The following is a 288,358-nucleotide window of genomic DNA, read 5'->3' as shown; positions in this document are numbered from 1 at the left end:
CATGGCTTGATAGATATTCAAAGAGATGTGTAGATGCGGGAATTGCAAGGCTTGTAAATTTGTATGTATCTCAAAAACAATTACCTGCTCCATGACTGACTTTGTGCAAACTATAGGTACTTTTGCCAACTGCAAAACACGGGGGGTTGTCTATATATGTCAGTGTTCCTGCCCCAAAGATTATAACGGCAAGACCTTTAGGGAATTTAGACGAAGAATCTGCGAACATGTCAATGACATAGCAAAAAAGAAGGACACTTCTGTTGCTAACCATATAAATGATCTACATGGTGGGGATCCAAGTTCCCTCAGGTTCTCAGTACTTGAAGTCGTCCCCAAGCCCCCAAGGGGGGGCGACTGGGACCGGAGGATACTCCAAAAGGAGTCCGAATAGATTTATCGCTTCCAGTCTCAGTCGCCGGGCGGTCTAAATAAACGACTCACATATACATGTTTCATCTGATACAGCCTTTACCCTCAAAAACCCTTTGTTTCCTTTTATCAGAGATGGCTCCTCCATGTATATTTATTTGTATATCTCCAAAACTCAGCCCGACTTTCTGTCCATGCTGGTGTGAGAAGCACCGTTTCTATAAGTATATCATTGTCACTCTATCCTTCCACATACATATAATTTTCAATCTCCAATTGTATGTATGAGATGGCCTTTATCCTGTAGTTATATTATTGTGTTTATTCCTCCGATTTAGATTTTCACTAAATCCCTCTACCCCCAATTCACTGAGAGAAGGGGGTTATATTATTATCCTATACTAACTGTGTAGACCTAATTGTTTGTCACCAGCAAAGATACACAGTTAGACAACTGACAGCGCTTCCGGCCGCATATGCGTTTCAATATACGTTCCAAAGGACCGGATCTGACGCATCGCGTCACCGCGATGCGGTTCACTTACCGGGAGTCCTCTTTTCCGGCGTCCGTAAGCATGAGGCTGCACCAGTGCTTAAATAGTGAGCGCCGGCACACTCACTTGAGCCCTCCAGTCACCAGCATACCCGCTGTATCCGCCTCAGGGGGCCCCCCTCTGATCGATTCCATCACTCAATTGACAGAGGTCTGCATCTGTGTATACAGCCTAACTGGGTATACCTAGGAGCTAATTACTTTTTTATTTAAGCATTATCTGTATCTGCTTTTTCTCCTCCCTACGTCTATTATAAGTTATATCGCCTCCTGATCAGCTGCTGTATGCAGCTGAAACGCGTTGGGTTTGTGTCTTTACACCATTATATCAAATTAATTGTCTTTTTGTTTATTTCTCTGGATTAATATTTTCCCAATCCAGCTTTGTTAGTAGGGCGTCACTAGGGCCATTTTAAAGCTTAGGTACGGGGGCAGGGTGTCTCCACCATCAGGGGACATCCCTGTGCTTCAGGACTCTAGATCCATAGGGTTATCTAGGGAAAGAACCTTTTCCCACGGATTTACCTATTACTATCCCCAACCTTCTAGTGATTTATGTACTCATTACCTATCCTATCTATAATAGGAGTTTTTCTTTGTCAAATATATACTATATTTCGAACATCACTATTTTTGTTCGTACCCATTTAATAATAAAGGTATCGTTTTTAATTAAGCACGTTAATTTCACGCCTTTCCTGACCTAATTTCGTACGTGTAACCCATCTGTCAGTATTTTTCAAAGGTTTTTCAAATGTTTTCATCATATAATAGGAATATATGCATTCCTATTGAGAAATATATATGATAACATACATAAATGTCCTTAATAATAAGTAACAATATAAAACGATACATATGTCCTATTGATTTTCTTATAGAAAAACTAAGGTTGATTACATGTGTATATGGATATTACAGATTTTCTGCTTCATTAATGGATACCAAACTGTAGAGGTAATTAGTACCATCTGCGTCCAGAGAATATCGTTATCTAAGTCATAAATCCATAAGGAGACAGGAATGCCTCTTCTCAGACTGGTACATGAACTGTGTCTTTCCCATGAACCTCTTTCGGCCTACTTTAAAATACATAACAAATAACAATATGGCCTCTTACAGGCCTAATTAAATCCACTATAATGAGGATATTTTTATATAAATGTTATATACCTATTAAAAAGGCCCAACACACATAATTACTTGTTCTTTCCTGTCCGGTGAATGTCTAATGTTTGGGGCCTGCACTCCACTGAAAAAGGAAACGTTCCAGCACACAGGTAACGTTTCCTTTTTCATTGCATCTATCAAAACTGGTCCAGTCGAGTTCCCTGCACCTCAGCTGGTATGGTGAGCTGGAAAAGCAATTTTTCTACATTTAAGCTGTACTCCACTGGCCTGCAGTAAAATTGTTATCCACTGACCGCCTAATATACTTCCAGCCACATAATCACTTGTTCTTTTCTGTCAGGTGAATGTCTAATGTTTGGGGCTTGTACTCCACTGTCCTGCAGTAAAATTGTTATCCACTGACCGCCTAATATACCTCCAGCCACATAATCACTTGTTCTTTTCTGTCCGGTGAATGCCTAATGTTTGGGACCTGTACGCCACTGACCGCCTAATATACCTCCAGCCACATAATCACTTGTTCTTTTCTGTCCAGTGAATACATAACTTTTGGGGCCTGTAGTCCACTGGCCTACAGTAAAATTGTTATCCACTGACCGCTTAATATACCTCCAGACACATAATCACTTGTTCTGTTCTGTCTGGTGAATGCCTAATGTTTGGGGCTTGTACTCCACTGGCCTGCAGTAAAATTGTTATCCACTGACCGCCTAATATACCTCCAGCCACATAATCACTTGTTCTTTTCTGTCAGGTGAATGCATCATTTTTGGGGCCTGTACTGCACTGGCCTACAGTAAAGTTTTTATGCACTGACCGTCTGATATTCCTCCAGCCACATAATCACTTGTTATTTTCTGTCAGGTGAATGTCTAATTTTTGGGGCCCATACTCCCCACTTTTTTCAGTGAGTTTTTGGTCTTTATGTGTATGGAATGTGCCACTTTATTTTGTTGGTAACATTCTTTTGCACCTTGTAGCTTCTGTGTTACATGGTCTGTTATGGGTGCGGCTCACAGCTTTATCCTACCTCACAGTGCATTGGTGATACCACTATGGAGGCATGTGAGAATCTGGCTGTGAGTTGGTTTCTAGCACTGATTCAGACCGTGTTCACACACCACGGGCAGTTGAGTGGTAGATCCCCATGCGTGCTGAGACACCGTGATGTGGTGCATGAGGGGCTCCGATATGTTCCTGACTGGAAGATATTGGCAAAGTTCTCAGCTTTTAACATCAGCCTAAGGAATTCACTAGTATTGTCAGTTGCATATCATTTTGGTGCATTTTTTGCAGTGATTTTTGTATGTATATTTTTTCAGCTGCACAATGTATCATTTTGTGTAAAATGTTCTTGTGGTGCATGCGGTCCGCCCGACATCCTCCATTGTACGCATTTTTTGCTGGGGATTGCCATTGTCTGCGGACCGCATGCAGAGGAATTGCTTCCACGGTTATAGACACTGGGTTTGGAGCATTTTCACCCGTTTAGGCCACTTTTTTCAGTGAGTTTTTTGTCTTTATGTGTATGGAATGTGCCACTTTATTTTGTTGGTAACATTCTTTTGCACCTGGTAGCTTCTGTGTCACATGGTCTGTTGTGGGTGCGGCTCACAGCTTTATCCTACCTCACAGTGCATTGGTGATACCACTATGGAGGCATGTGAGAGTCTGGCTGTGAGTTGGTTTCTAGCACTGATTCAGACCCTGTTCACATACTATGGACAGTTGAGTGGTAAGACCCCATGCGTGCTGAGACACCGTGACGTGGTGCATGAGGGGCTCCGATATGTTCCTGACTGGAAGATATTGTTCTCAGCTTTTAACATCGGCCTGAGGAATTAGCTAGTATTGTCAGTTGCGTATCATTTGGGTGCATTTTTTGCAGTGGTCCTATACTCCCTTGGCCTAAAATAAAAATGTTCTAGGCTCGAGCAGGGCACATTTTGAGAGTTTCCCTTTAAGACGCATAAAATGGCCCCTGATTAAAATACATATTTTTTTGTGGGAATTTTTACCATTGACCCCCCTCTGGCATGTCACTGTCCATGTTGTGGGACTATTTGTGCACTTCTAGTAAGTATTTGGTTTCTGCAAATATGACCTGAAGGTTATTCAGGTTCACCTGAGATTAAAGTGAATGGGGCCCGCCACAAACGCACGGTTAGCGAACATTTGATCGCGAACGCACATTCGCGTTACGTCTCGGCCGGGGGCTCCATGCAAGATCTCACCTTGTGGGGTATCACTGATGATAAGAAAGTTGAGGAATCAGCCCAGAACTACAAGGGAGGAGCTGGTCAATGACATGAAGAGAGCTGGGACCACATCAAAGGTTCCCCTGCTCATGTCATCACATGTCCAGGCCCGTCTGAAGTTTGCCAATGACCATCTGGATGATCTAGAGGAGGCATGGGAGAAAGTCATGTGGTCAGATGAGACCAAAGTAGAACTTTTTGATCTAAACTTCACTCGTCGTGTTTGGAGGGAAAAAAAAAACATGAACACCATCCCTACTGTGAAGCATGGGGGTGGTTCGCAGAAAAGCATTGGGGGTGCTTTTCTGCGAAGGGGACAGGGCGACTGCACTGTATTAAGGAGAGGATGAATGGGGTCATTTATTGTGAGAATTTGAGCAACAACCTCCGTCCCTCAGAACATTGAAGATGGGTCGTGGCTGGGTCTTCCAACATGACAACGACCGGAAGCACACAGCCAGGATAACCAAGGAGTGGCTCCGTAAGAATATCCGTAAGCATATCAAGGTTCTGGAGTGTCCTAGCCTCCAGACCTAAATCCAATAGAACATCTTTGGAGGTAGCTGAAACTCTGTGTTGCTCAGCGACAGCCCCGAAACCCGACAGATCTAGAGGAGATCTGTGTGGAGGAGTGGGCCAAAATCCCTGTTGCAGTGTGTGCAAACCTGGTCAAGAACTACAGGAAATGTTTGACCTCTGTAATTGCAAACAAAGGCTTCTGTTCCAAATATTAACACAGATTTTCTCAGGTGTTCAAATTTTTATATTTAGCAGTGTAAGACAAATACATTCTTTAAAAATCAAACAATGTGATTTCCTGATTTTTAAAAAAAAAATCTGTCTCAAAGTGGGAATGCACCTACAATGTGAATTTCAGACCCCTCCATCATTTCTTAGTGGGAGAACTTGCAAAATTGCAATGAAATTGTGTGTGTGGGGGGGGCGGGGGTCTGTCCCCCCTGCCACACCCAGACACACCACCACCAACAAATACCAAGGGGAAAAAAAGCAGACCAGTTTTTATATGACGATATCCGCAAATTATACTGATATAAATATACTGATGAATAGGGTGGAGCCATCCCATAGAAGTAAATGTGGACAGCATAGTTGTAATTGTACTGCTCACCACTGCAATTGGGCGAGCACAGCTAATCGGCAGGGCACCGAGAGTCAAACCTCGGCTGATCTGATAATGAAATTTTATTTTTATTAAAAAAATACCAAATTTACAAAAAATTTGGAAAAATTAGCAAATTTTCAATTTTAAATTTCTCTACTTATATAATAGATAATGCCCACTAAATTTTATCACCGGGTTGTTAGAAAGACATTGTGCTGAGATCAGCCCAAACAAATCAAAGTCTGTACACTCCACAAAAAATTGAACTAAACACCTCAATATAGAAACATAGAAAGTCTTTATTAAGTATACATTAAACAGTACTTGTAACATGTATAAAATCAGCAGTAAGGAAGGGGGAAACCTTCAGTGAGGAACAAAAAAGCCCTAGAGGGGGTTGAGGGGTCGGCACGCAGGGGCGCACAGAGTTACAGAAAAACCACACAGAAAGCCGAAATGAAGTAATGCAAGCCCCAGACATTAAGGTCCAATAGTAAGGCAGGATAACAGGCTATGTGTGGAAGTTAATAGTGATAAATACCCCAAGATGCTTGTGGATCCCTCAGCCGCCTCCTCCCGACGTCGTTTCGCCAGTAAACTGGCTTCTCCTGGGGACAATAAATTAATACAGAACTCCTCTTTTTGTAGCGTTTTCCCAGGTGCAAATTAACAAACTAAATTACTACAAGGTGTGTCTTAGAAAATGCCCTCCAATGAGGCGTTGCATAGAAGATCACATGATCATAGGGAGGGTCAATTAGATGCGGAGGCGTAGGACCTGGAGCTCAGCCGGAATGACACACCGGCCAAGTGGGGTACACTTGACTGATACGTCAGTCTGACATCACCCAGGCCCACATCTACCATTACAAGCGCCGGAAAGCCGCGGACATGAAAATCACAAAGGCATCACATCAAATATACAGAGGCACCTTTCATAATGTAAAGTAATAATTCAGAAAAGGACAACAGGATATAACCAATAAGTGCACGTGAATATATATACACACGGCCACACCTCCGGAGGGGCCGGTCCAGGGCAAAATTACATGCTAGATCATGTAGCTACGATGACACTTCAGACACACAGGTTACCTATGATCGGCACATCAGCGCCACATCAAATGGTCCTGGGCAGTAATAGCAAAAAACCCTAATAGATACAAGGACAATAGGACTATGCAATAATAAAACAAAAGTGTCAAGGAAATAAAGGGAAGGTGAAAGGGGGTGAGGAAGTGTGACAAGTGTGGGTGATGGTGAAGTAAAGGGAAGTGAGGGACTGAGAAAATGGAGAAAAAACATATAAGGTGTGTACAAGAAAATAAATCAAGTCATATAAGCATATTATTTGTCAGTGTTAATACCATATAAATATATAAAATGTAGATGAAGGATGTGGATAATATGTAAGTAAATAAATACTTAATTCATGTAAACCTATGTGAACACACTATATGAAAAATGCGAGAAAAAGATCATATATTAGTGCAATATAATGATACAAAATTAATTAAAGAATTTGTAAAACAAAAACTGCCAAAGCGTCAAAAATGACTGATGCTTTATCATTTCAGATAGACCCTTCCCTACAAGGGAAAACAGACAGATGCCCAACCGGCTCAGCAACACTTCCGGGTCAGAGGTATTGACTGCATTTACATCACAGCGCGTGGTGGTAACTGGAAGAAAATATTGGCACAGAAGGAGGTAAGATGGATTCATGAATTAGATTGCATGATACCCAGGGGATTTAATGAGGATATGTCCTTTGCCTCATACTTATAATGTATTATAGGTGCTTTGGATATGCATTCTTAGTTTTTTTTGGGAGCATCCTATTCCCTTGTTTTTATTGTTTTAAATTCCATATGCTTTTAACTTTGACTGTTTTCCCCCCTTTTTTTCTTTTTAGTGCTTACCTGCTTGTGGTGTGTCTTTGAGGGCCGGATGGATGGCTTTGGTTGTGTCAGTTTCATGTGCCGCCCCCTTGTGGAGTTTCTTCTCGCCTTCTCCGCTGTTCGGTTCTTGTGGAGGGGTTGCTGAGCCGGTTGGGCATCTGTCTGTTTTCCCTTGTAGGGAAGGGTCTATCTGAAATGATAAAGCATCAGTCATTTTTGGACGTTTAACAACATCTTTTACATCATTATATGAATTTAGGACGCTTTGGCAGTTTTTTAACACATTTTTTTATTAATTTTTTATCATTATATTGCACTAATATATGATCTTTTTCTCACATTTTTCGTATAGTGTGTTTACATAGGTTCACATGAATTAAGTATTTATTTATTTATTTACATATTATCCACGTCCTTCATCTACATGTTATATACAGTTGCAAGAAAAATCACAGTCTGCTTAAACTAATAACACACAAAGAATTAAATGTTACCATGTTTTTAATGAACACACCATGTAAACATTCCCAGTGCAGGTGAAAAAAGTATGTGAACCCCTAGACTAATGACATTTCCAAGAGCTAATTGGAGTGAGGTGTCAGCCAACTGGAGTCCACTCAATGAGATGAGATTGGAGGTGTTGGTTACAGCTGCCCTATAAAAAATACACACACCAGTTCTGGGTTTGCTTTTCACAAGAAGCATTGCCTGATGTGAATGATGCCTCGCACAAAAGAGCTCTCAGAAGACCTACGATTAAGAATTGTTGACTTGCATAAAGCTGGAATGGGTTATAAAAGTATCTCCAAAAGCCTTGCTGTTCATCAGTCCATGGCAAGACAAATTGTCTATAAATAGAGAAAGTTCAGCACTGCTGCTACTCTCCCTAGGAGTGGCCGTCCTGTAAAGATGACTGCAAGAGCACAGCGCAGACTGCTCAATGAGGTGAAGAAGAATCATAGAGTGTCAGCTAAAGACTTACAAAAGTCTCTGGCATATGCTAACATCCCTGTTAGCGAATCTACGATACGTAAAACACTAAACAAGAATGGATTTCATGGGAGGATACCACAGAGGAAGCCACTGCTGTCCAAAATAAACATTGCTGCACGTTTACAGTTTGCACAAGAGCACCTGGATGTTCCACAGCAGTACTGGCAAAATATTCTGTGGACAGAAACCAAAGTTGAGTTGTTTGGAAGAAACAAACAACACTATGGGCCAGATTTATCGTGACTCTGACAGCTCACTCCACTTTAACATATGGCTAAAGTCAGTTTTAGCAAAGTCAGATTTATGATCGGCCCTTTAAGACTGTAATAAATGTGGTTTGACGGTAGCAGTTTATCCGTCAGTAAGCAGCTTTACAAAAGTCGCACATCTTTACGAAAAAGTCACATGTTTTTATGAAAAAGTCGCATGTTCTATTAAAAAGTCTCATAAAGATAAGCATGGTCCTCACTGGAGTGAAATTGCGACTTTTTAGCGACTTTTTAAATAGTCCCAATAGTAAATCTGTCTAGAGATTCATTTACATAAGAAAACACGCCCATTTTCAGAAAACTGGCGAGCATAGTGCAGAGCAGAAAAAAGTCGCAAATTTGTGCGCAGTTTTAGCGTTTGGGACTTTTTGGGGACTTTTTCACTCCATTATTCTGACCTGAGCTAATGATAAATCTGGCTCTATGTGTGGAGAAAAAGAGGCACAGCACACCAACATCAAAACCTCATCCCAACTGTGAAGTATGGTGGTGGGGGCATCATGGTTTGGGGCTGCTTTGCTGCGTCAGGGCCTGGACGGATTGCTATCATCGAAGGAAAAATGAATTCCCAAGTTTATCAAGACATTTTGCAGGAGAACTTAAGGCCATCTGTCCACCAGCTGAAGCTCAACAGAAGATGGGTGTTGCAACAGGACAACGACCCAAAGCATAGAAGTAAATCAACAACAGAATGGCTTAAACAGAAGAAAATACGCCTTCTGGAGTGGCCCAGTCAGAGTTCTGACCTCAACCCGATTGAGATGCTGTGGCATGACCTCAAGAAAACGACATCCCAAGAATATGACCTCAATTCACACCAGACATCCCAAGAATATTGCTGAACTAAAACAGTTCTGTAAAGTGGAATGGTCAAGAATTTCTCCTGACCGTTGTGCACATCTGATCTGCAACTACAGGAAACGTTTGGTTGAAGTTATTGCTGCCAAACGAGGTTCAACCAGTTATTAAATCCAAGGGTTCACATACTTTTCCCACCTGCACTGTGAATGTTTACATGCTGTGTTCAATAAAGACATGGTAACATTTAATTCTTTGTGTGTTATTAGTTTAAGCAGACTGCGATTGTCTATTGTTGTGACTTAGGCTACTTTCACACTGGCCTTTTGAATTCCTTTTGTAAGATCCGTTTCAGGGATCTCACAAATGGTTCAAAACGGATCAGTTCAGCCCCAATGCATTCTAAATGGATAAGGATCCGTTCAGAATGCATCAGTTTGGCTCCGTTCCGCCTCCATTCCGCTCTCGATGCAGACACCAAAACGCTGCTTGCAGAGTTTTGGTGTCCGCCTAGCGATGCAGAGCCAAACAGATCCGTCCTGACTTACAATGTAAGTCAATGGGGGCGGATCCGTTTTCACTGACACAATATGGTGCAATTGAAAACGGATCCGTCCACCATTGACTTTCAATGTAAGTCAAGATGGATCTGTTTTGACTTTGTTCTTCATAATGCAAACGGATCCGTTCTGAACGGATGCAATCATTTGCATTATAGGTGCGGATCCGTCTGTGCAGATACCAGACAGATCCGCACCTAACGCAGGTGTGAAAGTACCCTTAGATAAAGATCAGATCACATTTTATGACCAATTTGTGCAGAAATCCATATCGTTCCAAAGGGTTCACATACTTTTTCTTGCAACTGTATTTATATGGTATTAACACTGGCAAATAATATGCTTATATGACTTGATTTATTTTCTTGTTCACCCCTTATATGTTTTTTCTCCTTTTTCTCAGTCCCTCACTTCCCTTTACTTCACCATCACCCACACTTGTCACACTTTCTCACCCCCTTTCACTTTCCCTTTATTTTCTGGACACTTTTGTTTTATTATTGCATAGTCCTATTGTCCTTGTATCTATTAGTTATTTTTTGCTATTACTGCCCAGGACCATTTGATGTGGCTCTGATGTGTCGATCATAGGTAACCTGTGTGTCTAAAGTGTCATCGTAGCTACATAATCTAGCATGTAATTCTGCCCTGCCCTCCGTAGGTGTGGCCGTGTGTATATATATTCACGTGCACTTATTGGTTATATCCTGTTGTCCTTTTCTGAATTATTACTTTACATTATGAATGGTGCCTCTGTATTTTTGATGTGATGCCTTTGTGATTTTTATGTCCGCGGCTTTCCGGCACTTGTAATGGTGGGTGTGGGCTTCGGACTGACGTATCGTTCACGTGTACCCCACTTGACCGGTGTGTCATCCTGGCTGAGCTCCAGGTCCTACGCATCTAATCGGCCCTCCCTGTGATCATGTGATCTTCTATGCGACACCTCATTGGAGGGCATTTTCTAGGACACACCTTGTAGTAATTTAGTTAGTTAATTTGCACCTGGGAAGACGCTACAAAAAGAGGAGTTCTGTATTAATTTATTGTCCCCAGGAGAAGCCAGTTTACTGGCGAAACGACGTCAGGAGGTGGCGGCCTAGGGATCCACACGCATCTTGGGGTATTTATCACTATTAACTTCCACACACATAGCCTGTTATCCTGCCTTTCTATTGGACCGTAATGTCTGGGGCTTGCATTACTTCATTTCGGTTTTCTGTGTGGTTTTTCTGTAACTCTGTGCGCCCCTGCGTGCCGACCTCTCAACCCCCTCTAGGGCTTAGATAGTAGATAGTAATAACTCCAAAAATAGTTACTACTTTACATTCCCCATATGTCTACTTTATGTGTGGATCATTTTGTGAATGCCATTTTATTTTTTGGGGACATTAGAAGGCTTAGAAGTTTAGAAGCAAATCTTGAAATCTTTCAGAAAATTTCCAAAACCAACTTTTTAAGGACTAGTTCAGGTCTGAAATCACTTTGTGAGACTTACATAATAGAAACCACCCAAAAATGACTCCATTTTAGAAACTACACCCCTCAAGGTATTCAAAACAGATTTTACAAACTTTGCTAACCCTTTAGGTGTTCCACAAGAATTAATGGAAAATGGAGATGAAATTTCACAATTTAACTTTTTGGGCAGATTTTTAATTTTAATTAATTTTTTCCACTAACAAAGTCCTGCGGGAACGTGTGGGAATGGCATTCCTGCACTTTTTTCATAGCAGGAACGCCATTCCCTTTTAGAGCTGCCCATCTTTAACGCCGGGCAAAAGGACCAGAAAGCGGTGAAGCGCTTCCTGGTCCTCTGTAGGTAACGCTTGAAGTTAAAATATACCATTGGATAGGTGAAAACTCAGATCCGATGGTATATTCAGGCTGATGGAGAGGCACTGACAGGGGGGTCTGGGGGCTGGTGAGAGGAACTGGGGGGCCGCTGGTGAGAGGCACTGGGGGCTGGTAAGAGGCACTGTTGGCTGATGGAGAGGCACTGGGGGCTGATGGAGAGGCGCTGCGGACTGATGGAGAGGCGCTGGTGGCTGGTGAGAGGCACTGGCAGCTGGTGAGAGGCACTGGGGGCTAATGGAGAGGCACTGGGGGCTGATGGAGAGGCACTAGGGGCTGGTGAGAGGCACTGGGAGCTGGTGAGAGGCACTGGGGGCTGATGGAGAGGCACTGGGGGCTGGTGAGAGGCACTAGGGGGCTGATGGAGAGGCACTGGGGGCTGATGGAGAGGCACTGGGGGCTGGTAAGAGGCACTGGGGGCTGATGGAGAGGCTACTGGGGGCTGATGGAGAGGCTACTGTGGGCTGCTATATGGCTACTGGGGCTGCTATAAGACTAGTGGGGGCTGCTATGAGGCTACTGGGGGCTGCTATGAGGCATGGGGCTCTTATCTGAGGTCTGATTGGGGGTCATTCATATTGGGGTCTGAGCTGAGGTGTGATCTGAGGTCTTATCGGGGTCTTATTAACATTGGGGATCTTATTGGGGCTGTTAGCTGAGGTCTGATTGACATTGGGGGTCTGATTGGTGGTCTGACCTGAGGTGTAATGAATTTTTTTTTTTTCCAGAGCAGCTTGGAGAAGAAAAGGCCTCACAGTCTCCCACGCTCCTTCTGCCCGGCCAAGCGACCCAGCACCCCTGAGGCCAAGCGAGCCAGCACCCCTGAGGCCAAGCCTGTCAGCTACCTGAGGCCAAGCGAGCCAGCAAACCTGAGGCCAAGCCAGCCAGCACCCCTGAGTCTTAAGAACTGCAAGTAAATTATATATAAGGGAAGCTTATAATATGAAAGAAACGAATTATGTCTGAACAGACATATAGCGCAAATTCCAGTTTTGTTTACGTTTTATGTTGCACTGAATTTTCTGCAAAATATATATACAGACGTGGACAAAATTGTTGGTACCCTTTGGTCAATGAAAGAAAAAGTCACAATGGTCACAGAAATAACTTTAATCTGACAAAAGTAATAATAAATTAAAATTCTATAAATGTTAACCAATGAAAGTCAGACATTGTTTTTCAACCATGCTTCAACAGAATTATGTAAAAAAATAAACTCATGAAACAGGCATGGACAAAAATGATGGTACCCCTAGAAAACACAGAACATAATGTGACCAAAGGGACATGTTAATTCAAGGTGTGTCCACTAATTAGCATCACAGGTGTCTACAACCTTGTAATCAGCCATTGGGCCTATATATATGGCTCCAGGTAATCACTGTGTTGTTTGGTGATATGGTGTGTACCACACTCGACATGGACCAGAGGAAGCAAAGGAAAGAGCTGTCTCAAGAGATCAGAAAGAAAATTATAGACAAGCATGTTAAAGGTAAAGGCTATAAGACCATCTCCAAGCAACTAGATGTTCCTGTGAGTACAGTTGCACATATTATTCATAAGTTTAAGATCCATGGGACTGTAGCCAACCTCCCTGGACGTGGCCGCAGGAGGAAAATTGATGACAAATCTAAGAGACGGATAATCCGAATGGTAACAAAAGAGCCTAGAAAGACTTCTAAAGAGATTCAAGGTGAACTTCATGCTCAAGGAACATCAGTGTCAGATCGCACCATCCGTCGTTGTTTGAGCCAAAGTGGACTACATGGGAGACGACCAAGGAGGACACCATTGTTGAAAACGAATCATAAAAAAGCAAGACTGGAATATGCCAAACTACATGTTGACAAGCCACAAAGCTTCTGGGAGAATGTCCTGTGGACAGATGAGACAAAAATCGAAGTTTTTGCCAAGGCACATCAGCTGTATGTTCACAGACGAAAAAATGAAGCATATCAAGAAAAGAACACTGTCCCTACTGTGAAACATGGAGGAGGCTCTGTTATGTTCTGGGGCTGCTTTGCTGCGTCTGGCACAGGGTGTCTTGAATCTGTGCAGGGTACAATGAAATCTCAAGACTATCAAGGAATTCTAGAGAGAAATGTACTAGCCAGTGTCAGAAAGCTTGGTCTCAGTCGCAGGTCATGGGTCTTGCAACAGGACAATGACCCAAAACACACCGCTAAAAACACCCAAGAATGGCTAAGAGGAAAAAATTGGACTATTCTAAAGTGGCCTTCTATGAGCCCTGACCTCAATCCTATTGAGCATCTTTGGAAGGAGCTGAAACATGCAGTCTGGAAAAGGCACCCTTCAAACCGGACACAACTGGAGCAGTTTGCTCATGAGGAGTGGGCCAAAATACCTGCTGAGAGGTGCAGATGTCTCATTGACAGTTACAGGAAGCGTTTGATTGCAGTGATTGCCTCAAAAGGTTGCGCAACAAAATATTAAGTTAGGGGTACCATCATTTTTGTCCATGCCTGTTTCATGAGTTTATTTTTTTACATAATTCTGTTGAAGCATGGTTGAAAAACAATGTCTGACTTTCATTGGTTAACATTTATAGAATTTTAATTTATTATTACTTTTGTCAGATTAAAGTTATTTCTGTGACCATTGTGACTTTTTCTTTCATTGACCAAAGGGTACCAACAATTTTGTCCACGTCTGTATATATTGCTTTATTTATTTTTTGCCGGGGGGGGGGGGGGGGGGGGGCTAGGGGCTGGCAGTGGATCTTGGGTGAGTTCCCACACTTTTTTTCCCGGGACTTGATCCCTGGTTTAAAGCCAAACAAAACTTAATATTTATTGCCCTGATTCTGTAGTTTACAAAAACACCCCATATGTGGTCGTAAACTGCTGTATGGGCACACGGCACGGCGCAGAAGTAAAGGAATGCTATATGGTTTTTGGAAGGCAGATTTCACTGGGATAATTTTAAGCTGCCATGTCACATTTGAAGAACCCCTGATGCACCCCTAGAGTAGAAACTCCCCAAAAATTACCCAATTTTGGAAACTACGGGATAAGGTGAAAGTTTTGTTGGTACGATTTGAGGGTACATATGATATTTTGGTCGCTCTATATTACACTTTTTGTGAGGCAAGATAACTTTGCGAGGCAAGATAAATATCCATACCAAAAAAAATTGCTGTTTTGGCACAGTTTAATTTTTTTTGTTATTTACAATGTTCATCTGACAGATTAAATCATGAGGTATTTTTGATAGAGCAGGTTGTTACGGGCACGCCGATACCTAATATGAATACTTTATTAATTTATGTTTTATACAATAACAGCATTTTTGATTAAAAAAAATCATGTTTCAGTGTCTCCATATTCTGAGAGCCCTAGTTTTTTTGTTTTTTTGTGAGATTGTCTTAGGTAGGGTCTAATTTTCTGCGGTATGAGGTGAAGGTTTGATTGGTACTATTTTGGGGTATGTATGACTTTTTGATCGCTTGGTATTACACTTTTGGTGATGTAAGGTGACAAAAAATTGCTTTTTGGTTTTAGGATGCTCACCTGAGGGGTTAGGTCATGTGATATTTTTATAGAGCAGGTCATTATGGACGTTGCAATACCTAATATGTATACTTTTTTTATTTATGTAAGTTTTACACAATGATATCATTTTTGAAACAAATAAAATCATGTTTTAGTGTCTCCATAGTCTGAGAGCCATAGTTTTTTAAGTTTTTAGGCGATTGTATTAGGTAGATTAACATTTTTGCGGGATGAGATGACGGTTTGAATGGCACTATTTTGGGGTGCATACGACTTTTTGATTGCTTGCTATTACACTTTTTGTGATGTAAGGTGATAAAAATGTCTTTTTTTACCTCGTTTTTATTTGATTTATTTTACGTTCTTTACCTGAGGGGTTAGATCATGTGATGTTTTTATAGAGAAGGTCGTTACAGACGTGGCAATACCTAATATGTATACTTTTTAAACATTTTTTAACATTTTAGTGTCTCCATAGAGTGAGAGCCATAGTTTTTTCAGTTTTTGGGTAATTGTCTTAGGTAGGGTATCATTTTTGCGGGATGAGATGACGGTTTTATTGGCACTATTTTGGGGAACATATGACTTTTTGATTGCTTGCTAAATTGCTTTTTTTACACCGTTTTTACTTTTAATTTTTTACAGTGTTCCCCTGAGGGGTTAGGTCATGTGGTATTTTTATAGAGCAGGTTGTTACGAGCATGGCAATACCTAATTTGTAAACTTTTTTTATTTTTGTACATTTAACACAATAAAAGCATTTTTGAAACAAAAAAAACAATCATGATTTAGTGTCTCCATAGTCTGAGAGCCATAGTTTTTTTTTCATTTTTTGGAAGATTGTCTTAGGTAGGGGCTCATTTTTGGCGGGATGAGGTAATGGTTAGATTTGTACTACTTTGGGGGCAGGCATATGCCTTTTTGATCGCTTGGTGTTGCACTTTTAGTGATGTAAGGTGGCAAGGTTTTTTTGCAGTTTTATTTTATTTTTTGACAGTAGGTCATGTGATAATTTTATAGAGCCGGTCGATACGGACGCGGCTATACCTAATATGTCTACTTTTCTTTTTTTTCCTATTTTTTACAAAAAAAAATTACAATTTATTTTGGGAAAAAGACGCTTTTTTTTTTACTTGAAAAAAAAATATTTTTTCTTTTTTTCACTTTTTTTTTTGTCCCACTCTGGGACTTCATCTTTTGGGGGTCTGATTTCACCGATGCCAGCGCATACAGCAGGGGTGCGGCTATCAGTGACTGCCAGACCCCTGCTGTGGATCAGGCCGGCGCAGCTCCTGCACCCGCCCGATCAGCATGCCGTACATGTACGGCGCTGGGCGTTAAGCCACATTCTTATAAGTAAGATAAGAATTGAGCTTTAATGAGTGTTTATAAGGTCAAAGATCAGATAAGGAGCCCATCAGCTCCCTGACTGATGGAGCATAGAGAAAATTCTGATCCTGCTAGTAGATAAACTCAAAGCTGGGCAGGGAAAACTGCTCATCATTTTTTATAAAGAAATTGAAAAAATAATTTTTAGCTCAAAATGAGTACAATACAATAATAAAAAAATTGGCACCAAAAATGTACATAGCCTTTAAATATCAGAAGTGTCTGACTATGACATTACTTAATTCTCTAATGCTGGGTTCAGACCTGAGCGTTCGCGATGGAGCGCTCTGTATGCGCGATTGTACCTAGCTTCTTTTATCTATCTTTTAAATATTCTATTTTTTTCCTTATACTTTTTCAATGCTTCCTCACTACCTTCCTAGTTATTTAAATGCTTTCATTTTGTCAATTGTCATGTTTTTTTCTTGTTCCTCACCCTTTTATTCCCATAAGGTATATACCTAATTATACATATATAAATATATATATATATATATATATATATACACTCACCTAAAGAATTATTAGGAACACCTGTTCTATTTCTCATTAATGCTATTATCTAGTCAACCAATCACATGGCAGTTGCTTCAATGCATGTAGGGTTGTGGTCCTGGTCAAGACAATCTCCTGAACCGATCTGAGTATTTCACAATCTGCTCAGTTACTGGGATTTTCACGCACAACCATTTCTAGGCTTTACAAAGAATGGTGTGAAAAGGGAAAAACATACAGCAGGATAATGCACCATGTCACAAAGCTCGAATCATTTCAAATTGGTTTCTTGAACATGACAATGAGTTCACTGTACTAAAATGGCCCCCACAGTCACCAGATCTCAACCCAATAGAGCATCTTCGGGATGTGGTGGAACGGGAGCTTCGTGCCCTGGATGTGCATCCCTCAAATCTCCATCAACTGCAAGATGCTATCCTATCAATATGGGCCAACTTTTCAAAAGAATGCTATCAGCACCTTGTTGAATCAATGCCACGTAGAATTAAGGCAGTTCTGAAGGCAAAAGGGGGTCCAACACTGTATTAGTATGGTGTTCCTAATAATTCTTTAGGTGAGTGTGTATATATATATATATATATATATATTCAAATCACACCCCTTTTCCCCATAACTAAAATAAAAAACAATAAAAAAAAACATAGGCATTGCTGTCTGAAAATATCCATACCATTAAAATATAAAAACATTTATCCTCTACTTAACTGGAAAAAAAATTCTAAATGGCCAATTTGCTACCCAAACCATTTTTATAAAAAGGGATAAAAAACTCACAAACACTTGAAAAGTACAGATCGCCCTACAAAAAATCCCTACACAGCTTCATAGACATAAATATAAAAACATTTATAGGGGTTAGAACATGGCAAAGAAAATAATTAATTTAGAAAGTTTATTTTGTTCAGTATTAAAACACAAAACTATATAAATGTCAAAACTATGTAAATGTCGTATCTTTGTAATCGTACTGATTAAAGTTAACAGCCAGGTCAACTTTATGGCATAGGAAACTCAGTAAAAACAAAACTTTGGTGGAATTGCATTTTTTTGTTAAATTTCCACCCCTTATGGAATTTTTTACCAGCTCCCCACTACATCATATGCAATATTAGAAAGTACAACTTGTCCTGCAAAAAGCAAGCCGTCATACTGCTCTGTGAATAGAAAAATTAAAAAGTTATGGCTCTGGGAAGGCAGGGAGTAAAAAAGAAAAATGCAAAAACAGCAAATCTCAGGTCCTCTCGGACAGTGTACCTCAACTCCAGTCCTCAAAAGCCCCCCTACCGGTCATGATTTGAGAATATCCCACAGAATGAATACCTGATGAATAGACACTAATTATATATCCTGCTCAATACTAAGGAAATCCTGAAAACATGATCGGCAGATGGGCCCTGAGGAATGGAGTTAACCACTGCTCTAGGGGTTAAAGGGTCCATTATCTAATGACAATGCACATGATCTATTTTTATTTTATTTTTTTCCTACTGCTAATAGGGATCATTACATTTTTGTTCACAAATTCTTGTCACTGTCTTAAACATTTTTGCTAACATTTCTTGGAATTAAGCATTTAAAGAGTTAAAGTATTAAAAATGTATATATTGTGATTTACATTCCACAAGATATTTGTTTCTACTGAAAATGGAGTGACAATAGATGGTTGTTCCAAAGAGGATTTGAAGGAAAAGATTTAGAACATCATCTATGTTCTATTGCTGCCTTTTGAAGTCTCTATAGAATTTACCAAGGCTTCATGATTATCACTAAAGTAATCTCTCTTCTTAAGATGAAGTGCAGGCTAATCTTTTCAGATTTTTTCTAAATGGCATTATACAAGGTTCTTTTTCCATTTTAACAACAGCTAAAAGGAAACTATTCTTCTTGCCTTGCATTAACGTATTTGTCCCCTGCTGTCACCTAAAAAAGACCAAGATATGTACATAAAATCTAACAGAAATGTCCCATTAGCGGAAAAATATGTGTAGATCCTTTACTTTGTACACTGATCAAAACCTTACATTTGGATATGTACCCCATTGAAATGTAGGCAGTCCAAGGGCGGACTGAGAACTTGAAGTGGCCCTGGGAAAAAACCCCCACTAAAAGTGGCCCCAAGTTGTAGGTAAGTCCAAATTGACAGAAGGCAGAGACAACACAAGCCACAAGTAGGAGGGACCATCAACACCGTAGTGCAACACAAAATACCACCCCAGAAAAACTGAATACCACAGTGCAGCACAAAATACTGCCCCATCATCATACTGAGGACAGTGATACAGTTGAATTCATGAGGGCTCCTGCAGCCTCTGGCCAGGTGCATAAGTACTTGATGCTCCTAGCATTAATTAATGCTGAACACATCAGATCGCAATGTATCTGGCCAGTGGCAATGAGGAGGGATTGGGTGGCCTCCTAGGCATCGACCCACTGGGAAATTTCCCTGTAGTGTATATGGTCTGTCTGTACCTGATGCAGTATTTACCTTTTACAGTGGGTTCATACATAGCATTTGTTTCTGCATGTGGAAACTCAATACTCCTGATCCTTGTGCAGCAAGCCCAGGAAAGTAATAATGGTGTTTGTAGTAGTCACTGGCTCTGTCGCTCCCTTGGGCCATACAGTGATGGGAAGCACGCACCTGTTCTTCCCTTTGGGACACTCTCTGGTTTCAGGGTCCTCCTGCCTGATGTCGGTTGCGGTGTCCATGAAGTTGAAGGTTTCAAGGTGCAAGGTAGTGTCCCTTGGTGCAGATGTAAATGTCAGTTCAGTGTCTCGATGGAGGAAATAATGAAGCCAGGTTAAGAGAAAATTATTCTTTACTGAAAAGTTATGTAACAGGGAGCCGGCGGTGCTTTTCCTCCTTGAAGCACCGCTGGCACTCCGCTGACAGAGAGGAAGGAGGAGTTGGCGTTGGACGTTGCTGGAGTCCTCGTCTCCCTGGCAACAAGGGAGGGGGGAGGACCTGGCAGCGCGTGCTTCCTCAGGACAGCTGGAGTCCTCCATCCCCTAGGCAACAATCAGGGGCAGGAATGAGTGCCGACGGTGATGAGTCAGCGCTCAGACTAGTGGCTGGGGCTAAAGCAGGGTCATGTGACACTGGCCACGTCACGTTACCATTTAGTCTGGCCTATTTCACAGTTGCCTGTAATTGGTCTTTATACTCACCAGCGTATTTCCTGCATGTGTGTTTGTAGAACTCGACCTCGGCTTGTGTTTGACTCCTGATATTGTGTTGTATTTTGACCTCGATTGTGCATTATCCCTGTGTACTGACGTGACCTCCTGGTACTTGACCTCGGCTTCCATTTTGTCCTGTTTTGTTTCTGCGTCGGTTAGGACGGATCGTGCAAGTAGATAGGGATAGCGGTGTGGGCGGAGCTTAGGGCTGCACTTACCCCTACCACTTGTGACAGACTCACAGGTCCTAACTATAACCATGGACATCATGAGAGTCCTTACGGATCAGATGCAGAGCCTCGCCAAAATGGTGCAGGACCTGGCAGAGAGGCAGCAGCAGCAGGAGTTGCTTCAGAACCCGTCTATCGCGGCCTCCTCTCTTCAGAATCTTGAGCCTCATGTTAAGTTACCTGATCAATTTTCAGCAGATCGTAAGCATTTTTTGACGTTTAAGGAGAGCTGCAAGCTCTATTTTTGTTTACGCCCACACTCTTTGGGTTCTGAACAGCAAATAGTAGGTATTATTATTTCTTTGCTGCAGGGAGACCCGCAAGAATGGGCTTATTCTCTCCCCACGGAATCCCCTTGTCTGACTACTGTTGATGCGTTTTTTCAGTTGCTAGGGGTACTTTACATCGAACCCGATAGGTCAACAGTAGCAGAATGCAAATTAAAGTCTCTTAGCCAAGGTAACAGGCCGGTGGAAGATCATTGCACCACTTTCCAAAAATGGTGTGTTTCTTCTGGCTGGAACGATCCAGCTCTTAAGTGTCAGTTCAGGTTAGGGCTCTCTGAAGACCTGAAAGACATTCTGGTCAGTTAACCATCGCTGGACACCTTAGAACAGACAATGACTTTAGCCATTAGACTGGACCGACGTACCAGGGAGAGACAAAGAGAACGTTTTACTTTTCCACAGAAAGTATCTAAACCCGGTTCTTTCCCCTTGAGAACCAAATTGGAGGATCGCCTGGAGAAGCCCATGCAGCTTGGAGTTACCATGAGAAATCAAAGATGTCAGAGGGGTGCCTGCTTTTATTGTTGCGAAACTGATCATTGGTTGGAGCAATGTCCTAAACTACCTCCTTCCAGGAGATTCCTGCGTCCTGACGCCCAGAAGGATAAGGTACCCCCCGAGGTGGTAAGAAAGAAAGTATTGTTACCTGTGGTGATTTATTTTGATACTTGTAAAGGTTCTGAGGAGGCATTCATTGATTCTGGGTCTGCTTCTAATTTTATTGACCACCAATTCGCCATTTACCTAGGTGTGGCCATTTTGTCTCTTACCAACCCTATTCACATTATTGCTATTGATTCCACTCCTTTGGTGGACGGGATGGTGGAATATTGTACCCCTGAGGTGACCTTGGTAGTGGGGGCTATACTGAGAAGTGCTCTTTTTTGATTTTGAAAAATCTTCCAGTGGAGATAGTTCTTGGTATGCCTTGGCTTCAGGTTCATAATCCAGTTATCAACTGGTCTACAGGTGAATTAGAGAAATTGTGGTTCCTGCTGTCTAACTGTTGTTCAAGCTAGTGTCTCTATGGAGTCAAAAATTCTTCCTAACTATATTAGCGATTTTTCTGATGTTTTCTCTATGATGAGCCTGACTTCCTTCCCCCTCATAGATCCTATGATTGTGCCATCTATCTCATCCAAAGGTCGTATTTATAATTTGTCCGGTCCAGAACTACAGTCTATGAGGGATTACTTGAAGGAAAATTTACAAAAAGGTCATATTAGACCCTCAGTTTCTCCTATGGGGGTGGGATTTTTCTTTATGGGGAAAAAGGATGGTGGACTGGGGACATGTATTGATTACAGGGAGTTAAATAAAATTACTATTAAAGAACTGGTACTCTTTGCCGTTGATCCCTGACCTGTTTAATCAAATACTGAGTTCATTGATGAGCTCATTGGTTCACCAAACTTGACCTTAGGTGGCCTTATAATCTTATCCGAATTAAGGAGGGGGATGTGTGGAAAATGGCCTTTAATACCCCGAGGGCCTTTATGAACATCTAGTGATTCCCTTTGGCTTAACCCCTTAAGGAAGTAAGGCGTACCGGTACGCCCTATTTCCCGAGTCCTTAAGGACTCAGGGCGTACCGGTACGTTCTAACTTTAAATAGATATTCCGGCGCCGCGGGGGTTAATCACAACGGGATGCCGGCTGAAATCATTCAGCCGCATCCTGTCACAACGCCAGGGGGGGTCAATTCAGACCTGCGGTTTGCTGCGATTTCTGCAGTTTCTGGGACCGCGGGGATCAGAAACTTTAAAATGCCCAAAATGACAATTTGCACCCCCCCCCCCCTGCACCCCTGCATGATTTATGTGGGTGGGAGGTGCAGGGGGGGTAGGGGGGGTGTCGCAGGAGGTGCGGGCGTTGCGGGAGGCGGGCGGTGCGGCAGACGAGATCACGATCGCCCGCCCGCCTCCCCTTGAAAATTCGTTGGCGTCTAGTGGTTATACCAGGGTGTCAGCACATTGCTGACACACTGGTATAAACGGCTGACATCTGTGCAGATGTCAGCCATTTAACCCTTTCCATACCGCGGTCCATACGGACCGCTGTATGGAAAAGGTTAACTGTCATCGGTCAGGGAGCTCCCTCCCTCTCCCATCGGGGGGCTGCTGTGCCTTTGCAGCCCCCCGATGGAGAGGGAGAGAGCCCCCCGCCAGCCCCGTGCTCACCCTTCCCGGTCTGCAAAGTTGTGGCAGACGGGGAAGGTTCCCATGGCAACAGGACGCCTTCTCAGGCGTCCTGCTGTCCATGGTGCTGAACAGATCTATGCTAAAAGCATAGATCTGTTCAGTGTAAGTAAAATACAGTACAGAACCCTATATGGTGTAATGTACGGTATTATACAGACATCAGACCCACTGGATCTTCAAGAACCAAGTGGGTCTGGGTCCAATTTTTTTTTTTTTAAGTGAAAAAAGTTAAGAAAAAAAAACACATTTATCACTTAAGAAAAATTAAAAAAATAAAATACACTACACATATGACCTGATCTATAAAACGGTCATGTTACTTTCCTCGCACGGTGAACGCCATAAAAATAAGAAAAATAACTATGAGAAAATTGAAATTTTGCCCACCTTACTTCCCAAAAAAGGTAATAAAAGTGATCAAAAAAGTCGCATGTACGCCAAAATAGTACCAATCAAACAGTCATCTCATCCCGCAAAAATCATACCCTACCCAAGATAACCGCCAAAAAACTGAAAAAACTATGGCTCTTAGACTATGGAAACACTAAAACATGATTTTTTTGGTTTCAAAAATGAAATCATTGTGTAAAACTTACATAAATAAAAATAAAGTATGCATATTAGGTATCGCTGCGTCCGTATCGACCGGCTCTATAAAAATATCACATGACCTAACCCCTCAGGTGACCACCGTAAAAAATAAAAATAAAAACGGTGTAAAAAAAAGCCATTTTTTGTCATCTTACGTCACAAAAAGTGTAATAGCAAGCGATCAAAAAGTCATATGCACCCCAAAATAGTGCCAATCAAACCGTCATCTCATCCCGCAAAAAATGAGACCCTACTTAAGATAATCGCCCAAAAACTGAAAAAACTATGGCTCTTAGACTATGGAGACACTAAAACATTTTTTGGGTTTTAAAAATGAAGTCATTGTATAAAACTTTGTATACATATTAGGTATCACCGCGTCCGTGACAACCTGCTCTATAAAATTACCACATGATTTAACCTGTCAGATGAATGTTGTAAATAACAACAAACAAAAAAGTGCCAAAAAAGCTATTTCTTGTTAGCTTGCCGCACTAAAAGTGTAATATAGAGCAACCAACAATCATATGTACCCTAAACTAGTACCAACAAAACTGCCACCCTATCCCGCAGTTTATAAAATGGGGTCACTTTTTGGGAGTTTCTACTCTAGGGGTGCATCAGGGGGGCTTCAAATGGGACATGGTGTAAAAAAAAACAGTCCAGCAAAATCTGCCTTCCAAAAACCGTATGGCATTCCTTTCCCTCTGCACCCTGCCGTGTGCCCGTACAGCAGTTTACGATCACATATGGGGTGTTTCTGTAAACGACAGAATTAGGGCCATAAATAATGAGTTTTGTTTGGCTGTTAACCCTTGCTTTGTAACTGGAAAAAAAATATTAAATTGGAAAATCTGCCCAAAAAGTGAAATTTTGAAATTGTATCTCTATTTTCCATAAAATCTTGTGCAACACCTAAAGAGTTAACAAAGTTTGTAAAATCAGTTTTGGATACCTTGAGGGGTGTAGTTTCTTAGATGGGGTCACTTTTATGGAGTTTCTATTCTAGGGGTGCATTAGGGGGGCTTCAAATGGGACATGGTGTCAAAAAATCAGTCCAGCAAAATCTGGCTTCCAAAAACCATACGGCGCACCTTTCACTGTACGCCCCGCTGTGTGGCCGTACAGTAGTTTACAGCCACATATGGGGTGTTTATGTAAACGGCAGAGTCAGGGCAATAAAGATACAGTCTTGTTTGGCTGTTAACCCTTGCTTTGTTAGTGGAAAAAATGGGTTAAAATTGAAAATTAGGCAAAAAAATTAAATTCTCAAATTTCATCCCCATTTGCCAATAACTCTTGTGCAACACCTAAAGGGTTAACAAAGTTTGTAAAATCAGTTTTGAATACCTTGAGGGGTGTAGTTTATAGAATGGGGTCATTTTTGGGCAGTTTCTATTATGTAAGCCTCGCAAAGTGACTTCAGACCTGTAGTGGTCCCTAAAAATTGGGTTTTTGTAAATTTCAGAAAAATCTCAAAATTTGCTTCTAAACTTCTAAGCCTTGTAACATCCCCAAAAAATAGAATATCATTCCCAAAATAATTCAAACATGAAGTAGACATATGGGGAATGTAAAGTCATCACAATTTTGGGGGGTATTACTATGTATTACAGGAGTAAAGAAACTGAAACTTTGAAATTTGTTTCATTTTACCAGTGTCATGAAGTACAATATGTGACGAAAAAACAATCTCAGAATGGCCTGGATAAGTCAAAGTGTTTTAAAGTTATGAGCACTTAAAGTGACACTGGTCAGATTTGCAAAAAATTGCCAAATCCTTAAGGTGAAATAGGTCTGAGTCCTTAAGGGGTTAAGCAATGCACCAGCGGTTTTTAAAAATGTTGTCAATGACATATTCAGACAATTTATTGGGAAATCCGTCATCGTCTATTTAGATGATATTCTAATTTATTCACCTGACTGGGACTCGCATATTATACACACTAGGCAGGTACTGGAGGTTCTTCGAGAGAACCGATTATTTGTTAAGGGCAAGAAGTGTATATTTGGAGCTCAGGAAATATCATTTTTGGGATATATTCTCACACCCCAATCCTTTAAGATGGATCCTGGGAAGGTGCAGGCTACTTGGGATTGGGTGTGACCCTCCTCTCTTAAGGCATTACAACGCTTTTTAAGTTTTTTTTAACTATTATCAAAAGTTCATCAAAAAAAAATTCTGTTATCGCTAAGCCCCTCACTGATTTAACCAAGAAGGGGGCTGATCTAGTCAATTGGTCGCTAGAGACTATAGAGGCTTTCAAAACACTTAAGAGATGTTTAGTTGATGCCCCAGTTTTGGCTCAACAAGACCAAGAGAAATCTGGTTGAGGTGGACGCCTCTGAAGATGGGGTGGGGGCTGTACTCTCCCAAGGGTCACCAACCCTCACTAACTTAAGACCGTGTGCCTTCTTTTCTCGTAAGTTCTCTCCTACTGAGAGAAATTACGACATCAGAAATCGGGAATTACTCGAGATTAAATGGGCCTTTGAGGAATGGCGTCACTTTTTGGAGGGGGCTCAGTATCGGGTCACTGTACTTACTGGTCATAAGAATTTAAAGTTTTTGGAGTCGGCTAAGCATTTGAATCCCAGACAGGCTAGGTGGGCATTGTTCTTTACTCGTTTTCATTTCTGCATTACTTTCAGGCCAGGAAGTAAAAAATGTCAAGGCAGATGCCCTATCCCAAAGTTTTTGTGCCTTTCAACCTCCTGACGCCCCACCAGAATCTATATTGCCGGCAGGTATCATTGTGGCCTCTGTCTCATCTGATTTGACTACCGAGATTACTGCGGGACAACACTTGGCTCCAGTACTTTCTCTTAAAGATGTTATTTGTCCCTGGTCATTTGCGCCTCCGACTATTAGGTGAGTGTCATAATGCTTTTATTGGTGGTCAGAGATGTCTATTCATATGTATCCTCTCGTGAGGTTTGTGCCAGGTCCAAGACTCCTAGGTTTCATCCGGTGGGCGAGTTGCGACCTCTACCCATCCCTAGTAGGCCTTGGTCTCATGTATCCATGGACTTTGATACCGATCTTTCAATGTCTGAGGGTAAGACAGTTGTATGGTTGGTGGTGGATAGGTTTAGCAAAATGTGTCCTTTTATTCCTCTGTCAAAGTTGCCCAATGCTAAAACCCTAGCCTCTCTTTTTGTTGACCACATAGTTTGTTTACATGGTATCCCAGAGAATATTGTTTCTGATAGGGGCGTTCAGTTTGTTTCAAAAGTTTAGAGGGCTTTTTGCCATAAATATAATGTTTCTCTGTCATTTTCTTCGGCCTTCCATCCTGAGACCAACGGTCAAACTGAACGTCTAAATCAGTCCCTGGAACAATATTTAAGGTGTTATGTCTCTGACAACCAACATAGTTGGGTGAAATATCTATCCATGGCGGAATTCGCCATTAGCAATCAGATGAACTCGTCTACCGATATGTCTCCTTTCTTTTGTAATGTGGAGTTTCATCCGTGATTTTGCTCATTTTCGCCATCTTCTTCCCAGATTCTGGAGGCTGATGGTGTAGTTAAAGAACTGTCATAGTCTGGGCCCAGGTTCTGTCGAACCTGAGGAAAGCCCAGGAGGTTCAGAAGATTAATGCGGACAAAAGGCGTTCTCAAGGTGTAAATTTTGGGTTGGGAGACAAGGTGTGGTTGTCCACCAAGAACTTGTGTCTTAAAGTACCTTCGAGTAAATTTGCACCTCGATTCATTGGTTCATATGAGATTATCAAAATCATTAACCCTATGTCTTTTACCTGACTCCTTTCGTATTCATAATGTGTTTCACAGATCTCTACTCAAAAAGTATGTGCCATCTGTATCTCCTGCACAGGAATCTCCGTCGCCAGTGGAGGTTGTTCGTCAACTAGAATACAAGGTTTCTAGAATCCTTGATGTAAGAAGAATTCGTAATTCTTGCCAGTATTTGGTTCACTGGAGAGGTTTTGGTCCGGAAGAAAGGTTCTGGGTGCCAGCTAGTAAAATGCATGCTACTAGCTTGATTAGAAAATTGAATCTGGCACACCCTGAAAAACAGACTCCGATTATTAAGGGTCCAGTGGCCCCTTGTGGAGGGGGGGGGGGGGGTACTGTAACAGGGAGCCGGCGGTGCGCTTCCTCCTTGCAGCACTGCTGAAACCCCGCTGACAGAGAGGGAGGAGGAGCCGGCGCCCTCGTCTCCCTGGCAACAAGGGAGGGGGGATAACCCGGCAGCACGCGCTTCCTCAGCGCGGACGGCGTCCTCCATCCCCCTAGGTAACAAGCAGGGGCAGAAATGAGTGTCGACGGTGATGAGTCGGCGCTCAGAGTAGTGGCTGGGGCTGAAGCAGGGTCATGTGACACTGGCCACGTCACGTGACCATTCAGTCTGGCCTATTTAACAGGCAACTTGCTGGCCACAAGTTGCCTGTGATTGGTCTTTATACTCACCAGCGTATTTCCTGCATGTGTGTTTATGGAACTCGACCTTGGCTTGTGTTTGACTCCCGATATCGTGTTATCCCTCTGTACTGAAGTGATCTCCTGGCTTGTGACCTCAGTTTGTATTTTGACCTCAATTCTGCATTGTCCCTGTGTACTGACGTGACCTCCTGGTACTTGACCTCGGCTTTCATTTTGTCCTGTTTTTGTCTACAGTGTGTTATTGCTTGTTTGGTTTCTACCCAGCCTACAAATTTAGAATTCTGTCTTTGTCTTTTGTTTTCTCCACTTTGTTCCCTCCCTGTAAGCCCCTGCACGTACTTAATCTAGGGACTGCCGTCCAGTTGTGCACCGTCAGTTAGGACAGATCGTGCAAATAGGTAGGGATAGCGGTGTGGGCTGCACTTATCCCTACCACTTGTGACAGGTTAAGTGGAAGCACTTCAGTTACAGTTCTCAACATGCAATGGACTGCCAGAAGTTAAACAAATGCAGTTTTAACAGCTCTTACAGTTGACTTGACTGCACAGATAGTTAATGGGCCAAAAGTGTCTGTTTAGAGCAGTCTTCCTTACAATGCACTTCTCTAGATTTGTACATTTGCATCCAGAAATGAGGGTGCACACTTTCTCTGATATGAAGCAACCTAAGGGCGGCCCCTAAAAGTCAGACTTTGCTTTACTGAACAGATTGTCGTACTCAAAGTTTAAGTTTTCCATAGTGTCATCGGCGTGATGTGGAACAGTGGGTATATCCAGATTTCTGCATTTGATACTTGTCCAGGTACGGAAAAGATTTACCCAACTGGACAATACTGAAGTGAACTCTATAAGCTTCTTGTAGTGCAATTCACCTTTACAGAACTTCTACTGTTCTTTTATTCTTTGTGAATATGGCCTATTAATACCAGGTGCACAGAGACAAAGAAGATTGACAGCAGAAAAAGACCACATGGTCCATCTAGTCTGCCCTTATATTATTTCTTATTTATTTTAGGATAGATGTGTTTACATTTACTTATTGTAGACTTCCTAACAACCTGTGCTTATAGTTTATTTCATGATTATTTTCTGATCTTCCCCCAACTAATTTTAGACTGTGACCCCTTTTTCTTTTTTTATTAAAAACCCTTCACTCCAGAACCTTATTCATGGCTTTAACATAATTAATGGTTTTGATCATGTCTCTCCTTTACATTCTTTCCTCAAGGCTATACAGATTGAGTTCTTTAAGACTCTTATGATATGTTTTATTCTTTAGACCATCCATCATTTTTTTAGCCTGCTTTTGCAACCATTCAATTTTATTTATATCTAGCTAGATATAGATGAAATACAGGAGCTGAAACACATAGTACTATATAAAAACATATTTGTGAACTTTGTATCGCTGCTTTGCAGTGGGATGCTACACTTGTCTCGGCTTTCAGGAGCAAGTGTAAACCCCCACGTTTCACAATCCTGCCAAAATAGGTGGCATCTCCTGACATTTATAAAATATGTATAGTCAACTTTAGGTGAGGAAAGATCAGTAGAGATCAACCCTGCTACAGCCAGTAGAAACTCTGCTCAGGCAATTAGAGTTTTCCTTCCATTCCCCTGCCCACCCCCAAACAGATGACAAATAAATTGCTTTTTAATACAGTCACAAAGTGATGGCCCCAGATTTTTTGTATTAGCAGTTCAATGTGGTGGATCATTCTCAAGGTTCTGTACGTGTGCAAGCAAGTACCGGTCATATACACTTTCTACATCTAACCAGTAATCCAGAATACATTTTTTAAACTTCTTTTTAGTTTTCCCATTATAAATGTACAAGGCATTGAAGAAGACAGGCACATATCCATCATATCACTACAGCAGTAAGCCAATTAAGGAAACATATGACGTAACACCTAATAAATGTAAAAAAGTTGTTCCCCTCCCTTACTCAGATCTATTTGACCAATGTGCTGCTCATCTAACAATTCCCCTTCTTGGGCCTCTTTCACACATGAGCAATATGGAATGTGTCAGGAGGATCTGTTCGATGAAAATTGATGGTTTTGCAAGCAAGTTGAATCTACAATTGTGTTCAGTGTTTAATTTTTTGTTGTTGTCAGGATTGTATCCGTAAAGAAAAGTGTATAGTTTAAAGAAAAAGTGAAGACTATCAGACAGCATCTTCTAGCAACCATTAGTGAAATATGGACTGCATCCAGATGCCATCTGTATGCCGTTGTTATCGCTGACTGACTTGTATGGACCAGTCCAGCGTGAAAAAATGATGAAGATAACATGTTGTGATTTTTTTTCTGAAAAGAATGATAGTCAGTGAAAAACAATGCTCATATGTACCCATTGAAAAGAGTGATAGTCAGGTCTAGAAGCTATCTGTTGTAAAAAGGGACGGCATACGGATGGAAATCTTGCTCAAGTGAAATAAACCTATTATCACCTTTGTTTTCACGGTGTAATAGTTACATCTGTTATGATCTGTTTGAGTCCATTCTATCAGGTTTACATTATTTTTAATGGGAGAAAAAGCCCTGTCTGTCAGAAACATGACAGAAAAGAGGTGTTTTATTCCACACTGAAGTTAATGAATAATGGATAGAAACAGAAGGTATTATAATTATATCCATTTTTTTCTGCCTGTAACAAAATACAAAAACAGTAAAGTCAGAGCAGATGTGAACTTAGTCTTAGGGTAATTTCAGACAAGCGTGTCGAGTGCGTAATACATGCTCCATGTGGGAGCATAATTCCCCGTTATGGACACTGCTCCTTTCACCGGACCGTAGAGCATTATAATGACTTATAATGCTGTACGTCTCTGCCCGACCTTGCATCTAATGAACTGTACTGATATCATTATGTCAGTACAGTTAATTAGATGCAAGGTCGAGCAGACACTCAGCATTATGAATCGTTATAATGCTGTGCGGTCCTGTGAAATGAGCAGAATAAAAGGATTAGCTACAGTATTCTCAGGTGTTTAATACTCGTGAAGGACACCTTGATTGAGACTAGGGTTAAACGAATTGAGCTTTGGATCATAGATCTGAAGTTGATTTGTTCAAAAACTTTGTGGCTAATGATGTTTCGATACAGCATAAAATGTATTGGCTCCGTGTAGGCAAACTTCGTGTTGGCAGAAGTTGCGCAACCTAGAAATCCGAACCAGCCAGTACTAAAGCCCACTTTGGATTCCTATTTTGAGATGTTTTTAAATACGCAAATAGGAATACAGTTGTAATTCACCTAAGTCTCGCGCAACTTGGCTGACACCAAGTTTGCTAACACACAGCCAATACATTGACTGCTGGAATCGCTGTTAAAGTGTACCTAATCTTTTGAAACTTTTTATTAAAAACTACTAAATTAGGTAACTGGTACAGGTGGGAAGTGATTGATAGCATTGTGTGTATTGATGTACAGTCGTGGCCAAAAGTTTTGAGAATTGGAAATTGGAAAAGTTGATGCTTAAGTTTTTATCATAGCAATTTGCATATACTCCAGAATGTTATAAAGTGTGATCAGATGAATTGCATAGTCCTTCTTTGCCATGAAAATTAACCTAATCCAAAAAAAAACTTTCCACTGCATTCCATTGCTGTCATTAAAGGACCTGCTGAGATCATTTCAGTAATCGTCTTGTTAACTCAGGTGTGAATGTTGACGAGCACAAGGCTGGAGATCATTATGTCAGGCTGATTGTGTTAAAATGGCAGACTTGACCTGTTAAAAGGAGGGTGATGCTTGAAATCATTGTTCTTCCATTGTTAACCATTGTGACCTGCAAAGAAACGCGTGCAGCCATCATTGCGTTGCATAAAAATGGCTTCACAGGCAAGGATATTGTGGCTACTAAGATTGCACCTCAATCAACAATTTATAGGATCATCAAGAACTTCAAGGAAAGAGGTTCAATTCTGGTTAAGAAGGCTTCAGGGCGTACAAGAAAGTCCAGCAAGCACCAGGATCATCTCTTAAAGAAGATTCAGCTACGGGATCGGAGTGCCACCAGTGCAGAGCTTGCTCAGGAATGACAGCAGGTAGGTGTGAGCGCACCTGCACGCACAGTGAGGCGAAGACTTTTGGAAGATGGCCTGGTGTCAAGAAAGGCACCAAGAAGCCAATTCTCTCCAAAAAAAACAAACATCAGGGACCGATTTATCTTCAGCAGAAAATATGGTGAATGGACTGCTGAGGACTGGGGCAAAGTCATATTCTCCGATGAAGCCTCTTTTCGATTGTTTGGGGCTTCAGGAAAAAGGCTTGTCCGGAGAAGAAAGGGTGAGCGCTACCATCAGTCCTGTGTCATGCCAACAGTAACGCACCCTGAGACCATTCATGTGTGGGGTTACTTCTCATCCAAGGGAGTGGGCTAACTCACAATTTTGCCCAAAAACACAGCCATGAATAAAGAATGGTACCAAAACACCCTCCAACAGCAACTTCTTCCAACAATCCAACAACAGTTTGGTGAAGAACAATGCATTTTCCAGCACGATGGAGCACCGTGCCATAAGGCAAAAGTGATAACTAAGTGGCTCGGGGACCAAAACGTTGACATTTTGGGTCAATGGCCTGGAAACTCCCCAGATCTTAATCCCATTGAGAACTTGTGGTCAATCCTCAAGAGGCAGGTGGACAAACAAAAACCCACTAATTCTGACAAACTCCGAGAAGTGATTATGAAAGAATGGGTTGCTATCAGTCACGAATTGGCCCAGAAGTTGATTGAGAGCATGCCCAGAAAAAGAAGGGCCAACACTGCAAATACTGACTCTTTGCATAAATGTCATGTAATTGTCGATAAAAGCCTTTGAAACGTATGAAGTGCGTGTAATTATATTTCACTACATCACAGAAACAACTGAAACAAAGATCTAAAAGCAGTTTAGCAGCAAACTTTTGAAAACTAATATTTGTGTCATTCTCAAAACTTTTGGCCATGACTGTACATACAGATCACCACAAATAAAGAGAGTCCAGACGGCACCACTCCCTCATAGCTGAATTAGATAATGCAATATTGTCGTCCTCTGTGTATATCGGGTATGTGCGAATATATGGTGGTGCCTGCTTGGTAGAGTAGCATAGCTGACAGTCACTGATAACCCCTCCTCCCAGCACCGATAGCGCTTCACAGGGCTGCAGATGTTAATGTAAAAATTACAAGTTTAACTGAATCTTTTACCACAAAACTACAGTATATATCAATCTACTCAGCTCCTCCTTCTCTATAACATGCTGCCTGCAGATTACATGGTGACAGGTCCTCTTTAAGAAAAGTTTTTAGTGGGCAAAAAGTTAAAAAACATAAAATATATATATATAATATATATATATATACACATACACACACACACACACACACACACACACACACACACACACATACATATAAATTTGGTATTGGCATAATTAGATTGACCCACACAATTATTAATTTATCATGTCACTTACAGTGCATGGTGAACACCATAAAAACAAAACCCAATAAATAAAATTGCAGAATTGCTGTGTTTATGCTTTCATCCCCCAATTCTTTTTAAAGCTATACAATACATTATATGTACCCTAAACCAGTTCCAATTATACATTTTTAAATTTATAAAAATAGCCACATCCTTCAGGTGATTTCTGTTTTACAAACAGAAATCTTGTCCAGCTCCAGGGGCAAGTAAGAATTCCATAACGGCAGACACCTGCCAACAATGTCCGTGACTGGAAGCAAACCTATCAGACCTTTAAGTCATTTGTGACCACGGCATCTGAAGGGTTGTTTCACTGTAAGAGGGTTGTTTCTGATGACTAAACGGCACCTCAACAATGAGACTGCAGCAAACTTTCAGTTACTATGGCAGTTGTGAGCCTTGTGAAAACTTCCTGCCACAGCAAAGTTCTTATTGAGTCCTGCCTCAGTCAGAGCTCAATATGAACATATAGTTTATCCATAGACTGCAATGGTAAACCATGATCATATGTTCAAGTCCCCTAGAGGGACTAACAAACTTTAAAAAGTTTTAAAAATATAAAATAGCATTACAAATTCAAATCATCCTTTCTCCATTTCACATATAAAAGCAAACAAAAAAATAAACATCACTGGAATTGCCGCATACAAAATATCAAATAATTTATCTCATACGGTGAACATCATATGGGCGACAAAAAAATCTAAATAGTTCATTCACTTCTTATTGGTCACTTTGCATCTTAAAAAAATGAATAAAAAGTTATGAAAATTTCATATATACCCCAAAATACTTTTTATATTTTGTATTAATAAAAATAAAGCTTACCCCACAAAACACAATACCATAGATGAAAATATAAAAAGTTATGGGTGTTAGAATATGGCAATGCAAAGACATTTGAACAAAAAATGACAAATTTAATAATTAATAATAATAATAAATAATAGAGTAAAGATAATGTGCAATTTTTATCATCAAGTGAATGCTGTGAAAATAAAGCAGGTAAGAAGATAGACAACTGCTGTTTTTTACAATTCTATCCCATTTAGAATTTCTTTTTCTAGATTCCCAATGCAACGTACGGAGTATTAAATGGTACCATTAGAAACTGCAACCTGTCCTGCAAAAAATAAGCCCCATAAGGCTAGGTAAATGGAAAATTAAAAGTACAAAACTAGGTCGCATCCTTAAAGGGGTTATCGAAAACTAATAAAGACCTCTCACCGACCCGCAGTGGTGATCATAATTACCTGGTCCCCGGCACTGGATTCAATCGCTCCCAGGGCGGCCCTTCCTCTCCCTGCAGGGCAGAAATCAACATCCATCAATGTTGACACTTGACCGCTGTAACTAATCACAGGCAGCAGTAGTCACCTACTCCACTTGCATCACGTGACCAGTTGTCCTGACAGAAGGGGAGCAGGTAAACACTACTGCCTTTGATTGGGTGCAGCGATCATGTTTTCCCCATTTACGGATTTTGATTTCAGTACAGTAGGGAGAGGAAGAGCAGGTCCTTTGAGTGACAGACACCAAACCCAGCAGCAGAGACCAGGTAAATATGATCACCACCGCGAGTCAGCCATTCTGGGAGGTCTTTCTTAGTCTTGGATAACCCTTTTAAACAGCATCTGTCAGCAGTATCAACTCTATTAAATGCATGCTATCTGGTAGAGTTGATCCCGCTGAGTGAAACAACCTCGAGTCACAGAGCCAGACATCCTCTCTGTTTCCGTGCCTGGTCTTGTAATCGGACGCATGAACCAGTGCGGTTAGTAAGGTTTACCCGATATTGAGATCCAAACTGCACAAGCACTAATTCACCATTTATTGGATTACTGGGCTAGGCAGGAAGATAGTGAGGATGCCTGGCCCTTTCTCTCAAAGGCAAGGGGGAGTGTTTAAGTAGGGAAAGACAGATGTGAGTCTGTGCTCCAAGAGCCTAGGCTCATCCTTCGGTGCACTGAAGACCTTTTTAGTATATGCCAGGGGTCACCACCTTCCAGCACTCCACCTGTTGTGAAACTACAACTCCCAGCATGCTCTATTCACTTCTATAGTTCTGAGAAAATCCAAGCAAGTGTGCAGGCTGGGAGTACATTTAATACAGCTGGAGGGTTGAACGTTGCTGATCACTGGCGTATGTAATAAATCAGATCTCAAAAATGGAGCCACAGAGCTAACAGAGGAGCATTTTGCACTGCAGGATCAACACTATGCTTGCGTTAATAGGGTTGATTACTGCTGACCAATGCCCTTTAAGGGGTCAAAAAAATGTTATGATTCTAGTTGTTAAAGATCTTTCCCTAAATTTAGTTGCCATTGTGACTAACTGTGGCTAATTTGTTCACACAAGATTTTGAAAAACTCCCTGATGAACTCATCCAGTCCCAGTGCTTTACCTGATTTTAGGGACCTGATGGCCTCAGAGACTTCTTCCAGAATTAGGGGTGCATTTAGGGCCTCTAATAGTTCCAGAGACAATACAGGCAGTCAGACCCAATCCAAAAAACATATGCTTTTTAGAAGGAATTTGAGGCTCATGCTTGTACTAGGCTATAAAGAAAGAATAAAATATATCATTAACCTTTTTTGTTTTGTTTTTCCTTAAAGTGTAACTGCCGTTTAATTTTTTATTCCCTAATGGTATAGTACACCCTGCTGTATAAGTGCTTTTGTGATAAAATTTTTTTGATCATTTTAAGTTTTACCTGCTAATAACTCCCACAAATGCATGCTATTTTCCTATTGAGCAGCTCTCATCTCAAAGTGTTGCCATGTGCAGTCCATCTTCTCAGTATTATAACAAGAGACGGATGAGCTCTGGGAGGAGGATCTCAGCCCTGACAGCCTGGAGCTGGGCTGAGGCAGAAAGTGGAGGGGAGAGGGCTGCTTTAGAGAGCAAGGGCTCATGGGAAGGGAGGGAAATACAGGATGGCCTCAAGGAAGGGCAAAGATCATCACAGGAAGAGCAGTAGAGGCCATCTTAGGAAGTTGCTGAAATAGAGACACTGAGAAATATGGTTGCTAAGGGCTAAATACAGACATCAGAAAGGTAAAATTACAGTATTTTTCGCTTTATAAGACGCACTGGGAGGGAAATGGCCGTGCGTCTTATAAAGCAAATACTTCGCTGGCCGCTATGCTGCACAGCGCGGCCAGCGAAGTATCAGTGTGGAGGGAGGAGGTGGGGACACTCATGGCGGGGCCCGGTGCAGTGACTCTACTCTAATACACCGGGCCCCGCAACTGTTAAACATTTAATCTGATCTATATCTAATTGTATATGCTCTGTACGGTACTTACTGTAGTACCGTATAGCATTAAGACAGCGCAGACCGGCATCTCCCTCTGTTATGCGCCGCCTGCCGCAGCTCCCTCTGTCATGCGCCGCCTGCCTGCTTATCTCACTTTATGAATGAACAAGCAGGCGGCGCATGACAGAGGGAGCTGGGGCAGGTGGCGCATGACAGAGGGAGCTGCGGCAGGCGTCGCATGACCGAAGGAGATCCCGGTCTGCGCCATCTTAATGCTATACTTACGGTACTACAGTAAGTACCGTACAGAGCATATACAATTAGATATAGATCAGATTGAATGTTTAACAGTTGCGGGTCCCGGTGTATTAGAGTAGAGTCACTGCACCGGGCCTCGCCATGAGTGTCCCCGCCTCCTCCCTCCACACTGATGCATCTGATGGGGGAACTGTAGATGACACTTATGGGGATCTGTGGATGACATGAGTGTCATCCACAGATCCCCCATCAGTGTAATGCACAGATCCCCCCTCAGTGTAATGCACAGATCCCCCTTCAGTGTAATGCACAGATCCCCCCTCAGTGTCATCCACAGATCCCCCATAACAGTGCGTCATCCACACATCCCCCATAACAGTGCATCATCCACACATACCCCCCATAACAGTGCGTCATCCACAGATCCCCATAACAGTGCGTCATACACAGACCACCATTAGTTCAAAACCTACCAAAAGCACACCTTTTGGTTCAAAATATTTTTTTCTTATTTTCCTTCTCAAAAGCCTAGGTGCGTCTTATCATCAGGTGCGTCTTATAAAGCGAAAAATACGGTAGCTGAAAAATGCAGCTTTATGAATATGTTCCCTTCAGCATCACATATGTTAGGAATTTCAATTTTGGTAGTGAAATGGCAGTTACACTTTAAGTACTCCACATATCTGATGCAGCATTTGAACTGCTCCCTATTTAGGTAGACATTGCTCAAATTAATTACTTTCCAGACTCTATGCAGTTCAGCGAACTAACATTGGACAAGAAAATATTTCAGAAATGTGTTTCTAACATCATTGCAGGTTTGGGTACATAGGGTTGGAGTTTTCATGCCAGTTGGACACATGAAAAAAAGGTGCCTCCTCAGCACTGCCTTTGATATTTCCCAGTACAGAGGAATGTTAGACACATGGGCTGCATTATCTGAAGTATACTCCTTTGGATAGATCATCAGCATCGGAACCCTGCTGATCAGCTGAGAAGACAGCAGCACTCGCAGAAGCACCACTTCCTTCTTAATGTTTTCTGCAGGACAGTGACGTCACAACTATGTAAGGCTACTTTCACACTTGCGTTCGGAGTGGATCTGTCTGGTATTTGTACAGACGGATCCGTTCAGACGGAATCGTCTGCATTATATTTCACTAAAAAAGTCTAAGTACAATTTGTATTCAGACGGATCCGTCCAGACTTTACATTGAAAGTCAATGGGGGACAGATCCGTTTGAAAAATGCACCATATTGTGTCACCTTCGAACGGATCCGCCCCCATTGACTTCCATTGTAACTCTGGATGGATCCGTTTGCCTCCGCACGGCCAGGCAAGTGCAGTGTTCGGGTGTCCGCCTGCTGAGCGGAGCGGAGGACAGACGGTGCTAGACTGATGCATTCTGAGCGGATCCACATCCACTCAAAATGCATTAGGGCTGGACGGATCAGTTCGGGCCGCTTGTGAGAGCCTTCAAACGGAACTCACAAGCAGAGCCCCGAACGCTAGTGTGAAAGTAGCCTAAGTGGCCTGGGCACAGTTAGGGACCATTGAAGTTAATGGGAATGAGCCGTGCCCAGGCCACGTACATAATCACAATGGCATTGGCCTGCAGGGAAACAGCAATAAGGAAGCAGCACTACTGGGAGTAACGCTGCCTTCTCAAACAGCTGATAAAATGCAGATGATCTATCTAAAGGATAAATCATCAGTAATAAAAAGGTACAGAACTCCTTCAAGCTCCTGAGGTTGTACAGATTCCAGATTGATGCAGCATTCATAAATTGTTTCACTGGGACCTATTTACTAGGTCCTTGACTTTGTCCACAGTAGCTTGTCATTTCCAACTATATCACACACTTGTGAAAGAATATCATCTGTCTCCGTATTTTGTACCTTGTATTCTAATTCACTCTGGTAGCTTAAGTCTCTCGTATGTCTAGTGAGATGTGTCTTGTCACTGAAAAATACCACCTTTTATAGATTTTGGTGGCAGCAGTGCGGTTATAGTCTGCCTCACAGTCTGATGGTTGGCCAGGCAAGGAACCTTGAGAAGCCATTGGAGACACCAGCACCATCTTGGAATTACCTGCGGTCTATATTGATTCATCTCCATCTAGGGTGCCTCTGTGCCACCATTCTAGGGGTTTGTATCAGGTAAACAGGGGATTTTACATCTATAGCACCAGAACGACAAGCCTGGAAATATAGTCGATAATCTGATACGTTTTCTGTGAAAGGTTTCCTGGTGTATAAATGGTTAAAATGCAGTAAGATCAATAATGTAGCCTATAGCTGAAATGTCTCTCTAGGCTAGTCTGCCATCACATGACCATACTCCTGCTGTTTATCTCTGCATTGTGACATCCCATATACTGAACATGTGGTTACCTTACCTCTAACCCTCCCTGTATTACTGGACAGCATACATTTCACATCTCTTCACTGCTCACAGCTGCCATCGCTTCTATAGGGAATGTGTGTTACATATTGGGCAGCAGATTGTACAGTGCCCAATAAGCAAGAGGGCAGCAGTATGGTGTGTGAAGATGTGACCTCACATCCTGTAATAAAGGGGCAAGCATGCAGTTGTAAATAGAAACCATATCTGTTTGATAGAAAACATGAGAACTTTTTATGGTAATCCCACACACGGCAAAACCTGGATACATCAAAACAAAGGTGCAGCACAGGGCAGGGAAGATACGGAAAACTGTTCTGTCTATGATTGCATGTCCTCTAACTTAAAGCTTCCTTACCCATCTCCTTAATTGAAGCATACTGCAACATTGGATAAATATTCTGAACTTATATATTTTCATGATTGTAATATAGTTTACAAATACAAAAGACATGAGCAAATATTACAAAAAAATATTACAAACAAAATATACCATCATTTTTGCTTTATAAGGCTACTTTCACACTAGCGTTCGGGTTTCCGTTCGTGAGCTCCGTTTGAAGGGGCTCACGAGCGGACCCGAACGCAGCCGTCCAGCCCTGATGCAGTCTGAATGGAGGCGGATCCGCTCAGACTGCATCAGTCTGGTGGCGTTCAGCCTCCGCTCCGCTCGCCTCCGCACGGACAGGCGGACAGCTGAACGCTGCTTGCAGCGTTCGGGTGTCCGCCTGGCCGTTCGGAGGCGTGCGGATCCGTCCAGACTTTCAATGTAAGTCAATGGGGACGGATCCGTTTGAAGATGCCACAATGTGGCTCAATCTTCAAGCGGATCCGTCCCCCATTGACTTTACATTGAAAGTCTGGACGGATCCGTACTAGGCTATTTTCACACTTAGCTTTTTTTTGCTAAAATAATGCAGACGGATCCGTACTGAACGGAGCCTCCGTCTGCATTATTATGATCGGATCCGTTCAGAACGGATCCGATCGAACGCTAGCCGAACGCTAGTGTGAAAGTAGCCTTAGATGCATGTGCGTCTTATAAAGCAAATACTAGCGAGCCCTTCCATTATGGAAGCTCTGACTAGTATGCATTAGGTGCGAGGAGAGGGGAGTGAAGTGTTGCCGGTACTCACTCTCCCTGGTCTTCTCTGTGCCATGCTGCACTGTCCTGACCGCGTACAGCGCCAGGATGTAGTGCATGCACTTTGACCGGACACTGTACACAGTCAGTGTGACCCGGAGAAGACAAGAAAGCGAAGAATGCAGTGGAGACTGGTGGATCTGGAGAGAAGCAGCAGAATAGGAGAGGTAAGTGAAATTATTTCTCTGATCTGAGGTCTTATGGGGGTCTGGCATGGAAATGTGGGCTAAGATCTGATAAAATATTTTTCTTATTTTCCTCCTCTAAAACCTGAGGTGCGGCTTATTATCACATGCGTCCTATAAAGCAAAAAATACAGTACATATCCTAAAGATGAATCAATATCAGGAAAGTTGGGATCTGACTCTTAGCAACCATACCAATCAGCTCTTTTAAATGGTCCTTGGATGAGAGCTGCAATAGGACTGAGCAGCACAAAGGCTATGTGACTAATGAACTTGATGTCACAGGCTGAGCAAGAAGCCATTGTGCTTGCCCCCATGCTGTAGCCTCATCCAACAGATGATTGGTAGGATTTTGACCCCCACAGTTTAGATATTCATGACCTATCCTGAGAACAGGTCATTGATATTTAAGTCCTGGACAACCCCTTTAATAAAATACACAGTTAAAAACAAAACTTAATTCACACATTTGCGATGAATGAAAGATTTAAGCTGAAAATCTTATGTAACACAAATTGCGTAATTCAGTGGAAACAAAATAGATGTATTAACCCCTTAAGGACCCGTGCCGTACATGAACGGCGCTGGTGGACGTGACTTAAGGACCCGTGCCGTACATGTACGGCAGGCTGATCGGGCGGGTGCAGCACCCACCCGATCAGCGGCAGGGGACCGACAGTCAACGACCCTGCTGCATACGCCAGCATCAGTGAAAACACAGATGATGGCATATTAACCCCTTGTATGCAGCGGTCAAAGCTGACCACAGCATGCATGTGTCCCCATCACTGCAGCGCAGCCCAATAGGCATCGGGGCCGGCCTTCTACGGAAGCCTGTGAGACCCAGCCTAAGGGTCTCTAAGCTGACATGAAATAGATTAACATACACAATCTATTGTAATGCATTGCAGAGGGGATCAAACCCCCAGAAGTTGAAGTCCCAGAGTGGGACAAAAATAAAATGTAAAAAAAAAAAAAAAAAAGAAGTTTTCATAATAAAAAATTCAGTTTCAAGTAAAAAAAAATAATAATAAAATGCCCCTTTCCCAAAATAAAACACATACATTTGGTATCGCCATGTCCATAATGACCGGCTCTATAAAAATATCACATGACCTAACCCCTCAGATGAAAACATTTGTCACCTTATATCACTAAAAGTGCAACACCAAGCGAACAAAAAGGCATATGCCCCCCCAAAATAGTACCAATCTGTCACCTCATCCCGCAAAAAATGAGCCCCTACCCAAGACAGTCGCAAAAAAATAAAAAAAAAATAACTATGGCTCTAGGACTATGGAGACACTAAAACATTATTTATTTATTTTTTGCTTCAAAAATGCTTTTATTGTGTTAAATGTAAAAAATGAACAAAAAAGTAGACATATGAGGTATCACTGCGTCCGTAACAACCTGCTCTATAAAAACACCAAATGACCTAACCCCGCAGGTGAACACCGCAAAAAAAAAGACAAAAAAACGGTGGCAGAAAAAGCAATTTTTAGTTACCTTACATCCCAAATAGTGTAATACTAAGTGGTCAAAAAGTCACATGCACCCTGTAAGAAGGTACAAGGAATTGTGGATGATAGGTACGTGTCACCGAGGTTCCTGGCCTCGGTGGAGTAAGAGCCTTTTTTTGTGTCAGCAGTAGTTGCTGTTTGACACCTTGGTACTTAGCATGGCTGTAATAGCTTATCCGGGGTGGCTCTTACTGGGAGTAGTCAAAGTGCTGGGTGGGTGACTACTGTGCATAAAACCAGCCAGCACTGCCAGGTGGAGAGGATTACCTCTGTCTGACAGTGGAGGTTAGGAGGTCTGTGTGTTGGGCATCATGTGTGAATAAACACTGAAGTTTGAAATACAAACTTGTATTTTGCCTCTGTACTGCGTCTGCTTATCCTAACTACCAGAGTGAATCCCCACAATTTGTGGAAGATGTAGTCATGAGCAGTGAGGCTGGCGTGAACGCCGAAATATTTTTTGGTCTTGCATTTTTACGCACGGTTATATGTCATACATCAAACCAGCGGTATTACAACCAGTGTCCCACGACAAAATTGAGGCTGTTCTGAAGGCCCTCATGGAGGCTAATCAGCAGCGAGAGACAAACCTGCAACAATGGCATGCTAACAAGCAGCAGCAAGAGACCAACCAGTTGCTGCTACAACATGGGATGGCTTTGCAGACAGCAGGAGCAAACCCAAGCGTCCACAATGCCCGGAAGGCAGTCCATGAGGAGATTCCTAAGATCAGTGGTCCCCAATTTTTTTCCGCCAAGGGCCAGTTTCATACAAGACAATTTTCCCAGAGACCGGTTGGGGTGGGGCTCTGGGGCCGGCGGGGCTTAGGGGGTGCTGGTTGGCGCCGACTGATTCACCTGCATAACAAAACACAAGGTCCATCCCCCATTCACAGTAGTTATTAACCCCTTCAGCAGTCTTCACAGTATTTATTTCCCCCTTTCAGCAGTCCCCACTTCACAGTAATTAACCCCAGAGACCTCCACATTATACGCCCCACAGAGACCTTCACACTATACTCACCACAGAGACCTCCATGCTCGGGTGTGACCCCGAGGATAGCATTTCTCTATACTGCCACAGCTCACATGACTGGTTACTACAGGCGACACACGCTCTCTCGGCGTCCTAGTTTCCAAGGATAAAATGGCTCTCATAGCAGATGACTGGAACACGTGACTGACCATATGACAGGTAATATAAGGGGCGGGCCGTCCTCCACGTGATGTGGGAATGAGCGGCGTCTCAGTGACTGTTGCTAATGCTGGTCTGAAGAACGTACTTAGTAGCAGCTGGTGGGAGAAGCTCAGAGCAGCGCATGCAAGGGCTGCTGCGCATTGAAGGGGTGAGGGCGCTCGGATGTGATTGACAGCTGCAGAGACCAATAGACGTTCTGAATTTATATTCAGCCTCCAATCAGAGAAGGTTGTGCGGGGCGTCTGCCTAAGATGACACCCGCAGACAAAATCAAAACCTACCTGGCGATGTATGAGAAAATGGCCACAAGGGAGAAGCCCAAGACCAGCGGGCTGAGGTAGTCACTCCGTTCCTGGCATCCTTTTCCCGGCGGGTGTATTTTGACTTGCCGGACAATGAAGCAGCCGACTACCAAAAAGTAAAGGGTGAGATTTTGGTAAGACTGGTGGGGTGAATGTGTTGGTCCGGGACCAGCGGGTACATCAGTAAAGTTTAAGCTGTCTGAGCCTGCAAGACCCCAGTATAATGACTTACTTAACTTCTTGCAAAAGTGGCTACAACCTGAGGTGCTGAGTCCCATGGCTATGCTGGATAGACTGTTGGCTGATATGTTCCAGAGGGCTTTGCCATCCTCTCTCCAGCAATGGATTGGCCAGGTCTCTCCAGGTAATGCCCTTGAGATGGTCGACCTTGTGGAACGCTATGAGGCTACCCAGAATCTACAGGGGGGTTCTTTTGGTTGGGGGGGCAGTCAAATCCCGTAAATCTCCACCCCAGATCCGACGACTTGTGTCAACCAAACCTGCCCGGGATGTACCCCCTATGGACCCGGCTCCAATAGTCAGCTGGCGGTGTCGGGAGCTTGGCCATGTACAAGCTGACTGTCCACATCAGGTGGAACCCATGAACATAAACTATGGCTTCAGTCAGTCATATGCCAGGAAGCTGTGTGCAGCAGGTACCCCAGAAACTCAAAATCACTTGTGCCAGGTGGAAGTGGGAGACACTCCAGTGGAGGCCCTGCTGAGGCAAGGGAGTCTGATGTTCCAAGTAAGGGCTCCCCTGGTACGGTCCGCTGAGTATACCCGGAAAAAAGGAGTCATGTGCATTCATAAGGACTTAAGAGACTATCCCACTGCCGTCTAACCACGGGGGCCGGCAGGTGGACTCAAGAAGTGGCAGTAGCCACAAACTTGTAATAGGGAGAGACTTCCCTGGTTTCCAGACACTGTGGCCTGCTACAAAAGTGACTGATACCCATGAGACCAGGGTAACGCCAGCAGAGTGGCCTTGCTCCAGGGGGGAGGCTGAAGGGCCAGTTGTAGGGGTGACCGCAGCTTCGGTGTAAGAGGGGAAGACAATCCCACTGAGTGTAATGGTGGGAGACGTGGAGGACTTGCCGACGGGGCCAGAGCTGGCAGACTTCAATGTCTCCGGGCATAATTTTGGTACGGCACAACACCGGGACCCCACCCTATCCCGAGCCTGGGAAATGGTAATAATAGTAGATGATGAACCACAACAAGGTGGGGGCAGACTCTGTGGTCCCTCATTTTGTGGTTCAGCAGGAAATGTATTGAGTAAACCAGCTGCGGGGTGGACCCCGCAAGTGGTTCCTATCCTTTAAGTTCCCCGTAGAGCACAGGGCAGGCTGGTTGCGGAAAAAAAAAGGGATGCCCTGTCCCGAGTATACTGTATGGCATGCATTCACCCCCTCAGAGTTAAACAAAGGGGGGAGATATGTAAGAAGGCACAAGGAATCATTGTGGATGATAGGTACGTATCACCGAGGCGTTTTTTTTTTTTGTGTGTCCGCAGCAGTTGCCGTTTGACACCTTGGTACTTAGCTGTCCTGGATCAGCTTTTGCAGCCATGCTCTTACTGGGAGTAGTCAAAGTGCTGGATGGAGACTACACCCCACATTCCAGGCCGGGTTTTGCCATATGACTTTTGTAATATTAACTTACCATTTGGTGTGAATTAACACCAACACTGTAAAAGTGACGTTTTGTTCTGGCATCATGTGTGAATAAACACTGAAGTTTGAATTACGAACTTTTGCCTCTGTACCGTGCCCGCTTATCGTAACTACCAGAGCGAATACCCACAACCCTAAAATAGTAAAAATCAAAACAGTCATCTCATAAAAAAAAATATAAAAAAATAATGAGCCCCTACATAAGACAGTTGCCCAATAAAAATTTTTTTAAAAATTGCATATTTGGCATTTTCGCATCCTTAACAACCTACTCTATAAAAGTAGCTCATGATCTAACCTGTCAGATGAACATTATAAATAACAAAACAAAAACAGTGCCAAAACAGCTATTTTTTGTTACCTTGCCTCACAAAAAGTGTATTATAGAGCAACCAAAAATCATATGTACCATAAAATAGTACAAACAAAACTGCTACCTTATCCTGTAGTTTCCAAAACGGGGTCACTTTTTTGGGAGTTTCTACTCTATTATGTAAGCCTCACAAAGTGACTTCAGACCTGAATTGGTCTTAACCCCTTAAGGACACGGCCATATTTAACCTTAAAGGGAACACGTCACCGGGATTTTGGATATAGAGCTGAGGACATGGGTTGCTAGATGGCCACTAGCACATCCGCAATACCCAGTCCCCATAGCTCTGTGTGCTTTTATTGTGTATAAAAACCCGATTCGATACATCCCTACATTTTTTTACCGATATTAAGGATTTTGAACGTTATCGTATCGGCATCTATTTTGCCTATATACCGATAACGTATGGGGAACAAGGATCGCACTGCTGTCAGCGCTCTGTGTTCCCTCAGCAGCACAGGGGAGAAGGAAGCAGCGTCTCCCTCCCCCTGTGCTGCTGCCGCCACCAATGAGAGGAGGGGAGGGGCTGTGGCCACTGCGCTACCAATGAAGATAAGTCTCTCATTAATTCATATACAGGAGGCGGGAGCTGGCTGCAGAATCACATAGCCGGCTCCCGACCTCTATGAGCGGTAGCTGCGATTCGCAGTAGTTAACCCCTCAGGAGCCGCGGATCGCAGCTACCGTTTATAGAGGTCGGGAGCCAGCTATGCGATTTTGCAGCCAGCTCCCACTTCCTGTATATGAATTAATGAGACTTATCTTCATTGGTGAAGCAGTGCGCCCACCCAAGACCCCAAGTATTAATCATTGGTGGCAGGGTCCCCTCTCCCCTCCTCCTCAGTGGCCGTTCCGATCGGAGCCCCAGCAGTGTAAGGCTGGGGGCTCAGATCGGTTACCATGGCAGCCAGGATGCTACTGAAGCTCTGGCTGCCATGGTAAGCTCCATGCTGCTGTGTGCACTATGCACAGAGCAGCAGGAACAGTGTGAGGTCCTATTCACCCTGATCGAGGATCTATCAGGGTGAATAGGACAAGGGTTCTAGTCCCTAAGGGTGATAAATGTGTTTTTTTATTTTTACTTTTCTTCACTTTATTTTTTTACCCACTTGGATCTTGAAGATCCAGTGGGTCTGATGTCTATATAATACAGTACCGTACACTATATAGGGTACTGTACTGTAATTTTCACTTTACTAAATTGACCTGCGGTTTGCGGCGACACCCCCACGCATTGTCCCAAGGTACCGCTACTTCATGTGTCTTTAAGTACCAGGACATCATGCCGTACCAGTAGGTCATATGTCCCCAAGAGGTTAAAAAGTGGGTTTTGGAAATTTCTAAGCCTAACGTCCCCCAAAAATAAAATGGCATCCACAAAATAATCCAAACATAAAGTAGATATATGCGGAATATAAACTAGTAACTATTATATGAGGTATCACTATCTGTTTTAAAAGCAGAGAAATTGAAATTTGGAAAGTTGTGAATTTTCCAATTTATTTTTGGAAATTTGGTATATAAAAAAATATAGAAAAATTCACTGAAATTTACCACCATCATGAAGTACAATGTGTCACAAGAAAACAATCTCAGAATGGCTTGGATAAGTAAAAGCGTTCCAAAGATATTACCACAAAGAGACATGTCAAATTTCCAAAAAACGGCCTGGGTCCTGAAGGGGTTAAAGGATAATGAATGAAACTAATATCATAAACCAATTAAGGGCTGGATTCCATATTACACCAAAAACCTAAGAAAAAAAAAATTCAAACCATAAGCATATTCAATTTGGGCAAATTTCATCACAGCAACTCATAATGTGACTTAGTAGTGTGAATGGCTCTAACAGGCCTGTATGCAATCATAACATTCAGGCATGCTCCTCATGAGATGGTGCATTGTTCCCTGAGGAATCTCCTCCCAGACCAAGAACAGGGCATGGATAAGCTACATGTCATCATGAAATAAAGAACACTGATAAAGAACATCACATCACATGGAGGTTTGTGTGACTTTCCAAGAATATGCCTCCACAGACCATCACTGACCCACTGCTAAACCAGTCATGCTGGATTATTGCTGCAGGCAGCATAACGTTTACCATGGTGTCTCCATCCTTTCATAAGCTTGGTGTAAACCTGATCTCATCTATGAGGAGAATGGGGAGTCAATGGGGGACCAGCCAATTCTAGGTTGCTCTGACCATTAACAATCGAGCTGCACAGTGCTGGGCGGTGAGGCCCTTGTTGAGTCAGTTTCTTACAGTTTAGTCAGAAACATGTAGACAAAGAGCTGGAAGTCATCATGTAGGGCCCTCGCAGTGCTCCTTCTGTTCTTCCTCACACAAGGGATTAGATACTGGCCATTCTACAGGCCAATTCAGCACTCCTCATGTAATGCCCTATGTCCTAGTATCGTTTCAATGCTCTTCAGACTGTGGTAGGAGACGCCACAAACTGTGGGATGGTATGTATGGACTGCCTCCGCAACCTGAATAAGCTGTAGGTACCACCTCATGCTACCAGTAGTGATATGGATACTAGCAAAACACAAAACTAGAGAATAATCAGGAATGACAAAAAGAGTTAAGTGGCTGTGAAAACCAAATGCAAAACCACTGCCTTGCTGTTGTATCTTTACTTTCATTTGCACCAAAAACAGACAAATTTGATACACAATCTCGTATGCTTCCCTTCCTAACTGGACAGATTGATATCACTGAAGTTTAAAGGGAATGCAGCACAGAAAATTTGTTCTGCCAGCTAAAAACCCAATAGTAACACACATCCCTTTTAATGTAATGTTTTTATTTTCGGATTGCAAATTATTTTCTTTTTTGAACAAGAAAAACAAACAGCATGCCTCATTGTGTGCCATGTTGCAGCTTTTTAAACGTAAAGGTGAAAAAAACATGGTACCCCTTCAGTAGAATGCAAAAACATGGCACGAACAGAGCCTTAACAATTGAAGGAAAGATGACTATATTTAAAAGATTTTCTAAAAAGGAGCGCAGCCCATGAATTCCTGCTATAAAAAGTCTTTCCCACTTAAGAGCCACATCCACAGTTTAGTTAAAAATGTGAATTCATTGGACAAATATTCGAGCACTCTTATTTTCCTTCACTTGTTCACAATTTTAACAGTTGATAAACAATAAAACCTTTTTCCTAAAAAAATATGTACGATCAACATATATTTTTTTTTTTGCATTCAATGAAAACTAACCAGAAGTGCAGCCATAATGGTTGTCACTTTTGAACTAGCTCCTCGGAAAAAATATTTTTGAGATTTTTAACATGAACATAACATTTTACCACCAGATTTTGAGAACCTACTTAGACAAACTGCTGCACTTCCTATTCTTACTTTTGTAAAAATGGCTCCAACAACCAAACAGAAAACTAAACAGTAATATCAACAGTAAAACACAATTCAATATAATTAAAGGGGTTGTACACGATTAGGCCTCCTGCACACTAACGTTTTTTCCGTTTTTTTACATTCTGTATACGGAACCATTAATTTCAATTGTTCCGCAAAAAAAAAATGAATGTACTCTGTAGGCATTCAGTTTCCGTTCCGTTAAAAAAGTAGAACATATCCTATTATTGCCTGCAAATTACGTTCCGTGGCACTATTCAAGTCAAAAAACTGAACACATACAGAATGTACTCTGTATGTCTTCCATATTAGTTCAGTTTTTGGTGGAACCATCTATTGAAAATGTTATGCCCAGCCCAATTTCTTCTATGTAATTACTTCAAAATGTATATGCCATACGAAAAAATGGAATGGAAACAAAAAAAAAAAAAAAAACGAACAAAGGATCCGTAAAAAAACGGTCTGCAAAACACTGAAAAACCCATATGATCATGTGCAGGAGGCCTTAGAAACAGACATTTGTACCATGGGCTGTGCCTGGTATTAAAGGGGAGCAAGACACTCATTTCCTGGGTGAGCGAAAGATCGGGCATGTTGAAACCAAAGGCTTATTTCACATGAGCAATGTTTTCGTCCAGATGCAATGCGTGTTTTGAACAGATAGCATCCGGACTGAATCCTGATCCATTCATTCAATGATTACGTGCACGAGCAGTGTTTACCACTGATCATCTTTGCGTTCAGGAAAAAAATAAATTAAAAACGGCCATCCTTAATATAACAGCTAATGGCCCAGCCCACCCTAAATCAGCAGCATCAGTCAACTTACATCTAATGAACATGGGCACATCATGAACAAACTAACAACTTGGGCTGCTTTCACATGACGCTATTATTACAGTTCTTCAGTGCCATTATAGAACCATAAGAACGAAAATAACTGAAGCACCGGATTGAACAAATTACTGACAGGAACAGTGCTGACTGACTACAATGGCTTCCATTCAGGAGAAGTTTTTTTTTATAACAGAGAAAAAAAGTTCTACAAGCATGAACTTTTCGCTCTGCTATTTTTGACAAACTTTGCAGTCTTTACCTACTTTTGGATTACCGCATATATCAGTATGTTATGTTCCACTGCAGTAAAACTGGGTGGTTATACATACAAAACTTTTATCAACATTTTCTAATCAAATATAAAAACAGACGCCCTTGAAATTCATGTGCACAAAAAATTTTACAAGTTCACACTTTAAGGTTTTATTTATTTTATTTTAAAACCAGTTTATTTTGTATATTTAGAAATGTGTAATTTTAATAACTGCAAAGGAAAGAAAAAAAAAATGAAATCAGCCACACGTGAAGACTAATAATTGATTAGGAGAATGCAGTGCTGTATCTTCTACTGAAACCGTGCGAATGTGCCATAATAAATTGTCTATTAGTAAAAAAATACATTTTAGGGCACATTATACAGCATCCTTATCACAAATTGCAGCAGGGATACTTTAAAGATAAGAATCAAACTAGAGAATTCTGAGGATTTATGCTCCGCATTTAGAAAGATAGCAATTTTTGTGCATTTCGCTTCAAAATGTTCTCGTGGTGAGTACTGTAGAAATGCGCTTTATTGCTGCAGATGTTATAAAGTTCAAGGCTCAAAAAAGGTATGAGTACAAAGGTATCCTTAAGAAACGTTCAGTTTTCTTTTTTTTATACAAAAAGTAAAGCTTAAAAAAGTTAAATTTACAAACAAAAAAAAATGAAAATAAAAATAAAATAAAAAATAAAGGAAAAACAAAAGTGGTATGCACGCATTTTATATACAGGCATTGTAACATCTTTGAGATTTCTTTTAAATGCATAGCAGAAACATACAACTTCCTTCAATATTGAGTTGACAGGAGTTCATTTCACCCCTACCTCCTCTCATAAAAAATTCACAATAACTCGTATTTTCTTAAATTTCTCTTCATTATACATTATACTAAATAAGCGCAAAAAGCCATATGAACTTGGGAGTACAGAGAACGAAAAAAAAAAAAAAAAAGACCGTAACATGAGGGTAAGGCATCCCTGCTGGTTAAATGTATGTAGTAAATGGTTTATCTACAGATCCACAAAAGCACCAGAACCACTGTCAATTACGTTGAACCATAAGCTGTGTTCGGTCAAAAGACCTTTGATTTGATTTTTATTTAAAGGGAAATACAGGTCATCCATTTTAGGTGATCAAAACAAGTCGCTGTATGTGTAACTTGCAATAATCTAATCTGTGAGTTGTTCGAAAATACTTTAAAGGCTTAAGCGGCGGATCTCAACAGTAGGGTTATAAAGAAATGGATATCTCTTCCAAAAACAAAGCAGTCTGTTCTGGTGCAAACATTTGTTGATCATGACAGTATAAATGACAAATAATAGAAGTGCTAGTTTATGTGGTTAAACGCGAGAAGTAAAACAAGCAGTTTCTTTCAGTGGTATCGGGTAATCAGTAAAAGTATAATTCTGGAAAACGACTTTATTTTAGTGTTATCAGCATTGGTCCTTTGGAGACAAATTAATGTGAGTGAAAGGCATTTTATCAGACAAGGAAGGTGTGACACTGGCCTACCTTCGCGTGCTATTTCTGAGGCCGAAACTTTGACCATGGCTTTAAAGTCTACTCCACAAAATGCAAGTTCAGGCATATTTCCTAGCACTATTGAGTACCCTTGTTATTTAAAGGTCAAATAATACTCAATAGATGGTGTAAAGATAAATAGGTCCATAGAAGATTTCACATTATTTCTTATCTTTACATGGTAGGCTAGAAGTGATCTATCAAAACAGATACGCAATTTGCTCCAACAAGATAGTTAGGGTCACCAGGAAGAGATTTGTTCTGCCAATGTTTTGGGTCACCTGTAGACATATTGGAGAAACAGAGAGGTTAATCACTGATCAAACTTAAACAGCAATTCAATACACCAGCAACTTTGGAAAAAAAACAAAAAAAAAACAGGCAGCTCAGTGATTTGTGTTTGTTTTTACACATGTACGGCCCTTTACAATAATTTATTTTGTGTGTACCTTAAAACACAGATCGTATAATATAAAAGTAATGTAAAAACTAAAATACACAAGCTTCCAGAATAAGACCAACACTGTCCTCTACAGGACATTAACACTATTGCAGTAAATTGCAGAATGAAACCCTAAAAATACAGTATTACATGTTATCTTGGGGGAAAAAATAATAATCTAAACATACCAAATGAAGGCCCTTTGACATGAGCCAATTCTTGACGATGAGTATTTGTACAAACGCTAGTTCCCAATAACTGCCTTGAGTAAAGATACTGCCAATCACCTGATCTTTCATACAGCACATAAAAGCCTCATTCATTGGCATCGCATAACCTTGTGTAAACAAGGTTGTGCAGCCGGCATCAAGGAAACTGTATGGGGATGAACGACAGCAGTAACAATCAGTCAGTCTCATAAGCTCTGACTACGAGAGGGCAATGATCAGGACTGAGCATTCATAGGATCAGTGCCCTCAGCAACCTGTACATGTAAAAGGGTCTTTACACTAAAGAGGTTTGTAGCGGTTGATAAACTACTGTTTGAGCATTTGCAGCTGGTCAGTGCTGAAACAAACATGTTTACTGTACACACCTTCCTCACACAGCAGCAGCCAGAGAATTCTTATCACTTTCAGCACTGATAAAAACAGCTAATTCTATCAGCAGCTGAGCACCGGTCAGAAATGTGTAAAAATCTATGGTTGGACGCAGCAGAGGCAAACCTGCATACAACACCTATTTTATTAACCCCCTTGACATCTCTTTAAAGATGGCACTCGCCCTGAAGCGGAGCAACCGCCATAGCTGCCCACACAGCAGACACCCAGGCTAATGTCTGCCATCAGTGATAACGCTTTGTCTTTCTGAAGAATCAAAGACTATTACAGGGGTAGTTCTTATGTGGTAGAACTCCCTAAGGAAATAGCAATTCTGCCATACACCGCAATGCTAATTCACTGCAATGTAAGGGAGATGCGATCTAAAGATCACATATTCAAGCACCCATGGGTGTGTGTATTAGACCCTCCCCTCTGATCCACTCCTTCAGATAAGGCTTCAGAAAATGGATGTGTGTCTCTCTCTAAATAAATGGATTTTTTGTACTGACCGTAAAATCCTTTTCTCGTAGTAGGCATTGGGGGACACAGCATCATGGGTATATGCCCAGCTGCCACTAGAAGGCTGACACTAGAAACAAAAAAAAGTGTTGGCTCCGCCCAGGTGGGCTATACTCCTCTGCCAGAGCCGAGAGAGATCAGTCGGTACAAAAGCAGTAGGAACGCCACACCGGAACCAAAAAGAAAAACTGAAAGCCAACAATTCTTCAACTGGAGAAACCCGACGACCACTTAGGCAAACGCCGGGACCACAAACAAGAAGAAACTCAAGAAGGGTGGGATCTGTGTCCCCCAATGCCTACTACAAGAAAAGGATTTTACGGCGAGTACAAAAAGTCAATTTTTCTCGTGTATGGCATTGGGGGACACAGCACCATGGGATGTCTAAAAGCAGTCCCCAAGGGAGGGAAGAAAAAACGCCAAAAAGAGTCCGAACGAGGGAAGGGTTCCGTGAGGCGAAGAGCCCGAACAACATAGAGGCAATGGAGGGATTTCTCCCTAGAGTGAGAAGGATTAGGGCAGAAGGAAGGAAGGACGATTTCCTCATTAATATGAAACGAGGAGACCACCTTCGGGAGAAAGGAGGGAACGGGGCGCAAAACCACCTTGTCCTGATGGAACAGCAGGAAAGGCGAACGGCAAGAAAGCGCCGCCAGTTCGGAGACCAGGCGGATGGAGGCGACGGCCACGAGGAAGGCCACCTTAAACAAGACAAACGACAGAGAGATCTCTGCCAAGGGCTCGAAGGGTGAACACTGAATGGCGTCGAGGATGAGATTCAGGTCCCACAGCTCCACCGGAAAACGAAATGGAGGGGCTTGGCGAGCAACACCCTGTAGAAAAGTCCTAACCTGAGCCCGCGAGGTCACAGGACGCTAGAAGAGGACCGAGAGGGCCGAAATCTGCACCCTGAGAGAAGCCAGGCGAAGACCCTTCTCAAAACCAGCCAGAAACGGAGAGGGCGAAAACGCCCGGACTCGCACCAGGCAAAATACGCTCTCCAGGTCCGGTAGTAAATGAGGGACGGCTTGGGTATTGCGAGCGTGAAGCATCGTCTGGATGACCGAATCCGAGAGGCCAGGGGACTTCAGGACCGCGGTCTCAACAGCCACGCCGTCAAACGAAGCTGAGGTAAATTCGGGTGGAACAGAGGGCCCTGAGAAAGGAGGTCGTGGCGCAGAGGAAGTCGCCACGGAACGTCGGCGAGCAGAAACACCAGATCTGCGTACCACGCTCTGCGGGGCCAATCCGGAGCCAAAAGGATCGCCGGAACACGGGCTGCCTTGAGACGCTTGAGTACTTGGGGCAGGAGAGGAATGGGGGGAAACAGGTACAGAAGGTTGAACTGAGACCAAAGCAGAACTAGGGCATCGACCGCGAGAGCCTGAGGGTCCCTGGTGCAACATAGCACGGGAGCCTGTGGTTGAGGCGCGACGCGAAGAGATCCACGTCCGGAGTTCCCCAACGGTGACAAAGTTGGAGGAACACTTCTGGGTGGAGAGACCATTCGCCCGGGTCGACGAGCTGACGACTGAGGAAGTCTGCCGCCCAATTGTCGACCCCGGGAATGTGCCTCTCCGCCCACCGCAGGATATGGGAGGCTTCCTGTAGGGCCATCACACTCCTGGTGCCCCCTTGGTGGTTCAGATAGGCCATGGCGGTGGAATTATCCGTCTGAACCCAGATCGGGAGACCGCGAAGACGTGGGGTCCAGTGAGACAGTGCCAGGAAAATTGCCCTGAGTTCGAGAACATTGATCTGCAGGGAGGCCTCCTGAGCAGACCAAAGACCCTGGACAGTGAGGGACTCGAAGACCGCCCCCAACCCGAGAGGCTGGCGTCCGTCGTGATCACCCTCCAACTGGGGGGAAGGAAGGACCGGCCCAGGGACACCGTCCGAGGATTCAGCCACCAGGAGAGATCCTGGCGAAGCTGGGAGGGAGAGGAGTCCGGCGATCGAGGCCTGCCGGGGACTTGTCCCACCTGGATAGGATGAACAACTGAAGGTCCCGGGAGTGGAATTGGGAAAAGGGAATGGCTTCGAATGAGGCCACCATCCTCCCCAGGACGCGCATACACATCCTGATAGTCAGAGAGGATGGGCCGCGGCGACGAGTCACCCCCGCCTGAAGAGAGGCAATTTTCTCTGGGGGAAGGAACACCTGCCCGAGGCAAGTGTCGAAGAGCATGCCCAGAAACAGCATCCCCTGGCATGGGACGAGAGAGGACTTGGAGTGGTTAATGAGCAGAAATGAGTGGTTTCCTCATTTCCCTGGTTCTTTTCTGGGCCTTTGTTTACATGCAATAAAAACAATCTCTGCCCCTCCCCCTGCTCAGCTAAGGGAGTGAATACAAGAGCTGCCATGAGTGACATGTCTGCCTGCTGGGAGACTCTGCAGCATGTTGTATGTGAAGGACTGCAAGTCCCACCTGTATAATGACACTGCTAATACACACAGGATCTTCCCCCTACCTTCTTGTGTAATGCTCTCTCTAGTATATCAGCTCCAGTGCCCAGAATTGTCCCTGCCTGCAGAGCTGTGCAGCTGAAGGGGTTAAGAATCCCCGCAGAGAGTAGACGGCAGTAAAGGGGGGCGTGGCCAGCACAGTGACATCTCGTTTACAGGCTTGTAAACGACCTTTATCAGAGCAGGGAGAGAAGCTGACATCACAGGTCATGTGACCCTCAGTGAAATCTGAGAAACCAGCCACTGGAGATAAAGTGAGTGAATTGGAAAGCTGTTACATTTGCTTAGTTAGGAACATAGAAAGAACAAAAAAATAACTCGGATAACCCCTTTAATGATTAAAACCGGAAAAAACGTATTTAAACTATTAAAAAACTGAAGTAACCCTAAAGCTATGAGCACATGTGACTCAAATGCTGCAGATCTGCTGTCGTGGATTTCCGGGTGGCAAATCTGCAGTGTTTATAGTACCTGTATAGTGAATGAGTTTTTAGTAATTCTCATCCACATATGAGGTGCAGTTATTAAATCTGCAGCATGTTAAGTTATAACGCAAATTGTCATCGTGGATTTCACCCTTTGCAACAAGCATTTCCGCAACAAAATCTGTAATCCACCGTTTGATCTGTTTAATTCCTGCTGCAGAAAATTTGATAATTTTAGTCTAAATGTGGACCTAGCCTAACATTGCATACATATATGCTAAAGGAACATTAAAAACAATATATCAATAGCCCTTTACTATAGTTTTTTTTGTCAATTTTAAGGCTCTTCTAACTGGTCGCAAGTGGACATTAACCAAATGAGCCTTAATTAACACATATTGCTGCACAGAGGCTTGGCATCTCTAAACAGAATGTGCCAACAAGTAATTGCAAAAGAGCAAAAGGATTTAATTATCCCAGACATTACAGCATATTGGTTAATTAAAAAAAACAGCAAGCCTTGTTTTTTTTTTATAATTTAAAGGGAATGTGTAATTGAAATACCAACTATTGTTTAAATCACGTTTTTTATAGTAAAGGGGTTGTTTTATAGTAAAGGGGTTGTGTCACTTCAGTAAGTGGCATTTATCATGTAGAGAAAGTTAATACAAGCCACTTACTAATGTATTGTGATTGTCCATATTGCCTCCTTTGCTAGCTGGATTCATTTTTCCATCATATTATACACTACTCGTTTCCATGGTTACAGACCAACCTGCAATCTATTAGTGGTGGTCGTGCTTGTACACTATAGGAAAAAACACCAGTCTATGTGAGCTCCCATGATCCCAGCCACCAGAGAGGCTGAGGCTTTTTCCTATAGTGTGCAAGCACGACCATCACTGATTGCAGGGTGGTCTGTAACCATGGAAACAAGCAGTGTATAATATGATGGAAAACTGAATCCAGACAGCAAACAAAGCAATATAGACAATACTACATTAGTAAGTGGCTTGTATTAACTTTCTCTATATAAATGCCACTTGCTGAAGGGAGACAACCCCTTCAAGCATATTTTATTTTTAGAACTTTTGGTGTTTCTTCTTTTTCTTTTTCCATGTCAATATATAAAAAAAATGTACATAATCCTGCAATTTTCACACTGACTACCAAGTCTAATAATAGGTCATGATTTCCTGTGCTGTACAAGTAACTTTCAGTAGCTATCACAGCAGGCAGAATTACGACAGGTAACACCTTTGCATAGATAACACATGATCCACCATTCACAGATGATATTACAGCTTATCTACTCTCTCCTGACCTCTGCACAGGTCACAGACCATGCATAGAAAACTCTCCCATAGAAGTCAATGAGGTCTTCTCCTGTCCATTCTGTCTATGGACCATGTAGCTGCTCTCAAAAGACAGGAAGTCTGAACATGTTTTAGGCCCGGTGGTTGGTGTGAAAATTGCCTTATTATACACTATTTTTGAATATAGATAACATAGAAAAGTTTGTTTTTTTAATCAGCAAAAATTCTACAAAATATATGCAAGAAAAATATGGTTTAAACAATAGGTCATTTTCTGATGACACATTCCCTTTGGGATGTAGGGTTAAACTGCCGCAGGAAACAATAGTTGTAATCTATAAACACTAAATTTTATGGTTCCTCATCAAACACCCATAGTACTTCACTTCAACAGTGTACCTTTATCTGTGAAGAACAAAGCAATTTTGTGTGGCATTTGCATAAAAATGTATCTCTAATAATCTGCATCCCAAAGATTACTAATATGGCACTAAATTTATCATCCCCTTCAAACAAAAATTCCAATGGGGCAAAGAGCTAATTTCTTTGTAGCAGACACAAACACACTGGGGACAATTTCATACAAAGTGTACTAACTTAAAAGGAATGTCATCAGAAAATGGCAGACTGTTAAATGACAGATTTTCTAGAATTTCTAGTGATTTGTTTATGTATTTTGCATGCCATCTATATTTTTTTAAATAATCATGCAGTTTTTGCACTGGCACTAGGCCTAAAATGTCAAGACTTCTTGTTCTTTGAGAGTAGCCACATGGGATACAGAAACTAAAGACTGAGGAGACCTCATTGACTTCCATGGGAGGCATGCTCTGGGACAAGTAGATAAGGCTACTTTCACACCTGCGTTAGGTGCGGATCCGTCGGTATCTGCACAGACGGATCCGCACCTATAATTCAAATGCTTGTATCCGTTCAGATTGTTCATGATAATGCAAACTGATCTGTTTTGACTTACACTAAAAGTCAATGGGAGGCGGATCAGTTTTCAATTGCACCATATTGTGTCAGTGTAAACGGATCCGTCCTCATTGACTTACATTGTAACAGTGACGGCTGCAGTGGTCAAGTGTTGATGTTACATCACTGCTGCACCCGGGCAAACAGAACCCAGCCAGGAAAACTGGAGTGGCAATGCAGGATCTGGCAAGTAAGGCCTCTTTCACACTTGCGTTGTCCGGATCCGGCGTGTACTCCACTTGCCGGAATTACACACCGGATCCAGAAAAACGCAAGTGAACTGAAAGCATTTGAAGACGGATCCGTCTTCAAAATGCGTTCAGTGTTAATATGGCAGCCAGGACGCTATTAAAGTCCTGGTTGCCATAGTAGTAGTGGGGAGCAGTATACTTACAGTCCGTGCGGCTCCCGGGGCGCTCCAGAATGACGTCAGAGCGCCCCATGCGCATGGATGACGTGCCATGCGATCACGTCATCCATGCGTGTGGGGCGCCCCGACGTCATTCTGGAGCGCCCCGGGAGCCGCACGGACGGCAAGTATACTGCTCCCCCGCTCCCCACTACACTTTACCATGGCTGCCAGGACTTTAGCGTCCCGGCAGCCATGGTAACCATTCAGATAAAGCTAAATGTCGGATCCGGCAATGCGCCGAAACGACGTTTAGCTTAAGGCCGGATCCGGATCAATGCCTTTCAATGGGCATTCATTCCGGATCCGGCCTTGCGGCAAGTCTTCAGGATTTTTAGCCGGAGCAAAAAGCGCAGCATTCTGCGGTATTTTCTCCGGCCAAAAAAACATTCCGGTCCGGAACTGAAGACATCCTGATGCATCCTGAACGGATTTCTCTCCATTCAGAATGCATGGGGATAATCGTGATCAGGATTCTTCCGGCATAGAGCCCCGACGACGGAACTCTATGCCGGAAGACAAGAACACAAGCATGAAAGAGCCCTAAATATTTACCCGTTTCTCATTGCAGCTCGATCTGGAGGGTTCTCTGGTTTCACCAAAACCGGACTATAACTTTAACATTTCAAATTCATGCAAAATTTCACTTTTTTTTTTTTTTTTTACTTTATAAATTGTTAAAAAGCCGTACATGTGTGAAAAGCAGAAAGAAAGGAACACGAAATGCAAATGTATGAATTCAACTGAATTTAAAAGAATTCTGGATTGAGTGAATCATGCTATGTAAGCAATAGTGACCAAACGACCCATTAGGACAGATGGAAAAAAGCATACCCGACGAGGTGTCGGATGATTTTAGAGCAAAAGACCAACCATCAGGAGTCATAGACGCACAGTGTGGTAAGCGCAGCTCCACTGGCTTCAAGAATTTTAATCCATGGGGCCCACACATAACCAACGGACTGAGCAGTGTTTCTCCTGCAAAAATAACAGTAAAGAAAGATTATGTCTCTGATAAGAATTTTGTTTTTTAAAACACTGTCAATTTTGTTCCTCACCTTTTTCTTTATCTAGGGGTGGAAGAATACTGTTGTCCCTGCAGACCTTGAAGTAGATTTCCTGTTCAATGCCATCAGGAATGGCTCCTTGAGGTATGATGATGCTGACTCCAGTCTCTATGGAACTTAGCACACCACCGTTGCTATTGAAAATACCTCTAGCAGTTGCCACAACTGTGTGGGAATCGTCATCGTCATCTTCTTCCAGAGCAGAGGGACTGCAAAACACAAGTTTTATGAGATAAAACGAAATCTTATGCAGGAATTCAGTAGAACATTGAGGATAGGTCATCAATATCTTATAGGTGGGTGTGCCCCCACCAAAAATCTGTTTGAAGAGGATGCAGTGCTCCGGTGAGTGCTAAGGATGCTTCGTAGGCCAGTGATGTCATGTTCATTGGTCACGTGGCCTATGTGCAGCTCAGTCCCAGTACAGTGAATGCCCTGTGCCACAATACCAAGCACAACGGCTACACAGTGCTTGGTGCTGTGCAGTACAGAAAGCAGCAGTGCCAGGAGTCGGACCCCCACTGGGGATAGGTCATCGATATTCTACTCTGTGAAAAACCCTTTAAAATTAAATATTCAAGTATGGGGTTTGTAAATGTATTACTGATCAATTACTATCTTACAGCTCATTGGAGAGATTCATGGAAACTAAAGCAGTAATGTCTATGTGCATTCATTGCAAAGAGGGAAGAAAGCCGCTACCAGACACCTCTGGTGGCAGCTCACCTCTAGGGAAAACAAAGGAATCAAGCAAAAATATTCACTTTGTCCTATCCTTGACCCCTTTAAGCAATCATATACATTCAACGATCAACCCTATGGCCCCAACATGTACAAATAATTTAGCCAATTATGCATGATGTTCCAGTAGAGAATGGGGATGGGTTGCTACTTATGTTTTCCCTGGTAGCAGTCAAAGGTCTGTAGACATTTACCTGTCCCAATAAGCAATGTCCCACATTGATGAATGTGTGTGCAAGTAGATTTTGGAGTAAATTGTGCCAAAAGTGCTGCAATTTGACACATCTAGGCTAAGAGACCGTTTCTGAAACTAGTCCAAAAAAGGGTCATGTGGTTTGATGGAAAAGATGTGCGACTTCACGAGAAGCAGTCATGGCCTAAGATGCACCCCAATTCTGATGAAAAATTGTGTTTTAAAGTAAGCCAACCAATGTCTGGTATGCAGTTAGACAAAAGGGTCTATTCAGGCAGCACATTTATCACCCAGCCTGAGCCACTGTGATAAATTCGGTGCATGTCTAGACAGTCTACATTTACACTGTCTACAGGCTTAGTTAATCTGCTCAATGTCTGTAAGCAGTTTTGCACTTAAAGGGGTTGTCCCATTTAACTTTTCACAGTATTGGTAATAAGTGATCGCTGGGGGTCACAACAACCGATCCCTGCCACTCCACTCATTCTCTGAGACTGCCAGAGAGCACAGTACACTGGTCCATTCAAAAGAGGGACACAGAACCCATTCCCAGATATCAAACTCTAATCACTTATTCTGTAGATAGCTGATAAGTTGTTATGGTGGGACGGACTTGTAATTTTGTGACAAACATAAGTTGTATAAATATAAAAGATATGACTTCACATATACTATCAGTCATAAGGCTACTAAAGCAAGGCCATTCTATTATTTACTGATAAGGCTGCCTGATCATAAATGTAACCCAATTTGATATATATGAGAGTCTTCAATTGACATGCCCCCCTGTGAAGTAATAAACCATGCTTGAAAGTAAAATGGCTTTTCCCTGACCTCTATCATTAGAACAAACTTCCCAGCTCAGCTATTAGGAAGTAAACTCTGATACAGGATGAGTGCACAAGCTCTCAAACCTTCAGCACAGGAACGTAGAAAATGGACGTGTTATTTTGGGGACTTGCTAGATTTAGATCTTGCTGTATTAGAAGGGTGTACAGTACATTAGTGCTTACAATTTAAGTTAACTATACCTGACAGGGATTGCTTTAGGCACTGCATTGACATTATTTGGTTGATATTTAGTTTTACTGTCCATTTGCTTGGAAGTACCATCAAGCTCAGGAGACATTGTCACATTAGTTGATTTCAAAATTGGTTGAGGAGAGTTCTGAGGTTTGGCAGGTACGTCAGGCTTTACTTGTGCTTCATTTGGCAGGAGATTGTGGTTGAACTTCGGGCTCTCAAATTTGCGTTCAAAAGGTCTGGCAGAGCTTGTGTAAGGTTTGGGTGTGAAGCGGTTATACGATGGTATAATGATTTTTGCAGGCTGTTCAGTGCCGTTAACTGGACTTTTGTCTGGAAAGCTCTTCTGAGGAAAGTAGTTTGACTGTACTGTATCCTCTCTGTTGGTAGGTCTGAAGAGTGTTGGCTTGGTCTGGGGTGGTGGTGGTTCCGGTTTGGGCAGCGTGGTGTTGGCGATTTCCACAGAGCTGACTGTAACACAAAAAATGGATAAAGAAACAAATTCTGAACAGTAGATAAACTACTAGGTTAGGTGAAACACTTGTGGCTTATACAGTGATATGATCTCGGCTGGCAGAATAGATGAACAAATGTCTAAAAAGTAACAAAATCTGGAGAAGGAAAAAACATGCAAACACTACCTACCTTCTGAATGTTTTGTGTGTGCTGTATGGTTTACAAGCACTGGTGAAGGTTGGTTATACTGGGAAGTGGAAGTAACCTGTGGGACTGGATCATATCTTTTCTCACTTATAGGCCTGTCAAGAGGATCCACTTCGGCAGGTTTCCCCCTGTTAAAGTTTATACAAAAACCAATAAGTCTCAGAGAATAAATGAAGAGTCATGTAGATCATATCTCTTTTGCAAAAACTGTACACATATAGAGCATACTGCCCTACTTACATACTTCAGAACTGAACATGTAGACATCAAGTGGGAATCTATAAAAAGTGGCATGAGAGATTTCAGTGAGTGCAACATGTCTGGGTTCAGCAACGGGTTATGCACCCTTTAATATGGGGGAAGCCTCAATTGGGACGGAGATGACCTATTCTGAGGTGAAAGACACATATCTGACTGCCTATATCTTCAGTTCATAAGTTCAAATTGAGCAATTCACGTATGGCAGCTTCTGGACAGTATGCATTCACTCAAGATGCACTGACAGCAACCTCTACACCATAGACTTGAGAAGACGGAATTGAGATGTTAATGCGACAGCACAAACTTGACGACATTAAGGCGGATGACTTGTATGTTATTCATTCCAAATGAACGATACATCTGATCTGCAAGCCTTTTTACTGCAACATCAAAATGCTGCAAGAGAGCAAGCAGGACATCAGTCATGGCAGAGACTCGAAGCAAGTCCGTCTCTTATTAATCATTCTGGGGATTGGTTGTTCTCCATACATATCATAAAAGGTGCGTTTTCTGCATACTGGACATACACACAAATGCCAACTAGATTTTAAAAGCATCTCAAGTAAGAATACCCAACTTTATGTGCACTACGTTCAGTAAACTAAAAATCCTGTAAGTAAGATTATTTTTCCCCGGACGTTTTAGTATAGCCCCCTCCAAAAATATAATTTGTATTTCTGGGTGCACATAATGCTGTGGTAAATCTAGAAGGAATGACACCATAAAAACAGCCTTATGTTAATGCCAATCTTACCACTTGATGCTCCTTTTCAAGTAGTCATAGCTAGTGTAAGAGCCAAGAAATCTATGCGGTGGCAAAGCAGACATGACAGAAGAATGAAAGAAAAGGGTCATTCTAACTTTAAGCAAATCATCTCTTGCAATTTTTTTATTTTTTTTTTTTTTTTTGAGAAATACTTACAGAAATCTATCTACTGTAGAGTGACAACCTCCTATTCTAAAACAGGCAATTCTATTAAACAATGAGCAGCAAAGAGATAGCAGACATTGCAGAAAACAGAGAGACAGACACTGAGCGACTGTTAGGAACAATGATTGATCAAGCATCACAGGAAAGTGGCAGCAATATTACAAATACAGTCACAAAATCAAGGACTGATCTTCATTTATCAAAACTAGAAAGCACAAGAGCTGAAAGCAGTGCTAGGGGCAACATGGCCATTTTGATAGATGAGGCCCAATGTGTTAATACATTATTAAAGAGAAAAGAAATCCACCAAACACTGTAGCCAACTACACATTAGCTTTGTACATTTCACACACAGAACAGCGCAAGGTCAGCCATCACAGATTTTTCACAACGTCTTCCGAGTGTAGCTCTAAAGCTTAACCACGTGCGGCTATACCGTAAAAACAAACTTACCAGTCATCAGTACCCCATGGTCCAATGTTCTGACTAGATTAGGCGTCAGCAACCTGAGGCCGCTGTTACTAATCCCACAACTCCCAGCATTCTCCAGTCACTTCTATGGAAGTGCCTAGCGAGTGTGCATGCTGGAAACTGTAGTTTCACAACAGCTGGAGTGCCGGAGGTTGCTGACCCATGGCCTAAACCATAGTGACAATGTCCAACAGGAGAAAACATCCCTCTGGACAGACCCTCACTTAGGCCTAGTCCTAAAGCTGGTTGTACATATTAGATTGTAAGCTCTTGGTCCTCTCTCCTGTTACTTTAGCTAATGTTCAGTAGACTTGATTTCTGTATTATATTATGTATGTAAACCTGTTTTCATATGTACATGTACAGCTATCTGGAATTAATGGAGCTTTAACATAAATAGTAATAGATTAATGCTGGCCACTCTTGACAGGACCTGCCCTCCATGTAATGCATATGGGTGCCTCCCAATGGCATATGCCATGTAGTTATTTCAAAACGCCCAATCCATTTGTTCTCTCGGAGATAAATATCTGGCAGTGGCCTTTCCCCTTCTCCATTAGGCATAATATTCAGCCGAGAGCTGTCTAATGTGGATGGCAAGTCCAACACTGGAGGTGAAGATACTGGCTATAAGGTACATTGAAGAACTAAGCCTCCATTCACACTGGCTATACCGTAAAAACAAACTTACCAGTCATCAGTACCCCATGGTCCAATGTTCTGACTAGATTAGGCGTCAGCAACCTGAGGCCGCTGTTACTAATCCCACAACTCCCAGCATGCTCCAGTCACTTCTATGGAAGTGCCTAGCGAGTGTGCATGCTGGAAACTGTAGTTTCACAACAGCTGGAGTGCCGGAGGTTGCTGACCCATGGCCTAAACCATAGTGACAATGTCCAACAGGAGAAAACATCCCTCTGGACAGACCCTCACTTAGGCCTAGTCCTAAAGCTGGTTGTACATATTAGATTGTAAGCTCTTGGTCCTCTCTCCTGTTACTTTAGGTAATGTTCAGTAGACTTGATTTCTGTATTATATTATGTATGTAAACCTGTTTTCATATGTACATGTACAGCTATCTGGAATTAATGAAGCTTTAACATAAATAGTAATAGATTAATGCTGGCCACTCTTGACAGGACCTGCCCTCCATGTAATGCATATGGGTGCCTCCCAATGGCATATGCCATGTAGTTATTTCAAAACGCCCAATCCATTTGTTCTCTCGGAGATAAATATCTGGCAGTGGCCTTTCCCCTTCTCCATTAGGCATAATATTCAGCCGAGAGCTGTCTAATGTGGATGGCAAGTCCAACACTGGAGGTGAAGATACTGGCTATAAGGTACATTGAAGAACTAAGCCTCCATTCACACTGGCTATACCGTAAAAACAAACTTACCAGTCATCAGTACCCCATGGTCCAATGTTCTGACTAGATTAGGCGTCAGCAACCTGAGGCCGCTGTTACTAATCCCACAACTCCCAGCATTCTCCAGTCACTTCTATGGAAGTGCCTAGCGAGTGTGCATGCTGGAAACTGTAGTTTCACAACAGCTGGAGTGCCGGAGGTTGCTGACCCATGGCCTAAACCATAGTGACAATGTCCAACAGGAGAAAACATCCCTCTGGACAGACCCTCACTTAGGCCTAGTCCTAAAGCTGGTTGTACATATTAGATTGTAAGCTCTTGGTCCTCTCTCCTGTTACTTTAGGTAATGTTCAGTAGACTTGATTTCTGTATTATATTATGTATGTAAACCTGTTTTCATATGTACATGTACAGCTATCTGGAATTAATGAAGCTTTAACATAAATAGTAATAGATTAATGCTGGCCACTCTTGACAGGACCTGCCCTCCATGTAATGCATATGGGTGCCTCCCAATGGCATATGCCATGTAGTTATTTCAAAACGCCCAATCCATTTGTTCTCTCGGAGATAAATATCTGGCAGTGGCCTTTCCCCTTCTCCATTAGGCATAATATTCAGCCGAGAGCTGTCTAATGTGGATGGCAAGTCCAACACTGGAGGTGAAGATACTGGCTATAAGGTACAATGAAGAACTAAGCCTCCATTCACACTGGCCTCTCGGTTTCCATTTCAACCATTCTGGTGGCTAGAATGGCATGGCATGGCATGCTAATCTTGCAGTCAAAATGGACAGAACTCTCAACCTACAAAGTGAGGTCATCAAAAACCTAACAGGAGGGTTTAAAACGCCGGTCTGTGAAATCCCCTACAGCACTGGAGGGAGCTATTAATTTATGACAAAGCACAGACCTTGCTATAAATTAGGCTCATCCGCTTGGAGTCCATGTGAATAAAATGAAATATGCATCAGCTCATAGCTATCAGTCATCAAATTAAGGCAAACAAGCTGATGGGCCCACCCACATTCCACCATGATCATGGCCCTTTTTGGAAAGTGATAACTCCCCCTCAAAGAAGTATGAAAAGTGTGATTTAAATGGTGTAGTTGACAAGAGATGCCAGTTAGAAAACTAAGGCTACTTTCACACTCGCGTTTTGTGCGGATCCATCTGGTATCGGCACAGACGGATCCGCACCAATAATGCAAACGCTGGTAGCTGTTAATAACTGATCCGTTTGCATTATTCATTAAAAAAAAGTCTAAGTCAAAACGGATCCGTCTTGACTTACATTGAAAGTTAATGGGGGACGGATCAGTTTTCAATTGCACCATATTGTGTCAGTGAAAAACGGATCTGTCCCCATTGACTTACATTGTAAGTCAAGATGGATCCGTTTGGCTGCTAGCTGCGTTTTAGTGACCGCCTCAAAAACGCAATGGAGACCGGATGCAGCCAAATTTATGCATTCTGAAAGGATCCTTATATATTCAGAATGCATTTGGGCTGAACTGATCCATTTTGGGCCCAGAAACACCAGTGTGAAAGTAGCCTAACAAGTATAGCAATAGTTAGAGGACATGGGCAGCAGTTGTACTTTAAAGGAACCGAATAAATATAAGGCCCTTTAGTGTATGTAAAACTTCCTTCAAGAGGTCACTTCACGTCACATTAAAATTAAACCCTATTCGACGGAAGACAGGTTAACTGAGTATATCTGGAAGGTCATTTATTTTTATTTTACTTTTTTGAGGGGGGGGGGGGGGGGGGGGGCCAGCATTGCGCATTTTTTATTTAAACATGTCCAATCCTTCAATCCCACTGGAAATATTCTTATGCCAGCTAGGGGTTTGGCGGCTACTTATTCCCCTCTCCCACTGAAATAATAAACGCCTCAGTTTGGCAAATGTGTATGTTTATGGTGGAGTTGGGAGAATGCGCTGTCAGCAGAACACTTGTCCGGCTTTACACAGACGCTGGCTTTAGAATACATCAGTGTACTAAGGTGAAAAGTACAGTTAGGCTCATGAACTCAATCGTAGTTTTGGTACACATCCGATCTGCATTTTTTGCGGATTGGAGGCAGACCTATTCATTTCAATCGGCTACAAAAGATGCGGACGGCACACAGTGTGCTATCTGTATGTCCTATTCTTGTCTGTGTTGCGGACAATAGGCATTTCTACTGGACCACAAAACGCGTAACATGAACACGGGCGGTACCCATGTTATGCGGATCTGCAGACTGCTTAAAAAAAGGTACGATTGTGTGCATGCGGCCTTAGAATGAGGATAGTGTTCTGAAAGGTGACTTGTGTAAAGGAAGATCAGAGCAAAAGGAATAAAGTATGTCATTTCCAAGTCCCAAAGTTCAAAGGCACACGCACAATACAATTAGATACAATAGCAAAAAAAAATAACCTGACGTAAACCAGAGCTTTAAAGAAAAAAGGCATATACTTTCAGGCAACAATGTTTTACACCTTCTGGGATACAAAGGGCCTGCAGTATCGACAACTCCATAGTTAATGAAAATTAACTACCGCTGCCTGCTTTCATATGCGAGGTTATAACTAACAACACAGTAAATGGGTATCAGAAAGGCAAGATGCTGTGTAACATTTAAGACTTTGGTAAGCAAATTACAAACCATCTTAAACACATCACATCGTATGCACTCAATATTTAATCCACCAAGGTTAAATGGAAAAATGTATACTATGCAGCCTGACAGTCCCTGATACATAAAGAAATGTCCTTGTTTCAATGGAAGTACACGCCATGCTATTAAGATGCATGTCAGAGTGAAAATTTATGTAGTTATCTTATCAGCCAAAGTCCAAGTGTTCCTTTTTGGTTCGGCCTTAATATATATCAAGTCTATAGCCATGGGGATGAAGTGTTAAAGCTAACCTGCTATAGGAATAAATTAAATATACAGCCATTAGAGCAATATAAAAGCAGCCTGTAAAAGAAGCCACACTCAGTATTGGAAAGTGTTAATTTTGGTTACAGGTTCACAGTTAATCTTTAAAGCCATTTCTCCCGCAGGTAAGCAATAATAGTTAGTGTTAGTCTAGAAAGACATCTGAATATACACTGCAGTGTGTAATGCATTATGGAAACTACTACAGATTATATATGGGCACTACTGGATTCTGCAGTCACCTTCATTTAAGATATAGCAACCTAAAATCGTCTGTTTAATACATATTATAGGTTAGCCAATTGGTATCAGATCTGAATATATATTATTGATTAGCCCATTGGTATAGGATATCTTGTGCCTAATGTGTAAAAGAAGGTATGTTATCCATACACCTGCAGTGTATGATTTCATTACATACTCATGTGACATCACAAGACCTTAGAAAAAGCCCCAAATTCCCAGCACAGTCAGAACGGAGTCACAAGTACAGCTTTCACACATGAAGTGCTATGTCTTTCACTGCAAAGGGTCAGGATGTAGGTGCAATGAAGAGGTCACAGAGAGACAAGTGCAGCATGTCAAAACGTACTTGGAGGGGTAGCTGTTAAAGCTCAGTTGGCTCTGAGACTGTCCTGGTTTAGCAGGCTCAGGAAGGATGTTTGGAGGCAGAGACGGAGTGGGCTTTTCAAAGCTTCTACGGTCAAAGAAGGACAACTGCTTCCGGTAGTACTCTTCATCTTCCTCGGGATCGTAATTATTCGAACGCACAATATCCTCTGGTGGCTTCATTTGAGGTTTCTGAGGTTCAGGTACTCTTAAGAAAAGCAGTAAAACATTTTGCAAGAAACTGCTTACTGCACAAGTTCAGAAATAACACATATGCATATAAGTGCTTAGGACAAAAAGTCAATATACATTTTTAGAATAATAGTGATTTGTTAGGCTCTTAACATGCCAAGCGTAGCTATGCAAATCACCAGCACTGGAGGACGGGCATTTGAAAGAACCCAAACAACCAGCTAAACAAAATGAAGTAGTTAGCCAATGTTTTATATACTATACAAAAAATTACCTGCTAAATGAGCCTTCCGGGTATCTAGTAAATCACATGAGCAAAAAAACAAATGCAGATCAATTAAAGCCTAAAAGCACTTTCAAAACTACTTTGCTGTAATGTAATAACTCAAAACTCCTCTGATCTCTTCTGTGGGTTGAATGCCTCCCTTGTTCTAGCTGCATGTGAGAATGAGGAGTCAAAGGACAATTACTGTTAAAGCACAACGCCTTAGAGGTGTAGCGCACCTGAAAGTAACAATACCCTTCATATTTTGGAGAAAAAAAGGGGGGGCTGGCAGAGGAAACAGGTGGAATAAGGGGGCACAGAGCGGCTTGTGCCCGCCGTCAGTCCATTAACTGCTCATTGCATATAGATTTATAGATTCAAAATACTTTTTCTCCAGAATAAAACAATGGATCACTAAATTAAAGGTAACCTCACATTAAGTTGAGCTAGACATACAAGGCATTGTACGTGGTTTAATCTGTCAGCAGACTTTCACCTATGAAACTGTCTGACCTGTTACATGTGCACTTGGCAGCTGAAGGCATCTGTGTTGGTCTCATGTTCATATGTGCCCGAATTGCTGAGAACAATTAAGTTTTAATACATGCAAATGAGCCTTTAGGAGCAAGAGGGGCGTTACCATTACACCTACAGTCTCTGCTTTCTCGATTGACTGGCCAGGCAGTGAAGATGTGAACACACCTGGCCCTATCAAAGTGGAAAGGGATTGGCAGTGGCAATGTACCCGTTGCTCCAGAGGCTCATTAGCACATCCACATATTAAAACAATTTTTCTATGCAACGCGGGCACATATGTGACACCAACACAGGTGTCTTCAGCTGCCAAGCACACATGTAACTTGTCAGCCAGTTTCACAGGTACAAATCTGCTGACAGATGCCCTTTAAAGACATTCTGTATTGGTGATCACACTGAATAATCAAGTAACATATACAATATACATGGGTCACCATTTCTGGTTTCCAAGGGGGGGGGGGGGTGCAAAACTGCCTTGTTCATGTGAAAAAAAACTTTCTTGGTTAGAAGAGCTTAAAAGGTCTGGCGAAAATGAAGGTTTCAGTTTTTGCCTGGAGTAAGTCACACAAGTGAGTTTTCTGAGCGGGTGCACTGAATCCTGACCCTTTCATTTCAATGGGTCTGTGTACATGAGCATTGTTTTTCACGCATCAGTTCTGCGTTGTGTGAGAATCGCAGCATGTTCTATATTCTGTTCGGGTGCAATGCGTTTTTCACTGATGGTTGCTAGGAGATGTTGTTTGTAAACCTGTAAACGCATCAAAACGGATTGCACCTGCGCAGAAAAAAACAGAACAACTGAACGCAATCGCAAAGGAAACTGACTTGAACTTGCTTGCAAAATGGTGCGAGTTTCACTGAATGCACCCTGAACGCATCCTAAGACAATCTGTATCGTTAGTGTGAAAGAGGCCTTAGGGTTTAGAATAGCTCATGTTTATTTTCAGGTGTTGAAATATATTCCTAGAAATATAGAATGACTGCAAAGCTAAAAAAAAAAAAATATACATCATCAACAAGGACAAAAACAAACAAACACTGCCATACCTATAGGTCGCTTTTTCCGAATCATAATGAGGCAGTGGGGCGGCTTTCGATGCAGTTATCGGAACAGTTATTGGTTTGGGTGCAACCTCTGGAGCCTTTGAAAAAACAAAGTATTAGCTATAAATCATCTAAAACCTATAAATAATTAAAAGATTTACAGCAGGTACCAGGAAGAAAAGAGAAGCTAAACTACTTGTCATGTGGGTTGAATTTTGTATGATTATGTCTAATTCTGTCTACCTGAAAGTGTAAAGAAATGTTCAAATCAATACAAAAATCTGAATATAAGTAATGGACAAGTCAATGAACGTAGAATACAAGTGCCACATTTTTCACTATTTACCTAAAAAGATAATCAATAATTATTACTGCATCTCAAACAATCAATTCCCTCTTGCATCTTTAAAGGTTGTGAATGTGTACTGAAAGCACGTTCACTAAACCATTCTAGAGGTTTTCTCCTACTTTCCGTCTTGGAATGCACTCCGCTTAACAGGAGCTCCATGGGTATAGAATTCATAATACATACTTCAGGCTTGGTTAATATAAAGTTTTTGTCTTCTGTTTTACGTATACGTTGAAGGGGAAAAAAAAATAATGCAAAGCATAGTACACTACGCTTTTCTCAACCCAGTATTAGTTAACCCCTTCCTGACCTCCTAACATAAATTTACGTCAGTGGTCAGGTATTTAAAGATGGAGCCTGCTCACACCAGAGGCCTCACACAACTCCATACATATAAAAAGAAAAAGCATATGGCAATGCCCAAAAATATTTGTAAAAACAAAACCCAAAATCCAAAGGCAGATTTATATATATATATATATATATATATATATATATTTGCACCCAATTTGGATCCCCCCCCCCCCCCCTTGCTTCCCACTACATTGTATGCAACTGTAAATGGTGCCAGTAGAAAGTGCAACTAGTCCCACAAAAAAAAACAACTTCATATAGCTATGCGATTAGAAAAACATAAAAGTAATGGCTCTGGGAAGGCAAAAAAACTGGAAATGGCCCAGTCCACAAGGGGTCAAGGGAAATTCACTAAAACCTTTATCTGCTAGTTAAAACCAGACAGCAACACATATCCTTATTTTTTTCTAATTGCAGATTTTTGTATTCTTTATCCTGAGCGTGTTATTGAGGCTGCCATCTTGCCCTGGCTGTTCTTAACAGATGTTATTATAGCATTTAAAAGAGGTTTCCGAGATTTTAAAACTGATCACCCAAGTCTCTTTAACATCAAAAAGAATATAAATAAAATGTCTCAAACAACCACTAAAATGATGTAATCTACTTGAATGTCCACCACTTAAAAAAAAAAGAAAAAAAAGTTATATTAATTCACACCCGAAAATTGGTGACAGGTGAAAAGATCAAGAAAGACGACCATATTAAACCCAAATCAACATCAAGTTGTTGCAGTACCTTTAAAGCTGTTACATCATTCACGTCCTTCGTTTTATCCCCTGGAATTGATCTTTTATTCTCAAACATCTTAACTCTAGTAAGCACAGACTGTGGTTTCATGGCTGGGTCTTCATCCTCCTCCTTCAGAGCAGCTGGTAGAGGTAAAGGTTTGTTACTGCCTGGCAGAGGGTCTGACTTTAACTGTGCTGGAGGTGGTACGTTCTCTACTCTAGGTGAAATATCATATTGTCCTTGCTTTGTATTAAATCCCTGGGAAGGACTGTGTTCATAACCCCTTGGATGCTGATCAAAATATGGTTTTGTTTCAGCAGGCCGAGAATTGGGCACAGAAGGAAAGGTTTGAGGCTCTGGTTTGTAACGGACAGGCATATCGAATTCTGCTGTAGGGGGTTCATCATAGAGAATCTGGGGTCCCTTAAAATTTTTAGCAGGACGAGGTCGATTGTCATAGGCAACAGGAGGTGGCTCCTCGAAGCGAGGTTGCTGTGGAAAATAGCTGCGCTCAAGACTCTCTTCTGAATGCTGCCTAACAGTAAAGTCCCTATGCTTACTATCATACTGTGGTCTTTGTGGGTACGAGGACTGCTTGTCATCATAATAACCCCACTGATCGTCGTAAGTAGGCACATGGTCATCGCTATGTATTCTTGGGTCATAACTGTGAGTGAATTGATCCACATATTCTGAAGTAGGTTCGTATCTGTAAGATGGATCATATTCTCTGCTCATTGTTTTGTCTGCATAGGATGGCAGGGTATCAAAGTTCAGGTTAGTGTCTTTCTCTGGTCTCTGGTGACCAATTACTTGCTGTTTTATTAAGTAATTATGCCTAGGATTCTCGTCCATAGAATATGGTTCTTTTCTGTACACCTGTAGAAATAAACAAGTAAAAAGAATATCAAGACAACAAAAAAAATGTCAATTTCATTTTACAGCCACAAGATGGCAGCTTTCATGCAGTATTATCATGCTTCTTGGAAAAGGATGATGCAGTGCGGGTGAATTGAAGTAGAGATTAGGAGATATGTTCCAGCTATTGAAAACGTTAGATGTGAACAGTAAAGTGAACCCACAGTTAAGCCACAAAAGGCATGTCCAAAAAATAACCTTATAGGGTTTTCCAGAATTCTTACATTGACAGCCCATCCTCCAGAGAGGTGAGCAGTATCCGACAACACCTCCACCAATCAGCTGTTTCTCAGCAGCTCTGGAGCTGGTTACCATCCACACTTGATGGGAGCAGCACTATAACGGACATTGCTGTGAAGTTCACAGATACTGAAAACTGCAGAGGTAGTGGGACTTAAACCTCCTGCTGAACAGATATTAACCTATCCCAAGGATAGCTCATTTAAAAAGCACCGGAAAACCCCTTTAAGAGAATGGAAAGGAAAGGCATGCAGTACTAGAAAGCCATGCAAAGGAAAAATGCAAGCGTATTAAATTCCAGTGATTTAGATGCAGCCTAGTGAACTGCTTCAAATCTCCAATCTAATTTATCATTGACCTTTGTTACTACGAGTACTGGGCAGGCAATGAAATCCGTTTCCAGTACCCCCAGTATGTCAAGGTTTAGACGGAAAGTGTTAAAGAAAGAATACTGGATGCAAGTATGACTGGAAGTAGAACAGACTGGTGCAACAATGTAGTACAGGTACCTTTGCAGGATCTATGTGGACAGGTAAAGATGAAGGCTCTTGGTCTCTGAGCATTATGTGAGCTGCCTCAGTGTTAGGTGATCGCATTGGGCCAGCTTGTGCTTGGTAAGAGCTGTAGGGGGCAGGGTTGGGATCCTCCAATCTGACATTACTTAGGTTTACATTAGGATTTACAGCAGCAGTTGAAGTTGTAGTGTTTGTATCAGACGGCAGAGAAAGGTAAGGGGCAGCAGGTAAGGCATCTGCTTTCTGTGAAGTTTTTAAAATAATTGGTTCACTTTCAAAAGAAAAACAAAACTACAAAATGCAACACACTGTCTTAAGGTAAAGTTCACACTAACGTTTCCCTCTTACACCAGTTACACTGATGCTCCTTATCTTTAGTTTGTTCCATCCAAACACCAACTCTATACAGAGAGTATGCTGCTGTCTCTTCCAGAAGGAGCAAACTGACCGTCTAGTGCAGGCATCCTCAAACTGCGGCCCTCCAGCTGTTGTAAAACTACAACTCCCACAATGCCCTGCTGTAGGCTGATACCTGTAGGCTGTTGGGGGATGCGGGGAGTTGTAGTTTTGCAATATCTGGAGGGCCGCAGTTTGAGGATGCCTGTTCTAGTGCCACCGATAGGTAACTAACCTTTAAGTCTCACCCATGGAAACATGACTAGAGTGAGTGTGGGCCTCATTTATCAAAACTGCTTAATAGTAAAACGGTCTTGGTTGCCTGTAGTAAGCAATCAGAGCTTGAATTCCATATTTTCAGAGCCCTTTAGGAATTGAAATAGGAGCTCCGATTGGTTGCTATGGGCAACTAAGACAGTTTTCATATTATGTAGTTTTGATAAATAGGGCCCTGTGTTTTTCCTCCTGGAGGACAGCTAATTTACCTACTTCTTATCCCATTGCCTCTAAGACTACCCAGATCAGCTGGATCTCCATAAGAAGAACCAGCACCCTCCAGTGCAATACAAAAACTAATATTCTTAAGGTATGTAAAAGGTGGTTAGTGTTATGGAAATAAAGCCGCAGGGAATTTTAATTCTCCAGGCTGCTTGTGTGGTGCCAGAATACAAACTCAGATTATTAAACCTGCCATCTTAAGTGATCTGTGTTCTGCTGTTCACTACAGGGCCCCCTGTCACATGCCAAGTCCGCACACAGGTAGCATGAGCATTCCCACAATGTCATGCGACCACTGCACCTGACAGACTCTGCATGTTGACCAGCACCCACAATGCTTGCATGCGGGCAAATTTATTAACCCTACACTGGTAAGTAGCCAACCTGTGGGATTTGGAATATGACCGGTGACCATGTTTAAATTTAAAGGGAATCTGTCAGCAGTTTTCTGCTGCTAGGTTCTAACATCTCCAGCGCATGGCAATGAGTCCCCATATTCATGAGCTCCTGGCTCTCCCCGCCCACCTGCCTCTGATTGACAGTTTTTTTTCCATAGGAATCAGCAGTAGGGGGCGGGGAGAGCCAGGAGCTCATGAATATGGAGGCTTGTTGAGCATAGGCTGGAGCTGTTTAGCACAAGTTTTTAGCAAAATGGCAATCAAAGAAAGTGACCCATCATTTTGCCAAGGAGACCCGTCACTAGTAGAGATGAGCGAACTTCTGTTTTAAGTTCGGCGTCTAAAGTTCGGGTTTGGATTAGCGGAGAATCCCGATCTGGAACCGGATATGGATTCCGACTTCCGTTGTGGTCCGTGGTAGCGGAATCAATAATCGGCCATTATTGATTCCGCTACCACGGACCACAACGGAAGTCGGAATCCATATCCGGTTCCAGATCGGGATTCTCCGCTAATCCAAACCCGAACTTTAGACGCCGAACTTAAAACAGAGGTTCGCTCATCTCTAGTCACTAGTTTATGTTGCCCTTAGGCCTCATGCACATGGCCGTGCCGTTTTTTGCAGTCCGCAAACCGCGGATCCGCAAAAAACGGAAGCCGCCCATGTTGCCTTCCGCAATTTGCGGAACGGAAGCCGGCAATATAAATGCCTATTCTTGTCCGCAAAGTGTGGAAAATAGGACATGATATAGATATAGATATATATAGATAGATAGATAGATAGATATATATATATATATTTTAACAGGGAGGCGGACTAAAGAACCAAAACCATTTAAAAGAACATAAAGAACAACTAGTTAAAGATCAAATTACAGAATGTACACAACATACTATCAAATTATTAAAAATACATTCCTTTGACTTGTCATCAGGTTTAAAAGTGGGACAGCTAGTTCAAATGTAATAGTAATTTACTAAGAGTAAACTAGTGAGGATAGACTGTGCTTAGCTGAGGGCTTCAGCCCCCTCTTTTTAGTGATCGGTAGGGGTCGGCACCTCACTCTCCACCAATAAAAACATTTTACATGTCACTATGACAGCTTTTCCCGGCCACCTAACATTAATATACTGTTGATAATTTAAATACTTAATGCAAATACTGGGAAGAAAAAAAAAATATATTAAAAATCATTAACTCCTCAACATTTTTATGGAAACAGCCCTGTAAGAACTCTGAAAAGTGTTTGGGAAACCCAAATTGGGGGGGGGGAGGTCAAAAAGATCAGAAATTTTTTAGAAAAAAAAAATAAATTGAAGTGGACATGCATAAAGTGTTCAATGAGACTTACCTGTTGTGAAGGTACATTTTTATATCCTGGAGAATCTGTTCTGACAATTGGCTGTGGTGGATAAGATGGGTAAGCTTGGTTTTCCTGATGATGTATCCCTGATGTGTCATCACGTACAGGTTCAGATGAGCGTGTAATGGCAGACTCTGGTGGTGTTCCAGCCTCATCATTGAGGGTCTCATCCAGGTCCTGGTCAGTGTAAGCCCCTCCTTCTGTGTCAGTATCTTCATAATCTGACGTGTGCCTGCTATCAGTGCTATACATTGAGTATTCACTACCTGGTGCTGACAAGTAGGATAGACGGTCGTCATGCAAATCAAGATCATCATCTGTGCCACCTTCTGCCTGCACCGAATGAAGCCAAGTTAGACCAGGTTAGTTATTTGAGCGCTAGAATTTTGCTGGTGAAGTCCAGGATTTTTACTTAGTGCAAACATTATACTGTCTCTCTACCAAATCCTTTAACTAATGTAAATCTTGTATACTAAATAATGTAAATTGCGGAAAGCCATCCTTTCTTTATTCCCGCATGTGGTTTGTGGGACACTGCTGAATTATGATGTTAACAAGGAAAGCTGGCTTACTAATACACAATAGGATGTATTGGTTGTATTGTGCAGGACATCTAAATCAGAGGCAGTTTTAGCAAAGTCATACATTTGCAGCTTCTGTCGAGTGAATTCCAGGCACTGCATTCTAGTGAGTATGCGGAAAACATGGCCACAAACTCATGCACTAAAATATTTAAGAAATGGAAGAAGTCTTACTTTGCCTTCCGAGACCCAAACCAGCTGGTTCTGTTGTTGCTGAACAGCTTCTTTCAATGCTCCGTACCAACCATCATTCATAGAATTTAAATTAATGGTAGCTGGAAGAAACATAGCAATTTACTATTAACTACTAATGGAGGCTTTATTAATGTACAGGAAACTGACACCATGAATGGAAGAGAGCAGATGTGCAACTGAACAAGCAAGGGGTGGCTAAGAAGGCAGTGTCTTTCTACCCTCTCAAAGCATGCTTGGGTGAGCTCCCATGTGTATGGGAGGATCAGGAAAGATAGCCGTCGGATAAATCGGCTAACAGCTATCGCAGGCGTATTACCAACCTTACAGAATGGGCAAGAAAATCTTCTGTTTACTTTTATCATTCATTTCTAGGTCTACCCTCCCTGTTAAAAGGATTGGCTGGTTTCCTATATTGATGACACACCATCAGGATAGGTGATCAATATCAGATTGGGAGGGGTCCGACTCCCAGCACTGCCGACGATCAGCTGTTTGAAAACAATGCAGAGCTTGTGCGAGCACGGCCTCCTCTTACTGTTTACTGTAATTGCAGCTCCTCCAGCCCATTCACTTCAACAAGAAGCAGCAGACTGAGTGTAACTGCATCAAACAGCTGATCTGCGGGGGTGCTGGGAGTCGGACCGCTGCCAACCTGATACTGATGACCCATCATGAGAATAAGGTCATCAATATGTGAAACTGGCCGATGCCTTTAACAGCAAATGATTTGTAAACATGACTGTGAGCTATTAATGTGTGACCAATTAAACAAAAATGGTAAGAAATGTGATAAAGGATGCTCTGTTTGCTTGAAATGATGTCAAAAGATCCCAATTTTTATTTATCATTTTCACTTACTTGTAAAAAGATGATGATTATTTTTGCGTAGTTTATGTGAACGTTCAAAAAGTTTTCTGGCACTTTTGCGAGATTCAGGGCAACACCTCGTTCGCATAGTTTTCACACCCTGTTTGGAGTCAGGGTTAAGGAACACTACTATTGGATACCACTGTGCATAGTTCAGGCGGTCTACAGCATTTGGAGTCACATCAAGAAGTGCATGTTTATCCTAAAGAAACAATATAAATATGAGTGCTGTGAAACATGTTGGCACTATACAAATAAAGGCTATAAAATTATAGAAATCCTTGGACATAAGTAAGCAAAGGCAAAATTGTTTGCAGCCGTGCAAGCCAACAGCCCCAGCCTTGTTATACCTAAAGAACTAAGGGCACACAGAGACATGAAGCAATGTAAAACTGCATCCAATCAATGTCAATGGGGTCACGTTGCAACGTAACCGCCGAAGACATGACTGTCCCAAAAAATCCAACCAATGTTAGATTTGTCGCACATCATATTTCCATCAGACACCACAATTCAAGAAGTGTGCCACTGTGACGTACAATTTGGCTGTTTTTCTACACTCTAAAGTAGTCACACGACAGCAAGTTACAGACAAACTGCACAAATGTTTCTGGTCACACGGATTGTCTGAGCCTTGCTGTTGCACGACACCTGTTTGTAGCCAATAATTTCTTATTGAAAATAATTTTATAGAAGAAGTGAGATACTATAATGATAAATCCAATAAATCAAAAATAAACGAAATAAAAAATTAATAAATTGTGATTACAATTTTGCAATAAATTTGGAGGAAAAGCCATAAATGCCCGATTGTCCCAGAGGTGGGACCTGCAACTATCATTATAAGCTCTTGGTTCTTTCTATGCCAATGACAAGGTGTTCCCGAATCTCCACTCAGTAGTGCACAAGTTGGTCTGCCCCTTCATTTACTTCTATAGAGCTGACAAGCTAGCCTTCTATTCCCCCACACGTAAATGAGCCTTTGCTGCCGTTAAAGGGGCTGTCTCACTTCAGCAAATGGCATTCATCATGTAGAGAAAGTTAATACAAGGCACTTACTAATGTATTGTTTTTATCCATATTGCTTCCTTTGCTGGCTGGATTCCTTTTTCCATCACATTATACACTGCTAGTTTCCATGGTTACAGACCACCCTGCAATCCATAATTTGTGGTCGTGCTTGCACAATATAGGAAAAAGCACTAGTCTATGTGAGCTCCCGCGGTCCCGGCCACCAGAGAGGCTGATGCTTTTTCCTATAGTGTGCAAGCACGATCATCACTGATATATTGCAGGGTGATCGTAACCATGGATACGAGCCGTGTAATAATGTGATGGAAAAATGAATGAAGCCAGGAAAGGAAGCAATATGAACAATCACAATACATTAGTAAGTGCCTTGTATTCACTTTCGCTACAAGATAAATGCAACTTACTGAAGTGACACAACCCCTTTAACCCCGTTTCCAGTTCCCCTGTTGACCTTCCTTGGTACTAACTAATGCACACCGAGAACACCACACAAAAACGGCTGCAGAGATGCTCTGACCCCACTGAACTACTAAATATAACCTGACCCTTGTTAAAGTAGCTTAGAACCTTACGCGTCACCATTTTGCCTATTTTCAATTCACCCATATCTAGAACTGACTATACATTTGCTGACTAGTATATCCCACCCCTCGATAGCTGCCATTGGCATGTGATAATAAATGTTATTATAAATTTCACCTGGATTTAAGATTATGGCTGACAGATGTATAAAGCTATCATTCAATGTATTCCACATGAAGACTCTAATAATTCAATCTCTACATGTCATTGTTTAAAATACTTAACCCAAAGTCTGGCTTCAACTGCCTAATCAGCAAGCATCAATCTTACATGGAACCTAGTCAAACTGTCCGCTATATATAAAAGATGAATGCTACAGCCAATTTCTCAAAACATCTTACTGTATTAATCACTCACCCTGTCAATAATCTGCTTGATTGTATGAAGACGAATGATCCCAGAGCTCCGCTGGTCAGTACCTGCGTCTCTTGGTTCACTTCCTAGGGAGAAAGAGGTCTATTACACAAGCCCACAGTTTTAAAGACAAAATGCCTTCACATCATTAATTTACATGCAGCTCAATACATCTGAAAGATAGAGGCAACTACAATTTATCTGACAGTGCTCATTTAATTTTTTATTTTTTTTTATTTATTTTTTACAGAAAGGTAACAAGACAATTAAGGACTGCCGTTCTCCTGCAAGACGTCTCAGAAGTTTTGTCAATGGTCTATGACAGTGAATCTTTGCAAAGGAAAAAAGTCACATTTTTTTCTTTGCAACGTATTCTTTTCTCCAGGAAAGGGAGTGCAAGTATTGTCAGCTTAAATATGTGCTGTGCAACTTTTGAGCTAAGGAGGACATGTTATCCTTAGTAAGTAATGTTAATATGTTTCATTAAAGGGGTATTCCCCATCTGGGACATTTACAGCACATCCACAAGATATCTAGCATCTCAAGAACGAGGCCCCATTGCACCAAGCAGAGAGTTGGCTGCACATGCACGGTTCTTCTCAATTAACTTCAATAGCACTTCAGAATATAGTCAAGTCAGTGCTAGTGAAGTGAATGGAGAGAACCGAACCTATTAGACATTAAAAATGGGTTGGGAAACCCTTTAAGGCTCCACTAACACTGCCTTATTGACCAACATTTAGAGAGGATTTTTATTTATTTATTTATTTATTTATTGCCACTATTCATTTCAATTCTAATTATCAACGGAGAAAAGTCAATGCCACTCAAAAATGAATGGTTACGAATGAAAGCTACCATCACAAGTCTGCGCACAGCCACATAAATGGTAATTCGTTCTCAAGCCAGCCAGCGATATTGTTCATTAACTCAACAATGATGGTTAGAGTAAACATTGCATAATATCTGCGATTTTTTTCAACAGACTGAGAAAAATGTAAAGACTGGTTTTTATTGCTTGTCAAATACATCAGGTAAATAGCACTTTATTAGCTCTCTTCCAGTCCCTTGTTTCATTGCATCATCCACACTCTTACTTTCTGAACGCTACAGTATGTGCTGTGTGAATCGTAAGTCAGGCTCTCTGTACATACCTATGAGCCTCACACTGATCATCTCAGATTCTAGCATAGGCATGGGTTGCGTGGAACAACGGGGGACTAGAAAAAAACTTACTTGCCACCTCGTAGATATCTGGTTCCTCTCTTGCCAATTTCTCTCGTGCAACATCAGCAATAGGACCAAAGATAACAACAGGTCTGAGAAATCCAGCTGTAAAACGTTTATTGAGAAAATTAGCCACTTAAAACCAACGCACAACTCATTCCTCAATAATACATTTTTAATACACCTCAGAGCGGTCTGGAGAGTACATTGCTGACACAAGGACACTTTTTTTCTTAAATCATGAGTTAGTAAAATGCATTGAGAGGACTCCTGAGCTCATGTTCATAATGGAGTGGACTCAAGAAGGAGTCCTCTTAATGCATTTTACTGCTGGTTTGTGGGAGTACAGCGATGGAATACAAGAGAGTCTGAAGAAAAATTACATAATTGTACTCAGCACCCATTATACTGTACACTGCTTACTCTAGTTTGGGGGCTTGTTTTAGAGAAGACAGATTCCTTTTTAAATTTAAAGATACATCTTGTCTGGCAGAGGGGTATAGCCCACCTGGGTGGAGCCAACACTTTTTTGTTTCTAGTGTCAGCCTCCTAGTGGCAGCTGGGCATATACCCATGGTGCTGTGTCCCCCAATGCCATGCACGAGAAATAATAAATAAGAAAAAATACCTTCTCGCAAGACAACTCTTTCATACGCAGGAAACTTGGTCTGAACAGGTTGGGCCGAGAGGTCTTCCCTACTTTTCCTGAGATTTCGCTTGGAACTTCGGAGACCCCGGAAGCGCCAAAAGTCTGCACGATCACCTCCAGCTGTTTTAGGGAGTGTATACTGCACACTTGCAAGCTGTTCAGCTCTATGAAAAGTTATAAAAAAAATAATCAGCACGCACAAAGAAATTTGTTGCAACCTTTATGGAAAAACAAGCTTTGAACCAATCATCTAAAGAACTGATCAGTGCCCACCAGTGCTGTGCCAATAAATGGGAAATGTTTCACCTGTCACAGCAATCACGGGGGGTGAGAGAAGCAAGACCTGTGACCTATTTTATTTTTTTAAAGGGATGTATTGGTGGAGCCCATATCTATCTCTAGAAAAGGTGTCTATGATCGAAACTTTTAAATACATAAAGGGTAAATCAACAAGGTAAAAGAGGAAAGAATATTTAAAAGAAGAAAAACTGCTACAAGAGGACATAGTTTCAAATTAGAGGGGCAAAGGTTTAAAAGTCATATCAGGAAGTATTACTTTACTGAGAGAGTAGTGGATGCATGGAATAGCCTTCCCGCAGAAGTGGTAGCTGCAAATACAGTGGAGGAGTTTAAGCATGCATGGGATAGGCATAAGGCTATCCTTCATATAAGATAGGGCCAGGGGCTATCCATAGTATTCAGTATATTGGGCAGACTAGATGGGCCAAATGGTTCTTATCTGCCGACACATTCTAGGTTTCTATGTTTCTATGTGTCCACCTTGGTTCTCTCTCAAAGCGCCATAGCATTGTATAAAAGGAGCCAAGCATACGTGGCCTGCTCCCCTATCTTAAGAGCAGGACCCTGTCACAAAGCAGCTTGCAATGGGGTTCTGGTCAAGATAGGAGTGCAGGTTGGCTAAATTACACAATAAATCACCATGATAGCACACACTGTAAGTAGAAAAGAAAGAAGAAGAAAAGAAAGTTTGAGTGGCACACAAACTAGGCATCAACTAGAGGCGTATATACCAACTTTTACCTGTTCTTATTTGGGATAATTCCTCTTTCCACTTCCTTATGATTTCTACCTATTCGAATTGCCAGCCACGATCCTAGCTTCCCATTGTAAAGAGTATCCACAACTCGAAACACCTCTCCTTTGTTGAAACTCAGGCCATATTGGGATTCCTTCTCATACTCAAAATGGGTTCGGATATAAAAGGAATCGCCAACGTCCGATTCAACAATGCGACGGTAAACTGGAAGAGAAAAAACACAAATGTATTTAAAAAATATATATAAATACTCTGCTTACAAGGTTAGTCTGCTTCCTACCATATTAGCCAGTGCATAAAGAGATCTGACTTGTCCGTTTACTACAGAGACTCTAACTAGATTATGGGTGAACCTTGTGATCATTTTATTGTTAGAAAACCTAGTATTTGTCTAGTTTGCAAAACCCCTCTAAGGTGCCCAGACAGATGGATGATCATCTATTGTATAAGCAGATTTCAGCCCTCTCAGATGTTGAAAAGAAGGATGGAGCATGTCCGATTTTAATATGCATGATCCTTTGTTCCTGCAGGAGGTAAGCTGCCCCCAGGTGTCTGACAGCTGCTAATTTCCCTCTTACCAATGAAAACACATGCATGCTCAACCAAGTAGGCAAGTGTGCATGGGAGTAGCGAGAATTATCTTTTGCCTAAACAAACCATCGCAGGGCTCCAGATGGCGACCAAAATGGTCGTCAATGCGACTTGGAATTGCAAAATGGCGACAAGACTTTGTTGTCTTGTCGCCATTTGAGTCTTGACCCTCTGCTGCTCTGCCTCTTTAAGCTCTGCTCTGTGGGCAGTGGATCGTGTGTACGGGGCTGTAAGGTCAGGATGCTGCTAGGATAATCAAGGTCAGCATGGCGAGAGACTGCACGGAGAGCAGCTTCAGAGAGGTACTGGAGTGCTTCGGGGGTCCTCAGCAAGTACTGGTGGTCAGGCGAACTGTGGGACCGGGTGGAGAGCCGGCATCTGCTGGAGAACTTTCTGCGGGAGCTCTTCCCGGCCAAGCTGGTGAATGGAGATATGTTTAAACAGGGGGCCTCGCAGCATGGAACCCCGAAACATGACAACCACTGCAAGGGGGAGAAACCAGGCCAAGACAGGCTACAGCCTCTCCACAACCGGACTGTTAGCTTCGGACTGGTATTCTTCCTGTGCCGCCCGGAATTGCTGGTACTCCCGGCATCACAGCGCCAGCTGCGGGAAATACTGAGGGATATCCGTAAGCACCTTCCTGCAGGGGGCGCTGTGGTTGGGGTGATTATGCTGCCTGGCAGTAAGGTGAATGGCCAGGAGGCGATAACAGAGGATGGCCCGGTGTGTCCGCTCTCCACTCTCTCTGTCTACCTGGTGACTGCTGAAGTCTGGGCCGCCACACTCACACCGGGACACGAGGAGAGCCGGTGACAGCTCCAGATGGAGGCGTGTGAGGCACTCACTGCAGCAGGTAGGAGAGGACTGTTAGCAGTTGCCCTTGGCAACCAAATGGACCCGTTCATGTTCTCTGAGCTGCAGGCTAACTGGTTGCTATGGGCAACTACCGCACAGAGGATATGATGCCCCAAAATGTTATTGTCTGGTGGAATTGGGTGTGACTGTTTAGGCTGGACACCTGCAGTTTATGGTGAACCTCAGTGGTGATGTGTGCACTGCCAAGTAATATACTGAAACCTGCATACAGCATTATGAAGGTTTTATGATTCTAGAAAAACCCTTAGGGGGTAATTTATCAAACTGGTGTAAAGTAGAACTGGCTGAGTTACCCATAGCAACAAGATTCCTCCTTTCATTTTTCACAGCTCCTTTTGGAAAATGAAAGGTGGAATCTGATTGGTTGCTATGGGCAACTCAGACAGTTCTACTTTAGACCAGTGTGATGAACCCCCTTAATTCTTAATAAATCCTTTACAGTAATTCTGGGGTCTATGGGTGTGTTCACACGTAGCAGATTTATTGGAGACATTTCTGTGACTGTCCTATTCAACTGAAGGCAGTAAACTATGCACCTGCTGCAGGAACAACTCCATTCAGATGATTTGAAGTGCGTTTCGGTCACAGAAATTTCTATAACAAATAGTCTGCGCGTGAATACACCCTTAGGCTACATTCACTCAAACGTATTTTGTTTCTGTGTCCGTATGTCCGCTATGTAGCACCGCCAAAAAGATAGAAATTGACGGTTTTGCAGACAATAGAAGACATCGTTACAATGGATCCGCAAAAAAAGGGATGCCATACAGACATCATCTGTTTTGTTTTGCGGATCCACAAATTGCGGATGCCAGAGCTCCAGATGGCGACCAAAATGGTCGCCAATGCGAATAAGAATTGCAAAATGGCTTTGTTGTCTTGTCGCCATTTGCACCTAGACCCTCCACTGCTCTGCCCGTTTAAGGAAAAAAGGCTTTCATCCAAAAGACAAACGCCGCAGATGTCGGCTGGATGAAGATCCAGCCCTCACCCCGTGGCCAGTGATCGTCTTGATACCACTGCAGCCAAACGTTTTCATTGAGAAACCCAAGACAAGCAGCGGAGGCATGGAAGTGAATGAGCCAGGACCCAGCACCTAGGGATTACCAACACAAATCTGGCTAGTCTGAGAGGTCATGGAAATGAGTGCACAACCCCTTTAACTGTGTGGGCTGCAGCTTAGGCTACTTTCACACCTGCATTTAGGTGCGGATCCGTCGGTATCTGCATAGACTGATCCGCATCTATAATGCAAACGTTTGTATCCGTTCAGAACGGATCCGTTTGCATTACCATGAACAAAAAATATTATTATTTTTTTGGGAGGCGGATCCGTTTTCATATGCACCATATTGTGTAAAAATGGATCCGTCCCCATTGACTTACATTGTAAGTCAGGACGGATCTGTTTGGCTCAGTTTCGTCAGACGGACACCAAAACGCTGCAAGCAGTGTTTTGGTGTCCGCCTCCAGAGCGGAATGGAGGCTGAACGGAGGCAAACTGATAAATTCTAAAGGGATCCTTATCCATTCAGAATACATTGGGGCTGAACTGATCCATTTTGGGCCGCTTGTGAGAGCCTTGAAACAGATCTCACAGGCAGACCCAGAAACGGCAGTGTGAAAGTAGCCTTAGAAAACTCCATGCTCCTAAGCATCCCAGCTATATTATATGTATTTTTAATTTGGCCACTAAAAATTTCATTTGGCTCCTAAAGTTTTCAGGTTAGGAGCCAAAGGCGCATTGATATTTTTTTTTTTTGTCTGGAGCACTGCATCGGCTAACGGCTTTTTTTTAAAGTGTAAAGGCAGATTAAGACTTGTCACAGCCTTGGTGCACATTCTTTTGCACTGACAGAACTGAAGATAATATTGCTGGGTTCAAACCTTCTGTCAGGGTTGGATACATTATTATTGCATTATTTTTAAAAACATGATACTAAAACACTAACCATCTTTCTTTTTCTGTGCCAGGATTGTGACCTCTTCTCCTTTGGGTAAATCAAGAAGAAAAAGGACAGCCTCCTCCCTGATGATATTAGTAAAGTCCACGTTGTTCACCTGGTGAAAACAAACCGAGGTTGTGTGCTTTAACAGATCTTTTAAATAAAAAAATTCTAGATGTATATTTGTGCCAGTATTTTCCAAGTTGCTCCATATGATTTCAAGTGAAATCAAATAGGAAAGACACAAAATGACGAAAAACAACAATAAATATACTAACGAGTAAATTATTCATTAACATAAAAGGACCAGAAAACTCCTTTAATGCACAGCCTATAAATTAAACTCAGTCTCTCTTATCAGAGGTCTACATTCAGGTTACTGCTTGCTGCCGATTTTCCCTTGTACTGGTTTGGACACAGCTCAAGTACAGTTCTTTGAAACATGCACTGTATGCAACTTACTCTAAGAATCTGATCGCCTTCTTCTAATCCTTCTTTTGCTGCAGGGCTATCCTCCAAAACACCCGCCACGAAAATGCCAACATCATTTCCACCAGCAAGACGTAGTCCTACACTGTCTCCTTTCCTGAATTTTACTAGTTTCATGCTAGGCCTAAAAGATAAAAAAATAAAAATACATAGTATATAATTAATTAAAACAAAATTCAACTTTGTAACTTTGTATTTTTAAGGATCAACACAATTATACATAAAAGGAAAATTACCTAAGCATGCCATCTTCATGTGTGGAGTTGGGGAAAGGGCCATCAGACGGGCTAACAGGCAAGTCTACGTCAGGTTGCCCTGACTGGGCATATACTGGTTTCGGCTCTGAAATACAACAGCAATGCTAGGTTTAGGCTACATAGTAAATATATCTTGATTTACAATGGAGAGCTGTTCAATTTACGTTACACAATAAGACAAACAGCGATGTAACAATATTTTTATGTATTCATCAAAAATCAAGGCCCGGAGGCAGTCCCCGTGAAGACACTGCTCGCAGAACTCCAGTTTCCTCCAAACATCATCCAGAGGAATCAATCATCTCATTAAGACTAAGGGCTCATGCACACGACCGTAGTTGTGGTCACTTCAATGGGGCCGCAAAAGATGCGGACAGCACTCCATGTGCTGTCCGCATCCTTTGCTCCGTTTCGTGGCCCCGCCCCAAAAGAAAATAGCATGTCCTGTTCTTTGTCCGTGATGCGGACAAGAATAGGCATGTCTACAATGGGCTGCCCGTTCCGCAAATTGCGGAAAGCACACGGGCGGCTTCATTTTTTGCGGATTCGCGGTTTGTGGACCGCTAAAAACAGCACGGTCGTGTGCATGAGGCCTAATGGAAATCAGGGAGCAGCCCAGAATAAAATGGTGTATACTGTGACGTAGAGCTTTCCTTTTTTTTATTTAAAAAAAAATGCTATTTAAATGTCAGAAAAAGCCTGCGTTTCCAGCTGTCCAGTCTCACACATAGTAATTGCCAGCTTGGCCTTTATGAGCATCATACATCTAAGACACGGGAAGCTGGACTCTCCTGCTGGCTGGTGACATTATAACATATTTTTAAAGGTAAATTCTGAATAAAGTCATAGAAAACTTTGTGTCTAAGTATTTCCCCACTCTATCCAATTCTGCTCACAGAAATGGAAGTATAGGAGCCTTTACTATTCAACTTAACGCCTTTAATTCATTAGTGAAACCAAAAAAGGCTGCACAACTCACCACCCAAGAAGAAATCCTACGTCATGTTCAATATATATTTGGCCCATACAGCTGATGGATACATTTAATATAGCAAAAAATTAAAAATAAATATTTTTGTTCACATTTAACAGATCCACCATAAAATGTTTAGACTTGATGAACATAATGTATTACAGTTTTAAAAAAAAGAACAAAATCTCAACACCTGTGATGCACAATAAATTTGTCATAGCATGTCACTGTACAATACCAAGACTGTCTATACCTTTGCTAGGCACTGGCATGTAGCAGGAAATACACTGTTTTTCCATTTCATATGCCCCACCCTTTCCTTCCTAACATGGCATTAAAATATTTCATCTATTTACTTGAACGCAGTCATTTACAAACAACCACACACAGGTCAGTAAAGCATAGCTTCCAGGGGTATTCTGGTTGGTTAAAGTTATCCCCTCTTCAGATCATAGGGGATAACTATTAGATCAGTGAGGGTCCTACCACTGGGACTCCCACTGATCACGAGAATGGCGGCCCTGTACCTCCTGCAGATCCCTTGAAATCACCTGAGCGGCCGGTGCCTCATGCATGTTGCCTCCCCATTCATTTCTATGGGAGTTCCAGAGATAGCCACGTACAGTACTCCGCTATCTAAAGAACTCCCGCAGAAATGAAGGGAGCGGGCGTGCGCATGTGGGACCAGGCGCTTAGGTCATTTCAGAAGAGCTGCAGTAGACACAGGGCCCCCGTTCTCAGTGGATTCCATTAGGATCTGTCATACCATTCAAGTCCCAAATATTTTTTTTGCTGGAAAAATTATAATTAGGGTCCATTCACACGTCTGTGAATGTGTCCGCACCCGTTCCGCAATTCTGTGGAATGGATGCAGACCCATTCATTCTTTATGGGGCAGGAATGGAAGCGGACAGCACACAGTGTGTTGTCCGCATCCGCATTTCCGGAGCACGGACCCGATCTTCTGGTCCTCGGTTCCGGAAAAAAAAATAGAACATTTCCTATTCTTGTCTGCAATTGCGGACAAGAATATGCAGTTCTATTGGGGTGCCGGCCGGGTGTACTGTGGATCCGCAATACACTATGGACGTGTGAATGGACCCTTAATCTTACCGGTAATTAGATTTTCCAGAGGCTATGACAGCACCAGGAGAGAGGATCCTCCGCCAAGGACAGGAAACCCACAGATATTTAAGAAGGAGGGGCCTCTCCATTCCTCTTCAGAGACGAAAGAGAGCATCCTCGATAACCATCCTTCCGATTCATCCAAATCCATTTTGTTTAATTCATTGAAATTTTTATTTTTCTCTGCGCACCCTGTGCACCTTAACCAAGACCCATCACAAAACACCAAAGCAAGGGAGGGACTATAAGGGTGCTGTCATGGACTCTGGAAAATCTAATTACCTTTAACAGTAATGATCATTTTTCCCTTCGTCCTATGACAGCACCAGGAGAGATCTCAGAAATAAAGAGATTAGGGAGGGGTAACAGCTTGCAAGACCTTGCGACCAAAAGACACAGAGACAGAAGAGAGGCCCAGTCCATAGTGCCTATAGAAGGTTAGAGCGGAAGACCAGGTAGCTGCTTTGCAAATATCGTGAATGGACGCATCTGCTCTCTCTGCCCATGAAGTAGATACCGATATTGTGGCGTGCGCCGTCCAACCCATAGGAACTGGTTTCTGTACGGAAACATTAACTAGACAAATAGCCTGTTTAATCCAACTGGCTATGGAACTTTAGCTGGCAGCCCTCCCTTCATTAGGTCCTGAATATTGAACAAACAAGGCACCCAACTTCCTACAATCCCTAATAGCATCCAGGTAAGCTAGAACACATCTCCTAACGTATAAGTAACTAAATTCCAACTCATTCTGACACCTGGGGTTGGTACTGAAGGACGGAAGAATTACCCCTTGAGACTTATGGAAGTTAGATACTAATTTGGGAAGGAAAGCTGGGTCTGGTCTAAGGACAATTCTATCCTCCTGGATGGAAGTATATGGGGGATTGATGGACAAGGCCTGGATCTCCCTATCCTTCTAGCTGAAGTGATTGCCACCAAAAAGGCACATTTAAGGGTCAACATTCTGATAGAGATTTCAGAAATGGGTTCAAAGGGTCTATACATCATACTCTGCAGTACTAGATTTAGGTCCCAGGGAGGAACCTGTAAAACCCTAACATAAGGGGATGAACAGCCAACCTAACGTCAAACAGAACGCTTAAAGCTGAAATCTGGACCTTTAAAAAGTACTAAGGGAACGGCCTTTCTCTAGACCCCTCTGAAGAAACTGCAAAATCCTGGGAATAGAGAAACTATCCTGCGGGACAGGATCAATTCCTAGGAAAGCAAAGAAAGCCGCCCAGGTTCTAGCATAGATCTTGGTGGTTACCGGCTTCCTACTTTTAAAGGGGTTGTCCGGGTTCAGAGCTGAACCCGGACAATCCTCTATTTTCACCCAGGCAGACCCCCTGACTTGAGCATCAGAGCAGTTAATGCCCCAATGCTAAATCACGCAGGGCAAAGGCTCTTTTGTTTACAATAACACACTTCCCGGCGGAGGCTTCTCAGGGAGCTCTGTGCCCGGAGGCTTCACTGGCTTTGATGTGCGGGCTTTAGCGCTGCAATAGCCGCTTTACTGGCTAGAGCAGTGCTAAAGCCAGCCATTCAGTGCCGGTGACGTCACCGGGCTCCCTGAGCAGGGTCCCGGTACGTCACAGAGTCTAAGAAAAGTTAACTTCCGGCGAAGAATTTCCTATAAGCAAACGGGGCTGGAGAAACCTGTGGAAAACGTAGGACATGGATGTATGTTATATGTTTGTCTGTCTTATACTAATGTAACAAAGTCCTCAATTCCAGACAATCCCTTTAAGCAGAGTGGAAATAACTGATTCAGACAAACCCTTATGCATTAGCAGTGACCTTTCAAAAGCCAAGCCGTCAAGTGAAGGCCCTTTACCGGAGGGTGGATGACCGGTCCCTGGCTTAATAAGTCTGGGATCTCTGGTAGCACCCAAGGCTCCATGACTGAGAGAAGCCTCAGCCATGTGAACCGAAGACGAGGCGGATGAAATTTCCCCACTTTCTATTAAAGGAGTTCTGCAGTTTGTTTTAACTGATGATCTATCGTCTAGATCAGTGATGGCTAACCTGGGCACTCCAGCTGTGGTGAAACTACGACTCCCAGCATGCTCCATTTATTTCTATAGAGTTCTGAGAGCAGCCAAGCAAAGGGGGCAACTTGGGAGTTGTAGTTTTACCACAGCTGGAGTGCCAAGGTTAGCCATCACTGCTCTAGATAGATCATCAGCATCTGACCGGCGGGGGTCCCAGGTGTTTGAGAAGGCAGCAGCGCCGCTGCTTTCTCACTCTTTACCGCTGGCCCAGTGACATCATGACTAGTATCGACTGGGCGGGGCTAAGCTCCATTCAAGTGAACAGAGCTTAGCCGCGCCCAGGCAAGTTGATACTAGTCGTGACGTCACTGGGCCAGCAGTAAACAGTGAGAAGGCCGCGACGCTGCTAGAACGCTGCTGCCTTCTCAAACAGCTGATCGGCGGTGGTCCGAGGTGTCAGACCCCCGCCGGTTAGATGCTGATGATCTATCCAGAGGATAGATCATCAGTTTAAACAAACTACAGAACCCCTTTAAGGTATTTTCATCCGAACTATAAACGTCCGAGAACTTTTGCCCAGAAGGGGATCTGTCTTTGCTTCTATGGGCTTTTTTGGGGGGGATTTAAGGGCATTACCCACTTCTTCTCTAATTAGCCTTTTCAAGCATTTAAACATTGAGGGGGACTCTTCTGCTATAGTGTTTTCAATGCAGGAGCGACAGAGTAGTTCAACATAGGATGAGGGTAATTTGGCTATACAAATTCCACATTCCTTATGTTTAGTCTTAGCAGACACCTTCCTGGGGTTTTTCCCAAAAGACAATATGCCATAATAAAGCTACATGTCACGGAAAAAACAAAAAGGGGGATAGAACCCCCTGCCGTACATACCCTCCAACCATACCATAGGTGCAGGGGTAGACTGTTCCTTCTGTGCCTCTCCAGCGTCCTCCATGCTGTACAGAGGTCCACACACGCCTTGGATCGGGTCCTTCCGGCAAGGATCCACAGGCCGCTCTAGATGGGCTTAATGTGGCAGGAAATTCAAATTTCCCACGCTCCAGCGCAGTAGGAGACAAAGTATTGCAAGATCTTGCGATACTACGGACAGGAAGCACTATCTCCGCAATACCTGCGCTCCAGTCCTCACCGACCGTGCCGCTGATCGCGCTAGGCAGGAGAAACAAATAAAGGGAATCCTCCAGAGCTATGCCACCCTCTCCTCTTCAGGGAGCGCGTAGTGGGGAACTCACCCGGCACTCTCCCTAGCCCAGCCGGCGAGTAGGATGCTAGTAAGAATCCTCTCCAAGGACAGGAAAACCACTGAGGAATGGAGAGGCCCCTCCTTCTTAAATATTTGAGGGTTTCCTGTCCTGGGCGGAGGATCCTCTCTCCTTGTGCTGTCATAGGATGAAGGGATAAAAAAAAAGCCCACCAAGCTGTGCTTTTCTTTCCAGCAAAATGGAGGATCCGGCTGGAGTAGATGCATACAGATTGTACACCACTATTCAAATTAATGGGCACTTTAACGGATCCGTCAAATTAATTTTTTCTGTTCTAAGCTTCCCTGGAAGGTATTTATTTTACTTACTTATATAGGGCTGACATTCCACAGTGCTTTACATACATTATCATCATGCTGCACCCAGTGGGGCTCACAATCTAAGTTCCCTATCAGTATGTCTTTGGAGTGTGGAAGGAAACTAGAGTACCCGGAGGAACCCACACAAACACGGGGAGAACATACAAACTCCATGCAGGTGTTGTCCTTAATCATAATTGAACCTAGGACCCTATGGCTGCAATCACCAGTGATAACCTCTGAGCCACCGTGCACAAAACCTTAAAGAGGACTTGCCACCTTTCCTGACATATCTGTTATAGTAACCACTTACATTTCTCACTCTGGGGTATCATTTCAAATAACTTTGTGCCATTTATCCATTATCCATACTGGAAGTTTATGAATGAGTTACCAGCAGTCTGCATTAAAGGTCCATCTGGGTTACTGCACATTCTTCCACTAGCAGCACTGACTGGATAGGGACATGCTCCTTATCGTTAACACCTAGTTGGATATGACTGCAGGCTGTTGGTAATTTACTCAAACTTCCAATAGGAATAATTGAGGAATGGCACAACAGTTATATTTAAAAAAAAAAGTGATAAAGAATTGTTATTACATAGAGAATGCAAGAAGTTACTAAAATAGACATTTCAGGAGAGTTTACAGTCCCTATTTAAAGGTTGCACGCGTAGGCATGGTCCACTCATTTTGGCCTCCTAGAACAGGCATGGCCAACCTGTGGCTCTCCAGCTGTTGTAAAACTACAATTCCCACCATGCCCTGCTGTAGGCTGATAGCTGTTGTCAGTCTGGGCATGCTGGGAGTTGTAGTTTTGCAACATCTGGAGAGCCTCAGCTTGGCCATCCCTGCCCTAGAAGATTAAATTGGGGTGTTTCCTCCCCCCCCCCCCCCCCCAATATTTATGCTGGTATAAAATATATATATATATATATATATATATATATATATATATATATTTTATGAAACTGGACAAAAGACCAAATCCTTCACAACAATAAAGAGATTTTCTAACTACCTGGAAGAGGAGGGGTCTGCTTTTCAGCTCTTTCCTGCAAAGGTTCTTCCACTGTTCTCGAGAGGGTTGCACTATTTGTATTTTTCACAGGTGTAGATAAAGCACCAGGCTTCGACACTCTTTCATCTTCTTTACTCCGCGTGCTGCATTTAAAAAAAATGAATAAATAAATCAGTATGTTTTATGGCCATGGGATGCTACTGGAAATTAGACAGTATAAAATAAAAATAAGATCATAAAAAGGTCAGAGGCTGCACAAATTTATGAGTAAAGGCTCTGTTAAACCCCCAAAGTTGTGTGCCCATTTGTAGTCATTTGTGGGTGGGTTATGGCCACTTTCTGGAAACCCATCCCTAAAATTAAGATCTTTGAATAAATATTGGTGAGGAATCTGCATAAAATCAGAAAATCCTGAGTATGGTCATCTAACAGCTTGCTTGGTTATGTGTAACAAGCATATTTGTTATACGCTTCAACTACCAGGCACATGTATGGCACTGTGCCCACCAAACAATTGCATGATATTCTAATGTAAATTTTAATGCAAATTTTAGAATGAGCTCTCAGGGATAACGCAACTTGTTGGATATCCAGCTCCCTTGGTATATGAACAATGAATCCTGAAAGAGGTGCAAATAAGGTTTGATTGACAGTAGATTTGACTTACATGTGTAAATGAACAGATTTCTAAAAAAAAATGGACAGATTTTTATTTCATACTAAGCTACTCCATTTCTTGCACAGAAAAAATAGGCAGCAGTGTCTGAAAACAACCTGAACCAAGCCTATTATACCTATACAAATTTATTGTACTACGCAGTTGTTAGTTCAGAAGTATAACCAACAGTCTACTATGAAACTGGTAATAAAAGAAAATCACTGCCTTTCATTCCACTGTGACAGAGCTGCCAATCAGCTGCTTCATTGTTCTTGTCAATTGTAAACGCTGTCACATGTAATACAAGGGTTGCAATGCCATAAATCTGGAAAGACCGCTTGTAACAGAGTGTACTTTATTAACTATAATTACAGGAAGCATGTTCCAGAAAAGATAACAACAATTTTTAGTCAGTCAAAGTCAACAAGGAACAAGCCTGTCCGGAAAGATAAAGCAAGCATAATTTTTATCCATAGGTGTAGCACAGAATGATACAATAGGCTGGCAAATGAAGACCTTAAAACCACTTGTGAAGAAATATGTGAAAAATAAAAGCAAGCAGATCTGACCACATGAAAACGGATCTGGATGTCCACACGATTAAAGCAGCACTCCAGTCATCAGTAATTTATTAAGCAGTGTCATGCCTTTCATCCCAGCTTTGTTGCATCCATACATTTTGGGCCCTAGCTGTGTGATGCGGCTAAATGTCCAGAGCTTGCTCTCCTGTGTAAGGCAAGTCTCGCTTCCTGTGAACTACATGTTTGCATCATCACCTATATAATTTCCAGACACTTCCCCCATCCTTGTTACTCTGTATGTCCCCCCAGGTATAGAGTGATCCTAAAGATTTCAATATCTGCCTATACTATCAGTGTGGATCTCATGTGTACTTTATGTGATGCAGACTCACACTGCCCTCGCCTGCCTCCGGCTTGTAAAAGTTGACAGAGGGAAACCTATGACAAGCAGGATATAAGGGCAGGCTGAAGCTACATCATATAAGATGCACAGAGACTCTGCAGTGTAAGTTAGGTGACGGTCCCTGTCCCTTTTACTTGCTGCCCATAGATGGGACTCAGAGCAGAGAAAGTACAGTGCGATGGGACTCTGCTCATTCTGCCTCTTAAGAGCCAGCGGCATAATGGGAAATACAGTGGGTATTAGGGAACTATATGGGGGGACAAGGAGCCATTCTACCTCATTCTTTAATAATAGCCTCTGTTACAGTATATAGGCAGCCAAAACATTGCTGGAGTGCTTCTTTAAATTTTTAACAGCTTTATGGCAAAACAATAGACACTCTTTCAATAATTAAAGTGGTTCTAGAGTTCAAACTTGATGCTGAAAACATAGCTCTATTTGGATACTTCATGAAAAGCTACTTAATACCCAATCAACTTGCGTTCATATATCTTAAGAGAATAAAACATAACCCTTCTCTGCATAAAGAAAATAGATTTGTAAATATATATTTTTTTAAACTAGGAGAACAAAGCGAGATGCCACCACCTGCTGTTGCTGTGCTGTTGTGGAGAATGTCTGGAATGGTCTGAAGGCTCCGATCTCTGGTCAGGAGACCGTGAACGGCTACGGCGTGGTCGGTCATGTGAACGGTTGGAATGGTCTGATGTCAGCGACTGGATTTCTGAAATGTCTGTTGAACGAACACAAAATAGATTTTCATTAAATTAATAAAAGATATATAAAATTTTCACTACTGTCTAAATATAGTGTAATGTATTTAGAAACATCAAAATACTGATTTGCGGTAAGTAAAAAATAAAGTGACATTAACGAGAAAATTCATACATGAACAAAAAACACATGAACTTGCATCTTGCTTCAATGCTACTATTCACTTTTATTTATTACATGATTCTAAAAGCTGAGTACTACAGTGCATTGACAGTCTTCAGACCCTTTCACTTTTTTCATTTTGTTATGTTGTGGCTGTGTACTAAAATAAAAATATTAATAAATACAAGTATCCATCGTTCTGCACTAAGTCCTCCTTAAGGAGATTAAAAACAGAATTTTAAAAATGTCTGCAAGTTTATTGAAAAGGAAAACCTAAGATTTCGCATGGACACAAGTTTTCAGACCCTTTGCTATGATGCTTTAAATTTAGCTCTGGGAGGGAGGCAGCCTCCCTTTTCTCTTCATCATCTTTGAGATATTCTAAACTATAATTGGAGTCCATGTGGTAAATTCAGTTGACAGTTCAGGACATGATTTGGAAAGATCCACCCCTGTCTATATAAGGTCCCACACATAATATGAGTGTGGAACAATAGTCCCGCGGGCAGCCAGACGTCCAAAGCATCATTGTAATCTATGATGCTGTGTGCTCTCGATCAATGCCGCTCCGGGACATATATCTCGGAGGGCGTAGTCGTGTGCAAGTGACCTCAGACTGAGAAACAAGATTCTCTGGTCTGATAAAACCCATGACTGAACTTTCTGGCCTCCATTCTAAACATGTCTGGAAGAAACCATGCACTACTCATCACCTGCCCAATACCATCACTACAGTAAAGCATGGTGGTCGAGGCATGATTGCGTGGGGTGTTTTTCAGCAGCTGGGACAGCAAGACAGGTCAGAGTTGAGGGAAACCTGAATGGAGTAAAGTACAGAGATATTATTAATAAAAACCTGATCTGGAGCACTCTGGAGCTCAGACTGGGCCATACGGTTTACTTTCCAACAAGACAATGACCCTAAGCACACAGGCAAGACAGCACAGGAGTGGCCCAGTCAGAGCCCTGACATGAACTGTATCAAACATCTCTGGATAGACCTCAAAATGGCTGTCTGATGGTTCCCATCCAACCTGACAGAACCTGAGAGGATCTGCAGAGAACAATAGCAAAACAATCCCCAAATCCAGGTGTGCAAACCTTGTGTCATCATACCCAAGACTGGAGGTTGTAATTACTGCCAAAGGTACTTAAACTAAGTCCTGGTCTGAATGCTTATGTCAATGCAAGATTTTAGTTTTTCCTTTTCAATAAATTAGCAAAGATTTCTAACATTTTTATTCTCATTATGGGGTATTGAGTGCAGAATGATGGGGAAATTTTGCACATTATTTTCGCACAAGGCAACAACATAATCAAATGTAAAAAAAAATAATAATAATAATAATAGTACATAGGTATCGTCACCAATTTCAGGCTCTAAGCATCTGCTTGAACGGAAAGGAAGAAAGATCCAGCACCTTGTTTTTCTTGCTTGACGTTTATTCCACAAACCAAATGTACAGCGGTGATAGAAACCTCCAAAAATAAGCCCCAGTACGGTCTACATGTTTCGAACCAGATGGTTCTTGGTCATGATTAAGAACCATCTGGTTCGAAACATGTAGACCGTACTGGGGCTTATTTTTGGAGGTTTCTATCACCGCTGTACATTTGGTTTGTGGAATAAACGTCAAGCAAGAAAAACAAGGTGCTGGATCTTTCTTCCTTTCCGTTCAAGTTTATATGCTTGGGTCTCATCCCATCCGTGCACTCTTAAAACTGTTGATGCAGGTGAGCTGGACTTTTACTATTATTTCTAAGCATCTGCCTAGCAAAAAGGAATTCACAGCAATCTGTTATGATTAAAGGAGTTCTCTGGTTTCAAGATACAGATGATCTCTCCTCAGGATAGGTAATCAATATGAGATTGGTGGGGGTCTGACACCCCAAATGATTAGTCGTTTTCAGCAGCAGGGAACAAAACAGTGGGTGAAGCCTGAAGCAGAATCCTCCGTCCTGGCATACTGTACCTCAGCTCCCATTCACTTGGCAGCTCTGTCCACTTAAGTTTTTTCTGGCACTGGACGAAAACTGCTGATTGGTGGCAGAACCCCTTCAGCAGATACCAACAGCACGGGACTGAACAGCACATAGATACGCAAGTCTGAGTTTACACATAGCAGCCGCATAAAGTTTTTTCCAGCAATCATGGAAAACTGTAGCAAAAAAAAACATTACGGCTGCAACGTTTAAACCCAGCCTATTACATCTCTGCAAACTAGGCTAACCAAGCTTGATAAACCTTAAAAAAAAAATAAAAAAAAATAAAAAAAATGCTAGCCAAAATGTAATTTGCCGGAAACTGGCTATATTGTCACCACTTTTTTCTTCTATAGTCTTGATAAAGGAGACCCACTGTTTCTTTATCAGGATGATCATATATGTTAGGTCAGTAGTGGCAACTAGGGATGAGCGAATCATCCGAAGTCGATTCGCATAAAACTTCGTTCTACTACTGTATGAAGCAGAAGCTCTGTACAGTATTAGAAAGTTTTGGCTCCGATGAACTAAAGTTATTGCTTCGCGAAGTCTCGAGACTTTGCGCAATAATTTCATTAAAAAAATAAAAAATAAAAAACATTTCCTGAACTCAGGTTTGGTTCCAAGTGGTACCTTGGAACCGAACCAGAGTTCGGGAATTATTATTTTTTTTTTTTTCAGTACAGAGACTTCACTAAGCAATAACTTCGCCTCATCGGAGCCAATACATTCTAATACTGTACGGAGCTCCTGCTCCATATAGTAGTAGAACAAAGTTTTAGGCTATTATCCAGATCTACTAATTCGCATATCAGGCTAATCACTTGCTGTCTTCTACACAGACAAAATAGCCTCTTCGTTGGTGTTTCATATAGCTTAGACCAGTGATGGCTAACCTCAGACACTCCAGCTGTGGTGAAACTACGACTCCCAGCATGCTCATTTCATTTCTATGGCGTTCTGAGAACAGCCAAGCAAGTGTGCATCTTGGGAGTTGTAGTTTTACCACAGCTGGAGTGCCGGAGGTTAGCCATCACAGGCTTATACAATTTTCTACTGAAAAGCTCATTTGGGAATGCTTATTCTAAACAAGTGTTACTGCCTAACGTGGGTCTCAAACACACTGGAGACCCATAGATGCTATGAAACAGCTCCCTACCAACATATACTATACAGTTGGTCACATGGCTCTTTGCCACACAGAAACTGAGCAATCCACTATTTGCAACAATGGGGTGGTTGTAAAGCCTGCCATCAGATTCAGATGGTCTTTAAGAGGACCCGTCACCTCTCCTGACATGCCCGTTCTAATAGTTACATGCATCCCCCGTGTAATATCAGTTCTGGAGCATCTATTCTTGTGTGTATTAGAGCTGCAGTAAACAATTATTTCAGTAATTGAGTATAATACCAATTATTTATACGATTAATCGAGTACTCTAATAAGAAAAAAAGAATTAATAGACTGTTTTCCTTTATAAAAACCCATCAGACCCCCTGCCATCAGTCCCCAACACCCTTCGTTCCACCCTGTGCGATCAGTCCAAGTGCATCAGTTCCCCTCAGTGCCATCAGCTCCACTATCCCCCTGTGCCATCAGCTCTCCCCACTCAGTGCCATCAAGATGACATTATACTGCAGGGGGCCACAAGGTGACATTATACTGCATAGGGCCACAAGGTAACATTATATCGCATGAGGCGGCTGTGGACAAGGTGACATTATACTATATGGGGAGGATTATACTACATGGGGTGGCCGAGGCCAAGGAGACATTATACAGCATGGGGTGGGCCAAATGGTGACATTATACTGCAGAGGGCAACAATCCACCCCCCACCTTCCAATACAATAGCTATTCACTGCCTGCATGGCATAAATAGCTGAGGGCTTGCTGGGCTCTGTAGTGCACTTAAGGTCACAGGTTGCTTCTTTAACATTAGCTTATTGTATGATGCAAACACAAAGCATCACCTACCTCAGGCAGTAAAAGTGACAACCCCATGACAGCAGCTAGGGCACACACAGCAGACAGGGTGATGCTCTGCAGGTAGTCACCAGCCCCAGTAATGTACAGCAAGCCACACTAACCTGAAACCACTACACTGCCTGGCTGCGCCAAGCCCCGCCCCCAATTCGTTTATAGCCTATCAGCATTTGTCTTACCACTAACCAATCAGCGGGCCTGTTATGGCTGCTCTCACATGAGGTGTATATGAGAGAAGCACTGGGATTGGCTGGGAGCAGCTGCCTGAAGCAAAGTCATACTGGTATAGAGAGTGCTGACTCCTGCGATCGCTTCACTCCCGCTCCGTGGTCACGTGACACAGACGAATCCTTGATGCAAAGAATTAGCATCAAGGATTTTTGTGTGTCGAATTACTTGATTTAATCGAGTGCTCGTTGCAGCCCTAGTGTGTATGTTGTGCCTTTCCTTTATTATTTCTACTAGAAGTTATGAATTAATTGCCATTAGCCTGTAGTAAGGGGGCAGAGGGGTGGTAACCAGTTGGGGGGGGGGTGTCCTTGCACAGACTCACTCTATCCAATCAGTGCTGCCATTTTCAGACTGTGAAGGTACACCTCCCTAACTGGTTACCACCCAATTAATTCATAACTTTTAGTAGAAATAAAAAGGAATAGTACAACATAGAGCCATAAGAATAGATGATCCAGAATTATTACATGGGGAGTACATGAAGCTGTTAAAACAGGCATGTCAGGAGAGGCGACAGGTCCTCTTTAAGGACCAAAATATCCCCATAATGTGCTTAGTTGATGGCCACTACTATTTCAGAAGCAATGTTGCCACACAGACCACCAGCAGCATTGTCTGAGCATTAACCTAATTAAGGCAGACGGCAAACACACAACAAAAAGTACATTACTGTCCGCTCTTCCACCATACCGTCTCTCTCTGAAGCATTTGCAGAATGAAGGCTGTCATCTAGATCAGGAACATTCAGTAGAGTTGCTCGCTCATCCCTTTGAACAACCATTTTTAATTTACCCTTTGACCTTTCTATCAATGTTTTTGCATCAGACAAAGACATGTTTTCGGTGACAGTGCCATTAATCTGGAAAAATAACAGTCAAGGGATTAGTGATCATTCATGCTTACCAAGTTAACAAAGAGTTGAGGCATTTATGGTCTGTACAAATCCTGCAAGCAAAGCATGATCTCTGACGACTTGCTGGCATCTACTGTAGACCGGCTTTCGGAACATTATTTCTCAGCTCTGTTAGGCCCTTTTCACATGGTCAGTATTTTGCATCACTATTTGTAAACCAAAACCAGGAGTGGGTCCAAAAAACAGAAGAGGCGCAAATATTTCTATTATATCTTCTCCTGGTTTAGGTATACAAATACTGACCGTGTAAAACAGGCCTTAGCCTAAATTGGGTCGCTCTGAGTAATACTGAAGCATCTCAGACAGCTTCTACTAGTGGTATAAATGGAGCACATGCAGAAATAGACAGATATCAACAATATGTGCTATTTTACCACACAAAATGCAAAAAAAGAAAAAAAGAAAAAAACACAATGCTCCCCTCTTTAGTCAAAATCACTGGCCCTTTGTGGTCACCTATCTCACCAGGCACCACAGATAAAGCAGTGACTAGCGAGGGACCACCAGAGCATCTACGTTGGATCGGCCGGGAATTAAAGAGACGAGTACATTTATTTTTTAGTTTTAGTACATTTGCTGCGTAATTTTTCCCCACCCATGGACAATTGTTCATGTACCTTAAATCAAAAAAAGGTTTCTGTCTCTCATTGTAGCAAAGAGTGAAAAATTAACAAAATATAGGCTGCAGCTCCGTCCCCATTGACTATAATGGGGACAGGGGGCAGAGCTCCTGCGCAGCACAGCGAGAGGCCGCCGGACTAAAAGTACTGCATGTCCGACTTTTTAGTCTGCCAGCCTCTAACCGCGCACTGCCGTGCTGCGCCAGAGCTCCGCCCCTATTATAGTCAATGGGGTCTGAGCGGCAGTCCGGTGAAATAGCGGCAGGACGGACCCGACAGGGTGAACAGCCTGTCAGATCCGTCCTGCCGCTAGTGTGAAAGCACCCATACGTTCAGTTTTCAGAAAAGAGGGGTCTCTCCTACTGGCAGCAGCAAGTTTGAGGAAAAAGGGGATTAGTGCCCTGTAGCCAGAAAACAACAGGAACCTCTGTAGTTTCTCTGAAGTAAAGGCTATGCGCACAGGTGTCAGATCTTCCTATTTCAAATCAAACACATATTATACTACTAAAATAAGGGCGAAATCGGTGGCATACACTTCAGACATGCTGCAGCAGTGAGGCAGATTCACATTAGGATTAGCCCCATTTTTACTCAAAGCTAATCTTCAGCATTCCCATCCAAAATTAGTAGCATGATAATCATTTTCTCAGTAGAAACTTTTTTTTTTTTTTTTTTCACAGAGCGAAACTGTTTTCAGACTTGACATTTTGGTGCAAAATGCATACTAACTTTGATTTGTGTGAACATAGGCTAAAGCAGTCAAAGTTAAGGGGATTTTACAATTATTTTCTTTAAACAATAAAACATATCAGAATATCAGAATTTTATGCTTACCATCCTGAACTCCCTATGTTTTTGATTCTCCCTACCATTGTAGCCACAACATAATATTTTGGCCTGTGGCCGCTGCAGCCAATGACTGGGCCCTGTAGTATACAAGACCACTGAGGTCAGTGATTGGCTGCAGTATATGGTCACATCACTGCTGCAGACAGGAAAACAAAGGCTTGAGGGGAGGACTGAATGGCACGGGGGGGGGGGGGGGGGGGGGTTGTCAAATATGTTTTATTATTATTATTCTGATAGGTTGCCCTCAATTAAAATAAATGAATAGGAAAATCCCTTTCTTTCTTGAAACACTACATGCTTGACCCAGATGCTTGACCCTAACATGCAGAAATCAATGAACTCGTAACCACTAACCACTAGCTAAAATTTGGGCACTGGATCAGAATGCTGCTGCATAGGGGAACATTCTAATGTATGTAGAGCAAACTCCCCAAATTGTTTGCAGGCCATAAATGAACAGGAAATCACCACAAGAGAAAAAATATTCTACGCTATAGAGTGATATGTAGCTTCACAAATCTTAGGCACTGACGGAGGCAGGACACCAAAGCCCCAGCTCAGCAGTTTTATCCCTACATTCTTCATCTATGAATAAGAAAAGTCCAGAATCCAGCAACTGAGAAATGTAAACTCAGCGAGTGTTATTGATCAGCCTCCCCATGAACCGTTGATAAAGTGTCACTGCTAAAATGAGGAGACAGCCATATCTGGGAAAGAAAGATTGCCAATAATCCGAAACTACAATACAAGCAGAAAAGGTGCTCTTCCATTTAGCAGATGGAATCACTGCATTATTTCAGATGGCTATCTTTTAGCTCAGAATGTTCAGATGAAACCTGAAACTATCAGGATAATGTTTTTTTTCCGCCAAAAGACTACGACACGGAGCTGTAAAATCAATATAAAGCAAAGAGCAGACCATGGTGTGCATCGAAACCAACATGACTATCAGGTCCCGCAGTTCAAACCCTTGTTTGTTGTTTAACCTGCTAACAAAGTGTGCAGTGTAACAATATTATTGTCAACCTCAAAGGCTGGATTTTTTGGGGGACACAATGTACTTCTTGGAAAAAAAAAATCATGCTAAAAAGTTGCTGCTTATTGCACGGTGTCAAAGATGCCCACCACTGCCTAGGCCGAGAGGGGTGTACAGCCAATGAAAGAATAAGCAGTCCCCACCACCTCAGGGGCCGGATCCAACTGCTATATATCATGTCTGCAGTCTTCCCATGCCACCACGCTAGACCGCCGACTGTGGGGGCAGGACCACAACACAGGTCCTGGCCACAGTCATTTACTGCTTTATTAACCTAGGAAGGTACAGGATTTGGTACACTGAAGAAGCTGCAGGTAATGCATGGCATAAGACAAGGGACTGCACTCGGGTGGCAGGAGTAGACAAGGGTCAGGCAGATGGGGAACAGGTGTGGGAGACAGCACAGATACAGACTAGCATCACCGTGCAGAAGGACGAGTAGAAAGAGCAGTGAACTTGACAGCAATTAAGTCCCATGACTACACTATGTACAGGAGAATCACCTAAAAGAACCACCTGTCTGACATTTTGTTTTTCCCTGGTGACAAAACTAAGGTGGGTCTCATAGTCCAACAATACGGTATATTTTCATATACGACTAGACAAGGTTAACTCATTAACCCACTATTAAAACACACTCAATTTCTTTGAAAAAGAAAAAACTTTCAGAAGGTGCACCATGACAAATATCAGGAGAGAAGCCAGCTGACCAACACAAGAAAGCGTATGGGGCAAAAAATAAAAAGAATGGTTTAGAAATCAAGGACAAGAATGCAGAATATAACATCTTCATGTGGACCCATACATTTCAATGAGGTCACAAAAGATGTGGGCAGCACACCATCTGTATTTCCATTCCACGGCCCCACAAAACAAAAATAATAGAACATGTCCCATTCTTGTCCGTTTTGCAGCCAAGAATAGGAATTTCTAAAAAAAAAAAAAAAAAAAGGGAGGGACGTGCTGATCTGCAAAATGCTGAACACACACGGCCACTATCCGTGTTTTGGGGGCTGCAAAACAGATACGATCGTGTGAATGCCCCCTTCTTTGATCTATAAAAGATTAAATAAATTCCTCACGTGGACCATAAACAGGGAAAATATACAGATGTAAGACTCACATCTAACATTCCCCGATTACAAGTACATAAAAAACATACAGATGCATGTAGATGTTCGAACGTACCTTAAGCACAACGTCTCCTTCCTGAATATTTCCATCTCTCGCAGCCAGGCTATCTTGAGAGATTTCTTTTACAAAAATGTGGCTGGCTAATCTCAAACCATATTCTGCAAGACAATTACAGATTGGTTGCAAGCACATCATCAGATGACAGCCACATAATAAAAGTCAGTTTGCACACTATGAAGCAAAAGTGGCATGTGCAAAATGAAATACAACAATTTAAAAGCCACCGTAGATGTAAAGATATAGGAAGTTCCATTGGATTTAATGGCAGCAACAAACCTTCATTTTTTCTAGATTTCACCAAGGTCACTTTGGTAGGTTTTGGAGGTTGACTGGAAGCGATGGATCTTCTGTCTGATCGGGGCGACAAACTTCTCTCTCGACTGGCACTTCTGTCCCTCACCCAGCTCTTTTCACTCCTCCTGCTGGCACCAGGAACACTATGGGCATTTCTCTGGTCAGGCACATCTTCCTCATTGCTGTCCTCCTCATTCTCAGATACAGGATCTGGATCAGGACGAGCTACTGGAAGCTGCACTTTTTTCTTCCGCCGTATAGTCTGTTAGAAATAAAAAAGTGACACATTTAGAAGAAAAAAAACAAACCAAACATAATGCATAACCAACAGATCAAACAAAACCATATTCTTATTAATATGCTGCCAAAGGTTAGATAGAACAAAACTTAGTAGAATTTATGATTTACTTTATTGTCAACGATTTTCAAACTAGATCTATATTACTGACATCTCTGCATATTAATCTGTGCAGAGTTCAAAACAATCAGAGCAATAAAATACAAAAAAAAAAAAAATCTAAGTGCTTAGAAATACTACTATACAAAGCTTCTCATAGAATTTAACACAAACTGATTTTATACATAAAGCGGACTTACAATTTTGGCATTTTTACCACTCTTCCTTAACTGCTGAACTGCAAAAGCGTGTTCAACGTTATCCATGGAGACCCCATTGACCATTGCAACCCGGTCATTTTCACTGTAAAAGAGTAATACAATTAATTCTGATGCTCTTTACAAGAAACCTGAAAGCAGCATGCTGAAAAGTGGAGACCCAAATGCTAGTAACAACGACGAGATGGTATAAGTTAGTCCTGAGGAATATTCAATGTCCCACAGGCAAAGGAAATGGGTAATGATGTCCATCCAATATCTCCAAATTAAAAGGTACTTTGGAAACCTGACTCTCCCAGGCTTATTTCAATTCTCAATTATTGTCTATACCAGGTCTCAGACCATTAATGCATATGGGCGAGAGGAAGACCCTTGGCTCCTTACTCTCAATGCTCAATGGCTCTAGATTTGAGAAAGCACTGCCGTGTGCCCGTACACCAGTTTACGATCACATGTGGCTCTACAAATGCATTGATGTTAGAATCCTCCTATGAGGTCCTACTGTGATACCGTAGTACTTAGTACCAGTCCTTAATGCGGTGACGTCACTTTCATCATTCACATGGCCAAGGAGTAGCTTAGTCCTCTTTAAGAGAATGAGGCTGAGCTGCAATGCCAAGCAAAGCGCTACGCTTGTTAAGCCGAAAAGGGGTCTGGGGTGTTCCTCAAACAGCTCAGGATAGGTCATCAATATCAGATCCTTGGGGAACCAACAACCTGGACCCTCGCAGATCTGATATCGATGGCCTATCCCGATGATAGGTCATTAATATCAGAATCTCGGAAAACTCCTTTAACCGTTATTTATCCTTCAGATGTGAGCCAGACACTAAACTCCTCTCCTCTGTTCCCGGTCTTCCCTTGTTAGCGGACAAATCATTTGGATGTTCGTTGGTCCTCCACTTATGGACCCTTCTTAACGGGCCAGCCAGGCTTAGTTGTATGAAGGACACCACTTAGTCACATTACAGGAATTATCTATGTTATGCTTCTGTTATTATATCAAGCCATCCCATGGAGCAGCTTTAGCAGAGTCACCAGCTGCACGGTAGAAAATGTATGCTTCTCAAAAGTAGACATATACTTTTATCTCCTAAGCACTGCCCTGCAATTTAAAAGGTGACCTGTCATCTGTACAGAGGGCAGCATAGTGTAGTGCCCGACCCGCTGATTTAAGTGCTCTGTAACTCCTGGGATGGCAGTCAGTACTGTTAGTGCCAGCCCTGGGAGAGAGAGGAGTCCGATGCTGCTTGCTGTCCCCTCCCTCCCCTGCCTTCAGACAACACAACTGGAGAGAAAAAAAGTTGCAATCCTCATAATCATCATCTGGTGGCAGGGGTAGTATCCTCAAAGTACTGAATGCCATGACAGCAGTGACAGACGGCTGAAATCTGTTGTGCGGTAGTGCCCCTAATATCAATTTATCTCGACCAAGAGATATCTCTGTTATATCATTTCCTCAAATACCGTCATTTATCAACACTGCCTTATTCTAAAGTCATAGTCTACCATTGCACCCTGAGGCAAATCTGTTTTGATATTTGGTTGCTGTAGGTTACGTCCTGCATTGGAGCCTTGTAATGTAGGACACGCAAGCGTCATTTGTGAGAACAAGGGGTGTGGTTAGTGTCACATGATCAGATGATGTCACATCTCACTGCCCTAAGGCAGGAAGTAGGATTCAAGCATGGGGGATAAGAGAGAACTTCTTATGAGGTAAAATTTGGAGGAAAAAATAAATAAAAATCCAAGGTATGGGAACTGGAGTAATTGATGAAAATATATATTAGAGTGAAATGTTTATGGCACAACCACCTTTGTTAAAAGCTGGTCAATCCCTTTATGCATTCTAGTTGGGCTCACAACAGCCTAGGTGTTGTTAACATATCAAAATATCTTAGGCCTCATGCACACGGTATCGCTGTCCACAAAACACAATTCGCAAAACACGGACGTCTTCCGTTTGCAATCCGCATTGTTCTCAGTCCCATTTATAGAAATGACTATTCAAGTCTTTTTTTTTTTATGTGCGAACCCATAGAAATGAAGCAAAAAAGTCAGATCAGGCACTAGAGCAGGGACCGGCAACCTCTCGCACGCCACCTGTTTTGAAACTACAACTCCAAGAATCCTCCTTTCACCTTTATGGAAGTTACAAGAACAACTGAGCAAGTGTGTATACTGGGAGTTGTAGTTTTACAGCAGCTGGAGTGCCAAAGGTTGCTAACCCCTGATTTAGAGCATGTCTGTGTCCTCTAGGATTGCACTGGGCATCAAACTTTCAATGCCCAATTGATACTTTTGCAACCGGATTGATACTATACCGGGACTTTGTATTTTGTGATATTAGGCTCCGCTACTGCACAGCGTATTATTATTTTTTTAATATGGCACGTGCCACATTCTCATATGCCAGCACTTTGGAGAAGGAGGCAGCCCCTCCCTTCCCACTGTGACGCAGCCATCACTGCCACTAAACCAATGAAAGGATTAAGAGGAGTGTAAAGCTACCGCTGGCCACCAATGAAGATAATACTGGGGGGAGGCCACTGCGGCACCAATGAGAATAATTAACCCCTAAATACAAATGTAGGTGGCGAATGCCGGCTGTATCTCGCCAAACCCTGTCAATTATCCCTCAGGTGTTCACAATAGATAGTCCCCCCTAGTATTATCTTCATTGGTGGCGTAGTGGCCTACAGCACCCCCCTTCCTCCTCAGTATATTCATTGGTGGCCGTCCCGGTCAGAGCCCCAGCACTGAAGCCCTGGCTACCATGGTAATCTCCCTGCTGCTGTGTGTACTATGCACAGGACAGCAGAGAGAATGTAAAGTTCTATTCACCCTAAGAGCTCTATTAGGGTGAATAGAAAAAGGGTTCTAGCCCCCTAAGGGGGGGGGGGGGGGGGGGGATAATAGTTATTAAATAAAAAAATAAAAATAATAAAAAATAATAGAAAACGCCACCAAAATATAAAAAGCTCAAAATTACCCCCTTTCCCAATTTTACATATAAAAATATATAAAGAGACAAAACATATGAGGTATCGTTACGCCTGAAAAAGGTCAGAACTATTAAAAAAATATCTCCTACAAAACAAAACAAACATTTTTTTTAAAAAAAAAGCGATTCGACTTTTTTTTTTGTCACCTTGTCCCCCCCAAAAATAGGATAGGACTGTTCTATTATAGGTCGGACGTTACATAAAATGCGGAACGCACACTAGCGTTTTTGCATGGTATCGAGTATCGCAATACTTTTTTATGGTATCGAAAACTAATTAAAATTTTGTTATCACGACAACCCTATTCTCCTCCTGAGATGTCAAGAGGAGACGTCTACCAGTAGGACATGCAAGAGAAAAGAATAAAAAAAATACACAAAGATAAGTAGCACAATGCATATGATTATATACATTGTGCTATTTATCTTTATTTTGTGTATTTTTAAAAGAGGTTGTTCAATTAAATATAATACAACTTGCTTATATACTGTGTATATATGCACAGATGTCCTTATTTCAATGGCGACCCAACAATCAACTTCCACATCTTTGAGTCAGTGGCGAATGGAGCTGGCATAGGTATCCCAGAGAGGCGGCTGTATGCCTGTGTTGGCTGGGGGTGAGAGGGCAGGGCCTTATTATACACTACACTGTTCTACAACAGATGGTAATGATGTGATCCTGTCTATACGTCATCATGGCTGAGCAGCCCGAACCCACCAATATGTATCATATACAAGTGCCAGAGCGTAATGTGTAGTGAGGCCCCGCTCACTCCCCTCCCAGGCAGCTTTACAAGTGATGGAAACCAGTTCTGCCGATATTTTAGGACAGGTTGCTGGAGAACCCCTTTAAGGGCATTGAGAAACGTTCTTCAAAACGTTAGGTGCACCTTACCACACATAGGATAGCGGGATTTGGGGGACTCTTGTTCAGACACATGTTGTGAAAGACCATAAGATAAGACCACAGCAGCTCCTGTGTTACATTAAAAGTCTATTCTGCTTCAAAGGTGCTAATGCAGGGTTCGTACATTTTCAGCGAGTTGTGCTAATGTAGTTAAAATAAACCAAGTGTGAAGTGAATATGCATGAATTACACAATAACACCTTTCCTCTAAAGATTTTTTCTTACAGTTTTACAACACTTTACTTTTAACTGCAAAGGGAACCCTAATTTAACATTTTAGCTGCAGAAGGCTTGGAGGAAGGGTTATTTCCAAAGCAGATGAAATCTCAGCTTCCTTGACAAGGCACATTACACCCGTGTTTTCTGTGTGGAACATTTTTGACCTGCTGTGCAGATTTTGAAATCTGAAACATGAAGGAAAAAGCGGCCCCCGACATTTCATATTTCCCACACACCTTCAGCCAACAACTGGAGCTGGTGCTCATATCACAGAAAAACTATGCAAAAACAAAAAACACAGCAATGAAACCAACATAAACCTACAGGTGAAAGCACCCTAATGCACTTGCAGTAAGCGGGAACATCTGCAGTGACCAAGGTGTCATCTATTCATACTACAGGACTTGCATATGGTTGACTATTCACACACTTTTCTGTAAATCATCACACCAGGAAAAATTTATGACGACAAGAGAGTAATAAATACCTCCCAACCCGCGTGCCTCTTCTCAACTGCTGTGTACAGAATACAGTCACCGGTATCACAGGGCTCAGGCTGGAGGAGACATCTTCTCTAAAGCTATACCAACTACTGGTACTTACTTTGAGATTTTTGTGGTGTGGTGCATCCTCAGCCCAGCCAATGTACACTGCGCCCTGATCTCTTGCCAAGCAAGTCGGAAAAAAGTGACCTGAGCACAAGAAACGTATGTCCGGAGCTCCACGAGACGGGTATATATGAATGAGCAGCCGCACACAGGTCTAACAAATGCACAATGCCAAGTGTCAGCTGGGGGTGTAAAGCACACCGCCACTAGACTATGAAGCACTGGAAGAGGCAGCAGTCCGAAGGACGATGGCAGGAAAACACCACCTACTGTAACGCATACTACTAGCTGACCAGTTAAAGGGACACTACTATCATTTTTTTTTCTCAAATTTTAACAGACTATATACAGCTATTCTGTCATTTTGTTAAAAAATAAAAAAAATGGGTGGATGGTTTTTCTATTACCTGTTCTGGCTCTTAGCTATGAAAAGAATGAGCTGTCATACTGTTATCCAAAGTCTACATCTACTTCTATATCATGCAGATAACCCCTTCCCTCACAGCAGCAGTAAACCAACAGTGGGTTACCCATCTACATAGGAGATTTCAATCTGTGCTGACCGCTACAGAAGGGCAATATTTTATATTTAAACTTCAAAGGCATAGGTACTGCTAAAATGAAAAAGAAAAACCGCCAAATATTCATTAAAAGAAATGTGCCTTATTCCTCAACACTGTCTAACAGTTCAGCTTGCATTTTTCCAGAGAATAAATAAAAGATGAACTCTGTCTTTGTTGCCCACAGCAACCAGTCTTACTGTTGAACAGTTTTGAGAAACGTGGTCCGATGAGTTTAAAACAAAAAATACAAGTTCCAGACATATTTATCCCTTTAAAGAGGACCTTTCATGGGTCCAAACATTGTAAGATAACTATCTGGACATGTAGAGCGGCGCCCAGGGATCCTACTGCACTTACTATTAACCCTGGGCGCCGATCCGTTCGCCCGCTGTGACCCTGTTACCTTCTCCCGCTCTGTATGGTAATTGCCTCTGGTAAACCAGGGAGGAGACTGCCCTGTTTCTCCCTGGGCGTTCCTTCTCCCTGTTCAATCGCAGCGCAGAGCTCACAGCCAGGGAGGTTTTTTTCTCGCCGCTCTACAATGTTCTGACCCATAAAAGGTCCTCTTTAAACAAGAGTGAGGACCCTGTTCCCAAGAGCTTGCAATCTATGCTACAGCACACAGACATTTCACATAGTTGCCATTTTAAACTTTGTGGCACCAATTTGGGGAAAACCCTTTCCTGTTTCAGAGTGACTGTTCACTATGAATAAAGCAAGATCCATAAAGACATGTTGGAATGCAGACTGTGAGACAGACCTTGCAATCCAACATCAGTTGCTGTAGGCCACTATCAGACGGTAGGTATTTGGCCAGTACTTTTCAGCAGGGGTGGATACAGAACACAGAAGAGGTACAAATCTTACTCACAAATACTAATGAAAAACACTGACCAAATACTGGTCAGTGGCCTGAGTCACAAATGCTCTTCTGGCTGAATAGGCACAAATTCCCACAGCCAGACTCCAGAATCTACACAGAAGAGGAGTCATTGTTATAGTCACAAAAGAAAAGGTCAACTCTATATTAAAGGGGTTTACCACCTTTTCAGTTATCCCCTATGGAGATGACAGGGGATAACTAGCTGATTCCTGGGGGGGGGGGGGGGGGGGGGGGGGTCCCGACTGTTGTCTCTAGGATGGAGCAGGTGCACTGCTGTTCCATTCATTTCCTAAGGGAGTGCCAGAGATAGGCGAGTACAGTGCTCAGCAATCTCCAGAGTTCCTATAGAAATGAATGGAGCGGTGAGTGACGCGTTTTTGTAACCAGCTACTCCATCCATTTCAAAGGGGCTCCAGGGGGCAAAAGGCCCCCATTTTAGTGGACAATGGAGACTAGGGTTGGGCAATATACCAGTATTAACAATATACCGCAGTATTAAGAAACGGCGATATGGCTGTTTCTTAATTGCCGCTGTATTTTTTGTGACGTCATGGGGGCAGTAGCACTTGAGTGCTGACTGCCTCTAAAACGTCTGGGGCACAATACAGCCGGCACAGTGGAGAAGGAGAGCAAGTCTATAGTTGTATTAAAAAGGCTAATTAAATTCATTGGTGGGGTGGGGTGGGGTGGTGTGGTGTGGTGCAGTGCACCCCCCCCCCCCCCCATTATTATAAATTATAATCATTGGTGGTGCAGCTGCCCCCCCCCCCCCCCAACCCCCCAATACTAGAATAATTTGTGGTGCAGTGGTAGCTTCTGATCGGAACCCCAGCAGTGACCCTGTTCTTGATGGGGCAACTAACACATTACTGTATGGGGGCATCAAGGACATTATATTGTATGAGGGCAACAAGGAAACACCAGTACATGTTTTGAGTGTTTTTTTATTCTAAATGGGCATGTATCACGATATATATTGTTATCGCGATACATTTCTTAATATCGCTATCGTGGAAATATTTTTGATATCGCCTAACCCTAGTGGAGACCCCAGCGGTAGGACCCCCACTGATTTGATACTTATCCCCTACCCTCTGCACAGGGGATAACTTTCTATAACCAAATATCCCTTTAATATAATCTACGCACAAGGTTAATGTGGTTGCTGCAGTGATGACAGTCAGGTCCATAAATATCCACCATAGTTGTTTTCCTTGGTCTTCCAGGGTCTTTTGGTGTTGCTGAGATCACCGGTACGTTCCTTCTTTTTAAGGATGTTCCAAACAGTTGTTTTGGCCATGCCTAATGTTTTTGCTATCTCTCTGATGTGTTTGTTTTGTTTTTTCAGCCTAATGATGGCTTGCTTCACTGATAGTGACAGCTCTTTGGATCTCATCTTGAGAGTTGACAGCAACAGATTCCAAATGCAAATAGCACACTTGAAATTAACTCTGGAGCTTTTATCTGCTCATTGTAATTGGGATAATGAGGGAATAACACACACCTGGCCATGTAACAGCTGAGAAGTCAATTGTCCCATTACTTTTGATCCCTTAACAAGTGGGAGGCACATATCCAAACTGTTGTAATTCCTGCACCGTTCACCTGATTTGGATGTAAATACCCTCAAATTAAAGATGAGTCTGCAGTTAAAGCACATCTTGTTTGTTTCATTTCAAATTCATTGTGGTGGTGTATAGAGCCAAAAATGTTAGAATTGTGTCGATGTCCCAATATTTATGGACCTGGCTGTATCTGACTGCCCCAGACAACAGCGAGTTTCAGATTTTCATGGGGAAAACAATTTAATAGAGCAGACAGATCATGAGTGGTGAAAGGTCCTCTTTAAGTAGGCTCTCCAGCCTTTAGATATACTTTGTAGATTACCTATCCACCAGACCCTTACCGATCAGCTGTCTTTAGCAGCTACCAATACTGAAGTACCAGAGGATGCAGCCAGAACCAGAAGGCTCTACCCCCTGTGTAGTGGCAGCTCAGCTCCTGCTCACCAGCTGCAGCATGCTGGTACCACCACCACACAGTGGATAGATCCTCCTTCTGTCTACTGTTTAGTTCCCGGGTCCTGGCTCCACAGATCAGACACTGATGACCTGGTCAGAGGATAGGTCACCAATATCTGAAAGCTGGACAACTCCTTTAAAGCAAGGCCAGTACTGGCTAACCAACATAACACATTGCTCCCCTCCACATGACTGTCACAATATCTGCCCAGTGTTTTTAATTTAAAAACAGTTAAATGTTGAAACTATTCTACATCCTGGAGAATCATCGATCATGCGACATTGAAGGCTGTTACGATGATATAACACTTATGATTTAAGCATGGTCATCACAATTACAAGGCCCAATTTCAAACAGACGTGACAAATTCAGCATTTGCAGTCCTCATCTACAGTCGAGAAACCTTTAAATGTACTCATGCAAAAAGATGCACTTTACTATTCAACCACAAGAGCAGTACCATAGAATAACGGAAGGTGAATACATTAACAGATCAATGGCTATTTTATTACGACGCTCAATTATGCAGGGCCAATTCATTAGAGAAGAGATCTCTTTACTCTTGGCAAGGCAGGCCATGTATATACCTGGTCCGCTGCTTGTCAAAATAGAGGGCCGGAAAAAACCAACAGAAAAACCTCAAGTGGCAACACAAAACCAAGACTAGAGATTTCTTTACAGTTGTATATCAAAAGGAATACATGGAGTGAAGCGCATAGGACAGAGCGTGCCAAATGTAATATCTAGAAGGACACTTACTGCAGCAGGCCTTCTGCAGGCCCTCCTTTGAGAACATCGGAGATGACAATTGATGTTTCTCCACTCTGAAAATGAGGGTTATCTCTGCCGCCAGATATTGCGATCCCAAATCCAAATCCTGGAGCCTAGGGGGAAGAATATTTACACAATGTTACCATTCACAACATCCAATTATACATTTAAATCATCCTGCATCCAGTCAAGGGCTGTAGCACCAACCAATACAGCGCTGGTACCGCTCAGGACTGGACTGAACATCTGTCTTCCCTTTAGGTTCTCTACACACTAAATTCTGGCTGCCATTTCTTGGGTCTGTAAAACACCAGAATAACTGCAGGAGTTTTTTTTTTAGCCACCTGTGTCTTTATGGATTTATTTATTTTTTTTACATACTTTTTATTTTATTTTATAAACAGGTGTCCAGATTTGCTGATCTGTCTAAAAAGTCGCACAAATAGAGTTTCGACATTTTTCCCCCCAACTTGCTTACAAAGGGGGTGGGAGTGGGACTTAGATGGGGCAGAGCCTTAGAGGCAATGTGTTGGGACACAATTCTGGCATAAAGTTATTATAGAGTCAGTCAGAGGAAAGTGTCCAGCCATGGCCCAAATGTATCATCCATCCCGAGCCCCTGTGATAAATCTGGTGCAGGTCTGGACAGCCGGTCTAAGCTTACACCACCTACAAGATTAGTAAATCTGAGCCAGTGTATTTGACCACTAGCATATTCTTCAAGGCATTTTTTCCCTGTGATGTGAAACATCTGAAAAAGTCACCTAATGAACAAAAGCACCCGGAGCTTCTGTGCCTTGTGTTTCATATTTCCCACAGGCCTTCAGCTAACGCTGGAGTTTATCACAAAAAAAAACTATGCATGAACGCAGCCGTATTCGACAAACAAAATCACTTACTGCTCTTCTTGTCAAAAACAGGGCTATTATCATTGACTCATTGGTGGTAATAAATATAGAGTAATGTCGCACTCGAATGAGGTGGGAATCCAAACAGAGGTGCTCCCACTAACAGACAACACCCAGTCTGAAAAAGTGGAATAAATATATAAAATGGAAGTGGGGCACACTCTTTTAAGTAGAGGGATCTTTATTAACAATCTATATAATAATTAAACAATGGATTTATAATACAATAATGGATAAAAGAAAGGTAGTGACCAAATAAAAGGATATGGTGGTGCTGAGGAAGGGGTCAATACTCTAAAGCCCCGAAACGCGTCTGGTGTGAATCCCCCTTAAGGACAGCAAGGACATTGCAACTCCGGTAAGGTCTGGACACTGTTACAAGAAGAAGCAACTGTAAAAGCCGACTCACTGCGTCATTGGAGACGCCAAAGACCACGTGGAACATCACCAGGCTGACCCTACAATTCAGTAACAGCCCTTGAGACCGGGACATCACAAGCTGACCGTACCGAGTCGAGGACTCATCGTCAGGTCCAAAGACCTCCGGGTAAGGTTGCACAGATTCCACACAAGCGATCGCTTCTTTTCCAAACACAGCGGGACGCCGCTGTATGCCTCTATAGCTATTACGCTACTATCTGAACTGTTGACAGCTATACTGCTTGGAATTTGAATGAGCACATACAAGTGTATCGATACAATGTTGCAGTCTCACTAACTTTGTATACAAACTATCTGCATCAGGAAAGACCTTTGCTCAGCCATCATTGGTGGTAATATTGATGTTTCCGGAGGCATACATACAAATATCATAGAACATAAATAATACTTCTACATGTTTAAAGTGACTCAGACGTGCTCACTGACCGCGGCAGCGTAGAGGCCACTATGTACACATCATTCCTGTCCTACCCTGATAAACATTAATATCCAAGAACACCTGAATGGTAGTGCTGCAGTACTTATCATATAAGGAAGGAATATCAAGTCCCAACACTTCACTCTGGTAATCCACAATATAATGGGAGCCATAACATACTGCATAAAGGCCCATCTGACGCAAACCTCCCAGGCAAAGATTTGTATCTGCTCACTGGATAAAACATACCATCATACCGCTACACCATTCACCAATGTGATTACGGTGAAAGGTGTGTTAATGTCTAGACAGTAAATTAGGCGTCTGTTTATGTGTTAATGTGTATATTAATATAATTAAAGGCGTTTTACGGCTTTTCTACTGATGACCCATCTTCAGGATAGGTCACTTACCAATATCTGATCGGTGAGGACTCCTGCTGTTTGAGAAGGCAGCGGTAATTCTGTGAGCGCTGAGGCACTCTCTCTGCTGTTCCCATCATGTTCATGTGTCACAAGGCCTAGGACCAGCTCAGCCCCATTCAAGGGAATGGGCTGAGCTGCGATACCAAGTACAGTCGCTATACAATGTACAGAGCTGTGTTTGGTCCGTAAGAAGGCATTGGCGCTCACAGGAAACAGCGGATTGCCGGGGGTCCCGAGTGTCGGACACCCACCGATCAGATACTAATGACTTATACCTGAGGATAGTTCATCGTTTAAAAAAAATATAAAAATCTGAAAAACCCTTTTAAAACATAAAAAGGTCATACACAGGTACTGAAAAGGACAACATGGACAATAATTGTAGTTAGCAATAAGAGATCTCCGAAAAACAGGACAAATCCTGGAATTAAAATGGCGGATGCGGCTAGAAATTGGCATCTCAGAGCTTAGGCTACTTTCACACTAGCGTTCATGGGTCCGTTCGTGAGCTCCGTTTGAAGGAGCTCACGAGCGGACCCAAACGCCTCCGTCCAGCCCTGATGCAGTCTGAATGGAGCGGATCCGCTCAGACTGCATCAGTCTGGCGGCGTTCAGCCTCCGCTCCGCTCGGATAGGCGGACAGCTGAACGCTGCTTGCAGCGTTCAGCTGTCCGCCTGGCCGTGCGGAGGCGAGCGGATCCGTTCAGACTTACAATGTAAGTCAATGGGAACGGATCCGCTTGAAGATGTCACCCTATGGCTCAATCTTCAAGCGGATCCGTCCCCCATTGACTTTACATTGAAAGTCTGAACGGATCCGCTCAGGCTGCTTTCACACTTAGAATTTTTTCTAAGTTATTAATGCAGACGGATCCGTACTGAACGGAGCCTCCGTCTGCATTAATATGATCGGATCCGTTCAGAAAGGATCCGATCAAGCGCAAGTGTGAAAGTAGCCTTACCGATGTTGTGCCGCAGAATTGAGTGGTAAAATCCAGAGTTTACAGTAGCTGCAAAGTGGATGAGATTTTATGTAAAAACATTCTGTGCAAAATCCATGTGCAGATTTCCACAGAAGATTTCACTCCTTGCAGAGCATATATTGAAATCTGTGGCAAATCTGCCTAATCTGTGATAGACAAATTGACTGAGGACGGAAGACAGATTCCACAAGAGGAGTATTAAATGATAGATCATGTACAGGCGTGTACTCACATCATGTTTAACTAGGAAATCAAACAAACACGCATCCTGCTGAATTATTCATCAAGAGAACCAGGGCTGAGCAGAGAACTGTGTGCAGGAGGTCTGATACACAGGGGTGTGCAAAGCACTGCAATGCCCTTCCGTATCAATCCCCATTAACACCTACCATCAAGGGGGAGCACGGTAACCCCCCATACATAAAGTTACCTGCAGTGGACGATGTGGAATCCCATTCCTGTCACTCGCCAACCATGCAAATTTTTTTCTACAATTATTAATTTTAAAGTAATGTCACCCATTCTATCCAGTGACAGATCACCTTTGCAAACACTCGTTCATTTAGGCCTCATGCAGACGACCGTATATTTCATCTGTGCGCCATCTACTTTTTTTTCCGGATAGCACACCGACCGTTACATTTTAATGGGCCATTCTGTAAGTTATAGAACAGGGATCAGCAACCTTCTGCACTCCAGCTGCTGTGAAACTACAAATCCCAGCGTGCACAGTTATTCAGCTCTTCTTGTAACACCCATATAAGTGAAAGGAGGATCCTGGGAGTTGTAGTTTTAGAACAGCAGGAAAGCTGTTAGACTCACCCGTTTAGGACAGGGGAGTCTACCTTACTAAAGATGGCAGCCCGCATGTGTTTGCTGGCGAACACTGCAAACTGACCATCACTGCCTACTGGAGACAAGAATAGTCATTTCCACGGATGAGGGTGAGAGAACTGCGGAATGCACACAGATAGGATCCGTATTCCGCAGATCTAATTATCTGTACTGAACAGCTCCAGAATAGGAACGGTGCCATTCACAATGCATACCGGGAGTCCTGGTATTCCAGACCTGGCTCTCCCTGATCTCTGCTGCTGAGCGACATCTTTCTTTCTAATGCAATCCGTGGCAGGAGGAGGCGGGGGCTCATGAACCCCAGGATCCTCCGGTACACACTGTATACTCCAACCAGTTCTGGAGCTGTTCAATAGTTTAGAACAAAAGTGCATTCTGCTAAGGGGATCTGTCACCAGTTCAAGATGCCCTTACAGCATATAACTGAAGACAGAACACCAGTATGTGGAAGTGGTGTACAGTCTAAGTGATGCCAAGTACGATTATGTAACTCATCTTAACTCACTTGCATTCCCCCACAAACCAGCAGTAGAATGCATTGAGAGGACTTCTCCCCGAGTCCTCTCCATTATGTGCGGGAGCCCAGGAGTCCTCTCAATGATTTATGGGAGCGCAGCGTCGGAATGCAATCGAGTCTGAAGAAAAATTATATAACCGGACTCAGCGTCACTTACACTATACACAGATTAGTCTAGTTTGGGGCCGATTTGGAGCTGACAGATTCCACTTAAAGTCTACGGCCTAAAATAAATTTACGTATCAGTTCTCGAGGCACACAATCGGTAAACCACTCTGCACGCGACCATAAGGAGGCAGAGAGTCTTTATGGGTCGCATGGTGCTTCCCCCAAGGCACTGTAATATTATTCAATGGCATTTACTGAGTCATGCCACAACCAAAGGGACGCAGAGGTACAAGCCCATACAGTTCAGTCGATATCATTATTAATCTGTACCACACATCTCAAATATGTCCCTAGAGGAGCCCCATGACTGCCATTTACATCACCGTACATCAAGGTACGGCCACATGTGTGGTATTTGGTCAGTGTAATGTCCGCCCCAATGCTGTATCATATTGGTAGTATATTGCTAGTCCTTGATTTTGAGCATCCTGCCTTAGTGAATTGCATTTGTAATAGCAGCTCTGGTGTGGGCGGGCTTCTTCCTTTTACCATATTTTACAGTGTAATTTAAGCAATATATTTGATCCTTGCTTTGTCATATTACTTGATGCAGTTATAGCTTGAATTATTGGAGCCTAATCCCACCACGGAGAACTAGACTGGCTCTCCCATATGCCTTTAAAGGGAACCTGTCACCGGGATTTTGTGCATAGAGCTGAGGACATGGGTTGTTGGATGGCCGCTAGCACATCCGCAATACCCAGTCCCCATAGCTCTGTGTGCTTTTATTGTGGAAACAAAAACGATTTGATACATATGCAAATTAGCCTGAGATGAGTCCTGTATGTGAGATGAGTCACGTACAGGACTCATCTCAGGTTAATTTGCATATGTATCAAATCGTTTTTGTTTCCACAATAAAAGCACACAGAGCTATGGGGACTGGGTATTGCGGATGTGCTAGTGGCCATCTAGCAACCCATGTCCTCAGCTCTTTACACAAACTCCCGGAGACAGGTTCCCTTTAAGGTTTTTAATTGTTGTCTGTAATGTATTATGACTTTTATGCTATAAATACTGTGATAGTTCAAGTGTGGGTGATAATAAAAACTGGTGCTACCGTCCACCGCAAACAATCGGGCAGCTGCTTCCTTTTTCTGCATACTGGGGGGTCATTTATCAAAGGCCAGCATTTTACGCCAGTCTTTGAATGCCGGTGGATGCAACCTCCAGCAGTCTGTGCAGCCCTTTGGTGGAGCAGATTTCAATAGTAATTTACACCTCCCCAATGTTAAGGGCTGCGTAAAAACACCTGTGCGACAAAATTCAGTAGCACGGGTGTTTAAAGTCACAAAAAGGGGTTTGTTTTTTTTATTAATTTTTTTACACCAAAACCTGTCGAAGGAGCTTCAGTAATGTAGCCACATTCAGGTGCGTTTTTTTGGGCAAAAAAAAGAAGTCCTGCATGGTCCTCTATTTTTGGCAGAATCTGCACTAGTGGTCCCGAATTGAGCTATAATGCTGGGCAACACTGGCGCACGACTTATTCACTATAAAAAGGGGCCAATGCGATTCCAGGAGTACCAGTATTCTGCAATAGCTGAATTGAAATGGTGATGTGAACCAAGCCTTAGCACTATACACTGAAAGCATAGTTTCCAAATACTCCCATGTCATGCATTTAGTCCTGGCTGTGTGCATGAGCTTCCTAGAGTCATATGGGAAGAGCTCGTCTGATAAACGCTCTACAATGTATTGCACTTGGCAGGCACAGGGCTTTGACATGCTGGAAATACACAGTAGGCTTTGATATTAAGGGTACTTTCACACTAGCCTTATTCTTTTCCAGCATAGAGTTTCGCCCTAGGGGCTCAATCCTGGAAAAGAACTGATCAGTTTCATCCCCATGCATTCTGAATGGAGAGCAATCCATTCAGGATGTCTTCAGTTCAGTCTTTTTGTCTTTTTTACTTTTCAGGACGGAGATAATACCGCAGCATGCTACGGTTTTATCCCTGGCCAAAATTCCAAAACACTTGCCTAAATGCAGGCATTTTTTTTCCATAGGAATTTATTAGTGCCGGATTTGGCATTCAAAATACACATGCGTGGACCGGTAAAAATGTGAAAAAAAAAAATATAAACGGATCAGTTTGTCCGTATGACAGATGGATCCATTCTTGCAATGCATTTGTAAGACGGATCCGCATCTGGATCTGTCTACAAATGCTTTCCGTTTGCATGCAGATTGCCGGATCCGACAGGTAGTTCTGGTGAAGGAACTGCTTGCCGGATCACTCTGCCGCACGTGTGAAACTACCCTTAGCCCCCATACAAATGACAGTACATAAACACAGCAGTGTAGTTTATGTGGATTTTGTTGTGGTTTTCACTACATTTCTTCACCAAAATCTGCAAACTTTGTTGCAGATTTGTTAAATATCTTAAGGCGCATTTCTACTGTGCCGACAAGCAGATAATTAATTGGGATGGAAACGTTTCTTTCCCGATAAATGCCTGCTTGTGAAGGGTGAAGAGCTGCATTTACATACTGCAATCACCTCTGCTGCATGAGGGCAAATAATGGCTACAGCCATCGCTCATCCTCATACCAATACATTGTTTCTGGCCAGCAGATAAAATGACAAGCGAGGTGTCTACTCTGCACCAAAGATCACTTCACCCAATGAACAAGCAGCTTTAAGCCTAATTCACACATCCGTGGAACACGGTCCGTGAGATACCGGACTGGCATCCTGTCATTGGTTGCTGTACAGCAGCGGCGGCACGAAGCGCACGGAGTCTTAGCAACCAATGACGCCGTGCGCTCCTGCACCAAGCAGGATGTCAGTCCGGTATCTCACGGATTGTGTTCCACAGACGTGTTAATTAGGCATTACACAGGCAGATTACTGGGCATGTAAACCTGCCATTGCCCTGTGCAATTTGTACACTTAAAATACACACGAGCAATTGACATGCTGCGGATCATTTTGTTCTCTTGGGAGATAGGCCACCACCAAAGATGTTTGGCTGCACCTAAAAGTTCCTTTAGACCGGAAGATACAGCAGCAGATTGTCAGGAGGGAAGCGTTCCTTCCTGCAAGTGCCTGCTCAACAGTGGAGGAGACTGTTACACTTACATGCAGCGATCTCCTCCACAGTATGGGGAGGAGCGGTCGTTAATGCCATCGCTGGTCCCCATACTGACTAGTTGTTTGCCAGCAGCAGAGCCCATTTACACAGTACGATCTTCTGCTGGCAAAATACAATTTTTGTGCCCAGATGAATGATGTGATTACCAAATGAACAAGCACTTTTATACCACTCGATATCGCTAACGAGAGACCGCTCGTTAGCGATTATCAGGCAGATTCTCAGGCCATGTAAAGGGCCCTTTAGAAAGCCAGACTGGAGCTTACCTTATTAGATGACACACAACTAACTGCAAAGACATTGGCCACAATAGAACCATTGTTCCTGTCACAGGAGCACCGCTCGGCCGCCTGCATTTTCCCTTCTATCAGGTAAACATGCAGTGCACTTGTTGGAGTTTTTTCGTGCAGACTCAGCAATGTACAAGTTATAATACAATGTTAAAGAACGGTGCTTTACAAAGAGGTGGGCAGAATCGAGGACATACTATATTAGTCACTCATTCTTTTCATGTTTTACACTATTGCAAAGCAAAATGTGAAATCTGAGCCCAAATTCACATTAAAACCAGACCTCTTCCTGTAATCGTACTATTACGTGAAGTAAGAGCAATGGGTACCACACCATGTGTACTGCTAATTGCTGGGCAGCACTTTGACGTGCCAGGGGCAGTTCAGGTGTGGCATGTCAATTAATAGTAAGCGTGGTGCAGCCGCACATGTAATAACACCCTAAGATTGGCTTTCATTAATCACAACCAATACACTTAGGACTGTGCCTTAGGCCACTTTTATATGATAATATAACCACATTTTAGGCACTACAACACTGGCTCTCCCACCATGGTGAATCAAACTTAAAGGGGTCGGCAGACCTGCAAAAGGAGGAATACTTACCTGCTCCACTATGCTGGGTGCTGGCTGCATTGCTCGGGTCCCCCGCTGTCAGCATCCGCTCCGACTCTGCTGCAGCTGTAACCTATCCCCCATGCTTCATTTGACCAACTGACATGACGCAAGGGGAACAATCACTGCTGCAGCTAGTAATTGGCTGAGGCAGTGTCAAAATAGATGTTAACAGTGGAAGACCCGAGCAAGGCAGCCAAGGTCTGGGAGTGAAGGAGCTGTGATGTACGAAAGCTTCTGTTTAAGAGGGGGGACGGGGGGAGTCACTAAAAAAAAAAAAAAAAGGTGGCCAACCCCTTTAAATCGTCATAGCACTTGATGCTGACCTGAGTTTGGATCTTTAACTACAAGGAGGGTGCAGGGGTGGTTTAGCTATGTGCTCTAATTTTCTGGTATAAATTATAGTAAATCTGTCAAGTCTCTAGATGCCCCTCCACTCCCATCACTCGTCAAAACAAGACAATAGTGGTGTAAAACATGTAAGTGCAAAACTGGTGCAAGTTACATAATAAATTCTCCCTGGTGTACAGTTCTTGGCTCCTGTCAACAAGGCAGACATAGCAGAGCTGGAGAGGGTTAAGAGGAGGGCAACTAAAGTAATAACTGGAATGGGGGGACTACAGTACCCTGAAAGATGATCAAAATTAGGGTTATTCACTTTAGAAAAAAAGACGACTGAGGGGAGATCTAATTAATATGTATAATGTATAAATATATCAGGGGTCAGTACAGAGATCTCTCCCATCATCTATTTATCCCCAGGACTGTGACGAGAGGACATCCTCTGCGTCTGGAGGAAAGAAGGCTTCTCCATCAACAAGGAATTCTCCAACAGATTCTGTAACTATAAGAGCGGTAAAGTACCACTGAGTATAATAACTACAACTTATAGCTTTCTGGAGAAGTATCATGGATCCGGGGAGACATTCTGATTGCCTGATTTTTCCCCTAAGATGAGGAAAATGGAGTTTTGCTCACTGGAGGATTTGCCTTCCTCTGGATCCAGTTTGGATGGACGTCGTCTTACTATGTTACACATCTCCGAGTCCTGTGCCATTCCCACGTCTGTTTTCCGCACATGACAGAAGAAACCATTTCTATTTCCTATAACAAGCGTGGCTCCTCTCTGACTTGGTCAGAATATATACTCCAGTGTACGCTGTCAGACGGGCATATCACTATATATACAGTCCATGACTATCCAACTCAACATAATCAATAGAGAGGCCTGAACAGAAGCCAATACAGTAGTTCAAGATAATCCTGGTTACTTGGCAGGACGGGGCGTCTTAGTACCACTCGCTAATAATGTCCACTACGTATTTTTAAGCTCCAGCTGACAATGACACAAAGTTTACAACTGATTTGGACAAAAGGAAAATGACAAAACCTATTTCCTTCTGGTTGGCTTCCTGACATCTGGCTTTTGTCTATTGTTCAGTCAGTATCCTGCGTCCTGCAGAGGGGGATTAACTCCTCGCTGGCTGACTTACCCTGTGGAGTGTGACTGTCTGCTGCTCCCATATCGCAGTCTCTTCCATTACAGTGTTCTGCAGAGGAGAAGAAGAAACAGGTGAGTGCTGACCTGCACTGACACAACACACACATCATAAATAAGTACACAGGTCACCAGGAGCAGCTCCGCTCTGCACTGTCAGACTACAACTCCCAGCATGCTATGCCAGTTGTAGTTGCCGAACAGCTGGAGAGCTACAGGTTGCAGCCCTGGTGTAGACAGGAGCCCGGCCTGTTCACACTGCTGTGCCCCTGCGGCTCTTACATGCCATCCCCTGCTCGCCCAGACACGGCGGGCTGCACACCGGGAAGACTGCACGGATAACGATCGCTCACTGTGTTCTGGGCGTAGCCTGGGGAGGAGCTGAAAGGCCGACTTACTGCTCAGATCCTCCCAGTCATCATACAAATAACAACACTGCGGAGGGCTGGAAGTGCGGTAACGCAGCGGGGCAGGCGCGGTAACGCAGCGACAACACTCACCAGAGCACGGGGAGACTCAGCCCCTAACTCCAAGCGCCACTGCTCTCCCGTACTCCAGGCTGGGGAATCACTGGCCACTTGGAAAGGGGTTGGAGCTCGCCCATAGGCCCGCCCGCCGTCCCAACGTCAGCGCGTACAGACCAGCGCTACGTCGTGACGTAGGACGCAGCCCCGCCCACAGCCGCACGGGCACAGGGCAGAGTAGTGCCAGTGTGAACACAAGCAGCACGAAGTACTCGGCCACTAGGACATGCCCCCTTCTCATTCACACGCAGCATATTACATACCGTTATCTGCGGTTTCATTAAAGTCTACAGTCAAATAAACCTGCAAGCAATGCATTTAGATTTTGTGACACTTTGCTCCATTTTTAGGTCAGACACATTATAGCCAATGAGCAGGAGACAGTCTACTGCCGTTAGGCCCCATTCACACGACTGTATTTTTTGCGTAACTGATGCAGACCCATTCATTTCAATGGATCTGCAAAAAACGTGGGCAGCACTCCGTGTGATGTCCGTACCCGTATGTGTGTTCCACAGCCCCGCAAAAAGACAGAACGTGTGCATTGTTATAATGGAGCTGCAAAAAAATAAAAATAAACACGGACGCCATCTGTATTTTGGGGGACTGCTAAATACATACAGTTGTGTGAATGCGCCCTCAGTTATCCAATGCTGCGTTTGTGTTCATTTTTCTGCTCCCAGAATAGAACCGATAAACTTGTGCAGAATGAAAAATCCAGCCGAACACAGAAATACACAATGAAACACTGATGGACACAACCAACAGCACCCTAGATCCCTGCCATCCAGTTAGTCAGTGCACCCACAGTCCGACTAGGATTTGCAGTCGTATTAAAGGGGTTGTGCCAAGTTGTAACGCTATCCAACAGGATGGTGGGATGGGGCCCTCAATATCGGTAGTGGTCCCAGTGTTCAGACTCCAACCAATCGGCGGTATATCATCTTTAAAGGGGTTCTCCAGGAATGAAGAAATTGAAAATACGTAAATATTACTTTATTTTAAATATATTCCCAAATACCTTTCATTAGTTATAGTGGCTCGTTTTCTCTGGGGAGCAATCAGGAGAAATAATATGGCTGCCATCATATTAGTACATACAAAACCTGTCCTAATCACACAGGAAGAGAAGTTACTTCAGAGCACTGAGCTAAAGAGATGCCTCATCCTCCTCTCTGCTCTGCTTGTCAAGAATTATTGTCCTAAATCCGGTTTAAAGGGGTATTCCCATCACAGACAATGGAGGCATATCGCTAGGAGCTTCAATACCACACACAACCTGTGGATGGTTTAGTGCTTTTTTTGGGAAGACACATTGTACTACAATACAGTGCACCTTAGGCTACTTTCACACTAGCGTTCGTCGGTCCGCTCGTGAGCTCCGTTTGAAAGAGCTCACGAGCGGACCCGAACGCCTCCGTCCAGCCCTGATGCAGTCTGAATGGATGCGGATCCGCTCAGACTGCATCAGTCTGGCGGCGTTCAGCCTCCGCTCCGCTCGCCTCCGCACGGACAGGCGGACAGCTGAACGCTGCTTGCAGCGTTCGGGTGTCCGCCTGGCCGTGCGGATCCGTTTAGACTTACAATGTAAGTCAATGGGAACGGATCCGCTTGAAGATGTCACCATATGGCTCAATCTTCAAGCGGATCCGTCCCCCATTGACTTTACATTGAAAGTCTGAACGGATCCGCACAGGCTACTTGCGCACTTGCGAATTTATTGCGAAGTTATTAATGCAGACGGATCCGTACTGAACGGAGCCTCCGTCTGCATTAATATGATCGGATCCGTTCAGAACGGATCCGATCAAGCGCAAGTGTGAAAGTAGCCTTAGTAGGGCTGAAACGATTACTTGATTGAATCGAGTCATTCAACACCCCAAACATTTTTTGCATCGAAGATTCATTTGTGTCACGTGACCACGGAGCAGGAGTGAAGCGCTTGCTATTACTCCCACTCCGTGGTCTCCCGCTGGGCCGCAATACTCACCTTTCCAGCAGGGGGCCCCCGGACACCCCATAGCACATCCATGGTTCCGTGCTGCACTGACCTCCTGACATATGCACACCATGACCTGACGCACTGTGTGACGTCAGACGCAGAGCGGAACGATGGAGTGTCGGCGGCGCCCCTGCTGGAAAGGTAAGTTGGTGCGACTAATTCTGGGTACCCGGAGTGCACAGCATCATAGCAACCAATGAGGCTGTGCACTCCGGGTGTCAGGAGGAACAGTAGGGGAGATGGCACTGGGTGGAACTGATGCACTTGGGCTGATTGCACAGGGGGGAACGAAGGGTGTTGGGGACTGATGGCAGGGGGTCTGATGAGTTTTTATAAAGGAAAACAGTCTATTAATTCATTTTTTCTTATTAGAGTACTCGATTAATCGTAAAAAAATAAAAATCGATAGAATACTTGATTACTAGAATAATTGTTAGCTGCAGCCCTACACCTCAGTCATAACAAAGGGCAACTTCGTGCCTTACAGCACCCTGGGTTTGCATCCAACCAGGGGCAACATCTGCATGGAGTTTTTGGCAACCTGCACACAGGTGTGCGCTGTTTTACAGAAATTCTGCACAAATTCCACACCAAAACCACGAGTTACTTGCGGTTTTGCAGCAGATCTCACCCTTGCATTGAAAAAGGTGAAACCAGCACAATAGAACAGCACAAAGAATTGACCTTCTGTGGAGTTCAAAATTCACACTGCAGGTCAGTTTCTGCATGGAAAGAAAAAGTAAAGTCTACATGAGATTTGTCTAATCTCACACACATTGCTGGTGCCGTATGACCATGAGAATCTGTACAGAAAAAGTGTCTGTAATCCAGAATGTGTGCCGGTAGCCTTTATGTTCTCCCAGTGTTCGTGGCTTTGCCCCGGTTACTCCGGTTTCCTACCACATTGATAGGGAGGCCGAACCCGAGGTCGGTAAAAGTTTTTTTAACAGTAGAAATTGATTTCTGAAATTATTACCCAAAGTCTCACAAGACTTCGCAAAGTAATAACTTAGGCTCGTCGGAGCCAATACATTCTAATACTGTGCAGAGCGCTCGCTCCGTACAGTATTCTAACAAACTTTTATGCGAATCGACTTCAGATGTTTCATCCAAAGTCGATTCGCTCATCCCCAATTGTGAGCGCCACTGGGGACAGCGAGTGATAAGCTCTTAAAAAAAATTAAAATAAAAATGCAGTAGAATATGTCAGCGCTATATAAACAAAAATAATTAAATAATAGGGAATACAGAAACTAGAGATTTTTCCCCCTGAAAAAAGGACTATTGATAGTCTGAGCGGTCAGTGATTGTGAGCCAAAACCAGGAACGAGTCAAAAAAACAAATCTTTCCCTTAGGGCTCATTCAGACGGCAGTATGCTGTTCTTAAAAATGTGGATCCGTTTTTTCTGTGGACAGTTCAGCATGTCAGCCAAAAAAACTGATGACATTCTGCATTTTTTCGGACCCATAGACTTCAATGGGGCCACGTCCTTTTCACTGAGAAGTATAGGACAAGATTTGTTTATTTTGCGGAGCTGTAGAAAGGAAGAAAAGGGCCACATAGAAGCGAGTAGGTTTGCATCTAATCCGTGAAAAAACAGATCCGCATTTTTTGCGGACAGCATACGGCTGTCTGAATAAGCCCTATACCTTATGTCTGTGTGGCCTCCACTCCTGGTCTTGGCTCAGAATCAGTGATGGAAATCACTGACCAAACATTGACTACGTGAAAGTGACCTTATTGTTTAGTTCTTACAGCAAATGTTACAAAGACTGGGCGTGATTACTTGTATATCGTAGGTTAAACTCTCGTTCCAGACACTCTGCCTATGTAAAGGTGCCGCAGATCACCCGCTGACCAAGCAAAACGCTCCTTCATCGGGTGAAATGATCTTACATGCGGACACCTCAATAATCATTTCGATATCATTTTATATAGTGTTCGCACCTGTTTATAGTTAAAAAAAATAAATGCGGTTTTAGACAGGTATTTTTTTAGTCGCATTTACTTCTAAAGTTTTGCCCGTTTTGGAGGCTTTTGCACCTCATTCGCCAATTTTGATATTTTTTTGACTAATTCAGAACTTTTTAGCCTTTTCTCCCGTCCTATTTATGTAGGTGTGCTTTTTTTTGTACCTGAATTTGTCACAAAAAAACTGTTTAATTTCTACTCCAGGGCTGGCGTACTTTTATTTGACCGTTGTCAGTGGTTAAGTGCGACTTTTTTTTTTTTGCATTAAAAGTCGCACTTTCCGGGAGACTCTTCTCTGCACAAATTGAACTTTTTTCATGAACAAATAAATTAGACCAGTCTAACTGAATATGAACCTGTCCTACTGAAAAACAACCACCAGAGGTCAGACTAATACGTCTAGTGTAATTCATCAACCGCTGTGCGACTATTAATAAACAATCGGCAAAAGAAAGACAGCTGAATAAAATATGCCAGTCTAATTTTACTCCTAATCGGTAAATTAGTCCCAATGATTCTGTATGGGGACGAGTGATAACAGCAGTCATTGCTTGTTCCCATACAGTGGAGGAAATCGCTGCATGTGAATACAGATCTTCACCTCCACTAACGAGCAGCCACTTATTTGGAAGGAATGCCTGTGGACGAGCAACTGCATACAACACAATGATTGCCATGTGCAAATGTACTCAATCACCACTCACTTAGGGTCCATTCACACGTCCGTAGTGTATTGCGGATCCACAATACACCCGGCCGGCACCCCCTATAGAACTGCCTATTCTTGTCTGCAATTGCGGACAAGAATAGGACATGTTAAATTTTTTTTGTGGGGCCAAGCTCCGGAAATGCGGATGCGGAGAGCAGATGGTGTTCTCTCAGCATCCATTCCTGCCCCATAGAGAATGAATGGGTCAGCACCCGTTCTAGATATTGTGGAACGGATGCGGACGTGTGAATGGACCCTTACAGGCAGATTATCTGTGAGTGAAAAAAAGGACCTTCAGAAGCCAAATGGGACGGGACCATGTTCACAGTATCTACGCGAATTTGTACAGTAATGATTTGTGTTTGGATAATCTACACAATACCATTACAAACACTAAATGGCAGACTAGTATGGAATCCCGAGTGCACCCCCCTGGGGAAAAGCACAAGTCCCAATTTCAGGGCTTCTACTGAGGAATACGCTGAGATACGCTACTCCCAATACACAACACTGACTGCATTACGGAGTATATCATGGCTGTGTACTTTTCACGTATTGCTGACCTACAGTGCACACAGTCCTGCGCAGGAGGCAACCTCTACCGATACACACGGCTAACAAGCTCATAAAAGGTCTGAAAATCAGTCTGACAGCAGGATTAATTCCTAATAGACATCTATGGCTACTCCTCCAATGTTTGGTAATCCACATTAATGAAAGTAGGCCAACACACCAAGGTCAGAACGTAAGCTGGAGTTTTATTAGCAAACGCCACATGTGGTCAAACTGCAAGTGTCGGTATCAGGTTTTATAGGTCTGAGTTGTTATACGGGTTACACCAGGCTTCTGTGTAGACTGCATGGTTCACACAGACCTTACATACTGTACTTTATGAAATACAAACCATACATTTTATATTGTTTTCCATATAAAAACAAGACGGGATGTCCAGCTTCCAAAAAAGACGTTCTTTATTCCAAAATGACACAGGATAAAAACAATCCAACACGGCAAGCAGGTCTACATGTTTCGGATGCTCTAATACTGATCCTTATTCATGACACCAAATAAACAAGGATCAGTATTAGGCCTCTTTCACACGACAGTATGTCCATTTCAGTGTTTTGCGGTCCGTTTTTCACGGATCCGTTGTTCAGTTTTTTGCTTCCGTTGTGGTTCCGTTTCCGTTCCGTTGTTCCGTTCCGTTTTTCCGTATGGCAAATACAGTATACAGTAATTTCATATTAAAAATTGGGCTGGGCATAACATTTTCAATAGATGGTTCCGCAAAAAACGGAACGGATACGGAAGACATACGGATGCATTTCCGTATGCATTCCGTTTTTTTGCGGACCCATAGACTTTAATGGAGCCACGGAACGTGATTTGCGGCCAAATATAGGACATGTTCTATCTTTAAACGGAACGGAAAAACGGAAAAACGGAAACGGAATGCACACGGAGTACATTCCGTTTTTTTTGCGGAACCATTGAAATGAATGGTTCCGTATACGGACCGTATACGGACCGCAAAAAACGGCCCGCAAAACGGAAAAAAAAAACGGTCGTGTGAAAGAGGCCTTAGAGCATCCGAAACATGTAGACCTGCTTGCCGTGTTGGATTGTTTTTTTCCTATGTCATTTTGGAATAAAGAACAACGTCTTTTTTGGAAGCTGGACATCCCGTATTGTTTTTATATGGTTTGCAACTGGTGCCCCTTCCAAGCACCGTCCATGCTTTCACTGCAAGACTGACCAGGTGAGCGCCGCCTACGGAACTTTTATAATTTTATATTGTCATAATTCAGCCATTTTCCGGATCCCCCTGCTCCACTGCTGTACTCTCTGTATCCTAGAATACATCAGCTCAGTTAGCCCTGGACTCTGATGTTGCGCTTTGCTGAAGGAAACTGCGTCGTCACCACAGTAGGACTGTGCACCCCGACTGGTTGTTATGGGGTGCTGTATATGTGCAGGATACATTAACTGTACTTTTGACGGCTCACCTTACTTATTTCATAAGTATCTGAAGGCAATATAGCAGTATGCAATCAATCTGGGTATAACTGTATATGGAGGAAGTTATTCTAAAAGGCAAAAAATAAAAATAAAATCTTTGTCATTATTCTAAGCAAGATCCAACAGTTTTTATGGTCTTCATAAACCACTGGTGTAATCTGGACTCAAGTGATACATGTGAACCCAGCCTTAGGGTACTTTCACTAGCGTTACTCTTTTCCGGCACAGAGTTCCGTCCTAGGGGCTCTATACCGGAAAATAACTGATCAGTTTTATCCTAATGCATTCTGAATGGAGAGTAAGGCCTCTTTCACACTTGCGTTGTCCGGATCCGGCGTGTACTCCACTTGCCGGAATTACACGCAAGTGAACTGAAAGCATTTGAAGACGGATCCGTCTTCAAAATGCGTTCAGTGTTACTATGGCAGCCAGGACGCTATTAAAGTCCTGGTTGCCATAGTAGGAGCGGGGAGCGGTATACTTACAGTCCGCGCGCCTCCCGGGGCGCTCCAGAGTGACGTCAGAGCGCCTCATGCGCATGGATGACGTGCCATGCGATCACGTCATCCATGCGCCTGGGGCGCCCTGACGTCACTCTGGAGCGCCCTGGGAGCCGCACGGACAGTAAGTATGCTGCTCCCCCGCTCCCCTTTACCATGGCTGCCAGGACTTTAGCGTCCCGGCAGCCATGGTAACCATTCAGAAAAAGCTAAACGTCGGATCCGGCAATGCGCCGAAACGACGTTTAGCTTAAGGCCGGATCCAGATCAATGCCTTTCAATGGGCATTAATTCCGGATCCGGCCTTGCGGCAAGTCTTCAGGATTTTTGGCCAGAGCAAAAAGCACAGCATTCTGCAGTATTTTCTCTGGCCAAAAAACGTTCCGTTCCGGAACTGAAGACATCCTGATGCATCCTGAACGGATTTCACTCCATTCAGAATGCATTAGGATAAAACTGATCAGGATTCTTCCGGCATAGAGCCCCGACGACGGAACTCTATGCCGGAAGACAAGAACGCAAGTGTGAAAGAGCCCTAATCCGTTCAGGATGCATCAGGATGTCTTCAGTTCAGTCTTTTTGACTGATCAGGCAAAAGATAAAACCGCTGCATGCTACGGTTTTATCTCCAGCCCAAAAAACTGAAGACTTGCCTGAATGCCGGATCTGTCAAAAAAAAGGTGAAAAAAAAATAAACGCCGGATCCGTTTTGCCGGATGAGACCAGAAAGACGGATACGGCATTTCAATGTATTTTTCTGACTGAACGGGGATTTTTCAGACTGATCAGGATCCTGATCAGTCTTACAAATGCCATCAGGCAGTGCCAGCGACGGAACAGCTTTTCGGATCACTCTGCCGCAAGTGGGAATTTAGCCTAAGGCCTTATTCACACGTCAGTGATTTCCATCAGTGATTCGGAGCCAAAACCAGGAGCAGATCTCTCCCTTAGGACTCTTTTGCATTCCGTATACAGAACCATTCATTTCAATGGTTCCTCAAAAAAATGTACTCCATATGCATTTCATTTCCGTATTTCCGTTCCGCTGAAAGATAGAACATGTCCTATTATTGCCCGCAAATCACGTTCCGTGGCTCCAATCAAGTCAATGGATCCGCAACAAAAAAAAAAAAACATTTATTGAAAACATTATGTCCAGCCCAATTTTTCTATGTAATTACTGTATATGCCATACGGAAAAACGGACCGGAAAAACAGAAACACAACAGAAACAAAGAACGGTACAACGGATCCATGAAAAACAGACCGCAAAACACTGAAAAAGCCATATGGTCATGTGAAAGAGGCCTTACTTGTACCTCATCTCTATATATCTAAATATATAACTCAGCTGCTTTTGTTTTGCAATTCTGGGTTTGTGGCAACTTGGAGCCTTTCCGTTCAATGCAGTACTACTACAGAGCAATGTTTGCTTGTGCGATGGGCATCGCTGCCCAGGATCACCACTGTGTAGGCGAGATGTTAGTTATGAGATAGTGAATCTCACTGAAGTACAGATGTAACATTTGGCCTCCTCAGTTTTCCACCACTGCAACAATCACACTATAACCCAATTCACACATTGAACGTTGCTGCAATTCTTGTGAATTGTGAATGGATTCAAATGAGGAAAGAAAAGCTTTGAGATTAGTAAAAGTCTTTTAATTCTATCCAAGGCTGCACGAAAACCACACGATGACCTCGACCTTGTGTAACCAGCGTCGGTTTCTACAATACTGAAGTGATTTCATCCTTATAAAGGCTTTAGTAGCAGGGCAGTGACAAGCAGACGCCGTCATCTACCAGGCTTTATCTCCCACAGATTCTCTCAGTGATTCATCAGTCTTCCGGGAAATTATTCAAGTCACTGGCATGGTGGGTACATGTGACCAGCCAGAAATTCTGTTATCAGTGCGGGTTTACCGTCACAGAATCCCAGGTACAGAAAGGAAGCAGATGCCTCTCCAGCTACACCGACCAGGGATACAGGGGCCAAAACCAGCCACAAAGATTTACCGTTAGGCTACTTTCACACCTGCATTAGGACGGATCCGCACCTATAATGCAAACACTTGTGTCCGTTCAGAATGGATCAGTTTGCATTACCATGAAAGTTAATGGGAGGCTGATCAGTTTTCAATTGCACCATATTGTGTCAGTGAAAACGAATCCGTCCCCATTGACTTACATTGTTAGTCTGGACGGATCCGTTTGGCTCCGCAAGCAGCGTTTTGGTGTTCGCCTCCAGAGCGGAATGGAGGCTAAACTGAGGCAAACATGCATTCTGAGCGGATCCTTATCCATTCAGAATGCATTGGGGCTAAACTGATCCGTTTTGGACCGCTTGTGAGAGCCCTGAACGGATCTCACAAACAGAAAGCCAAAAACACCAGTGTGAAAGTAGCCTTAGATGGACAGGTCACATTTGCATTAAGTTTTTAGCATAATTTCCAATGTGTTACTTTTGCAGTTCAAGCTGGACACAGACATCATGAAAGCAACCTCAATGAAAGCCGACAGGGCCGCTAGCACTGGAGAGCAACTGACCGAGGCCGAGTGTCAAGTCTAAAAACATATATGCTCCGTGCTGTCCAGAGGCGGAGGAGGAACATCAAACGGCATCCAGATGACAGCTCCAACCTACACTGACAGCATGGACACAAAGTGCTGAGCCATAGCTTTATACCTCCTCAGCATCTGTGTACAGCGACGGAGCCGCACAAAGCACTCTGTGAGAACTTAGAGACAGTCAGTAGTAGTGCGTCCCAGGGGCCACATGCGCCCCGCTATGCCAATCTGTGTGGCCCCAGCAATCTGGACATAGAATTGTCTGTGTGTGGTTAACAGAGACTAATGGTCCACTATGTACAGGTGAAACTCGAAAAATTAGACTATTGTGCAAAGTTCATTTATTTCAGTAATGCAGCTTAAAAGGTGAAACTAACAGAGGAGATAGACTCATTACATGGAAAGCGAGATATTTCAAGCCTTTATTTGTTATAATTTGGATGATTATGGCTTACAGCTTATGAATCTCAGGTCCCCTTTGCTCAGGGGATATGAATTAGTTAGCTGACTAGAGTGTAACACTTTGAGCCTAGAATATTGAACCTTTTCCTTTAAAATTAGAATATTGTGATCACTTTCTAAGCCTATTTATCCCCTCACTTTTCTATAAATACATTATTAATGATATTAAAATCAATTCTGAATGAACTATCAGTTCAAAGAAAAAAAACGTTCTCTGACTCTGAGTCCAGCCACGCCCACAAACGAATAAGACACACCCTCTCTCTACGATTGCTCGTCTCCACCCCTTCTCTTCCAAGTCTCGCAGCTGCGCAGTATACATTATATGATCAGTGCGAGATGAAGCCTGAATATTCTAATCGTGAATTTTTATCACGAATATTGGCACTTCGAGAATTCGCGAAGATCTAGAATATAGCGCTATATCTTCGTAAGCGCAAACATTCTAGACTGGTTCTGCACATGCGAGGGAGGAGGGTAGGATCTTTAGATTCTGTCACTCGACGGGAGGTGGGGTTAGGAATGGGAAGTGATGAGGTAAGCATTTAATTTACATAACTTGAAAAAAGCTAAAGTGGACTGTAAAAGTACTTGGAGGTGTTTAAAATAAAAAACCCTGTTATGACTAGGGTGGGGGAGAACTATCTTGGGATGTCGACGATTCTTATAGTTAAAAACCGGTGACAGGTTCCCTTTAAGTTGCATTACTGAAATAAATGAACTTTTGCACAATATTCTATTTTTTCGAGTTTTACCTGTAGCCATCTCTGGGTCCCTCATACATCAGGAGAATGGGTTCTCTGTTCCGCACTCCAGAAAAGGGGCACATGAGTTACAGATGGCATTTTTTTCCATTTTTAGGTTTATGGGTGTGTGAAATGCTAGGCTGTGATCACAACACCCATCATCTATAAATGGAGAGAGCCTCACGCAAGGTGTCCTCTCTGATTGGGAAAGAAGGGGACGCTCATTCTACCAAGTGAATGGAGTGCCAGAAGAGGAACCCGCACATGTCAGACATTTATGGTGCATGTTTTTTATATGCTATACATGATTATGTCCTTTTTAGTTTTACGGTTTCAGTTTGACAGTATGGTCCCTCAGATCAGAAAAGGCTGCGCACCCCTGGTGTAGGATACATGAGAATGGAAGGACTCTAGCAGTGTCACTGAAGACTGGCCCAGTGTGACAACCTGAAGCAGGATAATTGAAGGGTTCCCCCTTAAGTGCAGCCATCAGCTTCCTATGAGTCAAGACCTGGAGCAGTAGACAATATAACAATATTCAGTATATCATAATGTCCACACGTACTTTCTGGATGATGCCAACTCCTTCCACGCCTGCCATTTATTCCATTTCCAGAGTCTGTAACGTTCAGCCGCTTGTTTTCCCACCTGAAATTCCTCTTGGCAGCGTGCCTAATATTTCATCTACACACCACTGAGCAAACCAGAATGACAAAGAAAGATGTGCTCACTTGTAACGTGAAAGAGAACCTACAGGACAAGATCCCAGGAGAACCTCACACAATATTACATTAAGCACATTTCAGAAGCGCAGATCTGCGGCACTAGACCAAATACGTTCTAAATTCTAATTAAAAGGAGGCCTGAAATGTTCTGTCAGCGGTATAACTATAGCCAAAAGGGTTAGACAAATGTGGGCCGAACCCACCAAGTTTCACAAGACCATCTGATGTGTAGTGAGGTGACCTGACTCTTTAATGGCAGATGTCAATCATTTGTTCTCAAGGGAAATACACCACCACGTGCACGGGGGAAATAGCCGTCTCATGTAACATCTATCTACAGCTAGGTGTGCACTTGCATCTAAATTCCGATATTCTGTTCTGGCGTAGGAAAAAGAAAACCAGAATCACTAGATCGTTTAATTGTGCTGGAATCCATGGCGGAGGCTCCTGCAGGACTGCACATAGTCTATGGTGTATGGCCACATTTACCCTAGATATATAGTGAAGCAGACTTAGGAGTAGTGTCACAGCACAGTTCTGGCACAATGTAACAGTCACACATTATAACGCAGCATTTTCATTGTGTCCTGTACTAAAGACATCCGCAGGCACACAGATTTGGTACATTTCTTGCAGATTCTGCATGAAAATACAGTAGAATTTACACGAATAGGTTTAGAATACCAGTATGAAAATGTATGGAATTGAGCATATGCTGTGGATCTTCCCAGACCAGTCTCCTACTGCACTGCAAACCATGAAATCCACGGACATCAAATCATTTCTGCAGCGTAGATTTTACACAATGTACACAGTTAGGTCACATTATTATGACCATCAGCTAATATCCAGAATAAGGGCTCATGCACACCACCGTATGTATTTTGGGTGCCGCAGAACACGAACCTGCAAAAAATGTGGACGACATCCTTGTGCATTTTGTGAAATGGAACAGCTGGCCCCTAATAGAACGTAATGCGGACAATAATAGGACATGTTCTATTTTTTTTTTTTTTGCAGAACGGACAAATATGAAGCAGAATGCACACAGAGCCAATTCCATTTGTTGGGCCCCATTGAAGTGAATGGTCCCACATACGGGCTGCAAAAACGGACAGACACTGCCGTGTGCAGCATGGACAGCAGGCAGATGGGCTGGGAGAGACTCAGGAAGGTCCTGGTAGGTTGTCACAGGTATCTGGAGCCATGCTGACTGCAGTGCATCCCACAGGTGCTGGAGGGTGCGTGAGGGAGGATCCATAGAGCGAACACCACGATCAAGGTGATCCCACAGATGTTCAGTTGGGTTCATGTCTGAGGAATTAGGGGCCAGGGTAGTATTTTAAAGCCTTGGCCATGCTCTTCCAACCAATGCAACTTCATTAGCAGAGGTGCAGGGCCCGTCCATCTGCTTTGGAGCCTCATGTGCAGCAAGATTCACTGAAATGTTATTTTAGACATGTCTGGTAGCCCCTGGTTCATTATGGTGGAGAGAAGCTCCACTGTGACATGTCTGTCCTCTCTAGTACACATTCATAGACAATGTTCACCTCTCACATCAATGGCTCGTAGTGCTCTGCAGTGTCCACATCATCTGTCCACTCACGCTACACTTTCACCACAGCAGCGCATAGAACAGTTCACAAACTGCGCTATTTCAGAAATGCTGCCACCTTGGTCTGAAAGCCAATAATCATGCCATTTTACAACTCTGACATATTACCCCTTATAGCGGTGAGGGCTATGTGTGCAGACATCCTATCACACACCTTTACATACCTACAAGCCAGCTCACGGGACGGGAAATTCTTCATGAGCTACGCACTTCCGATGTTGAAATTAAGAAGTGGTCATAATAATGCGACTCGACCGGTAGTACAATGGTGTCTCAGCTGTTTCATGAGCATGAAGTTAACCCTTGTTCTCACAATTTAGTTAGACTAAAAATCTTAACCCAAGATTGTATCTAAGGCCTCGTGCACACAACCATATGTTTGATCTGCATTTTTTGCTGATGTAGACCCATTAATTTCAATGGGACCGCAAAAGAAGCCGACAGCAAAACCTGTGCTGTTCGCATCTGTATGTCCGTTCCACAAAAAAGATTTGTGGACAAGGACAGGACATTTCTGCTGGAGTTGAAAATGAAATGGCGGCATGCACTCAGCTGGTAACCGTGTTTTGCAGACCACAAAAACAGACACAGTCGTGTGCACAAGCCCTAAGGGCTCATGCACACAAACGTATTTTCTTTCCGTGTCCCTTCCCTTTTTTTTGCAGACCATATGCAGAACCTTACACGTCAATGGGTCAAAGTTATTCTGTGTGCATTCTGTTTTTCCGTATGTCTGTATTTCCATTCCGCAAAAAAAAAAAAATAGAACATATCCTATTATTGTCCGCATTACGGACAAGGATAGTACTGTTCTATGAAGGGCCAGCTGTTCTGTTCCGCAAAATACGGAATGCACACAGATGTCATCCGTATATTTTGTGGATTTGTTTTTTGCAGACCGCAAAATACATACGGTCGTGTGCATGAGCCCTAAAGCAGAGAAGTCGTTACATGACAGTGACCTTCAGCTTTTACAATGGTAAGGGATTAAGGCGCAGTGCATTAGAGACTTGATTTACAACAGGAGAAGCCATCTAAAACACACGTGTAGCTGGAGATATGCTCAGATCCTTGGGCAGGTTTAATCCCGAGCTGGACAGGACACCAGAATGTAAATAGGTCTCTCCTGAGGAATGCAGCAGAAGTATGTTACGTAACTCATTTAACAGATCCCAAATCAAATATTTCCTGTCAGTAATCCATTCCCGAGCTGCCTGCGCTTGTGTCCGCTCATGTTACTGTTATTAATGTAAAGAAATGCACGCTGCACCCGTTTCTCTGACCACGCAGAGCCTTGATTCTGCTACACGGATGTGTCCCAGGTACATGATCTTCTCATCCAGATGAAACTTGTGTGTGGTATAACACCAATAGCACACTGACCCATACATGTCTGTTACTTCCTGTGTGCCCTATGCAAGAATGTCACTGGAGGCCCGGCTCTTGTCATCAAGATTAGCAGTGGGAAAATTCTTCAAGGATCTCCTATTTGTGGACTTAAAACGTGCAGAACCATGAAGGAGAGTTTGGCTGTATGCAGCTAAGGCTACATTCACACTGGCGGTTTCCCTTTCCAGTATTGAGATAAGTCATAGGATCTCAATAACGGGGGGAAAACGCTTCAGTTTTGTCCTCATTCATTGTCAGAGGGGACAAAACTGAGCTGAAGGGAACGGAGCGCACCAGAATGCATTCCGTTCATTTCCTTGCCTTCCCATGACGCACACAAAAGTGCTGCAAGCAGCGTCCTGGGATGCGGAGCAAGACGTGTCATGGCCATATACATAATACAGCATTTCTTCAAGCATTTTTCAATGTGCAATGCAACTGGATGTCAGAACTGACAAGCTGCCTCAGTCCCTCATCTTTCCACTTGTTCTAGCAATGAAGGTCATCTCCCACATTCCTGCAGAAGATTAAAACTACAAGCCTGCAGTGACACCACACTAAAAACAGCACCCTGTCATCCAAAAACTCTAACTTACTACCGAAGAGGTGGAGTGGAAACTAGGAAAGTAACGTGCCGACAAAGGAGAAGCACTCGTCAGGCAGAATCCGATTACAGGTCACAAAATGTCAGTCAGGCTGGGTTCACATCAGGCTTTTGCCCTACTTTTAACGTATACGTTAGGAAAAAAAAAGATTCAGAACCTTCGTACTCTACACTTTTCCATACACAGTAATATATACGTTCCTTTACAATGGAACGACTGTGACACAATAGTCAGAGGCATCCGTTTAAACTATTATACATACATTATATATTGTACATGTTAAACGCAAGATAAAAATGTGTGATGTGAACCCAGCCTAAGGGCTCATGCACACGGTCGTAGCCGTTTTTGCGGTCTGTAAATTACGGATTCGTAAAACACAGATACCAGCTGTGTGCACTGTGCATTTTGCAGAACAGCCGGCCGCTTATAGAACAGTCCTTGTCCATAATGCAGACAATAGGAGATGTTCTATAATTTCGCGGACAGCCTGCAATGGGCATGCAGAGTGCTGTTCGCATCTTTTGTAGCCCCATTGAAGTGAAAGGGTCCGCATCCGAGCCGCCAAAACTGCGGCTCAGATGCGGACCAAAACAACGGCAGTGTGCATGAGGCCATTAAAATTACCGCATTGACAGATCCAGTCTGCGCATGCGCAGACCTTTAAAAATGTAAAAGAATAAATACCGGACCTGCTTTTTCCGGATGACACCGGAGAGATGGATCCGGTATTGCAATGCATTTGTGAGACGGATCCACATCCGGATCTGTCTACAAATGGTTTCCGTTTGCATACAGATTGCCGGATCCAGCAACACAAGCGTGAAAGTACCCTTAGTATGGCCTCATGCACACAACCGTTCTGTTGTTTAGGTCCGCAAACCGCGGTTCTGCAAAAAACGGAAGCCGCCTGTGTTGCCTTCCGCAATATGCGGAACAGAACGGGCGCCGGCAATATAAATGCCTTTTCTTGTCCGCAAAGCGCGGACAAGAATAGGACATGTCATTTTTTTTAGCGGGGCCACGGATGCGGACAGCACACGGAGTGCTGTCCGCATCTTTTGCGGCCCCATTAAAGTGAATGGGTCCGCATCAGAGCCGCCAAAACTGCGCCTCGGATGCGGACCCAAACAACGATCATGTGCATGAGGCCTATGTCCAAGGTTTTTCACTGACCATCTGTCTGTTCAGGAAAAATCGCAGCATGTTCTATTTCCATCCGTCTCTCACAGGACTGGTCTATTCAAGTCAATGAGGGAGATTTGGAGGAAGTGGTATAAAGAAAACTGGCTTAGTTGCCCATAGAAACCAATAAGATTTCACTTTTCAGAGCTCCTTTGATAAGTGAAATGTGGAATCTGATTGGTTGCTATAGAAACTAAGCCAGTTTTCCTTTAGACCTGCCCTTACACCTCTGCCTCAATGGGTCAGTGAAAACAAACTGAACCACGGTGAAGGACTGACCGTTTACCACTGAGTGTTACTGGAGTAACTGGACATTCACAGAAAACTCGACTGAACTGAAGCAAAACTGAGGGAAAAAATCTGCAGATTTCCAGTGAAAGAACAGAAAATGGTTCAGTAACGCATGTCTGAGGGAGGAGGGCTCTGTTCACATTCACAATAGGCATTTATGTCGCTCTGATCTGTTACAGAAGTGACATATCCGTTTTCTGATCCCCATTGACTTTAATGGGTCTATTTTGCCAAAGAGCAGTCAGAAGCGGACCAATAAGTGAGGCAGGAATAACAAGGCACATACAGTAGACTGCAGACTAAGGCTACTTTCACACTAGCGTTCGGGCGGATCCGTTCTGAACGGATCCGCCCATAATAATGCAGACGGAGGCTCCGTTCAGAACGGATCCGTCTGCATTATATTAGCTAAAAAAAGCTAAGTGTGAAAATAGCCTGGGACGGATCCGTCCAGACTTTCAATGTAAAGTCAATGGGGGACGGATCCGCTTGAAGATTGAGCCACATTGTGGCATATTCAAACGGATCCGTCCCCATTGACTTACATTGTAAGTCTGGACGGATCCGCACGCCTCCGCACGGCCAGGCGGACACCCGAACGCTGCAAGCAGCGTTCAGCTGTCCGCCTGTCCGTGCGGAGGCGAGCGGAGCGGAGGCTGAACGCCGCCAGACTGATGCAGTCTGAGCGGATCCGCCTCCATTCAGACTGCATCAGGGCTGGACGGCTGCGTTCGGGTCCGCTCGTGAGCTCCTTCAAACGGAGCTCACGAACGGAAACCCGAACGCTAGTGTGAAAGCAGCCTAAGATTCAGAAAATGTATACAATTTTTATTAAAAATTGTCAAAAATAGAAAGCCAACGCAGAGTTAAAATGCCTGAATGCTGGAATAACACAAAATTGTTAATTCAGTCCCAGATCCCCAATAAGGTCAGGGAAATGGGTTTTAACAAAATAGCAACAACCATGAGGACCAAGTTATACAAGTGTATATAAGCCCCCCCCCCCCCCCCGCCAATAATGCTGTATCAAATAGTAACGAGGACAAAGGGTATACAAGCCCCGTCCTCCAATAATACAGTATCAAATAGTAACAACATGGGCAAAATTCTATCAATGTATACAAAACAACTAATCGGGTTTGGATTGCTGTATCAGATTCGTTTGAAAACCTCATTACCAATAGTAATGAAATGTTTGGGCTCGAGGTCTTTGCAAACTTGCAGCAAAAATTGTGAGGTTGTCAATGGAAAGAAAAGAAATGCTAATCATCACCAAAAAAGGCTTGTTCTTCTTGCAGGTACGGGTGGGAGAGGGGACCCAGCATGACACCGCTCAATCAGCTATAGTTCAAGCTTTTATCACATTTTATAAAACTAAAGCAAGTGTCAGTAGTCCACAGCAACCAAAGCTTGGCTTTCAAATACTCCAACTCATAAGAAGTAATGATAGCGGACACCGCCGCTACTATGATCACCTGATGTGTACAAGGTGGAGGTCGCAACCTAATGGCAAATTAAAAGTTAGACTTGATGAGTGCAGACATCTCATTGACCGTATATCATCAGCAGCACATCACATTTCACTTGATGGGGCTGAGCTGAGCCTAGCCTATGTGACTGGCCTAGGAAGAGGCCTAAGGCGGGGGTCCTGGGAGTCTGATTCCCTCCCCCCCCCCCCCCCCCCCCCCCCGGGTCAGATATTGACCACTTATCCTGAGGATAGCCCATGTCTGCTTTATTTGCAGGCACAATATATGACTATAAAGACACCAGTGATAGGAGGTCGCTTTCTGAGAATAGAAAAACCATCTTCCTCTAGGTGATAATGCTATAGCTAAGGCTACTTTCACACTGGCGTTTTGGCTTTCCGTTTGCGAGATCAGTTCAGGGCTTTTACAAGCGGTCCAAAACGGATCAGTTTTGCCCTAATGCATTCTGAATGGAAAAGGATAGGCTCAGAAAGCAGTCTCCATTCCGCTCTGGAGGCGGACACCAAAATGCTGCTTGCAGCGTTTTGCTGTCCGCCTGACGAAACTGAGCCAAACTGATCCGTCTCCCATTGACTTTCAATGGTGTTCAAGACGGATCCGTCATGGCTATAGAAGACATAATACAACCGGATCCGGGATGCATGCGGTTGTATTATTGTAACGGAAGCGTTTTTGCAGATCTGCAAAAAAAAGCTAATGTGAAAGTAGCCTTAGTGAGAAGTGCTCAGCTTTGCATGTTGAGATCCTATATAAATCCCAGAAAACCCCTTTAAGGGTACTTTCACACTAGCCTTATTCTTTTCCGGCATAGAGTTCCGTCCTAGGGGCTCAATACCGGAAAAGAACTGATCAGTTTTCTCCCCGTGCATTCTGAATGGAGAGCAATCCGTTCAGGATGCATCAGGATGTCTTCAGTTCAGTATTTTTGACTTTTCAGGACGGAGATGATACCGCAGCATGCTACGGTTTTATCTCCGTCCAAAATTCCGGTACACTTGCATTGACAGGCATTAATGCCAGATCCGGCCCCGAGTGATCCGGCATTGCGGTCTCAGACCGCAAAAAGTGAGAAACAAATAAATGCCGGATCCGTTTTTCCGGATGACACCGGAGAGACGGATCCAGCATTTCAATGCATTTGTCAGACGGATCCTGATTTAATGCCATCAGTTTGCATGTGTTTTGACGGATCCGGCAGGCAGCTCCGGCGATGGAGCTGCCTGCTGGAATCCTCTGCCGAAAGTAGCCTAAACATAGTAAATGTAAGCCAGCATTGCTGAAATATAGGTGCAGTTACTCACAGATAGCTTTTATTTGGGGGAAAACAAAAACATTATCCAGCGTTGTAAAATGTAATTGACGGGGGTCTGACTCTTGGCACTCCTGCTGATCAGCTGTTCGAGGGGAACATTACTTGTGCAAGCGCTGCAGTCTCTTCAATGATTACATCGCTTGCACAGTATGTAGCATCAGTTACATGCGGTCAGACAGATGGACAGCATCTCTGCACATACCAGACATCATTCCAGAGATCAGTCCCATAGTAGTGCAGTTATTTCACTGGGGTGAACCAGCATTGTTGCTCCCGTTCTGCTCAGTTACAGCAGCAAAACAACAAAAGTAACAGATCCGGCAGAAAAACTAATGGCACCAGACAGACCTCAGCAACTATAATTGGATCTGCTGGGTTTATGTTAGGGAGTCTGGCATTTTCCTGTGTTTCTGCGACAGAGACCCCTAAAGGTCCTTTTACACAGGCCGACATTTCAGCCAGTTATTGCAAACAAACCAAACATTCCTGATAATTGCCTGATCTTCTTCAGTTGAAGCTTCATTTACATCTCCTCTGTATGGGGACAAGTTATAGCAATCCCCATAGAGACTTATTGTTTCTGGGCAGCAGATCCATGTTTAGGCCTCTTGCACACAAACACATACAGTGGGTCGGCAATACACGGGCATCGGCCCACGTGCACACCTAATCACGGATGTGGACCCATTCACTTGAATGGGTCTGCAATCACGGAGATGCGGAACGGAAGAACGGATCGGAACCCTACAGAAGCACTACACAGAGTGCTTCCGTGGTGCTTCTGGCCCTGCCTCCGCACCGCAAAAAAATAGAACTTGTTCTATTTTTTTGCGGTGCGGACGGATCGCGGACCCATTCAAGTTGAATGGGTCTCGATCCGTCCCGGCCGCCGCACGGACATTGCCCGTGCATTGGGGACCGCAAATTGCATTTTCCAATGCACGGAACGTGTGCACACTGTTCGTGTGCAAGAGGCCTTATACAGGACATGTCACCGCCCAGAAATTATGATTTTTTGTGCCAAAGTGAAAAACACAATCACTTGATGAATGGCTTGTTCATCAGATGATCGCTGGCACCTTATCGGGAACAAGTTTTCTACAAACACTCATCCCCAATAATTGAGCTAATTATTGGTTTGTGTAAAAGGCCCTTGGGGCTTCTGATTCAGAGGTGCTATTTATTTGGGATGTATGGTTACTAGGCCTTAATATATTTAGAATACTGTTTAGTTTTTTGCTTAGAAACCCAAGACCTATTACTGGTTTATCCACAGGCACAATATGCGATTATGAAGAAACCAGCAATATTTATTAGCTTTTTAAGCATAAAAAACATTTTCAATATAAGGATATAGACTTTTTTGTGTTTTAGGGGGAAATAAAAAAAAATCCAAAGAAAAAAACCTTGATGTCTCTCCCAAGATTCAAACCTGGGATCAAAACCAATCATCTAACCACCAAGCTATAACATTACCACATAGAGATATAAGTTTTTCCCATGCCTGTAAGCTAGCACATATGACTGGCGTCTTTATAATCATACATTGTGCCTGTGAATAAAGCAGTCATATGTATTTTAGCTTCCTGAGCAGATCTCAGTGTGGTGAAGCTACAGTATGTAGAGTATATGATATGTAGATGCTAGGACACAGCTCTGCCCTCAGCATGTCTAGCCCTGTCAATCAAGGGGAGGGTGGAGTGTACAGAGCACAGGGGGTGTTACATAGTGGTGCTCAAAGGATTCAGCCCTGCCTCCTGGTGCTTGAACTTGCTCATTTGCATATGAATTTAAAAGGGTTGATAGATAGGGCAGAGCCGCTTTAAGACATTAAACTGCACAGATGCCACAAACATCAATAAAGTCTACAGCCAGAAAGAGCTCCTGAACTTCTCCCCAGAAGTGCCTCCTCACATCTTGCTAATTCTGACAGCAATTAACAAATATAACACAATGTTGCTATTTTAAGCTTGATCTCTGCACTGGGTAATAGCACGTCACCATGGCAACGGGCAGACAAAAAAGAAAAAACACTTTTTCTGATTGTAACAGCATTTTGCCATCAATATTTTATCATTGACATTTGCCAGGAAGGCATGAAAGGTGCAGTGACGAGAGTCTAATTGATACAAACTCGTTGCGCAATCAAGTCCGTCTGTACACAACGGGATCTGCATGAGGATCACTGCAGATCGCTGGGCGGCAACTATTGATTTGCATGTACAAGTGCAGCCCGGCAATGCACATCAAAAGCCACAACATATCCCGCCAGTAACACATGCAGAAAGGCAGCGAAAACCACACTGCAGTGTGCATGGACCCCAATGCTGGTTTCTGGAGAGCTATTCTATGTGCTCGTATCAGACTACTCTCTCCTGTTCAACTGTCCTAGGAGGCTGTGATTTCGGGCGAATAAACCCGTGGTCAGGCGGGGACACTTGTTCATAATACAGGCACAGAAAATGCTTGTCCTTAGTCAGTGACATGTCAGGAGTTGCGACCAGTGAGGGTTCAGGTGCTGAGACCCCCACTGATTGCAGACAGGTAGGTGAAGGAGCGACACTTTCTACATGTAAACTCCGACAAAGCAAATCTGACAAGTGAAATGTTTTCTGAAACTGGCGACACTGTAAAGGGCTTCTCTGAGCTCTCCTCGGGATAGGCCATCGATAAGAGTGCCGGGGTCTGGCTCCCTGTATCCCCTCATTTGAACGAGGCTGAGCTGCGCCTCGGCCATATAACTGATGAACACAACATGACATGGCCTAGGAGGAGGTCTAAGCACGCGGCCTCTTCATACAGCTCATCAGCAGGGGCGCTAGGATTCGGACCTCTGCTGATCTTATATTGATGACATACCCTGAGGATAACCCCTTTAATGAGAGCCTAGTACCACGTAGCTAGTCATCCGTGATATGGCTTCGATTCACAGCAGATTTCATTGGTTTGCCAAGTCCATAGAATAACAGGTCTGAACAGCACCATAGGAACTCCCACTGACCTCTAATGGGGTGCATCAGGGCTTCCATTGACTTTAATGGAGCTGAGCTGCAACATCATGGGCAGGTGGGGGCTGTTTTTGGAAAGAGGCAGCCATGTTTTTCTAATCCTGGATAAACCCATTAACCTTCACAGACATCACTAGCACAAAGGGCCTCTTTGATTACCCTGTTGCCAATAACAACCAGAGAGGAACCAAGTTTTAAATGCAGCTTAGAAAGTGAACGCTATATGTCTGAGGCCCATTGCTACATGGATATTCTAAAGCGCATCAGCACATTGTGTCCGGCCAAGTTAAAATGTGTAGACGATACCACAAATTAAATGTTCCGAAAGAAGGAGGATTGTGAAGCCACGTGTTAATAGCGTCAGAGTGAGCTGCATTTCCAGGCTTTTAAGGTCTCGTTCACATTTCCGTGTCCGTTTGACGCGTTTCATCCGTGAAGATGTCTGAAGGATCAGTGTTTGGTCCGTGTGTCACCCGTATTCCACGGACGCTGTTCAGCTAAAGATTTCAAACGCATCTCCTATCAGAAAAAAAAAAGGACGCCATCCGTGTTGTGTCCGTGATCTTCACGGTCCCACAGACTTCAATGGGCATGTTTGGTCCACATCACAGACCAAAGTAGTTAGCGTCTTCAGTATTTTTTTTTCTAACTCACCATGGGTCAGTGAAAAAATGATGATGTGTGAACAGACACATTCAAATCAATGGGTAAGGGCGCTGTCCGTGGAAAATGCAGACAGAAAAATGGAAATGTGAGCGAGGCCTGATACTTGTCCTTTCCGGAGTGTTCTGATTTATCCTGTTGTTCTATCGGAGACGCAGGTCTCTTTCATGCGAAGCAATTAGCCATTAACACCGGCAATAGTATGATCTGATCAACCGCAGCAGAAACAATACAAACCTGCAAGTATTGGAAAAACTGATCTTTTGGAGGAGAGCAGCGCGGGTCCGATTTTTACGTGGTTGCCAAAATTGTCCAGCTGCAACAGTGGGGCAGATTTACTAATCCTACAGGCAGCGTGACCATAGACCTGTTTCATGGTGTCCGTGATGACATCCGTGCCAAGATAGTCAGTGGTCCATCCATAAAAAAAAAATCTGTGTATGCTCCACGTGTCCGTTTTTTGCCCTCCATGAGACATCCGTATTTCAGGTGCACTGCTAGGCTGAAAAAATTTGTTTCCAGAGAATCTCCTAGAGAACAACGGTCCGTGAAAATCAGTGGACGGATGCCATCTGTGTAGTGCCAACAGTATAACGTGCCAACCAGATGTTGGTCAACTTTGTTTGAGACACAACTTTAGTAAAAATGGCGCTAAATGTTGCATACTAGACCACGCCGCCATGTTAGGCGAGAAGTAGAAGTGGGAACCTAGATGTACCAAAATACTGTGACACCAGACATTCATGACATCAGCCAAGAGTCATCTCTCAGCCACATGCCTCAGTGACACGTGACAAGATACACGACCAGTGCCCTGTTCTGCCAGCCTGCACAGCGCTTATTCACACTGTGACTCTGCTGCATCTGTGTAGTATCACACTACATACACAGTTCAGATCATGACTGGCAGAATACCTATAATTTTATACCACGTGACCATATGGCGGTATAAATACAGACTAGTAATAACTGCATAAATCACAATCAGATCCAAAACACAATGACAAATAACCAGGGGGCGTGACAAGAGCTGTCAGCTGCACCCAGGGGGGGTATTTAAAAGGTATCAGTCACCAAAAAGCTCCTCCAATTGAGGGTCAAAGGAACTAGATCCACTTCCAGCCCTAGCAGATGGACCCATGCCACCCCCTCTTTCCAGCAGAGGAGGGCTCATTTTGTGGGTGCTACCTTCAGCTTGTCTCATGGAGAAGAAAGTTTGAGGATGCTCCACAAGCTACAAAAGTGATCAGAGAGCAAAGATGGCTATCCTCCCTGTAACTGATGCCTGTGAGGAACACAGCCTGAAATGGAGGACAGTACAGGAGGTAGAGTCCGGCCATGGCTGCAGCACCTCAGTACGGGGAGGACATGGCTGTCACCGGGACAGGTCGCACATATTACCACATAATGTCCTCCTGTCACTCCTCCGCATCTCCCATCCATAACACACGGTTCAGGCGTCCAATACAAAGTCCATGGGAACTTTCTGGGTGGCTGACAGCGCCCGCTTACCTCAGCCGCGGAGCAGTGGGTCCTCCGTGTCGCGTTACCACAGCGCTGTGTCTAGACACTGGGACCGGGGTATGTGCTGCATTCCTCCCGGCAGCCGGCTCCCGTCCCCGCGTATAACCCACACCGTGCGGCCGCTGCTCCGTCTATTACACCCGGAGAATCCTGTGAGCTGCGCCCGTTTCCTCAGTGAAGTGCAGCCCGCAGACCTCCCCTCCCTCTCCACCAGCCCTCCCCTCCGTTCCTTCCTTCCTCCCTCCCTCTCCTGCACGTGGGACGGAGCAGGGCGGGAAACAGCGGCGGAGCCCCGCACACATCCCCTCCCCGCAGTGTGTCAGGGAGGAGATGGCGGTGCAGCAGGGGCCGGGATCTGTGGAGTCCTACAAGCCTTCAAAAAGGAGCTGCCACCGGTGGAAAAGCACAATTCACCACAACATAAGCATATTTTTGCTTCAACCTTTTAGACCTCAGCCGTGTTAGCCCCCCCATATCAAAATTTTTGAACAAAATATGTGCAGTTGGTTAGATCTTTGTTAGATCAGGTTAGATCAATTGTTCTTTGCGTTAGATCTCATACAGAAGAAGAGATATTAACAGTTATTTGCAGGGGGGGCTAACCCGTCATCAGCCCCCCCTTATCAAAAAATTGACCAAACAATTAGCTATTTTGGAAGATATTTGTTAGATCAGGTATGATCAACTAGTTGTTTTGTTAGATCTCACATAATTGCAGACTTATTAAGTGATTAATGAGGGGGGGCTAGCCCCCCCACATGCAATTTTCAGGTAAAATTTGATGCAGACTAATAGGCCTTCGTTAGATCCGGTAAGATCAAGTGGTTTCAACGTTAGATCTCATTTAATTACAGAGATATTTCACATAAAAATACAGATATTAGGTAGTATTAAATAGGGGGGCTAGCCCCCCCACATGCAATTTTCTGGTAAAATTTGATGCATACTAATAGGTCTTCGTTAGATCCGGTAAGATCAAGTGGTTTCAACGTTAGATCTCATATAATTTCAGAGATATTATGGATATTTGGTATTACGTCAGGGGGGGCTAGCCCCCCCACATGCAATTTTCTGGTAAAATTTGATGCAGACTAATAGGCCTTCGTTAGATCCGGTAAGATCAAGTGGTTTCAACGTTAGATCTCATTTAATTACAGAGATATTTCACATAAAAACACAGATATTAGGTAGTATTAAATAGGGGGGCCAACCCCCCCCCCCCCCCCCCCCTCCCCACATGCAATTTAATGGTAAAATTTGATTTAGGCTAATAGGCCTTTGTTAGATCCGGTAAGATCAAGTGGTTTTAATGTTAGATCTCATATGATTACAGAAATATTATGGATATTAGGAATTACATAAGGGGGAGCTAGCCCACCTATTTAATACTTCCTAATATCTGTGTTTTCATTTGAAAAATCTCTGTAATTATTAATTATCTCTGTAAAGATCTAACGTTGAAACCACTTGATCTAACCGGATCTAACGAAGGCCTATTAGCGTGAATGAAATTTTACCAGAAAATTGTATGTGGGGGGCCAGCCCCCCTTATGTAATACCAAATATTTATAATATCTCTGTAATTATATGAGATCTAACGTTGAAACTACTTGATCTTACCGGATCTAACAAAGGCCTATAAGCCTGAATCAAATTTTACCAGAAAAATGCATGTGGGGGGCTAGCCCCCCTATTTAATACTACCTCATATCTGTTTTTTTATGTGAAATATCTCTGTAATTAAATGAGATCTAACGTTGAAAACACTTGATCTTACCGGATCTAACGAAGGCCTATTACTCTGCATCAAATTTTACCAGAAAATTGCATTATGGGGGGCTAGCCCCCCTAACGTAATACCAAATATCCATTATATCTCTGTAATTATATGAGATCTAACGTTGAAACCACTTGATCTTAGCGGATCTAATGCAGATCTATTAGTCTGAATCAAATTTTACCAGAAAATTGCATGTGGGGAGGGGTTAGCCCCCTATTTAATACTGCCTAATATCTGTGTTTTCATGTAAAATATCTCTGTAATTATATGAGATCTAACATTGAAACTACTTGATCTTATCGGATCTAACGAAGGCCTATTAGCCTGAATGAAATCTTACCAGAAAATTGCATGTGGGGGGCACGCCCCCCTTATGTAATAACAAAATCCATTATATCTCTATAATTATATGAGATCTAACGTTGAAACCACTTGATCTTACCGGATCTAACGAAGGCCTATTAGTATGCATCAAATTTTACCAGAAAATTGCATGTGGGGGGCTAGCCCCCCTATTTAATACTACCTAATATCTGTGTTTTTATGTGAAATATCTCTATAATTATATGAGATCTAACGTTAAAACCACTTAATCTTACCGGATCTAACGAAGGCCTATTAGTCTGCATCAAATTTTACCTGAAAATCGCATATGGGGGGGCTAGCCCCCCCTGACGTAAAATACCAAATATTCATAATATCTCTGTAATTAAATGAGATCTAACGTTGAAACCACTTGATCTTACCGGATCTAACGAAGGCCTATTAGTCTGCATCAAATTTTACCAGAAAATTGCATGTGGGGGGGCTAGCCCCCCTGACGTAATACCAAATATCCATGATATCTCTGTAATTATATGAGATCTAACGTTGAAACCACTTGATCTTACCGGATCTAACGAAGGCCTATTAGTCTGCATCAAATTCTACCAGAAAATTACATGTGGGGGGGCTAGCCCCCCCTGACATAATACCAAATATCCATAATATCTCTGAAATTATATGAGATCTAACGTTGAAACCACTTGATCTTACCGGATCTAATGAAGGCCTATTAGTCTGCATCAAATTTTACCTGAAAATTGCATGTGGGGGGGCTAGCCCCCCCTGACATAATACCAAATATCCATAATATCTCTGAAATTATATGAGATCTAACGTTGAAACCACTTGATCTTACCGGATCTAATGAAGGCCTATTAGTCTGCATCAAATTTTACCAGAAAATTGCATGTGGGGGGGCTAGCCCCCCTATTTAATACTACCTAATATCTGTATTTTTATGTGAAATATCTCTGTAATTATATGAGATCTAACGTTGAAACCACTTGATCTTACCGGATCTAACGAAGGCCTATTAGTCTGCATCAAATTTTACCTGAAAATTGCATGTGGGGGGGCTAGCCCCCCCTGACGTAATACCAAATATCCATGATATCTCTGTAATTATATGAGATCTAACGTTGAAACCACTTGATCTTACCGGATCTAACGAAGGCCTATTAGTATGCATCAAATTTTACCAGAAAATTACATGTGGGGGGGCTAGCCCCCCTATTTAATACTACCTAATATCTGTATTTTTATGTGAAATATCTCTGTAATTAAATGAGATCTAACGTTGAAACCACTTGATCTTACCGGATCTAACGAAGGCCTATTAGTCTGCATCAAATTTTACCAGAAAATTGCATGTGGGGGGGGGCTAGCCCCCCCTGACGTAATACCAAATATCCATGATATCTCTGTAATTATATGAGATCTAACGTTGAAACCACTTGATCTTACCGGATCTAACGAAGGCCTATTAGTATGCATCAAATTTTACCAGAAAATTACATGTGGGGGGGCTAGCCCCCCTATTTAATACTACCTAATATCTGTATTTTTATGTGAAATATCTCTGTAATTAAATGAGATCTAACGTTGAAACCACTTGATCTTACCGGATCTAACGAAGGCCTATTAGTCTGCATCAAATTTTACCAGAAAATTGCATGTGGGGGGGCTAGCCCCCCCTCATTAATCACTTAATAAGTCTGCAATTATGTGAGATCTAACAAAACAACTAGTTGATCATACCTGATCTAACAAATATCTTCCAAAATAGCTAATTGTTTGGTCAATTTTTTGATAAGGGGGGGCTGATGACGGGTTAGCCCCCCCTGCAAATAACTGTTAATATCTCTACTTCTGTATGAGATCTAACGCAAAGAACAATTGATCTAACCTGATCTAACAAAGATCTAACCAACTGCACATATTTTGTTCAAAAATTTTGATATGGGGGGGCTAACACGGCTGAGGTACCTTTTAGTATACGGTGTGGTCTAAATTTGTGTCACGTTTAGGCCTCCTGTGACTGCCATCCTTGTGAATCCTGACCGATCCAATGCTCAATTGTTTTTCACACATATTTGCGGGGGGGGGAAAACGCAGCATGTTCTAAATTGTGCGTTTTTCATGCAGCTCTGGCTCCATAGAAGTAAAAGGGGGCTTGTGTAAAAAAACAGGAGGCATCTGGATGTAATGTGTTTTTTACTGATAAGAGGTGTATATTGTCATTCTTCAGTGTTTCTTCATCTGTTTGGAAAACGGATGGAAAAACTGAAACAGAGACTCCAATCACAGACAAAACTGACCAAACGTTTGTGCAAAACCATCAGTTTTTTCCTGAACAGATCCTGACAAAATCCGTGTCGCTCCTGTGAAAGTGGACTTCTAATGTCTGGAGCATTTTCTATGCAAGAAGTGTACATGGAGAAATCGGCTCTCTAAAGACTAAAAATCGTGTTATTTCAACGTAACCGGTACACATTTCAGTGACAATTTTCTGCCCTACTTTATGTTTTTGTCCTAAAGGTAGACACTAAATCTACCACAGTAAGGGCCCGACTTTGGAGAATGGAATGCAAGCAATCTTTTTGATGTAATTTGTGGCAAAGTCTGGCCCGTTTTGCATAGTAAATCTCTCCCACTGTCTATGCATGTTCAAATGTTTTTCTTCAGATTAAGGGCTCATGCACACAACTGTAGTTTGTCTGCATCCGCATTTTTTACAGATCAGATGCAGAACCATTCATTTCAATGGGACAGCAAATGTCCATTCCGCGGCCTCGCAAAAAAAAAAAAAAATACAGCATGTCCTATTCTTGCCCATTGTACGACATGTACGCATTTCACCAGTATGTATGTATGTAATGCTTTCTTTATTTCACTATAGACTTTAAAGGAAAACATCTGGCTGCAGCCTTTTTGGCCTACAATACTAGATTGCTGTTGGTCCGACTCTTTGCACCCTTGCCAATCAGCTGTGTGATGGAGCTCTACATCCCCTTCACTGTTTGCCATGCACAGCTCTGTATTTTTAGTAGTGGCTATGCCTGGTATTACTATTCACTATAGCTTTTCCCCAGAGTACATAGCTGTTCTGTACTATCTTAAGAATGGGCCATGAACTTTAGGGAACTGGAAAACCCCTTATTGGGGGTCTTTTACTGAAGGCTAGAGTTTCAGACTCCACTCTTAGTAAAAAGGCCACTGATGAAAAATGTGACCAATTTATTAAGAGCTGCGGGCATCTTAATATACACTGCCTGTCCCCAAAAAAAGTTGCCACCTGGATTTAACTAAGCAAATAGTTATGAGCCTCCTATTGGATAATTACTGCATGGGCGATTATCTTTCAGCTGGCAACAAGTTATTTAACCCCAACTGGTGCAATGAGTTGCTTCTCATTTCTTAAACAACCATGTCGAACGACACATCTTGTGGTCGTGGAAAAGATGTTAGTCTGGAAATCATTGGCATGCATCAAGCAGAGAAAACATCTAAGGAGATCGCAGAAACTACTAAAATTGGGTTAAAAACTGTCCAACGCATTATTAAAAACTGGAAGGATAGTGGGGACCCATCGTATTCGAGGAAGAAATGTGTCGGGAAACAAATCCTGAATGATCGTGATCGGCGATCACTTAAACGTTTGGTGAAATCAAATCGAAGAAAAACAGTAGAACTCAGGGCTATGTTTAATAGTGAAAGTAAGAGCATTTCCACACGCACAATGCAAAGGGAACTCAAGGGATTGGGACTGAACAGCTGTGTAGCCGTAAGAAAACCACTAATCAATGAGGCAAAGCAGAAAAAAAGGCTTCATTTTGCTGAGGAGCATAAAGATTGGACTATGGAGCAATGGAAGAAGGTAATGTGGTCTGATGAGTCCAGATTTACCCTGTTCCAGATTAATGGGCGCATCAGGGTAAGAAGAGGGAGCAGATGAAGTGATGCACCCATCATGCCTAGTGTCTACTGTACAAGCCTGTGGGGGCAGTGCCATGATCTGGGGTTGCTGCAGTTGGTCAGGTCTAGGTTCAGCAACAGTATGTGCTCCAAGAATGAGGTCAGCTGACTACCTGAACATACTGAATGACCAGGTTATTCCATCAATGGATCTTCCTTGATGGCACAGGGCATATTCCAAGATAACAGTGCCAGGATTCATCGGGCTCAAATTGTGAAAGAGTGGTTCAGGGAGCATGAGACATTATTTTCACACATGGATTGGCCACCACAGAGTCCAGACCTTAACCCCATTGAGAATCTTTGGGATGTGCTGGAGAAGGCTTTGCTCAGCAGTCAGACTCTACCATCATCAATGCAAGATCTTTGTGAAAAAATAATGCAACACTGGATGGAAATAAATCTTGTGACATTGCAGAAGCTCATCGAAACAATGCCACAGCGAATGCGTGCTGTAATCAAATCTAAAGGCTTTTTTTTGGTGGCGACTTTTATTTGGGATAGGCAGTGTATTTTTCGCATCAGTGAGGTCCATGCACCAGACCTCACAGGAACTGGCTAGGTTTCAGTTGTGATTTTTGCCTTTTTTCTCAGGTTTTGTGAGGCTGTGATGGCCCCTCCCTCTTCTGATAGACTCTACCCACTTTTTAAAATCCAGCAAGAGTGGCGCAAAGCATGAAAGTCACAACATTTTTGCACAGCAGGCCATTTGCGTCAAATTGCCTGACTTTTTTATGCTATAAAGAACCCCCTAAATGTCTATGCAAATAGAGAAAGAAGTGTTCCTTTAAGAACTTTCAGCTGGACAGCCGGGCACCCACTGGTATTGTGGAGGAAGGGAAGCTGTTAGGGTATATCCACACAGGAGGTAAAGTAGAGCGGAAAAATCCACTTCAGATTTTACAGCAAAATCTGTGGAATAAACGGCAGAATTACATGCCTTTCTTGCCACAGGAATGCCTATGGTTTCATCCTCTCCACTGCAAAGGGTGGAATCCACGGCATGAATGGACATACTGCAGAGTCCGAATGTGATTTTTATGCAGCGTGTGGATACTATTTCTTAAAAACTCATCCAGCTTTCTGGTAAAACACTGCTGATCTGCCATACAAATATCTGCAGCATATCCTCCATGTGTGAAACCCTCCTGCACACGACCGTATCTGTTTTACAGTCAGCAAATTGTGAATCCGCAAAACACAGATGCGGTCCGTGTGCATGCCTATTCTTGTCCGCAAAGCAGACAAGAATAGGACATGTTCTATCATTTACGGGACAGCACACGGATGACAGCCATCAGTGGCGTCTCTAGCTTTCAAATTTTGGGGGGGCACACTGGGGGCCAGGACAAAAGTAGGGGGGGCAGCTATAACAACGATATATTTACACAAGTACACTTAGAAATGCTGCAATACTTTACCCAATACCTAAAACCGCAACAGGGAAGAAAAGTCCAGCTGTCTGTGGATGGCACTGCTATCGGGGGGATCTGTGGATGCCACATACCGTGTAATGTATAGCATCTTATGCTATATGTGTCATCCACAGATCCACCCCATGACAGTGTCATCCCCATTTCCCCCTCCATAACAGTGTCATCCACAGATCCCCCTCCCCGCCACTCACAGGAGTGTACATTTGACATTTCTAAACCGTAATCCATATCCTGCAGTAACTTTAACTCTAAATCAGGATTAAGTGGCCGCTCATCTCTACTAGTACCTTAACCTTACACCACTCGGCTAGCTTCGGTAACAGGGCCAGGCTACAGCCTACAGGTACTGCCTGTTAGTTGTTATCGAGCGAGTGCTGATTTCTGCAGGTCAGAGGATACGGATTACAGTTTAGAAGAAATGTACACTCCTGTGAGCGGTCCAGACCAATGGCGGATCCAGAGCCTGGTCTCGGGAGGGGCACTTCGAGATTATTTTCTGTCCACCGCCACAGAACAAGGGTGCTTATAGAACAGACTGCACAGTGTACCTGTATACTATATATTGTGGGGCACAGCGTGGCGGTATACTGTATATTGTGGGGCACAGTGTAGGCTATATGTGTATAACAAACATATTTGACATGAAGACTTACAGTTACTTGGCTTGGCCCTTGGGGGTCTCGGACGCCACTTCCACACTTTGGCCGGGGGCTCGGCGGAGCTGATGTGTTTTATCCTAATGAGAAAGATTTCATAATAAGTATTTGGAGAAGGGGCAGCGGGATAGCAGAGCAGGGAGAGGCTGGTGCTGCTACTAGGGGTCATACCATGTGGGAGTAATAAAGCCCACCATAATGCCCCCCGGTAGTAATAATTCTCCTTATAATGTGACAATGCAAAAAATACCCCCTTATGCCCCCAGTTGAGCTAATGTCCCCCATAATGTGCCAGTATAAAATACCCCTATATAGTGCCCCCAGTAAATGCCCCATAGTGCTCCTCTCCCCCTTCCTCCTAGTGCCCCCATAATGTACCAGTATAAAATGCCCCAGTAGATGCCCTCAATGTCCCCCATAATTTTGCAAGTATAAATTACCCCTTCTTAGTGCCCCCGTAGATGACTCCACGTGCCAGTAATAAGCCCCCCATCATGTGCCAGTAATAAGCCCCCCATCATGTGCCAGTATTAGGTCCCCCCCATCATGTGCCAGTATTAGGTCCCCCCCATCATGTGCCAGTATTAGGTCCCCCCCATCATGTGCCAGTATTAAGCCCCCCCATTCATGTGCCAGTATTAAGGCCCCCCCATCATGTGCCATTATTAAGTAAGTACCCCCCCTTCATGTGCCATTATTAAGTAAGTCCCCCCCAATGTGCCATCATTAAGTAAGTCCCCCCCAATGTGCCATCATTAAGTAAGTCCCCCCAATGTGCCATTATTAAGTAAGCCCCCCCCCATCATGTGCCATTATTAGGTAAGTCGCCCCCCCCCCCCCAAGTATCACTATTGTAAAAAAAAATAAAAAATTATACTTACCTCAGTGTCAGCGATGCGATGCAGGCCTCTTCTGGCCTGTGTCCCACGCTGTATGGCTCAGGCGGCGCGATGACGTCATCGCGCGCCTGCGCCGGCCTCTGATAGGCTGCAGGCACTAGACCGGCAGCCTATCAGAGCAAGGGGAAGGGACACGCCTCTCCCTCCCCTGCACCGCCGCTTAGTGATGGAAAGTTCGGATCTTTTAGGTGAATCGGTTCATTTGAATCAGCTCATTCAAATGAACCAATTCATGAATCGGATCTTCGGTTCACTTGGTGAGTCAGACTGCTGAGCTGACTCGCAAGTGAACTCTAGGTGCCGGTGCGCATGCGCAGATGCTTGATACATTCGATTCACTCACTACTTGCTGCGCTGCTGACTCAGTGCAGTCGGCTCGTCTTCTTCAGCTCTCTCTGAACTCTGATTACTAGTATTGAGTGATTTATTATAGTAAAGGGAAGCTGAGGCTGACGCCGGACAGGAGGAGTCAGGAGTCAGACAGGAGTCAGAAGCTGTCACTGTGGTGTGCAATGTGAATTGTTGTCTGTTGTGCATTGTTACCCACAGTGACAACAGTCTGACACTGACAGTACAATCCATAAAGGTGATGTGAACCCACCCTTAGGCCCCTTTCACACTTGCGTTGTCCGGATCCGGCATAGAGTTCCGTCGTCGGGGCTCTATGCCGGAAGAATCCTGATCAGTTTTATCCTAATGCATTCTGAATGGAGAGAAATCCATTCAGAATGCATCAGGATGTCTTCAGTTCCGGAACGGAACGTTTTTTGGCTGGAGAAAATACCGCAGCATGCAGTACTTTTTGCTCCGGCCAAAAATCCTGAAGACTTGCCGCAAGGCCGGATCCGGAATTAATGCCCATTGAAAGGCATTGATCCGGATCCGGCCTTAAGCTAAACGTCGTTTCGGCGCATTGCCGGATACGACGTTTAGCTTTTTCTGAATGGTTACCATGGCTGCCGGGACGCTAAAGTCCTGGCAGCCATGGTAAAGTGCAGCGGGGAGCGGCATACTTACCGTCCGTGCGGCTCCCGGGGCGCTCCAGAGTGACGTCAGGGCGCCCCAGGCGCATGGATGACGTGATCGCATGTACACATCATCCATGCGCATGGGGCGCTCTGACGTCATTCTGGAGCGCCCCAGGAGCCGCACGGATGGCAAGTATACCGCTCCCCGCTCCCGCTCCCCACTACTACTATGGCAACCAGGACTTTAATAGCGTCCTGGCTGCCATAGTAACACTGAAAGCATTTTGAAGACGGATCCGTCTTCAAATGCTTTCAGTACACTTGCGTTTTTCCGGATGCGGCGTGTACCTCTGGCAAGTGGAGTACACGCCGGATCCGGACAACGCAAGTGTGAAAGGGCCCTTAGTTATATAGCTACTGAATGAGATGCCTTTAACATATATATCTCCTGAGAAGCCAATTTGATTCTAAAGGGTTAATTTAATTCAACCTGTAATCTAAACTCTTGTGTCATCTGTCACTTCTCCTGTCCCTTAATCTTATCACTGCTGCAACAAAAGCAGCCTCAGCCTCAGTGTAAGGCTACTTTCACACTAGCGTTCGTCGGTCCGCTCGTGAGCTCCGTTTGAAGGGGCTCACGAGCGGACCCGAACGCAGCCGTCCAGCCCTGATGCAGTCTGAATGGATGCGGATCCGCTCAGACTGCATCAGTCTGGCGGCGTTCAGCCTCCGCTCCGCTCGCCTCCGCACGGACAGGCGGACAGCTGAACGCTGCTTGCAGCGTTCGGGTGTCCGCCTGGCCGTGCGGAGGCGAGCGGATCCGTTCAGACTTACAATGTAAGTCAATGGGGACGGATCCATTTGAAGATCCCACAATATGGCTCAATCTTCAGGCGGATCCGTCCCCCATTGACTTTACATTGAAAGTCTGGACGGATCCGTACGAGGCTATTTTCACACTTAGGCTGTTATATGCTAAAATAATGCAGACGGATCCGTACTGAACGGAGCCTCCGTCTGCATTATTATGATCGGATCCGTTCAGAACGGATCCGATCGAACGCTAGTGTGAAAGTAGCCTAAGTCAATGGGAACGGATCCGCTTGAAGAGGTCACCATATGGCTCAATCTTCAAGCGGATCCGTCCCCCATTGACTTTACATTGAAAGTCTGAACGGATCCGCTCAGGCTGCTTTCACACTTAGAATTTTTTCTAAGTTATTAATGCAGACGGATCCGTACTGAACGGAGCCTCCGTCTGCATTAATATGATCGGATCCGTTCAGAACGGATCCGATCAAGCGCAAGTGTGAAAGTAGCCTTACCTGTTCTACCCTCTGACTCACTGCTCTTTTAACTCAATGAATCGAATGAGTCACAAACTAAGTTGGATCTTTAGATTCTTTTAACTTGTGACTCATTCGATTCCTTTCTATTCTTAGACTCCCTGCACTTACTTGTGTGACTCAGACGACTCGATTCAGAGAGCTGCTGGTGTGCTGTGCTTGCCTTGCCCCCTCAGCTCTGGTCGGTGATTGGTTGGTGGGCGGGGAGGGGTGGGGCTGGCAGAAGCAGCCTCTACTCTGAGATCATATTACGCTCCTCCCCGTCCCTCCCTCAGGCTTCGGCTCCCTGCGTCCCTGCTGCCAGCAGCGTGAGGTGAGAGAGAGACTGTGACTGAGCTGAGCTGAACTCGGATCAGTCAAGTGAATGCTGCTGGCAGCAGGGGGGGGCGGCGCATTTTAGTTGGGGGGGCACATGGGGGGGCCCAGCATGATGTTGGGGGGGCCGTGGCCCCCTCTGGCCCCCCCCTGGCGACGCCACTGACAGCCATGTGCTGATGTATTTATTGATAAGAGCGATATTACCTGCAAACAATGATGTCAATGTCATTATAATAAGTGAGAGGAGACGAGTAATTCCACCTGTAGCAGATGCTTTCCAGGCTTTATTATGATCCTTAGAAATATGAATGCTCTGCCTAAGGTAGTCTGTTACAAGATGAAAATGATGGCGGTACAAAATGTTCAGCTCTGTAAACAGCTCAGTAGTGTTTAATCTCCGCTGATTAAAAGCAGCACATAAAGCGTTCTGACTTTTATGATCTGACAGCTCCCTATATTTCAGCTGTGAAGCACTCAGGGGAAGAAGCTTTAATAACGTAGAAATCCTATGGAGAAGCTTTTTACTCAAGAGCTTTCACTATTCTACAACAGTTTCCAGCTCTCTTATGGCTCCCTGCCTGTGTGCCGGGGTCCTGGATGTGCGGTGCCAGCATCCTCAGTCACAGGACAGAACTAAAACCTTCTAAGGGCTCAGGCACACGACCGTTGCCGTTTTTGCAGTCCTCAATTTGTGGATCCACAACAGACGGATACTGGCATGTGTGTTTGGCATTTTGAAGAACGGAACGTCCTGCCCTCTAAAGAACTGTCCTATTCTTGTCCGTAAAACGGACATGTTCTATTTTTCGACAACACACTGTAGCTGTCCGCATCTTCTGTGGTCCTATTGAAGTGTATGGGTCTGCATTTGATTCGCATTTTTTGCACACATTCATGTGTATGAGCCCTAAGGGTAGGTTTACATGGGTGCAATTTCTTACCAGCAGATTTGTTGCAGAGTTTCTGTGGACTTCACCTTATCCATTGCAAAGGGCAAAATCTGCAGTAAAAATCGGACATGAATTGACATGAATCTGCACCACAGGTCAATTTCCATGCAGATTTCACGTGTATGTTTTCCCCTGCATCTCATCCAGTTTGCTTCTAGGCCTTGTTCACATTTTTGTGTCCGTTTGACATCTGCAGAAAATCCATCCATGTTTTATCCGCGAAGATGCCCGTTAAGAATGTGTGCTTGGTCAGTGTGCCCATTTTTTGCCCTCCATGTGTATTCCACAGACACTGCTCAGCTAAAAAAATAATTCCAGAGCATTTCCTAGCAATGGTCTCTGAAAAACCACTGAATCACTTGGGACTGAGCTGCGCCAAGGCCACGTGACCAATGTACAGTGACGTCACTGGTATAGAAAGAGGCCTAAGCACTCACGGGGCACAAGCTTATCGGCAGGGGTCCCAGGAGTCAGATAGGATAGGAGAGGCCATCAATATCAAAATCTAGGATAACCCCTTTAATGATTTTAGTGCATTGGTTAGCAATTTGTTGCTGGATAAAACAATAAAGAAGAGACCTGTACTCTGCCTTTTTTGGTGCCAGAGGAGGACCTATTAGGGTATGGCAACATGGGTTGGCACTAATGCAGCTGAGATGCAGCCAAAAACTGCGGCTGCAGCAGTTTTCAGATGAATTGTTCAATAGTCACATGATTTTACTGGGAAACTATCCAGGTTATCATGCAGCGTTTCACTGAGCCACCGGTATACCTTTGAGGGCTTCTTAACATCTGCATCACAGCTTCCGTTCAGGCCCTCCATTGCAAATTCCATCAAAAAGACTAGACAATAAAGTCTGGGGAAAAAAAGCATCCCGAACAGAAGCTCAATAGACCACATTGTAGTCAATGGAGTCTGTTCAGCACCATTCGTTTCAGTTATGTGCCAAACTGGGTGCCTCCGTTATTTTCATATTTCGGAACCTATTAAGGGTACTTTCACACTAGCGGCACAGGACTCCATCCTGCCGCTAGTGAACGCGTGCCCCCGGACTACCGCTCCGGCCCCATTGACTATAATAGGGGCGGGGAAGAATTCCGGCGGCGGCACAGTAGCGCATGCAGAGAGGCCGCCAGAATAAAAGTACATGTTCACCCGCCGGAACAGCCAACCGGAGTCCTGTGCCGCTAGTGTGAAAGTAGCCTTAAAGAGCAGAGCAATGGAAAATGATAACGCCGCTCTGAACCCAGCCTGAGGGAGGTCCAGAGACACTGTGAAGTCTGGTGTTTGGACAGTAGATATAAAGCCACCACTGTTCTTACTGGCTACCTGCCTGGACTCTTTCGGGATGCACTTTGCATACATAAAATTTTAAGTGAAATCACATATTTCGATTTGAATTGGACAAAACTTTCTCACAGTGGTCCGACAACAGGAAGTGCCATGGGACCCATTACCCTCTAATAAACACCACTTGCAAAAAAAAAACAAACATATATATATATATATATATATATATATTAGATTAAAAAGGTAGCGAATTCCTTACACTGAAGGAAATCCCCCACCAATACAAAGGTCCTTACTGGTATATAGTCATTACCTAAACATAATCTGCCAAAAGATATCAATAAAAGAAAAGTAGATAAAAGATGGACAGAATGCTCTAAATTACTATTTCTTCACATAATAATGCTAAAACAGCACAAATAATTATAAATCTGTACACGCTAACAACTTAAAAGGGTTTAAAGGTAAAAATAGTTTTTTAACAAGTTCCTTCAGCATTTCTGAAGACACTTACTCCATGCTGCTTCGGTGGTCCGTGCTGCCTCCACTCTTTCCATCTTCCCGGTCCCTGTGGCCACAAGCAGCATGTTACCGCTGAAGCCAGTCATTGGCTGGAGTGGCGCATGTGACCATGCCCCTGGCCAGCCGGATGAAAACAGCAGAGGTACCTAAAGATGGAGAGAGTGGAGGCAGCACGGACCACTGGAGGGGCGTGGAACAGGCAAGTGTGAATCTTATGTTTCATAGAGACATAGAATGTGTCAGCAGATAAGAACCATTTGGCCCATCTAGTCTGCCCAATATACTGAATACTATGGATAGCCCCTGGCCCTATCTTATATGAAGGATGGCCTTATGCCTATCCCATGCATGCCTAAACTCCTTCACTGTATTTGCAGCTACCACTTCTGCACGAAGGCTATTCCATGCATCCACTACTCTCTCAGTAAAGTAATACTTCCTGATATTACTTTTAAACCTTTGCCCCTCTAATTTAAAACTATGTCCTCTTGTAGCAGTTTTTCTTCTTTTAAATATTCTCTTGTAGCAGTTTCAGGGGCCATGCTGCAGAAACTTGTTAAAATATATTTATTTTTTTTACCAGAAAATCCCTTTAAAGGGCTTCTACCACCAGAAATACTGTTATGTAGCTGACTGACATTAGTGATGCTCTAATGTCAGCACTACCTAACAGTATGTTTATAACATTAGTCCCTGCAGCTTTTAGAATATGCTAATGAGCCTCTAGGTGCTATGTGGGCGTAAAATCAGCACCTAGAGGCTCCGTCTACCCACACGCTTTATCCCACCCAGGTCCCCTGTTCTGCCCGCACAGCTACTCTTGATTGATGCCACGGTCAACCGCGTCGTTGACGAAATCCCGCGCCTGCACCGTTCACTTCTGTCTTCGGCTCAGGCGAATCAAGAGGAGCTGGGCGGTCTGTACAGGGGACCTGGGCGGGATAAAGCGTGAGTAGACGGAGCCTCTAGGTGCTGATTTTACGCCCACATAGCACCTAGAGGCTCATTAGCATATTCTAAAAGTGCATTTTTTTTTTTACAAAATTAGCTGCAAGGACTAATGTTAGAAATATACTGTTATGTAGTGCTGACATTAGCGCATCGCTAATGTCAGTCAGCTACATAATAGTATTTCTGGTGGTAGAAACCCTTTAAGGTATATCCCGACAAATACAAAAATGGAAAATACCGACCAGGGAGGGAGTCATGACCCACCGCACGTTTCGCCGTTGTTTCTTCTGGGGGTAGAAACAAAGATATAGAGGATCAGTATTTAAAGGGAGCCTGCCAAGTGCTTTCGGAGCCCTATTGGAGAGTAGGATATGATAGGGGGGGAGAGAAGCTGAACTGTGTGATATATAGGGTTATGTGATGTGGCAGGATTTTGGAGTAAATCCTGACAGGACTCCTAGGAGAGAGAATGGGAGTCCTGATTATGCGCAGTGATTGACAGTGTTCTGTATTTATCAGGACTCACACTGTCTCTCCTAGGAGTGCTGTCAGGATTTACTGATACATTTACATATAAACCTACATATCACAAAGCTCCGCTTCTCTCTATCATATCCTGCTGTCAGATAGGGTAGCAGAAGTCACCTGACAGGTTTGCTTTAAGGAGACCAGAGCCAACAGAATGTAGCCTGCAATGGTTCTTCATCATTATACTGATAGCATGGAAATCCTCTGATTACTCTGCCCTGGCATGTTCGGGGGAAGCGATCAGAAGAAACACCCACTAATATATACACATACAGTATATCAAAAAATCAGCCCACTAACAAATCATTTATCCACCCAGCCTGCCTTGTGATAGACATTCAGAGCTTCCAATCCTTGGTGCCACATTACTCCGGTCTATCATTCGAGGTGTAGAAAGTGGTGAGGTCAATATATGGGAAGTGCCTTTTTGAGGCTAGGTTCACACTAGCGTTAAAGAGATCCGGCAGGCTTTTCCAGCAGAGAGTTTTCACTCCTCTTTTACGCCTTTTTCCAGGCATAAACATTAGGGTAGGTTCGCACTAACGTTATGGCATTCCTTTATAGGTTCAGTTTATGAGGGCATTCCCGTTATAAACGTAACCTATAACGCAATGCCATAACGTAAGTGCGAACCCACCCTTAGTAAATTGTCAGGACTGAGCTTCCGGTGAGGATGGCATAAAGATTTGGTGACATAATACCCAACCTGACACAAGTAGTCACGTGTGAAACCTCCTTGCAGTTGGGCAATGTCCTGTGTAGTCTTTTGCTGCAGATGTAACAGGACTGCAGCAATTGAATGCATTTTCAGTTAAAGGGATTCTGTCATCTCCCCTAACCCAAAAAACGATTTTAAAGCAGCCATGCAGCACAGCTTACCTTGATTAGGCTGTGCTCTTTTATCTTGTAATCCGTCCAGCAGTTTCTGCAAAAAACGACTTTTATTGATATGCAAATGAGTCCTGAATGTGCCCAGAGGGGCGTTTTGTTCCTCTTAGAGAGCCCAGTACCACCCCTCTTACAGTGCCCAGCCTGCCTTCCTTGCACTGTCTAACCGCCCCCAGCCTGCCACAGCCTCTCCTCCCCCTCCCTCACGCCGAACGAACTCTCGCACAGGCGCAGTACCCACTGAGGGCTGCGCCTGTGCGATCAGCAGGAGACTGAGGGCAGAAGCTTAATCCTCGTCACTGGGCATGCGCCGAGCCCAGTGACGTCCGATGCTCGCTCTTCCCTGCTGACTGAGGGAAGAGCAAGCATCGGACGTCACTGGGCTCGGCGCATGCCCAGTGACGAGGATGAAGCTCCTGCCCTCAGTCTCCTGCTGATCGCACAGGCGCAGCCCTCAGTGGGTACTGCGCCTGTGCGAGAGTTCGTTCGGCGTGAGGGAGGGGGAGGAGAGGGAGGAGAGGCTGTGGCAGGCTGGGGGCGGTTAGACAGTGCAAGGAAGGCAGGCTGGGCACTGTAAGAGGGGTGGTACTGGGCTCTCTAAGAGGAACAAAACGCCCCTCTGGGCACATTCAGGACTCATTTGCATATCAATAAAAGTCGTTTTTTGCAGAAACTGCTGGACGGATTACAAGATAAAAGAGCACAGCCTAATCAAGGTAAGATGTGCTGCATGGCTGCTTTAAAATCGTTTTTTGGGTTAGGGGAGGTGACAGAATCCCTTTAAAGTAATATTGCAGCCTCCGCGTAATATAACAAAAACACTGATTATAGTAACAAATGTGTACAAATATCTATAGTATCATGGTAAAGGACCAAAGCTGTTGATGGCAGGTTTATTATAGCACAGCAGATGATGACACTATAGAAATACACCCCATTATATTTTATCTAACCCTAAAACATCCTCAGTAACTCCATAAATTGTTTTAATTCAATAGAAGATGAGTAGAGGGACAGTCCTGGAGCATGCTGTATAATTAGAGACTTCAGATTTGGGCATTGAGCCTTCAGTTGCTACGTAATATGGAAGCGATTCAAAGTATGACAGTATTCACTAGCCAAACATTGTGCAGCAAAACAAACATAATAGTGCTTTACGTGTGGTGTAAAAATGCCCCATAAAATCTGCAACAGTGATTCCACAGCAAACACCCCAGCTGGAGTTACTATTGCAGATTTAGTGGCGTATTTGCTATGGATCTTTGTTGCGGATTTCGGTGCAAAATTTCACAAAGCATTGAAGTCTATTCCACATCCATAAAACTTCAAAACATACAGAGAACGTACGGTTATGCTGGAAAAGTCAGTGCCGAAATTACTGTATCTTGCAGATTACCACCAGAGGAATACATGGTGTAAATTTCCGAAGCAGAGTTTTCCCCCTACGGAAATTATGCCATGCATGAAGGGACCCTAAGGTTTCTTTAATGGGGAAAATTGGCTTCTACCTCACAGTTTTTTTTTTGCCTTCCTTCACATCTGCGTTGTTCGGGCAGAGGAACAGACTGCTGGAGTTCACCGTATCCGGCTGAGCAAAAAATGTTGCATGTAGCATTTTTTTTGTCTGTCTGAAAACCAGCATGTAGGTCAGATACTGTGACCGGATTATAGTGCTGACCTTAGTAATATCCAAGTTATTCACTCATAACTCACACTGGCCAGGCTGTGCCACTGAGGGATGCCACTCGGCTGTCCTACTCCTATTACTGTACTTGTGAGCAGCAATTAGAGTAAGGACAAACAGTACAGTTGCAGTAGTGCAGGCCATACCCATCTGAGGGCCAGCGGTCAAACAAATAATCAGTGGGGGTGGCCTGTCATGTGCGGACGGTCGCACCAAGATCCAATTTATTGTCCCTACCATTACCACAGGATAGGGGATAACTATTAGATTGATGGGTGTCCTACTGCTGGGACCCCCACCAATCACGAGAACAGAGTGGCAGGTCAGACATGCACACTGCCACTCCATTCATCTCTATGAAAGTTATGGAAATAGCGGAGCGCTGTATTCAGCTGTCTCCCAAATTCCTATAGAGATGAATGGAGAGGCAGTGTGCATGCTTGACCTTGTTCATTTTGAGGGGGTTCCAAGGAGTATGGAGTACATGCTCTTGTGATTGGTAAGATCTTACCACTGGGACACTGACCAATCTAATAGTTATTCCCGTAGGCTTCGTTCACATCACCGTTCAGCCTTTCCGTTCTCCTGATCCGTTTAGGAGTAGGAGAACGGAAAGGACGGAGAAGGCACATAACTGAGCCAAACGGAGCCTAAGGACCCCATAGACTATAATGGGATCCGTTATCTTTCCGCTGTTGTGCATGTAGGACTTTTGTCTCCGCTTCAAAATCATCTTCTGAGCGGAAACATAACGGACCCCATTATAGTCTATGGGGTCCTAAGGGCTCAGTTTGGCTCAGTTATGTGCCTTCTCCGTCCTTTCCGTTCTCCTGCTCCTAAACAGAGCAGGAAAACTGAAAGTCTGAACGGTGTTGTGAACAAAGCCTAAACCAGCAGCCAGATTTACGTCCAGAAAATCTGCAGCATACCTTCACAGGTACCATACATACTTAGTTCTAGCAGAACAATCCGATAAGATAAGGACAAGCTGTAGGAGCAGAAGTCATTCATATAACTCATAATAGAAGTCATAATCACAAGTCCTATGGTACCAAGAGTCAGAGTGAATGAAACCAAAGCCTGTGCTGGAATAACAAGAATATTATGTAATGTACACTTGTGATGACAAGTCTTAATGACTACAGATTTGGCTCCTGTGCTACACCTATGCTGACTGAGTGACACTTGACAGGAAATGACTACAGGGGCTCAGTGTCAGTCTTAAATCAAGAAATAGAGACTACTCATATAATGGAATATAATTATGTAATACTAACTATAATAAAGCAATCATCAGCCTTAAACCATAAAATTGCACTACTAATCGATCCTAGTCAACTACAAAGCTTTTATTATATACTATAATTTCTCATGATAGTCAGTGCAGTCATAACACCCACAGTGACTGTACTGAGAACATCTTCAGAAACACCTACCACCTTCCTGAAAAACCCCTAGGTATTCTATAAAACTGACAACGCTGACTCTCATGTTATTCATTTCAGGATAGCAAAAATCACCCCACTGAAGTCACGGTAAAGTGACATTCGTCTAGCCGGCAGTCCAAAAATACTCAACTACCAATTGTAGGGAAACCAGCCCAATATAATTCAGGCACCAGTGATCACAATTAATGAACAGCCTACAACCATACAGGCTACAATTAGATTGGAAATTCGATTTGTTTGACCCTCTTCTCTAATGAAACAGGCGTTCTTGTTTCTTTTGGATTTCTCAGACATAAGCAATAGTATATTGTACCGTGCAGAAACATACAAAGCAAGTGTCAATGCTATTTGAGCACACAAACTGCAGAAGGTGCTACATCTCTATATTGAAGCAACAACTGGTGAAAATTAAAGGTAAGTAAGCAAAATATATTACATGTGTAGCTGGGCCACGGCTACCAAACCGCAGTTACCAACAATAATAGCTGGATGCGGCAGTACCTGCCACTTGAAGTTACAGCAAGTACAAGTACAGCCAGGCTATTAGCGGTGGAGGTGTAACAGCCTTCCTATGTCTCTTTTTAATGCCTGCTAATAATGGGGGTCATTTACAAAGACTGGCTTCTTACAGATTTATTTCTCCGCTGCACTGCTGGAGGATTCGCCTAATTTATGAGGCAGACGTCTTGTCATAAATTAGGCACACGTCCGGCAGTCTGTCTTGCTGGATGGATACAATTAGTCTATCCTACTTTTTTTTTTTTGTGTTGGACATATGTGAACAATTGCAGCATGTTAACAATAAGGCAGGGGCCAAATTTCAAGTAAATTGACCTGCATGTGTAAAAAAATAAAACTGTGGAGTGAAACACAGTGACAACCCTGGGTCTGGAACAATCCCCCACTCCCTGGCATTTAATCGATACCAAAAGGAAGTAGCGACATTCATGCCTAGATGTGCTAGTGTTGTAATTCCCAAAACTATTATCATAAGGGAGCCCCTCAAAATATTGTCACTCTCTGTGACCCCCTATTTCTATTTTGAAAAAGCTTGGTCTACAGGTATCGAAAACATTCTATAATTCTGTCTCAGAGCTAGATTCTGGCCATGTATCTCTGAGGATGACAGGACTTCATGCTACTTTTCTTCTGGGGAAGCCCCTGACAAGACTCCCAGGAATCTCAGATTTCCAGGGGACATATTGTCATGGCAAGTGGGGATAAGAGGAACACTAAGTATACAAACAGAAACAGGTAAACAGACTAGGCCCCAAAGCTAGGGAGGGGGGAATGGTAACCTCCTAACAATCCCCGAGCCACTCCCTGACTGCTGACACTATGAGCAAGTCCTGCTGGTGAACAAACTCATACGCTGGAACCTACGCCCTGCTGACACTGTCGCATACCCTAACTTAGGGAGCGGGGAATGAGAGAGCTGGTACCTTCCACCGTGAAGGGACCAGCATCTCCCTAAAACCTAGAAGCAACACATGCACAAAGGAGAAAACAGGAGGACTTAGCTTGAGACGAGCGGGAAGTAGAGGATCCACAAACAAACAGTATAGAACTCCAGAAGGAAAATATCAACCGCAAAGTCAGCAGTAAGAGGCAAACTTAAAGGGTACCTGTCATGTGGATATTTGATTATAATCTAACTAATTAAATACAATCATTATCTACTAAAAAGTACCTTAGATGTATTCACTTACTGATGGTACCTCATAATATACACACAAAGATGCTGCATGCCGCATGCTAATGAGCTGATTTGAGTCCAGCGTGATGTCATTGAGTCCAGTGTATATTTAATTCAGAGCTATAGCCACTCCCCTGCCGACCTGCTGATTCATATGGAAACAAACTGTCATTCAGGAGCAGGTAGGCGGGGAGAGTCAGGAGCTCATGAATATTCAGGACTCATCATTATCAGCTGGAGCTTTTCAATACAAGATGTTGGCAGATTGACTGGGTCAATTAAAGAAAGTGACCCAGCATTTTGCTAAAAGAATCAGTCACTTATTTATGTTTCCCTTAGTTAGGACACCATAAAACTGGTGACAGGTTCCCTTTAAATAGAGCCTCTTAAACAGCTAACGAGCAGAACCTGTGGAGAGGTGGAATCCAGCCCACAACAACAAACAGAAAGGAAACACAGAAAGACCTGTGAGATAGACTCACGTGCTGTAAGTCTATCTGATCTTCTCAGATCTCTCACAGGGCAGGCAGTGACACATATAGCATACACCAACATATACCTCTAAACAGCTTTGGTCGAATAAAACTGTATTAATCAGAGTAGCTCCATTTTTTTATAATTCAGTGCTTGTGAAGCTCTATTACCAGCAACATTCAAGCATGTCAAAAGAAGAACGTTGATGGGAAATAGTATATAATGGGACCAAGTACTACTGAACACATCCAAGTTTATAGTCTAAGACTAAGAGAAATATGTATTTTAGTCTTTCACCATACACTTCTTTGTAGAATGGTGGAACGGAAGGAATTAAACATTGCCAATTTTTATCAACACATTTCCATCAGTATTTGAAAATCAGTGTTTCAGTGCTGGCATTTCATCCTGTAAAATGATTTCCATTTTATGTATTATTTAAAAAAAAATAGTTTTCAGGCAAAAATTTTACCAACCACAGGAATTTGAACAAGGCAGAAGCCTACAACATCTAAGCAAAAGACGAATGTGGTTTTTCTGTGGAATTTGTCAGGCGCCAAAGCCCTTATCACCAGTCTATATTTGAATCTCTGGATGCCAGTGACATTAACCATTGCCTAGGCACACATTTTTCACATTCTTGCCCAAGATCTGTCTCCTAAGGGTATCTTGACTTTGTAAAAGTGACTCTTCGGCAAAGCATAAAGCACAGCTATTTTATTTCATATTAAACTAAATGACAGCATTGTATCTTCTCTACAATTATGGCCAAAATACTCTGATGTGGATACAGATGGGCAGACGTTTTGTCCACTTTATATTAACACACACCGACAGTACTGTGTGATCAGATCTACACAAGTTGTGTAACAGCAGGGCAGAAAGCAAGGAGTGTTCACTCTTATGGCTCAAAGTTTACTAGCTGTACATACCAGTACGTGGCCTCACATCGAAACTGCATAGTTTCACCCTGTACAGGAAAGCCAAGCTATCCAGTAATCGTGTAGACTCCACACATCAGCTTACACTGCAATGCAGGAATCCTTCCAGGAGGAAACTGGCAGCCAAGATGTACAAGTAATGTCAGCAAATGAACACATACTAACCTGTCAGATTCTACTCCTCCCCTACCTTCAGGTAATCAGAGTTACTCCCAGCTCAGGAGAAGCAGGTCATAGTCCGCCCACATACACACACCTGTATTTCAGGAAACTCAAGTAGTATGTGCTTCCACCCAGCTATCAATATAGTAATAGAAATGAGTGTACATACTATACTCCAGATATTTACACTTTACCTATTAGTACTGTATATGCAGCACAGTGGTGGGCAATGCTGTCTTAAAATGCTGGGATCTGCCAAGAATCTAATGTGTTAGGACGTTGACAGATCCCACTAACCATACGTTCTGGATCAACTCCAGTATGATCGATGTAAGGTGGATTTAGACTGCACGATTAAGCAGGCAATTATCAGGAAGGAACCATTCCTTCCCAGTAGCTGCCTGCTCATCGGTAGAGGAAAGACCTGCATGTACATGCTGCAATCACCTCAACTGTAAGGTTACTGCAATCTCTCCTTCTCATACAGATTCATTGTTTATGGGCAGAAGATTGCAGATCGATGTCTGCATGAAAGGTCATCATGGTGAACGATGAACCCAGTGAACAAGTGCTGTGTTTGTTTATTAGTTGACCTGGGGCACTTTTCACTTTCTTACTAAATGTTTATTCCTGATAATCTGCCCAACAATTGTGTGGTGTAAATTTGCCTTTATTCTTCCGCCAATCCTTGCTCCTCTGTTCAAATGGTTTTATTGCACACACACCAGAGTTCCTACTGGCTTCTGATTAAAGATAAATTGTATGTCAGTTAAAGGGGTTGTCCAGGTTCAGAGCTGAACACGGACAAACCTCTATTTTCACCCAAGCAGCCCCCCCTGACTTGAGCATCGGAGCAGTTCCTGCTCCGATGCTCTCCTTTGCGCTGCGCTAAATTGCGCAGGGCAAAGGCTCTTTTGTTTTACAAAAACACACTGGTGGACAGAGGCTTCCGCCCGGCAGTGTGTTCGGTGACGTCACCGGCTCTAATGGGTGGGCTTCAGCACTGCCCTAGCGATTTTACTGGCTAGAGCAGCGCTAAAGCCAGCCATTCAGTGCTGGTGATGTCACCGGGCTCCCTGAGCAGCCAGAAGAAGAGGATTCAGCGCTCCTGCAAGGGACCCGGTACATCACCGAGTATAAGAAAACTTCCAGCGAAGAATTTCCTATAACAAAACGGGGCGTCAGAAACATGTGGAAAAGGTAGGACATGGATGTATGTTAAATGTATGTCTGTCTTGTACTAATGGAACAAAGTCCTCAATCCCGGACAACCCCTTTAAAAGGAGTTATCCAGCCTATCCAGCCTTTAAAAATAAACTATGTGCACCGCCGGCAGTCTGTGTGCTAGCCAGGGGCTGGAATAGTTTTCACTCTGCTTTTAGGTCTCCAGTTTCCAGTGCATGTGTGGATGTTTGACAATGGATCAGGTTCACAAGAATGATGATGAAGGGGGGTGAATGAAGAAGAGTTAGATTAGGGCATGTGATAGGCCAACCTAAAAAGATGTGTTTTAGGGAGCACCTAAAACTGTGGATGTTGTGAATTAAAGGGGTTTTCCAGGATTTTGATAATGATAACCTATCCTCAGAAATTAATGGAGCCTCCATGCACATGCTCAACCAGTCACTCCATTCATTTCGGGGTGCTCCACAGGGTATAGGGGCCCTGTTGTGATCAGTGGAGGGCCCCGTGGTATGACCCACACTGATCCGATAGTTATCCCTATCCTGTGGAGGGTTTGGTAAATTCGATATTCTGAGGAGCAGGCTATCAGAGCTACCATATATGGCATAGTCGGACACCACCGTATCCCCAATAACTATAATCGGAATAGGCTGGTTTTCAACTTAAATTGCCGCTTTGTGCCAGAGGAATACAATACTTTTATGGCAGAAAGCAGTCATTTATGTTTTTTTTGTGGTGTTTTCCTGCACTTTTGCCGTTTTTCAAAGTGTCTTCACATGCCTAACATTTTGTTGTAGAAAAGTTCTGCAACTGAAAATCACTTCCATTCATTTGATTAGGGTTGTATTGGAGGCAACCTGTCACGGAAGGTATGTAAGCAAGGAAATAACCAAACACAGGGAAAACAAACAGAACAATAGACTAGGCCCAGAAGCTAGGGAAAAAGGGTCACCTCCTAGCGATCCCTGAAGCTTTCCCTATACTGCTGTGCACATGTGCATACCCTTATGGTGGATATCCATATGCCATCGTGCCTACGTCTATATATACGCTGGGAAAACTCTGAGCAGTAGGGAAAGGGGAAGAGGCGACCTGCTTCCTCAAACAGAAGGAATAAAGCGTCTCCCTAGAGGCCTAGACAAAAGACAACAAGGGAAGAAACAGAGAGGACTTATCTTGAGCTGAGCTGGAGCAGACAATCCACAACACATCCAAAGCCCACAGAAATGAACTATAACCCGCACAGGCCACTGGGAGAAGGAGGAATAAATAGCCTCGCTAAAAATCAACCCAGTACACCTGAGGGAGGGTGGATCCAGCTCAAACCCAAACCAAAACAAAGAGAAGAGTCAAACATGTGCAGCCAGACTGGCATATCTCCGCACAGTCACAGGGCAAGGCGTGACACAACCTCATAGTGAACGGAGCTGATTGAAAGTAAAATATTTTCTGCAAAATAATTTGCTGAATGTAAAAATATTTATTGGGTTTTTTTAGTGAGTTTTTATATGGTGAAAATGCCAGCTCCAGATGTTAGCTGAAGGTCTATGGGAAATATGAAGAGTAGGACACATATGCCTTTTTTTTTTTTTTTTGCTGCTGGTGTTTTTTGTTAATTAGTTTACAAAGTAGTGCACTAAAATAAACTTCGCAAAAAACAGTAAGGAAAAAAAATGCAAGTGGTTTCTATGGTGTTTATTGAGTGAAAAAAAATATATACCAGAACAAATTTGTGTGTGGGGTAAACATAATGGTGCCTTCACATGCGGCAGATTTTGTTGCAGAAAATTCTGCCAATGAAAATCAGTTTCATTCATTTGAATAGGATTGTTTTGGAGGCAAGCATATGGATTGCTGCAAGCCCCATTGATGTGAATGGAACTGATTTGCAGAAAAAGTTTCTGCAACAAAATCTGCAGAGGGTGAAGGCCCCTTTAAGAGATATATCCCACAGATTATGGAGGTTTTTTCATAGAATATATTTATTTGTCAATCTAAGGAATGTCTATTCCTGGCACAGAAAGGATTGTAGCATCTGGACAATATACTACTTAATAAAATTATATTAAAATGACTTGATTTGGATAGTGTGTGCAAAATCCAGAATTCAAAATATTGTGCCAACGGTTGGCACTGGGACGAATTGCTATTCTGCTGCTGCAGAAGTTCAGGTTTGCATATTAAGCATTTAAGAGTGCAGTAGTTTTCTTCAGCTCAGCATTTATTATATACTGTGATCAACTGAATAATACATTTTTATGGTCAACTTATTTTAGCTTTTTAAAATTCTGTGCTTATAGCTTTTTTAAAAAAAAAAAAAGATATTCTGCATTTTAAATAAAGTAACATTTCTCCTCTTTTTACTGTACCATGGGTAGTCATCCCTCGCTTCCATTACAACCAAATAGTTTTAGCCCAGTGGAATGACGTGTGAGCACAACTTTTCCAAAACAGAATAAAAACTTGTCAAAAAAAGGCTGCAAATAAAAGAAACAATACTAAAGTAAACTAAAACATATGTCCAGTGTAAGGAGCAGGTGCTGGTGTAATGGTGTAAATGTGTGGCCAAATCCCATGTGCTATAGTGGCCCTAGTGTGGAGGAATTTAAAAATAGCATCATTAACCCAAATTCCTCAGCCGATTCTTCTCAGCAGGATGGTCTCCTCCCTTCCCGTCCCTCTGAAACTCATGTCAGGAGGAGGTAAAGAACAGAGATCCCAGACCATTCTCACCCCACCCCCCTAAATGCAACCACAATAAAGATAGGGCTTCCAGGGTCATACCATGGACCTCCTCACTCTGCAAAGAATAACATCACTTTGAGTTAAAAAACAAACACACACACAGGAACACTTTACACAAAAATCTAGCTTACTTTCCGGGCTCTTTTACTATGGTATATGTGGTAAACCCTTATTGTATTTGGGGTATTGTAGCTCTCAGCTCTTACTGGTTACTAACTATTAGCACAGGCATAGCACAGCTAGCAATGTATATAAACTTTATTAATGTAGCAAAAAGAAAAAAGAAAATACAATGACAAACAATACAATGGTGGATGAAAGACACACGGGATGGATACAGGGATCACAATCTGGACAAATGTATTAGAACAATTAATGAATAGGTCAAAGGAATACTAAATAATGAATCAATGCCCTAGCTGGGAGTGCAAAATACAATGTAAATGGACAATATAATGGACGGTATAATAAATAAGCAATCACATAAATACCAGAATAGTGATCCACAGCCCAGACGCGCGTTTCGCGTAAGCTTCCTCAAGGGGTGCGCGTCGGGGCTGTGGATCACTATTCTGGTATTTATGTGATTGCTTATTTATTATACCGTCCATTATATTGTCCATTTACATTGTATTTTGCACTTTGCACTTTATATATACAGTATCTTGTCTACGGCTTTTGATCAGGTCTTTGTATTACATTCCCAGCTAGGGCATTGATTAATTATTTAGTATTCCTTTGACCTATTCATTAATTGTTCTAATACATTTGTCCAGATTGTGATCCCTGTATCCATCCCGTGTGTCTTTCATCCACCATTGTATTGTTTGTCATTGTATTTTCTTTTTGGTACATTAATAAAGTTTATATACATTGCTAGCTGTGCTATGCCTTTCTCTCCTCTTGGTGCTAATATTTGGTATGTAGGCCTAGCACTTACACTCACTTTGTGAGCTGTTCACTATTGGTGTTTATTTATTGGTTACTAACTAGTAAACTCAGAAAGGTTTGTCCGGACGGGGCCGTGACGCAGGGATATTGTATGAACTTGTTGGAAACAGATCATTGTTAATGGGTGCAGGTTACTTCATAGCCATTAGCAATGAACACTAATAAACAATCTGGAAGTCATTTGTTAACACTGTCAAGTTTTGATAGTCATTCCATTTATGGCACTGCCTCATGTAAGATCTGCCTAATTTATGAAGCGACGTGCACCTCTGCATAAACTAGGCTTGCAGCATTTTGGTGTCCGTCTGACAAAACTGAGCTAAACGGATCCGTCCTGACACACAATGTCAATGGGGACGGATCTGTTTTCACTGACACAATATGGCACAATAGAAAACGGATCCATCCTCCATAGACTTTCAATGGTGTTCAAGATGGATCCGTTTTGGCTATGTTAAAGATAATACAAACTGATCCGTTCTGAACTGATGCATGCGGTTGTATTATCTGAACGGATGCGTTTGTGCAGATCTATGACAGATCCGAACCAAACGCGAGTGTGAAAGTAGCCTAATGTGTGTGAATGAGCCCTGATTAGTTAATACAAGGCACTTACTAATGTATTGTTATTATCCATATTGCCTCCTCTGCAGGCTTGATTCATTTTTCCATCACATTGCTCATGCTCATATCCAAGGGTTATGACCATCACGCAATCCACAGCGGTGGTCGTGCTTGCACAATATATGAAAAGGCGCCAGCATTTCTGGTGTCCGGGACTGCAGGAGTGCACATAGGCTGGCGCTTTTTCCAATAGTGTACGAGTACAACCACTGCTGCTGGATTTTAGGGTGTCATAACCCCTGGATACGAGCAGTTTATAACGTGATGGAAAAATGAATCCAGCCAGCAAAGGAGGCAATATGGATAATAACAATACATTAGTAAGTGCCTTGTATTAACTTTCTCTACATGATGGGCCTCTTTCACACGGCTGTTTTTATTTTCCGTTTACGGCAGTTTTTTCTGCTCTGTATACGGTCCGTATACGGAACCATTCATTTCAATGGTTCCGCAAAAAAAACTGAATGCATTCCGTTTCCGTATTTCCGTTCCGTTAAAAGATAGAACATGTCCTATTATGGCCCGCAAATCACGTTCCGTGGCTCCATTCAAGTCAATGGGTCTGCAAAAGAAAATGGAACACATACGGAAATGCATCCGTATGTCTTCTGTATCCGTTCCGTTTTTGCGGAACCATCTATTGAAAATATTATGCCCAGACCAATTTTTTACACAACCTCTTTACCTAAAAGATATAAAAGACAGAGATTTATGGTTGAATTATACACCATGCAACTCTATATCACTTGGATTAAGTTCACAGTGAATCTGGGTTTACATTCTGTTTGACTGTGGGAATAAGGATGAATAAAAGACCAACAGTATGCACCCCTATAGTAACACAGCTGTATAAGTCTGCCAATGACTTCTTTTATGGTGCACACACTACACCTTTTTTGTATACTGTTGTAAGTGCAGTTGGCCAAATATATGTCAGCAGACCCTAACTGTACTATTTTTATGCTTATGGATGCCCCGGTTACGGGGGGTGGGCGTTGCTCCTGCTCCTAGAGGCTTGGTTCTCCCACCTCAACTCATGCCCTGCCATAGACAGGGCCAGACAGCGTTTGTCTCCTCCTGTCGGCTGGCAGGAGAAGTTGAACGCTGGCCCTGTCAATCAAGTACGGCAGGGCATGACTTGGGTGGGAAAACCGAGTCTCTAGGAGCAGGAGCAACGCCCCCCCCCCCCCCCCCCCCCCCCGCTCCTAGAGGCTAATTTGCATATCATCAAAGCTACAATTGTTCAGTTACTGGGAGATCCATAAGCATAAAAATAGTACAGTTAGGGTCTGCTGACATTAGCACATTGCTAATGTCAGACAGTTTAGTAGGGCTAATTCTGGTAACAGAAACCCTTTAAATCACTGTAAGGGCCCATTCACACGTCCGTGTGTGTTTTGCGGATCCACAGAAAATCGCAGCAAGCTCTATATTGTGCGTTTTTCACGCAAAGCAGGCCCCATAGAAGTAAATGGGGCTGCGAGAAAATCGCAAGCATCCGCAAGCAAGTGCGGATGCAGTGCAATTTTCACGCATGATTGCTAGGATGAAAGTCTATTCAGTGTATTATTTTTCCCTAATAACATGGTTATAAGGGAAAATAGCATTCTTTAATACAGAATGCTTAGTAGAAGGTCAATTGAGAGTTAAAAAAAATAAATAAAAATTAACTCACCTCCTCCAATTGATCGCGTAGCTGCCGGTCTCCTGTTCTTTCTTCAGGATCTGTCAAAGGACCTGTGGTGACATCACTGTGCTCATCACATGATACATCACATGATCCATGGTTATGGACCATGTGATGAGCTCAGTGACGTCACCACAGGTCCTGAAGAAAGAACCATAGACCGGCAGCTACGCGACCAATTGGAGGAGGTGAGTAAAAAAATATATATTTTTTTTAACCCTCAATTGACCTTTTACTAAGCATTCTGTATTAAAGAATGATATTATTTTCCCTTATAACCATGTTTTAAGGAAAAATAAAATTTACAGAATACTGAACCCAAACCCGAACTTCTGTAAAGAAGTCCGGGTTCGGGTCTGGGTACCAAACATGCCGATTTTTCTCACGCGCGTGCAAAACGCATTAAAACGCTTTGCACTCGGGGGGAAAAATCACGCATGTTCCCGTAACGCACCCGCATCTTCTCCCGCAACACCCGTGTGAAACCAGCCTTAATGTTCCTACACCAGAACAGAGCCACACATGTTAACCTAGCCTAAGGGAAGCATAGTAAATGGACAGATCTATTGTACTATTCAAAAATGCACAAAAATGGATTGTGCTGTTTGGCTAGTCGAGCCTATCAAAGACCTCCAGGGTTTGCTTGAAACAGGAGTTTATTTTAGATGGATTGCAGCAATTAATAAAGATTGATTTTCAAGGTGTTCATCGTTTTCATGCTTGCTGTTGGTTAATGAAAATAATCTTGTTTGCATTCAGAGGCTGAAAACCTTTAGGGTATGTTAAAACATAGCAGGTTTTTGCTCTGTGGATTTTGGCACAAGCTGACAACAAGCAGCTATTCTGTAGCTGCCTCAGTAAAAAACTATGTGTGAAAACACCCTAAGACCTGCCTTATAAATACTAGAGAGAGGAGAAATATCTAATGTGTGGTGGTTTGAGATGAGAATAAATACCTGACGGCATAACATACAATGAGTTGGTATGAACTCAAAGTTTGCTCATTCATTCAATTCCATTTTATTATATGACACTGTAACATACTTTGTAGCAACCACTCACATCAGCCCCTGCTGACTCCACAATGATAGCGTGTATATGTGTGGGAGGAAAGCAGCATACCTCAAGTTGAAGGATGGGGAGTGCATAACATTTCCATGCAAATATCTATCAACACACACTAGCCCCTAAAGCTGAGGCCAACTCTTCACTATACATACAGTAAGAAATAGTGGAGACACTACTGTTAGGCATCGCCCTCCTTCAGAGCTCTTATGGGTTGTTCAACCTTTCTGTCTCACCCAGGCCCGCCTTTGCCATGAAGTGAGATGAGAATCTCGCCGCAGGCGGCATCTTGTGCTGGCTTTGAAGGTGCGCCATCGGCACAGCCTGTGGCCGATGCCCACCTTGCCAGTGGCGCTGTACTTTTCCCTTTATAAGATGCAATGCATCTTATAAAGGGAATACTAGTGAGCTCTTCCATGATGGAAGCGTTCACTAGTATGCAGGAGGCAGGGGAAGTGAAGCGCCGTGAGGGAGTGAAGCGCTGCTTGTTCTTCTCAGGTCCCACACTGCCTGTAGCATCAGAGCGCACTGTGACCTGACGCTACAGGCAGTCAGGTGACTGTGCAGTGTGGTCTCTGAGAAGAGATGAGAGTCGGCGAGACCGCCGGAAATGGAGAGGAGCAGCAGAGCAGGAGAGGTAAGTTAATGTATTTATTATACAATCTGATATGGGGGATCTGAGGTCTGATATGGGGTCTGTAAGTCTAATGGGGGCCTGGAGGTCTAATGGGGCCTGGAGGTCTGGTCTGAGGTCTGATATAGGAGTCCGGAGGTCTAATGGGGGTATGATATAGGGGTCTGGATGTCTAATGGGGTCTGAGAGGTCTGATGGGGATCTGGTCTGATAAATGGGGGGTTTGGTCTGAGATGGGGGGTTTCTGACATGGGGGTCTGATCTGAGGTCTGATATTGGGTCTGACATAGAGGTCTAAAGAAGGTCTGGTTTAAGATCGGGTTCTCATCTGAGGCTTGATATGGGGGTCTGATCTTAAAGATAAGGGGGTATTTTTTGTACAGGCGCACTATCTATTTTGGTATCAGTATTTTTAGGGGAACAATTTTTGCAGTATAGTATTGGGAAGCATAGTGAGGACAGTATAAGAGGTGGCAGGATCGGGTGTTCAGAAAGTGAGGAGGTTGATGGAAAAGTAGGAAAATAAGATGTCAAACTCTGCAGAGAGAAGAGATGGCTGGAAGAAATCATCATGACGGTCTGGTCCGAAAGGGGAAGATAAGGAAAAAGTATATCTACATCAGAGAGGAGACATCACTGTGGTGCTGTATTACCCTGTATGTTCTGTAGCACTGTATGTCATGTTTTCCAAGTATGTCTTTAAAGGGGTTGTCTGGTTTTCTTTTTGTACAAGCGCTGACTTTTCTGCTCTGTTTACCTGATCACCACTGCAAATGCTGCGGTAAGCAGGTGAACAGAGCAGAGAAAACAGCTCTCACATCAGCACTGCCTTCTCTTCAAACAGCTGATCGGCAGGGGTGCGGGTGTTGGACCCCCGTCGATCTGGAGGGAATGGGTTGGGTTGAGAATTTGGCATGTGGGTGACATTTCAATTTTTACCTCAGGCAGCAGAAAAGCTAGGTGCTCCCCTGCCACTGGCTACAAAGCACTGAGGGAGGGGGGGCACCATTTCATTTTTCGCCTCAGGCAGCAGAAAAGCTAAAATCGGCCCAGGTCTCACCACCTGGTATCTAAACGAAGATCTAAAGGGCACTCTAAGAGGACTTAGGGTGCAAGCCTAAATTTAGTCCTGATGCTTGCATCACGGATGGATCTGTAAGGCTAGGGCTACACGTGACATTTTTTATAATGATAGTCAATGGTGTCACACTGCGACATGCTGCAACTGCGACACGGCAATCACAATAAATATATCACTATAATAAACGTTGCGTGACATGTCGCAATGTAGTTGTACCCTTTTAGTCGCCATTAAGCCCTAGCCTAAAGGAAGTGATGAGGCTGCTAATAGGGTAGAGGGGGGATTGTTTCATGTTTGTTTTGGGGTGTATTACTTTGTTCTCTGCTCTTTCTTTATTATTTCATCGAGCTAACCTGAAATTTCCAGACTCTTCTATAAGATCTGGGTCTTACAGTATATGCTCCCTTACTAATAATGCTTACTTGTGCATATTATCTGTAAGGCCTCATGCATTCTGTGTCCGTTCCATTTTTTCATTCTGTGTCCGTTCCATTTTTTTTTGCGGACCGTATACGGAACCATTTATTTCAATGGGTCCACTAAAAAAACGGAAGGTACTCCATGTGCATTCCATTTCCGTATTTCCATTCTGCAAACAAATAGAACATGTCCTAACAACGCAATCGCAGACAAAACTGACTGAAATTTTGTGCGCACTTGCGCAGGTTTCCCGCAATGCACCCGCATCACATTCGGCCCTCACCCGCGACGCCCGTGTGAAAGAGAGCTAAGTATTTACAGTAATTCACAGTGGAGGGCGTGATTGCATGCTAGGGTGTGGGAAGGCAGGATCCAGGGGGCCCAAGTAGATTCTTGCCCAGGGTCCAATCATTATTAAAGTCGGCCCTGGGTGGAGTTTATGAGCAATGTCTCTGGCTAGGATAATGTAATTTTGTCTCTGGCTAGGATAGAGTAACTTTGCAGTACTGTTCAGACTGCAACTGGCACCAAAGCTTGCCATACACATTCAATAGCTGTTTTCCAAACAACTCTCTCAACAATCCCATGCACATACAGTACACATTCAGCTTGGAAAAATGTATATGTGTCAATGGGGAGAGAGGAGAAGGTTGCTGCTGGACACCTCTGGCGGAGGCTTATCTCCTTGGGAGAACAAATGGATCTGAAGAAAAGGGTTTGTCCAATCCTGCTCTCAAACAGCATCCTCTCTCAGGCTAGAGTTAGGAATCCCCCATATATTGTCACTTGTCTTGTTCATGCTTATTGTACTTGTTTTGTTGTATGTAGGCGCTTTAATAATAATAATAAATAATAAGTAATAAAAGTAATAAATTGTATGCTTTTAGAATGCTGCCTTTTACAGTGGACTTGATTCTGTCAATAGACTGCAAACCGAGACTGCCACAAACCTGTGTAGGAGATTATCCAAGGCAAGCATGGGAATTCTGAAATGCCATTCATCCTCTCAGGTTGTTATTGGATAATTCTTGGTATTTTCTGTTGGAGAAATTCTATGGAATTCCACAATCTCATGTGCAGAATGTTTCCAAAGCTATCAAAATTACTATTGTCTGTATTCTGCTGCATGTGGAATCCATGCAGAGGGCCTGATATGTCATATCAACAGCTATATATCAATAAGGAAAAATAAAGCCACTAATGTAAAAAGCTCAAACCATCCCGAAAGATACAGCATGTCATGGTCAAGGGACCCATGTACAGAGCAGCAGCACGCCAGCTTCTCAGTCACTGACCCATAGCCTAAAATCAGGGACCCATAACTTATTTCCTGACTCCTACTCTGTCCTATCTTTAATCTCGCCATCAATGAGATGAGGGTTTATTGATTTTCTTGCCACTGTTTTTCCTGTTTTAGTTATTAAAAATGATTTGAACAGATAATATAGGATTTTTCTGGACACAGAGTGGTCTACTACATCTGAGATCCTGAGAACTATTGAATCAAGTATCTCCTCATCTAAACTTCAAAAATATATATATATATTTGCAGAAGAGAATAAAATTCATATTTAGGAAATAAAGAAAACTGTTCTACAGTGTGCTTAGTGGTGAATGGAGATCAACAATTTTAGTTTCGGCTTTTAGTCTTTTGTTTAATACATAAGGAACAAAATATGCAACAAAGACTAGAATTACCTGAAAATGGGAAATTGGCGCACTGTGATAAAGTATGTGCTTTACCAACTCAATTCACTAATTCTCACCTAGTATTTTATATGATCAGGTCAGCAAAGGAGAGTGTAATAAACTTACCTGTCCAGGCTCCAGCAGCGCAACCCTCAGCCACGCCACGCCACGCCGGGAGAGACGCGCTGCTGAGCCACGCCCCCCCTGGTGAGACAAACGGATCCATAGTAACAGGATGCAATGCTCCATTTCTGCCAGCAGCTGGCGTGTGCTGGAGGAGAGCTGAGTTGCTCTATTCCTGTGTGCTGGTCTTCCTGACTAATGAGTGCCATGAACTATCAGGTTCTGATCTAGGGACTTGGTGCTCTATTTAAATCCCTTCCCGACCATACACCATTGCCAGTGTTAGTCTTGTTTGGATCACTAGTTAAGTTCCTCGTTCCCTGTTCCTGCATTTGTGTACCAACTCCTCTGCGCTTTTCACCTCGGCTTGTCTTCTGACCGCCTTCTCTCTACCATTTGGTACTGCGTAGCCAGTCTGGTTCTGACCCTTTTCCGTACGACTCTGCTTTGGTGTTTGCTTTTCTGTTGGTGTTTTTCCATCCCTGCACTTATTTAGAGTAGGGACCATCATCCAGTTGCAGTTTTGCCAAGTAGGGATTATACTGCAAGTAGGTAGGGAAAGTAGGTTAGGGCTCACTGTCCTTGCCTGTTCCTACCTATAGTCATTACAGAGAGACTCTAATATAAAAATCCAGAAATCTCTTGACTACCACTACATTTTTCCATAAAGACACAAATTTTATGGGGTACATATATTAATTCTGTATGAAGTGTACTGCCCCAGTAGAATGGGCTGTTTTGGCAAATAAATGTATGACATGTATGGGCCATGATTTATGTAGTTTGCACCATGCCCATCAGATTACATGGGGCATGGTGCCAACCACATGGGGCAGACAGATGTTTTGTGGGTAGAGGCTACATGTTAGTCAGATTTATCATTGTCCCCTGGTGCATACAAACTGACAGAGCCTTTATTAGACATTAGACAAATTTGCGCAATGCAACAAATTTGACAATTGTGTGAAACATTTTGGAAATTTGGCACAAAATACAACTCCAAAAACACGAGTGCAAAAAGTTGCATTTTAATACATTGCCTTCCTTAGACTAGACAGACTAAAAATGTGCCAGATGCTGGAAGATAAATCTGGTGCACCTTTAGGCCGCCTATTAGTTGGCTTACTATACAACAGAATTCTACAAAATGCTAAGTTTTGGCACAAGTTTTGCGCATATTGTTTCATATTAAACCACTTCCCCTTCCCGCTAAGTCATGCCTTTTTTCATCTCTTGTCTGACAGAAAAAGTGTCTCAGACCGTTAATATTTGTGACGTAGGCACGTGTGCCAAAATTCTGATGCATTCACAGTAGTCAATCTGCCTCAATGCACACCCCATCTTCAATTCATGATAACAAACAGAATATACCGCTGTAGTTAAAAAGGAAATATTGACAAAGGTATGCTAATGTAGATCCATGCCAAGGGCATTCTTCAAGGTGCATTGATCTACTAAGAAAACATTTGCATGAACAATTACATTTTTTTCTATTACTCTCTAAGGCTGGTGTCACACAATTTTTTTTAATTTCCATTTTTGAGGGGTTTTGCAGGTTTTTTGGTGCATGTCTTTGGCTGGTGCTTAGGGAATGAAAAAATGACAGCTTCAGATGTTGAATGGAAATCTATGAGAAATCGGCAGGACACTTGTAGTGGCATGGCTTTACCCTTGCGGTATGTTTTTCAAGTCAATAGCTTTTTTTTTTTTTTTTTTTTTTTTTTATCATGCTCTCAATCTTGTGTTTTTCCCCCCATTATTGCATGGCATTTTGTCCCATAGACATCCGTTGTTTTTTTTGCCCTGCTTGAAATATAATGCAAGCGTCAGTGTGTGATGCACTTTTTAATACACTGCTCTACAGAGGATGTGAAGTTACAGGTGATACATACTTTCCTATAAAAAGCCATGAACATTGCCTCAAAAAGGCTCCAAAACAATCATAGCAAATCAAGCATTTTTTAGGCCTTTTTTTGTTTAGGGCAGGGGTGTTCAACCTGCGGCCCTCCAGCTGTTGCAAAACTACAACTCCCAGCATGCCTGGACAGCCTACAGCTATCAAACTACAGCAGGGCATGGTGGCAGTTTTAGTCTTACAACATCTGGAGGGCCGCAGGTTGAGCATCCCTGGTTTAGGGGATACCTTCCATATAAAAGCGAAAGCCTCATACAAATCTGTTTTTTTAAATTATTCTCTGCTTCTGATATTTACAATAAGGAGAAATTGACAAGCAATGTCACTAATTATCATTAGTGCCTCACTCCGATAACAAAGCATGAGGGCTGTATTACACCAACAGATTATCTGACCAATGTGTGTCCAATCGGACCAATAGTTGGTGTGTATAACAAAAGATCTGTGTGCGTAAACGGCCATCTGACCAATGACTGGTCGGAAAATCTGTCAGATGATCTGTTGGCTCTAAGGGCTTTCCATACATAACAGCATGCACCTTTCGAACACTTGTCCTGAATTTGTCCAAGATTGGGGCCTACTGTTTCCACAAATACCACCACACTTGTCCATGCACTGGGTCTGAAGCTCAGTATAATAAAAGGGGCTGGGCACTTAATTGCTAATGTAAAGCAATGAATGGTAATGTTGGTTATACAGTATGCCCTTTGCCAATATACCATTTTTTTTTCAACTTCTACACCATTTTCTACATTAGCAAAGTCATGCCCCCTTGCTGATCAAGCCTTCTGTCCCATCTAGACAGCATTCCCATCCATAACATCATGGCTCAGGATGGAGGGCATGTGTAGAGATACGGTCTTCACCCTCCTCTGTAGTAACACACACAGCGCAGGAAACTAGTACAGGCGTAGTGGAGGAGGTTGAGCGGCATGCTCACCCTCTGCATCCCTGGTGTGGTGAGTATGGGGTGATTGTTCCCATTTTTATGAAAGATCATTTAAATTGTTCATTGTTCAGTGTTTAGCGCTAGGGATATGGCAGGTTATTCCGCAGGAGAACAGCCTGTCGGCTAGTGTGAAACTATCCTAAACTAGAAGTATTGTAGTACTTCTGTTACTTTTGTATGTATTGTAGTACTTTTGATCATCATCAGTGCTCATTAGGCTTGATTTCCATGTTCAGGTTTTCTGATGCAAAGGATTTGCAACCAAGTATTAAAAAGTGAAAGTTTGATTTATGATTATTATTCTCTCCCATTACTTTTGGTCCCTTAACATATGGGAGGCACATATGCAAACTGTTGTAATTCCTACACCGTTCACCTGATTTGGATGTAAATCAAATGAAAGCTGACAGTCTGCAGTTAAGGCCTTATGCACACGAACGTTGTTTGTTTCCGTGTCCGTTCCTTTTTTTTGCGGATAGGATGTGGACCCATTAATTTCAATGGGCCCGCAAAAAACGCGGACAGCACACCGTGTGCTGTCCGCATCAGTGTGTCCGTTCCGTTGCCCCGCAAAAAAAAGTCCCATTTTTTTCTAGTTTGCCGTCAAGGATAGGCACTATTACAGTAGATCCGCAAAAAAAACGGATGCTATACGGAACGTCATCCGTTTTTTTTTTGCGGACCGCAAAACACATACGGTCATGTGCATGTAGCCTAAAACACATCTTGTTCATTTCTTTTCAAATCCATTGTGGTGGTGTATAGAGCCAAAAATGTTAGAATTGTGTCGATGTCCCAATATTTATGGACCTGACTGTATTAATGTCTGGCGATCACACAAGGCACATAGCATAGGTATTAGATCATAAAACTCCCTTTTCCATCTTGATCCCATGTTGCTAGTACCTTACCTCCTCACGTAACAGAGCTACACAAAGAAGACAAACGGCTCTGTAGTGATGAAGTATGTAGAGATCACCAAGGTCACGGAATCCGGTGCCCACACAATCTATCATTTGCCCAACAATTGGGAACACAGGTTATCTCATCTATTTGATCTTATTACAGAGAGTGAATCCTGGAAGTGAACTGGCTCTGAGCGGAGTCCCCCTCTATGTCAGTTATTTCATTGAAGTCTAAGGCTTTTATGGCTCATGGAATGGATATGTCCTCATATTTCACTGCTGACACTTAGCACTCTTATCATCCACACAGCAATAATGCAATTCTGTCCGGGTCTATTTTAGGCACAAGGAAATTAATATAGGCTGTCCAGTGCTCCTTTCATGAATTGCTGCAAATTTTATACCACATGAGCCTGTGTTATGAAGAGTACCTATACCTGACAGATCCAGAGGTAAGAATGTAATTTTCCTTATTATTTGTCAATAGTACACAGTATGCCCTGCCATGTAAACTGAATTGCAGGAATTTGCAGCTGTATAGACCTCATCATTCTTCACCTCCTCTGCTGTAATTTATTCAGTGTACCAATAATGGCCATCAGTAATGATCAATCCAGCAATAATTAGCTATATACAGTATGCAAGTATTAAATAACCCATAGCGTCCATGGCTATAGATATGTTACAGCCAGGGATGTACATAGAAATCATTAGGCCTCATAGCAAGAATTCAAATTGAGTCCCCATTCCCCATCCATACCCCCTCCCACTACCATTCCTGGCCCCTTCCCTTGCTCCATTAAATGTGCATGCTGCTGTGTATTATACAGTGTGCCATCAGGGCTGGACTGGGATTACAAAACAACCCTGGCATACAAACCCCACCAGCCCACCTGCGGAGGTGAATTTTACTTCACTTGGTCATGACCCTATGTAAACCATAAATATTTTTTGTGGAACACAAAAATGCCTAATCATGTGGTCAGGAGCATACATTACTTCAGCCTCATGCACACGACCGTTCCGTTTTTTGCGTTCCGTAAAACACGTAAGCCGCCAATATGCCTTCCGCAATTTGCAGAACGGAACAGGCAGCCCATTGTAGAAATGCCTATTCTTGTCCGCAAAGTGGACAAGAATAGGACATGTTATATTTTTTGGGTCCGCATCCGAGCCGCAAAAACTGCGGCTCGGATGCGGACCAGAACAACAGTCGTGTGCATGAGGCCTACCCATGATAAAGCTCAAAATACCTCCACAGCAGCGCCTGATACCACCGTGCATTGCCAAATTACCAACTTCACCATATAAATACACCATTCCATATCTCCCCAACAGTGCCAAATAAATACCACCATGAAGTACAAAATACCCAGCATTATTGTCCCCGATAACCTCAACCCACTGGCGGCAGCAATGCCCCCATTTAAATGTCGAAACTGTGTTTGGGACTTGCAGGACAGGAGCAGTAAAGCTGGAGTTGGAGGGAGAGAGCCTTCTGGTAGAATGGAGTATGGTGGCGTGACGTCACAGCTCACATGTTGCTGACGGTCATATAGTAAGAGATATAATAGATGCAGTGTGTATAGATATATAGTACATATGTGGGGTACTGATATGTGAGGTACGATGTATAAATTACACCTCGTACCTCACATAGTACACTGCTGTATATACTATATATATCTGTACACACTGCATGTATTATACCTCGTACCTCAAATATCTGTACATTACTGTATCTAATATATAAGCTGAGTGCATGTATGTATGTCCGTCCAGGTATCCACACCGTCGCATTTACAATCACAAAATTTGGCACACATGTACATCGGGTGTCCGGGAAGGTTTTAGACCGGGTCTCAGATCTCTAGCACGTACCGTTCCTGAGATATTCCCCCAAAAAATGAAATATGGCACCATCACATGACCTACATTAGCTAATAGAAGCCTGCAGGTCTTTCTCCTCATATCCCACTTGCCATACACAGTCACATGACCCGTATCAGCTAATAGAAGCTTGCAGGCCCTTAGTCTCCACATACACACAGTTTTACACCAGGTTTCCATAACAACCCAGCCATTTTACTTCACTGCTTTAGGTCAGCTTTAAAGGGGCAGGGCGCTGTGGCTGACACTGGAGTGCTGTGGAGGTCACAGTTAAGGGGGCAGGCTGCTGTAGAGGTCACAGTTAAGGGGACGGTCCGCTATGGAGGTCAGTGTTAAGGGTCAATTTGCTGTAGAGGTCACTGTTAAGGGGGCGGGGTGTTTTGGAAATCACTGTTAAGGAGATGGGGTACTGAGGAGGTCATTAATAAAAAGGAGGCCGCTATGTAGGTCACTGTTAAGAGGGCGGGATGCTATGGAGGCTACTGTTAAGGGGGCAGGGAACGGTGGAGGTAAAAGTTAAGGGGATGGTCCGCTATAGAGGTCAGTGTTAAGGGGCGGGGTGCTGTAGAGGTCACTGTTAAGGGGGCAGGATGTTGTGAAGGTCACATTTTAAGGGAACAGGGCTCTGCAGAGGTCACTGTTAAGGAGGCAGGTTATTGTGGAAATCACTGTTAACGAGACGGGGTAATGTGGTGATCACAAATAAGGGGCCGGCCGCTGTGGAGGTCACTGTTAAAGGAGAGGGCGCTCTGGATGTTACTGTTAAGGGAGGAGGGGACTGTGAAGGCCACTATTAAAGGGGCAGCGGGGTACTGTGAGGTCATTGTTAAGGCAGCGGAGTACAGTGGAGGTCACTGTTAAGGGATCAGGGTACTGTGGCAGTCACTGTTAAAGGGGCAGTCGTCCGTTTTTGCGGAACCATCCATTGAAAATGTTATGCCCAGCCCAATTTTTTCTATGTAATTACTGTATATTGTATATGCCATACGGAAAAACGGAACGGAAACACAACAGAAACAAAAAATGAAACAACGGATCCGTTGTAGCATCTACTAGCAATAGCACGTCTGTACTAAATAATGATAGGAAAACAAAACCATCCCGAATTAATCCACTGTCGTCATTGGGGCTAAGGGGGAGAGAATCAGCGTGGCCATTAGATGGATCAAGGAGAACTAATAGCAAACCCAGTAAATGTATTATCATTGCATCTAATGATGGCTGTGGGTATATAGAAGCCCGCATGGGTATGCTTTGCCAGACAGGTTAATACATAACCACAGCAGTGACAGGGGAAGGAATTTAATGCTCTCCTAATTTATACTGGATTTCTAGCCTTAATTATAGAAAAGCTTTCTACTAAACACACATGAAAAATTCCTCAAAGGAACTGACACAGATTTCCTGGAGCAATTCATTTTGCCTATTGTAGCAGAACATCAAGATGTTTTAACTGTACTCTCATTACACACATCAGTGTCATCCATTGATGGCATAGATTACAGCTAACAATCCTAAATATCCATGGAATCAATGAAAATGGCTGTATGGAAAGGCAAGTAATGGCCAGGCGCTTGTTCTGCTGATAGCTACATCTCCTGACTATCCCCCCTAACCCCAATACACATTCACACCTGGTTTGGATGAGTGTGTATGTGTCCTGCAAGACAAGAAAATTATGTTTTATGTCCCCCCGAACAAAACGATTTAACATGCTGAGATCCCACTGCCCAATCCTTCTGTACCCTGACTCAATCTGTAGAAAGGCCCAAACCAGATTAGATGGTCGGCACCACTGAAATAAACAGGTCCTGCTGACATTAAAGGGCATCTGTCAGCAGATCTATACCTATGAAACTGGCTGGCCTGTTACATGTGCGCTTGGCAGTTGAAGACATCTGTGTTGGTCCCATGTACATATGTGCCCGCATTATTGAGAAAAATAATGTTTTAATATATGCAAATGAGCCTCTAGGAGCAACAGGGGCGTTGCCATTACACCTAGAGGTTCTGCTCTCTCTAACTGCTTTAATTGACAGGGCCAGGTGTGATCACATTTACACTGCCTGGTCAACACCTGCTGACAGATACACTTTAACCTAATGTGTATGAGCAGCTTCTATGTCTGCTCTACTAGTTACTTGCATTCCCCGTGTAATAACAATTCTGGAGCAGCTATTCTTATGGCTCTATGTTGTGCCATTCCTTTATTATTCCTGCAAGAATTGAATTAATTGCTAACAGTTTGCAATTAAGGTCCAGCTGGCTACTGGTTGCGGCGAGTCGCTGCACAGTCCACGGATTGCATAAGTTCACACTCTGCAGGGACACCCTCCCAACTGGTAACACCCATCTCGACCTTCATTGCAAACTGTCAGAAATGCATTCTTAACTTCTAGCAGGAATAATAAAGGAATGGCACATCATAGAGTCATAAGAGTAGATGCTCCAGAATTGTTATTACATGGGGAATGCAAGTAGTTGTTAAAACAGACATGTCATGATAGGTTACAGGTCTTTAACGTCTTCAGGACCCTGCCATTTTTCACCTTAAAGGGACACTGACAGGCCCAATAAGCATAATTATCTATATATATGCATGCACAGGTCTTCTAATGTGTATTAAAAACATATAAGTCTAACTCCTGTCCACCTTATAAATACAGCAAACTGATGTTTTATAACCTGATAGAATCGCTCTTTTCTTCCCAAGGGGCGGGGTTTCAGCTTCACTTCTGCCCAGCCAGCCACGCCCCAACCGCCGTTTTGAAGCGTAGCCCAGCTCATCAATATTTACTTCGCTGGGCGGCTTCTGCTGTCCCCGACATTCCGAGATCCTATAGCTTTCTACTGGGCATGCGCGGGATCTCGGAACGTCGGGGACAGCAGAAGCCGCCCAGCGAAGTGAATATTGATGAGCAGGGCGGCGCTTCAAAACGGCGGTTGGGGCGCAGCTGGCTGGGCAGAAGTGAAGCTGAAACGCCGCCCCTTGGGCAGAAAGAAGACCGATTAATTCAGGTTATAAAACATCAGTTTGCTGTATTTATAAGGTGGACAAGGGTTATACTTATATGTTTTTAATACACAATAGAAGACCTGTGCATGCATATATATAGATAATTATGCTTATTGGGCCTGTCAGTGTCGCTTTAAGGACCAGGCCATTTTTTGCAAATCTGACCAGTGTCAATTTATGTGATGATAACTTTAAAACGCTTTTACTTATCCAGGCCATTCTGAGAATGTTTTCTCATCACATATCGTACTTCATGACAGTGGTAAATATGAATCAAAATATTTCATTTTTATTTATGAAAAAATACCAGATTTACACAAAATTTGGAAACAGGTAGGGACTCATTTTTTGCGGGATGAGGTGATGGTTAGATTGGCACTATTTTGGGGGGCATACGCTATTTGATCGCTTGCTGTTTTATTTTGGGAGAGGGGTGTTTTTTTTTACTTGAAACTTTTTTTTTTTTTAATTATTATGGAAAACAATGTTTTCTTACTTTTTTTTTTCTTTTTCTTTTTGTCCCACTCTGGGACTTCAACTTTTGGGGGTCTGATCCCCTTTACAATGCATGACAATACTTCTGTGTTTTCACCGATGCGGGTGCATACAGCAGGGGTCCGGCTATCAGTGACTGCTGGACCCCTGCCGCTGATCGATTGGGTGCAGCTCCTGCACCCGCCCGATCAGCCCACCGTACATGTATGGCGCTGGTCTTTAACCACCTCCCGACCGCTGTACGCACGGATGCGTCCGGGAGGTGGTTGATTTATTCCTCCTGGACGCATCCGTGCGTCATCTCGCGAGACGCGAGATTACGTCCCAGCCGGCCCGCGCATGCGCATCGCGGGCCGGCATTTCACTGCAGAGTATTTCGTCAGCAGCCTGCCGGCCACGATCATTGGCTGGCAGGTTGCTGATTTTCAAAAAAACCAATCAGCAGCCATTTAACCCCACATATTAGTAAATATGATGGGGTTATATGGCTGCTGTGCTCCTCTGCTCCTTCTTTTGGTCGGTTGGTTCCAGCAGAGGAGCAGAGGAGCACACATCACTGTGAGTACCCACTACACCACATACTAGCCCCAGATCACCCCAATTAACTCTTTGATCACCCCTTTGATCGCCCCTGTCAATCACTAGTGAAAGGAAAAAAGTGATCAGTGTAAACTGTCACTTTTTTTTTTCACTGGTATTGACCGTTAGGTTTCAGTATAGTTTAGGCCCCTTGGTTAGGTAGTTTAGGGATCGGTTAGCGCCCAGCCCACCGCACCGCAGTCCGTTATTCGCTGATTAGCGTATCGCTAATCAGCATTTGTACTTTTATAGTATCTGGAAGTGATCAAAACTGATCACGGTCAGATCTATAATAGTACTAGTGTCACTTTAGTTCTCCCTCCACCCAAAACGCAGTGTTTGCCCGATCAGGCCTGATCGGTCGCCCACACGTGCGTTCGCCCACGCCCGCCCCACCGCAGTGACAAAATATTTTTTTTGATCGCTGCACATTCACTTTACACGCACTGCGGCGATAAAAAAAATCGGTTTTGATATTTTTTATCAACCGCAGCGGCCTCCGGTACTTCGCTAGCCTCCCATTTGTAAGACAGGCTTGCTTTTTTTTTCTTGGGTAGTCTCAGGGAATACCCCGAAATTTAGTTGCCCACATGTCTAACAGGGGGTATTCTTCTGAAGAGGCCTACAGGCTTCTGACCCAGTCGGATGAGGAGTGGGAACCCTCATCTGATGAATCCAGCGGGTCAGAATACGAACCTGTAGAAAGCAGTGGCTCTCTGACCCAAAGTTCGGATGAGGAGGTTGAGGTCCCTGATAGCAGCAGGCGTACCCGGCCCCGTGTCGCTAGACCGCAGGTTGCGCAGGATCCGCTTCAAGAGCAGCAGAGTGGGGCTGGTGCTGTCGGATTACGTGGTGAGGCATACACCAGCAGCCCAGCCCTTCCTGGACCTAGTACCAGCACTGCCGTAGAACATGGTGAAGTAGCGAGCACCAGAAGGGCAGTTGAAGCTGGTACGGTGGCACGTGCAGTAGTGACCCCGTCGCAGCCACCGCAAAGACGTGCCCGTAGAGCCCCTAGAATCCCAGAGGTGCTGGCAAACCCTGATTGGCAGTCCCCAACTTCAGCCGCACCTGTAGTTCCCCCTTTCACCGCCCAGTCTGGAGTTCGGGTTGAGACAGCTCAGATCGGTTCGGCCCTGGGATTTTTTGAGCTGTTCTTGACTGCGGAGCTTTTAGACTTAGTTGTGGCAGAAACAAACCGGTATGCCACACAATTTATAACCGCTAACCCGGGAAGCTTTTATGCCCAGCCTTTCCGGTGGAAACCAGTCCAAGTTTCCGAAATTAAAACTTTTCTGGGCCTCCTCCTCAACATGGGCCTGACAAATAAGCATGAATTGCGGTCATATTGGTCCACGAACCCGATTCATCACATGCCCATGTTCTCTGCTGCTATGTCCAGGACACGATTTGAGACCATCCTGCGTTTCCTGCACTTTAGTGATAACAGCACCTCCCGTCCCAGAGGCCACCCTGCTTTTGACCGGCTCCACAAAATTCGGCCCCTCATAGACCATTTCAACCTGAAATTTGCAGATACTTATACCCCTGAGCAAAACATCTGCGTAGACGAGTCCCTTATACATTTTACCGGGCGCCTTGGCTTCAAACAATACATCCCAAGCGCGCCCGGTATGGGGTCAAATTGTATAAGCTCTGTGAAAGGGTCACAGGCTATACACACAAATTTCGTGTCTATGAGGGAAAAGATCAGACCCTGGAGCCGGTCGGTTGCCCTGACTACCTGGGGAGCAGTGGGAAGATAGTCTGGGACTTGGTGTCACCCTTATTCGGCAAGGGGTACCATCTTTATGTGGACAATTTTTACACAAGTGTGGCCCTCTTTAGGCATTTGTTTCTAGAACGGATTGGTGCCTGTGGTACCGCGCGAACTAGTCGTGCGGGCTTCCCCCAACGGCTCGTTAGCACCCGTCTTGCAAGGGGGCAGAGGGCCGCACTGTGTAACGAAGAACTGCTCGCGGTGAAATGGAGAGACAAGCGTGACGTTTACATGCTCTCCTCCATTCACGCAGACACGACAATACAAATTGAGCGAGCAACCCGTGTCATTGAAAAGCCCCTCTCAGTCCACGACTATAACCTCCACATGGGAGGGGTGGACTTCAATGACCAGATGTTGTCTCCGTATTTAGTTTCCCGCAGAACCAGACGCTGGTATAAGAAGGTGTCTGTATATTTAATTCAATTGGCTCTGTACAATAGTTTTGTTCTCTACAGTAAGGCTGGGAGAATTGGATCCTTCCTCAGATTTCAGGAAGAGATCATCGAGAACCTCCTGTATCCAGGAGGTTCCGTGGCCCCATCCACCAGTGTAGTTAGCCGTCTACACGAGCGACATTTCCCCAATGTCGTTGCTGGTACCTCAACCCACCCGTCACCCCGAAAAAGATGTCGTGTCTGTAGCAGGAGTGGAATAAGGCGTGACACCCGCTATTTCTGTCCTGACTGTCCTGACCACCCTGCCCTATGCTTAGGGGAGTGTTTCCGAAAGTACCACACACAGGTACACCTAGCATAGGGATCATCTCACCAGGATAGGCACACAGGGCTATTAGGGCCCATTCACTCACAGCTGCTGCAAACGACTCCTTTCACATGGGACAAAGTGCATAACGCACTTCGCCACATCTTTGGGCGCTTTGCGCTTTGCACATTGACCCATGGGAAAGGAGAGGTTTGTTCTATAAAGGTAAAAAAAAAAAATTTAAAAAAAACACCAGTAAGCAAACACGTTAATGTTTAGTTCAAAAAGTTAAAGTTACATGTTCTGTTCCAAAGTTAATAAAATTATTGCGTTGTGGCCTGGTTTTTTCTTTTTTTTTTTTGGGCTTTTTACCTTCTAGGTGGACCAACCGATCTACTAGCTGCAGCACCGATGTGCATTCTGACAGAAGCATTGCGCTGCTGTCAGATTACACGCAAGTCGGTGTATGCGGCGCTGCAAGACGGGATTTTCTCCTCTGCAGTGACAGATACGTTTGCCGAGGCATACGAGCTGAGGAGGAGGCGGCGTTCCTATGCTTTGGCAAACACTTTGTATATATATATATATATAAAAAAAAAAAAAAATCCCGGCAATGATTTATTCATCCACATCGATTGATGCGAATGGAGAAATCTGGTTTGCCAGGGCATACGAGCTGGGTATGGATGTAGGGCGGAGCTCCTATGTCCTGGCAGACGCCTTTCCCCTCCATTTTTTTTTTTTTGGCAGAGATTTTTTCATCCACATTGATCGATGCGAATGAAGAAATCTGTGCCGTTCATTTTTTTCTTTCAGCCCAGAGGCTGAACGGAAAAAAAAATCTCATTACCTGTATGCTCAATATAAGGAGAATAGCAGAAACTCCTAATGCTGGCCATACATGTAATGATTGCGGAGACCCTCAAATGCCAGGGCAGTACAAACACCCCACAACTGACCCCATTTTGGAAAGAAGACACCCCAAGGTATTTGCTGAGGGGCATATTGAGTCCATGAAAGATTGAAATTTTTGTCCTAATTTAGCGGAAAGTGAGACTTTGTGAGAAAAATAAAAAATAAAATCAATTTCCGCTAACTTTTGCGAAAAAAAATAAATTTATATAAACTTGCCAGGCCCCTCATTGGATACCTTGGGGTGTCTTCTTTCCAAAGTGGGGTCACATGTGGGGTATTTATACTGCCCTGGCTTTTTAGGGGCCCTAAAGCGTGAGAAGAAGTCTGGGATCCAAATGTCTAAAAATGCCCTCCTAAAATGAATTTGGGCACCTTTGCGCATCTAGGCTGCAAAAAAGTGTGACACATCTGGTATCGCCGTACTCAGGAGAAGTTGGGGAATGTGTTTTGGGGTGTCATTTTACATATACCCATGCTGGGTGAGATAAATATCTTGGTCAAATGCCAACTTTGTATAAAAAAAATGGGAAAAGTTGTCTTTTGCCAAGATATTTCTCTCACCCAGCATGGGTATATGTAAAATGACACCCCAAAACACATTCCCCAACTTCTCCTGAGTACGGCGATACCAGATGTGTCACACTTTTTTGATGCCAAGGTGGGCAAAGGGGCACATATTCCAAAGTGCACCTTTCGGATTTCACCGGTCATTTTTTACAGATTTTGATTGCAAAGTACTTCTCACACATTTGGGCCCCTAAATTGCCAGGGCAGTATAACTACGCCACAAGTGACCCCATTTTGGAAAGAAGACACCCCAAGGTATTCCGTGAGGGGCATGGCGAGTTCCTAGAATTTTTTATTTTTTGTCGCAAGTTAGTGGAATATGAGACTTTGTAAGATAAAAAATAAAAATAAAAAATCATCATCATTTTCCGCTAACTTGTGACAAAAAATAAAAAGTTCTATGAACTCCCTATGCCCATCAGCGAATACCTTAGGGTGTCTACTTTCCGAAATGGGGTCATTTGTGGGGTTTTTCTACTGTTTGGGCATTGCAGAACCTCAGGAATCATGACAGGTGCTCAGAAAATCAGAGCTGTTTCAAAGCGGAAATTCACATTTTTGTACCATAGTTTGTAAACGCTATAACTTTTACCCAAACCATTTTTTTTTTTTGCCCAAACATTGTTTTTTTTATCAAAGACATGTAGAACAATAAATTTGGCGAAAAATTTATATATGGATGTCGTTTTTTTTGCAAAATTTTACAGCTGAAAGTGAAAAATGTCATTTTTTTGCAAAAAAATCGTTACATTTTGATTAATAACAGAAAAAGTAAAAATGTCAGCAGCAATAAAATACCACCAAATGAAAGCTCCATTAGTGAGAAGAAAAGGAGGTAAAATTCATTTGGGTGGTAAGTTGCATGACCGAGCGATAAACGATGAAAGTAGTGTAGTGCCGAAGTGTAAAAAGTGCTCTGGTCATGAAGGGGGTTTCACCTAGCGGGGCTGAAGTGGTTAAGGAGTTAAGAAATATAATGAGCAATTTATTAAAGCTTGTTGGTCTATAAATGATAACAGGCCCCAAAGGAACAATAAGACGAATCATAACTGTAATGGTAATAATACTTGGAAGGACCAAGCTTTGCTCTGTACCAGGCGGTGGCACAAGCAGTCAGGACACTTGCTCGGCCATAGAATGGCGTGATCTGCAGTGTTTTTCTGGCAGTAGCTTCTCTCTCCTCTCTACGTGTACAATTCTATGAAGACTCTCAGCTGAATTGTATTCATAGCAACATGAACACAGATTACCACTGGGATGGTGGCGCACATTTATTTACTTTACTATTTATCTCCAGCTGAGGGAAGCTCTGGCTATTTTAATGCTGCTCGGTTGTTTCCTGCAGGCAAAAGAAGATGTGCGCAATTGTTCTATATGACATTATATATGCCCTTGGGACAAATGTCACTTCAGCTCAGCAATATATTTCAGCTATAAATGGATGTGTCTACAGAGTGACACAATTTTGTGTAAGCAAGCAGCAGAACCTCGTTGGTTTGGAAATCCTGTGGGCCTTCTAATAGGAGAACAGATAGATAAAAAAAAAAAATACACCCTGTCCAATCCCTGTATATGGCAAGGGGACTGTTTGGCAGCCACCATAGACTTACGGCTTGTTCACACGACCATGTGAAGCCTGTGCCCGTGCTGTGGTCCGCAATGCACGGGCACCTTCCATGGGGCAGGCGCATGGGGATCGCAGACCCATTCACTTGAATGGGTTTGCGATCCCACCGTTCCGCAAAAAGATAGAGCACGTTCTATCTTTTTGCGGTGCGGAGGCACGTAACAGAACCCCAGAAAGCACTCGGTAGTGCTTCCGTAGTGTTCATTTCCGTGCTTCCGTTCCGCATCTCTGGATTTGCGGACCCATTGAAATGAATGGGGTCCGCATCAGTGATGCGGAATTACAACGGAACGCATGGATGACATGCGCATGGGGCGCCCTGACGTCACTTTGGAGCGCCCCGGGAGCCGCACGGATGGTAAGTATACTGCTCCCCCGCTCCCCACTACACTTTACCATGGCAAACAGGACTTTAGCGTCCCGGCAGCCATGGTAACCATTCAGAAAAAGCTAAACGTCGGATCCGGCAATGCGCCGAAACGACGTTTAGCTTAAAGCCGGATCCGGATCAATGCCTTTCAATAGGCATTAATTCCGGATCCGGCCTTGCGGCAAGTCTTCAGGATTTTTGGCCGGAGCAAAAAGCGCAGCATGCTGCGGTATTTTCTCCGGCCAAAAAACGTTCCGTTCCGGAACTGAAGACATCCTGATGCATCCTGAACGGATTTCTCTACATTCAGAATGCATTAGGATAAAACTGATCAGGATTCTTCCGGCATAGAGCCCCGACGACGGAACTCTATGCCGGAAGAAAAGAACGCAGGTGTGAAAGAGCCCTTAGCTGAGCGCAGGGGCGTAGCTATAGGGGAAGCAGGGGAAGCGGCTGCTTTGGGGGAGGAGGAGGACTAAAGGATTTGGTCAGGGCCCCCTCAACAGTATGACACAATGAAATTATATACAGTGACAGTATAGACAGTGTAGAAAACTTATGGAACAGCTGCCGGGCCTGGTCTGAGAGAGTGATCTTTACTAGCCACAGGAATGGGGGCAGCATGAAAGGAAGGGGTTGCGAAAAAATTACTGGGGGAGGGGGGGCCCATTCAAGAATTTGCTGTGGGGCCCAGTCATTTCTAGCTACGCCACTGGCTGAGCGGAGCAGGCAGCAGCAGGAGCCCGCTCCGCTCAGCTAATCCTGGCATAGTAGATGGGCACAGAGTACCCATGTGCTATGCCAAGAGTTAGTAATTGTCCAGGGAGCATGGGCAGGAGCAGCAATATGTGCTCCTGCCTGTACTCCCTGTGCTGCTGCGGCTCCATTCATAAAGTAAATACTCCGTACACCGCTGACAGCTCAGCGGTGTAGGGAGAACTCAGTTTTAGGGATGAAAAAGTACTGTAAAAATATAAAATTAATAAAGTATATTAGAATTTTTTTTTTTTTTATGGGGTTAGGGATAATATTAAAAGTTTGTGTAAAAGTTTAGTTACTCTAAGTTAATTGGTAGATCTCATAAAAAAATACACCAATCAGGTACTGGGAAATCAAGGATTACTCTATTCTACTACATTACGATTTTGGAGCATTTATATAAAATTTTGCTTTCATATAAAGTAGTCTACTGCAAGTTCCGTGATTCAGCCAAACGTGTAATGTATTCCATTTCATTATTACTTTTTTCAGCACATGAATATGTCTTCCATCTAGATAATTGATTTGATAAAGCACATGTATTACTGCTTTTTGCTGCTATGTTTGTTTCACATCTGCCTAGATCCTTTTTCTATTTTTGTGCATAAGTGAAGACTGAATCTGTTGTTTGACAAAGCATGAAATGAAATTCAGGATCTGTCTTCAGGCTGCACACTTACATGCTCATTCTGAGGAGTTGCTCAGGCTGGTAGCGATGAAGAATCCAATACAGAACTACTGCAAGTATTTGTTCTCCATGTCATGGGTCAGGAAACTGATGTGCAGTTGGGAGTGCTGCTTTGTCAAGTTCAACCATTGCTTTCTTTCTTGTAAGAATAAAATGACCAAAAAACATTTATTTCTTACATATACATTATATGCACAAAAGAGGTAATACAGCTTCCACTCTTCCGGGAAGACTTTCTACAAGATTTTGGACTGTGTCCACTCTTCCGGGAACACTTTCTACAAGATGTTTGTCTATGCATCTAGAAGAACATTTGTGAGATCAGAGACTGATTTTGGACAAGAACTCCATTCCAATTCATCCCAAGATGTTCGATGGGGTTCAGGCCTGGACTTTGTGTGGGCCAGTCAACACCAAACTCTCACCCAACCATACCTTTATAGACCATGCTTTGTGCACTAGGGCAAAGTCATACTGGAAAAAAAAGGGTCTTCACCAAACTGTTCCCACAAAGTTGGAAGCATACAATTGTCCAAAATGTCTTGATATGCTTAAGCATTAAGACTTCCCTTCACTGGAACTAGGGTCCTAGGCAAACCCCTGAAAAAAAAAAAACATAAAAATATTCCTCCTCCAGAACATACAGGTGGCACAATGCCATCAGGCAGATAACATTCTCCTGGCATACACCAAAACCAGACTCATCCATCAAATTGCCAGATCGGTAAAGGTGATTCATCACTCCACAGAGTACTGCTCCAGTCCAGTGGCAATGTGTTTTACACCACTCCATCGTAGGCTTGTTATTGTGCTTGTGATGTAAGGTTTGCATGCCGCTGCTCAGCCATGGAAACCCATGCTATGAAGATCCCCCCACAGGGCAGTTTTTATGCTAATTTTAATGTCAGAGGAGCTTTGGACGCTGCAGTTATTAAGTCACCAGAGCGTTGATGACTTTTATGCACTCAAGCAACTCAGCCACGAAGTGGCAGGCCACGTAAAGTTACAGAGCAGTGCCGAGGACTCAGTAACATTGCTTTGTAACTTAACATGGTCTGCCACTTTCTGGATGAGCTGCTGTGGTTCCTACATACTTCACAGTAGTACCACTTACATTTGATCATGGATTATTTAAGGGTAAGAAGTTTAACAAACTGACTTGTTGCAATGGTCGCATCCTATTACAGTACCACGCTCAAATTCTGTGAGATTTTTAGAACGACCAGTTCTTTCACAAATGTTTGTAAGGGCAAACTGCATGGCTAGGGGCTGGAGTTTATACACCTGTGGCAATGGCACTAAAGAAAACACCAATTCAATGATTAAGAGGTGCGTCCTAATATTGTTGCCCATATATATATACACTCACCTAAAGAATTATTAGGAACACCTGTTCTATTTCTCATTAATGTGATTATCTAGTCAACCAATCACATGGCAGTTGCTTCAATGCATGTAGGGCTGTGGTCCTCATCAAGACAATCTCCTGAACTCCAAACTGAATGTCAGAATGGGAAAAAAAGGTGATTTAAGCAATTTTGAGCGTGGTATGGTTGTTGGTGCCAGACGGGCCGGTCTGAGTATTTCACAATCTGCTCAGTTACTGGGATTTTCACGCACAACCATTTCTAGAGTTTACAAAGAATGGTGTGAAAAGGTAAAAACATCCAGTATGCGGCAGCCCTGTGGGCGAAAATGCCTTGTTGATGCTAGAGGTCAGAGGAGAATGGGCCGACTGTTTCAAGCTGATAGAAGAGCAACGTTGACTGAAATAACCACTCGTTACAACCGAGGTATGCAGCAAAGCATTTGTGAAGCCACAACACGCACAACATTGAGGCAGATGGGCTACAACAGCAGAAGACCCCACCGGGTACCACTCATCTCCACTACAAATAGGAAAAAGAGGCTACAATTTGCACAAGCTCACCAAAATTGGACTGTTGAAGACTGGAAAAATGTTGCCTGGTCTGATGAGTCTCGATTTCTGTTGAGACATTCAAATGGTAGAGTCCGAATTTGGCGTAAACAGAATGAGAACATGTATCCATCATGCCTTGTTACCACTGTGCAAGCTGGTGGTGGTGGTGGTGTAATGGTGTGGGGGATGTTTTCTGGGCACACTTTAGGCCCCTTAGTGCCAATTTGCCATCGTTTAAATGCCACAGGCTACCTGAGCATTGATTCTGACCTTGTCCATCCCTTCATGACCACCATGTACCCATCCTCTGATGGCTAGTTCCAGCAGGATAATGCACTTGAACATGACAATGAGTTCACTGTACTAAAATGGCCCCCACAGTCACCAGATTTCAACCCAATAGAGCATCTTTGGGATGTGGTGGAACGGGAGCTTCGTGCCCTGGATGTGCATCCCTCAAATCTCCATCAACTGCAAGATGCTATCCTATCAATATGGGCCAACATTTCTAAAGAATGCTATCAGCACCTTGTTGAATCAATGCCACGTAGAATTAAGGCAGTTCTGAAGGCAAAAGGGGGTCCAACACCGTATTAGTATGGTGTTCCTAATAATTCTTTAGGTGAGTGTATATATATATATATATATATATATATATATATATTAGAAAGTTTGCCGAATTTTTTAATTATACAATTAATTCAATTTACATAAATCCCATTTAATGCAGCAACCATATTTTGGAATATCTCTAGAATATTCTGATGGGTGGGGTCTGACTATAGCTGTGTTGTGGTACCCCAGCATGTGGTTTGGATGTCTGCTATACAGTAAAACATTATAAGAAGCACCTGCACAGACCCCCATGATCAGTAAGAGATTGGCATCTCCTAGCACAGGGGAAAACTCATTTAATAAGATATTGTGTGCAGTGAGCCTCTAAAGCAATACATGTTCTGCCATATAGCTATTACTATGCAATAAATAGGCCAAACCATTCAACCAGACTTCCAATATTTCAGACAGTCATCACTGACTACAGTGCATCCCATTTTTGTACCCCATCCATTCTAATAGGACTAAGAAACCCAGACCTATTCTTGTAATGGTTTTACAGCACCGGATTAGAATATACAATCGAGCCTGGGACTATGAACAACAACAATGTCCACCCTTCAAATAGCATCTGTTCATTCATTATTGATATGCGGCCTATACCACTGGCTAACAAGTCTTTCAGGGCACATTTGTGAGCCACAAAACAAGCATCACTGTGTCAAAAGAACTGAGCTGTCAGGGGGAAAATACACAAAGAAAATGTAGATGGCAAAAGACGTATATTAAGAAGGGCAGCTTTTCCACAATAACTAGTTCCCCATCCCTTCTGAATTATCATACTTAATCAGTATTAAGCCGCAAGCCATTTAATAACCTGATTGGTGACTAATATGAATGATGATTATAATAACTGGACAAAATGTCCAATACTAAAAAACAACTAAACATTTATTGCCAATGAAAATGACGGCGGTACTTTCAAACTAGCATTAAAGTTTTCCGGTATTGAGTTCCGTCACGGGGGCTCAATACCAGAAAAAACTGATCAGTTTTATCCTAATACATTCTGAATGGAGAGCAATACGTTCAGTATGCATCAGGATGTCTTCAGTTCAGACACTCTTACGGTATTTGTCCAAAATTCTGGAATACTTGACAGCATTATTTTCCATTGAAATGCATTAATGCCAGATCCGGCGCCAAGTGTTCTGGCCAAACGGATCCGGTTTTCCAGTCTGCGCATGCAAAAAAAAAAAAATACTGGATCAGAGACGGATCTGGTGTTTCAATGCATTTGTTAGACGGACTGCATCTGGATCCGTCTACAAATGCTATCCGTTTGCACACTGATTTCCGGATCCGGCAGGCAGTTCTGGCGACGGAACTGCCTGCCAGATTTTCACAACGCAAGTGTGAAAGTACCCATAGCCTTTATGCTCAAACCATTCTAACTTACTATCTAAAGAACTAATTATTTTAGGAATGATTGCCCAGGTCAGCATATGATTCTACAAAAGCATTTACAAGATGCAAGAATCGTTAAATGGACATTCATTGTGAACATTGGACCATGCATGTTCATTCAACATGATGAACCATACATACATAATATGCATGATACAACATCTGCACCTGAAAATGCTGGAATGTTTAAAGGCTTTATGTCGGGGTTGACCTTTAGGATCCCAATCCTTCCGCCGAGAATAAGGGACTCTAAATCCCTGGAAAGTTGAAAACAACTAAACTTGCTTTCAGCTTTATCCAATTGATTAGGACATTGTATATCTATCTATCTATCTATCTTTCCAGCAAAGAACAGGGATTTGGGGTGGCTCATTCTCAGTGGAGGACCAACAGGTTAGATTTCCATCATCACCATGCTTTTAGTACCTGATTGTTGTTGATTTTTATTAAAGGGGTTATTTCAATTCAGCAAATGGCATTTATTATGTAGACAAAGTTAATACAAGGCACTTACTAATGTATTGTGATTGTCCATATTGTTTCCTTTGCTGAAATCATTTATTTTTCCATCACATTATAAACTCACATCAGCAGTGGTGGTCATGCTTGTACACTATAGGAAAAAGCGCCAACTTATGTGCACTTCCGCTGTCCAGGCCACCAGAGAGACCAACATCTTTTTATATAGTGTGCAAGCACGACCACCACTGCTGGATTACAGGGTGGTTGCAACCGCTGGATATGAGCAGTGTATAATTAATCAAGCCAGCAAAGTGCCTTGTACTAACTTTCTCTGTATGAGAAATGCCATTTGCTGAAGTGAGACAACCCCTTTAAAGAAGAAGGACAGTATAGTAAAACCCCTGTAGCCACCCCCGTTTTAGTAACCAAAGCTGCACTAAACCATATTTGACTATATTTGTCACTACCAGAGCTTTGAGACGTTCTCATAGCTCTGTTTCCACACCCCTGTGATGATGTCACTACTAGAGCTAGGAGGAGTTCCCTTCCTGTTTCTCCGCCTCTGTGATGAGGTCTTTACTTTTGGTTTCCTTCCTCCCAGCTGTTCCTCCTGTGTTTGATTTCGCTGCCTTTAAATCACCCCTCCTCCTTTGTAGAGGTGCGGATTATACTCTTCATTTTGAGCTGTATCTCTCGCTTGAGTGTCTTCACCAGTGTTACTTCTCTTCACTGGATCTGTGTCCTGCTGATGCGAGTACTTCAGATATCGTCTGCTGACTTCGGATCTGTTTGCACTGCGGCTGCAGCACCTCAGTTAAGTGTACAGACATTGTGTTTATCTGTTCTTTGCTGACTGGATCCGAGGCGACCCCGGTTCCGTCCATATTCTGAGCAGGGCACCGGTGGCCGTGCCCCTTCCACTATTGTAGGGGTTTCAGTGGTCTTCAGCCTCAGGTACGCGGGCATGTCTCGATCTACCATTCGGATCCGGACATGCGCATAGCAGCTTAGGGAGAGCTTTTAGGGTCTGGCAGGGGTCACCCTTATTCCTCCCTAGAGTGGGTCCGTCAGTTGTTATTCTCTGTGTACACTCTTGTTGCTCATTTACAGCCGTGACATTATAATCCGCCAAACCGTCCTTTTTTGACATGGATCCGCTTTCTGACCTGGTTGACCGCATGCACGGTCTTTCTTTGGAGGTAGCGGATCTCCGTCAATCTATGACTCAGCTTCAAGCATTGGGCTCTGCTCCGGCCCATGGAGTCTGTTGCGAGCCAAAGGTCTCACTTCCGGAGACGTTCTCCGGGGGCAGTGAGAATTTTGTTCGTTTCAGAGAGGCATGCAAACTCCATTTTTGCTTGTGTCCCCATTCCTCTGGTAATGAGGAACAAAGGGTGAGGATTGTCATCTCCCTGCTCAGGGGTAATGCTCAGACTTGGGCTTTTTCGTTGCCATCGGGGGGACCCCTCCCTTCGATCCGTTGAAAGATTTTTTTTAGCCCTGGGGCAGATATATGATGACCCGGATTGTGTTGCTCTGACTGAATCTAACTTACGTTTGTTATGCCAGGACAAACTGTCTGCTGAGCTTTATTGTTCTGAATTTCGGAGATGGGCAGCTGATACTGGTTGGAATGATGCTGCACTCCGGAGTCAGTTCTCTCATGGTCTCTCAGAGAGATTGAAATATGCGTTTGCTTTCCATGAGAGACCAACGTCCTTAGAGTCTGCCATGTCATTGGCGGTACGCCTTGACAGGCGTCTAAGAGAAAGAAACGAGACCTCTCTGTCCAGTCATTTTCAGTCTAGGGGCAGTGGTGCGGACTCATTTAGTGTGCAGGGGCCTCATCCTCTCTCGGTTCCCTCTGTGGAGGAGCCCATGCAGCTAGGTCGACTAGCCCCAGATAAAGGAGGATTTAGTCCTCAGAGAATGGTGTGTTTTTGTTGTGGGGGCATAGGTCATTTGGCTAATGTTTGTCCGTCTAGGAGATTCTTGAACTGTACTAAGAGTTATAATAAGAGAAAGACCTCAAAAAGTAAATCATCAAATTCTGCTTCATCTGCTACTTTGGGCAAAGTTGATGTAGGAATTGATGCTTTTCCTCTGACCTGCAGTTCCCGTTTTCTCCTTTCTGCCAGGGTAGCGCTAGGGAGCAAAGTCATTTCTTGTGAAATTTTTGTCGATAGTGGAGCGGCCATCAATCTTATTGATACTCAATTTGTAGCCATGCATGGTTTTCAGGTTTGCACATTAGAAAAGGATATACCTGTTTTTGCTATTGACTCTGCTCCACTCTCACAGAGATCCCTGAAGGGCATTGTTCACAATATCCGGTTAGCGATAGGTGACACTCATGTGGAGGATATATCTTGTTTTGTCCTTAACGGATTGCCTTCTCCTCTAGTTTTGGGGTTACCCTGGCTTATTAGACATAACCCCACTATTGATTGGCAAGGAAGGCAAATAATTGAGTGGAGTGAGTTTTGTAGAGAGAATTGTCTCACAGCTATTTTTGCAGAGGTGTCTACTAAAACGGTGCCATCATTTCTCTCTGAGTTCTCGGACGTGTTTTCCGAGAGCAGTGTTCAGGAGCTACCTCCTCACCGGGAGTTTGACTGTCCCATTAACCTCATTCCCGGCGCCAAACTGCCAAAAGCACGCCTCTACAACCTCTCACAACCGGAAAGAATCGCAATGCGAACTTATATTTCTGAGTCTCGATAAGGGGCATATTCGTCCCTCAAAATCTCCTGTTGCCGCTGTTTTTTTTTTTTGTTAAAAAGAAAGATGGCTCTTTGAGACCTTGCCTAGATTTTAGGGAGCTGAACCGTATCACAATTCGCGATCCCTATCCTCTTCCTCTGATCCCGGACCTCTTCAACCAAATTGTTGGGGCCAAGGTTTTTTCCAAGTTGGATTTGAGAGGCGCATACAACCTGGTCAGGGTCAGAGAGGGGGATGAATGGAAAACGGCCTTTAATACCCCTAATGGGCATTTTGAGAATCTCGTTATGCCTTTTGGCCTGATGAATGCTCTGGCCGTCTTTCAGTATTTTGTTAACAGTATTTTCTACCATTTAATGGGGAAATTTGTATTGGTGTATCTTGATGATATTTTGATTTTTTCCCCTGATGTTCAGACCCATCAGGATCATCTTTTTCAGGTTCTGCGGGAGAATAAATTGTACGCCAAGCTGGATAAATGTGTTTTTATGGTATCGGAGATTCAATTTCTGGGTTTTTTCCTCTCTGCTTCTGGTTTTCGCATGGATCCGGAGAAGGTCCGTGCTGTGCTGGAGTGGGAGCTTCCTGAGAATCAGAAGGCATTGATGCGCTTTCTGGGTTTTGCGAACTATTACAGGTAGTTCATTTTGAATTATTCCTCTGTTGTCAAACCCCTCACTGACATGACAAAAAAGGGGGCGGATTTTTCCTCTTGGTCGGAGGAGGCGCTTGCAGCTTTTTCTAAGATTAAAAAGAGTTTTGCGTCTGCTCCCGTCTTGGTGCATCCCGATGTTTCCTTACCTTTTATTGTTGAGGTGGATGCTTCCGAAGTGGGTGTGGGTGCGGTTTTGTCCCAGGGCCCCTCTCCTGCCAAGTGGCGACCCTGTGCTTTTTTCTCTAAAAAGCTCTCCCCGGCAGAGAGAAACTATGATGTGGGGGATAGGGAGTTGTTGGCCATCAAGTTGGCTTCCGAGGAATGGCGCCATTGGTTGGAGGGAGCCAGGCACCCTATCACCGTGTTTACCGACCATAAGAATCTGGCATACTTGGAGTCGGCCAGGCGTATGAATCCGAGACAGGCCAGATGGTCTCTCTTCTTCTCCAGATTCAATTTTGTTCTTACATTCCGCCCTGGGATCAAAAATGTGAAGGCTGATGCTCTCTCTCTCGCTGTTTTCTGGGAGGAGGAAACTCTGAGGACCCAGGTCCCATTTTGGCGGAGGGGGTGGTTGTCTCTGCCCTGTATTCTGATTTGGAGGCCGAGGTCCAGGCTTCCCAGACTGAGGTACCTCCCCGTTGTCCTCCTGGGAAGTTGTTTGTGCCTCCTGAGTTACGTCACAAACTCTTCAAGGAACATCATGATACCGTTCTTGCTGGTCACCCCGGGAGTAGAGCCACGGTAGATCTCATTGCTCGGAGATTTTGGTGGCCGGCTCTCCGTAACTCGGTGGAGGGTTTTGTGGCTGCTTGTGAGACGTGCGCTCGCGCTAAGGTCCCCCGTTCACGGCCTTCAGGTCCCCTTCTCCCGTTACCCATACCTTCCCGTCCTTGGGCACACCTCTCCATGGACTTTATCACGGATCTTCCTCGTTCCTCAGGGAAGTCGGTGATCCTGGTGATGGTGGACCGTTTTAGCAAGATGGCTCATTTCGTACCCTTCCCTGGTTTACCCAGTGCTAAAACGTTGGCGCAAGCTTTTGTCGACCATATTGTTAAATTACATGGCATTCCCTCGGATATTGTTTCCGATAGAGGTACGCAGTTTGTGTCCAGATTCTGGAAGGCTTTCTGTTCTCGCCTGGGGGTTCGGCTGTCCTTCTCTTCTGCTTTTCACCCGCAGTCGAATGGTCAGACTGACCGCGTCAACCAGAATCTGGAGACATATTTGCGCTGTTTTGTGGCAGAGAACCAGGAGGATTGGTGTTCATTTCTCCCTCTTGCTGAGTTTGCTCTGAACAACCGTCGTCAGGAATCTTCTGATAAGTCACCATTCTTCGGTGCATATGGGTTCCATCCGCAGTTTGGGACATTCTCGGGAGGCGCTCCCTCTGGTTTGCCTGAGGAGGAGAGATTTTCCTCGTCTTTGTCTACCATTTGGCAAAAGATTCAGAGTAATCTTAGAAAGATGAGTGAGAAATATAAGCGTGTGGCTGATAAGAGACGTATGCCTGGTCCGGACCTGAATGTGGGTGATCTGGTGTGGTTGTCTACAAAAAATATTAAACTGAAGGTTCCCTCCTGGAAATTGGGTCCCAAGTTCATTGGCCCTTATAAAATCTTGTCAGTCGTCAATCCTGTTGCCTTCCGTCTTGATCTTCCACGGGTTTGGAAGATACATAATGTATTTCACAGGGCTCTTTCAAAACCATATGTCCAGCCCACGGTACCCTCCTCTTTGCCTCCTCCTCCGATTTTGGTTGATGGCAATCTGGAGTTTGAGGTTTCCAGAATTGTGGACTCTCACATTGTCCGCGGTTCTCTTCAGTACCTCGTTTATTGGAGGGGTTATGGTCCTGAGGAGAGGATGTGGGTTCCGGTGTCGGACATTAAAGCCACTCGCCTCGTCAGGGCATTTCATAGGGCTCATCCTGAGAAGGTGGGTCCTGGGTGTCCGGAGTCCACCCGTAGAGAGGGGGGTACTGTCACTACCAGAGCTTTGAGACGTTCTCATAGCTCTGTTTCCACACCCCTGTGATGATGTCACTACTAGAGTTAGGAGGAGTTCTCTTCCCTGTTTCTCCGCTTCTGTGATGAGGTCTTTACTTTTGGTTTCCTTCCTCCCAGCTGTTCCTCCTGTGTTTGATTTCTCTGCCTTTAAATCACCCCTCCTCCTTTGTAGAGGTGCGGATTATACTCTTAATTTTGAGCTGTATCTCTCGCTTGAGTGTCTTCACCTGTGTTACTTCTCTTCACTGGATCTGTGTCCTGCTGATGTGAGTACTTCAGATATCGTCTGCTGACTTCGGATCTGTTTGCACTGTGGCTGCAGCACCTCAGTTAAGTGTACAGACATTGTGTTTATCTGTTCTTTGCTGACTGGATCCGAGGCGATCCCGGTTCCGTCCATATTCTGAGCAGGGCACCGGTGGCCGTGCCCCTTCCACTATTGTAGGGGTTTCAGTGGTCTTCAGCCTCAGGTACGCGGGCATGTCTTGATCTACCATTCGGATCCGGACATGCACATAGCAGCTTAGGGAGAGCTTTTAGGGTCTGGCAGGGGTCACCCTTATTCCTCCCTAGAGTGGGTCCGTCAGTTGTTATTCTCTGTGTACATTCTTGTTGCTCATTTACAGCCGTGACATTATTCATGATTTCAATTCTGTACTGTTCTGAGTAGCGTCTCAGAACAGTACAGAGTTAGATCAACTCTCACGGTGCTGCAGTACTTCTGGTCTAGCTACCCTTATTTTGCTTAATAATGGCCCAAAAGTGCAAAAGTATTGATGCCAAGAAATCGGATGTGATGTTGTAAAGTGCTTCCTTTATCTTATGTACAAACAGCATGTACAGTACATAGCACATATCCACAGTTTCAGGTCTTGGAACCGATCCCCAGTGAATAAGGGGGTTCTACTGTATATATTAGATATTAAGAAATTTAGAATCTGTCTTAGAAAAAAAATCTTCTAGCTCCGGCTCCTAGGGTGTTATCACTATATACTTCCTTTCGTATGTGTTTCTATAATAAAACATAGTATCTTGAAAATACTTGGCTAAATTTGCATGTGATAGCTGCTAAAATACTTAGCTGCTTTATCTTATGAAAGGAGTTCACAAGGAATGACTTCAGATCACCTACAGAAACACATGCTGTGCAATGTTCATCATCAGTTCATCACTTATAAAGCTTTGAATTTTCATTAGTGAAAGAATGATCCTCCCATGTTGTAGCGTCAAGAATGAAGAATGCTCTTGACGTCACCCAATCCACTTCTGAGTTATAGCTGTAGCAGGGTGAAACTCCCCCACGCATCCACTGACAGGTGCCCTCCTCCTAAGCTACTCCAGGAATGTAAAGTGGTGGTGTGCAAAGAAAAACACTTAAAATTCCTCCGGGGAAACTTAAGAAAAATGTCTGATAAAGAGAGGTGGAAAGACTCTGTGGCCTCTCTTCTTAACTTCACACAGTTTTATGAACTAGACTTTGTGTAAAGTACGTCTTGTATTATAAAAGAACATACATTAAACATTAAAAGGTGTACAAGATAAAGGACATGTAGCAGGGCAGGGAGCCAGGAGAACAAGTAAAAGTAGTTATTCTGGAATACCATTTCTACTTAATAGTACAGCTACGCGGTAAGCAAAACTTTCCATTCTGTATTCAGATACCTGTGCATTATCTTCTAATACTATGCAATGCAATACTCCTTCCCTGCAATCTAGTACAATGCATTTGTGTGTACTTCTAATATTAAAAGATGCCAAGAGGTTAAGTGATAGTGGGGATTGTGTTATTAAGAAATATATTAATCATACACAAGAATACTGACTGCGTGCTTAATTAGATGTTTCTTTTATCAGTAATTTTACCTAGACAATAAAATATGACAGTTAAAAAATAAATAGGTGAAATATGAGGTGTTAATGGCCCACTTGAATTACTGTTACAGAAGCAAATGTGAATCCTCTGTGCCACGGAACTGATTTGGGTTGGGACTACTTCTAAAAGGTGCTATCAAAGTGGCCTATTATGCATAACAGTTAAATTGTCTGGTCAAATATATCCAGGTGGAGGGGTGCCCACTTATTTTTACTTATTTATTACATCTCATATTTCTGGCAGTGGGTAGCCAGATAGCGGAGCACTCCCTGTGAGTCCATAGACCTAGAGGGGTGAGCAACTAAATAACATTGTTTTATTACTCAGGAAAGAAGGCGAGATCAGGGCAGGCAGCGTAAGAGCAATCCAGTAAACAGTCTAATGGTCAGGGCAGGCAGCACAAGGTCAGAACAAGGAACAGGCAGAGGTCAGGCAGCCAAGATCCAGAAACAAGCAGAGTTCGGTAGAAGGGCAGGCAAACAAGAGAAAACCTGCATGCAGGAATCCAGCTAACTAGAACTTAGTGCTAGTGCTTAAATACTCATTGGTCGCATGCATACAGGCTACAGGCAGCAGGATGAATGGAGGGAACACCAGTTAGGGCGAAGCTAGGCAGTCCTACTCCAGCAATCATATTTGCTGGAAGGAGCAGGAGGATGCTGGCGGAGATAGGCTCTTGGAGATAGGTAATGAATCATTTTTGGGGGATGATCCCTTGAAGACTGCATTCAGAACACATGCATCATTTTCAGTATGTATTAGGAAATAAAATGATCATAATCAAATAAAAGCATACAACAAAGATGTAAAGAAAAATGAAAATACGACTGCTGCACCTACACTCCTCAGATCTCCATAGCCTTATTGTGCGCATCTGCTGCCACATTGCAGATCATTATTCACTGAATCCCAAACTGCTAAAATGAATAGACTATCAAGTAAATAAGAATCTAATGGATTAGAAACCTATAATTGCATATCTGCTGTATGAAGGAATATAGCATAAGCATATATTAATCATATTTGTAAACCACTCAGTCAACTAGTCGTGAAGGTCTGTGGGTTAGAAGGGTCTTGAATGAATTAGAACCATACGTACAGTGTAAATTCCCCATCACAAACTGTGGTGTTTTATCAACAAGTACAAAATGGTATCAGTCCATATGGCATGGCATCCCATGTGTCTGGAAGGTTCTTCACAGTACAAGTGTCATGGATGAGGTAAAGGAGTAAACACCACATCGAAAACCAGTGGGGAAGGGAAAAGCCACTAGGCCTCAAAACTAGGGAAGGGAAAGGGTCACCACCTAAAGAACCCTACTCCTGGCCGTGACGCATAACCGTATGGTCACCCCCTGAAGGTAGAGCTGCCCATACAAAGTAACCTGGAAGCCCTGGAGACCCTGAGGAGCCCTAACGATATTGGCAGGGCTGAGACAACCCATTCCTTCCCAGATGAAGGAACAAGCGTCTCCCTGAGGCCTAGCAACAACAACCAAGCGGAAAAGCCAAAATACAAACAAGCGAGACACTTAGCTTCTGTTGTAGAAAGTGAGCAGGAACACAGGGAGAACCACACTCCAGCTTTTTCTAAAATCAAATGAAGCAATCTACCGCATAGTCAGAAGGGTGGGGTCAAACTATAAAGGGTAGAAGTGATGACCACTGAGCAACAGCTGAGACAAGAGAAGTGGTCATTAACCCTATAAACACTGAATCAAGAGAAATCAAGGAGGCTGTTAGATTCCTCCACGCTCAGTCTCCTTGATCTCCTGACATCAGTCACCTGAGGGACCGTGACAACAAAATTGCTTCTGTATCCGCTAAAATATTTTTGTTAGTGCTTTCATTTTCTATAATTAAAAACTCCAATTCATAACATATTTTTATCACTAATGGAACCAGCTTCATATGTGCTGGTAGATGCTAATGAAATCAGGCCACCACTACACAACACATAAGTTGTAAAGCAGATTGCTGCATTTTTATTAAAAGAATGTAATGGTATATTTGCTCAATGATAAGCCATAACCAAAGACTTAAAGGGTTTTTCCAGTTATAATTATATTTTAAATAATGCTGCTAGCCTGCCCCGTGAAACAGAAGACTCACACTTACCTGCTCAACCCTTCCTCCACTGTCTCCATCTTCCGGTCTCCGCACTCTAATCTTCCGGTGGTGCACGGGCATGGTCATACACAACGCTCCTGTCAATGACTGGCTATAGCGACATGGCCACAAGCAGCACATCCAGCAGTCATTGACTGGAGCAGCGCATGTGACCATGCCCATAGCCAGCCGGATGTAAACAATAACAGGACTGGAAAATGCAGAGCGCAGAGGACTGGTGGGGCATGGAGCAGGTAAGTATGAATCTTCTTTTTCAGGAAGCAGGTGAATAAATATAATGAGAAAACTCCTTTAATAGGGTTGTTTTAGTTTAGATAAGAGGCAGAACAAAATAAGAGATGCATTATTCACCTCACATTAATCCCCTGTGGCCTTTCAGGCTACTTTCTGTCACAGATGAGAGTGGGGGAAACCCTCAACCGTACGATGTCAATAGGATAAGGGTAGCTGCTAGGCCAGGATCAGGGAGCAGGTCACTTCCTAGCGCGTCCCTAATTCTGACCTTGACTCCTAACTGTATGAGTCAACCCAGATGGTAGGAGGGCTCATACTCCGGAACCTAGGGTCCCTACTAGCCCTCAGGAAATCTCTGGACTAGGAGCAGAGTAAGACGACCTGTTCCTCCTAGACACGGACGAACAGGAGTCTCACTGGCCAAGGAGCAAGGAGAGGGGAAACATATACAGCATATAGATATGGCAGGTGAGTTAAACCAGTACTACAACTACCTGCCACAGACACACAAACATTAAGGACACAGCGCACACACAAATCACACAGGTACCCAGGACACCCATAGCTGCAATAAATATAAAGAGCATAAAAACATCTTCTTAACATCATACATATATTTTTATGACCACAAGGGTGGCCCTCACTGGACAGATGGCATATAAAAGACCAGGAGGATGACTCCAGCATAAAGCATGGCTGGAGTACTCCTCAGCTACAGGCATCCAGCAGGAGCTAAATAGCCCAAGTAGCCACACCCACACACAAATACTAGGAAAGGAGTTAACCCTTCCAACACCAGACAAGGTAAGTGTCACTTAAAGGGGAAGTGTACACACAACTAAATCCCATGCACACCAAACATAGAAAGTGAACACATACAAACACACGTTGCTAGATGCAACCGCATGCCTTGACAACTAGCCGCCTGGCAACCAGCTCAGGCTGCTACATTGCCAAGAACATCATGTTGCCAGCGGCAACCACACGTGAGACGACATACTAACTGCCCTCACCTGCGGTAGACAATAAGCAGACCGCTGACAACTGCATGCGACACAAAGAGTCACGACCAAACACAAAGTCGTGACACTTTCATTGGTGGTCCCCACTTCCTAGTCTAGTTTCCACAAACAGGAAATGGCATTTACTGGCAGTGGTGGGTTGCCAATGGGCCCACTGATTAGCAGAGCAGGCATATCCTGACATTTGTCAAGACTGAAGACTGGCAAGGACCTGATAAGTGTTAGAGCCCTATTAGATCACATGATTTTCTGGTCAATCATCGGGAAAAAGGGTTCATAGGAATGCTTGTCCAAGATAACTAGTCAATGAACAAGCAAACGCTTGTTTGTCAGCTGATTAGCATCTTTATTCGATTATCAACAGCATTTCTGCTCATATAGTGTGTTTTAGCACCTCATTTTTTTTAATGGCATCTTTTGCATGCCTAATATCATTTTAGAGTATATGTCCCTTTTGATGTTGCTTTCTCTGGAGATCTATATGGGGAAAAAGAAGGGGGGAAAAATGCCATTCAAAAACACAAACATACACCATATACTAATTTTTTTTAAGCAGAAAAAAAACTATGGAGGCTATAGAAGAAAAAGACAGGCAATGAGGAAACATAGCTGCCCCACCCCACCAGACTCAGTGACTGCTGCAGTTTGAAAAATACATAATTGACCCAAAAACTGCACTTGAAAAGTGCAAAAACATCACTACAAAAATATGTCTGGAACTGGCATTATATTTCCTAAAAATGCTAGCAAAATAAAAAAAAATAAGAAAAGAGAAGAACTCAAAAAGAAAAACGAATGTGTGACATCAGCCTTAAAGGGTTTACAAGGTTCTTTGGGACTTATTGAAGACCATCGATCATTGATCAATGCCATGCGATCAATGCAAAAGGAGCACATTATCAGACCCGTGGAGGGAAGCATACGTACCTGCTCCCTGCCGCAAGGTTCTAGCTCCTTCGATCCCCAGCTGCCACTGCCGCACTTTGGTCCTGCTTGTCAAGATCCAGTTTGATGGGGGCATCGTGTTACTGGCTCACATGACGCATGGAGGACATGTCACTGCTGTGGACAGTCATTAGCTGCAGCGGCACATGTAATCACTGTCAAACTGAATGTTGACCAGCTAGACCAGAGTGTGGCAGCGGGAACCGAAGGAGATCCAACCCAGCAGCAGGTAGTAGGTAAGTATGCTTCCCTCTGAATATCCAGCGAGGTGGGGGTTCTATCCGAATACAGGTAATACAGATATTGAGGTACTTGCGGTGGTAACAGAGACTATCATGCACTAAGCAGTACTGCAACTCTCCAGTTATAATGGAATAAGTAAAACAAATTCCTACAGTCAATGTATGAAACTGAAATATCTGGGGAGTGAAAGCATTTGTGATATTTGAGCGAGTTCAGTAACAGTAGGATACTCGGATGTTGCAGGTCAACAGTTTACAGCACAAGTAGACATGATCGAGGTGGACAGGTCTCCAGAGAAGAAAGTCTTGTTTTTATCCGGGAACATAAAGCATTATATAGCTTTCATTCTACAACTCAGCTGTTTTTCGGATGGCTGATTTAATTCACAGCTGTGCATTAAAATAAAAATTCCGAAACTATCCCCCTCTTTTATTGACATGCTGCCGTTCATTAAAAAGATGAAGTTTACATTAGCAATACAGTAGCGTGAGGCAAAGGTGTCATCTTCTTGGCCCTGATTAACACAGTGATGGAGTGAGGTCAGGAGCTAAATCTTTTCCAATTAGCAATTCTGCTGCTCACTCACTTTCCTTATACATTGCAATAAAAAAGACCAAATGGATACAGCGAATAAATTTATTGGAGACTCAAAAGTGATAGCTTTACATGAGCCAGCAGTATAATGGAAATTAATATGATACAAGTTACTCTAAAACTGCAGCTTGGCATGTCTGGCTTAAAGGAGACGAATGGGCACTACATACTGTTCCTTATAGTTCTGTAAATGTATAAATCTCAGGGACAGTGGATATAAATGGAAGAATGAAATCCACCCATGAGCAAAGTGACAGAGAAACAAACATAATGGAAGTAAAACTACCCACCACACCAGCCCCAAGCAGCATGCACCCATCTGTCATCAGGACAACATAAGATGGCTATTTATAAACTGTTCTATTCTAGACATTTTCTTTCATTTGTACATGTTTGGATGTTCCACAGTTCGGGAGATACCTTCCCACTTAACCCAACTCTCCATATTTGCTGCTTGAACATGAATATTTCATATTGTGAATGTACTAGAACTGTGTTTCTCAATGTCCCTAATCCAAGTAACCCCTACTCAAACAGATTACATCAAAGTGCTCAGACCATAGAGACATGGCAAGTACCCACCTGTTGAGAACCTAGGTACTAGACAATGGCACTAAAGATTTTTCTTGTTCCTCATGTTACCACTTGGTGACAGCCAGGTCTAATCATGTCGATGTTGCATCAATTTGTAGCAACGAGCAGCTGATGATCTTGTCACTTTGAAAGAATGAAACCTTGCTCCATTATGCATAGCTTCATTCATGACCCATTTGACCTTTCACAGAATGTCCTGCTCTTATTTTACCATTAGTTTCAATTTGTGCAGAATTACCAAGAAAGATCATTTTTTTAATTCAACTGGAACACCAGCAGGTGAAGAACAGTAAATGATATTATATATCGTAGTATGTATTATGTGCTATACGTCTGGCAGCTTTTGATGTAAAGTAGGAATTTAAGAGGTTTTCCGAGATTTTTTAATTCTGATGACCTATCCTCAGGATATGTAAAAATAGTGATGTGAAGTCGCACTCACCAGATCTTGCGGTCTTCCAGAATGCAACAGCCTGCCTGGAGCCCTAGATCCGCAAAGGCTCCTGTATATATAGTCCAATGAGTAATGATGGAGGCAGCATGTCCGGTGAAAAAAAATCCCTTTATTGGGAACTGCTTGTATGAACAAGCAGTGTGGTGTTTGATAAAGGCTATGTGTTAGCCGAAACGTAACAACCTTTTTACACGTTTGTTCATACAAGCAGTTCCCAATAAAAGGATTTTTTTCACCGGACAGGCTGCCTCCATCATTACTCATTGGACTATCCTCAGGATATGTCATCAATATCTGATCAGTGGGAGTCCAACATGCGGGACCCCCGCCAATCAGCTGTTTAAGAAGGCACCGGCGCTCCTGTGAGCACCATGGCCTTCCTGCAGCTTACCAAGCTGAGCGCCGTATATTGTATAGCGGCTGTGCTTGGTATCGCGCTAAGCCCATTGACTTTTAGGGGTCTGAGTTGCGTCTAGGACACGTGAACGATGAACGTGTTGTCATTCGACCTCCTAGGCGAAGCTGCAAGAAGGCCACTGTGTTCACATGAGCATTGGTGCCTTCTCAAAAAGCTGATGGGTGGGGGTCCTGGGTGTCGTACTCCCACCGATAAGATACTGATGACCTATCCTGAGGCTAGATCATCAGTATTAAAATATGGGAAAACCCTTTAAAATGAATTTCGAAAAATAAATCTGGCACTGAACATGTAACCTCAGAAGGTTAACTCTACACCATTAACAATTACTTCCTGCAGAGCTACAAAACCTTTAAAAAAACTGGTTTTCTGCTGCACAGGCTCCATGTTTATGGCATAAAATAATTGTAATTATAGAATTAATAGGTGTTATTGATTCCAGTAATCTGTTTTCCCATATGAAGGTGTCGGCTAGTGGGAAATATTTCTGGAACTACTTACTGAAAACACCACATTGATAACACTGAATGCTTCTTTGGGGAGAGGCTTTCAAAAATGTGACATAAAGGAGTGTTCACCCATGAGAAATACAAGTAAAACAATGAAATATTAGTGTATTCTGCATGTGGGCAGGAAAACACTGCTCTCTAAAAGGTACTTCATGTACCTCAGAGTGCAAACTCATCAGATTTCCCTCTTCACAGAAAGTGTCTACAGCACAAACCATATGGAGGAGTCCTTGAATAGGAGTGATCACCATCTCTTTGGCCAGTCATGTCACATGAGGCAGGCCGTAAATTTGTGCCCATACAAAGGTCACAGCAAAACTGACATTGAAATAGGATCAAATCAAACCTTAATTTAAGTTCTGAAGAGTCCATTTCAGAAAGTTACATTTAGGCCAGTTTCACAGTAGCATTTATTAGATCCGTCAGGGAACAAACGTGAAACTAGGCTTAGGTTGATGTAAATGCAAATTGATTTTATTGAATCAAATTAGACCTGCATTTTACAAAAAATTCTGATTTTATAGAATCAGAATTTCCTGTGACTCAATGCGGGAGAATTTTTGGAGAGAGGGAAAGAGAATGAGAGAGAAAGAGAGACCAAAATATCACGCACAGCTCTTAAGGGAGATTGAAATACTTTCAGTTCGGGTGAAATCAATTTGAGTTGGAATTGTATCAGATGCCCGATTTGGATGAATTGGATCTAAATCAAATTTTCTAAAATTTGCTCATCACTACTGGAGGGCTAGGAGGCCCCGCAGATTGCAGTCTCAGTTTCCAAACTTGTGATTTCACATTCGTTATTTATGCCTTATGTCTTTTGTGAGCCAAAACCAGGAGTGGAGCCTCCACAGACATAAGGTATAAGGGAAAGATCTGGACATGGTTTTGGCTCACAGTAACTGATGGAAATCACTGACCAAACACTGACGTGTGAATAAGGCCTAAGAATTAATACATTTTCCATTTGAACACTGCTTCTTCAGTATCTTTAACTACAACACTCTATCAGGAGGAGACCTCAAGCATGCTGGTTCATTTTACACATTGGACAATACCTTTTTTAGGCTACTTTCACACTAGCGTTTCTATTTTCTGGTATTGATATCCGTCATAGGATCTCAATACCAGAGAAAAACGCTTCCGGTTTGTCTCCATTCATTGTCAATAGGGACAAAACGTAACTGAACAGAACGGAATGCTCTAAAAAGCATTCTATTCCGTTTGGTTGCGTTCTCATACCGGAGAACAAACCGCAGCAAGCTGCGGTTTTCTTTCCATCATAGGATGCGGAGCAAAATGGACCCACAATGCTAGTCAATGAGAACGGATCCATTTTCTCTGACACAATAGAAAATGGATCCGTCCCCCCCATGGACTTTCAATGGAGTTCATGACGGATTCGTCCTTGCTATGTTAAAGATAATACAACCGGATCCGTTCATAACAGATGCAGATGGTTGTATTATCAGTAACGGAAGCTTTTTTGCTGATCCCTGCCGGATCTAGCAAAAACACAAGTAGCCTAACAGATGTCCCATGATGATAAAGTGCTCAATTTCCCCATATGGAAATAAAGCATTCCATAGTTCCCACTGAAATCAATGATGTTTTGCATAAACATGGCGGATCCTCCAAAGCAAGAGACATTTTTTGTAGCTACTCTGCAATCTGGCTACTAGATGGGGGTCCTGAATAAACAAATTCTTAGTCTCCCACCATTCCAGTACCTGCTGATCTGTTTGTTTGTTTTTTGTTCTCGCCCACTGTGTACCTTTAATCCAATCAATAAAACTAATTTCCACTGGTTAAAAGGAACCTATAAAAGTAAATGTTAAAACAAGAAATATAGTGTATATTTGATGCATGAGTTTGAATCAAACAGTCTTGTAGAAATCCTGCAGAGAACACAGGGTTCTGTTTTATTTTTGAGTAAGTGGCACTTTGCAAACAGGGTGGGTCTTAACAATTTATCCTACTGCAGACAGGGCTGAAACAGGAGGCTGATTCTCCAGCCTGTCGTCTTACAGCCAGGCATATGATAATGAGGAGTAAGATGGACCACATGGCTGAGCTTCTGGGGCAAAGAATAATGATTTCTTTATATACTTTTCTTTAATTAGTTTCAATCTAATATGAAACAAAATAGGATCAAAGGAATGGAGGAGATTAAGGGCGGAAATGTTTATGTACGCTTTCTGTATTTAGTGTTCATTTAACACTAGTTTTAGTAGAATTGTTGCAACAATTGTCATTGACAGTCTGATAGTTAATGGCAATTGTCTATGGTCACCTTGAGAAAACGCTCAGGCCCTTGTCATGCAAGTATGCTTTCATAGTTAATAAATTGGGATGTCTGGAAAGCACTATCTTCTCTACTGCTAGTCACAAATCACAATTATATAGATGTAAACTTGTAAAGGAACTCCGTGTAAAATTCTCTAATGGATTACTGCACAATTGTGCTCACACAACATGTATTATTCCATTATCTCTTATCACATGCTGTAAACACCAGGCTGTTTTATGGGCTGTGATATCTGTTTTTAATTTCCATTTCAAGATTTTCTATCCATATTGATATAGCAGCTATTGATATGGGGCACTGACACAGCATGACACAGGCTGGATCATACATGATTATTTATGTTTTTTGTCTTTTTTAACTCTAGCACATATGACATGTGGAGATGTATTAATACTGTTGCATGCCTTTCTTCTTGTGAAGCATGGACAATATTTATTAACAGGCTATTCCTGTATTCCTCCTGCTTTTTTCGTCACATTTAGACAATATGAGGGAGATTTACCTGCTCCATATAATAGTTTTCTGGAGTAAAAAGTCACAAATCCTGGATTTGCAACTTTTAAATTTAGTCACCATTGCTGTTTTTTTATGCTGCCCTCACTACTTTCCCAAAAGAGGCAGGCGGTGGGCAGGGCCATTGGCTTCAGCAGATTTATCATCAGAAAATTGGCCTAAATGATTACGGAAATCTATGCCAACTACATTGGCATTGATGTCAATCAGGTGCACGGACTGCCAGAGGAGGAGGTGCTTAATTTATGACGAGGTGTGTGCAGAAGACATGAAGACTGGCATAGCACACACCGGTCTTGATAAATCACCCCCTATATTTTTCTATTTATTTGTTCTAAAAAAAAAAATAATGTAAAAAAGTACATGATTAAATCTGACCCATTGTATATAGACCAATGCCAAATCCCCAGCAGTTCATAGATATCCCATGGTCTACTTTGACATGCCCATTGCTCACTATAGGCTTAGTCTCTGCTTATTTTATTATGTGTATTTCTGTTCATTTCATAGGGAGAATACAGGGTGTTTCCAGATTCTAGTACCACAGTATAATAACACTTGTTCTATAAGCTATAGCTGTCAAATCGGCCTATTTTCCCAAAAACCCCATTAAAACAAGGCGTCTGTACCCTTCAGACACGCTTCCCTTCACACAGATATTCCTGTACGCATCAGGAATTTATATTACTTCCCTCTTTACTATGTCATCAGTTCCAGCACATGATAAAAAACAGTTTTAATCCCCTTCCATTATAACATCGTCCTAGAAGTTATGAATTACCTAGAAAATTCCACATCACATTTACAGTACATTCTCATATATCAAGGGAAGTCAGGCCTACCAGTTTTGTGGTTTGTATATTCCTGAAATAAATGAACTCTCAAGGAAATCCATTTAATTCTTTATGGCTATTACTCACTATATTGTATTAAAATTCAAATGGTTCATTTCTTCCCAGCGCTCACACAGCATTCTAACAATCTCATCAGCGTATGCGCATTCAAGTCCAATTTCTCTTTCTATGCTTTCTATTTTACTGAAAGCAACCGGTCATTTTGCAGAATTGCTATATGCTTTTTTTGATAAATCCAGTGAAATGCATATTTAAAAGGACCTTTTACCTCTCCTGACATGTCTATTTTAGGGAATACTTCTATTTTTCATTAAATATTCCTCCTAGAAATGTCTGAATAAATAAGAAACTGAGTGTTAACAGTTGGGCGGGGGGGGGGGGGGGGTGTTCCTATATAGTCTGATGCTGTCCAGTCACTGCTGCCAGTGCCAGATTGTGCAGGTACACACCCAATTCACAAGTGGAATGGTAACTTCAGCTGTCAATTATCTTTATCCAGGTAAAGATAATGATGATTTATCCTCAGGATAGGTCATCATTAGAGTTGAGCGAACACCTGGATGTTCGGGTTCGAGAAGTTCGGCCGAACATCCCGGAAATGTTCGGGTTCGGGATCCGAACCCGATCCGAACTTCGTCCCGAACCCGAACCCCATTGAAGTCAATGGGGACCCGAACTTTTCGGCACTAAAACGGCTGTAAAACAGCCCAGGAAAGGGCTAGAGGGCTGCAAAAGGCAGCAACATGTAGGTAAATCCCCTGCAAACAAATGTGGATAGGGAAATTAATTAAAATAAAAATTAAATAAATAAAAATTAACCAAAATCAATTGGAGAGAGGTTCCATAGCAGAGAATCTGGCTTCCCGTCACCCACCACTGGAACAGTCCATTCTCAGATATTTAGGCCCCGGCACCCAGGCAGAGGAGAGAGGTCCCGTAACAGAGAATCTGTCTTCATGTCAGCAGAGAATTAGTCTGCATGTCATAGCAGAGAATGAGGCTTCACGTCAGCCACCACTGCAACAGTCCATTGGCATATATTTAGGCCTAGCACACAGGCAGAGGAGAGAGGTCCCGTAACAGAGAATCTGGCTTCATGTCAGCAGAGAATCAGTCTGCATGTCATAGCAGAGAATGAGGCTTCACGTCAGCCACCACTGCAACAGTCCATTGGCATATATTTAGGCCCAGCACACACACAGGCAGAGGAGAGAGGTCCCGTAACAGAGAATCTGTCTTCATGTCAGCAGAGAATTAGTCTGCATGTCATAGCAGAGAATGAGGCTTCACGTCACCCACCACTGCAACAGTCCATTGGCATATATTTAGGCCTAGCACACAGGCAGAGCAGAGAGGTCCCGTAACAGACAATCTGGCTTCATGACAGCAGAGAATCAGTCTGCATGTCATAGCAGAGAATGAGGCTTCACGTCACCCACCACTGCAACAGTCCATTGGCATATATTTAGGCCTAGCACACAGGCAGAGGAGAGAGGTCCCGTAACAGAGAATCTGTCTTCATGTCAGCAGAGAATCAGTCTGCATGTCATAGCAGAGAATGAGGCTTCACGTCAGCCACCACTGCAACAGTCCATTGGCATATATTTAGGCCCAGCACCCAGGCAGAGGAGGGAGGTCCCGTAACAGAGAATCTGTCTTCATGTCAGCAGAGAATTAGTCTGCATGTCATAGCAGAGAATGAGGCTTCACGTCAGCCACCACTGCAACAGTCCATTGGCATATATTTAGGCCCAGCACACACACAGGCAGAGGAGAGAGGTCCCGTAACAGAGAATCTGGCTTCATGTCAGCAGAGAATCAGTCTGCATGTCATAGCAGAGAATGAGGCTTCACGTCAGCCACCACTGCAACAGTCCATTGGCATATATTTAGGCCCAGCACACACACAGGCAGAGGAGAGAGGTCCCGTAACAGAGAATCTGGCTTCATGTCAGCAGAGAATCAGTCTGCATGTCATAGCAGAGAATGAGGCTTCACGTCAGCCACCACTGCAACAGTCCATTGGCATATATTTAGGCCCAGCACCCAGGCAGAGGAGGGAGGTCCCGTAACAGAGAATCTGTCTTCATGTCAGCAGAGAATTAGTCTGCATGTCATAGCAGAGAATGAGGCTTCACGTCAGCCACCACTGCAACAGTCCATTGGCATATATTTAGGCCCAGCACACACACAGGCAGAGGAGAGAGGTCCCGTAACAGAGAATCTGGCTTCATGTCAGCAGAGAATCAGTCTGCATGTCATAGCAGAGAATGAGGCTTCACGTCAGCCACCACTGCAACAGTCCATTGGCATATATTTAGGCCCAGCACACACACAGGCAGAGGAGAGAGGTCCCGTAACAGAGAATCTGGCTTCATGTCAGCAGAGAATCAGTCTGCATGTCATAGCAGAGAATGAGGCTTCACGTCAGCCACCACTGCAACAGTCCATTGGCATATATTTAGGCCCAGCACACACACAGGCAGAGGAGAGAGGTCCCGTAACAGAGAATCTGGCTTCATGTCAGCAGAGAATCAGTCTGCATGTCATAGCAGAGAATGAGGCTTCACGTCAGCCACCACTGCAACAGTCCATTGGCATATATTTAGGCCCAGCACACACACAGGCAGAGGAGAGAGGTCCCGTAACAGAGAATCTGTCTTCATGTCAGCAGAGAATTAGTCTGCATGTCATAGCAGAGAATGAGGCTTCACGTCACCCACCACTGCAACAGTCCATTGGCATATATTTAGGCCTAGCACACAGGCAGAGCAGAGAGGTCCCGTAACAGACAATCTGGCTTCATGACAGCAGAGAATCAGTCTGCATGTCATAGCAGAGAATGAGGCTTCACGTCACCCACCACTGCAACAGTCCATTGGCATATATTTAGGCCTAGCACACAGGCAGAGCAGAGAGGTCCCGTAACAGACAATCTGGCTTCATGTCAGCAGAGAATCAGTCTGCATGTCATAGCAGAGAATGAGGCTTCACGTCACCCACCACTGCAACAGTCCATTGGCATATATTTAGGCCTAGCACACAGGCAGAGCAGAGAGGTCCCGTAACAGACAATCTGGCTTCATGACAGCAGAGAATCAGTCTGCATGTCATAGCAGAGAATGAGGCTTCACGTCACCCACCACTGCAACAGTCCATTGGCATATATTTAGGCCTAGCACACAGGCAGAGCAGAGAGGTCCCGTAACAGACAATCTGGCTTCATGTCAGCAGAGAATCAGTCTGCATGTCATAGCAGAGAATGAGGCTTCACGTCACCCACCACTGCAACAGTCCATTGGCATATATTTAGGCCTAGCACACAGGCAGAGCAGAGAGGTCCCGTAACAGACGATCTGGCTTCATGTCAGCAGAGAATCAGTCTGCATGTCATAGCAGAGAATCAGGCTTCACGTCAGCCACCACTGCAACAGTCCATTGTCATAAATTTAGGCCCAGCACCCAGGCAGAGGAGAGAGGTCCCGTAACAGACAATCTGGCTTCATGTCAGCAGAGAATTAGTCTGCATGTCATAGCAGAGAATCAGGCTTCATGTCAGCCACCACTGCAACAGTCCATTGGCATATATTTAGGCCTAGCACACAGGCAGAGGAGAGGTTCATTCAACTTTGGGTAGCATCGCAATATAATGGTAAAATGAAAATAAAAATAGGATTGAATGAGGAAGTGCCCTGGAGTCCAATAATATATGGTTATGGGGAGGTAGTTAATGTCTAATCTGGACAAGGGACGGACAGGTCCTGTGGGATCCATGCCTGGTTCATTTTTATGAACGTCAGCTTGTCCACATTGGCTGTAGACAGGCGGCTGCGTTTGTCTGTAATGACGCCCCCTGCCGTGCTGAATACACGTTCAGACAAAACGCTGGCTGCCGGGCAGGCCAGCACCTCCAAGGCATAAAAGGCTAGCTCTGGCCACGTGGACAATTTAGAGACCCAGAAGTTGAATGGGGCCGAACCATCAGTCAGTACGTGGAGGGGTGTGCACACGTACTGTTCCACCATGTTAGTGAAATGTTGCCTCCTGCTAACACGTTGCGTATCAGGTGGTGGTGCAGTTAGCTGTGGCGTGTTGACAAAAGTTTTCCACATCTCTGCCATGCTAACCCTGCCCTCAGAGGAGCTGGCCGTGACACAGCTGCCTTGGCGACCTCTTGCTCCTCCTCTGCCTTGGCCTTGGGCTTCCACTTGTTCCCCTGTGACATTTGGGAATGCTCTCAGTAGCGCGTCTACCAACGTGCGCTTGTACTCGCGCATCTTCCTATCACGCTCCAGTGCAGGAAGTAAGGTGGGCACATTGTCTTTGTAGCGTGGATCCAGCAGGGTGGCAACCCAGTAGTCCGCACAGGTTAAAATGTGGGCAACTCTGCTGTCGTTGCGCAGGCACTGCAGCATGTAGTCGCTCATGTGTGCCAGGCTGCCCAGGGGTAAGGACAAGCTGTCCTCTGTGGGAGGCGTATCGTCATCGTCCTGCCTTTCCCCCCAGCCACGCACCAGTGATGGACCCGAGCTGCGTTGGGTGCCACCCCGCTGTGACCATGCTTCATCCTCATCCTCCTCCACCTCCTCCTCATCCTCGTCCTCCTCGTCCTCCAGTAGTGGGCCCTGGCTGGCCACATTTGTACCTGGCCTCTGCTGTTGCAAAAAACCTCCCTCTGAGTCACTTCGAAGAGACTGGCCTGAAAGTGCTAAAAATGACCCCTCTTCCTCATCCTCCTCCTCCTCCTCCTGGGCCACCTCCTGTTCCATCATCGCCCTAAGTGTTTTCTCAAGGAGACATAGAAGTGGTATTGTAACGCTGATAACGGTGTCATCGCCACTGGCCATGTTGGTGGAGTACTCGAAACAGCGCAACAGGGCACACAGGTCTCGCATGGAGGCCCAGTCATTGGTGGTGAAGTGGTGCTGTTCTGTAGTGCGACTGACCCGTGCGTGCTGCAGCTGAAACTCCACTATGGCCTGCTGCTGCTCGCACAGTCTGTCCAGCATGTGCAAGGTGGAGTTCCACCTGGTGGGCACGTCGCATATGAGGCGGTGAGCGGGAAGGCCGAAGTTACGCTGTAGCGCAGACAGGCGAGCAGCGGCAGGATGTGAACGCCGGAAGCGCGAACAGACGGCCCGCACTTTATGCAGCAGCTCTGACATGTCGGGGTAGTTGTGAATGAACTTCTGCACCACCAAATTCAGCACATGCGCCAAGCAAGGGATGTGCGTCAAATTGGCTAGTCCCAGAGCTGCAACGAGATTTCGCCCATTATCACACACCACCAGGCCGGGCTTGAGGCTCACCGGCAGCAACCACTCGTCGGTCTGTTGTTCAATACCCCGCCACAACTCCTGTGCGGTGTGGGGCCTGTCCCCCAAACATATGAGTTTCAGAATGGCCTGCTGACGTTTACCCCGGGCTGTGCTGAAGTTGGTGGTGAAGGTGTGTGGCTGACTGGATGAGCAGGTGGAAGAAGAGGAGGAGGAAGCCGAGAAGGAGGAGGTGGCAACAGGAGGCAAAGAATGTTGCCCTGCGATCCTTGGCGGCGGCAGGACGTGCGCCAAACAGCTCTCCGCCTGGGGCCCAGCTGCCACTACATTTACCCAGTGTGCAGTTAGGGAGATATAGCGTCCCTGGCCGTGCTTACTGGTCCACGTATCTGTGGTTAGGTGGACCTTGCTACAGATGGCGTTGCGCAGTGCACACTTGATTTTATCGGATACTTGGTTGTGCAGGGAAGGCACGGCTCTCTTGGAGAAGTAGTGCCGGCTGGGAACAACATACTGTGGGACAGCAAGCGACATGAGCTGTTTGAAGCTGTCTGTGTCCACCAGCCTAAATGACAGCATTTCATAGGCCAGTAGTTTAGAAATGCTGGCATTCAGGGCCAGGGATGGAGGGTGGCTAGGTGGGAATTTACGCTTTCTATCAAATGTTTGTGAGATGGAGAGCTGAACGCTGGCGTGTGACATGGTTGAGACGCTTGGTGACGGAGGTGGTGGTGGTGGTGTTGGTGGTACATCCCCTGTTTGCTGGGCGGCAGGTGCCAACGTTCCTCCAGAGGCGGAGGAAGAGGCCGAGGCGGCAGCAGCAGAATAGGCCGAGGCGGCAGCAGCAGAAGAGGTAGCAGGGGGAGCCTGAGTGACTTCCTTGGTTTTAAGGTGTTTACTCCACTGCAGTTCATGCTTTGCATGCAGGTGCCTGGTCATGCAGGTTGTGCTCAGGTTCAGAACGTTAATGCCTCGCTTCAGGCTCTGATGGCACAGCGTGCAAACCACTCGGGTCTTGTCGTCAGCACATTGTTTGAAGAAGTGCCATGCCAGGGAACTCCTTGAAGCTGCCTTTGGGGTGCTCGGTCCCAGATGGCGGCGGTCAGTAGCAGGCGGAGTCTCTTGGCGGCGGGTGTTCTGCTTTTGCCCACTGCTCCCTCTTTTGCTACGCTGTTGGCTCGGTCTCACCACTGCCTCTTCCTCCGAACTGTGAAAGTCAGTGGCACGACCTTCATTCCATGTGGGGTCTAGGACCTCATCGTCCCCTGCATCGTCTTCCACCCAGTCTTGATCCCTGACCTCCTGTTCAGTCTGCACACTGCAGAAAGACGCAGCAGTTGGCACCTGTGTTTCGTCATCATCAGAGACATGCTGAGGTGGTATTCCCATGTCCTCATCATCAGGAAACATAAGTGGTTGTGCGTCAGTGCATTCTATGTCTTTCACCGCTGGGGAAGGGCTAGGTGGATGCCCTTGGGAAACCCTGCCAGCGGAGTCTTCAAACAGCATAAGAGACTGCTGCATAACTTGAGGCTGAGACAGTTTCCCTGGTATGCATGGGGGTGATGTGACAGACTGATGGGGTTGGTTTTCAGGCGCCATCTGTGCGCTTTCTGCAGAAGACTGGGTGGGAGATAATGTGAACGTGCTGGATCCACTGTCGGCCACCCAATTGACTAATGCCTGTACCTGCTCAGGCCTTACCATCCTTAGAACGGCATTGGGCCCCACCATATATCGCTGTAAATTCTGGCGGCTACTGGGACCTGAGGTAGTTGGTACACTAGGACGTGTGGATGTGGCAGAACGGCCACGTCCTCTCCCAGCACCAGAGGGTCCACTAACACCACCACGACCATGTCCACGTCCGCGTCCCTTACTAGATGTTTTTCTCATTGTTATGGTTCACCACAACAACAAATATATTATTTGGCCCAATGTATTGTATTCAAATTCAGCGGGATATAAATTTGAGGCCTAGTATTTAGGCGCTGGGTGACCGGTATGGATTTAGTGACAGAATTAGACTTGGAAATGCACAGAAGCGTGTGTGTGAAGTTATTCTGAATGACCCAATGTGCACCTTGAATATTATATACCCTTTTTGGGATAGATTTCAAATAGCTCTGATATAGCAGGAACCACTAAATTATGAAATTGCTAAATTGGGAATTGTACTTCAACCCAGAACAAAAAATGTGCTTTGACGGGCACTAAATAACTTTCCCAGCTACAACAGTACAGCGGTAACGAGAGATTTAGAGGGATTTAAATTTGAGGCCTAGTATTTAGGCGCTGGGTGACAGGTATGGGTTTAGTGACAGAATTAGACTTGGAAATACACAGTAGCGGGTGTGTGTGAAGTTATTCTGAATGACCCAATGTGCACCTTCAATATTATATACCCTTTTTGGGATAGATTTCAAATAGCTCTGATATAGCAGGAACCACTAAATTATGAAATTGCTAAATTGGGAATTGTACTTCAACCCAGAACAAAAAATGTGCTTTGACGGACACTAAATATCTTGCCCAGCAACAACAGTACAGTGGTGGGTAACGAGAGATTTAGAGGGATTTAAATTTGAGGCCTAGTATTTAGGCGCTGGGTCACCGGTATGGATTTAGTGACAGAATTAGACTTGGAAATGCACAGAAGCGTGTGTGTGAAGTTATTCTGAATGACCCTATGTGCACCTTCAATATTATATACCCTTTTAGGGATAGATTTCAAATAGCTCTGATATAGCAGAAACCACTAAATTATGAAATTGCTAAATTGGGAATTGTACTTCAACCCAGAACAAAAAATGTGCTTTGACGGACACTAAATATCTTGCCCAGCAACAACAGTACAGCGGTGGGTAACGAGAGATTTAGAGGGATTTAAATTTGAGGCCTAGTATTTAGGCGCTGGGTGACAGGTATGGGTTTAGTGACAGAATTAGACTTGGAAATACACAGTAGCGGGTGTGTGTGAAGTTATTCTGAATGACCCAATGTGCACCTTCAATATTATATACCCTTTTTGGGATAGATTTCAAATAGCTCTGATATAGCAGGAACCACTAAATTATGAAATTGCTAAATTGGGAATTGTACTTCAACCCAGAACAAAAAATGTGCTTTGACGGACACTAAATATCTTGCCCAGCAACAACAGTACAGCGGTGGGTAACGAGAGATTTAGAGGGATTTAAATTTGAGGCCTAGTATTTAGGCGCTGGGTCACCGGTATGGATTTAGTGACAGAATTAGACTTGGAAATGCACAGAAGCGTGTGTGTGAAGTTATTCTGAATGACCCTATGTGCACCTTCAATATTATATACCCTTTTAGGGATAGATTTCAAATAGCTCTGATATAGCAGAAACCACTAAATTATGAAATTGCTAAATTGGGAATTGTACTTCAACCCAGAACAAAAAATGTGCTTTGACGGACACTAAATATCTTGCCCAGCAACAACAGTACAGCGGTGGGTAACGAGAGATTTAGAGGGATTTAAATTTGAGGCCTAGTATTTAGGCGCTGGGTCACCGGTATGGATTTAGTGACAGAATTAGACTTGGAAATGCACAGAAGCGTGTGTGTGAAGTTATTCTGAATGACCCTATGTGCACCTTCAATATTATATACCCTTTTAGGGATAGATTTCAAATAGCTCTGATATAGCAGAAACCACTAAATTATGAAATTGCTAAATTGGGAATTGTACTTCAACCCAGAACAAAAAATGTGCTTTGACGGACACTAAATATCTTGCCCAGCAACAACAGTACAGTGGTGGGTAACGAGAGATTTAGAGGGATTTAAATTTGAGGCCTAGTATTTAGGCGCTGGGTCACCGGTATGGATTTAGTGACAGAATTAGACTTGGAAATGCACAGAAGCGTGTGTGTGAAGTTATTCTGAATGACCCTATGTGCACCTTCAATATTATATACCCTTTTAGGGATAGATTTCAAATAGCTCTGATATAGCAGAAACCACTAAATTATGAAATTGCTAAATTGGGAATTGTACTTCAACCCAGAACAAAAAATGTGCTTTGACGGACACTAAATATCTTGCCCAGCAACAACAGTACAGCGGTGGGTAACGAGAGATTTAGAGGGATTTAAATTTGAGGCCTAGTATTTAGGCGCTGGGTGACAGGTATGGGTTTAGTGACAGAATTAGACTTGGAAATACACAGTAGCGGGTGTGTGTGAAGTTATTCTGAATGACCCAATGTGCACCTTCAATATTATATACCCTTTTTGGGATAGATTTCAAATAGCTCTGATATAGCAGGAACCACTAAATTATGAAATTGCTAAATTGGGAATTGTATTTCAACCCAGAACAAGAAATGTGCTTGAACGGACACTAAATAACTCGCCCAGCTACAGCACTAGGGACAGATTTAGCTGGATATAAATTTGAGGCCTAGTATTTAGGCGCTGGGTGACCGGTATGGATTTAGTGACAGAATTAGACTGGGATATGGCCAAAAAATGAACAGACTATTGCTGGTTAAATGCACTTGGTGTGACAGCTTCACCCTGATGTAGGCTTTAGCCAAAAAACAACCACACCATTGAGGGTTAAATGCACTTGGTGACAGGCGCAGCTTGCCCCTGATTTTGTATATGGCCAAAAAATGAACAGACTATTGCTGGTTAAATGCACTTGGTGTGACAGCTTCACCCTGATGTAGGCTTTAGCCAAAAAACAACCACACCATTGAGGGTTAAATGCACTTGGTGACAGGCGCAGCTTGCCCCTGATTTTGTATATGGCCAAAAAATGAACAGACTATTGCTGGTTAAATGCACTTGGTGTGACAGCTTCACCCTGATGTAGGCTTTAGCCAAAAAACAACCACACCATTGAGGGTTAAATGCACTTGGTGACAGGCGCAGCTTGCCCCTGATTTTGTATATGGCCAAAAAATGAACAGACTATTGCTGGTTAAATGCACTTGGTGTGACAGCTTCACCCTGATGTAGGCTTTAGCCAAAAAACAACCACACCATTGAGGGTTAAATGCACTTGGTCGCAGCTTGTGCTGGCGCACCACAAGACACAAAATGGCCGCCGATCACCCCAGAAAAATGTGACTGACAAACGGTCTGTGCAGCCTAAAAACAGTGAGCAATTGAGGATCAGCAGCTCAATGATCCACAGCTGCAGATCGATCAGTTAATCAAGTCCTTTGGAGGAGTTAATCTGCCTAATCTCGCCCTACTGTCGCAGCCGCAACCTCTCCCTACGCTAATCAGAGCAGAGTGACGGGCGGCGCTATGTGACTCCAGCTTAAATAGAGGCTGGGTCACATGGTGCTCTGGCCAATCACAGCCATGCCAATAGTAGGCATGGCTGTGATGGCCTCTTGGGGCAAGTAGTATGACGCTTGTTGATTGGCTGCTTTGCAGCCTTTCAAAAAGCGCCAAGAAAGCGTCACAAAAGCGCGAAGAAAGCGACGAACACCGAACCCGAACCCGGACTTTTACGAAAATGTCCGGGTTCGGGTCCGTGTCACGGACACCCCAAAATTCGGTACGAACCCGAACTATACAGTTCGAGTTCGCTCATCCCTAGTCATCATACTTCGTCAGTGGTCCTAGTCCTGACACCCCTGCTAATCAGCTATTTCAGAGAGCCGCTGCGCTCACTGGACTTGGTACTGCAGCTTAGCCATCTAATACACAAAAAGGACGCAGCAAAACCGCAACCATTTACTACATTTACTTAAATTTTCATAGAAAACAATGTAATGAAGACTTACATCACATATCCAGGATTAGTCCATAAAGTGCATAATGCCCATAAAAGTCCCAGGTGATAGATTTTAGAGACAAAGCGTCCAGATGGGATTAGTACACTGCTGCATGAAGCTATGTTTTGGAGGAACCCTGTTCCCTTTCTCAAGCTTAGAATCCTGGATATGTGATGTAAGTCTTCATTACATTGTTTTCTATAAAGATTGAAAAAAAAAAAAAAAAAAAATACATTACCGGGTAACCCCTTTAAAGCTACGGTCTTACAACAACCGCTATGATGTGATTATGAAGCAGCAAATTAAAAGGAGAGAATTTATCAAAAACAGAATAACTACCTATAGCAACTAATTTGGTGTTGTTTTTCATTTTCCAAAGAGTGTAAAAAACATTTTGATCAATCTCCCCCAACATAGTTTCCACACATGTAAACATATGACTTAAACAGTGACATTAATGATAGTCACATATATAAAGATACAAGATGAATCAAATACAGACCAATCAAATTCTAGTTTATAGATACTAGCTAAGTTAAAGGGAACCTGTCACCAGGATTTTGTGTATAGAGCTGAGGACATGGGTTGCTAGATGGCCGCTAGCACATCCGCAATACCCAGTCCCCATAGCTCTGTGTGCTTTTATTGTGTATAAAAACCGATTTGATACATATGCAAATTAACCTGAGATGAGTCAGAGCTTGAAAATATGACTCTTTTCTGGTCACACAAGTAAGATATGACTCTTTTATGTTAATTTGCATATGTATCAAATCGTTTTTTTTACACAATAAAAGCACACAGAGCTATGGGGACTGGGTATTGCGGATGTGCTAGCGGCCATCTAGCAACCCATGTCCTCAGCTCTATACCCAAAATCCAGGTGACAGGTTCCCTTTAAAAAGGACTTGTCCCCTCTCCTGACATGTCTGTTTTTGGCTAGTTTCACACTAGCGGCAAGGAACTCCGGTAGGCTGTTCCGGCGGGTGAACAGCCTGTCGGATCTGTGCTGCCGCTAGTGCATGCGTGCCCCCAGACTACCGCTGTCATAGTTTTATTCCGACTGCCTTGCGGCATGTTTGCCGTGCTGCTGCTGGAACACCGGCCCACCCCCATTATAGTCAATGGGGCCGGAGAGGTAGTCCAGTGGCACGTGCGCACTAGCGGCAGCAGGGACCCGACAGACTGTTCACCCGCCGAAACAGCCTACTGGATTTCCTTTCCGCTAGTGTAAAAGTAGCCTAAGTAACTATTTGCATCCCCTTTTAATAAAGATTCTGGTATTTATGCTTATAACTCTATGTTGTGTCATTATTTTATTATTCCTGCTAGAATAATAAAGGAATGGCACAACATGGACTCATAATAATAGATGTTCCAGAATTTTTATTATATGGGGAATGCAAATAGTTACTAAAACAGACATGTCAGGAGGTTACAGGTCCTCTTTAAGCTGGTCATTCACATTAGGTTAATGTGATGAACCCCAAGTCAGGAGAGGTTCTGTTTAATTTTCCTTTCACACAATAGCCACCTTCCCTATTGTAGTACAGATACATTACAAGTGTAGACATTAATATTGATATCAAGGTAAGGAAAGCGGGTTTTATAACCATAGAAGGCTTTGGCCGATAGCCCATGAAATAACATTTCTTGGCACATGGTTCTCTTATAGCAGGCACCACTATGTAAATCCTCAAAGTTTAACAAATGAACTTTCTCCATTAGTTAATGTACACATCAGTTTGAGAAGATTTGTAGTGCATGATTTAGCAAAGGCTTGTCCTGAATTTAAAAGAGAGTAAATTACTAGACCATCCTGGAATAAGAGATTCTCCAGTGTGGGATTGTAAGCAAATCTCCTAAAATGAGGTCAGATTTTAGGCATAAGATGTCAAAATGCATCTTCACGGAAAATTGTTATAATGATTTCTAGTCATGTTGTGGCTTTTCTACTGGATGTGACCAGGCCCTTGTTCCCGAAAGCCCACTGCCTCAGACAAACAATGCTATGGGAGGTTGGTGACGAGGTGCAATGACATATCATCTTTGCAGTGATGTAACCATAGCCAGGTACACTGCTGGCGTCATGGTCTAAAATCTTGAACCCCTGTTCCTTCAGTTATCATAGCTGTTTATACTGTACCATGTAAGCACCACAGCCAAAGGTCCATTGGCCAGTTATTGTCTCAAAGCATTGCTTCCACATGACTTCATTTCAAAATTGTGTACTTAGTCTCAAAGGGGGTGTTCTAAGTATTCATGTTATCCATTATCCACAGGATAGAGGATAACTAACTGATTGGTGGGGGTCAAACTGCTGGAACCTCCACTGATCCTGAGAACAGGGGTTTCATTCCCCCAATCTGATGGAGCAGTAGGTCAGGCATGTTCACTGCCATTATTCATTCATTTATTCATGGAATGCTCACGCTCAAACTGCCGTTCCATCAGATCAGGGGAATGGGATCCCTGTTCTTGAGATCAGTGGGGGGATCCCGGATAGTCGGACCCCCAGCGATCAGGCCATTATAACCTGCAAACTTGGCACAACGCCTTTAAGATATAATTAATTTATCTTGTACGTATAGATGACATTTCATTACCATGACAATCTTAACATTTTAATGCAGCGGCAGACCAGACAGAGTACTCCACAATACAGCTGTATACTGAGCAGGCAGTTCAAGCCTTTATTTGGAGCTGAGCAGTTACATCAATTTAATGTCTCATTAAGTTTACAGAGGTCTGCGGCAGCACATACCTATGTGACATTGCTCAATGATTAAAGCTGCTGCATTGATTGTATTTAAATTGCCTTCTATCATTGTCTGTTTTCTATGTAGAGCCACAGTTTAGTTCTAGAAGTGTATCGCAGTTAAGTATTTCTCCTGTAAGTACCATCTGCACATCGTGCTCTGATCGTCTTGAACCGTGGTCTTAAAGGGAACCTGTCACATGAAAGTCCAGTGCAATCTGCAGGCAACATGTTCTAAAGTAGGAGGAGCTGAGCAGATTGATATACAGTTTTGTTGGAAAAGATTAAGTAAAACTTTATTATACTCTAATTTATACATTTATATCTCTGCTTTTTCTAACGCAAGACTGTCCCCATGTACAGCTCTCAGTAGACAAAGGAAGTGTTAGGCTACTTTCACACTAGCGTTCGGAGCGGGTCCGTCTGATGTTTCATTAGACGGATCCGCTCCTATAATGCAGATGGAGGCTCCGTTCAGAACGGATCCGTCTGCATTATAACTTAGAAAAATTTCTAAGTGTGAAAGTAGCCTGAGCGGATCCGTTCAGACTTTACATTGAAAGTCAATGGGGGACGGATCCGCTTGAAGATTGAGCCATATGGTGTCATCTTCAAGCGGATCCGTCCCCATTGACTTCCATTATAAGTCTGGACGGATCCGCTCGCCTCCGCACGGCCAGGCGGACACCCGAACGCTGCTTGCAGCGTTCAGGTGTCCGCTCGCGGAGCGGAGGCTGAGCGCTGGCAGACGGATGCATTCTCAGTGGATCCGCCTCCACTGAGAATGCATTAGGGCCAGACGGCTGCGTTCAGGGCCGCTTGTGAGCCCCTTCAAACGGAGCTCACGAGCGGACACCTGAACGCAGGTGTGAAAGTAGCCTTATCAGTGATTGATAGCATTCTCTGTGTAAGTGTGTATACATAGCTGTCAGTCACTGATAGTTGTACACGAGGGAGGTGTTATTACTGATTGATAGCATTCTCTGTGTAAGTGTGCATACAGAAATAGCTGTCAGTCACTGATAGCTGTACATGGGGGAGGTGTTATTGGTGATTAATAGCATTCTCTGTGTAAGTGTGCATACAGAAATAGCTGTCAGTCACTGATAGCTGTACATGGGGGAGGTGTTATTGGTGATTAATAGCATTCTCTGTGTAAGTGTGTATACATAGCTGTTAGTCACTGATAGTTGTACATGAGGGAGGTGTTATCACTGATTGAGAGCATTCTCTGTGTAAGTGTGTATACATAGCTGTTAGTCACTGATAGTTGTACATGGGGGAGGTGTTATCACTAATTGAGAGCATTCTCTGTGTAAGTGTGCATACAGAAATAGCTGTCAGTCACTGATAGCTGTACATGGGGGAGGTGTTATTGGTGATTAATAGCATTCTCTGTGTAAGTGTGTATACATAGCTGTTAGTCACTGATAGTTGTACATGGGGGAGGTGTTATCACTGATTGAGAGCATTCTCTGTGTAAGTGTGCATACAGAGATAGCTGTCATTCATTGATAGCTGTACATGGGGAGGTGTTATCAGTGACTGATAGCATTCTCTGTGTAAGTGTGTATACAGAGATAGCTGTCATTCATTGATAGCTGTATATGGGGGAGGTATTATTGGTGATTGATAGCATTCTCTGTGTAAGTGTGTATACATAGCTGTCATAGTTGTACACGAGGGAGGTGTTATCACTGATTGGTAGCTTTCTCTGTGCAAGTGTGTATACAGAGATAGGTGTCAGTCACTGATACCTCCCCCGTTTACCGGAGCTGTTCAATAGGTGCAGTGATAAGAAAGTGTGTATGTAACTAGCTGGGTGGGAGGAAGGAGAAGTGCATCATGGGGTTGGTTGGATACAGCAACAGGAAATGCTACATATGGGATGAAAACAAACCACAGAGGTTTGTTTACAAGGCAAAAAGTGGTCAGGAGAGTCTAAACAAAAAAGAAAAAATCATGGGGAAGATGTACTTAAGGTAAGCAACTACATGAGCATAACTGTTAAAAATCATGGTAATACCAGAAAACCCCTTTAAGGCAGCAAGCAACTAGTCATTACAAATTGGTTGAGCGTGCATGTGTTTTTAATTGGGATAGGGGCAATTATTAGAGGCCAGTGGCAGCAAATTATCTCCCTTGAAAAGAAAATATTGGGCATGGATTTCACATCTGCCCCCAGGGGAGAGTTAGTACACCCCGACAAGGTCATCCAGTCCCACCAATGTCATCTAATGTGTATGGCCACCTATAGTCACTCACTGTGCAAATATTTTTTCGTGGCTCACTTTCATATTTGGGAGCAGCCCCAATATTCCAATATATTTTAAGGATATAATCTTATTTTCACAAGTGTTCTCTGGAAAATCTATTGTGTAACAATATCAAAAAGAAAGATCAGAAAAACATAACAAGTGACGGACAAGGGAAGTGAGCAAAATAAATATAATTATATAACCAAGTTCTAAGGAACATGTTGACAAGAGGTCTCAAAAGAAAGATCACACGTTTTGAGGAAACCTGCTGATGAATGTTCCTTGTCTTTAGTCTGCTCAGTACGTTAGTTTTGTTAAAGCAAGGTCAAAGAAAAGCCCATTCTAGTGTAACTGAGCAGTGGAAATTAGAACCACAATCAGCCATTATAAATATTAGAGACTTCTATCACTGCCTAGTTGTCAGTATCCAGACTCTCCTTCATCCTTCCATTTTCCTCTCTGTATACATTATGTCAGTTGACATCTATTCCTACCAACTCCACAAAAAACATGGCCAAGAAGGCATATCATCTTATTGGAGAGAGGAAAATAGGCAGCTGCCAGATGGGTAACTGAGAATTGAGCTTGATGAATCCAATATGCCTAACATCTGCCATCGGGGAAGAGTCTGGAAACCTCTATAAGCATTAGAACAGGGATCAGCAACCACGGACACTCCAGCTGTTCTAAAACTACAACTCCCAGAATCCTCCTTTCACTTCTGTAGGAGTTATCAGAACAGCCGAGTAAACATGCATGCTGGGAGTTGTAGTTTCCCAGTAGCTAGAGTTACAGACCCCTACATTAAAAGCACAAGATTGGCTGACATATATTTAATATAAATACATATTACTCCTGTAAAAGTACAGTAGTATGTACTCCTATGTACATACTCCTGTGCTGTTCTCAATGGGAAGGGGGGAATAAGCCGCTGCCAGGCACCTCTGGTGTTGGCTTATCTCCCAGAGAACAGAGGATCAGCATGTTTGATCTTAATATCAATTTCTGCTTCTGTAAAGAGTCATGAGAACACCATACAAATGAGATGATCTGTTGATCCCGCCAAAGCGTTCCCTTAATGTTCATCTATTGCGTATGGACAACTGACCATATACATAAAGGTAGGTCAAACTCTACAATTTGGCTCCCAAAATTCTGTGTGAGGAGGACTTCGGAGGGTGTCCACACGTGGCAGAATATTCTGCTACTGAAAATGAGTTCCATTCGCCTTAATGGAGCTTGCAGAAATCCATGTGTTTGCTGCTTCATTCAAATGAATAAAACTGGTTTTCAGTCGCAGAATTTTCTGCTGTGTGTGATCTATATATAGATTCCTGGAGGTGTATAAACTCCAATTTAAATGTGCCGGTTTTCCACCTACAGGCCACATTTAGGTGCACCTGTGAGGCCTGGGCCATATCAGCCAGTCTTGAGTGGGGCTCGCAGACTCCTCCCTCCTCCCATTGCAAGCATGGTTACATGCTGGAGGTAACTGGTGAGCTGTTTGTGAGTCGGCCTCATGCTCCTGTAATTTGCCCACTGGCTCCTGGTATTGCCAATACGGCTCAGGTAGGAGAGTGTTAGGTCCCGGGCTACTTGAGAAACCTTGGCGTGGTGCCCGGGCTTAGACATGTTCTACACCGTAGGACATGTTGACTAATCTCTCAATTTTAAAATCAGTTTGAGGGTTTTAGTGAGACTGCAGAGTGCACCTGTATTTGTTATTGTTTTGTTATATTGATTATGACATCCGCACTTGTTACCTTGTGTGAGATGTCTATTGCGGTACTTGTGGTTCGCTGCGGGCATCCTCCACCGTATGCATTTTGCTGGGGATCGCCATTAGCAACGGGCCACAAGTGCAGGATTTGCTCCCCTGTATATATGCACGACTGCATGTGGGTTTGAGCACCTCCTGCTAATGCCACCTTGTCTTTTTTGGTTTGTATATATAGATTCCTGGAGGTGTATAAACTCCAATTTAAATGTGCCTGTTTTCCATCTACAGGCCACATGTAGGTGCACCTGTGAGGCCTGGGCCATATCAGCCAGCCTTGAGTGGGACTCGCAGACTCCTCCCTCCTCCCATTGCAAGCATGGCTACATGCTGGAGGTAACTGGTGAGCTGTTTGTGAGTCGGCCTCATTCTCCTGTAATTTGCCCACTGGCTCCTGGTATCGCCCATATGGCGCACGTAGGAGAGTGTTACTTGAGAAACCTTGACATGGTGCCCGGGCTTAGACATGTTCTACACCGTAGGACATGTTGACTAATCTCTCAATTTTAAAATCAGTTTGAGGGTTTAGTGAGACTGCAGAGTGCACCTGTATTTGTTATTGTTTTGTTATTGTGTGTGAAGACCCCCTGATTCTGCCACAACAGCAGAAAAGAGGGGATCAGGCATGTTGGATTTCAACAAGATGCAGGTTAGTTAGTAGTAATATGGGCAGGGCGCCAATTAAAAAGAATTTCCTCTGTAGAATGTGCAAGCCCTACCTTTTCCATAGTCCAAGGCCAAGATCTATCCCAACCAGTTCTAAATGGATTTAACCGTTGTGTGTGGTTCCAATCTCCCAATTAAAAGACAGTTTTCCAGAACTCATTGAATACACTTAAATTATCATGATCCAGGACATTTTCAGAGTTGCTCTGAAAGTCAGTCTGGGACTTTTGATCCCTGTAACCCTAATTACCAGCACTGATGCCTGTCAATGTGAAATGTGTCCACGTGCCAGGCAATGTATATAAAACGTATCTTCTTTGATTTTGAGAACAAAACAGAGTGTCGGGAGAGATATATTAGTGTAATATGGTTTCAAAGTTATACTGAAATAAACTAGTAAACTGTAATTTTCACAGTATTACAGAAGAGAAGACAGATAATTACAGTATAAAGGAAGGCGAAGAACACTTTAAGTGATTCTAAGTGGATTAGAATGTCTTACTGAGAAAAGATGAATGATGAGGGCATAGACTTTCTTCTAATATGAATAAGAAAAGCAACACAAGGCCACACAGAGACACTGTTAATGCCCAGACATATGTGAGGCTCATTAATCCAAATCTTTCCTCTTTAAACTGAACACAAAGTTTGGCATCTTGTGGTGAACCAGTTTCATATTACTGTATATAGTACCCATGAAGAAAGGAAGTTGAAAAACCACAATAACCATTACTAGCAGACGACTTCCTGTGGCTTTTATGGCTTTTCGGCTATGAATAACACCACGACTTGTGAAGAAGGAAGGAACAGAAAATCTCAAACATCCGACACTGAGAGTCCACATTAATGAAGTGAAATGTCATAATTAGGGCTGTTTCACACGGGTGGATGCCGTGCGGGTAATCCGCTGCGTGAAATACAACCAAGCCCCGCTCCGGACAGCAGAGACACGGAGCAGTAACATGATTGATAATGCTCGGTGCCTCTGTGTGATCTTTTTACTACAAAAGCACAGTGAGATAAAGTGGTCACTGCGATTTTGTAGTAAAAAGGTCACACAGAGGCATGGAGCATTATCAGTCATGTTACTGCTCCGTGTCTCTGCTGTCCGGAGTGGGGCTTGGCTGTCTTTCACGCAGCAGATTACCCGCACGGCATCGTCCTTGTGTGAAAGAGCCCTTATATAGGATGCTTAAAGGGGTTTTCCGGGCCTGTAACTAAAAATGAGTCTTTCATCTAACCTGGGGAGAGAATTGCAGCAGTACTGACCCTTCCGTTGCTCAGCCGATTCTGCAAAACCAGCTGTGGTCACGTGACCACCCGATTGGCTGCAGGCTCTCCCTCTGAAGTTCCAACTAGATGTGCACCTCTTTCTTCCTGTTCCGTTGTGTGTACATAATGTGTCATCTCCACAGGTTAGCTAAAAGAGCAATTTTGTGTACAGGCCTGGAGAACCCCTTTAAGGCTACTTTCACACTAGCGTTTTAGTTTTCCGGTATTGAGATCCATCATAGGGGCTTAATACTGGAAAAAAAAAACGCTTAATTGACAATGAATGGGGACAAAACTGAACTGAACAGAAAGGAATGCTCCAAAATGCATTTAGTTCCGTTTAGTTGCGTTTCCATACCGGAGAGCAAACTGCAACATGTTGTAGTGTACTTTCCGTCCTGGGATGCGGAGCAAGATAGATCCGGCATGGCCCCCAATGCAAGTCAATGGGTATGGATCTGTATTCTCTGACACGATAGAAGACGAATCCGTCCTCCATTGACTTTCAATGGAGTTCATGACGTATCCGTCTTGGCAATGTTAAAGATAATACACCCGGATCCGTTCATAACGGATGCAGATGGTTGTATTATCAGTAACGGAAGCATTTTTGCTGAGCCCTGCCAGATCCAGCAAAAACGCTAGTGTGAAAGTAGCCTAAGACTTAGGGCCCTTTTACGTTGTCAGAAAATAGGGCCAATAATCAGGATCCAACTTTGGTATCAATGCTCTTGATAACTGGCCCATATAAAGGTGCTGCTGTTCACCCGACAAATGAGCAAACAATTGTCTTTCGGATGGTCACATGGTACATACATTTTTTTTTGTTATAGCACATTGCCCTGTGTAAACAGGGATATGCTGTTGATAATATACCAAGTGATTGGGAGATGAACGACCTTAGCAACGATCATTTGTCCACCATTCATTTTGCATTGGCCAGTGGGAAGGGCCCTTAAAAAGGAGCACCTTTTATGGCGCAGATCGATTGTATATTGTTAATCGTCTCTTGTTATTTGCCCAACATCCAGGTATGGATATCAGGTGTATAAGCATAGGGGAACACATTTTGTAAGAATATAAATTTTATTTTTTATAACAAGAAGTTTTTTAAAATGTTTCTTGTGAATAATCAGGTAAGCACTTGACTAGGTCACATCTACACTTGTATTTCACTTTCCTGTTCTATTATAGGAACAGAGAAACAAAAAAAATGGCACTAGAGACCCCCAGGTCCACTGGGTTGTCTGATCAGCCAAGAAACAAGCATTTCTTCATTTATCAGCTGATTGACGGGCCTATTACACAGGCCAATGATCAGGTACAACCATTCCTTTTGGCCGATAATCGGCCATTAGATAGCATTCTCTCTTTGGTGACCCAGTGGAATAATGTATACTGCCTAGTAAACTGGTGTGACAACTTCTACTCATTACTTGGCATTACTCCTTGGTGACCTAGTGGCTAAATGTCTTTTGTCCTAGTGGTTTTAATGCCCAGTACCTTGAGATACAGTGGGCTGGTACTCCCAATACCTGCAGTGCATAGGACACCTAATTACATGGTTATGCATATATGCGCCAATGTCTTCATTCCACTATCATATGTGCTACTCCAGTTTTCTGACTTTGGGACTTTTTTTGTGACTTTTTTTTTAAAAAGAGTCCCATCGACAAATCTGGAGTGAAACTCTTTAACATACCGTAACTAACCAGTCCCACCTTCCCACACACTTTTCAAAACTGGAGTGAATAGTGTTAATATGCAAAAAGCTGCAAAATTTCTTGCACAAGTGACAAAAAAATTCACATAAACCCTATTTTGCAACTTTTTAAAGCCAAAATTCTGGATTACAGGGCTTGAAAAACTCCCTCCAGTATGCTGTATTTTATTTCTAATACGATCTAGGAAAAGAACATTTTCTGTCTTGTTCCTGGCAGTGGCATCCACATCAGATGCTTATCCACATGACCACATCCAGCATTATCTGCACATGTTATATGGGAGTTTTAGAGTGCCCTGATGTCTCCAGGGTGGGTTCCATCCACAGCAGCTATTTCCCCTAGTCTTATTTCTGTTCCACACCACAGTGCTACTCAGGAAAGGGTGGGTACAGTCAGCATAACATAGGATCTGCAGTCCTAGAGCTGAAGGCAAATTGTTTGCTGTTGTCACAGCACGTAGCCATTCAGCAGAAGTAAATCCCATCTATTTCCCCAACTTTATGTTTATACCTTCTTGGATTCCAATGAATGTTATAACTTTACCTCCTTGCATTTTCTTTCTACTCTACAGAATGTTTTTACAAAAGATAAGGAGTGAATTCCCTTTCTGTGAACGGTTGGAAGCAGATAAAAGTGATTATTTAAGCAAATAGTTTTCAGCCCAAGCACAGTTTCTAATAACAAGCAGTGCGCTCCATGGAACATATTACGCTTGTTTTAACAAATGTGCTCGCTGTGTGTCACTAGGGGTGACTATTATTTCATGTATTTGTACTATATATATTCCGAAATGGTGCCTCTTACAGGGGATTAAAAATATATACATCAATCAGTGACTCCAGAGGTGAACAATGCAAAAATACACATTATACAGAGCTGACGTTTCACATTTCTGACAAAGCTTTGCCTTGAAACCAGCTTACAAGATAAGGTTATTTACTAATTCTATCCAGCCAATTTTCAATCATAACATGCCTATATTATCTTTACAAGGATAGAAGTAAATGGTGTTACATTTTATGCAGAATACATAGGTCTTTTTGTGGAATCACCATTACAGAGAATCTTTCATAAGAGATCAGCACAAGAAAGATTTTCAGATTTTTATTATATTTTATTCCTGTCACTCTCTATATAAAATTTTTTTTAATGGAAAATATAAAAAATATTTGCAAGGATTTAAACAATAGGTTATTTTCTGATTATTTACAGTACAGACCAAAAGTTTGGACACACCTTCTCATTCAAAGAGTTTCTTTATTTTCATGAATATGAAAATTGTAGATTCACACTGAAGGCATCAAAACTATGAATTAACACATATGGAATTATATACATAACAAAAAAGTGTGAAACAACTGAAAATATGTAATATATAACAGTCTATTCAGAATGGACATTAGACTAGTGGAAATCTGTGCTTTGGTCTGATGAGTCCAAATTTGAGATATTTGGTTCCAACCACCGTGTCTTTGTGCGACGCAGAAAAGGTGAACGGATGGACTCTACATGCCTGGTTCCCACCGTGAAGCATGGAGGAGGTGTGATGGTGTGGGGGTGCTTTGCTGGTGACACTGTTGGGGATTTATTCAAAATTGAAGGCATACTGAACCAGCATGGCTACCACAGCATCTTGCAGCGGCATGCTATTCCATCCAGTTTGCGTTTAGTTGGACCATCATTTATTTTTCAACAGGACAATGACCCCAAACACACCTCCAGGATGTGTAAGGGCTATTTGACCATGAAGGAGAGTGATGGGGTGCTGCGCCAGATGACCTGGCCTCCACAGTCACCGGACCTGAATCCAATCGAGATGGTTTGGGGTGAGCTGGACCGCAGAGTGAAGGCAAAAGGGCCAACAAGTGCTAAGCATCTCTGGGAACTCCTTCAAGACTGTTGGAAGACCATTTCAGGTGACTACCTCTTGAAGCTCATCAAATGAATGCCAAGAGTGTGCAAAGCAGTAATCAAAGCAAAAGGTGGCTACTTTGAAGAACCTAGAATATGACATATTTTCAGTTGTTTCACACTTTTTTGTTATGTATATAATTCCACATGTGTTTATTCATAGTTTTGATGCCTTCAGTGTGAACCTACAATTTTCATAGTCATGAAAATAAAGAAAACTCTTTGAATGAGAAGGTGTGTCCAAACTTTTGGTCTGTACTGTGTATAAATATATATATATATATATATATATATATATATATAATCTTGCCAAATTTTACTGGCCATTAGGTCTAATAACAGGTCATGATTTCCTGTTCTGTACAGGTAACTTTCAGTAGCTATTATCATTATTACCACAGGCAGAATTACAATTACAAGTAACACCTGTATAACAAGTAAAACCTATCTAGATAATACAGGATCTACCATTCACAATAGCTGATATTACAGCTTATCTATTCCCATCTGACCTCTGCACAAGGTCACAGAGCATGCCTAGAAACCTCTCCCATAGAAGTCAATGGAGTTCCCTACTGTCCATTGTGTCTATGGCCCATGTGGCTGCTCACAAAAGACAGGGAGTGTTAACATATTTTAGGCCTAGTGTGAAAATTGTAGAATTACCGTCATTTACATTTTTTAAACATACAGTAGATAGTGATATGGAAAATAAAAAACTCAAAAACAAAAATTCAAAAAACTATTTTTAACATAAAAATGGAATTTAAACAATATGTCCTTTTAGTTATTGATATTTACAGCACTGTCTAGCAGGTTAAGGCTACTTTCACACTAGCGTTCGGGTTTCCGCTCGTGAGCTCCGTTTGAAGGGGCTCACGAGCGGACCCGAACGCAGCCGTCCAGCCCTGATGCAGTCTGAATGGAGGCGGATCCGCTCAGACTGCATCAGTCTGGCGGCGTTCAGCCTCCGCTCCGCTCCCCTCCGCACGGACAGGCGGACAGCTGAACGCTGCTTGCAGCGTTCGGGTGTCCGCCTGGCCGTGCGGAGGCGTGCGGATCCGTGCGGATCCGTCCAGACTTTCAATGTAAGTCAATGGGGACGGATCCGTTTGAAGATGCCACAATGTGGCTCAATCTTCAAGCGGATCCGTCCCCCATTGACTTTACATTGAAAGTCTGGACGGATCCGTACTAGGCTATTTTCACACTTAGCTGTTCTATGTTAAAAATAATGCAGACGGATCCGTTCTGAACGGAGCCTCCGTCTGCATTATTATGAGCGGATCCGTTCAGGACGGATCCGCCCGAACGCTAGTGTGAAAGTAGCCTAACATTGCACTGCATATGTTGTTACTATGTGATGTGATGCCAGCAGTTTCCGCTCCATTTGATTCTCCAGCTGCGCAGGAGATCTCACTGGGCACAGTTCATGTAGAGAGAATTCACCTTTCATGTTGTTGTCTATTTCCAGTTTAAGGGAACATATGTACAGCCTTAGGACTTGTTCACATCTGTGAATCCGCCAAAAAGACCAGACCAAAAAGTTTTTGACTGGTAAAAAAAAACAGGTACCCAAACAGACACTAAACGGACTCCATTATAGTCAATGAAATCTGTTCAACTCTATTTGTATGAGTTATGTCTCACATCCGGGTCCTCTGTAATTTAAGCTGTTCTGCTCCTATAACGGAGCACAAAAATGGAAATATTAGTGGTCATGTGAAATCACCTTATGTTTTTGAAATTTGGCAATCTTAATGCAGTACAGCTTCAGTCACATATAGTAGAGTAGACCAATACTGCAGCTTTTTTCGAAAATTTTATCTATGTTGATCCGACTCCTGACAAGTTTTCAGTCCTGAGTGTCTAGATAGTGACTGATTTAGACTTCTTTACAACTGTGTAATAATGTAAACAGCCAATAGACTGCACGCAATGTTAACCCACTGTATCACACAGGTCTCTTGCTAGGTGCGTGTTTTTACTTAGTTTTTTATAATAAAAAGTCAGCACAGTGCTTCACTTTGTAAGCTGCTCAGAAAACGCTGCATTGCCCGTATGGTTGCCATGCAGAAGAGCAACATCACATGAAGAAAGAAAAGAAAAACCGTGCAATTCCATTTCTTGTTAAATAAAATATACTTTCCACTTTTACATTTAAGTAATGCAACCAATGTAACAGATAACAATATGCACTTCAGGCTGTGATTATAATCATCAAGAAAGGAAATCATCCACATTGAACTGATTCCATAATCTGCTATGTACTACAGCAAATGTAGATCACTGGGGATTGCTGCCCACATATAGTATAGCGTTGAATGCAAATGCAACCATTAAACCTAGCACTGGCCCCTATAAGAATTCACACAAACGCTACGTAATATAGATACAACTTTAAAAAGGCAGACAGAGACAAAGAAAGATAGCTACATAGATAGATATGAGATAGATAGAGAGATAGATCCTTGCAGATTAATATAACATAGAATCTCTCTCTCTTGAGAAAATAAGATTAATATAACATAGAAAGTCTCTGTCTCTGTGCTTGGAGGGTACCTCTTGTTGGGTACAATTACTATTATGGAGACCATGTCATATATGTCATGACCAGACTACTGTCGGCTACACTATGCTCCTATTGATTTCTGAGTAAAATATATGCAAATGATCATATCTAACGCCTGCTGCCTTCAGATAGGATTATGAAAGCTAATTAGTATATCAATCCCAGGCTGCCAGTGGGGCATCGTCTGGCCTACAATACCGCACACACATACTTTGCATAATAGGGGCAATCCACAGAAAAGAGACCTGAATTATTGAAATTTATAACATTATATAGAACATTCGTATTCACTGCAATCTAGAAATGAGGACAGAAACATAAGATGGAATCCACAGAAAGGAGACCTGAGTCATTGAACTATATAACAAGGTCCAGAACATTTCTATGTACTGAGATCCAAAATGAATATAGAAAACATGGGATGGGCAGATAGATATGGAAAATGGGTAAATATATTACCGCCAAACCTTGCTCCCGAAGAGTTAATCTTGGTTGTCTCCCTGTCATACAAATTACTTGTACAAATAAACTATTAGTTGTGTGCACAATGGCCCATTGTTCATCTGCTGTGTGCTCTTGGGCCTACCCCTGAAGGAGTCAGCTTCTCCTTACTTACATGATAAATCCTCTTCTTCGTAGCTGACACAGTATATCACTTCAAGGGCTGCTAGTATTTATACATCCAGGGTAGCAAATATTACTGATAAACTATGTTATATATCATTATTATATTATATATCATATATCAGTGTTCTAGGCACTATGGCAGATTATAATAGGAGTGTTTTGGTCAGCAGCCCCTGTCCCGGCACCGCTGGGGGGCCCAACGCCAACCCAAATGCCCACATACTACAGCGGGGCCCGGGGGGGGTTTACAGGAGTTTTAGACTAGGTCTACACGACGACATGTGTCGCACGACGGTTAGGGCACAACTATACTGCAACATTTGTTGCGCGACATTTTGTTGCGCGACATTTTGTTGCACCAATGTCGCGCAACAATTTTTATAATGATACATAATGATACATTACATTGTATAGTGGCTGTGCTTAGTATCTCAGCTCACCCCCATCCACTTGGGGCTGAGCCTAGGCCATATGACTGATGAAGGTGAAGTCATATGGCCTAGGTAGGAAAAGCTGGAGAAGGGCGCGGCGCTAACGCAAGCTCCATGCGTTGTCAAACAGCTGATCGGCAGGGGTCCCGGGTGTCGGACCCCCACTGACAGAGGATAGGTCATAAGCGTAAAACTCCCTGAAAAACCCTTTAAGGGTTTGTCTGCAAATACAAATAATTTTCTGCTGCAAATTTGCGGGAGAATTTGTGTCGAGTTCACAGCAAAATCTGTCTTTGTTACATTTGGACTTGTCATGGATTTTTCTGCTGAACTGCTGAAGAAGCACAGAAAGAATTGACATGCTGCAGATTTTAAAATGATACCACATCTCATCCACTTTGCTGCAACTGTAATTGACAGAAAGAGAAATTGCAATTAAAGAGAACAATTGCTTATTTGAGACTAGAAAACTTCATATTTGTAATTAGAAAACTGTCAGAAAACATGCCATCAATATCTGCCTATTAGGACATTTCAGAGGCATGGCCTAGCATGTTGCCCATCAGTGTACTACTGCCAGACTATAATACTATGTATTGCTGCCTTAAGTCCCTGAGTGGGACACAAAAAGTAGAAATTATGTTCCATAAAAAAGTCCTCCCAAAAAGTTTCATTATAAAAAAAATTTTTTTTCATTGTTCACCATATAAAGTATACATATTTGGCACCAGCACCTTTGTAACAGCCCATAGTATAATGGTAACTTATTAACTTTTTGCTATTTTCTTCCATCCCCCATCCCGAAAAAAAAAAAAAAAGTTATATGCACTACAAATCCCCTCATCCCACAAAAAACAAAGCCTGATACAAAAAACTTATGACTGTGCAAAACACAAAAATTACTTTTTCCTATAACACATTTTATTGTGCAAAAGTACTAAAACATAAAATATACCCTACATATGTGGTATAGCCACATTTGTACTAACACAGAATAGTTTTGTTTTAGTTTTTTTTACAGTAAGAAGTGGGAAAATGTTGGTGTTTTTGTATTCTCTTCCAAAATGTTTTTAATAAAAGCTGAATAATAAATTGTCTCTAGTGTAACCCAAAATAGTACCATGGAAAAACACAATTCATCAAAGGAAAAATAAAAATAGTTATAGTTTTGGAATGCAACCATGAAAATAAAAAAAAATGTAAATGACAAACAGGCCTGGTCTCTCTGGTTGTCAATGAGATAAACATTAATATTGAGGGACTTCTATATCCACAGACATGTACTGTATTAGGCCTTATTTAGATGTATGCGCCTCTTAACAACTGTGGTGCACCTGACACCAGCAGGAGAGAGAGTAAGGTCTCTTTCGTGAGGTGAACGCATTGCACCCGCACTGAATCCGGACCCATTCACTTCTATGGGGCTGTGCACATGAGCTGTGATTTTCACGCATCACTTGTGCAAGTACTATATTGTGTGTTTTTCACGCAACGCAGGCCCCATAGAAGTGAATGGGGCTGCATGAAAATCGCAAGCATCTGCAAGCTAGGAGACGATCGGGATGGGAACCCGATCTTTATTATTTTCCCTTATAACATGGTTATAAGGGAAAATAATAGCATTCTTAATACAGAATGCTTAGTAAAATAGGGATGGAGGGGTTAAAAAAAAAAAAATATAATAATTTAACTCACCTCATCCACTTGTTCGCGCAGCCCGGCTTCTCTTTTGTCTTCTTTGATGATCTGTGAGGAAAATGACCTGTGGTGACGTCACTGCGCTCATCACCATAGTGATGGATCATGTGATGGACCATGTGATGAGCACAGTGACGTCACCACAGGTACTTTTACTCAAAGAAGAAGAAAGAAGAGAAGCCAGGCGGCGCAAACAAGTGGATTAAGGTGAGTTTAAATTTTCATATTTTTTTTAACCCCTCCAGCCCTATTGTACTAAGCATTCTATATGAAGAATGCTATTATTTTCCCTTATAACCATGTTATAAGGGAAAATAATAAAATCTACACAACACCTAACCCAAACCAGAAGTTCTGTGAAGAAGTTCGGGTTCGGGTCTGGGTACCAAATATGCCGATTTTTCTCACACGCGTGCAAAACGCATTAAAACGCTTTGCACTTGCGGGGAAAAATCATGCATGTTCCCGCAACGCACCTGCATCTTTTCCCACAACGCTCGTGTGAAACCAGCATAAGACTGTTCTGTAATACTAAAATACCTATCTAGTAAAATTATGATCTAGTAAATCTAGTATAACACAAAGTAGAAGCAAAAGAAACACAATTACAGTATAGAGGCATACATGTGGCTAGATGTAACCATGACAACCAGAATTGTTTACATTGTTTCCTGCATTCACAGAACTAGGAAACAAAAAGGATCATTTTGTGAAGTTACTTCTCTTTCACTCCTGACTAAACACCTCTATCAGCAACAAAGAGAAAGCAGTGAACCCTTAAAGGGCGACAGAGATGCTAATATGTGTATTCACATCCATCTGATCTGGAATTTTAGCCCTAGTAATCCTCTAATGTGTCTTCAAGTTTCTAAATGGCACTTACATCTGGTCATTCATAATTACAACATGCAACAAGCTTTAAAGAGGGCCTGTCACCCCTCCTGGCATGTCCAAAAAGACTGGAGCATCTTTTCTCTGGCTTTTTCTTAGAACCAAAGACTTTTTTTGCAGACCATATTTGCACTAAAATTTGCAAGAAAAAAGTGAGGTTTTGCTTTAAGTCGGCATGTTTTTTCAGCAGTGGGCAGCGCCATGGGCGTAACTTTAGCCTGTAGCAGCCATAGCACTTTCTATGGGGGCCAGTCAGATACAAGAACATTGTAGCTTTTTGTGGGGAATAACAATATAATGGCTTTTTGCTATAAATGTGGGTTTTCTGATATATGGTGCTGTTATACATACCATTACACAAGCAAAAAGTATTTACTTACTCAAGAAAGGAGTACAAATTACGGTGCAAACGTAGGGCACAATTTCTGTCACAAGGATAGCTCAAGACGTGCCAAATTTATTAAGTGGCATGCGTCTAATTAACAGATTTGATGCATTGCACACAAATTTTTTTTTCCCGTTTACGAAACCATTCATTTCAATGGATCCGCAAAAAAAAAAAAGAAAGGTACTCTGTATGCTTTCCGTATTTCAGTTTTTCCGTTCCATTCAAAGATAGAACATATCCTATTATTGTCCGCATAATGGACAAGGATAGTACTGTTCTATCAGAGGCCAGCTGTTCCGTTCCGCAAAAACAGATTGCACACAGACTTCATCCGTATTTTTTGCAGATCCGTTTTCTTGCGGACCGCAAAAACCTTAGGCCTCTTTCACACGAGCATGACGGATTAGGTCCGGATGCGTTCAGGGTGCGTTCAGTGAAACTCGCATTATTTTGCAAGCAAGTTCAGTCAGTTTTGTCTGCGATTGCGTTCAGTTGTTCAGTTTTTTCCACGCGGGTGCAATGCGTTTTTCACGCGCGTGATAAAAAACTGAAGGTTTACAAACAACATCTCTTAGCAACCATCAGTGAAAAACGCATCACACCCGCACTTGTTTGTGTCAGATCACATGCTCCAATCACATGGTCCATCACCATGGTGATGGAGCATGTGATCTGACATCACCACAGGTCATTTAGCCCACAGCTAAAGAAGAGACCGACCGGGAACTACGCGATCAAGAGGATAAGGTGAGTTAACGTTTTTATTTTTTTTAACCCCTCCAGCGCTATTGTACTATGCATTCTGTAGTCAGAATGCTATTATTTTCCCTTATAACCATGTTATAAGGGAAAATAATACAGTGAATAGACTGTCACCTAGAACCCATGCGTGAAAATCACATCTGCACTTGATTGCGGATGCTTGCCATTTTCACGCAACCCCATTCATTTCTATGGGGCCTGCGTTATGTGAAAAACGCAGAATATAGAACATGCTGCGATTTTCACGCAACGCATAAGTGATGCGTGAAAATCACCGCTCATGTGCACAGCCCCATAGAAATGAATGGGTCAGGATTCAGTGCGGGTGCAATGCGTTCAACTCACGCATCGCACCCGCGCGGAATACTCGCCCGTGTGAAAGGGGCCTTAGGCTGAGTTCACACGTCAGGTATGTGATCAGTTATTTCGATCAGTTATTGTCAGCCAAATCCTGGTCAAATGGGTCAAAAACAGAATGTTCCTTGAAATTCTAGGCCTCAGGCACTAAATAGTTAAATGCCCTTCTTCAGAACATTTCATTATTATAAATCCTAACAGATCTTTTCCTGTTCTATAAACATTTTTGTTACTCTGGTCCCAAAGGGCGTTCTTCTCTGAGGAACCTGAGCATTGAAATTACACTGTGGCAGGATAAAGGATTGTTTTAACGGAGCATAATTTCCTGAGTATAAAACAAAGCAAGGGAAGTAAAAAAAAAAAAAAAGCAGCTGCAGGGATTTTCTGTCCTGTAGAAAAGAACAGAAGCAACTAATTGTCAGGGACGAATGGAAGCTCGTATTCATTATCGATTTCATCATAGAAATTCCAAACATTTATTGTTTTAAGGATTTTTTTTCCCTTCTTCATATTGAAACACCACAAGAGTCATGAACCACAAATAATACACAGTAAGTCTATCGATCCAGAACAGAGCAGTACAATCATTTCCATGTACTCGCTGCATCCCTATTCTCCAGCTTTGATTGTAGGCCAACTATTAGGCACTAAATATTGTTATGGAGCACGGCAGAAAAAACTAACTCAAAGACCACAGGCCTCTATTGTACAGTACAGTAAAAAGAAATTAAAGGGGTTCTCGACTTTTCCTCGACTCCTGGCACCCCTGACAATCAGCCGTATGAAGAGAATGCAGCGCTGTGTTCTCTTCACTGTTTACTTGCTAGCCGATGACACTGCAGCAGCGAGCAGGTGTAATTACAGCTCTGCTGCCCCAGTCACTTCAATAATTATGATGGAGCCTTCCCACTGAAATGAATGGGATGAAGGAGCTGTAATTAAACCTGTTTGCCGATGCACTATCAATGGCGAGCAGATAAACAGAGAAGAGAAGGCAGCGTTCATATGAGAGAGGGCAGAGCCTCTAGGTGTAATAGCTACGCCCCCGTTGCTCCTAGAACACCATTTGCATATATTAAAATATCATTTTTCTCAGCAATGCAGGGACATATGTACATGAGATGGAACTAACACAGATGCCTTCAACTGCCAAGCGCACATGTAACAGGTCAGCCAGTTTCATAGGTACAAATCTGCTGATAGACGACCTTTAAGGCCTCATGCACATGATCGTATCCAATCCGCAAAAAAATGTGGATCGGATTTGGACAAAATGTACGGTCATGTACATGGGGCCTAATAAATACAGTCACCATAGAATTAAATCAAAATAGTCCAGCTATGAAAGCTGATAACATTATGGGATACTTTAAAGGAAAACTTTGTGCAAATATGAGTTATGTCTGGTGCAAGGCTTATGACAGGGTTGCATGACACATGGCAACATCTTTGGTGTTTTTTCATCAGTTGCACTCATAGTGTAGCATTAACATTTTACAAATAATATCTGTGCTTCTTAGAGTCCACTGTTTTTCTGTTAGTGAGATGCTTTCTGTTGGATCTGTAAACAGTGTGGGGATTCGCTCTCATAGGCAGGGCGAGCGGTCGCAGAACAGAGGCACCAAAACCAGATCTTGATAAAACTGCAGTGTTTTTTTCACACAAGCAGGTTAACAGCTCATTAACCAACTTCACCTTAGTTGAAAGTCCTGGTGTTCATTCACACCATGCTGCAGTTTCCGGATAAAGAGTCCAAGTCCAGGCGTGTGTTCACACTTTGCCAACAGGCCCACGCCAAAGGTTAAGTCCCGGATTTAGTCAACCTGTTTTCCCCAAACAGGTCACAAGCATTTATCCAGGCACAGGCCTTCTCGCCCTACTGCCATCCTGCTGGCAAAGCCCGAACCGGCACCTAAGATCCAGTCCGGTGCTTGACCTCACCTGGCTGTCAATTAGTCCAGCAGCACATGCTGGGGGGAAAATACCTTCTCTTCCAGACCAGACCTTTTACTGTGTTACATACCCCCCTCCCCCTTTGTTCAACCTTAGTGCACTCGGGACAGACCATGTGTGTTTCCCTGTAACCGAGTGGGCTGTTGTTCCCATGCCTCCTTGGCTACGTCCAAAAGCCCCCAGGGGGGTCTGCCATATAGCAGTTCGAAGGACGAGAACCCGGTGGAGGCCTAGGGCACCTCGCACACTGCAAACATTAGATAGGGCAGAAGGAGGTCCCAGTCCCACCCATCTTTGGACACCACTCTTTTTAGCATATTTTTTAATGTTTGGTTAAATCTCTCCACCAGACCCTCAGTTTGCCGATGGTAAATGGACGTCCATAAATGTTTTATGCGCAGCAATTTACACAGTTCCCGCATAACCTGCGACCTGAAAGGTGTCCCCTGGTCTGTCAGAACCTCCTTAGGTTTTCCTACTCGGGAAAACATCTCCATTAACTCCTTAGCTATGAGTTTGGCAGATGTATGGCACAGTGGCACCGCCTCCGGGTTCTGGGGGACTACGGAAGTGTGACTTGGGGATAGTTATCTGGAAGGTTGGGCAAGACCTACAAAATTCTTCCACCTCTATGAACACACTGGGCCAGTAAAACCACTGCAGTATCCAGTCCTGAGTTTTCTGTAACCCCAGGTGACCACTGAGAACATGCTGGAGGGCCAGATCTAATACCAGCTTACGATATGCCTTGGGCACCAGCAAGTGTTCAACATTCTCACCCCGTAGTTGGGTGACCCGATACAACAAATCGTGGCGAACCACAAGACGTGGAAAAACCGACAAGGCTCCAGGTTGTTGTGGTTCCCCATTGATTATCAACACATTCTCCCAGGCTTGGGATTGAGTCTGATCTCTGTATTGTGCCTTGCCGAAATTGTCACCGGAGACATTCAGGTCTGCCAATTTAGTTTCTTGCTGTTACTGGTTAGCCTCCAAGAGGGCCTTCACTACAGCCTCCATCTTGTCCAGTGACATAGGTTGCAATTTAGCGGGCTTAATCCAAGACATAAAACCATGCTCGAAAAAAATGAAAAACTAAAATATTCTGGTTTTGCTTCAGCCTCACTGCATTTGCCCGCTCAAAGCTACCAATAGTGGGGATTCGCTCTGGTAGGCAGGGTGAGCGGTTGCAGAACAGAGGCACCAAAAACAGATCTTGATCAAACTGCAGTGTTTTTTTCACACAAGCAGGTTTAACAGCTCAGTAACCAACTTCACCTTAGTTGAAAGTCCTGGTGTTCATTCCCACTAATCTGCAGTTTCTGCATATAGAGTCCAAGTCCAGGCATGTGTTCACACTTTGCCAACAGGTCCACGCCAAAGGTTAAGTCCCGGATTTAGTTGACCTGTTTTCCCCCAAACAGGTCACAAGCATTTATCCAGGCACATGCCATCTCCCCCTGCTGCCGTCCAGCTGGCTTTTAAGACAGTTAGGTGTCGGCAAAGCCCGGAACGGCACCTAAGATCCAGTCCGGTGCTTGACCTCACCTGGCTGTCAATCAGTCCAGCAGCACATGCTGGGAGGAAAATACCTTCCCCTCCAGACCAGACCTTTTACTGTGTCAAAACAGTGAACACTTGCAAGAGTATTTTCAAAGGTGGTTGGTTGGCTGGTCTATAGCTGTGTTCCATAGAACACAGCTATAATTGGCTGTATCATCTAAAAGTGGATTTACACTGCCCGATTGTCGGGCTGATTACCGGGAATGAACATTTCTGTGAACGCTTGTTCCTGCCCGTCTGACAGCGATCTGCTGCCCAAAAATAATGATTCTGTATGAGGACGTGTGGTCGCAATAGTGATTCTTCATCCTCATACTGCGGTGGTGATCTCTGCATGTAAATACAGCAGTCTCCTTCACTGAACGAGCAGCCGACTGTCGGAAAGGAATGCTTCCTTCCTGACAATCAGCTTTCTGGTCAGCACGTGTAAACCCGCTTTGAGGACCCTTTACATCATTCCTGATAATTGCCTGATCATCAGTGGAGAGGGGAGCATCATATGCAGCAATCATCTACTCTGTAGGGGGACAAACTATTGCCACAGTGATTCATTGCTTGCAGGCAGCATACCTCCACTTACACAGGATCTGCAAAGAATGATTTTAAGCACCACATTAAATACGTGATCACCCGATAAATAAACGTTTTCACCTTTACATGCGCTAATAATTACCTCGATCCTCGGCAACCGTAAAAAGAGTCTAAGAAAGTGTGAAGTCCATCGCCTTAGGTCAGACTTCTGTTCTGTTTCTCAAAAAACTATTATATTACTTCACCTTTTCCTACAAGCAAAAATGCTTTGAATGGTGAGAATTATTTTAACTAAGCATATAATTTCATAATATAGAAAAAAACATTTCCTTAACATTGCATTGGTATAGTTATGGTCAAAACATCAGCTGACCAGAAAATGTCCCAGTAATAACTGTATTCGGAGGTGAAATCTCCTCTTTAAAATTGACCTAATAGACCAGACTGTCTTGAAAAATCTCACATATCAGTCTTATATTGCAGCTTTCTGCAATTTATTCTTCTGCTTGTCATGGGGGGGGGGGTGCATAAACATTGATCCCCCTATCTTAAAGCTTGGTGTGCATGATCTTGGCAGTTTGGGGTCATCACATAGCTAGTGGCAAGAACCTCAAGGAATCAGAAGACTGCATTGACAAAAAAGCTTTCATTCATATTACCCTAATTGAAAGTGACTGGACGCCCCATGTTTTGAGAGATTATTTTATTAAATATATTAAGGGGTGAAGTGAGGCTGTCAAACAGCACAATGTTAACAATGAGATAACACCCTGCATTAAATGACCGTTGTAGCTTTTCGAGTTCACACATTTAGCTTCCAGAATCTTCATTATTCTAGGGAAATGCCAAACAATAATGGGAAAGATGTGATTAACCGTTATCTATCTGCTGCACAGATTTTTATACTAAGGAATAAGCTATGTTTCATCATGTGTCACACTATTTTGCCAACATGTTAGTACTGGGCTTTGCTTCTAACTATACCTCCCTAAGGTAGGTAGGTCTATTCCAAAATGATGGTGGACTATTATAGAAAACAGGACTATGGGACTCCCTCTTACCTGGCTTCAATCAGCAGTCTAACACTGCACCCACATCATGATTTATAAATGAGCATCCATATACAGTAAGACTGTGTTCACACCTGCATTGGAGGTTCCATTGCAGATTCTGCTAAACAAAAACAAGTTGCACTACTTTGTATTTTAGTCAATGTGATCCGTCGAGCATTGTTACTGTCCATCATCTGATGGATCCAGTGCTTCCACCGTTTTTGTTGTTCTGCTGGTATGATCGAGCCCTAAATGGTTGTAATCTATGATGTTAGAATATGTAAAAAAAACAAAGAGATGCCTTAAAGGGATTCTGTCACCAGGTTTCACCCCCTCCAGATAAAAATATGGTTATGTTCAGGGAGCTTTAACCATTCCTGTTAAAGCGTATTTTTAGCAAAATGAGCCTACAGATTACATTTATAAGACCACATTAGGCATGGTTAAAGCTCCCTGAACATAACCATATTTTTATCTGGAGGGGGTGAAACCTGGTGACAGAATCCCTTCAAAGGGTTATAACCATCTAAGATACTGGTGGCATATTGAAAAGATATACCACTAGTGTTATATAGGAGCAGGTCCCAGAGGTGGACTTGTCTCCAGAAATGTGCCCCCCCCCCCCAAAGTGAAGGATAGTGCACCACTCATGCGAGGCGTGCACTCTATTTACTGCCATTGGAATTCTGAAAATAGCCGAGTGAGCACTCAGCTATTTTCAAAGCTCCTATAGCTGTGAATGGTGGGTGACCATGCTTTCACAGTGTGCTCTCATTCACTTTGGGGGCCCTTTCTGGAGATAAGTGCGGGTTACAGAGCTAGACCTATCTGACATTGGTGACATATCCTAGCGATATGCCACCAATGTATGAGAAGAGACAAGCCCTTTATGCTGGACATACACATAAGATAACCATTGTTCAACAGCTATCTCTCCTGATCCTCCCACACATATGCATACTTGGCTCGGGCAAGCATGCATATGTAGTGAATGGGGAGATAACCACCGCCAGACACCCCTGGATATAACCTCCGCCAGACACCCCTGGATATAACCTCCACCAGACACCCCTGGATATAACCTCCGCCAGACACCCCTGGATATAACCTCCGCCAGACATCTCTGGAGATAACCTCCGCCAGGCACCCCTGGATATAACCTCCGCCAGACACCATTGGAGATAATGTCGGCCAGACACCCCTGGAGACAGCCTCCGCCAGACACCCCTGGTGATAACCTCTGCCAGACACCCCTGGAGATGGCCTTGGCCAGACACCTCTGGAGCTAGCCTCTGCCAGACACCCCTGGATATAACCTCCGCCAGACACCCCTGGATATAATCTCCGCCAGACACCCCTGGATATAACCTCCGCCAGACACCCCTGGATATAACCTCCGCCAGACATCCCTGGAGATAACCTCCGCCAGGCACCCCTGGATATAACCTCCGCCAGACACCATTGGAGATAATGTCGGCCAGACACCCCTGGAGACAGCCTCCGCCAGACACCCCTGGTGATAACCTCTGCCAGACACCACTGGATATAGCCTCTGCCAGACACCACTGGAGACAGCCTGTGCCAGACACCTCTGCAGACAGCCTCTGCCAGACACCTCTGGAGACTGCCTCTGCCAGACATCTCTGCAGACAGCCCTGGAGATGGACTCGGCCAGACACCACTGGAGACAGCCTCTGCCAGACACCTCTGGAGCTAGCCTCTGCCAGACACCACTGGATATAGCCTCTGCCAGACACCACTGGAGACAGCCTGTGCCAGACACCTCTGCAGACAGCCTCTGCCAGACACCTCTGGAGACTGCCTCTGCCAGACATCTCTGCAGACAGCCCTGGAGATGGACTCGGCCAGACACCACTGGAGACAGCCTCTGCCAGACACCTCTGGAGCTAGCCTCTGCCAGACACCCCTGGAGACTGCCTCTGCCAGACACCCCTGTTAGTGGACCAGACAATTAAAATCCATTTTAATTATACAAATTAGATGGTTGGCCGAACCTGCAGAAATTGGAAGGTTCCGCGAACATAGATCTAATGTCTGTGGCCAGTGTTTCTTGATGACAACCTATCAGAAGTCAGGCTGCCAAGCATTATATAACCAGTTCGTTTTCCTTATTTTTATTTAAACACATGAAAGCTTTTTTTCTCCAGAAAATCAGGTAGTATGCTTGACTATTTCCAAGGTGACCCTCACAATGTCACTTCCATAGGCTGTTTGCTTATTATTCATAGCTGTCTTTAAGAACCTGAAAATCAATTTATCAAACATGAAACAATTCCTGCAACACCATTGAAGATGCATATTTTGAATTTTTCAAGACGATGTTTATTGCTAAGACATTCTTTATTCCGATTCTGTCAAATAATGCACCAGAACATGGTTCTTTTTTTGCATGTTTGAGTTAACAGTCTTACTGCAGTATGCCATTCCCAGTGGCATTTCTAAAATTACTCAGATGATGAGAATAAAAGGTAAATCGTTAATAGCAAATGTTTATTGAAGCCTAATTCTTGTTATGAAATGCCATTCACATAGTGTTTTTTTAGGGTATGTTTACATGGGACAGATCTGCCTTAAGGCCCATGCCGTCAACCGTATGTAATTTGCGGTCCGCAAAACACGTATCTGCCCAAAAAACGGACGACGTCCGTGTGGATTCTGTATTTTATTTTTTTGCCGAACGGACATACGGAAATGGAATGCAAACGGAGTAACTTTCATTTTTTTTGCGGACCCATTAAAATGAATGGTTCCGCATATGGTCCGGAAAAAAACGGACAATAGTCCCGCAGACGGCCCAACATGCACAGCATCATTGTAATCTATGATGCTGTGTGCTCCCATGCGCACAATCAATGCCACTCTCGGACATTTGGCCCGCTCACGGACCGTATATCTCGGATAGCATACGGTCGTGTGCAAGAGGCCTTATTTAGAGCAGATTTATTTATCTCGAGCACATGACATGATTGCTATTGGAATGTCAGTGGATTCCATCAGCAATTAGGCACGGAATATGTGCGAACATGGCCGTAGAGTGAGCTGTACACGCCATACCCTATTAGAGGCATTTTAGGTTTATTTTGTTTTGTGGTTTTGTATGTGATTTTCCATAAACCTATGGAGAAAATGCACTTGCATTTCTGCTGCCATTTTTGCAGTGTATACCCAAGGTGTCCAGTTGGAATGGAGTAAACCAGGATATGTCAGGATCCCACTGCTCCAACTGTATTGAGAAGTGCAGTCGACTTTTCAATAGTGTTACTGTATGCAAAAGACATACAGGCGCATATGTCTGTCCATGTGTTCAGCAGGTGGTGATGTTCTGGAGAAAACATAAAAAAGTTAACTTAAGCAGACTAGTCATTTAAGCATGGTTTTGCACATAAGAGCCATATATCTTTTAGTAACTACAGTCTATGATCCATCATATGCGGGACACTGTTGGCACCTTCCCGGATCCCATCCCTTATAATGGGGTCCGTCGAGTTTCCGGCATGAATACCAGCATTTTGCCAGATGAAATACCACAGCATGGAGCAGTATTTCATCCTTTATTTTTGCTGGAATCTGAGATGGAAGCTTCTGCTGGAGCATGTACCGCAGATGTGCACTTAGCCTTAGTGGCACGCAGGGAGCAGCCTCGGCATTGGCGGGGTCAGTGTGCCCGTCGCATCCTTTAATGACAACCTCTAAAATTAATTCATCTGAGTTCTGATTGTCATACACATTAGATTAAAAATCGTCCGAACCCCTCAACCAGTGTGCATGGGATGTTAACCCAATATTTGGACTATGTCGGGGTAAAAAACATCATGCATGTTGGATTTCAATATACATGTGTCTGACAGTGGCTAACTCCCTCTCCACATTTAGAACACATGCAAGCTTGGCAGTACAGAGTGTGCATGTGTGTGGGGAGCTTGAGAGGTAAAGCTGTTAGGCAAGCGAATATTTGACTGACAGCTACTTAATGTGTACAGCTACCTTTATGGGTTAACATGCATTTCCCGACAGCTGAAGGGTAGCTGAAAGGTTAATACTGAATGCTGGGGGTCACTGGTGGCTTCAGGTTCACTGGTGAAAATTGCCTTGGCTTAGGGGGTTAATATATTTTTCCTCAGTGGTCTGTGGCACTGTAACATTTAATGGTAATAACCCTGGTGGTCTAGGGTAGTTCAGCGGTTTGTTAGGAGTCATTTGTACATGGTATATATTCCAGGATCAGCTGTCCTTTTGTCCATTCATTGCTGTGTAGACTGCAGTTTATTGGTCCTACACATTTCTGCTTCACAGTAACGCACTTACTAGCAATTTAGGAGGGTAGTCATAGTTGCAGAATGTCAAATAGAGCCATAGGAAGCAAAAGCCACTAAATCAGTATTTAGTATAAAGTTATGATCCCATTGACACAAATGTATGCTTAATGTAAAGCCAAAAAACACTGAATGATGAGGCACAACCCATGCTCTGCCTCCCTGTATCCCCATGAAACATCCTGCTCAATGCTTCCGTGTGTTGCGATCATTCAGAAAAATGCGGCTAGCTCTGTTCTCTCACATATGTAAACCAAGCATTGTTACATAACATCCTCATATCAGATGACTGCACAGAGTTCAGATCGCTAACAAGTTTCAAATGACCCCTGCTGATTCTAAGATTTCCTATTCCAGCCACCAACATCAAGCCCAGCCAGATAATGAGCGGTGGGACTTGAGGAAGCCTAAGAAATCTGCTTGGGAATGAGAACGAGAGGCATGCCTCAGTACACACTGAAAGTGACAGGCCACGGCGGCCCTTCCGGGGAAGCCATGTCCGATTCTGGTTTCATGCTACAGGGCAAACTCATTCCTGAAAATTGTACTGTGCTGCAACAACTGAACGAATGGAGTGCAAATGAGACCCCCTCTGTCACTAATGGCAGCAGATCTATTTTGTAAGGGAGCAAATACAAACTATAGAGAACCATTCAGAACTGTACACATAGACATGTCTGTGATTGAACATAAATGGGACACATAAAATCTACTAGATCTGTGAAGCAAATAAAATCACAACACAAGGGACAGGTCCCCTTGAAACTAAACCATCTACAATAACTCTGAAGGGTATTGTGTCAGAATATGTTGGAATTTTAAAGAACAAAAAGGCCCCTTTCACACGGGCGACTATTCCGTGCGGGTGCAATGTGTGCGGCGAACGTATAGCACCCGCACTGAATCCTGACCCATTCATTTCTATGGGGCTGTGCACATGAGCGTTGATTTTCACGCATCACTTGTGCGTTGAGTGAAAATGGCAGCATTCTCTATACTGTCCGATTTTCACGTGACGCAGGCCCCATAGAAGTGAATGGGAAGCGTGAAAATCGCATAGCATCCGCAAGCAAGTACGGATGCGGTGCGATTTTCACGCACGGTTGCTAGGAGACGATCGGGATGGAGACCCGATCATTATTATTTTCCCTTATAACATGGTTATAAGGGAAAATAATAGCATTCTGAATACAGAATGCATAGTAAAACAGCGCTAGAGGGGTTAAAAACAAAATAAAAAATAATTTAACTCACCTTAGTCCACTTGATCGCGAAACCGGCATCTTCTTGTGTCTCCTCTGCGCTGAACAGGACCTGGGGTGAGCTGCTGCATTAAATACTGGTTAACCCCTTAAGGACACAGCCTTTTTACACCTTAGGACCAGGCCATTTTTTGCAAATCTGACCAGAGTCACTTTAAGTGCTGATAACTTTAAAACGCTTTGACTTATCCAGGCCGTTCTGAGATTGTTTTTTTGTCACATATTGTACTTCATGACACTGGTAAAATGAAGTAAAAAAAAATATTTTTTTTGCACCAAAAAATACCTAATTTAACAAAAATTTGGAAAAATTTGTAAATTTCAAAGTTTCAGTTTCTCTACTTCTGTAATACATAGTAATACCCCTAAAAATTGTGATGCCTTTACATTCCCCATATGTCTACTTCATGTTTGAATTATTTTGGGAATGATATTTTATTTTTTGGGGATGTTACAAGGCTTAGAAGTTTAGAAGCAAATCTTGAAATTTTTCAGAAATTTACAAAAACCAAATTTTTAGGGACCACTACAGCTCTGAAGTCACTTTGCGAGGCTTACATAATAGAAACCACCCAAAAATGACCCCATTCTATAAACTACACCCCTCAAGGTATTCAAAACTGATTTTACAAACTTCATTAACCCTTTAGGTGTTGCACAAGAGTTATTGGCAAATGGGGATGAAATTTGAGAATTTCATTTTTTTGGCTAATTTTCCATTTTAACCCATTTTTTCCACTAACAAAGCAAGGGTTAACAGCCAAACAAGACTGTATCTTTATTGCCCTGACTCTGCCGTTTACAGAAACACCCCATATGTGGCCGTAAACTACTGTACGGCCACACAGCGGGGCGTAGAGTGAAAGGTGCGCCATATGGTTTTTGGAAGGCAGGTTTTGCTGGACTGTTTTTTTGACACCATGTCCCATTTGAAGCCCCCTGATGCACCCCTAGAGTAGAAACTCCATAAAAGTAACCCCATCTAAGAAACTACACCCCTCAAGGTATTCAAAACTGATTTTACAAACTTCATTAACCCTTTAGGTGTTGCACTAGAGTTATTGGCAAATGGGGATGAAATTTGAGAATTTCTTTTTTTTGCCTAAATTTCCATTTTAACCAATTTTTTTCCACTAAAAAAGCAAGGGTTAACAGCCAAACAAGACTGTATCTTTATTGCCCTGACTCTGCAGTTTACAGAAACACCCCATATGTGGCCGTAAACTACTGTACGGCCACACAGCGGGGCGTAGAGTGAAAGGTGCGCCATATGGTTTTTGGAAGGCAGGTTTTGCTGGACAGTTTTTTTGACACCATGTCCCATTTGAAGCCCCCCTGATGCAACCCTAGAGTAGAAACTCCATAAAAGTGACCCCATCTAAGAAACTACACCCCTCAAGGTATTCAAAACTGATTTTACAAAGTTTGTTAACCCTTTAGGTGTTGCACAAGATTTAATGGAAAATAGAGATACAATTTAAAAATTTAACTTTTTTGGCAGATTTTCCATTTTAATATTTTTTTTCCAGTTACAAAGCAAGGGTTAACAGCAAAACAAAACTCATTATTTATGGCCCTGATTCTGTAGTTTACAGAAACCCCCAATATGTGGTCGTAAACTGCTGTACGGGCACACGGCAGGGCGCAGAAGGAAAGGAATGCCATACGTCTTTTGGAAGGCAGATTTTGCTGGACTGTTTTTTTTACACCATGTCCCATTTGAAGCCCCCTGATGCAACCCTAGAGTAGAAACTCCATAAAAGTGACCCCATCTAAGAAACTACACCCCTCAAGGTATTCAAAACTGAAGTTCCAAAGTTTGTTAACCCTTTAGGTGTTGCACAAGATTTAATGGAAAATAGAGATACAATTTCAAAATTTCACTTTTTTGGCAGATTTTCCATTTTAATATTTTTTTTCCAGTTACAAAGCAAGGGTTAACAGCAAAACAAAACTCATTATTTATGGCCCTGATTCTGTAGTTTACAGAAACACCCCATATGTGGTCGTAAACTGCTGTACAGGCACACGGCAGGGCGCAGAAGGAAAGGAATGCCATACGTTTTTTGGAAGGCAGATTTTGCTGGACTGGTTTTATTGACACCATGTCCCATTTGAAGCCCCCCTGATGCACCCCTAGAGTAGAAACTCCAAAAAAGTGACCCGATTTTAGAAACTACGGGATAAGGTGGCAGTTTTGTTGGTACTAGTTTAGGGTACATATGATTTTTGGTTGCTCTATATTACACTTTTTGTGCGGCAAGGTAACAAGAAATAGCTTTTTTGGCACCGTTTTTTTTTTTTGTTATTTACAACATTCATCTGACAGGTTAGATCATGTGGTAATTTTATAGAGCAGGTTGTCACGGACGCGGCGATACCTAATATGTATACAATTTTTTTTATTTATGTAAGTTTTACACAATGAATTAATTTTTAAAACAAAAAAAAGTTTTAGTGTCTCCATAGTCTAAGAGCCATAGTTTTTTCAGTTTTTGGGCGATTATCTCAAGTAGGGTCTCATTTTTTGCGGGATGAGATTACGGTTTTATTGGCACTATTTTGGGGTGCATATGACTTTTTGATCGCTTGCTGTTACACTTTTTGTGAAGTAAGATGACAAAAAATAGCTTTTTTTACACCGTTTTTTTTTTTTTTTTTTACGGTGGTCACCTGAGGGGTTAGGTCATGTGATATTTTTATAGAGCCGGTCGATACGGACGCGGCGATACCTAATATGTATACTTTTTTTTATTTATGTAAGTTTTACACAATGATTTCATTTTTGAAACAAAAAAAATCATGTTTTAGTGTTTCCATAGTCTAAGAGCCATAGTTTTTTCAGTTTTGGGGCGATTATCTTGGGTAGGGTATGATTTTTGCGGGATGAGATGACGGTTTGATTGTTACAATTTTGGAGTACATACAACTTTTTTGATCACTTTTATTAACTTTTTTGGGAAGTAAGGTGGGCAAAATTTCAATTTCATCATAGTTTTTAATTTTTTATTTTTATGGCGTTCACCGTTTGGGTAAAGTAACATGACCGTTTTATAGATCAGGTCGTTACGGACGCGGCGATACCAAACATGTGTAGGGAATTTAATTTTTTTTATTTTTAATCAGTGATAAATGTGTTTTTTGATTTTTACTTTATTTTCACTTTTTTTCACTTTCTTTTTGACCCAGACCCACTTGGTTCTTGAAGATCCAGTGGGTCTGATGTCTGTATAATACAGTACAGTACAATATATAGTACTTTACTGTATTTTACACTTTGTCTGAACAGATCTATGCCTTTCAGCACAGATCTGTTCAGCACCATGGACAGCAGGATGCCTGAGAAGGCGTCCTGTTGCCATGGGAACCTTCCCCGTCTGCTCAGTTATGGTCAGAACTGCGCAGACGGGGAAGGGTAAGGACGGGGCTCTGGGGGGGCTGCCTGGGAGCTCTCTCCCTCTCCATTCGGGGAGCTGCAAAGGCACAGCAGCCCCCCGATGGGAGAGGGAGGGAGCTCCCTGCGCTGTTAACCTTTTCCATACAGCGGTCCGTACGGACCGCGGTATGGAAAGGGTTAAACGGCTGACATCGCATCACCGATGTCAGCCGTTTATACCAGGGTGCCAGCAATGTGCTGGCACCCTGGTATACCCACTAGAAACCAACGATTATTCAAGGGGAGGCGGGCGGGGGATCGCGATCCCGCCTACCGCACCGCCCGCCTCCCGCACCGCCCGCACCGCCCGCAACCCTCCCCCTGCACCTCCCACCGTGCTCAAATAACTCAGGGGTGCAGGGGGGAGGGATGCAGCAACATTTTTGGAATCCTAAAGTTTCTGATCCCCGCGGTCAGGGACCGCGGGGATCAGAAACTGCAGAAATCGCAGCAAACCGCAGGTCTGAATTGACCTGCGGTTTGCCGCGATCGCCGACATGTGGGGGTCACGGGACCCCCCCGCGCATTTAGCCTAGGTGCCTGCTCAATGATTTGAGCAGGCACCGCGTTCCGATCACTGCCAGCCGCACGGCAGTGATCAGAAATACACAGGGCGTACATGTACGCCCTGTGTCCTTAAGTACCAGGGCACAAGGGCGTACCTGTACGCCCTATGTCCTTAAGAGGTTAAGGACCTTGGATGACGTCACTCCGGTCATCACATGGTCTTTTACCATGGTGAATCACCATGGTAAAAGATCATGTGACATACCATGTGATGACCGGAGTGACGTCATCAAAGGTCCTTAACCGGTATTTAATGCAGCAGATCACCCCAGGTCCTGTTCAGCGCAGAGGAGACACAAGGAGATGCCGGCTTCGCGATCAAGTGGACTAAGGTGAGTTAAATTATTTTTTATTTTGTTTTTAACCCCTCTAGCGCTGTTTTACTATGCATTCTGTATTCAGAATGCTATTATTTTCCCTTATAAACATGTTATAAGGGAAAATAATACAATCTTCAGAACATCAATCCCAAGCCCGAACTTCTGTGAAGAAGTTCGGGTTTGGGTACCAAACATGCGCGATTTTTCTCACGCGAGTGCAACGCATGACAATGTTTTGCACTCGCGCTGAAAAATCGCGCATTTTCCCGCAACGCACACGCCTCTTATCCGGGCCAAAAATATGACGCCCGTGTGAAAGAGGCCTAAGAGTTCTACAATATTGTAATTGTTCTCATTAAGGCCCCTTTCACACGGGCGAGATTTCCGCGCGAGTGCGATGCGTGAGTTGAACGCATTGCACCCGCACTGAATCCTGACCCATTCATTTCTATGGGGCTGTTCACATGAGCGGTGATTTTCACGCATCACTTATGCGTTGCGTGAAAATCGCAGCATGCTCCTCTTTGTGCGTTGCGGTGCGATAATCCACGCAATGCAGGCCCCCATAGAAGTGAATGGGGTTGCGTGAAAATCGCAAGCATCCGCAAGCAAGTGCGGATGCGGTGCGATTTTCACGCATGGGTTCTAGGTGACAGTCTATTCACTGTATTATTTTCCCTTATAACATGGTTATAAGGGAAAATAATAGCATTCTGAATACAGAATGCATAGTATAATAGTGCTGGAGGGGTTAAAAATAATAAAAAAGTTAACTCACCTTCTCCTCTTAATCGCGTAGTTCCCGGTCTCTTCTTTAGCTGTGGGCTAAAGGACCTGTGGTGATGTCAGATCACATGCTCCATCACCATGGTGATGGACCATGTGATTGGTCCATGGTCCAGGTTTGGGTACCAAACATGCGCGATTTTTCTCACGCGAGTGCAAAACGCATGACAATGTTTTGCACTCGCGCAGAAAAATCGTGCATTTTCCCGCAACGCACACGCCTCCGGGCCAAAAATATGACGCCCGTGTGAAAGAGGCCTAAGACATCCCTTTTTTAAAACAAACCCATCCAGAACTGGCTTCTATAATGTCACTGATATCCCCAGTGGAAGCCTAGTCTGCTGGGAAAATGAAGCAGTACATGCTAGTCGACTGTCCATATAATTTATGATGTCCATATACTTCAATAGGGTATGTTATGAACATGTGTTTCCCAAGAAAGGCACCCTGTGTGAATGGAGAGTACGCCATGCAGGTGTGGCTTTTTCTCCAATCTCTACTATGGGACTTCTGAAAATATCTGAGCTTGCATCTTGCCTATTTTCATTAGTGACATAATAGCGAATAGATAGTATAGGTGGATTTACACGACTATCGGGCAGATTATCAGGAACGAACCCTCCTATGAATGCTCATGTCTAAATGTGCCACCGATCACCCGATAAATGAACAAAATGCTCATTCTGTTTGTGCAGGAACATAAATGATCGCTTCTGGGGAGCAGATCGTGTGGTTTAAATAACAATCTGCTGCTCAGACACAATGCAGCTGTATGAGCTGTCGTCCTCATACTGTGGAGGAGATCGCTGCATGTAAATATGGCAGTCTACTTCAATGAAGAAGCAGCTGACTGCAGCTGACAATCGAATTTAGCTCGGGCCATGTAAACCCGCCTTATGTCGGGCAGGCAGGACCACCCCTCCATTCACTGCTATAGGACTTCCGAAAACAGCCGAGGAAGAGCTGTTTTTGCTCACTTTCTGAAGGGCTTTTGCTCACTTTCTGACTTTTTCTTTATAAAAATAGGGAGTCTTTCAGGCCGATTCACCGTATTAACCTAATAACAGACTTATGTCCATGGCATCCCCCCTATTAAAACTGTGCGTACCGTATGTTTCTTGCTATCAACGTTCTGCCGAAAAACAACAGCGCATAACAGCAAGAACGTAAGTTAGGCCGGGGCCGGCGCATGCGCACGGTAAACTGTGATGCCCCGGCCAGACTGTAGTCATTCAATGCGCACGCGCCGATATCGCGGTCATCGGCGCATGCGCGGGATTACGGACGGGAGGAGGGAGGTTAGAGCAGAGACCAAGGGCGGGCAGACATGGCGGAGGGGGAGTGGATTCTTATGAAAATGACCCAGGGGCCTGGGCACCGGCCGTTGTAACGCTGCCCTTGGGCACCTTCACAGCCCAATTTGCATATGGATTAAAAGTGTTTTTCGGCAGAACGATGCTAGCAAGCAACATACGGTAAGCACAGTTTTAATAGGAGGGATGCCGTAGACATAAGTCTGTTATTAGGTTAATATGGTGAATCGGCGTGAAAGACTCCCTTTAATAATTATGTACTGTATATTAATAATGACTTGTGAAAAAATGCATTTCGACAACAGATAGTTTGACAAGACTATTAGGGCTCATGCACATGAACGTGCCATTTTTTGCCGTCCGCAAATTGCAGATCCGCAAAAAACGGATACCGCCCGTGTGCCTTCCACAATTTGCGGAACAGAACAGGAGGCCAAATATAGAAATGCCTATTCTTGTCCGCAAAACTGACAAAAATAGGACATGCCTCATAATTTTTGCGGGGACACGGAACGGAGCAACGGATGCGGACAGCACGCATCTTTTGCGGACCCATTGAAATGAATGGTTCCGTATACGGAATCAAAATACGGCCTGTATATGGAACGCAAAATATGTTCGTGTGCATGAGCCCTTAGGGTATGCTCACACGTAGCATTATTAAATCTCTGTGAAACAAGTGACATGAAATATTTCTTCTTGTCATTTTTATGACAAAACATGCCCAAAAACTATAAAAACACATACAAATGCCAAGTGTAAACATAGTCTAAGACAGGGATGCTCAACTTGCGGCCCTACAGCTGTTGCAAAAAAAAACAATTCCCAGCATGCCCTAAAAGGCTATAGGCTGTCCAGGCATACTGGCAGTTGTAGTGCCACAGGTTGGGCATCCCTGCCCCTGACTCTAGTGCCTACAGAACCTTTAGCTTCTACCTCATGATTGTATTGTGCATTCACTGATTCCCTTTCCATCTTCTTTCACTAATTGACAATGATTAATTTCTCCCTAGGACAGCATGTAGCCTACAGGCAACAATTAAGCTAGATATGTGTATCTCTGTATGTCAATGATTGAAGAAATCGATTGCTGGTAACTTGTCTTTAGAAAACAGTTTGACTCATGGAATCACACTGCGAAAGTACAACGTAAATGTAAGTGATAACAAGAGCACACAACCTGACGTAAAAATATCATTATTCTGAAACACCCAAGATGCACACAAGAATGTGAACAATCAGAAAAAGCGGGGATGCTTTACATACCAACACAAATGATATCTTATCAGACTCGCACCACATACCAATAGGTATCCTTTCCCAGCCACAATATTGCTTTCATAAGTTGGATATTCATAACCAGTTCGCTGGTTAGTGGTTACCAACTCCCACTGGAAGATGTAACATTTTGGGCTTGTTTGACCGAAAGAAGCATTTTTAAAACAAAATGTTTCTAAAGAAAGATCAATCAATGATTGGGCGTTTCCTATATACACAGTCAATGAGAGTGTGTAACAACAAAATAACAAGATTATCAGCACTCATTTAAAATGTAAATTGAATGGTGGACGAACAATCGTTAGTTTACCCATGGAGATATGCTGCTGACAGATGGTTATTTTTTCAGCTGCATAAAAGATCTTAACAACCAACAAACTCCATTTGTCAGCTGATTGGTAGGGTGTTTAGGTGGGTCGTCCAAACAAACATTCCTACAAACCCTATCCAGAAGTGTAACCTCCCATCATATGCACCACTGCAGCCATCCAGTGTCCTCAGCTGTGACGTGTGTCCAAGCAATACATGGTCTTGAAAGGAATATCACACTTCCGGTCTGCCAGGAACCAGAAGAGATGGAAGCCTCTGCACCGGAACGGACTGGCAGTGAACACACTTTCACGGCCATAAATAAAACTGGTTTTGGTACCGGACAACCCATTTAACTATTCAGAAATGGGAAAAGCATTAACCAAAATACAACAGGAAAACATTAAATACATGTTAGTAATAAGATTATCTATATTTCAGCTTGAGAAAAAGCAATGTTTGGTAGTTCACTTCTTTAAATTTTTTATTTTCTAATGATCAAAAAGACTAAGTAAACATGGACTTAATATTGTTTATGTTCCTGAAAACTATTCCCCTCAAAGGCCACATGCACTTACAGCCAAAAACGTAAAGGGGATGCCTTTTCCACACATCTAATGTTCAATTATAGTTTCACTACTTAAAGGGGTATTCCAAGATGTTACTACTACTTCTCAGGATAGGTCATCAGTATCTGATAAGTGGGGGTCGAACACCTGGGACCTACGCCAATCAGCTGTTTGAGAAGGCACCCACCTTCTCACAATTTTTCCTAGGCCAGTCATGAAACGTTCATCTGTAACATGGCCTAGGCAAAGCTCAGCCTCATTGAAGTGAATTGGGCTGAGTGCAATACCAAGCACAGCCTCAACACAATGTACGGTGCTGTGCGTTGTAAGGAGAGAGAAGGCCATGGCGCTCGCAGGAGCACCACTGCCTTCTCAAACAGCTGATTGGTGGGGGTCCTGGGTGTTAGACTCCCACTGATCAGATACTGATGACCTAGCTTGAGAATAGGTCATCAATAGTAAAATCTCGGAAAAGCCTTTTAAATATAAGTCTGTAGAAGAAAAATTATGAGGGACACTTTTCTGAAGAGGTGAGAAAAGGGAGCTTGGTGTTTGCTGGGAAGCAATGAAGTCGTCAGGCCTGACTCACTTTCCACGCAGGTTTTTGACATGGAAAATGGCTTTAAGGCTATCTAAACCTTCGGAGGCAATTTCTTTATGATTGCACTTTACTCATTTAGGGCTAAAAATATTTTTTTAGTTGGTCTTTATTAAAAATATTCAGCCATTCTGTCACAAAGGTTTAACTCTTTGTCTAGCTATGTGAATTGTATTTTCACTTTGTGGCGGTCAGCTAATAATCCTTATCTGTAAATGGTCATAAACACTTATTTAAGCCACATTCTTATCAATAAGAGAGAACTTGAGCTATAAAGAGTGTTTAGGAGATCAGAGGTAAGGGGCAGTCAGCTGAGCTGCCTGACGGCACAGAGTAAAACACACAGCTTGCTACTAGAGAATCTCAAGCCTGTACACAAAAAATGCTCAACATTTTAATAAAGACCAACTAAAGAAATTATCTTAGCTCAAAATGAGTAATACATTTTGTATTTGTTTTTAACAATTCTCCCAAAGATGTACATAGCGTTTAAATCTACACCAGGAAGAGAGCTAGCGTAGAGTTGTCTGTCACACAGCCTGACAAACGAAGCACCAAACTTAAGTAGAGTACAAAACTTGGGGCTTCCTCAGGCAGCACAGAGGGACTTAATTGTGTCTCCTGATACTCCGTGATCTCCAGGACTTAGAGTAGGGCCAGATTATGCAAGAACTGGACAGTTGAATAAGATGTATCACCGCACTAGCAGATAGCAAGAGGGCACGGAAATAGTAACTCACTAATAGATGACTGGAACAAGATGGTGATGGTAGTCAAATGGTGGGACAAACGGATGTTGGGAATGATATGCAGGACAGATAATTTCCCTAGATCTCTCCCCAACACCACTGACCCTCACTTTCCCTAAAGATTTCCATAATGGAAACTCTAATCTGCAATACTAATTCACATTCACATGACCATATGGCCTTCACCAGCCGTGAGAAGCCTGTGCTGCAGTGCGGACCCGCTGACTTGAATGGGTCTGCAATCTGCAAAATACGGCAAATGACAGGACATGTCCTATCCTTTGCAGTGCGGAGGCATGGATGAAAAGCCAGCAGAAACACTCAGACACCCTTCCATGGTCTTTCAGGTCCATGCCTCCGCACCGCAAAAAAAGAGGACATATCCTATCTTTTGCTGTATCTTGCGGATAGTGGATCCACCCAAGTCAATGGGTCCGTACCACATCACGGAGTTCACATGGCTGGTGCCCATGCATTGAGGAGCACTAGTTGCGATCCGCAGCATGGGCATGGTAACTATACGGTCATGTAAATGAGCCGTAACTCTAACACAAAAAAACGGAGAACCCTAGCACCCATAGATAAAAAGATCAAGCTAAGCAGACCTGAACACCAGCAAGAGGCCATGAAGAGACTCACAGAGAAACTAGAATAAAGCAAACTGTGCACAAGAAAATGGAATTAGGACAAACCACTGGAATCAAACACCACTGCACCAGGAATTCAATCTAGACTGGTAACAGTAGAGGATTACTGGATTAAAACACACATATCATACAGTGTCTCCAGCAGAAACTTACAAGAAACCCCAGGTTTCAAAAGAGAATGAATCACATAATTCTCTGTAAATGAGTCAGTGACTACCATCAGCTATCATGTGGCCTCACTGATGGCTCAGCTGTGAGACACGCCCAGCAACCGCCACAACAACAAACTAAGGCCTCATGCACACGGCTGTTGTGCAGCGGCCGGGACGGATCGAGACCCATTCAACTTGAATGGGTCCGTGATCTATCCGCCCTGCAAAAAAATAGAACACGGAGGCACGGACAGAAACACCACAGAAGCACTCCGTATTGCTTCCGTGCCTCCGTTCCGCACCGCAGCTCCGGATTGTGGACCCATTTAAGTGAGTTTGCGGTCTGCGTGTGCATGAGGCCTGTCAGGTAGGAGATGACGCAACAGCAGAACTACAGCTCTTCCATATGAATCCAACAGGAACAAAAAGCATGGGTTTACGAGATAGGTGCAGGTCCCAGAGGTGGGACCCGCACCTTTCAGACAATGGGGGCATATCCTAGCAGATCCTCTGGGACCTGCACCTATCTTGTAAATGCAGCCATAAACAAACCCGGCAGTACCGGATATGGCCACCACCAATTGTTCCTATTGGCCCGCCGAAAATAGCCGAGCGGCGCTCTCGGCTATGTTCAGAATCCCCATAGAAATGAATGGGAGCACACAGCTCTTGCGCGGCCACCGCTTCCATTCACTTGTATGTAGTCTACGGAAATAGCCGAGCCAGTGCTCGGCTATTTTCAGAGGCCCCATAGAAATGAATGGAGGGAGGCCGCGCACGCACGGTGCACCTTCCTTCACTTTGCTGTCTGTGTTTACGAGATAGGTGTGGGCCTCAGAGGTTGGCCCCACACCTGTCAGACGTTCTAACGATATGCCCACATTGTCTGAGATGGAAATACCCCTTTAAGTATACCTTTATAAACTATGTTACAATCGATCCTTAAATGATTTCTCACGTTCAACAACCCAATGCAACATCCTTGCATACTAAAGTCAGTGCAGCACCTGCGGGGGGCGCTTCTACAGTACTGGTTCCAATATTCCATTAGAAAAGTGTATAACTCTGTTCCCAGTCGTGAGATCATTGCATGCATGGTAGTTCATCAAATGGAGTCTGCCATTGTCATGTTTCAAATTTCTACGGTAAGGCCTTATGCACACGACCGTGGTTTGGGTCCGCATCTGAGCCGTGTTTTTTGTGGGTCGGATGCTGACCCATTCTCTTCAGTGGGGCCACAAAAGATCTGTGCATCCATTCCGTGGCCCTGCCCAAAAAATATAGAACACGTCCTATTCCTGTCCGTATCACGGACAAGGACAGGACTGCTCTCCTGAGGGCCGAATGTTCGGTTCCGCAAAATGCGAAACGCACACGGCCAGCATCCGTGTTTTGCGGAAATGCAATTTGCAGGCCACAAAATGGACGCGGTCGTATGCATGAGGCCTAATGCATATAAATGGAGTATGTTAGAGCTGATGTCCTTTGAGGGGTTTATTTAACTAACAAATGAAGTTGGGAACTGAGACATGGGAAGCAATATATGATTTATTATGGTCCACCTAATAAGACACAGAAAAGCCAGAAAAAACTATACAAGGCGAGGATTTGATTTATTTTATATGTTATATGTTATATGTTACTACTACTATTGTGTGTATTTCTGTACTGCTTGCGTAGTGTTTTTTTGGAAATTAGCCCAAGGTTATCAGACTGAACTAAAAGCGGGTCCACACATAGGTTTGAATGCCATTTTTCTGTACACTTCTGCCATTTTTGTGGTATTTTATGCACCTGAATTTTTTTATTGGGTTTCTTGCAGTAAAAATCCCAACTTAAATTATAGCTGAAAGTCCATAGGAAATATGAAATGCAGAACATGCAATAGTTTTTGTGCTACTGTTTTTTTTTGTTAAATAGGTTGTATCTTTTGTCTCTGGAGACACCATGGTCATATGGATCATGTGACGGACCATGTGATGAGCGCAATGACGTCACCAAAGGTCCTTTTCCTGAAAGAAGAGAAGCCGGGCTGCGCAAACAAGTGGATTAAGGTGAGTTAAAAAAATAATAATTTAACCCCTCCATCACTATTTTACTATGCATTCTGTATTAAGAATGCTATTATTTTCCCTTATAACCATGTTATAAGGGAAAATAATAAAATCTACACAACACCGATCCCAAACCCGAACTTCTGTGAAGAAGTCCGGGTTCGGGTCTGGGTACCAAACATGACGATTTTTCACACGCACGCGCAAAACGCATTAAAACGCTTTGCACTTGTGGGGAAAAATCACGCATTTTCCCGCAACGCACCCGCATCTGTTCCCGCACGTCACCCGCAACGCCTGTGTGAACCCAGCCTAAAGGTTATATTTCTAGTAAAGGAAATTGTTATATTTCTAGTAAGGGCATGTTCACACAACCGTTGCCCCTCTGTTGCCGTATTGTGGCCTGCATACAGTGGGTCCGCAATACACGGGGCACCAGCCGTGTGCAAATCCGGAGATGCGGTACGGAACGGAACAGAACCCTAGGTTCTGTTCCGTGCCTCCACACCGCAAAAAGATAGAACTTGCTTTATCTTTTTGCAGAACGGAAGGGTCGCGGACCCCATTCAAGTGAATCGCGATCTGCATGTGGCAGCCCCACGGCCGGTGCCTGCAATTTGCAGTCCACAGCACGGGCACGGAGGGGCAGCGGTCGTGTGAACAAGCCCTAAAGGAAAGTAACATCAAGTTCAAGAAAACATTCCTAGGAACAACCCAAGTAACTGAGAGATAAAATAAACAAGAAGTGTGAAAATCAGGCCACAGTGGGCCTAGACGAATACATAATTACCATATGGTTCCAGTCTGACTGATATTTAAAGAGAACCAGTCTGAAGGTTTTTCTTATATTTGTTTTGGATACAAGCACTATACATCAAGCAAAAAAGCACTCCTACAACCTTTTCTGTTCTGTGAGAGAGCAATTTCCCTGAACACGTCGGTTGATCACAGGTGCCAGCTGCTGCAGAGATGTGCAGAAAACGGAATGATCAGGATCGGGCATACCGGTAATGCTTACGTGACTGAGGAGCAGCCAAGTGTGTTTCCTAAAACAACCATGCAGTTCCTTCAATGGATATAGCTGCAGGAAGGCAAAGTGCTCACCCACAGGACGGTTTGTGTTTTCTTTTTTAGCTATTTGTGTAATACACAAAGCAAATCACCCAATATGAACCCATCCAAATCCATTTTTAGCTTTTTATTTTTCAATAAAAAGCTGCAAACTAAGAAGGAATTATGCTGAAAGGAACTAATCCTAGACCCATACGACATCTCAGAATCTGGAGCTGAATATAATTGGCTATTATGTCATTACACTATCCCAGTTAGAATTCCTTTGCATGCACATTTATTTTTATTTATTTTTTCAGTTTTTATGCTTCTTTACATAAAGAAGCCTATCGGAAAACACATGAAGATATACATGACCAGAGTAGACTGCAGCTCAACAACAACTGCTCTGTGTGAAATCAACCTTGTAAAATACTAGGTGGAATAACCATATAGGTATTCTTAAATGGGTTGTCCAAGATTAGCAAAAAAAAAAAAAAAAGTGGGGTACAGGCAGGGGATATGGTTAACTAACCTAGTGAATCGTCCACCACTCCACCTCTGCCATTTGGTCCTCCCTGCCAGTCTTTCTTTGCATGGCTGCAGTGCTGAAGTCAAGTCAAAAACATGACTGCTGCAGCCAAAGGTACATGGTATTTTCATAGATTTCTATGGTAATGCCACCTTGAACAGTGTACGTTGCGACACATGAGTACATGTAGAACCCAATTCCACTGAGACGGATTTGCTTTAAATCTATGTGACCTTGTTACTCTTAGCAGAGGTAAGGATTTCTTGAGAGGGGATGAAATGTCTCCGTCATGGTAGAAAGTGGCATCTGATACAAGAAGTGGATGGAAGTATGAAATATAAAGAAAAACCAAGTACTTACACGAACAGGCTGCACTGCTGATTGGGAAGCAGCAGGACGGGGAACGGAGTCTCTTTTCCCTTTCATCATGCTTGCTGTTTCTGTGCTAAGTGAGTGCAATATGTCTGCCTCATCCCTCACATCCTTGTGAGACTGGAGCATACAGAGATTGCATACCACAGAGGTTAAAAAAAGAGGAGTGTGTTTAAAGTTAAAACAGATCTGAAAAGTCAGTAAGCAAGGAATGCTGAAAAGCAGAGCCAAAAATGAAGCATGAACGTGTTGTGATACTGCGCAGCAGTGGGATATCCTCTCTTATGTGTAAATATAAGGATTGCACACAATACTCAGAGTCCCCAGGTCACTGACTCTTCACGTGAAACCATCTCAGGAGCTCACTGATATGGCAAGAGCACAGGGAAAAATCCCAACATGCTACAAGAAAAAAGACTTTATTACACTGTTACTCGTGGCTCCAGTGCTACTATGGCAGTTTAAAGTGTTCTTTGCTAGAACCGAAGTGCAATGATAAAACTAACCTTACAGTGTGTAATATGCAAAGGGAACTATCATTTTACATGCTGTACACAATACATAAACGTAGCACAAGCCATTGTCCAGTTATCTTTAGTCTTCCACAAGCGTTGCAACCTCTAGGACCCCATCTGGTTCCAAGAAAGAAGAGACAGGGGTCAACCACCACGCCTGGAACTGCAACACAGCAGCATTCATTTACATGGGCTGTGTGTTGTAGTTCGGCTTCTTTACTGATTTTCCCTGCACTGCGACGCTCCCAGCTGTGCAGGGAAAATCAATGGAGGAGCTACATCTTTTAAGTAGTCCTGTGTTTCTGTTATTCTAAGAAATCGCAAGGGTCGTAGCAAAGAGACCCTCGCTGGTGAGGAAGTGTTGGCAAATTCTTGCAATATGCTATCACTTCCTATAAAGGGACACCCCTTTAGGGTACTGCCACACACAGTTTTGTGTTGTGCATTTTTTTAAGCTTTAAAATAACACCTGACTTGCTTATAATTTTTAGGCCTCGTGCACACGACTGTGCCGTTTTTTGCAGTCCGCAAACCGCGGATCCGCAAAAAACGGAAGCCACCCGTGTGCCTTCCGCAATTTGCAGAACTGAACGGGCGGCCCATTGTAGAAATGCCTATTCTTGTCCACAAAACGGACAAGAATAGGACATGCTATATTTTTTTAGCAGGGCCACGGAACGGTGCAACGGATGCGGACAGCACACAGAGTGCTGTCCGCATCTTTTGCGGCTCCATTAAAGTGAATAGGTCCGCAGCCCAGCCGCAAAAAATGCGGCTCAGATGCAGACCACAAAAATGGTCGTGTGCATGGGGCCTTACTTTGGACTTTTTTAGGTTACTGCTACATGGTGACGTGTCACGCAACACTGGGTCTAATGACTGTCAATTGTGTCGCAATGCAACATGCAACCTGAGTTTAGTGTTGCAGGTTGCAAGTTGCGCAAGACTTTTACGCCATTAACTTTAAAGAGGTTTTCTGGGATTTTGATAACGATGACCTATCCTCTGGATAGTAAATGAAGAGCCGGCTTGACAAGGGCTATGGTGTTGCCGAAACGTTGCTGTCTGTTTTTGTGGTACGGTTTCTGTGGGGCCCGTCCAATAAAGAATTCACTGGAGATGCTGCCGTTGCCTCTCTTCATTTACTGTTCAGTGGACCGCTGAGGATCTGCGGTCGCGGTTTGGCTGTTGCATTCCGGTGGGGTCATCTGTGTCCGTAGGTGCTGCTCTACAACAGCTATTTCTACTATCCTCTGGAGAGGTCATCAGTATCTGATTGATGGGGGTCTGACATCCGTGTCCCTCCCACTGATCAGCTGTTTGAGAGGCCACTGGCGCTCCTGTGAGCAACGCAGCCTACTCCGTGCTTACAAAGCACAGTGTCATACATTGTATAGCAGCTGTGCTTGGTATCGCAGCCTAGCTCCATTCACTTCCATGGGACTGAGCGCGATATTACTCACAGGCACTATACAATATACGTTGCTGTTCTTGGTCAGCACGGAGATGGCCGCGGCACTCACAGGAGCACCGATGCCTTCTCAAACCGCTGATCGGCGTGGGCCCGGGTGTCGGGTGTATCCTCAGCAATAGGTCATCAGTATCAAAATCCCGGAAAACCCTATTAATGCAAGTCGTGCACCACATGCGACTCACCTGCAACTTAGCTGTGTTCTTAAAGCCAAATGACAGCTCTAAAATAGTCGCACAACAGCAAGTTGCAGACAATAAAGAAAGGGCAGCCATCTAAAGTGTATGGCCAACCTTAGCTTACAGACTTTGCAGAATTTACAGCAGCCTATAGTTGGTGGAGTGATGGGTAGCTGAATTAATTTTTTTCCTAGGCCCTACAAGTTTTCTGGTTTTCTGGTTCAGGAACTCGTAGACGGTATACTTTATTATTCAACTGTAGCCATTTTACCTCCTCAGCAATCCTCATTGGTATACATGATGAGAGCAGTGGTAGTGAACACCAGTTTACCCACATTTTATTTAAAAAAATCCCATTCCCATATAAGTTAAGCAGTATCTGTTTTTAGGTATCACAATCTGGTTGTGATACCCAGAAAATACCAAACTGGATGACATAATATCACCTGTAACACCCCCTACGCCATGGCTTTGGTTTAGTGCCATGGTGCTTGCCTGGCCCAGGACTAAGGTGCACCCAAGTAGCATGTGACCCAGCAGTGATGTGCTGCTTGGGGACATGTCATGTTAAGTGCAGTGAAGATATCAGCCGGAAGCGAGCAGCAGGTAAGTGTGCTTCCCTTCACAGTTCTGTATTTTAAATGCTAGTCAGTGTTGGACACCCCCTTTAAAGCCACTTTCCCATGGCAGTATTATGGTCAGTATTTTACATCATTATTTGTAAGCCAAAACTGGGAGAGGAAAAGGAAAGATTTATACCTGTTCCATGTTCTCAACCCACTACTAGTTTTACAAATACTGGAAAATACTGACAAAATACTGCTGTGTGAAAGTGACCTAAGGGAATTTTCACAGGAATTTTCAATCCATGCCAGAGTAACATAGCTCCATAAGGTAGAAATTCAAATTCCAAAGTGGAACAAGATCATATAGAAGAAACAAAGTCTCTGAAGAATATGGAGTAAGCATTTACAGTGCTATTGGAAGTACGCTTAACTTGCTATTTTTCAGTGTTCCCCTCCAATTTAAAGGGGTTTTACAGGTTCAGAGCTGAACCCGGACATAACTTCTTTTTCACTCAGACAGCCATTTCATGCTCTGATGCTCCCCCTTGCCCTGTGCTGCATCGCACAGGGCAAAGGCTGTGTTGTTTACAATTTTACACTGCTAGGCGGAGACTTCTGCCTAGCAGTGACACTGATGACGTCACCAGCACTAATGGGTGGCCTACTGCGCTGCCCTAGCCCAGGAATGGGCAAACTGTCTCTCCAGCTGTTGTAAAACTACAAATCCCATCATGCCCAGTCTGCCTACAGCTATCAGCCTACAGCAGGGCATGATGGGATTTGTAGTTTTACAACAGCTGGAGAGCCGCAGTTTGCCCATCCCGCCTAGCCTATTTTACAGGTTTTGGCAGCGCTAAAGCCCGCCCACTAGTGCTGGTGACATCACTGGGCTCACTGCTAGCTGGAAGTCTCTGCCTAGAATTCCCATACAGAGGCCCGATACGTCACCAGAAAAAGCCCTTTCCCTGCGCAATACAGCGCAGGGCAAGGGGGATCGCTCTGATGCCCCACCCATGCTGAATGAGTTAAGAAGGGGTTATGTCCAGGTTCAGAACTCTTCAATTATAATGAAATCTAGGGTGAAATTGAAATAAAATGTTTTGTACAATTTATTGATCAGTTCCTACCATTCATTATAGAGGCTACAACTATCCTTTAGAAACAAAATGCCCTCCAATGCAGAGCAGACAGGGTGGGTGACTCTGCAGTGAGCTCCACCATCAGCTGTTTGCAGTCGACATGCCAAATGTTTATACTCATTACTGCGGAGAAAGTGGAGAGTAACAATCTGTCAATAGAAAAACAAGGGAGCCGTATGGATTTCTATCGATGGCGTGAAGCCAAGTGCCTTAGAGGCATTTAGGGGTCACATGCAACATGCAAATATATACAGAGAGAGTAATGAAAAGGGGCTTGTTTCTTCTGGTAATGAGGTCACTAAACGAAATGTGCTACATCAGCATTTCATCATATATTACAAATGTCACACACTTACCAACATAACAATATATGGTATTAAATATGCATCTGTTTATGGGAGGTTTCGCTAGGCCAAGGGTCAGCAACTTATGGTGCTCCAGCTGTTGTGAAGCTACAACTCTCAGCATCTACACTCAGTTGTTCTCTTAAGGGCACTTGTTTTCGTTCTGTTTTTGCAGATTCCGTTTGGGGTCCGTATACGGAACCATTTACTTCAATGGGTCCGCAAAAACAACGGAAGGTACTCCATATGTATTTCCGTTCAGCTGAACGATAGAACATGTCCTATTATTGCCCGCAAATCACGTTTCGTGGCTCCATTCAAGTCAATGGTTCCACAAAAAAAACAGAACACATACGGAAATGCATCCGTATGTCTTCCGTATCTGTTCCGTTTTTACGGAACCATCTATTGAAAATTTTATCCCCAGCCCAATTTTTTTATGTACTTACTGTTTAAACATTATTGTATGCTTCCGTTTCCTTTTGCGGATTGCAAACGGAAACCAAATGGAAAAACGCAACGGAAGCGGAACGGAACCACTATTGAAACGGAAAAACTGATCCGTTTAAAACGGACCGCAAAACCATACGGTCGTGTGCAAGAGGCCTTATTCTTATAGATGTGAATGGAGCATGCTGGAGGCTGCTGACTCCGGCGCTAGGCACTCAAGTTTCACCATATATTCTATAATAAAAGTGAAAGTTTATTTTACAGTCTCTACAGTACGCATACCAGCACTTGCTATTCAAAATGTATGTAAATTATAGTGCTCTGATTCGTCAAGAGGCACCATGTGACAACATTCACACCAAATTATTCCAATCAAATTGAAAATATTCAGGGCTGATTTTTTCATATAATAGCATCTACTGTATGCACCAACTGAAAGGAATACTTCCATCACATCATTTTTGTCTTTTTTTTCCCTTTCAGCAGTACTATGTCACTGAAAAAAAGAGAACTGCATTAATTATTATAAGGTGAAAAGCCCTGACTATCCACATTACTGGGGATATAGGGATGGTGTGGTGCTCTATTTGAGTCATCACCCCTCACTTCTTCCTGATCTGACTGATGGTCTGACAAGTGAGACTGTTAAGTGAGCCATAGGCCTTGTTCACACGTCAGTTATTTGATCAGTTAGGCCTCGTTCACACCAGCGTTCAGCCTTTCCGTTCTCCTGATCCGTTATAGGAGCAGGAGAACGGAAAGGACGGATTGGGCACATAACTGAGGCGAGTGTAGCCTACGGACTCCA

At 43.4% G+C, this 288,358-nt stretch overlaps 1 protein-coding gene across 8 annotated transcripts; it reads right to left on the bottom strand.

The window, feature by feature from the left end:
• Nucleotides 1-50,568: 50,568 nt before the first annotated feature.
• On the bottom strand, nucleotides 50,569-282,975 carry TJP1 (tight junction protein 1). 8 transcript variants are annotated; one of them, XM_044279722.1, is made up of 29 exons: nucleotides 282,875-282,975; nucleotides 166,898-166,942; nucleotides 125,925-125,981; nucleotides 115,704-115,828; nucleotides 106,718-106,820; nucleotides 106,103-106,382; nucleotides 105,821-105,924; nucleotides 101,905-102,073; nucleotides 96,726-96,870; nucleotides 94,556-94,698; nucleotides 87,837-87,942; nucleotides 87,574-87,724; nucleotides 87,118-87,226; nucleotides 83,680-83,899; nucleotides 82,618-82,802; nucleotides 81,999-82,094; nucleotides 80,766-80,848; nucleotides 78,786-78,996; nucleotides 77,907-78,007; nucleotides 77,140-77,484; nucleotides 74,490-74,738; nucleotides 72,829-73,701; nucleotides 71,394-71,488; nucleotides 69,336-69,560; nucleotides 62,765-62,910; nucleotides 62,128-62,590; nucleotides 60,154-60,371; nucleotides 59,930-60,073; nucleotides 50,569-52,218 (listed from the first exon to the last, which is right to left on the bottom strand). In XM_044279722.1, the coding sequence occupies exons 1-29, from the start codon at nucleotides 282,941-282,943 to the stop codon at nucleotides 52,124-52,126; spliced, it is 5,355 nt and encodes a 1,784-aa protein (XP_044135657.1). In that variant the 5' UTR covers nucleotides 282,944-282,975; the 3' UTR covers nucleotides 50,569-52,123. The 8 variants fall into 8 exon arrangements, with proteins under 8 accessions (XP_044135657.1, XP_044135658.1, XP_044135660.1 ...); XM_044279723.1 differs by having other exon boundaries at nucleotides 59,969-60,073; XM_044279725.1 differs by having other exon boundaries at nucleotides 59,990-60,073.
• Nucleotides 282,976-288,358: the final 5,383 nt, after the last annotated feature.

This window comes from Bufo gargarizans, chromosome 2, assembly GCF_014858855.1.
Source record: "Bufo gargarizans isolate SCDJY-AF-19 chromosome 2, ASM1485885v1, whole genome shotgun sequence".
Lineage (NCBI taxonomy): Eukaryota > Metazoa > Chordata > Amphibia > Anura > Bufonidae > Bufo > Bufo gargarizans.
Note: the sequence above shows the minus strand (reverse complement) of the source record. Positions and strands in the feature narration are given on the sequence as shown.

Excerpts from the sequence above, each read along its gene's own strand:
- TJP1 (XM_044279722.1), bottom strand. The coding sequence starts at position 282,943 with ATGATGAAAGGGAAAAGAGACTCCGTTCCCCGTCCTGCTGCTTCCCAA. Across the intron at positions 105,925-106,102 it reads GAAATCTAGAAAAAATGAAG|AATATGGTTTGAGATTAGCC; the intron begins GTTTGTTGCTGC and ends ATTGTCTTGCAG. Across the intron at positions 62,591-62,764 it reads ACACACAAAACATTCAGAAG|TCAGCTCTGTGGAAATCGCC; the intron begins GTAGGTAGTGTT and ends TTTGTGTTACAG.